Raw genomic sequence first — 281548 nt, 5'->3', positions numbered from 1 at the left:
CTTTATTCAATTCTTATAAGAATTAGTAAAAAAATATTAGAGAGAGACTCTCAAAATCATGCAGAAAGTGACGCCGTGCTTTTTGTTTCGCTCTACATTGCCCAAAAGTATTTGAATTGTCTTGAATTCCTCCGATAACATCCCTAACATCAAGATTCTCTCTCAATCCAATAACTCCCTCAAAAAGATACTAACATAACATAAAAAAAAATATATATATATATCTTATAAGCAATTTGTTACTTTCAAAAAATTAATCATTTAGTCAATTTTTTTTTTGAAACTTGATTATTGCATATTTTTATTTATTTCATTATTTTAGAGAAACTATGACTATTTGTAAATCCATTATTTTAGACACCACAAAAAAAAAAAAAAAACATCGCAAATATTTTTTTTGAGGATTTCAAGTGATAGGTGTGTTGAGATACTTTAAGCCTTCTCTTGGGCTTCTAGAAAACCCTAGTAACAAATAATTAATCAAAGCTACAAAACTGGCCGCACGCTATTTTGAATTCGCCTGCAATTTTCTTCTCCACCACAGGCTGCGAATCGCAATATCTTTCCCTGAGACCTAGGCCTTTTCACGACGTACGAATTGACATTTTTTACCCGACTCAATAGTATATATAATAGCGTGGAAATCAATTTCTAGTTTAAGCTAATTGCTTTTGTTTGCCGGTTTGCTATAATCTTCTTCAATTAGGATCAATTTACACAGTCTTTAAAAGAAAAGAAAAATCAATGGTGGACAGACTCAGCGACTTACCGGGAAACGTGATCGACCAAATCCTGTCGTCCCTTCCCACTAAAGATGCCGTGAAGACGAGCGTCTTGTCCACACAGTGGAGGAACACATGGAAATCGATCTCTGGACTCTCTTTCGACAAGCTACGTCGACCATATTTTTGGGACGGAAAAAAACAGGCATTCGTATCACATGTGGATCATGTCCTAAAGCTCCACTCGGGCCGAATTCGGAAATTCTCTTTCCACGGCGATGGCTGTGCCTCCACCGACGACTTTCCCAAGTGGACCCTACTTCTCTCTGACCACCCGATCGAGGACTTCTCCGTCAGATATGCAGCAACCTGGACGATGCCTTTTTCCGCACTTCTCTCGTGGAAAAATCTGACTCGTCTCGAGCTTGTAAAATGTCACTTAACACTTCCTTCCACGTTCCGCGGGTTTAAGTTTTTGAAGACCCTCAAACTCTGTAGCGCGACCATCGCCCGAGAATCACTGCAGAGCATGATCTCCGGCTCCCCCGCGCTCGAGACTCTGACCCTGGAATTATTTAAAGGCGACATAGACGGAGGAGGCTTTGACGTAGATGCGCCGAGCTTGAGATCGTTCGAGTTTAGCTCCATGGAATACGTTGCTGTCAGACTCATGAACTGCCCGGCTTTGGAGGAATGGTCCTTGAAGTTATGGGAGGACGGACAGGTAAGTAAGCGTGGACTTGGCGTCCAGTTCTATTTAGTTATTTTTAATAGTCTTTTTAAAAAGAAAAATCAACATGCATATATTTTTTTTAAACTTGGTCCTATTTTATTAAGGAGGCATTGGGTTCGACCCGTGGCTACAACCTGGTAAACCTTCTGGCTGGGTCACCCCGACTTCGGACTCTAAGCATCAATGATATTTCTTTAGGGGTGAGAACAGCTCAATTGTATTTTTTTTTTCTTATCATCATATCATATTATCATGATCATAATTACATACTATTTGATTTATTATATAGTATTTAGCCTTCGGGGTCATGCATAGAGAGCTTCCATCTCGGCTCGAGTATCTCCGTTCTTTGACAATCAACGCATCCGGTGGGAGCACCGAACATGTCACAGCCATCTACCTGCTTTTGAATAGTGCTCGTAATCTTCAAGAACTTGACATTCAGGTTAGTTTCTTATTTTTTATATTTTATTTTATTTTATTTTATTAATCCCTAGATATATGGATAGAAATAGACGAAGCCAAAAATCAATCTTAATACAGTCAAATATCCAAAATAAATTATGCTTTAAGATTAGGATATCAATGGTTATTAAATATGTAGTGCTTAAGGCTCAGATTTTTTTCAAGAATTGCAGTCTACGCTAATGATCTGAAAAATTTAGAATAATGAGACTTCAAAGAACAAAATTGTTCAAGAACAGAAGACTAGGTTATCAAATCCATTCATTTCAACAAAAAGTATACAAGGATTTGTAAATATATAAAAAAATGGTCTATTAGATATATAGCCTTATTTGCATTTATAGTTTACCATTTAATCAACCATTAGTAAGTTTTTGGTAAATTTCATTTTCAAAATTTTTTTTATTGCATATGAATAATATTTACACCATATTTACACTATTAAATATGAACAAATATTAAGAATTAGCTATTTACCAAAAAATTTACATAGGCTATTTAGAAATTCCTCTAGTTTGGGTGTCTTAGTTTGCAAATTATTTGTTAAAAAAAAAAAAAAAAATTAAGGGATGGTTTCTAATTTTTTTTTCTCATAGATTTAGAAACAAACTATCTATTTTAGATCAATAAAATAAATAAATGACTACTTACTACATCTCATGTTATGATGATATATATATTTTGTTAATCGATTAGTGGCCTGGAGAAGAGAATAATAGGATCCACAGCAGCAACAACCAACAGCGGGAAGCCAAGCAGTGGGACATGGTGTTCCCTCGTCTCAAAAATATTTTGGTGAGAGGTTTTGACTCGCCAGAGGTTATCAGCTTCGTCGAGCTAATGCTCTCTGCTTCACCGAAACTGTACAATGTGCATCTTTCTGCCGTTAGGGGTATGTACAATAGCAGAAAGTTTGAGCTTATGAGACGGTTTATGCATTTTGAGCGCCCCTCTCCGAATGCTGTAATCTTAGTGACTAGTCCTACTATTGATTAATACCCAATAGCAAATATGTCTTTCTATTTTTTTTTTTTATCAAATAATTAGGTAACTAACCATATTTACACTTTCACATTGTTAGATAACCACTATTTTGTAGATGCTAGGTAAATGATCATAAACATGACGTGACATTCTTTATTTGCCCTTCCATTGAAATAAAAGTGAGGTATTTACGTCAATTTATGAGTTTCATCCCCTAGGCGGTTGATGTGTGTTATTGGCTTATTTGTTTACTGCAAGTTTGTTCAGCGACATGTCTTGCAAAATGTTTCATAATGAGTGAATGGGTAAAGAAATCCTAATTCGACTTCCAGAGCTATTGACTACTATAAAAACCAAAAGTTCTTCTCTTAGTAGTCTTGATACATACATTCTTACTTTTAGGGTTTCTAGACGTGTGCAATCGGCAGACTGGAAAACTAATTGTGTGATGTGTGTGGTATAATTATCTAAAAACAACTCATTACTACAAATATTGGATTCTACAATGCTTAAAATAAGTGTTGTAGAAACTATGGATTCTACAACGCTTAACATAAGTGTTGTAGAAAGTTGGTGTTTCTACAACGCTTAACATAAGTGTTGTAGAAAGTTAGTGTTTCTACAACGCTTATGGCTAAGCATCGTAGAATTTAGTATATTTAAAATTTTCCACAACGCTTAGACTATCCGTTGTACAATCCTCGTCGCGGCAACAAGTGTTTTTTGTCGCGGCGACAAATTTCTACAACGGGTAGTCAAAGCGTTGTAGAATAATGAACCTCGCTGCGCCGAGACCTTCTACAACGCTTAGAACAAGCGTTGTAGAATAATGGACCTCGCCGCGGCGAGAGTACTACATTGCCGCGTCGAGACCTTCTACAACGCTTAGAATAAGCGTTGTATAAGAGGCTTTCCGCGGTGAAGTATGTTTTTCGCCGCGGCGATATTCATCTCGCCGCGGCTAGACATAGCCATCGCTGCGACAAGATTAATACCGTGACGAAACAATTTTGCAAGAAAGACTTTCGCCGCGGCGATGAAGGATTCTCTCCACGGCGAGATGCTCCTACAATGGTCAAAACATCCGTTGTAGAAGCATCTCGCTGCGGCGACGTTAGTTTCTCGCCACGGCGAGATGTCGTTATTTTTTTAGGGTTTCACTATAAAAGGCCGAATTCATTTTTTTTTCTTCAGTTTTTTTCATAACCCACCCATTTTCCACTGATTCTCTGAAGATTTCACCGCCCAAAACCCGTCGCCACGTCCCCACCGTGCCGAAATCTCGCCTTCTTCCTCTCTCGCCTTCTCATTGCTGCCATCCTCTCTCGCCACGTTCTAGCCGCCATCTTCTGTCGCCGCCTCCCTCTCTTTTAAACTTTTCAAGGTATGATTTTCTATGTTTTTTAAGGTGGTTATAGCTTTAATTTCATGTTGTTGATATGAATTTCATGTTGTTTTCCCGAACTTCATGTTGTTTTCCCGAATTTGTTTGATTCTTAATTCACAAATTTAGGGTTTTGTTTGATTTTCCTTAGTTAGAACACGAGATTAAGATTTTGTTTGACATATTATGAATGAATTTGAGTTAGAATGAATTTGAGTTAGAATTTAAGTTAAAATGAAATTAAGATCTTGGTTAGACATATTGTGACATAGGTTAGTTTTTAAAATTGTTATGTTGATTGTAGATGTTGAGATTGAATTGTTTATGAATATGTGATTGTTGAAATTGTTTACAAATTTGTGATTGTTGGAATTGTTTATGAATTTGAGATTGTTATGTTTAAATTGAGTTGAAATTGTTATAGAATTTGTGGTTGTTGTGACATAGCTAGTATTTAAAATGGTTATGTTGATTGTAGATGTTGAGATTGAATTGTTTATGATTATGCTTTGTAAAGGTGAAAAATGGTTCGAACCAAAACTCCGGCGGGCGCCATGCATGGCTCCGAGCTCTTCCAAAGGTCCTAGTAAAGGTAAAAGAAAGTGAGCTCGTCAAGCATCTCCCGAAGCGGATTAATTATAAAACAAGTATCTTCACTAGCAAGGCCGCGGAGGAACGCTACGACAAAATCTCGTTGCGTAGTGTGATCCCTGAGCGGGGATTCAATGTGAGCACTAACATCGAAATAGGAATGCTAATCCGAAACAGTATTCAAAGTCATGACTAAGTGAAGTATTGTGCCGTACCCGAGTTCGATGCGAACTTAACCTTCATGTACGAATTCTACGCAAACTTACCGGATAACGATCGAAATGTTTTGACGGTCTGGGCTAGAAAGGTCGATGTGAGTGTCAGAGTTATCTACGATTTGGTTGTGACCCCAGACGTGCCTTTCGACAATAAGGACTATCGGGAATGGTTAAGTACTTGCAGCCACGAGGAGATGGCGAGGGTGTTGTGCATTCCGGGAGAGGATTGGGTCCTTGAAAAAGGAAAAAAAAGGTACTCAAGCGTGAACAACTCACCAGGATCGCTAAAGCTTGGATTTACTTTGTTTGCGCTCGTCTATTTTCGATTAAGCACTTCAGCACTCCAACGAGGGTCTTATCCAGGTGCTGCTCTACATCGTAAAAGGTCATTCTATCAACGTCGGTGGATTCATCTATCATTGGATGAAGAGTCTCGACTATACTAATGAACGACATGGTTTGCCATATCCGTCAATCATTACAGGCCTTTGTATAAATGCAGAGGTTGAACGCTCGAAAATGGATACGATCAAGAGTCCTATGGGGAGATGCCGTGAAGACGAGCGTCTTGTCCACACAGTGGAGGAACACATGGAAATCGATCTCTAGACTCTCTTTCTACATGCAATGTCGATCATATTTTTGGGACAGAAAAAAAGGCACGCGTATCACATGTGGATCAGGTCCTAAAACTCCACTCCGGCCGGATCCAGAAATTCTCTGTCCACGGCAATGGCTATGCCTCCATCGACGACTTTGTCAAGTGGACCCTACTTCTCTCCAACCACCCGATCGAGGACTTCTCCGTCGGATCGAGGACTTCTCTGTCGGATATGTAGCAACCTGGACGATGCCTTTTTCTGCACTTCTCTCGTGGAAAAATCTGACCCATCTCGATCTCGTAAATTGTCACTTAACACTTCCTTTCACGTTCCGCAGGTTTAAGTGTTTGAAGACCCTCGAACTCCGTAGCATGACCATCGCCCGAGAATCACTGCAGAGCATGATCTCCGGCTCCTCCGCGCTCGAGACTCTGACCCTGGAATTCTATAAAGGCAACATAGCTGGGCTGGGCTTTGACGTAGATTCGCTAAGCTTGAAATCGTTCAATTTTTAGTGCTTGGAATTCGTTGGTGACGGATTCATAAACTGCCCAGCTTTGGAGAACTGCTGCTTCACGTCATGGGCTGATGGATAGGTAAGTAAAATTAATCCTTCCTTAGTCCCTCTTATATATCTACTAAAATTTAAAATTAATCCCCCTGAATACTAAAAGTTATTTATACCTCATTCTATGTTCAAGTTTCTGTCTCCTAATTTTTTTCAAGGAATCCTAAATTATATATTTGATTTGTTTATCTCCCATTTTTCTGCTTCAATGTATGTAATTTTATCATGAAGGCATTGGATTTGATCAGCGGTTACAACCTGGTCAAGTTTCTGGCTGGATCACCCAGACTTCAGAGACTAATCATCAATGGTACTTATTTCAGGGTGAGAACCGCTCCATTTTTTTTTCCTATCATCATATCATAGTCATAATTACAAACTGTTATTTACTTATCTATATGTTTTATAATATTTAGCCTATGGGGTCATGCCCAGAGAGCTTCCATCTCGGCTCAAGGATCTCCGTTCTTTGACAATCGATGCTTACTGTGTGATAAGCACGTTATAAACGTGCTTGTTTGTACTTCCGGAAGTGAAAAGAAGTTAGTTCCAGAGCATTTTCATGTATTTTGGAGTGTTTTTCTTAATTTTCAGAGTTTGGAAGTTCAAAATGATAAATAGAGCATCCGAGGACAACGGGGCAATCACAAGGAGTTCAGAACATCTTTCGGATCTCAATTCCGACACCCGGAGCTCAAGGTAGGGGGTTCAAGGTGAATCGGCCCTTCGAAGCAACGCACAAACTTCCAGAGTCTTGTGCGTTTGTCCTGTGCGGCCCCTGTGCGGTGCACAACCATTTGAAGACCCTGTGCGTTTACCGTGTGCGTTGGGTGTACGGCGCACAAGCTGCCCAGAAAGACTTGTGCGGCGCACAGGAGGATGTGTGCGGCGCACAGGCCCCGATTCTCACTTATTTGTCACGCGTTTTAATTGTAATCCAAGCCGTTGGATGCGATCCGACGACCCATATGAGCTCCGACAAACCTAGGAAACCTACAAAAAGACTTTAGTTTATTTAGAAACATATCTTTTGCTTTGTTTTTAGTTTTGTTTCTCATTCGGCCGCAAAAATCCCGGGAGAGAAGAAGCGTTCAGAGAGGATCATCGTCGCCACAATTTCGTTTTCACCATTCACAGTTTTTATCTCTATTCTCTGAATCTTTGGAACTCCCGTTTTTATTAATACAATTCAGTTTTTAGTCATGATTGCTTTATATTCATCTCCGTTTATTTTCCGTTCAATTATGCACGAAATTCGTTAAGAGCTATGGCGTAAAGAGTTAGGAATATGGTGATAGATTCAATCACGTCAAATTAATATTTGTATGCTCTATCATGTTTGTATATTTTAATTATGTGTGTAATGCTTGAATTCGATTAGCTACCGTGTTCATGATATTAGGATTGCTTGATGCTCGGAAGAGATTAGGTTAGCCGTGCACAAGGATTAATTTACCGGGATACATTCCTAAGTTAGAAATAGCTAGCCTGTTTCGGAGTCGTGTGAACGATCTTGTTTTTAATGCTAGCCGTTGTTTTTAGGGGTTGAGATCGAGAGAAGATATCCCGGCATAGGTTTAAATTCTTAGATGTTCGAGAGAAATCTTAGATTACCATTATCGTGAGCGTGATTAGCAAACATAAGAGTGTGTGTTTTGTGCTTAATTCCCGAATCCAAACCGTACGAATAACTTGTGCAGCCATAGTTCTTGCTTTCTCGTTATCGCAATCTATCGTGTTTTCATTGCTTTTAATTTTCGTTTGTTTCGATAACCATCGCAATCATCGGGTTCAATTCATGCTAGTAATCTTGTCAATTTAATTAAACATTTTCCTCGTGGGATCGACTCGTTCTTAGGAACTTTACTACTTGAGCGACTACGTGCACTTGCGTACGGAAAAATCGCAACACTGTGGGAGCACCAAAGACGTCACAGCCCTTTACCTGCTTTTGAGTATTGCTCCTAATCTTCAAGAACTTGACATTGAGGTTAGTTTTTTATATTTTTATATTTTTATGTCTCAATAGAAATAGACAAATTCAGAAATCACATTTTGTAAAGTCAAATATTAAAAATATAATTATATATGCTTTGTTAATGGTTAAAAATGTAGTGCTTTAGGCTCAGATTTGTTATAAAAAAAATGCATTTCTTGCAATCTACCTCAAGAACCTAACAAATTGAAAAAAAAATGAGACTTCGAAGAACAAGTATTTGGATTTGATGCTCTCGTTTCTACAACTTTCATCTTGAAAGACTAATGAACAAACTTGTACAAGAACTTAAGAATGCGAGATCAATTCCATTCATTACAACAAAAACAGTTTAGGATGATTTATATATATATATATATATATATATATATATATATATATATATATATATATAATATTAAGAGTGGATAGAATCTTTAATTTGTTAATATATATTTTTAGTTCAACAAAATAAATAAGTATTTTCTATGTCTCATGTTATGATGATATCTTTTTGTTAATCAGTTGGATACAGGGAACAATAGGATCGACACGAGCAACAACCAACAGCGGGAAGCCGAGCAGTGGGACATGGTGTTCCCTTGTCTCAAATATATATTTATGAGAGATTTCGAAGAATCGCCAGAGGAGATTAGATTCGTCTCTCGACTTTACCAATTTCGTACGATGTGCACCTATTGTGTACACAGTCTCCGAATTCTTGTGATGTTATCCCCTTGTTTTTAAGTCTCATGCTCATTGTACACGTCACACTAAAGTTTATGATCAGAACTTCGCAATCTCCACCTTGATTTCAGACCAACTTCTTGACTAGTGAAGAACTCTTCCAATCAGCTTCAAGCAGTGCTCGAACTTCTTACTAGGAACTGACTTAGTTAACATGTCCGCCGGATTGTCTTTGGTGCCAATATTCTGCCCTGAACCGGTACCTGCGCTTACCGTGTCTCGCGAAGTGCATTCTCACGTCTATATGCTTAGACCTCGTGAAACACCTAATGTTTGGACAAGTGAATCGCTCCTTAGCTATCACAAAGCTTCCCTTCTGTTCCACGCCATCCTTGCTGTATACGTCATGCTAAAGTCTGAGATCAAAACTTCACAATTAATTTGTAACTATATACTATTTACCGATGAAACAAAAAAGCGCCTTACTAACTACTATTTACTATTTAAACATAAGAAACTATTAACGACCACAATTCCTTATTAACTACTATTTATCGATGAAACATAAAAAAGCTCGAGTCTAGATGAATCAAAATTAAAAAGAACATAGTGAATCTCACGTTCATAAATAGTAACAAAAAGAGATGTTGATGAAGATATATAACCACCTTTTTTTCCTTGTCTACCCGTCAAATTAATGAGAGTAATTATTTTTTTAATCAAGATTATGGTAGCGTGTGAGGTTTGATTACGGTGGCGTATTTTGAGGAATCATTCATCAATTTTTACGATCTATAAAATTGTGTTATTTTTTAATTTGAAAACGTGGAGACATTAGGTGGGAAATGAAATTTGGAGTCATTAGGTAGGACTTGAAATTGGTCAATATTGTTATTTTATTACGGTTAATAAAAATCGATGAGTAATTTTCAATTATTAACTAAAGAATAGCTAGATACAATTTCAACAAGGGCAAAGTGGTGGAGAAGCAACTTAGAAACTTAATTTTGGCAAATTAGTCAATGTTTTATTTATTTTGTGAAATAGCCAATAAATCACAACCGACTTGATCAGACTATCATAACCTCCATTAAATAGATGAGATATTGAATTAAATAAAAGAATAAATTTGAAATCAACCAGATTTTGGTAAAACATGAAAATTATACCCATATATACACGACAAATGCATTCAATGCAAATAAATGGGAAAAAAAGTTATCATAAATCACATATACGAAACTTGAGATTTCATAATGTCGTTTATTCTGCCCGCCCTTCACCCTCACCATGGCGAACGAAATCGATCCAACTATGCTGTCGTCTGAAACAAATTTACTGACACATAAAACACAAATAAACAATGTATACAACAGAGAACACTAAATAAACACAAAATAAATAAAAATATACATAAATTAACACAAATTTACATACATATATTGACATTAACATAAACAAATGCAAAAATACCAACATTAACACAAATTTACATACATTCAGTAACAAATTTACCAATATTAACATAAATAAATGTTTGATATTCCATTCCTCTTTGTCTCCAGCTTTAGTAATCACCAACACAAATTTACTAACATTAACGTAGATAAATGTCGTAATGATGAATCCGTTCCTCTTTTTCTCTTTAGGTGGTTTTATTGATCGAGTCCAAGGTCTAGCGATCAATGTAGAACAATTCAACACCCTTACCTCACCGAAAAACAATTTCCTGTCACAGAGAGAGAGAGAGAGATTGTTGTTCTTAATTGGATCTAAATTTGTGGTTGAAGACGAGCGATGACGAGTCATCCACAAGCATGAACTTGACGATGGCGGCTCAGATCTGACTTTGCAGTCGAGGACGAGCGACGGCGAGTCATCCACGAACATGAGCTCGGCGATGGCAGAGGAGTCGGTGAATAAAAGCCGGGGACGAGGGAAGCGGAGACCCTATGGAGTCTGCGGGATTCTTGGATGGCGCGGAGGCGGATTCATCATCATCGACTCATTCTTCATCTTCTTCTCCTCCGTCGCCGCCGAGACTAGCGATTTGGTTCCAGTCACAGACGGCGAAGGATTATGGATCCTTGTGTCCAACGCTCCAAACTGAATCATTTATTCAACGGAAGTTAAAACATATATTCTTTTACAGATCCCCTCTTTTTTATTCATGTTGACAAATATGACGTATAATAACTCTATCACCTACACCATCAATAACAAATAAAGAAAAGAAATAATAATAAAAAAGCAAGGAAAATAAATCTTTCTTTATATCTCTCACTATTGGTTGTTTATTGATCGACTGTTTTATTTTAGAGATGAGAATATTAAGTAAATTAAGCTGAATCATGATTGTAATGTTATGAAATCAATTTTGAAATCAGTTGCTATAAACATGGAAACTTTAAAATTGGGGGATTTGGTTTATTTTAAAAATCAAATTATAGCTATTTTGCTAACGAATTAGATACGTCGGCTAGTTTGTAATTCCAATGTTTCACGTGGCTTAGTTGGTGTAATTTTTCTTTCAACAATGGTTCGTTAGATATATAGCTTTATAAACATAAACAAATTGCAATATAGCCAATATATTTTTATAAGTAAATAGCCATATATTTTTATAAACATTGTCAAATTTACATAAATACACATAATGCACAAAGAAGTATATATATGGAATCTTGAATTGTCCACATACATCATCCGAAGTATATCCGAGTTAGAAACTTATATTTTTATCTCACTTTTTATTTGAGTTTCTAACTCTGCCACTGGTCGGAGAAAAACCTAAGAACAACATTAAAAATAAACGAAGTGATGGCAAAAACTACCATTCACGTTTAAAATCATTCTGAAAAATCTAAATAGTTAAATATTTGGACAAATTATCTTTGAGATTACACTTAATGCATACTACATGTAAACTTTAACTCGCCGATATAATATTTCCTCCACCATTGCCGGCGAGTCTGAAAAGGACTTGTTTTTCATTTGGACGAAGACAAAGTTTAGATGTGAAGGAGCAATATAAAATCCACACATAAAACGAGGTATTCCTAGAATAAAAATTAAAAGTGAGATATTTTAAAAAATAAATAAAAAAAGTTTTGTAAACGAAGTATCTCATGTAATTTGGCCTTTTCAGAGGGTTTAGGGATACTTTGGGTCGTTTATTGGGCTTCTAAAAAACCCTATATAATAAAAGAAACTGGTTGCTATTTTTGTTTTCTCTTGCGACTTCTTCTCCCAAGGCTTCATGGTGTTTTTCCCTGCGACTTTCTTCTCCAGAGGTCTTATCACGAGGTAAGAATTTACTTATTGCCTCAGTATGGTATACATATACATATAGACATTGTATTCAGCAATAATATATATGGGTTTGCTAAATATCATCTTCGATCAGGTCGGACGACTATGAGTGGTCTCTATATTTACACAAATAAACCCTTTGCACAGATTTCTTTTTCGACAATTGAGACAGTTGGGTGAATTACAGTTGCAAGGTACTGAATGGAGGATGAAAAAGTGGACAGACTCAGCGACTTACCCGACGACGTGATTGACCAAATCCTATCGTCAATGCCAACCAAAGAAGCAGCGAAGACGAGCCTCTTGTCCTCTCAGTGGAGGAACACATGGAAATCGATCTCGGGACTCTCTCTCACTTGGAGTCCAGATGAGCCGGACACTGTGAATCGGTTCATAGAGAGCCGTTCCGTCCCAATTCGGAACTTTCACATATATCTAAGCACGACTCCCTCAACCGACAAGATCGAGAATTGGATCGACCAACTCTCGAGGCACCCGATCGAGGACTTTGTCATCGACACCAGTGATGATGAAGAAGAAGAACCCTGGGCGAAGCCCTCCTCGGCACTTTTCTCGTGGAAAAACCTGACCCGTCTCAAACTCACATGCGCTCATCTAACACTTCCTTCCATGTTCCGCGGGTTTAAGGGCTTGAAGACCCTCGAACTTCGTAACTGTCTGTTGACCAACGCCCGAGAATCACTGCAGAGCCTGATCTCCGGCGTCCCCGCGCTCGAGACTTTATCCCTAGAGTACCTGGAGGACATGGATGGAGGCTTCGACATTGATGCGCCAACCTTGAAATCGTTCAAGTTTTCTTGCTATCAATTTGTTGGTGTCAGACTCACAAACTGCCCAGCTTTGGAGGAATGTTCCTTCGACGTAGAATATGATGAAGAGGTAACTAAGGACCCTTTAATTTTTTTTTTTTTTTTAACAGTCTTTTATATTTTATATAGTTACTACAATTAGAAATTGATCCCTCTGAATGAGCATACAAAATATGTGTGTATATATATATATATATTTATATATAATACCTTTTAATTCATTCTATGTTCAATATTTTGTGACCTAAATTTTATTTTTTTAACTCTGAAATCTTTTTTCACACTTGGCTGCCCTAAATTTATTATCTGTATGCCAGGAGGCATTGGGTTCGGTCCGTGGCTACAACCTGGTCAATCTTCTGGGTGGGTCACCCCGACTTCGGACTCTAAGCATCAAAGGTATTTCTTTGGAGGTGAGAACAAATCGGCTTTTTATAGTTTTTTTTTTATATTTATTTATGGTCATAATTACATAGTTTCATTTATTTATTATATAGTATTTAGCCTCTGGGGTCATGCCTAGAGAGTTTCCATCTCAGTGCAAGGATCTCCGTTCTCTGTCAATCAATCTCCACTTTGGTAGCGCCAAACACGTCACAGCCCTCTACTTGCTTTTGAGAAGTGCTCCTAATCTTCAAGAACTTGAAATTCAGGTTAATTTTTATATCTCTCAATAGAAATTGATGAAGTCAGAAATCAATCTTAATAACATCATATATATATATATATATAAAAAAGGTGAAATTTGCTCTAAAATTATTAATAGTGATAAAAAAAAATGTACTGCCTTAGGGCTCAGATTTGTTTTCAAGAAACGCCAACCGCCTAACAATTGAGAAAAATGAGACTTCCAAGAACAATCATATAAAATTTTCATATTAAAAGATTAATGAACAAATTTGTACAAGAACTTGAGACTATGGGGATCAAATCTACTCATTACAACAAAATGTTTAGTATGATATATAGGTTAAGAGGACATATATAATTTCTAATCTTGTTACATAATTTAGAATTAAAAAATATATATTAAAGATTAAATAAAAATATATAAAGAACTAACTATATATGTCTCGTATTATAATGATATATTTTGTTGATCAGCCTTGGCTGGAATACAATGAGATCGACACGAGCAGCAACCGCCGTCGGCAAGCCGAGCAATGTGACATGGCGTTTCCTCGTCTCAAAAATATTTTTGTGAGAGATTTCATGGGGTCGCCAGAGGAGATTAGGTTCGTCGAACTAATGCTCTCATCTTCACCAATTCTATGCGATGTGCTCCTCTCTTCCCGTGAGTACTCCGTGTGCGTTAACAAGAAATTTGAGCTAATGAGGCATTTCATACGGTTGGAGCGCTCTTCTCCGAATGCCCTAGTATTAGTGACCTAGCCCTATAAGCTGTCATCACGAGCTATATACCCATTATTCGAAAGTGATATCGATGATTACATTGCCAAAAAAAAAAAATTCTAGACACAAACCATGTCGAAATATATTTTAGTTGAGAATTTTAGCATGATTTAACTTCATTCATTGATTTTTCTAGCTTGTAATTGGATTTATATATAAATGCGACGCCTCATTGATTATGGGGTTTGGTATAAGGGTCTATTATGATCATGGTGTGAGATTGTAACCTAGTAATTATATTATCCTAGGTAAGTTTTGTTAGGTATATACTATGAACTTGCCAAAGAAAATATATATATAACTTTGAACTCATATTTTTATAAAGTATAACTATTTTTCATGATTACTGGCGTTAATTAAAGAAGGGCCTGGTAAAATGAAAATTTACAACTTAATAAAAATACTAGAACTTGTTAGACTTTCAATATTTTTCTTCAGCCAAAAAAAAAAAATGAATTCCCAATTGAATTAGAGATCCCTTCAAATGATTGACAAGAACTAGCATTCAACTGGATCCCCATTGCTACGGAGACGAATTATGTATCTAAACTGAAAAATCTAAAAAAGCCTAACAAGCTAACCGCCGAGCGTGGAGACGAGACCGTGGGGAGCACTGTACGTAGAATGAAAAAGCTGAATCTGTTGATAGCACAATGGGATTCAATTTTTTTGGGCATGTTTGTTTGGTAGTGCTGATTTCGAAATGGCAAAAGGATGAATCTTCAAAATAAAGCAAAAATTTTTTGAAATGTTTCTTCAAAATAAAGCTATTTCAAAAAAAATAAAAAATTGTTCACAGAGTTTCGAAATTGATTCTAAAGTAACCCTAAAAACTACGAAATAGACATGGCAAAATTTCAAATTTTATCTTGAAAACGTAGCTAAAAAATTTGAAATAACTCTAAAATCATATCAAACCTTTGAAGGCATTCAAACAATGGAGAGCAGTGGCAAGATATGCTATCCCAACTAGATCCAAATAATCATTAAAAAAAAAACCTATAATACTACGGATTATTTCTTCAATATTTTGGTAAAAATAATATATATATATATATATATATATATATATATATATATAATATTAGTGACCAGTTCCAAAAAAAAAATTGCCAAACTTTAGGATTCGAACCCTTTATTGTAATTTAACATGTAGTTAAAAAAAAAAAACTGAAAAAATATAATACAAAACCTAATGGACATACCTATGCGACCAAGTTACCGAATAAATTGCTGTTTTACGACGCGCCGTACTCGTCCGCTGGTGAGTGTTGTTTTCTTTGATGCGAACGATTACTATGTTTTGCTAAAGCCTGTTTTTCTTTCTTATAGAATTTATATGAAAGCCCTATTATTTTCTTAGGTTCACTTGCTCTGTAATTTTTCTGCCTCAATGCAAGTGTTTTTTTATCTTTTCTTCATCAGGGCTATTTACGTACCAATTACGTAACGAAACATGGTTAAATATAACTTAAGTGTTCATATTGTTCTATATTGATTATGCCAGTGAAAGATATTAGTTGAAATACATTTAGGTCCCGACGCAGGAAAACCTAACGAATTTGTTACCATTCCGTCAAAATCTGAATAGATTGCACATGGGTTTGTCAAGTAAATCAATGGAGTATGAAGAAGTGGACAGACTTAGCGATTTACCCGTCGACGTCATCGACCAAATCCTATCGTCGATGCCAACCGAAGAAGCCGCGAAGACGAGCCTCTTGTCCTCCCAGTGGAGGAACGCGTGGAGATCTATCTCGATCATCTCCGTCACTTGGAGAGCACGCGCGTGGCCGGACTGTTGCTGCCACGTGGACCATGTGGATCAGGTCATAAGTCTCCGCACCGCCCCGATTCGGAACTTTCGCTTATATCTACCCGACACTTCCTCCGCCGATGAGATCGAGAACTTGATCGACCAGCTCTCGAGGCACCCGATCGAGCACTTCGCGATCAACTCGCTGCGTTCCATCGCCACCTGGCCGATGCCCTCTTCCGCGTTCTTCTCGTGGGAAAACCTGACCCATCTCCAAATCACCAAGCTTCACGTACGTCCTCCTTCGACGTTCCGCGGTTTTGTGAACCTGAAAAGCCTCGAACTCCTGAGAGCGACCATCGACCGGGACAGGCTACAGAGCCTGATCTCCGGATCCCCTGCGCTCGAGACGCTGACCCTAATATACAACAAACTAGATGATGACAGGCTCGTCGTCGACGCACCGAGTTTGAAATCGTTCCGGATTTTCTGTATGGATTGCGTCGATCTCAGGCTCATAAATTGCAACGTTTTGGAGACGTTTCACTTCGACGTTTGGAATACGATTGTCGAGAGATTGGGTTCGCTCAGTGGAGACAATTTGATGCCACTTATGGACGATGCACCCCGGCTTCGGTTTCTGAGAATTAGTATCGGTGCTTCTTTAAAGGTGCGAGACAGCTCTTTTATTTTTTCTTCCTTTCTTATCATCTTATCATGGTCATATTTATTTTATCATATTTTAATTTATTTGATATATGCAGTATCTTGCCTCCGGTATCGTACCAAGAGAGCTTCTGACACCGCTCGCTAGTCTCCGTTTATTGTCGATCGCGGTCTGCTTTAGTTGCACCAAACACACCACAGACTTGTACATGCTTTTGAGTGGTCTCCCCAATCTTCAAGAACTTCGCATTGACGTAAGCTTCAGAACCAGAATTCCAACTTAACAATGTCAAATGTCAAAAGAAAAATTCATGATTTTAGAGCCTTTCTATAGTAAATCACTGTTAACTACGTGCATCATACTATAAAAATGTGTTAGTATATAAAATCTGAGAGCGGTGGATTCCTTTTTTTACACTACTACAAATGTTGGATTCTATAACTTATTTTCTACAACGCTTACGGCTAAGTATTGTAGAAACTAGAGATTCTACAACATTTTTCAAAATAAGTGTTGTAGAAACTCGTTATTTCTACAACGTTTATGACTTACCGTTGTAGAAGTTTGTTGTTTATACAACGCTTTTGGCTAAGCGTTGTAAAAGTTTGGTCTTTCTACAACGCTTACTATAAGTAGTGTAAAATTTCACTATATTTCAGATCTTCTACAACGCTTAGATTATCCGTTGTAGAATTCTCGCCGCGGCGCAATGTGTTTTTCGCCTTGGCGAAATCGTTCTACCACGTATAGTCTAACCGTTGTAGGATTATGACATTTAATGAACCTCGCAGCGGCGACGTTGTGTTCTCGCTGCGTCATGTTCAACCCGCCGCGGCGAGAGGTAGCCTTCGCCGCGGCGAAAAAGATACCAAGATCAATCACTTTTGGAGAAGAGGTTATCGCCGTGATAATTAAATAAATAAATAATTGTTAACTGTGTCTCCTATAACAATGGTATCTTTTGTTGATCAGTGTTGGACGTGCGGAAGCCATGACTGGGAAGCCGCGCAATGGGACCTGGCGTTCCCTCGTCTCTGCAAGTTTAATGTGAGATTTTACAGAGAATTTCTAGGGGAGACTGATTTCATTAAGCGCATGCTCTCGGCTTCACCAATTTTGGACGAGATTTCCATTAAGATCTCTTCCTTCATCTCAACCAGAAAGTTTGAGCTTATAAAGAAGCTGTTGTTTGGGTTGGAGAGCGCTTCTCCGACCTATAAGATGTCTGTCAACTAATTAAACGTCCCGGTTGCGAATGAAGCTGAACAGCAAGCCTAGTTGCGAATGAAGCTGAACAGCAAGCCTAGACGTGGCTCTATGCTAATTAAACTTCCTTTGTCATATTTCAGTGACTTATTTATGTTAGCGGAAAACGTGAACAAAAATAGAAACTCGAGATCTTGGCATTCTGATTTCAAAAGAATTTCATCTTTATTTAGTTGGTAGTTCTAGAAAATTAGAACTCATTAACACTTGTCATTAATTGCAAATTTTGAAAATATATTGCCGATTATTTTTTAGTCCATTATAGCAGGTTTCTTTTAGGGTACTTTAGTCAATTTAATGCACCACCTTATACTATATGGCTATTAGTCCAAAGGTGTGCTAACATTGACTATATCAAAATATTATAGTTTTAATTGGGCTAAAAAATTAGAGTGCACTAAAATAAAATTTGAGCTATTTAAAAAAAAAAGATGGATTATTTGACTACTAATCTTTTTGAGAGATTTGCACCAAAGTCACTTCTTATGAACAAAATTGCATCTATGTCACCACAAAAAACCATGTTCCAAGTAAGTCACTCTTATTTATTATTAGACCAAATAACCTTTAAAGTAGAACCAGAGTTAAATAATTACAAAACAAGAAGTAACCAGTTGTCTCAAAAAGCAGCGCAGAGACTGAATTCAGAGCTATGGCTCAAGGAGTATGTGAGCTTTTATGGCTTCAGAAGATCTTGGTGGAGTTAAATGTCGAAAGAGATAAACCGATGAAGTTGTATTGTGATAACAAGTCTGCAATCAGCATTGCTCAGAATCTGGTACAGCACTACATGACTAAACATGTCGAAATAGATCGTCACTTTATCAAATAAAGGCTGGAGAATGGCAATATTTGCATACCATTTGTTCACTCTTTAGAGCAGCTTGCAGATGTTCTCACCAAAGGACTGTTTTCTACAATGTTTGAAGGTTTTCTATCCAAGCTGGGAATCTGGGAATGATCGATATCTATCTCCAGCTTGAGGGAGGGTGTCGAGAATATTATTTTAGTTAATTAATTAGAAATTAATTCTGTAAATATTTGATATTATCTGATTAGTTAGGTTTCCTATTTTATCTCTAGTTAGTTGTTGTTATTTGGCTATTAGTTATTTTCTCTTCCCTGTACTTATATATTCCGTGTGATTAATAAAGCTGAAGTATTACGGTTTCAATTCTCTCAGCTTTTAGATCCTTGTGTCCAACGCTCCACTCTGAATCATTTATTCGATTTATTCTACGGAAGTTAAAACATATATTCTTTTACAAATCCCCCTCTTTTTTATTCATGTTGACAAAAATGACGTATAATAACTCTATCACCTACACCACCAATAACAAATAAAGAAAAGAAATAATGAAAAAGCAAGGAAAATAAATCTTTCTTTATATCGCTCACTATTGGTTGTTTATTGATCGACTGTTTATTTTAGAGATGAGAACATTAAGTAAATTAAACTGAATCGTGATTGTAATGTTATGAAATCAATTTTGAAATCAGTTGCTATAAAGATGGAAACTTTAAAATTGGGGGATTTAGTTTATTTTAAAAATCAAATTATAGCTATTTTGCTAACGAATTAGAAACGTCGGCTAGTTTGCAATTTCAATGTTTAACGTGGCTTAGTTGGTGTAATTTTTCTTTCAACAATGGTTCGTTAGATATATAGCTTTATAAACATAAACATATTGCTATATAGCCAATATATTTTTATAAGTAAATAGCCATATATTTTTATAAACATTGTCAAATTTACATAAATACACATAATACACGAAGAAGTATCTATATGGAATCTTGAATTGTCCACATACATCATCCGAAGTATATCCGAGTTAGAAACTTATATTTTTATCTCACTTTTTATTTGAGTTTCTAGCTCTGCCACTGGTCGGAGCAAAACCTAAGAACAACATTAAACATAAACGAAATGATGGCAAAAACAACCATTCACGTTTAAAATCATTCTGAAAAATCTAAATAGTTAAATATTTGGACAATTTATCTTGAGAGATTTGTACCAAAGTCACTTCTTATTAACAAAATTGCATTTATGTCATCACAAAAAACGTGTTGCAAGCAGTAAGTTACTTTTATTTATTATTATACCAAAATACCCTTAAAGTAGAACAAGAGTTAAATATTTGCAAAACAAAAGTAGACTAGAAGAAGAAAGTAGAACCACAGTTAAATATTTACAAAACAAATGTAGACTAAAAGAAGAAAATAGAACCACAGTTAAATATTTACAAAACAAAAGTAGACTAGAAGAAGAAATCGATAATCTGAAGCGTGTCAACTCCGTTGGACAACTTATCGGCAGCGTTCTCCTCCGCGGCTGCCTTGGAAGACGCCGCCGCCTTGCCTCCTCTCTTCGTCGCCGTAAAACGCACACCAACTTCTTCAATGTGTATTACATGTTCGACGCGTATTACCTGTTCGACGAAATGCTAAAGCCAAAAACATGACTTCAATTCATACCTCTTTGGAGACGATACAGAGTCTTCTGTCAGCTCCGGTCATTTTCAGCCCCGTTCCGGCCACCAAATCCACCGTCCTCTCGTCGCCATCGCTTCTGCCCCCCCCCTCCGACCTCGACCCCGACGGAAACCGCCTCTGCTTCCCCGGCGCCGACTTCGACTCCTTCGTCCTCGTCTTCCCCGTCGGAATGAACTCCCACCACCTCCGCTTCCTCGTCGTCCCCGGCGCCGGCGGTATCCGATCCCTCGCCTGCTCCGGCGAGCACCACCACCGGATCCGGAGAATCTCCGCGATCCCGAACTCCGGCGAAGGCGGCGATGGTGAGTTCGTCGGCTACGTCATGGTCGAAACCATGTACTCCGTGGACTGGTTCTCCGTCGAACCTGGTCCGAATCTCCGTCGGCAAAGACGAACACCGGGAGAGATCGGAGCACGGCGGCTTCGAGGCCGCGGGAAGGCTGGTTCTGTGATTCCGGCGAGAGCTCCACGGCAGTGGCCTCGTCGGAGCGGCGATCGGCGCGGTGGTCGAAGCTGAGCTAGAGAGATTAGGGTTTGGGAGGAAATTTGATGAGAGATTAGGTTTGGGTGTGGATATGGATTCTTTTTGTATATAAAATAGAAATGTAATTAAGACATTGTATAGTTGACAAATATGCAAAAAAAAAAAAAAAAAAAAAAAAAAAAAGACACGAATGCAATTTAGACTTATTTGTGATACAAATGAAATAATGTGTTGTTGTGACTTCGACAACAGTAAATTCCACAATTATATTTGAGATTACACTTAATGCATACTACATGTAAACTTTAACTCGCCGATATAATATTTCCTCCACCTCTGAAAAGAAATTGTTTTTCATTTGGACGAAGACAAAGTTTAGATGTGAAGGAGCAATATAAAATCCACACATAAAACGAGGTATTCCTAGAATAAAAATTAAAAGTGAGATATTTTAAAAAAATAAATAAAAAAGTTTTGTAAACGAAGTATCTCATGTAATTTGAACTGAGTATAAGTTTTTGACCTTTTCAGAGTGTTTAGGGTTACTTTGGGTCGTTTATTGGGCTTCTAAAAAACCCTAAATAATAAAAGAAACTGGTTGCTATATTTGACTTCTTCTCCCAAGTGTTTTTCCCTGCGACTTTCTTCTCCAGAGGTCTTATCACGAGGTAAGAATTTGCTTATTTTACCTCAGTATGGTATACATATACTTATACACATTGTATTCAGCAATAATATAATTGGGTTTGCTAAATATCATCTTTGATCAGGTCGGACGACTAAGAGTGGTCTCTATATTTACACAAAATAAACCCTTTGCACAGATTTCTTATTCGACAATTGAGACAGTTGGGTGAATTACAGTTGCAAGGTACTGAATGGAGGAAGAAAAAGTGGACAGACTCAGCGACTTACCCGGCAACGTGATCGAGCAAATCCTATCGTCAATGCCAACCAAAGAAGCAGCGAAGACGAGCCTCTTGTCCTCTCAGTGGAGGAACACATGGAAATCGATCTCGGGACTCTATCTCACTTGGAATCCAGATGAGCCGGACACTGTGAATCGGTTCATAGAGAGCCGTTCCGTCCCAATTCGGAACTTTCGCATATATCTAAGCACGACTCCCTCAACCGACGAGATCGAGAACTGGATCGACCAACTCTCGAGGCACCCGATCGAGAACTTCGTGATCCGCCCCCGCCCACTATGGAGCTGGCCGATGCCCTCTTCCGCGTTCTTTTCATGGAAAACCCTGACCCATCTCCGACTCACCAACTGTGACATAATTCCTCCTTCGACGTTCCGCGGGTTTGGGAGACTGAAGAGCCTCGATCTCGAGAGTGCGACCATCGGCCAGGAATCGCTCCAGATCCTGATCTCCGGCTCCTCTGTGCTCGAGACTCTGACCCTAAAATACAACAAACTAGACGACAGGCTTGTCATCGACGCACCCAGTTTGAAATCGTTCCAGTTTCGCTGTTTGGGTTTCGTCAATCTCAGACTCATGAACTGCAACGTCTTGGAGACGTTTCACTTCCATGTTTCTCATTTAAATAACGAGACGGGTTTTATCCGTGGAGACAATTTGATGCCACTTATGGACGATGCACCTCGGCTTCGGTTTCTAAGAATCAGTATCGGTGCTTCTTTAGAGGTGAGAGACAGCTCGTTATTTTTTCTTTAAGGTTCAGTAGCTATCTAATCATATGAAACATTAGAAATTTTGAAATAACCAACATTTTGTTAATTTTTTGTAAATTTTTTTATAAATCTATTTACGCTATCAAAATAATAAAAAACGCAGAGTAAATTTCTAGTAAATATGACTATTTACGAAATATTTACAAAAGTTTTTGGCTATTTACGATAAATTTACAAAACTTTAACTAAAACGCAAACGCTTATGTTTATGTGGCTTATATCGGTAAATCTTTGTTTTTTTAAGCATCCTATCATGGTCAACATTACCTATCATGTCTTATTCATTTTATATATACAGTATCTTGCGTCGGGCATCGTACCGAGAGAGCTTCCGGCTCCGCTCGCTGATCTCCGTGCTTTGTGGATCGGGGCTTGCTTCAGGTGCACCAAACACACCACAGGCTTTTACATGCTTTTGAGTAGTCTCCCCAATCTTCAAGAACTTCACGTTGACGTAAGCTTCTGAACCAGAATTCCAACTTAAGAATGTCAAATGTCAAAACAAGAATTCACTCTAATGGTTAAAAGAAAATGTAGCTGATCTCCGTGTTCTCGATGTAATGGTATCTTTTGTTGATCAGTTTGGGTGGCTTTGCAACCAAGAATGGGAGGCCGTGCAGTGGGACCTGGCGTTCCCTCGTCTCGGCAAGTTTGGTGTGAGATTTTACAATGATTCTTTATCGGAGACTGATTTCATTAAGCGCATGCTCTCGGCTTCACCAATTTTGGACGAGATTTCCATTAAGATCTCTTCCTTCATCTCCACCAAAAAGCTTGAGCTTATAAAGAAGCTGTTGTTTGGGTTGGAGCGCGCTTCTCCGACCGCCAAGATATCGGTGATCAGCTAATTAAACGTCTTGGTTGCGAATGAAGCTCAACAGCAAGCCTAGACGTGGCTCTATGTTAGAAGAAAAAAAATACAAGTCTTACTGGCTCTGCTAGCCTATTCTTCCCTGAGAATATTGAGAACGTATAACTGTCTATTCCATAAATGTATTTGAATTTGAAACCAATGGTGGAGAAAAAAAAAAATACTGGAAATAGAGAATTATTTTTTTTTTATTTTTTTTTTATTATTGCACTGATAGTTCATAGAATTTCAAATATGGTACTTAATAGTCCTGTTGCATAACTTCCATTAATTTTTGTTGAAATCTCAGTTGTGTCACATACGTTGCATTTTTTCAGATCGACATAGACAATCTTATTTATTTGGGTACAATTGTCATTTAATGTGAAAACTCATAATCAAAATAACCATATTCAAATAAAAACAGCAAAATTTGCGAGTCGCATACTTGACAATCGGGGTTACACGCTTGCAAAACAAATTAACAGAAGTTAGGGCAAAATTTTAATGATGAAAATAAAATATTGCTCTTTTGCTCTTTTGTAACCCGGAAAATAAGAGAGAGAGTGGAAATAATATATAAAATGAAAATGTAAAAGAAAATAATAGAAAAAGTCAAAATTCTAATGGGAGAGTGAGTATACTAACCCAATCAACCCAACAATATTAGGAGAATAACCCAAGTTTGAATAAATTAAGTGAATAGCCCAATTAATATTTCACTACCTAATAAATTACCCTCATATATAAGAGCAAAACTCAATTTTCCAAAAACTTAAACCTAAACTCGTTCTCATCTTCGTCCATTTCACGCCACCGATCCACTTCACGCCGCTGATCACCGCCGATCCATTTCACACCGTCATGTCATCGCCAATCGTCGTCCATCCTCGTTACTGATCCCTAACGTCGCCGGCGAAATCCGCCATAGACGCCGTCAAGATCCGTCATAGACGGCGTCGATTCCGGCGGAGGCGATGCTCGGAGAATCGACGGCTCAGATTGACTCGACGGGGGGAGAGGAATCGGTGGCGGAGAGGAAATCGGCGGCGATTGAGGGGATTGAGGAGAGGCACTTTGTAAATTCGCGAATCGGTTAATTTAATTAACCTATTGGAGTGAGTTAGGTTAATTAATTAACTGATTCGTGAAGGATTTGAAATTCACAAAAAATTTACAAAAATCATAACTTTAGTCAATTGATATTCAAAGCATTCAATTAATTAACCTAATTCCGAATTCAATCATTTAGTAAATTAACTTTACTCACAAAAAAATCAGAACATAAACTAATATTCAACTAATAAGTTAATTAATTAACCTAACTCACTCCAGTAGGTTAATTAAATTAACTTATTCACGAATTTACCAAGGGCGTTATGGTCTGAGCCAAAAATATGGGTTATTTGCTTAATAAAATGAAACTTTGGCTATTCCCCCAATAAGAATGACAAACTTGGCTAGTTACAACAAATTTCATTATATTCTAATTGTATTTGAAAGTCATGGAAAATATTAGAGAAAATTGATGGGAAAGTAACGATGAGAGCAGGGACCAAACTAACTCAAGTCTAGGGTGGGCTCCAGCCCCCCTCAAATTTTTTTATTTATATTTTTTGCCCATTTTTAAAAAGTTTTACATTTTTTACCTTAAAAAATTTACACTTTGACCTATTTTTTTTAAAAAATTTCATTTTTACCATGAATTTTTTAAAATTAGCCCCCCTAATTTTTTTTATTTACATTTTTTGCCCATTTCTAAAAAAGTTTTACATTTTTTACCCTAAAAAATTTACACTTTTAACATTTTTTTTAATTCATTTTGCCATGAATTTTTTAATTAGTCCCCCCCAAATATTTTTTATTTACATTTTTTGCCCATTTTAAAAAAAAATTACATTTTTTACCCTAAAAATTTACACTTTTGACTCATTTTAAAAAAAAAATCATTTTTACCATGAATTTTTTTAATTAGCCCCTCTAAATATTTTTTTTTTCAAATAAGCCCCCCTATTGAGCTTTTCTGGCTCGGTCCCTGGACGAGACACACAAATGTGATGTCCTCATAGACAAATTTGGAGAGATTCTCATTTTCCATTTGATTTTCGAATGAAAATGAAATCCTCATTTTAGTTATACACTTTCCCTCGCATTTTCCATCATAATTTTTTCCACCATATTTTCCTCAATCCAAACAACTTAAGTAAAATATGAGATATTTTCATTTTCCTTTCCCTCCTATTTTCCGGATTCCAATCGGGGCCTAAATGTATTTGAATTTGAAACCAAAGGTGGAGAAAAAAATTACTGGAAATAGAGAACTATATTGCTGCTTTGTTTTTTCAAGCTTAGAAAGTTGCAGCGATGAGCATGATTGCTTTACGAAAAAATTTCCAATTCAGAGCTCGTAGATCAAGTAAGACATGATACTGTCTTGTTTTCTTGAATTATGAATGCTCATGGAAAATGAATGCATCGGTTTGTTTGTTTGGAATCTAAATTATTGGTTATTAGGACCTTTGTTAGAGAGCATTTTTGTTATGGAAAGATTATTGTTCATCAGCACAAACAAGGATCTTCATTACTGATAAGCAAATGTATTAAAAAAGACTTTAGAGGATCAATTGCCGATAAAATCACTCCTAAAGGTGTAGCGAAGATAATGAGGACACGATTCAAGGTTGACATTAGTTACTTTAATGCGTGGAAGAGGCGTAAACAAGTGTTGCTTGAACTTTAAGGAGACTTTGAAAAGTCTTATTCACATCTCCCCATTGTGGGAGAAATGATATATGAAAAAAATCCAGGTATGGAATCTAATCATATTTTTTAATTGTTGTTAATTACAATTAATCATTATTCTATTTACGATCTATTCCTGTTAATTTTAATTTACACGTTTTTATTCAATGTAGTAACATACACAGTGACCGAAGTAGATGGTGAAGGGAATTTATTCTTTTTCTTGGCTTTGGGAGCATCTGTGCATGGGTTCTAGTACTGTAAACCTGTTATACCCGTCGATGGTACGTTTCTTAAGGGGAAATCGCATGGTACGTTACTTCTTGCTACAGCTCAACATGGTGACAAATATCTATTTTCTTTGGCATTTAGTATAGTAGACTCTGAAGAAGATAAATCTCGGGAATGGTTTATGAGGCATTTGCGAGCCGAAACAAAACGCATGCTCTACAAGTACGGATAGATAGACATGAGTTGAACTATTTCTTTAATATTTGAATAATTAGAATGTAGTTTTAATTAATGATAGTCGTTTGACTATTTCATATTTCTTCTAATTATTTACTAATTTTTGCTTATTGATTATTTTATATATACTAGTCTGAAACACGTGCTTCGCACGTGGTGTTTATAGTTGTAATCAGTAAATAATTAAAATATGTATGATTTAATTTACCAAATTTTTCTTCAAAGCATGAGGTTATAAATGAATATTAAGATATTAAATATTTTAACCATACATAATACTTAGAGAGTTTAATTTTTGAGAGACTCTCATAATAAGTGCAAACATTTCTAGGAAATATAATGACATACTTAAAAAAAAAAATTGACATAAGTAAATAAAAAGCCAAAAGTTTGGTGTCTTGATAGACAAATAGAATAAAAGAAAAATTAACAAATCGAAAAGTTTAAAAGTAACTTAAGAAGACATGTTTTACTCAAATTTTTTTATTTTTGTTAGAGGTTGATATTGTTGGGGAGTGATCTTCATCTTTCTTTTGGACTGTGTCTTCCTGGTCTTGATCATCGCCAGTGTGTGCTTCTTTGTTTTCCAGCTCTTGGTTGAAAGAACGAAGCTCGATCAGCTTGTAAACTTATCTTGGTTGAATATTGTCCCTCTTATCTTGTTTGCCTTAAAAAGAACAAAAAATTAGAAAAATAGCCAACTTAAACGTTTGATATTGCTAAATAGCCAAGGTTTGGTAAATATTAAGTAAATAGCCATAAATGATGACGTGGCTTAATATGGCAGTGGCTATTTACTTGATATTTACGTTTGTAAATATATAAAAATGGCTATTTACCTACTATTTACCAAACCTTGGCTATTTAGCAATTCTCAACGTTTAAGTTGGCTATTTTGCTAAATTACCCTAAAAAGAATGTGTTAGAAGTGTTATTTTTATTAAAAAGTAAATCTTAATGTTAAGAAGCACTAACCTCCGAATCATTTAACACCATGCTTTGGTGTCTCATTCCAGTTTGAGTATTTAATTTGTTTGAGAAATTTAAAAAAAAATAGTAATTTAAGAAATTTGAAGCAGAAAGAGCGATAAAGGGATAGTGAGAGAAAGAATGAGGACTTACCTTTGCGGCAAAGAACTGCGAGTAACAATCGGCGATCTTCCTGTTAAAAACTGCATGAAGAATAGATTAAATTATGAGTAAATTACTATTTTTTTTCACAGAGATTTAATTATATCGTCACAATTATCGAAGAAAGCTAAAGATACCTATGAAAATTGGCTTTGACAAGGTCATTTTGGAGTGGGAAATCTGCAAAGTCCAAATATTCAATGAAGAGTAGACGACGATCACAGCTTGTTTTACAAGTACAGAGTGGATGAGAGCGGTGCCAATGGCCTCCCGAATTTGGAGTGGGAAATCCCGAAAAAGACCAAACCTGGAGTGTTTCGATTAAGGCACTTCGGATCGACAAGGCAAACAAAACGTTCTCCGAACTATTTAATGAAGCAAAAAGAGCTGACTCAGCTTTGATACAAAAGCTGAAAGGTAATGCTCATGAAGTAGTACAAAAATGCTCAAGCTGCAGTTATAGAAACACAGAGGGTAACCAAAAAACTGATTTAGCTTCTTCATATAATTAGAGTTGATTAGCTTTATCCAACCATATCAAGACAAAAAACACATAAGTTAGTCAAATCTAGGCAAACGCTCAGTGGCTGTAATGAAAGGATTTGCTAGAAGTACAAACCTCAGACAGTAATTTCTGTTCCTTGTGATAAAAATTTGATAATTCTCCTACCAACTCTGAGTGTTTTCTCCTGCACAAACGCACACAATTTAATACAGATAGTAATGTGCAATAACGTTGAACTGAAAGAAAGGGTAGAACATGCATTGTCTACCGAACAGGGCTACATGTACAACCAAACCGTGTTATGTTAGCATTAAGATATCCATTCTAGCATCCTCACACTTCATTTTGAACACAACTTATCTGAAAACAGCCTGACATTTTTTTTCATGCATTTTTATCTTTTGGATTGGAAGATGATAGGGGTTGGTACCATCTATCTGATGAAGATATGATGAAAGATTTTATGAAGATGTGTTTTTTTTCCGAGTAAAATATGAAGCTTGTACCTGAGAGTATGAAGATCAAGGTGAATGTGTGCTTCATCTGAAGTTACTTGAGACTTAAGTGCCATTAAAGTAGCTTGTTGTTTAGCATTCTCAACTTGGGCTTCAACCCATTGTCTCTCACTTGTGCCGAAGCTGTTCATTCATGTAAAATTAATTATTTTCTAAACCAATAACACATAATCTTTTTTTCTTTATATTACAAAAGCATGCACCATTCACAAGAAAAGAAAAGAAAAATGCACATGGCACCTTTCTTCAATTCGAGTTTCTATAATAAATATAAATTCTATATTACGAGACACTCAAAGATTAAGTCAGTTAGCTCAAACTAACATCATGAAGTGCCAAAAGTTGGAAAAAAAAAAATCAAACTGAAGGATGATTATGATAGGACCCGGGATAATTGTTGTGATGTTCAAGAACAACACCTATCTTACTGCTAAAACGAATTACTCATATCGCAAACAATAATGACAAATCTATTGACTTATATTTATATTACAGCATGATTAGTTAATTGAAATTATTAACTTACCATTTCCTAATTCTACAAGGAATCTAATACCCATTCTAATCCTACAAGGCGTCTAAAATTACTCCCCTCCCGAAACTACATCTTGTTCACGAGGTGCATAAACAAAACAAAATATATATGAAAAAAAAGTTCAATTGAAGATGCTGATGCGGCGTCGCACACAAATAGCCCTGTTGCTTAGTTGAGGTAGTGTCGGTCTTCATTCCCGACCTCAACCCATGAAATGCAAAATAAAAAATAAAAAAAATAAAAAAATTGCATGCCGCTCCAATGTGCCATATAGTGGTAAATAACTTCACACACGCAAGTAGTAAATTCAACAGGACAGGAAAACATACATTGATCGAAGGCGTTGCAGTTCCGATACACGTTGATGATGGGATGTTTCTAGATCTGCTGAAAAAAAAAAACAGACCAATTGGGGAAGGAAAGTAAGTGGGATAGACCCAACAAATAGAAGGTAAAAATTTGCAGCATGTGATTGTTTTCCCAACAATTTCTGGAATAAAAGCATTCTAAAATAAAAATAAACCGTAAAGATGTTATAGCGACCGAGAGAAAGCACAAAAAAAAAAAAAAAAAAAAAAAAAAGCATTGTTCGTCAAGAGACAGATAGAGGATTAAGCTACAAAAGGAAGTGCAAAGATGTTTATTTATACATGCTTACACAAGTTTGTACAATAGGAATATGTAGGCAATCAAATCCATGGATAAGGAACAAAAAACACAATACCAATAAGCTTGTAGAAAGAGAAAGGGGAGAAGGGGTTGAAAAATAACCTCGTATAATGATATTTAAATTACTATTTTTTTTCATAGATATTTAATTATATAGACACAATTATGGAAGAAAGCTAAAGATACCTATGAAAATTAGCTTTGACGCAAGGTCATTTTGGAGTGGAAAATCTGCAAAGTCCAAATCTTCAATGAAGACGACGATCACAGCCTCCGTCCTTGTTGCCTTCGCTGGTGAGCCACAATTCGATCATTGAAGAAAAAAAAACAAGTCGGGCTGGAATTATAGAGAGAAAATAAAAAAAAAACGTAGATGGGAATCAGTGCATGAATCAATCGCCTGTCTTTTGGGACGGTTAGAGGAAAAAAAAAAAAAAACCTAGATGGGAACCAGTGCATGAATCAATCGCCTATCTTTTGCGGCGGTTTGACTGATCTCAGTCGCCGGCGTTGCTACGCCGTTGGAGTTGAGGTTTGATCGCCGTCGAGAAAGTTCTCGAGCTTCGGTCCTCCGGTGGTGGTGGTGGTGATGGTTGAAGTACTGTCAATCGCCAAGGCTGTTGAACGATTACATGAAATGTTAATAAAACGTATTAATTTATTGGCAATCATTTATTATTATAGTAATGCCTTCAGGTTCAATTGCTAAAAAGGAGACTCGAACTTGGTAATATTAACAATGACGTGTCAAATTACAATTGGCTAAAAAGAATTATGAATAGTCTATGAATAGTAACTACTTCATTGTGACTTATTATATTAATATATATATATATATATATATATATATAGTATTTAGCCTCGGGGGTAATACCTACTGAGCTTCCGGCTCTGCTCGCTAATCTTCGTTGCATGTCCGTTGATATCTACTTTAAGAGCACCAAACATACCGTAGCCTTGTTCCTGCTCTTGAGTTGTGTCCCAAATCTTCGAGAACTTCACATTGGACGCCGGTCGGATTAAATAAGTGGCTGATTCTACATTACTAACTTTTTTCAAATTAGATAAATCTAAAACTTTTTAGTTACAAACATGTAACTAATAGTGACAAAATTGACACTATTAGTTAAATGTTTGTAACTATATACTCCTAGATTAGTCTAATTTGAAAAAAAAAAATAGTAATGTGGAATAAACAACTTATTTACTCTTATCTGTGTATAATTCTGTAAAAAGAGAGAATTTAAATGATATTAAATTTTTAGTTTGGTTTGTTAGTGTATAATTCTTTTCTCGGGACAATCTCATTATTTTTTGGTTACATAACTGCTCACTATGACTCTTATGTTATGATGATATTTTTTTGGTTGATCAGAGTTGGTCATGCAAAACGGTTGCCAATCGAGAGTGGGAAATTTTTCAAAGGGTCGGTATAGGAGACTAGCTTTGTGGAGCTCATGCTTTTGAATTCACCGATGGTAGACGAGATAGCCATCAACTTCATGATGATGTTCTCGTCCTCCACCAGAAAGTGGGGCGATTGGAGCGCGCTTCTCCGACGGCTAAAATCACTATCTCTTAGCCAACAAAACACGTCTGTAATTACTTTATGGGTTCAATAGAGATATATAATCGTATGAAACATTTAATTTTGTCATTTAGTCAACGTTTTGTAAGTTTTTATTAAATGGTCACGAGATGTTATTTACAAGACTAAATCGACGTATATAAAACTTCCACATGAAGTTTTATTAACACATTACTTACTGTAAGATTGTTAGTAGCCACGTCGCCATTATGGCCTAAAAATTTGTAAGTAGCCACGCCACCATTAGGACTGAAATAAATGATTTACGAACTCAACGCAATCCTCTTTGCACAGAAGACAGCCCGCCGAGCAGAGTTAGTGAACCACTACCAATTATTAGTTCCAAAACCAGTCAATCACAACTATCATTTGCATGGGGTTATTATCTTCAAAACATTGTCCGCAACTTCGAACAAGTCCCTGATAGAAACAAGTTTCGAACTTTGCTCCATTTAGCGCAACATTGAATCCCGGGATCCACTTTAAAGACCCAAATATCCGCCTCTGCCAATAATCACACGAGCCCATTTGTGAATAAAGCTTCGTTGATGCTACAATTCTTTTCGACACCATCGAGCTGTTAGACTTTCCCTTGGGATAAGAGGGCCAAACTAACATCCTTCGCTCTCTGAACCCCGAACATCTTTCACCACTTCGGCTTGCAGATCCGTTCTCAGCGCATTATCCGAAAACAGAGTTTATTTTTATTTTTATTTTTTCGTGTTCTCCGGCTTGGAAATTCAATTGATTTTACAATTCCCATGTGACAAACACTTGCGAAAACTAAAAGCTTTGCTTGCAATACTAATTTATAATAGCACTGTAAATATTGACTTTGAACTCTTGTATAGTACATTACTTGCACAGGAAGTAACAAGTTAGTTAGGCACAGTTTTGTTGTTATGCACAGTTTTGTTGTAAACGACATCAGACTGTATTATAAAGTCTCTCTGTCGTATAGCTAAGTGTTAGGCAAGTCTTATGCATATATAAGCTAGTGAAGGGGTTGGGAAAAGGTTACTGAAACACAACACAAAGAATTGGGGAAACACGAGTGAAAAAGAATTGAGAGGAAGTTAGTTGAATCTAGGCTTAGATCAACTGCTTGTGAGAGAATCTTGTCTGAGTGTGTCTGAGAGAATTCTTGAGTGTGTAACTGTAAACTCTTTCTGAGTCATCGCCGATAGTGAAGCCACTGGACGTAGATCGTTTTTCTTGATCGAACCAGGATAAACAAAGTGTCTTTTTCTTCATTTTCTGCAATTTCTTGGTTGCGTGCAAAACAGGGAATCTCGCTTAGTCTTTGATCTGGATCGTTGTGTGCTAAGATAATCCGCAATTGAAGTGTATAGATTCTACAATTGGTATCAGAGCCCTCCGGATTAGCATCAATGGGCGTCTCCAAGATCGAGATCGAGCGCTTCGACGGCAAGGGTGATTTCTCTCTGTGGAGGCAAAGAATGAAGGCCATCCTGGTTCAGATGAAGGTGGCTAGAGTTCTTGATGAGAAGAAGACATTCCCAGAGTCGATGAAATCTGAAGAAATCGAGGAAATTCAAGAATTGGCGTACAACACGATTATCTTGTATCTCAGCGACAAAGTGCTGAGAGAAGTATCGAAAGAAACCTCTGCTCTGGGTGTGTGGAAGAAATTAGAAAACCTATATCTCACGAAGACTCTCTCGAACAGGATTTACCTGAAGGGAAAGCTGTTTGGTTTTCAGATGAACGACGAGAAGACCATTCCGGAGCATCTCGATGATTTCGCAAAGATCGTCATCGATCTTGAGAACATCGATGTGAAAGTTGATGACGAAGACAAAGCAGTCCTGATTCTCAACGCCTTGCCAAAGGCTTATGAAAACTTCGTAGATACTATCAAATACGCCAGAGAAAAGCTCACTCTCGATGAAGTCTTGGTGGCTCTCAAGTCAAAGCAATTGGAGAGCAAAGCGAATTCAGAAATTGCCGAAGGACTCGTAGCGAGAGGCCGGTCCGAGAAACGCGATCAAAACAAAGACTCTCATCGAAGCAAGTCCAAGAATCGATCGAATCGATCGAAATCTCCAGGCTCCAATGGTAAGGAACAGAAGGTTTACAAGTGTTTCCATTGCCATAAAGAGGGTCACTTTCGTCGAAATTGCCCTGAGAGGAAGCGTGGAAAAGAAGACAAACAGAACCAAGGCGAAGCGGCGATTGTCGAGGAAGGTTATGATTTTCTATGATTTTCAAGGTTATGATTTTCTATGTTTTTCAAGGTATGATTTTCTATGATCGCCGCCTCCCTCTCTTTTAAACTTTTCAAGGTATGATTTTCTATGTTTTTTAAGGTGGTTATAGCTTTAATTTCATGTTGTTGATATGAATTTCATGTTGTTTTCCCGAACTTCATGTTGTTTTCCCGAATTTGTTTGATTCTTAATTCACAAATTTAGGGTTTTGTTTGATTTTCCTTAGTTAGAACACGAGATTAAGATTTTGTTTGACATATTATGAATGAATTTGAGTTAGAATGAATTTGAGTTAGAATTTAAGTTAAAATGAAATTAAGATCTTGGTTAGACATATTGTGACATAGGTTAGTTTTTAAAATTGTTATGTTGATTGTAGATGTTGAGATTGAATTGTTTATGAATATGTGATTGTTGAAATTGTTTACAAATTTGTGATTGTTGGAATTGTTTATGAATTTGAGATTGTTATGTTTAAATTGAGTTGAAATTGTTATAGAATTTGTGGTTGTTGTGACATAGCTAGTATTTAAAATGGTTATGTTGATTGTAGATGTTGAGATTGAATTGTTTATGATTATGCTTTGTAAAGGTGAAAAATGGTTCGAACCAAAACTCCGGCGGGCGCCATGCATGGCTCCGAGCTCTTCCAAAGGTCCTAGTAAAGGTAAAAGAAAGTGAGCTCGTCAAGCATCTCCCGAAGCGGATTAATTATAAAACAAGTATCTTCACTAGCAAGGCCGCGGAGGAACGCTACGACAAAATCTCGTTGCGTAGTGTGATCCCTGAGCGGGGATTCAATGTGAGCACTAACATCGAAATAGGAATGCTAATCCGAAACAGTATTCAAAGTCATGACTAAGTGAAGTATTGTGCCGTACCCGAGTTCGATGCGAACTTAACCTTCATGTACGAATTCTACGCAAACTTACCGGATAACGATCGAAATGTTTTGACGGTCTGGGCTAGAAAGGTCGATGTGAGTGTCAGAGTTATCTACGATTTGGTTGTGACCCCAGACGTGCCTTTCGACAATAAGGACTATCGGGAATGGTTAAGTACTTGCAGCCACGAGGAGATGGCGAGGGTGTTGTGCATTCCGGGAGAGGATTGGGTCCTTGAAAAAGGAAAAAAAAGGTACTCAAGCGTGAACAACTCACCAGGATCGCTAAAGCTTGGATTTACTTTGTTTGCGCTCGTCTATTTTCGATTAAGCACTTCAGCACTCCAACGAGGGTCTTATCCAGGTGCTGCTCTACATCGTAAAAGGTCATTCTATCAACGTCGGTGGATTCATCTATCATTGGATGAAGAGTCTCGACTATACTAATGAACGACATGGTTTGCCATATCCGTCAATCATTACAGGCCTTTGTATAAATGCAGAGGTTGAACGCTCGAAAATGGATACGATCAAGAGTCCTATGGGGAGATGCCGTGAAGACGAGCGTCTTGTCCACACAGTGGAGGAACACATGGAAATCGATCTCTAGACTCTCTTTCTACATGCAATGTCGATCATATTTTTGGGACAGAAAAAAAGGCACGCGTATCACATGTGGATCAGGTCCTAAAACTCCACTCCGGCCGGATCCAGAAATTCTCTGTCCACGGCAATGGCTATGCCTCCATCGACGACTTTGTCAAGTGGACCCTACTTCTCTCCAACCACCCGATCGAGGACTTCTCCGTCGGATCGAGGACTTCTCTGTCGGATATGTAGCAACCTGGACGATGCCTTTTTCTGCACTTCTCTCGTGGAAAAATCTGACCCATCTCGATCTCGTAAATTGTCACTTAACACTTCCTTTCACGTTCCGCAGGTTTAAGTGTTTGAAGACCCTCGAACTCCGTAGCATGACCATCGCCCGAGAATCACTGCAGAGCATGATCTCCGGCTCCTCCGCGCTCGAGACTCTGACCCTGGAATTCTATAAAGGCAACATAGCTGGGCTGGGCTTTGACGTAGATTCGCTAAGCTTGAAATCGTTCAATTTTTAGTGCTTGGAATTCGTTGGTGACGGATTCATAAACTGCCCAGCTTTGGAGAACTGCTGCTTCACGTCATGGGCTGATGGATAGGTAAGTAAAATTAATCCTTCCTTAGTCCCTCTTATATATCTACTAAAATTTAAAATTAATCCCCCTGAATACTAAAAGTTATTTATACCTCATTCTATGTTCAAGTTTCTGTCTCCTAATTTTTTTCAAGGAATCCTAAATTATATATTTGATTTGTTTATCTCCCATTTTTCTGCTTCAATGTATGTAATTTTATCATGAAGGCATTGGATTTGATCAGCGGTTACAACCTGGTCAAGTTTCTGGCTGGATCACCCAGACTTCAGAGACTAATCATCAATGGTACTTATTTCAGGGTGAGAACCGCTCCATTTTTTTTTCCTATCATCATATCATAGTCATAATTACAAACTGTTATTTACTTATCTATATGTTTTATAATATTTAGCCTATGGGGTCATGCCCAGAGAGCTTCCATCTCGGCTCAAGGATCTCCGTTCTTTGACAATCGATGCTTACTGTGTGATAAGCACGTTATAAACGTGCTTGTTTGTACTTCCGGAAGTGAAAAGAAGTTAGTTCCAGAGCATTTTCATGTATTTTGGAGTGTTTTTCTTAATTTTCAGAGTTTGGAAGTTCAAAATGATAAATAGAGCATCCGAGGACAACGGGGCAATCACAAGGAGTTCAGAACATCTTTCGGATCTCAATTCCGACACCCGGAGCTCAAGGTAGGGGGTTCAAGGTGAATCGGCCCTTCGAAGCAACGCACAAACTTCCAGAGTCTTGTGCGTTTGTCCTGTGCGGCCCCTGTGCGGTGCACAACCATTTGAAGACCCTGTGCGTTTACCGTGTGCGTTGGGTGTACGGCGCACAAGCTGCCCAGAAAGACTTGTGCGGCGCACAGGAGGATGTGTGCGGCGCACAGGCCCCGATTCTCACTTATTTGTCACGCGTTTTAATTGTAATCCAAGCCGTTGGATGCGATCCGACGACCCATATGAGCTCCGACAAACCTAGGAAACCTACAAAAAGACTTTAGTTTATTTAGAAACATATCTTTTGCTTTGTTTTTAGTTTTGTTTCTCATTCGGCCGCAAAAATCCCGGGAGAGAAGAAGCGTTCAGAGAGGATCATCGTCGCCACAATTTCGTTTTCACCATTCACAGTTTTTATCTCTATTCTCTGAATCTTTGGAACTCCCGTTTTTATTAATACAATTCAGTTTTTAGTCATGATTGCTTTATATTCATCTCCGTTTATTTTCCGTTCAATTATGCACGAAATTCGTTAAGAGCTATGGCGTAAAGAGTTAGGAATATGGTGATAGATTCAATCACGTCAAATTAATATTTGTATGCTCTATCATGTTTGTATATTTTAATTATGTGTGTAATGCTTGAATTCGATTAGCTACCGTGTTCATGATATTAGGATTGCTTGATGCTCGGAAGAGATTAGGTTAGCCGTGCACAAGGATTAATTTACCGGGATACATTCCTAAGTTAGAAATAGCTAGCCTGTTTCGGAGTCGTGTGAACGATCTTGTTTTTAATGCTAGCCGTTGTTTTTAGGGGTTGAGATCGAGAGAAGATATCCCGGCATAGGTTTAAATTCTTAGATGTTCGAGAGAAATCTTAGATTACCATTATCGTGAGCGTGATTAGCAAACATAAGAGTGTGTGTTTTGTGCTTAATTCCCGAATCCAAACCGTACGAATAACTTGTGCAGCCATAGTTCTTGCTTTCTCGTTATCGCAATCTATCGTGTTTTCATTGCTTTTAATTTTCGTTTGTTTCGATAACCATCGCAATCATCGGGTTCAATTCATGCTAGTAATCTTGTCAATTTAATTAAACATTTTCCTCGTGGGATCGACTCGTTCTTAGGAACTTTACTACTTGAGCGACTACGTGCACTTGCGTACGGAAAAATCGCAACACTGTGGGAGCACCAAAGACGTCACAGCCCTTTACCTGCTTTTGAGTATTGCTCCTAATCTTCAAGAACTTGACATTGAGGTTAGTTTTTTATATTTTTATATTTTTATGTCTCAATAGAAATAGACAAATTCAGAAATCACATTTTGTAAAGTCAAATATTAAAAATATAATTATATATGCTTTGTTAATGGTTAAAAATGTAGTGCTTTAGGCTCAGATTTGTTATAAAAAAAATGCATTTCTTGCAATCTACCTCAAGAACCTAACAAATTGAAAAAAAAATGAGACTTCGAAGAACAAGTATTTGGATTTGATGCTCTCGTTTCTACAACTTTCATCTTGAAAGACTAATGAACAAACTTGTACAAGAACTTAAGAATGCGAGATCAATTCCATTCATTACAACAAAAACAGTTTAGGATGATTTATATATATATATATATATATATATATATATATATATATATATATATATATATATAATATTAAGAGTGGATAGAATCTTTAATTTGTTAATATATATTTTTAGTTCAACAAAATAAATAAGTATTTTCTATGTCTCATGTTATGATGATATCTTTTTGTTAATCAGTTGGATACAGGGAACAATAGGATCGACACGAGCAACAACCAACAGCGGGAAGCCGAGCAGTGGGACATGGTGTTCCCTTGTCTCAAATATATATTTATGAGAGATTTCGAAGAATCGCCAGAGGAGATTAGATTCGTCTCTCGACTTTACCAATTTCGTACGATGTGCACCTATTGTGTACACAGTCTCCGAATTCTTGTGATGTTATCCCCTTGTTTTTAAGTCTCATGCTCATTGTACACGTCACACTAAAGTTTATGATCAGAACTTCGCAATCTCCACCTTGATTTCAGACCAACTTCTTGACTAGTGAAGAACTCTTCCAATCAGCTTCAAGCAGTGCTCGAACTTCTTACTAGGAACTGACTTAGTTAACATGTCCGCCGGATTGTCTTTGGTGCCAATATTCTGCCCTGAACCGGTACCTGCGCTTACCGTGTCTCGCGAAGTGCATTCTCACGTCTATATGCTTAGACCTCGTGAAACACCTAATGTTTGGACAAGTGAATCGCTCCTTAGCTATCACAAAGCTTCCCTTCTGTTCCACGCCATCCTTGCTGTATACGTCATGCTAAAGTCTGAGATCAAAACTTCACAATTAATTTGTAACTATATACTATTTACCGATGAAACAAAAAAGCGCCTTACTAACTACTATTTACTATTTAAACATAAGAAACTATTAACGACCACAATTCCTTATTAACTACTATTTATCGATGAAACATAAAAAAGCTCGAGTCTAGATGAATCAAAATTAAAAAGAACATAGTGAATCTCACGTTCATAAATAGTAACAAAAAGAGATGTTGATGAAGATATATAACCACCTTTTTTTCCTTGTCTACCCGTCAAATTAATGAGAGTAATTATTTTTTTAATCAAGATTATGGTAGCGTGTGAGGTTTGATTACGGTGGCGTATTTTGAGGAATCATTCATCAATTTTTACGATCTATAAAATTGTGTTATTTTTTAATTTGAAAACGTGGAGACATTAGGTGGGAAATGAAATTTGGAGTCATTAGGTAGGACTTGAAATTGGTCAATATTGTTATTTTATTACGGTTAATAAAAATCGATGAGTAATTTTCAATTATTAACTAAAGAATAGCTAGATACAATTTCAACAAGGGCAAAGTGGTGGAGAAGCAACTTAGAAACTTAATTTTGGCAAATTAGTCAATGTTTTATTTATTTTGTGAAATAGCCAATAAATCACAACCGACTTGATCAGACTATCATAACCTCCATTAAATAGATGAGATATTGAATTAAATAAAAGAATAAATTTGAAATCAACCAGATTTTGGTAAAACATGAAAATTATACCCATATATACACGACAAATGCATTCAATGCAAATAAATGGGAAAAAAAGTTATCATAAATCACATATACGAAACTTGAGATTTCATAATGTCGTTTATTCTGCCCGCCCTTCACCCTCACCATGGCGAACGAAATCGATCCAACTATGCTGTCGTCTGAAACAAATTTACTGACACATAAAACACAAATAAACAATGTATACAACAGAGAACACTAAATAAACACAAAATAAATAAAAATATACATAAATTAACACAAATTTACATACATATATTGACATTAACATAAACAAATGCAAAAATACCAACATTAACACAAATTTACATACATTCAGTAACAAATTTACCAATATTAACATAAATAAATGTTTGATATTCCATTCCTCTTTGTCTCCAGCTTTAGTAATCACCAACACAAATTTACTAACATTAACGTAGATAAATGTCGTAATGATGAATCCGTTCCTCTTTTTCTCTTTAGGTGGTTTTATTGATCGAGTCCAAGGTCTAGCGATCAATGTAGAACAATTCAACACCCTTACCTCACCGAAAAACAATTTCCTGTCACAGAGAGAGAGAGAGAGATTGTTGTTCTTAATTGGATCTAAATTTGTGGTTGAAGACGAGCGATGACGAGTCATCCACAAGCATGAACTTGACGATGGCGGCTCAGATCTGACTTTGCAGTCGAGGACGAGCGACGGCGAGTCATCCACGAACATGAGCTCGGCGATGGCAGAGGAGTCGGTGAATAAAAGCCGGGGACGAGGGAAGCGGAGACCCTATGGAGTCTGCGGGATTCTTGGATGGCGCGGAGGCGGATTCATCATCATCGACTCATTCTTCATCTTCTTCTCCTCCGTCGCCGCCGAGACTAGCGATTTGGTTCCAGTCACAGACGGCGAAGGATTATGGATCCTTGTGTCCAACGCTCCAAACTGAATCATTTATTCAACGGAAGTTAAAACATATATTCTTTTACAGATCCCCTCTTTTTTATTCATGTTGACAAATATGACGTATAATAACTCTATCACCTACACCATCAATAACAAATAAAGAAAAGAAATAATAATAAAAAAGCAAGGAAAATAAATCTTTCTTTATATCTCTCACTATTGGTTGTTTATTGATCGACTGTTTTATTTTAGAGATGAGAATATTAAGTAAATTAAGCTGAATCATGATTGTAATGTTATGAAATCAATTTTGAAATCAGTTGCTATAAACATGGAAACTTTAAAATTGGGGGATTTGGTTTATTTTAAAAATCAAATTATAGCTATTTTGCTAACGAATTAGATACGTCGGCTAGTTTGTAATTCCAATGTTTCACGTGGCTTAGTTGGTGTAATTTTTCTTTCAACAATGGTTCGTTAGATATATAGCTTTATAAACATAAACAAATTGCAATATAGCCAATATATTTTTATAAGTAAATAGCCATATATTTTTATAAACATTGTCAAATTTACATAAATACACATAATGCACAAAGAAGTATATATATGGAATCTTGAATTGTCCACATACATCATCCGAAGTATATCCGAGTTAGAAACTTATATTTTTATCTCACTTTTTATTTGAGTTTCTAACTCTGCCACTGGTCGGAGAAAAACCTAAGAACAACATTAAAAATAAACGAAGTGATGGCAAAAACTACCATTCACGTTTAAAATCATTCTGAAAAATCTAAATAGTTAAATATTTGGACAAATTATCTTTGAGATTACACTTAATGCATACTACATGTAAACTTTAACTCGCCGATATAATATTTCCTCCACCATTGCCGGCGAGTCTGAAAAGGACTTGTTTTTCATTTGGACGAAGACAAAGTTTAGATGTGAAGGAGCAATATAAAATCCACACATAAAACGAGGTATTCCTAGAATAAAAATTAAAAGTGAGATATTTTAAAAAATAAATAAAAAAAGTTTTGTAAACGAAGTATCTCATGTAATTTGGCCTTTTCAGAGGGTTTAGGGATACTTTGGGTCGTTTATTGGGCTTCTAAAAAACCCTATATAATAAAAGAAACTGGTTGCTATTTTTGTTTTCTCTTGCGACTTCTTCTCCCAAGGCTTCATGGTGTTTTTCCCTGCGACTTTCTTCTCCAGAGGTCTTATCACGAGGTAAGAATTTACTTATTGCCTCAGTATGGTATACATATACATATAGACATTGTATTCAGCAATAATATATATGGGTTTGCTAAATATCATCTTCGATCAGGTCGGACGACTATGAGTGGTCTCTATATTTACACAAATAAACCCTTTGCACAGATTTCTTTTTCGACAATTGAGACAGTTGGGTGAATTACAGTTGCAAGGTACTGAATGGAGGATGAAAAAGTGGACAGACTCAGCGACTTACCCGACGACGTGATTGACCAAATCCTATCGTCAATGCCAACCAAAGAAGCAGCGAAGACGAGCCTCTTGTCCTCTCAGTGGAGGAACACATGGAAATCGATCTCGGGACTCTCTCTCACTTGGAGTCCAGATGAGCCGGACACTGTGAATCGGTTCATAGAGAGCCGTTCCGTCCCAATTCGGAACTTTCACATATATCTAAGCACGACTCCCTCAACCGACAAGATCGAGAATTGGATCGACCAACTCTCGAGGCACCCGATCGAGGACTTTGTCATCGACACCAGTGATGATGAAGAAGAAGAACCCTGGGCGAAGCCCTCCTCGGCACTTTTCTCGTGGAAAAACCTGACCCGTCTCAAACTCACATGCGCTCATCTAACACTTCCTTCCATGTTCCGCGGGTTTAAGGGCTTGAAGACCCTCGAACTTCGTAACTGTCTGTTGACCAACGCCCGAGAATCACTGCAGAGCCTGATCTCCGGCGTCCCCGCGCTCGAGACTTTATCCCTAGAGTACCTGGAGGACATGGATGGAGGCTTCGACATTGATGCGCCAACCTTGAAATCGTTCAAGTTTTCTTGCTATCAATTTGTTGGTGTCAGACTCACAAACTGCCCAGCTTTGGAGGAATGTTCCTTCGACGTAGAATATGATGAAGAGGTAACTAAGGACCCTTTAATTTTTTTTTTTTTTTTAACAGTCTTTTATATTTTATATAGTTACTACAATTAGAAATTGATCCCTCTGAATGAGCATACAAAATATGTGTGTATATATATATATATATTTATATATAATACCTTTTAATTCATTCTATGTTCAATATTTTGTGACCTAAATTTTATTTTTTTAACTCTGAAATCTTTTTTCACACTTGGCTGCCCTAAATTTATTATCTGTATGCCAGGAGGCATTGGGTTCGGTCCGTGGCTACAACCTGGTCAATCTTCTGGGTGGGTCACCCCGACTTCGGACTCTAAGCATCAAAGGTATTTCTTTGGAGGTGAGAACAAATCGGCTTTTTATAGTTTTTTTTTTATATTTATTTATGGTCATAATTACATAGTTTCATTTATTTATTATATAGTATTTAGCCTCTGGGGTCATGCCTAGAGAGTTTCCATCTCAGTGCAAGGATCTCCGTTCTCTGTCAATCAATCTCCACTTTGGTAGCGCCAAACACGTCACAGCCCTCTACTTGCTTTTGAGAAGTGCTCCTAATCTTCAAGAACTTGAAATTCAGGTTAATTTTTATATCTCTCAATAGAAATTGATGAAGTCAGAAATCAATCTTAATAACATCATATATATATATATATATAAAAAAGGTGAAATTTGCTCTAAAATTATTAATAGTGATAAAAAAAAATGTACTGCCTTAGGGCTCAGATTTGTTTTCAAGAAACGCCAACCGCCTAACAATTGAGAAAAATGAGACTTCCAAGAACAATCATATAAAATTTTCATATTAAAAGATTAATGAACAAATTTGTACAAGAACTTGAGACTATGGGGATCAAATCTACTCATTACAACAAAATGTTTAGTATGATATATAGGTTAAGAGGACATATATAATTTCTAATCTTGTTACATAATTTAGAATTAAAAAATATATATTAAAGATTAAATAAAAATATATAAAGAACTAACTATATATGTCTCGTATTATAATGATATATTTTGTTGATCAGCCTTGGCTGGAATACAATGAGATCGACACGAGCAGCAACCGCCGTCGGCAAGCCGAGCAATGTGACATGGCGTTTCCTCGTCTCAAAAATATTTTTGTGAGAGATTTCATGGGGTCGCCAGAGGAGATTAGGTTCGTCGAACTAATGCTCTCATCTTCACCAATTCTATGCGATGTGCTCCTCTCTTCCCGTGAGTACTCCGTGTGCGTTAACAAGAAATTTGAGCTAATGAGGCATTTCATACGGTTGGAGCGCTCTTCTCCGAATGCCCTAGTATTAGTGACCTAGCCCTATAAGCTGTCATCACGAGCTATATACCCATTATTCGAAAGTGATATCGATGATTACATTGCCAAAAAAAAAAAATTCTAGACACAAACCATGTCGAAATATATTTTAGTTGAGAATTTTAGCATGATTTAACTTCATTCATTGATTTTTCTAGCTTGTAATTGGATTTATATATAAATGCGACGCCTCATTGATTATGGGGTTTGGTATAAGGGTCTATTATGATCATGGTGTGAGATTGTAACCTAGTAATTATATTATCCTAGGTAAGTTTTGTTAGGTATATACTATGAACTTGCCAAAGAAAATATATATATAACTTTGAACTCATATTTTTATAAAGTATAACTATTTTTCATGATTACTGGCGTTAATTAAAGAAGGGCCTGGTAAAATGAAAATTTACAACTTAATAAAAATACTAGAACTTGTTAGACTTTCAATATTTTTCTTCAGCCAAAAAAAAAAAATGAATTCCCAATTGAATTAGAGATCCCTTCAAATGATTGACAAGAACTAGCATTCAACTGGATCCCCATTGCTACGGAGACGAATTATGTATCTAAACTGAAAAATCTAAAAAAGCCTAACAAGCTAACCGCCGAGCGTGGAGACGAGACCGTGGGGAGCACTGTACGTAGAATGAAAAAGCTGAATCTGTTGATAGCACAATGGGATTCAATTTTTTTGGGCATGTTTGTTTGGTAGTGCTGATTTCGAAATGGCAAAAGGATGAATCTTCAAAATAAAGCAAAAATTTTTTGAAATGTTTCTTCAAAATAAAGCTATTTCAAAAAAAATAAAAAATTGTTCACAGAGTTTCGAAATTGATTCTAAAGTAACCCTAAAAACTACGAAATAGACATGGCAAAATTTCAAATTTTATCTTGAAAACGTAGCTAAAAAATTTGAAATAACTCTAAAATCATATCAAACCTTTGAAGGCATTCAAACAATGGAGAGCAGTGGCAAGATATGCTATCCCAACTAGATCCAAATAATCATTAAAAAAAAAACCTATAATACTACGGATTATTTCTTCAATATTTTGGTAAAAATAATATATATATATATATATATATATATATATATATATATATATATATAATATTAGTGACCAGTTCCAAAAAAAAAATTGCCAAACTTTAGGATTCGAACCCTTTATTGTAATTTAACATGTAGTTAAAAAAAAAAAACTGAAAAAATATAATACAAAACCTAATGGACATACCTATGCGACCAAGTTACCGAATAAATTGCTGTTTTACGACGCGCCGTACTCGTCCGCTGGTGAGTGTTGTTTTCTTTGATGCGAACGATTACTATGTTTTGCTAAAGCCTGTTTTTCTTTCTTATAGAATTTATATGAAAGCCCTATTATTTTCTTAGGTTCACTTGCTCTGTAATTTTTCTGCCTCAATGCAAGTGTTTTTTTATCTTTTCTTCATCAGGGCTATTTACGTACCAATTACGTAACGAAACATGGTTAAATATAACTTAAGTGTTCATATTGTTCTATATTGATTATGCCAGTGAAAGATATTAGTTGAAATACATTTAGGTCCCGACGCAGGAAAACCTAACGAATTTGTTACCATTCCGTCAAAATCTGAATAGATTGCACATGGGTTTGTCAAGTAAATCAATGGAGTATGAAGAAGTGGACAGACTTAGCGATTTACCCGTCGACGTCATCGACCAAATCCTATCGTCGATGCCAACCGAAGAAGCCGCGAAGACGAGCCTCTTGTCCTCCCAGTGGAGGAACGCGTGGAGATCTATCTCGATCATCTCCGTCACTTGGAGAGCACGCGCGTGGCCGGACTGTTGCTGCCACGTGGACCATGTGGATCAGGTCATAAGTCTCCGCACCGCCCCGATTCGGAACTTTCGCTTATATCTACCCGACACTTCCTCCGCCGATGAGATCGAGAACTTGATCGACCAGCTCTCGAGGCACCCGATCGAGCACTTCGCGATCAACTCGCTGCGTTCCATCGCCACCTGGCCGATGCCCTCTTCCGCGTTCTTCTCGTGGGAAAACCTGACCCATCTCCAAATCACCAAGCTTCACGTACGTCCTCCTTCGACGTTCCGCGGTTTTGTGAACCTGAAAAGCCTCGAACTCCTGAGAGCGACCATCGACCGGGACAGGCTACAGAGCCTGATCTCCGGATCCCCTGCGCTCGAGACGCTGACCCTAATATACAACAAACTAGATGATGACAGGCTCGTCGTCGACGCACCGAGTTTGAAATCGTTCCGGATTTTCTGTATGGATTGCGTCGATCTCAGGCTCATAAATTGCAACGTTTTGGAGACGTTTCACTTCGACGTTTGGAATACGATTGTCGAGAGATTGGGTTCGCTCAGTGGAGACAATTTGATGCCACTTATGGACGATGCACCCCGGCTTCGGTTTCTGAGAATTAGTATCGGTGCTTCTTTAAAGGTGCGAGACAGCTCTTTTATTTTTTCTTCCTTTCTTATCATCTTATCATGGTCATATTTATTTTATCATATTTTAATTTATTTGATATATGCAGTATCTTGCCTCCGGTATCGTACCAAGAGAGCTTCTGACACCGCTCGCTAGTCTCCGTTTATTGTCGATCGCGGTCTGCTTTAGTTGCACCAAACACACCACAGACTTGTACATGCTTTTGAGTGGTCTCCCCAATCTTCAAGAACTTCGCATTGACGTAAGCTTCAGAACCAGAATTCCAACTTAACAATGTCAAATGTCAAAAGAAAAATTCATGATTTTAGAGCCTTTCTATAGTAAATCACTGTTAACTACGTGCATCATACTATAAAAATGTGTTAGTATATAAAATCTGAGAGCGGTGGATTCCTTTTTTTACACTACTACAAATGTTGGATTCTATAACTTATTTTCTACAACGCTTACGGCTAAGTATTGTAGAAACTAGAGATTCTACAACATTTTTCAAAATAAGTGTTGTAGAAACTCGTTATTTCTACAACGTTTATGACTTACCGTTGTAGAAGTTTGTTGTTTATACAACGCTTTTGGTTAAGCGTTGTAAAAGTTTGGTCTTTCTACAACGCTTACTATAAGTAGTGTAAAATTTCACTATATTTCAGATCTTCTACAACGCTTAGATTATCCGTTGTAGAATTCTCGCCGCGGCGCAATGTGTTTTTCGCCTTGGCGAAATCGTTCTACCACGTATAGTCTAACCGTTGTAGGATTATGACATTTAATGAACCTCGCAGCGGCGACGTTGTGTTCTCGCTGCGTCATGTTCAACCCGCCGCGGCGAGAGGTAGCCTTCGCCGCGGCGAAAAAGATACCAAGATCAATCACTTTTGGAGAAGAGGTTATCGCCGTGATAATTAAATAAATAAATAATTGTTAACTGTGTCTCCTATAACAATGGTATCTTTTGTTGATCAGTGTTGGACGTGCGGAAGCCATGACTGGGAAGCCGCGCAATGGGACCTGGCGTTCCCTCGTCTCTGCAAGTTTAATGTGAGATTTTACAGAGAATTTCTAGGGGAGACTGATTTCATTAAGCGCATGCTCTCGGCTTCACCAATTTTGGACGAGATTTCCATTAAGATCTCTTCCTTCATCTCAACCAGAAAGTTTGAGCTTATAAAGAAGCTGTTGTTTGGGTTGGAGAGCGCTTCTCCGACCTCCAAGATGTCTGTCAGCTAATTAAACGTCCCGGTTGCGAATGAAGCTGAACAGCAAGCCTAGACGTGGCTCTATGCTAATTAAACTTCCTTTGTCATATTTCAGTGACTTATTTATTTTAGCGGAAAACGTGAACAAAAATAGAAACTCGAGATCTTGGCATTCTGATTTCAAAAGAATTTAATCTTTATTTAGTTGGTAGTTCTAAAAAATTAGAACTCATTAACACTTGTCATTAATTGCAAATTTTGAAAATATATTGCCGATTATTTTTAGTCCATTATAGCAGGTTTCTTTTAGGGTACTTTAGGCAATTTAATGCACCACCTTAGACTATATGGCTATTAGTCCAAAGGTGTGCAAACATTGACTATATCAAAATATTATAGTTTTAATTGGGCTAAAAAATTAGAGTGCACTAAAATAAAATTTGAGCTATTTTAAAAAAAAAAGATGGATTATTTGACTACTAATCTTTTTGAGAGATTTGCACGAAAGTCACTTCTTATGAACAAAATTGCATCTATGTCACCACAAAAAATGTGTTCCAATTAAGTCACTCTTATTTATTATTAGACCAAAATACCCTTAAAGTAGAACCAGAGTTAAATAATTACAAAACAAGAAGTAACCAGTTGTCTCAAGAAGCAGCGCAGAGACTTAATTCAGAGCTATGGCTCAAGGAGTATGTGAGCTTTTATGGCTTCAGAAGATCTTGGTGGAGTTAAATGTCGAAAGAGATAAACCGATGAAGTTGTATTGTGACAACAAGTCTGCAATCAGCATTGCTCAGAATCTGGTACAGCACTACATGACTAAACATGTCGAAATAGATCGTCACTTTATCGAAGAAAGGCTGGAGAATGGCAATATTTGCATACCATTTGTTCACTCTTTAGAGCAGCTTGCAGATGTTCTCACCAAATGACTGTTTTCTACAATGTTTGAAGGTTTTCTATCCAAGCTGGGAATCTGGGAATGATTGATATCTATTCTCCAGCTTGAGGGAGGGTGTCGAGAATATTATTTTAGTTAATTAATTAGATATTAATTCTGTAAATATTTGATATTATCTGATTAGTTAGGTTTCCTATTTTATCTCTAGTTAGTTGTTGTTATTTGGCTATTAGTTATTTTCTCTTCCCTGTACTTATATATTCCGTGTGATTAATAAAGCTGAAGTATTACGGTTTCAATTCTCTCAGCTTTTAGATCCTTGTGTCCAACGCTCCACTCTGAATCATTTATTCGATTTATTCTACGGAAGTTAAAACATATATTCTTTTACAAATCCCCCTCTTTTTTATTCATGTTGACAAAAATGACGTATAATAACTCTATCACCTACACCACCAATAACAAATAAAGAAAAGAAATAATGAAAAAGCAAGGAAAATAAATCTTTCTTTATATCGCTCACTATTGGTTGTTTATTGATCGACTGTTTATTTTAGAGATGAGAACATTAAGTAAATTAAACTGAATCGTGATTGTAATGTTATGAAATCAATTTTGAAATCAGTTGCTATAAAGATGGAAACTTTAAAATTGGGGGATTTAGTTTATTTTAAAAATCAAATTATAGCTATTTTGCTAACGAATTAGAAACGTCGGCTAGTTTGCAATTTCAATGTTTAACGTGGCTTAGTTGGTGTAATTTTTCTTTCAACAATGGTTCGTTAGATATATAGCTTTATAAACATAAACAAATTGCTATATAGCCAATATATTTTTATAAGTAAATAGCCATATATTTTTATAAACATTGTCAAATTTACATAAATACACATAATACACGAAGAAGTATCTATATGGAATCTTGAATTGTCCACATACATCATCCGAAGTATATCCGAGTTAGAAACTTATATTTTTATCTCACTTTTTATTTGAGTTTCTAACTCTGCCACTGGTCGGAGCAAAACCTAAGAACAACATTAAACATAAACGAAATGATGGCAAAAACAACCATTCACGTTTAAAATCATTCTGAAAAATCTAAATAGTTAAATATTTGGACAATTTATCTTGAGAGATTTGTACCAAAGTCACTTCTTATTAACAAAATTGCATTTATGTCACCACAAAAAACGTGTTGCAAGCAGTAAGTTACTTTTATTTATTATTATACCAAAATACCTTTAAAGTAGAACAAGAGTTAAATATTTACAAAACAAAAGTAGACTAGAAGAAGAAAGTAGAACCACAGTTAAATATTTACAAAACAAATGTAGACTAAAAGAAGAAAATAGAACCACAGTTAAATATTTACAAAATAAAAGTAGACTAGAAGAAGAAATCGATAATCTGAAGCGTGTCAACTCCGTTGGACAACTTATCGGCAGCGTTCTCCTCCGCGGCTGCCTTGGAAGACGCCGCCGCCTTGCCTCCTCTCTTCGTCACCGTAAAACACACACCAACTTCTTCAATGCGTATTACATGTTCGACGCGTATTACCTGTTCGACGAAATGCTAAAGCCAAAAACATGACTTCAATTCATACCTCTTTGGAGACGATACAGAGTCTTCTGTCAGCTCCGGCCATTTTCAGCCCCGTTCCGGCCACCAAATCCACCGTCCTCTCGTCGCCATCGCTTCTGCCCCCCTCCGACCTCGACCCCGACGGAAACCGCCTCTGCTTCCCCAGCGCCGACTTCGACTCCTTCGTCCTCTTCTTCTCCGTCGGAACGAACTCTCACCACATCGGCTTCCTCGTCGTCCCCGGCGCCGGCGGTGTCCGATCCCTCGCCTGCTCCGGCGAGCACCACCACCGGATCCGGAGAATCTCCGCGATCCCGAACTCCGGCGAAGGCGGCGATGGTGAGTTCGTCGGCTACGTCATTGTCGAAACCATGTACTCCGTGGGCTGGTTCTCCGTCGAACCTGGTCCGAATCTCCGTCGGCAAAGACGAACACCGGGAGAGATCGGAGCACGGAGGCTTCGAGGCCGCGGGAAGGCTGGTTCTGTGATTCCGGCGAGAGCTCCGACAAGGGTTACGGCGGCAGTGGCCTCGTCGGAGCGGCGATCGGCGATCGGCGCGGTGGTCGAAGCTGAGCTAGAGAGATTAGGGTTTGGGAGGAAATTTGATGAGAGATTAGATTTGGGTGTGGATATGGATTCTTGTTGTATATAAAATAGAAATGTAATTAAGACATTGTATAGTCGACAAATATGCAAAAAAAAAAAAAAAAAAAAAAAAAAAAGGACACGAATGCAATTTAGACTCATTTGTGATACAAATGAAATAATGTGTTGTTGTGACTTCAACAACTGTAAATTCCACAATTATATTTGAGATTACAGTTAATGCATACTACATGTAAACTTTAACTCGCCGATATAATATTTCCTCCACCTCTGAAAAGAAATTGTTTTTCATTTGGACGAAGACAAAGTTTAGATGTGAAGGAGCAATATAAAATCCACACATAAAACGAGGTATTCCTAGAATAAAAATTAAAAGTGAGATATTTTAAAAATAAAAAATAAAAAAGTTTTGTAAACGAAGTATCTCATGTAATTTGAACTGAGTATAAGTTTTTGACCTTTTCAGAGTGTTTAGGGTTACTTTGGGTCGTTTATTGGGCTTCTAAAAAACCCTAAATAATAAAAGAAACTGGTTGCTATATTTGACTTCTTCTCCCAAGTGTTTTTCCCTGCGACTTTCTTCTCCAGAGGTCTTATCACGAGGTAAGAATTTACTTATTTTACCTCAGTATGGTATACATATACATATACACATTGTATTCAGCAATAATATAATTGGATTTGCTAAATATCATCTTCGATCAGGTCGGACGACTAAGAGTGGTCTCTATATTTACACAAAATAAACCCTTTGCACAGATTTCTTATTCGACAATTGAGACAGTTGGGTGAATTACAGTTGCAAGGTACTGAATGGAGGAAGAAAAAGTGGACAGACTCAGCGACTTACCCGGCAACGTGATCGACCAAATCCTATCGTCAATGCCAACCAAAGAAGCAGCGAAGACGAGCCTCTTGTCCTCTCAGTGGAGGAACACATGGAAATCGATCTCGGGACTCTATCTCACTTGGAATCCAGATGAGCCGGACACTGTGAATCGGTTCATAGAGAGCCGTTCCGTCCCAATTCGGAACTTTCGCATATATCTAAGCACGACTCCCTCAACCAACGAGATCGAGAACTGGATCGACCAACTCTCGAGGCACCCGATCGAGAACTTCGTGATCCGCCCCCGCCCACTATGGAGCTGGCCGATGCCCTCTTCCGCGTTCTTTTCATGGAAAACCCTGACCCATCTCCGACTCACCAACTGTGACATAATTCCTCCTTCGACGTTCCGCGGGTTTGGGAGACTGAAGAGCCTCGATCTCGAGAGTGCGACCATCGGCCAGGAATCGCTCCAGACCCTGATCTCCGGCTCCTCTGTGCTCGAGACTCTGACCTTAAAATACAACAAACTAGACGACAGGCTTGTCATCGACGCACCCAGTTTGAAATCGTTCCAGTTTCGCTGTTTGGGTTTCGTCAATCTCAGACTCATGAACTGCAACGTCTTGGAGACGTTTCACTTCCATGTTTCTCATTTAAATAACGAGAAGGGTTTTATCCGTGGAGACAATTTGATGCCACTTATGGACGATGCACCTCGGCTTCGGTTTCTAAGAATCAGTATCGGTGCTTCTTTAGAGGTGAGAGACAGCTCGTTATTTTTTCTTTGAGGTCCAGTAGCTATCTAATCATATGAAACATTAGAAATTTTGAAATAGCCAACATTTTGTTAATTTTTTGTAAATTTTTTTATAAATCTATTTACGCTATCAAAATAATAAAAAAACGCAGAGTAAATTTCTAGTAAATATGACTATTTACGAAATATTTACAAAAGCTTTTGGCTATTTACGAAAAATTTACAAAACTTTGACTAAAACGCAAACGCTTATGTTTATGTGGCTTATATCGGTAAATCTTTGTTTTTTTAAGCATACTATCATGGTCAACATTACCTATCATGTCTTATTCATTTTATATATACAGTATCTTGCGTCGGGCATCGTACCGAGAGAGCTTCCGGCTCCGCTCGCTGATCTCCGTGTTTTGTGGATCGGGGCTTGCTTTAGGTGCACCAAACACACCACAGGCTTTTACATGCTTTTGAGTAGTCTCCCCAATCTTCAAGAACTTCACGTTGACGTAAGCTTCTGAACCAGAATTCCAACTTAAGAATGTCAAATGTCAAAACAAGAATTCACTCTAATGGTTACAAGAAAATGTAGCTGATCTCCGTGTTCTCGATGTAATGGTATCTTTTGTTGATCAGTTTGGGTGGCTTTGCAACCAAGAATGGGAGGCCGTGCAGTGGGACCTGGCGTTCCCTCGTCTCGGCAAGTTTGGTGTGAGATTTTACAATGATTCTTTATCGGAGACTGATTTCATTAAGCGCATGCTCTCGGCTTCACCAATTTTGGACGAGATTTCCATTAAGATCTCTTCCTTCATCTCCACCAAAAAGCTTGAGCTTATAAAGAAGCTGTTGTTTGGGTTGGAGCGCGCTTCTCCGACTGCCAAGATATCGGTCAGCTAATTAAACGTCTCGGTTGCGAATGAAGCTCAACAGCAAGCCTAGACGTGGCTCTATGTTAGAAGAAAAAAAAATACAAGTCTTACTGGCTCTGCTAGCCTATTCTTCCCTGAGAATATTGAGAACGTATAACTGTCTATTCCATAAATGTATTTGAATTTGAAACCAAAGGTGGAACTGGAAATAGAGAATTTTTTTTTTTTATTATTATTGCACTGATAGTTCATAGAATTTCAAATAGGAAAAATGGCATGAACTAGCCAATTCAAACTATGGCTTTTGCAAAATAGCCATAGTTTCATTAGGTTAACCAAAATAGCCATTACTCTCATCCCTGGACTAAATTAATCCTGCCTGGATTAAATTTAATCCCGATATTTTGTGTGGATTAAATTTAATCCTGCCTGGATTAATAATCGCAGCTTGGCTATTTTGCTTATACTTGATAAACTTTGGCTATTTTGCAAATCCTTAAGTTCTATTTGGCCATTTAGCCGCTTGACCCTTTCAAATATGGTACTTAATAGTCCTGTTACATAACTTCCGTTAATTTTTGTTGAAATCTCAGTTGTGTCACATACGTTGCATTTTTTCAGATCGACATAGACAATCTTATTTATTTGGGTACAATTGTCATTTAATGTGAAAACTCATAATCAAAATAACCATATTCAAATAAAAACTGCAAAATTTGCGAGTCGCATATTGTCCTGTTTGGTAGTTAACTCAAAAAGTTTTTGTTTTCTATTTTCTAATTTTTGTAGTTATACTGAAAAATTATTTTGTAGTTGTTTTCAAAAATCTGTTTGGTACAGTTTTCATTTTTGTTTTTGAGAAATTGAAAAAACCGTTTGATACAGTTTTCATTTTTATTTTAGAAGGAGAATGAGGAGAGAAGAAAATTTTTTGTTTTACAAAACACATTTTATTTGTTTTCAGTTTTCTTTACTTTTTTACAAAACAAATTCAAAATTTTTTGAAAAATTTTTCCGAAAAATTAAATCAAACGCAATTTTCAGTTGTGTTTGGTAGTTAACTCAAAAAGTTTTTGTTTTCTATTTTCTAATTTTTTTAGTTGCACTAAAAAATTATTTTGCAGTTGTTTTCAAAAAGCTATTTGGTACAGTTTTCATTTTTGTTTTTGAGAAATTGAAAAAACTGAAAAAAGTGTTTGGTGCTCTTTATCTTTTTTTAAAAAAAATTAATATGCTGATTATATATTACAATATATAATCAGCATATTAAAACTAATCAAAACTAATTTCATTATATTCCTAATTGATAAATTACAATATATCTTAATTTTAATTTCATTAACTAATTACAATTCCTAATTGATAAATTACAATATATCAAAACTAATTAAAACAAAAAACAAATTTAAACTAATCACATTATTACAATTACTAATCAATTAACTAATTACAATTCCTAACTGATAAACTAATCACAAATTCTAAACTAAACACTAACCTGCAGAGACTCGGGACGAGGCGAGCGCACGGCAAATGAAACTTGAAAACTTGAAATCGAGCTACAAAACTTGAAAACTAATCACAATGACCCACTAGCGCTTAAGCCATCATAACTCGAGCTACAAAACTTGAAATCGATTGGTTCTAGCGGCAAATGAAAGTAGACTCATGTAGCTTTCTAACGAAATATTACAAGCATATATACGACAAGAATAGCTATCTCAAAAACAGCGCGTAATTCACTGTTACAATTCTGGAAATCCCGTTTTACTGCTGCGAAACACAAACTTTGGAAATTCATAACTCATTCAATACTCCATGGATTTACATGTTCTTGGTCATTTTAGAAAGCTCATACAGTCTACTATCCATGAAAAATATCCACAAAAATTATCTCAGAGCATATCGGACTGTCTACTCCGTTTACAGAGGCTCTTCAAACAGTTTATCAAATCAAACGAAAATTCGAGAAATCATCACAACTCATCATTAATCCAAGTACAACCACCAAGAATTCGAGTCCAATCACATAAAAAAACACATCAAAACAGCTCGGAGAAGGAAAGCCCCAATTCAAAAATAAGAACCCTAATTTTCGGATTCAAAATTTGGGAAAAAAATCAATTCCTCACCTTGAATTGAAGATGGTAATACGAGCTTAAATCCTTCTCCTTCGACCTTGTACCACTCCGAGAAGCTTCAAGGACAGCAAAACCGAGAGAGAGAAAAAGAAAGAGATTCAAACCCTTGATCTTCATGTATGGGTTTTGAAGATGAAGAGCAAAGAAGTAGACAAGATGGAGAAGATGACGAACGTACACTTACCTCGAAACCAAGATCCGGTCTTCGTTTCTTCTTCCCCGAGCTCTCTCTCTCTCTCTTTCACTTCTGATCTCCCTCTACCTCTCTCTTCTGCGTTTTTTTTCCCTTGTTCTCTTATCAACTGGTGGTCCTTGTTTTTAAAATCGAATGAAAAAATGAGGGGGAGAATTGGCCCGGTTAAAATTTTAAATAATCAGGTGCGACTTTGTCGCACATGATAGTAATTTTAAACTATCAGATGCGACTAGTCGCACCCGAAAGTCATTTAGATGCGACTTTTAGGTGCGACTTGTCGCACCTGATAGTCATGCGCATCAGAAAACCAAATTTGTAGTAGTGAGAGAAGATGAGGAGAATGAGGAGAGAAGAGAATAAATTTTTTTCCAAAAACACCTTTTATTTGTTTTCAGTTTTCTTTACTCTTTTACAAAACAATTTCAAAATTTTTTGAAATTTTTTTCCAAAAACTTAAACCAAACATAACTTTCACTTTTTGTTTTCAATTTTTTCCACTCAAAAACTGTTTTTGAAATGAATACCAAACATGGCCGAATCACTTTTTGTTTTCAATTTTTTTATCTCAAAAAGTCAAAAACAGTTTTTGAAATGAAAACCAAACCCTCCCTGAGATTTTACCAACAAATACATTCGGGGTTACACGCTTGCAAAACAAATTAACAGAAGTTAGGGCAAAATTTTAATGAGGAAAATAAAATATTGCTCTTTTGCTCTTTTGTAACCCGGAAAATAAGAGAAAAAGTGGAAATAATATATAAAATGAAAATGTAAGATAAAATAATAGAAAAAGTCAAAATTCTAATGGGAGAGTGAGCATACTAACCCAATCAACCCACCAATATTAGGAGAATAACCCAAGTTTGAATAAATTAAGTGAATAGCCCAATTAATATTTCACTACCTAAATTACTCTCATATATAAGAGCAAAACTCAATTTTCCAAAAACCTAAACCTAAACACGTTCTCATCTTCATCCATTACACGCCACCGATCACCGCCGATCCATTTCACGCCGCCATGTCATCGCCAATCTTCGTCCATCCTCGTTGCTGATCCCTAACATCGCCGGCGAGATCCGCCATCGACGCCGTCAAGATCCGCCATAGACGGCATCGATTCCGGTGAGCTCCGGCGGCGGCGATGCTCGGAGAATCGACGGCTCAGATTGACTCAACGGGGGGAGAGGAATCGGCGACGGAGAGGAAATCGGCGGCGATGGAGGAGATTGAGGAGAGGTACTTTGTAAATTCGCGAATCGGTTAATTTAATTAACCTACTGGAGTGAGTTAGGTTAATTAATTAACTGATTCGTGAAGGATTTGAAATTCATAAAAAATTTACAAAAATCATAACATTAGTCAATTGATATTCAAAGCATTCAATTAATTAACCTAATTCCGAATTCAATCATTTAGTAAATTAACTTTACTCACAAAAAAATCAGAACCTAAACTAATATTCAACCAATAAGTTAATTAATGAACATAACTCACTCCAGTAGGTTAATTAAATTAACATATTCACGAATTTACCAAGGGCGTTATGGTCTGAGCCAAAAATATGGGTTATTTGCTTAATAAAATGAAACTTGGGCTATTCCCCCAATAAGAATGACAAACTTGGCTAGTTACAACAAATTTCACTATATTATAATTGTATTTGAAAGCCATGGAAAATATTAGAGAAAAATGATGGGAAAGTAACGATGAGACCAGGGACCAAACTAACTCAAGTCCAGGGTGGGCTCCAGCCCCCCCTCAAATTTTTTTATTTATATTTTTTGCCCATTTTTAAAAAGTTTTATATTTTTTACCCTAAAAAATTTACACTTTGACCTATTTTAAAAAAAAATCATTTTTACCATGAATTTTTTTAAATTAGCCCCCCTAATTTTTTTTATTTACATTTTTTACCCTAAAAATTTACACTTTTAACCTTTTTTTTAAATTCATTTTTACCATGAATTTTTTAATTAGTCCCCCCTCAAATATTTTTTATTTACATTTTTTTGCCCATTTTTAAAAAAATTTACATTTTTTACCCTAAAAATTTACACTTTTGACTCATTTAAAAAAAAAATCATTTTTACCATGAATTTTTTTTAATTTGCACCTCTAAATATTTTTTTTCAAATAAGCCCCCTATTGAGCTTTTCTGGCTCGATCCCTGGACGAGACACACAAATGTGATCTCCTCATAGACAAATTTGGAGAGATTCTCATTTTCCATTTGATTTTCGAATGAAAATGAAATCCTCATTTTAGTTGTACACTTTCCCTCGCATTTTCCATCATAATTTTTTTCCACCATATTTTCCTCAATCCAAACAACTTAAGTAAAATAGGAGAGATTTTCATTTTCATTTCCTTCTTATTTTCCGGATTCCAATCGGGGCCTAAATGTATTTGAATTTGAAACCAAAGGTGGAGAAAAAAATTACTGGAAATAGAGAATTATATTGCTGCTTTGTTTTTTCAAGCTTAGAAAGTTGCAGCGATGAGCATGATTGCTTTACGAAAAAATTTCCAATTCAGAGTTCGTAGATCAAGTAAGACATGATACTGTCTTGTTTTCTTGAATTATGAATGCTCATGGAAAATGAATGCATCGGTTTGTTTGTTTGGAATCTAAATTATTGGTTATTAGGACCTTTGTTAAAGAGCATTCTTGTTATGGAAAGATTATTGTTCATCAGCACAAACAAGGATCTTCATTACTGAAAAGCAAATGTATTAAAAAAGACTTTAGAGGATCAATTGCCGATAAAATCACTCCTAAAGGTGTAGCGAAGATAATGAGGACACGATTCAAGGTTGACATTAGTTACTTAAATGCGTGGAAGAGGCGTAAACAAGGGAAGTTTTTAAGTTCCAGTCTGCGATATTTCGCCGCGGCCAAATATATACGTGGCCGCGGCCAAATATTTCCACAACGGGTTATTGTACCGTTGTGGAAACATTTCACCGCGGCCAAGGCTTAAGCTCGCCGCGGCGAAATGTTTTGTTTTACAGTTCTCCCACAATGGTACACTGTACCGTTGTGGAAGAGTTTGGCCGCGGCGAGTTTATGCCTTGGCCGCGGCGAGATTCAACAACGGGTCACCATCCCGTTGTTTAAACCTTAATTTTTTTTTTTAATTCCACAACGGGACAACTGTCCCGTTGTGGAATCATCAAGATTCCATAACGGGACAGTTGTCCCGTTGTGAAAACATCAAGATTCTACAACGGGACTCTTGTCCCGTTGTGGAAACGTCATGATTCCACAACGGGACAGCGTTTCGTTGTGGAATATCCGTTGTGGAATCTAACATTTGTAGTAGTGTTTATGAAGTTACCGCATACGATAGATTGCTCATCTTTGGTCGGGACTTTCAGAGAAGTACACGCACCGTGATTTTGTGGATCTTTGACTTTCCAAACTTTTTTCATGGCAAGAGGGTTTGACCTTGAACGTCTTTTCTTTTTCAGATCTTTCAGGAGCTTGTAACACCAGGGTTTAATATGACCCTTCTTCGCACAGTAATGACAAACCCAAGATTTTTGGCTCGCCTTCGCAGGTGTTGCAGAAAGTGTTGTAACAGTTGTTGAGCCAGCAGCTTCATTCTGGGAATTTATGCTTGGGACGAATAAAGTCTTGTTGGATGCTCCTCCTCTCTGATAGCCTAGACCATGATGATCGCCATTGGTTTTGCCTATACACAAAATTTCATCAAGTTTTGACGTTCCAGAATTGAGCATTCTAATATTTTTCTTCAAGAGAGTTATTTCAGAATGAAACTTATCTTGTTGAGATCTTTCATATTTCAATTCTTCATTTAAGGAGACAACAGAGGCAAGGAGTTCATCCTTTTCTTTTGAAGCTATGGCAATCTTCTCATAAAGCCTTTGATTAAGACTAACAACATCATTCCACTTGCTGTAGAGAAGTCCATAAGCCTTGGTAACAGACTCAAGTGTTAATTCTTCTTCATCTTCTTCGTTGCTGCTGACTTCAGAGTCGCTGTTGTAGAAAACGTCACTAACACTTCCTGCGACAGTGTTGCATGGCTTCAATTGTCTTGAGAATCACGGGCAGTAAAAGCAAGGAAGTTGTCGATAATGTCTTCCTCTTCCGAATCATCATCACTCCATGTACGGGTGTTGTAGCTTTTGTTATGCTTCTTGAGGGTGTTGGCACATTCTGCTTGGATATGACCGAATCCATGACATTCTCGACATTGAATCCCCTTAGCTTTGACATTCAGATCTGTGGAAATTTCGTTGGCGTTGGATCTGTTTTGGGAACTGTCAGAGACAGTTTCTGAAACACTTTTGCGAGTGTTGTTGTTCATCCTCTTCATGAATTTGCCAAAGTTCTTAGCCAGAAGAGAGATAGTCCTAGCCAAGTCTTCATCTTCAGTAAGGCCGTGGTTGTTGTCGAGGTCAGCTTTCAATGCAATTCCATGAGTCTTTGGCTCGGGATTGGGGTGCTCATCGTTCATCTCAAAGGTTCTGAGGGAACCCATTAAGTCTTCCAGCTTCATTGTGGATATGTCTTTAGCCTCTTCAATGGCAGTGACTTTGTAGATGAACCGCTTCGGAAGCGACGGTAGAACTTTTCTGACAAGTTTTTCCTCAAACATTTTTTCACCAAGGGCAAACGATTCATTAGACAAGTCACAAAGTCTAGAATTGAATTCACTAATCGTTTCATCTTCCGTCATTCTTAAGTTCTCAAATTTAATAGTCAAAAGCTGGAGACGAGACATTCGTACCGTATCAGTTCCTTCATGAGTGACTTGAAGGATATTCCATGCGTCTTTGGCCACTTCACATGTAGAAATCAGCTTGAATGTGTTGGGGTCAACGGCAGCCATGATCGCATTAAGAGCTTTAGAGTTACCGCTTGCCAGTTTATCTTCATTCACAGACCAATCAACTTCAGGTTTCAAAACAGTCTCTCCGGCACCATCGATGGTGGTGGGGTGCTTCCAGCCAGTGATGACGGCTCTCCAAGCTTTCTCGTCTAGTGCTTTTAAGAAGGCCTTCATCCGAGCTTTCCAATACGAGTAGTTTCCACCGTCGAGGAGGGGCGGACGGCCAATAGATGCACCTTCTCTCATGAACTCCATCTCTAAATAAACAGATCAGTAACACTACGGATCACACTCAACATGACTGAGTAAACCGCTCTGATACCAATAGAAATTACTGAATCTGCGCAACTATTTCAGAAAGTGTTTGTAACAGAAAGTGCGACAGTTGCTGAAATTTAGAGAAACAAAAGATTAACGATATGAGTGCGGAAATAATAAATAGACACCAGAGCTGGTAACCCAGTTCGGCAATTCGTGCCTACGTCTGGAGGGCCTTTGCCCGGTGGAAAGCAATTTACTATGATAACGTGGTACAATAAGGATTTACACTCAACGACTCCCTCGCTAGCTACCCAACCTACGTCTATCCTCTTCAACAGCAACTTAGGCTCCCCCTAAGTACGAGATCCCCTCGATTCCCACAGAATATCTCTCCCGAGACTTCTAAACGTGTTTCCCAATAAAAACAATTAAAAAACCTAACCTCTAGCTTCTAATACAATCACCCGTATATAGGCAACAAAGCAGAGGTAAAAGACACCTTAAAAGCTTGAACACAGGTCGTTCTAAGCTCAGCTAAAACACTCAAATAAATATCTCCAAAGGCGTGAGTGAAGATGGTGTGGTTATGACATATTTATAGAGAAAATTAGGTCAAAACGAATCTTGAAGTCGGATTAGGATCACCAGCCCATTATATCATCAATCAACACTGGAATCCTACTTCAATTCGGAATAGAAAAGCCCAAAAGTGAATGGGCCGTAATTATTTCGCAAACTGTTACAACAGAAACTGTAACGCTTCCAGAATAATCGTAACAAGGCACAATTCTATCCGAAATAATATATCACGATTCTTTAAATATTTTGCCAACATTAAATCGCCAATTAATGTAACAACAGGTTCTAAACCTGTTATACCCGTCGATGGTACGTTTCTTAAGGGGAAATCGCATGGTACGTTACTTCTTGCTACAGCTCAACATGGTGACAAATATCTATTTTCTTTGGCATTTAGTATAGTAGACTCTGAAGAAGATAAATCTCGGGAATGGTTTATGAGGCATTTGCGAGCTGTGTATGATATTAGAAAGGATTTGGTTATTGTTTATGATAGATCCCTAAGGCTGTCCATAAAGTATTTTCTGAAGCCAAATTTGATATCAACTATCTCTAGATAAAAAAAAACAACTATCTCTATTTTATATTAATGTCTCTCTCTCTCTCTCTCTCTCTCTCTCTCTCTCTCTCTCTCTCTCTCTATATATATATATATATATATATATACATATATATATATATACGAGCAAAATATTATATCTCTCGTTATTGACCGTCACTATTTTTTTCTCTCGGTTTTTTTTTCTCTTCATATCAAGGTCATAATTATTTGGGAGAATTAATTAGGAATCTTAATTCTAGCCAAAATATTCAAAATCGAGAAAATAGCTCAAACCGAAACAAAACGCATGCTCTACAAGTACGGATAGATAGACATGAGTTGAACTATTTCTTTAATATTTGAATATTTAGAATGTAGTTTTAATTAATGACAGTCGTTTGACTATTTCATATTTCTTCTAATTATTTACTAATTTTTGCTTATTGATTATTTTATATATATATAGTATTTAACCTCGGGGGTAATACCTACTGAGCTTCTGGCTCTGCTCGCTAATCCTCGTTGCATGTCCGTTGATATCTGCTTTAAGAGCACCAAACATACCGTAGCCTTGTTCCTGCTCTTGAGTTGTGTCCCAAATCTTCGAGAACTTCACATTGGACACCGGTCGGATTAAATAAGTGGTTGATTCTACATTACTAACTTTTTTCAAATTAGATAAATCTAAAACTTTTTAGTTACAAACATGTAACTAATAGTGACAAAATTGACACTATTAGTTAAATGTTTGTAACTATATACTCCTAGATTAGTCTAATTTGAAAAAAAATAGTAATGTGGAATAAACAACTTATTTACTTTTATCTGTGTATAATTATGTAAAAAGAGAGAATTTAAATGATATTAAATTTTTAGTTTGGTTTGTTAGTGTATAATTCTTTTCTCGGGACAATCTCATTTTTTTTTTGTTACATAACTGCTCACTATGACTCTTATGTTATGATGATATTTTTTTGGTTGATCAGAGTTGGTCATGCAAAACGGTTGCCAATCGAGAGTGGGAAATTTTTCAAAGGGTCGGTATAGGAGACTAGCTTTGTGGAGCTCATGCTTTTGAATTCACCGATGGTAGACGAGATAGCCATCAACTTTGTTGAGGATCGTCCTCTCTCGAACACTCCTATCGCAGTACCTTCCTGCAGAAGCAACTACGCACAGCCGCGATAAACCAGACAAAAACGTTAAGTGCAAGAAATCGTAAGAGAAAGACACACAGGATTTGTTAACGAGGTTCAGCACGAATGCCTAATCCCCGGAACTCCTCCGAATAGGTAGTTCGAGTCACTCCGATTATCTTCTCCGATGAAAGTCTTTACAATCCCTTCGTCCACAATCACTCAATTGTATCTTCTTCAAGACCTAATGTACAACCTACCCTGTCAAGAACAACCCTGAGAAATTGCCTCTCAATTCTTGACTAAGCCTCACAACAATAGATCACTCTGAAGAAATTCAATACAACAGTAAACAGAAATTGGTACTGACTAAACTAATCTAATGAGACTTTATAGACACAGTCTGATTCCTATTAGTACATGAGATGAAACTCCACCGTAGATCTAAGCCTTATGCGATGTGATGAAGCCACGCCATTAGCCTTCCAACTGCCAACGCACTGCTGTCCTTAGCTCGCAGATCGCTCATCTCCTCAGTTCGCTCAGCTCGCCCAACTCAGCTCGCTCAGCTCGCTAGACTCCGCAGATCACTCGGATTAGAAGGTCTTGGTGCCGACTTCAATATACTCCACCTCAGCGACAAAGACGTTGCTCAGAATGACTCAAACACTCCACCTTATTCAAATTCATCGTTCATCTTCTGGCATGGCTCGGTGAGAGCCAACCCCCAGGAGTTCAAGACAATGCTTGAACTTACCTAGGGTGACCACCTTGGTTCCACAGTCAGCAGGATTGTCATCTGTTCCCACCTTGGCAACATTGATAGTACCATCTGAGATCTTTTCTCTGATGAAATGGTACTTAATGTCGACGTGCTTGGTCCTGTCATGGAACACTGGATTTCTGCAGAGATGAAGAGCACTTTGACTGTCTGAAAACACAGTCACAGTCTCTTTGTAGATCTCTAACTCCTTCAGTAAACCTTGCAGCCATATGCCCTCCTTTACAGCCTCAATAGCTGCAATATATTCTGCTTCTGCTGTGGACAAAGTTACCACTGGTTGGAGTTGAGATTTCCAACTTACACAGTTACCACACACTAGAAAGAAGTATGTTGTAGTAGACTTTCTAGTGTCATGATCCCCTGCATAATCAGAATCTACATACCATTCAACTTCAATCTTCTCTCCTTGTTGTCTGTAGACCAATCCCAAATGAGTTGTACAGCTTAAGTATCTCAACAGCCATTTCATTGCAAGCCAGTGTTCTCTCCCAGGCTTGGACATGAATCTGCTTAGCACACTGATGGCATGGGCTATATCTGGTCTAGTACACACCATAGTGTACATCACTGAGCCAACTGCACTAGGATAAGGAACACCACTCATGTATTCCTGATCTGAGGCAGTCTTTGGGCTTTGAGAGCTTGACAATCTGAAATGACTTGCAAGGGGTTGTCTGACTGCCTTGGATCCTCTCATGGCAAACTTGTCAACTACTTTTTCCAGGTAGTCTTGTTGAGTAAGCAGTAGTCTTCCATTTGTCCTGTCTCTGAGAATGTTTATGCCCAAGATTTTTCTTGCAGCTCCCAGATCCTTCATGTCAAACTCTTGACTTAGCACCTGTTTCAAAGCTGCAATTTTCTTTGCTGACTTGCTGATAAGGAGCATATCATCTACATAGAGTAGTAGATAGATTGCATCTAGGACATTTGACCCTTTAAAGTACATACAGGGGTCAAAAGAGCTTCTCCGGTATCCTTGTTTCAGCATGTAAGAATCAAACCTTTTGTACCATTGGCGAGGTGATTGCTTGAGTTCATAGAGGGACTTTTTTTAGCAAGCAAACCATGTCATTCCCCTTATGCACCTCAAAACCAAGAGGTTGTTCCATGTAGATGGTCTCTTCTAGCTCACCATGAAGAAAAGCTGTCTTGACATCCATTTGTTGCAGCTCGAGGTCAAACTGAGTAACTATGGACAACATAACTCTGATGGTCTTGTATTTGACTACTGGAGAAAATATCTCGTTATAGTCAATACCCTCCACCTGAGTAAATCCCTTTGCCACAAGCCTTGCCTTGTATCTAGGGCCATCTCCTGGTGTAGCTGGTTCCTTGAGCTTGTATAACCATCTACAAGCCACTGACTTTTGATCCTGGGGCCTCTTCACCATAAGCCAGGTTTGATTTCTGTACAGGGCTTCCATTTCTTCCTTCATGGCTTGATGCCATTTCTTGGAGTCCTGACTGGACATAGCTTCATGATATAACATGGGTTCCTGATGAGTGACAGCAACATCAGATGTGAAGGCATATGCTAGAAGCTCTGAATAAGAGCTGTAGCCATATCTCTGAGTAGGCCTGGGCACTCTCTTGGCTCTGTCTCTTGTGAGCTGGTAATCCTCATTCCCTTGATCAGCTTCTGCAGGTAGTTCCTCTTGTGAGTTTTCCTGATCTTCATGGTTGCAATCACCCTCATCTGGGTTAGAGGATTCTCCAGCATCCTCTTGATCAGTTGATCTCACTTGGCTCTCACTTCTTTCTTCAGGGACTTCACTTGAAGCAGGTGCTTGGAGTGGTGAAGTTGTGTTGACTGGCTCTGTTGAAATCGAGCTCGTCAGATCGCCTTTCCGCGTCGAGCTCGTCAGCTCGCCCTTCCGCGTCGAGCTCGTCAGCTCGCCCTTCCGCGTCGAGCTTGCTCAGAAGTCCTCTCCTTGGAACTCATTCCTCATGGGAAATTGTCGCATTTATTTCTCATGTTATTTCCGATGTCTTGCTCTCTGTGTATATTTATTATTCTCTTTATCCTAGAAGTAGTTTTTACACATGTATTTATTACACTCTCTCTTGTACCCACCTGATGTATAAATAGGTGATACAAATTAATATTAAATATAAGAAATATTCAAAGTCTCGGAACACTCTCTCTCTTCTCCGATTCTCTCTTTCTTTATCTTCTCTCTCTAAACTTCAACATGGTATCAGAGCACCACTCAGACCACCACTCAGACCACGCCCACTCAGTCACAATCTGAATCCTTCTCCCAACATATCACGAGCCACAAACTCAATGGCCACAACTTCCTACAGTGGTCCCAATCTGTGCTCATGTTCATATCGGGACGAGGTAAAGATGACTACCTCACAGGCGTGGCCACATCTCCTGTGATCGAAGATCCAACGTTCAAAAGTTGGAAGGCCGAAAACAGCATGGTGATGTCCTGGATCATAAACTCTATGCTCCCCGAAATCGGAGAAATCTTCCTCCTTTACCGAACGGCAGCAGAAATCTGGCAAGCAGCTAGAGAAATCTTCTCCAACTCAGAAGATATGTCCGAGCTGTTTGAAACTGAGAACACTCTCCACGACCTACGGCAAGGAGAGATGTCTGTTACTCAGTTCTTCAGCTCGCTCACACATCTATGGCAGAAGATCGACCTCTACAAACAGCACCAGTGGACCAGCTCCGTAGACTAAAAAATCTACCGCAGGATAGTGGAGACCAAACGTGTGTTTAAACTACTATCCGGCCTCAACCAAGACCTTGATGATGTCAGAGGTCGGATACTTAGTACAAAACCACTACCATCTCTCCGTGAAGCCTTCTCCGCGGTCAGACACGAGGAAAGCAAGAGGAAACTCATGCTGGGAGTTATCAAATCGAGCTCACTTCCGGGCTCATCCTCAGACTCGTCCGCCCTCACCACGCATGGAGACGAAGTACTTGCAGCCCGCGTCTCAACAGAGAGACCTCGCAAACCTCGCCCCTACTGCGATCATTGCAGATGACCTGGACACCTCCGAGAAACCTGCTGGAAGCTGCATGGAAAACCACCGAGCTCGAAGTCTACCCAAGATACTAAGGATCCGAACTCAGTCGGAAACTTAGTATCCACCTCGTCCGCTGCCTCGACCTCGACCTCAGACTCATCTCCCTTCAGCAACGACCAGCTCGCTATTCTCCAGAAGCTTCTTCAACAAGTCCAACTCAGTGGAGAATACTCGGGCATTGGACCTCTAGGTAACTCTCCTAGAGCCCTCAATGTAAGCTCAGAGAATCCCACGGCATGGATTGTCGACTCCGGTGCCACTGATCACATGACTGGTAATCGAAATCTATTCACAACTTACTCCGCTTGCAATAAAAGCATATCAGTCACCATCGCCAACGGAGCCAAAACTCAAGTCACTGGTATTGGCACCGTTGTCTTGACGAAATCCATGAGGCTAGACTCGGTGTTCTTTGTGCCTCAACTACAATGCAATCTCTTATATGTGCATAAGATCAACCAAGACTCTAAGTGCCGAACTATTTTTGATGGAAGTTCATGTGTGTTTCAGGAACAGGTCACGGGGAGACAGATTGGTAATGCCGAGCTGAGTACCGGACTCTATGTCATCAAGCCAGATCAGTCCGCCATGTGTCAGCTCGCCCAACATTCACCCCAGTACAAAGAGATCATGCTCAATCACCTTAGACTAGGGCATCCAAATTTCATGTATCTCAAAAGAATGTTTCCTTCTTTGTTTATCAATAAAAATATCAATTCCATTCAGTGTGACATGTGTGAGTTCGCCAAACATTCTCGAAGCTCGTATCACCCCACCTCGTACAAACCATCTCGTCCTTTTGTCACAATTCACAGTGATATATGGGGGCCCTCAAAAGTTCCCAATATCACTGGAGTTCGATGGTTCCTTCTCTTTGTTGACGACCACACTAGACTCAGTTGGATATACATGATGAAACAAAAATCTGAAACATCCAATCTATTCAAAACATTTCACAAAATGATCCAAACACAGTTCGACACATCCATTCAAATTATCCACACTGACAACACTCGAGATTACTTTAATTCTGAGCTCGGCGATTTCTTCAAAACACATGGCATAATTCACTCCAGCTCGTGCGTTCATACCCCGCAACAAAATAGGGTAGCCGAGCGGAAAAATCGACACATTCTCGAGGTCGCCCGAGCCATCATGTTCTCCTCAAACGTCCCATCTCATTTTTAGGGAGAAGCTGTCCTCACAGCCACCTACCTCATAAACAGAATGCCATCTCGTGTCCTTGGATATAAAATCCCATCTCAAGTCCTTCTAGAGACATACCCTCACTGTCGACTCATCTCAACCCTACCTGTGAAAGTGTTCGGTTGTTCAGTCTTCACCCATTCTTATGGCCAAGGTAAACTTGAACCAAAATCGCTCAAATGCATCTTCCTTGGCTATTCAGCAACCCAGAAAGGCTACAAATGCTATGAACCCCGATCACAAAAATTCATAGTCTCAATGGATGTATCTTTTCATGAGTTCAGTCCTTACTTCGCCAATTCAGCTCGTCAGGGGGAGAATGACGAAAATGACTTCCCAAATTGGCTCATCATAAACCCAGAATTCAGCTCGCCTCAAAATCCGACCTCGCCTGTTCCAGAAATTCCCAGCTCGCCCAGCTCGCCTCAAAATCCGACCTCACATGTTCCAAAAATTCCTAGCTCGCCGACCTCACCTGTTCAAGAAATTCCCAGCTCGCAATCCTCTAAACCCACTCCATGCGAACTGAATATCACCCAGAGTCCGGTACAAGCTCGCGACCAAGATGTCTCTCCGAACCTGAACCACGACACTATTGAACAAGGTAACATCGAATCTTCAGACTTACCCATTGCATTGAGAAAACCTCCTCGGTCGTGTGCTCAATACAGGATGGCAGATTACGTGTACTATGGGAATTTATCTACGAGCTACCAAGCCTATGTGGTGAAGTTAGATGAAGGAAAAGTGCCGAACTCCATCGAGGAAGCCCTTCAAAGTTCCGAGTGGCGAGACGCAAGTCATGCTGAGATCCAAGCCCTCGAAAAGAATGATACGTGGGATATCGTCGAGCTACCACCAGGCAAGCGAACTGTTGGATGTAGATGGCTCTTCACCATCAAACACAATCCAGATGGGACAGTGGAGAGATACAAAGCCCGACTTGTCGCGAAAGGGTACACGCAGGCGTATGGCATTGACTATCAAGAAACTTTCGCTCCAGTTGCAAAGTTCAATACCATCAGAATTCTCTTTGCACTAGCAGCCAACTTAGATTGGCCTCTCATCCAGCTCGATGTGAATAATGCTTTTCTAAACGGCGAACTGGAAGAGGAAGTCTACATGCAACTCCCACCAGGATTTGACAAAGATCAAGGAGCCAACAAAGTCTGCAAACTCAAGAAGTCACTATATGGACTAAAACAGTCTCCTCGAGCATGGTTCGGAAAATTCACCAACGTGCTCAAACGTTGTGACTACGAGCAGAGTCAAGCAGATCCAACACTCTTCTCAAAAATCTCCACACAAGGCAAGCACACCATTCTTAGTGTGTATGTGGACGATATAGTCATCACCGGAGACGACCTGGAAGAGATCAGGAGGCTGAAACAAACTTTGTCATCTGAGTTCGAAGTCAAGGACCTCGGTAGCCTACGATACTTCCTCGGCATGGAGGTAGCTCGATCAGAAAAGGGCATCTATGTTTCCCAGCGCAAGTACACGTTGGATCTCCTCAAAGAAACTGGCATGCTTGGCTGCAAACCAGTTGACACTCCGATGGATGTCAATGTGAAACTTCTAGCTCGCACCAACGAGGCCGCCACCGACAAAGAAAGATTTCAGCAGCTCGTAGGAAAACTCATCTACCTAACTCACACGAGACCAAATATTGGATTCGCAGTGAGTATGGTAAGTCGATTCATGAGTAATCCTTCGACAACTCACATGGATGCAGTTATGAGGATTCTCCAATACCTCAAAGCTGCCCCGGGGACTGGTCTCTCCTTTAAGAAAAGACGAAGTCGAGGTGTGGAAGTGTTCACAGATGCAGACTGGGCCGGACATGTTCCAGACAGACGATCAACTTCAGGCATGTGCACATACGTCTGGGGAAATCTTGTTACATGGCGAAGCAAGAAGCAGTCTGTTGTCTCAAGGAGTAGTGCTGAAGCCGAGCTCAAGTCTTTAGCAAGCGGAGTATGTGAAGGCATCTGGCTGAAGAGAGTTCTCGACGATCTCAAGATCATCACCGAAGGTCCAATCAAGCTTTTTTGCGATAATCAAGCTGCTCTCAGCATAGCCAAAAATCCAGTCCATCATGACAAAACAAAACATATCGAGATCCACCGATACTTCATCAGTGAAAAGATTGAAGAAAAAATAATCGATATGGAGTACATTCCGTCAGGTCATCAGCTCGCCGACATTCTCACCAAAGCCCTTCCGCGAGCAACCTTTTCCGAGCTATGTAGCAAGCTTGACCTCCTCAACATATACAGTCAAGCTTGAGGGGGAGTGTTGAAATCGAGCTCGTCAGATCGCCCTTCCACGTCGAGCTCGTCAGCTCGCCCTTCCGCGTCGAGCTCGTCAGCTCGCCCTTCCGCGTCGAGCTCGTCAGCTCGCCCTTCCGCGTCGAGCTTGCCTCCGAAGTCCTCTCCTTGGAACTCATTCCTCATGGGAAATTGTTGCATTTATTTCTCATGTTATTTCCGATGTCTTGCTCTCTGTGTATATTTATTATTCTCTTTTTCCTAGAAGTAGTTTTTACACATGTATTTATTTCCCTCTCTCTTATACCCACCTGATATATAAATAGGTGATACAAATTAATATTAAATATAAGAAATATTCAAAGTCTCGGAACACTCTCTCTCTTCTCCGATTCTCTCTTTCTTTATCTTCTCTCTCTAAACTTCAACAGGCTCCACCTGAATGAGACTCTCTATGTCTCCTGTTGTAGATGTTGGCCTTTCTTGATCTGCAAGCGGGTTAGTCTCTACAATACATGGAAAATCAAATTCATTGAACACAACATCACGGCTGTTTATGGTTTTGAAACCAGAACCTTCTTTAACCCACAGTCTATATCCCTTAGTGCCCTGAGGGTAACCCAGAAAAACACATTTGATAGACCTAGGTTCTAGTTTACCCTGGTTTTGGTGTGCAAAGGCTGTGCAACCAAAAACTCTGAGATGCTGAAGATCTGGAGGCTTGTTGGTCCACTTCTCTTCAGGTGTTTTGAACTCTATAGCACTTGAAGGGCAACGGTTGATCAAGTAGGCAGCTGTGACTATAGCCTCTCCCCAGAAAGCCTTTGATAGACCTGCATTAAACAGCATACTTCTTGCCTTGTTGAGCAAGGTTCTATTCATTCTCTCAGCAACATCATTCTGCTGAGGGGTTAGTCTAACAGTTTTATGCCTTTGAATCCCTTCATGAGTGCAAAACATGTCAACCTCAGAATTACAAAACTCTAAACCGTTATCAGTTCTTAGAGTCTTAACTTTCTTATCAGTGAGATTTTCCATCAACAGTTTCCATTCTTTGAATTTCTGAAAAGCTTGATTTTTATTTTTCAAAAGGTAAACCCAAACTTTTCTTGAAAAATCATCAATGATGGAGAGAAAGTACAGATTACCTCCATGTGTAGCTGTTCTTGATGGTCCCCAGAGGTCAGAATGGATATATTCCAGGACTTGTGTAGATTGGTGCTTCCCAACTTGAAACTTGAGTCGGTGTTGCTAGGCCAGCACGCAATGCTCACAGAAGTCAACCTTGCTGATTTTATCTTTGCCTAGAAGTTTCTGATTGCTCATCACTTGCAATCCATTCTCACTGATGTGGCCCAAGCGCCTGTGCCACAGGGTTGCCTTCTTGTCTTCAGGTGTCATGGCCACAGCAGTGTGGCCTAAGATGGTTTCACCCACCACGTAGTACAGACCAGCTTGCTTGATCCCCTTGATGACTGTCATAGAACCTTTGTTGATTCTCATTGAGCCTCCTTCTATTTTGTTTGAATATCCCAAGTCATCCAAGACTCCCAGGGAGATAAGGTTTCTTGACAGATCAGGCACATATCTGACCTCCCTGAGAGTTCTTATGACTCCATCAAACATCTTCACACTTATAGAACCAACCCCAAGGACTTGGCAGGTGTGATCATTGCCCATGACCACCTTGCCTCCTTCACTTCCTTGGAAGTCTGAGAGCCACTCTTTGTTGTAGGTCATATGATATGTGTAGCCAGAGTCCAAGATCCACTCAGAGGCATTGGGGTCATGTGAGACCATGAGAACTTCCCCACTGTCATAACCATCACCAAGATTAGCTGAGTCTTGAGGTGATTGACTTGAAGTGCCTGACTTTGAGTCCTTTGAGTCCTTGTTCTTCTTGAGCCATGAGTAACATTCTTTCCTGATGTGACCCATTTTCTTGCAGTGATAGCACTTCTTTTCTTTGTTTGGATTGGACTCTTGACTGGAGGCTTTTAACTTGCCTTTGCTTGAGCTTCTGGATCTCTGATTGCTTGAATCAGAGGATCTTGATTGGGGCCTCCCTCGAGCCATATGGTTTTCTCCATCATCTTTGTTCAACTTATCCAATCTAATCTCAAGATCCCTGGATTTCAAAGCTGAGATTACCTCTTCAAGAGTGATGGCAGTCCTGCCATACTTGATGGCTGACTTGACTTCACTGTATGCTTCTGGGAATGAGTTCAAGATGATAATGGCCTGGTTTTCATCACTGAGTGCTTCTTTCTCACCGGAGTTGGCCAATTCAATTGTCATCTTCAGAAATTCGTCAAGATTCTGTTCTAGAGATTTTGACTGCATCATCTTAAAACCAAACAATCTCTCTTTCAAGTAGATTTTGTTAGACAAAGACTTAGATTGGAATAACTCATCGAGTTTGTTCCAAATCTTGGCAGGAGTATCTTCTTTGTCAATCAACCGGATAATCGAATCAGAGAGGTGAAAGATTATCGTCCATGTGGCCGTCTCAGTCATCTCCAATTTCTGATCATCGGAGATGTCTGTCGGCCATACAAATGGGTCGGAGATTAGCCTCAGCAAGCGCTGCTGAGCCAACAATGCAGTGATCTTTCTTCGCCAAATCCTGAAGTCACCGGTGCCATCAAATTTCTCGATGTCGATCTTCATATCCGGATTTGGATTCCACTGGAGAACGCTTGAGGATTGAATCTGAGAGGATTCTATCGCAGAATCCCTAGACTGGCTGGAATCGTGTCTCGTTCCTTCGGCGCCCACAAAACCTGGTAGACTACTTGAGTCTTGTTCTTCCTCCAAGGTTGCGACGATCGGAAATCAGCGCGAAGGCGATCTGAGGAATTGAGGAGTGCTTTCGAACCCTAAGGCTCTGATACCACTTGTTGAGGATTGTCATCTCTCGAACACTCCTATTGCAGTACCTTCCTGCAGAAGCAACTACGCACAGCCGCGATAAACCAGACAAAAACGTTAAGTGCAAGAAATCGTAAGAGAAAGACACACAGGATTTGTTAACGAGGTTCAGCACGAATGCCTAATCCCCGGAACTCCTCTGAATAGGTAGTTCGAGTCACTCTGATTATCTTCTCCGATGAAAGTCTTTACAATCCCTTCGTCCCCAATCACTCAATTGTATCTTCTTCAAGACCTAATGTACAACCTACCCTGTCAAGAACAACCCTGAGAAATTGCCTCTCAATTCTTGACTAAGCCTCACAACAATAGATCACTCTGAAGAAATTCAATACAACAGTAAACAGAAATTGGTACTGACTAAACTAATCTAATGAGACTTTATAGACACAGTCTGATTCCTATTAGTACATGAGATGAAACTCCACCGTAGATCTAAGCCTTATGCGATGTGATGAAGCCACGTCATTAGCCTTCCAACTGCCAACGCACTGCTGTCCTTAGCTCGCAGATCGCTCATCTCCTCAGTTCGCTCAGCTCGCCCAACTCAGCTCGCTAGACTCCGCAGATCGCTCGGATTAGAAGGTCTTGGTGCTGACTTCAACAAACTTCATGATGATGTTCTCGTCCTCCACCAAAAAAGTCTGGCGATTGGAGCGCGCTTCTCCGACGGCTAAAATCACTCTCTTAGCCAATAAAACACGTCTGTAATTACTTTATGGGTTCAATAGAGACATATAATCGTATGAAACATTTAATTTTGTCATTTAGTCAACGTTTTGTAAGTTTTTATTAAATGGTCACGAGATGTTATTTACAAGACTAAATCGACGTATATAAAACTTCCATATGAAGTTTTATTAACACATTACTTACGGTAAGATTGTTAGTAGCCACGTCGCCATTATGGCCTAAAAATTTGTAAGTAGCCATTAGGACTGAAATAAATGATTTACGAACTCAACGCAATCCTCTTTACACAGAAGACAGCCCAGCCGAGCAGAGTTAGTGAACCACTACCAATTATTAGTTCCAAAACCAGTCAATCACAACTATCATTTGCATGGGGTTATTATCTTCAAAATATTGTCCGCAACTTCGAACAAGTCCCGGGTAGAAACAAGTTTCGAACTTTGCTCCATTTAGCGCAACATTGAATCCCGGGATCCACTTTAAAAACCCAAATATCCGCCTCTGCCAATAATCACACGAGCCCATTTGTGAATAAAGCTTCGTTGATGCTACAATTCGTTTCGACACCATCGAGCTGTTAGACTTTCCCTTGGGATAAGAGGGCCAAACTAACATCCTTCGCTCTCTGTTCCCAGCGCATTATCCGAAAACAGAGTTTTTTTTTTTTCGTACGGGTAATTTGATTGATTTTACAATTCCATGTGACAAACAATGGCGAAAACTAAAAGCTTTGCTTGCTACACTAATTTATAATAGCACAAAATCAATTTATATTATATATTATGCGCTCGGGTTGTTAAACCGAGCCAAAAACCATAAACATATATTTACCATAAAAGCGAGGAAAGCCCGCCACACCAAAAACATATAAATAGAGAGTGAGAGTAACCCAGAAAGTTACTACACATATTCTCATCACCCAATCACGTGATCAAGAAGAAGAAGAAGAAGAAGAGCTGCTAGATTTAGCTCCACAAACAAACAAATCCATTTTCTTAACCCTCCCCCAAAAACCAACCAAACCACTCTTCTTCTCCTTAATCTCCTTCTCCTTGTGATCAACCACACTCACCACCATAGGACTACCAAACTCGAGCTTCCTAATCATGGGACTAAACTCAATGTTCCTGATCACCTTAAAACACCCCTCGAAAGCCGCCGCCACGTCATCGCTCTCGCCCTCTCTCTCTCTCTCCGCCAGCTCATTCTTCAAACTAACGCCGCCGCCGCCGCAGCTGCTACTGCTAAAGCTGCTGCTACTGCATCCACTGCAGCTCTGAAACCCGATCTGTTGCTGCTCTCTGTTGCGCTTCTCGAGGCCGTGGATCTGCCCCTGGAGGTCCTCGATCCGCACGCTGAGCTGGCGCACCCTGCGGTCCTCCCTGGCGCGGGCTGCGGCCCGCCTCGCCAGCTCAGCGGCCCGGCAGCGCACGAAGTGGGCCTCGGCCGCGAGCCCGCCGTTCTCCTGCGCCAGCGAGGCGGCGTGGTACTCCAGCCTGGCGTTCTCGTTGAGGAGGACCACGCGCTCCGACTCGAGGACCTCGAGGAGGCTCCGCTGGAGCTCTGCCTTGCGGGCCGACTCGTTGAATCGCCGCTCCCACGTGGCGGCCTCCTCGGACGCCACCTCGACTTCCACGCTCTTCGCCACCAGCTCCGCCACAACTAGATCGTAATCCTGGCCGGAGAAACAAAATAACCAATCATGTCAACCATTCATTGATATATATTTATTCAACGTACTAATAAATATATATATATATATTTTCCGAGCATTTTTAGAAGTATTTATTTTAAACAGGAGTATTGGTCGATATTTTTATTTTTTTTCAGTATATATTGAGGGTTTTAATGGAAGTAGTTTTACAGAGTCAAAGAATTGGATACTCAAGGTAGTTTAGTTGAAGCTTGAAGGTTTAGGTATTTAATTATACTAAAAAAAACTAAGAAATAAATTATAACAGGCATAATTTTCTGTTAAGTATAGATTAATATCCATAATAAATTATTTAATTTGAACGTTTAAATGTGTGATTAATTTATTGAATGTGCTAACTTTAACTGTAAAATTTTGGGTTTTAATTAAGTGTAAAGGATCTAAAAAATATTTAGTTTACGATAATTTTTAGAAATATTTATTTAAACAAGAGCAGTGAAATTTTTTTTTATAAATATAATTAGATTTTTTAATGAATGTCCACAGCATTTTTTTTTTAAATTGAATGACTACCTTTTTTTTTTATGGGAATGACTACCCTTTTTTCAAGGAAAAAATTGAATGACTACTTTGGAGATGCAAAGTAATGACTGTTTTAAGCTGACTAAATAATTGAGTAACTTTACATAGTAAGAAAAAATGGATGCTCTACTGTAATTGTAATTATACTAAAAAGGAAACTAAGAAATACGGAAAATTTGTTTTTAACATAGGCATATTTGAAAAATTAATGTCAGAAGGGCATATTTGAACATTTCTCAAAACAGAAGTCAAAATATTAAATATTCGCAACAATAATTGGGCTTTGAATTTACCTGAGAAGGCCATTGGCTTTCCTGGGCCTGTTCTTCTTGCGGTTGCTGGTAGGAAAGCGAGCTCTCCACGTCGGATTCGGATTCGGCGTCGTTTGTGGACACGGAGGCTTGAAAGACATGTCGTTTTGAGGCAGGGGTGTTTTTGGAATTTGAATGCATGTAGCGGTCAGAGAGAGTGACGTAGGAGTTGTACAAGTCTTGGAGAAGGGTTAAGAGCTGAGGGCGTTTTCGGTAATACGACTCGGCTCGCTCCGCAAATGTGTCTCCTTCGTTTTCTTGAAGCTGTTGATGATCTTCGGCGTTCGGGTTCATTGCCAACATCTTCATCCTCTCTTCTAATTCTGCCACGTGTCACGCAAGGATTTTAATAATATAAAACATAAATAAATAATGTCATGTAAACGAATTAACTCTCTAGCTTGCAGAATTCACCAACGAACATATGGAAGAAATAATAAACACAACCAAGTGGTCCTGTATAATTATTTGGTCTGTTTTTATTGGTACAGGCCTGAAATCTTTCTTATTACCATTTAATGCTTGGGACAGAGACAACATAAAGTTTCCACATTTAAAAATATATACCAATTTCATCGAACTCAATATAGCAAAACACAAATAATAAATTTAAGAAAAATAACCAACTCGGACGGAAATTAAATACATTTACCAACATGTTCAACATATACATATAAACATACATGTAGTAAGGCTAGTGAAAGTCTTAATTTAAGATACTACTGTAGAAATGTTTATTGAAAGTTTGAAACTATGGAAGATTATAGTTATGGTAGCATTGTAGGTTTCACTTAAAAAAAAATAAAAATAAAAAATAATTGTAGAATTGTTTTAGAATGTATTTGATAGACAAGCTTAATATTTTCATATATTTGTCATTAATCCCGCCCCCTCAAAAAATAGTCATAAAAATTATCCCTTTAAAACGACACGACAAAAAATTTGAAATGTGAAAATTCAAAAAGTTGGGTATGAATTGGTTTGGCTTATTCCTAAATGTCAATTTTTGTAACGTCTCCATCAAGCAGCCTAAGTTTTGAAATCTATCAATGTCATGTCTACCAATTTATATCAAATAAAAACCATAACATTTACACTAAATTAATTACTAAGCTAGCACAATAGTTTAGTTAAAAAATAAACGTGTTACTATTAATATATATTTCTATTTCTCTATCACGCGTATGTAACAGACGGAGTGACCAAAATAAGCTAAAAGGACCAATTAAGCCCTCCTTTCAGAGGTAACGTCTCAGTCTAAGCTAGAGATTCTTCAAATGAAAACGACAATGAATTATAGCTGTTTTTTTTCTTTTACTCGGAAAAGGCTACACGGTGTCTATGGGTCATTTTTGGCAAACCTAGCTTCTTTATTATTACCACGCATGTCGTTTTACTGTTGGTGAATAATAACTGCTAGTGAAATTGGTACAACAGGCTGAGAAACACTTTTGCTTTTTGCAAGTCTCAAAATTTAATAAATAAATGATTAAATAATAACAGAGTCTTTTTAGTTAATTTTTTTAACAGAGATTTAAAACTATTCAATTATCTCAGCTCAATAATATCAACTTCCGCTGTCTTAAAAATGAAAGCAAAAAGTAATGGGCAAGTTTTTTTTTATCTTAAGAAATAAGAACACAAATAAATGGGTACATGAGAGTCTCGAGGAATAAGTAGGAAATAAGAATAATAAACGAGAGCTAAAACAGAAAGGTCATTGTCACATATACCAACAAGATCTCATCTATCTATATTATACACTCTGCAAAAAGACATTACGTAACGTTCATACTTTCAATCCGTTCTGAGTTAAAAGATTCCGAACGAAAAAGATAATAGGAAACTCTAAATTTCAAATTTGAAACACTTCATTTTAACGATTATAAACTGATGGGTAAAAAGCGACATGAAGAAGATCACTTTAAACTACTTTCTCAACTTCAACTCGTCCTTTAGAAATAAATGAAAATGCTTTTATTTTATCCTTTGAATCTTTGTACAAATTTTTTTCAAAAAAAAAATAAAAAATCTTTGTACAAATCAAAATTTTATAATAGAGAAAAAAAAATTATAATATATAATTAAAATAAAGTAAAATAATCAAACAATATTGATTAACAGTTACATACTTTATACCCAAATTCCCTCACCACGAATTCAAATAAAAATTCAAGGCAATTTTTTTCTGTAGCAATATATATATATATATATATATATATATATATATGTACATATATATATTTAAATATTTAAAATTCAATATACTATACCAGAAAGAGTTGAAAGAAGCCAGGTTGGCCTGGTAGAGCTATTTGCGCTTAAGCTTCTTCTTGATGTTGAAGGACTTAAAAGTGTCTCCATTTTTCTAATCTCTCCTGCGATTCAAACACACTCAAATTCAAGCACAAGAAAATCTCCCAACAGACAAGCTTTTAATTTTTTTTTTTTCTTGGGAGTTACTTAAGAACCTCTCAGTAGAAAATTTTATTGATGATGATGGATAATGAAGATGAAACGAGATATGTATGAGTATCATTATGGGTCACAACTGAATTGCATTTAAAACAAATGTCGTACAAGTACTATATATATACGTATGTATGTATGTAAAATTGTAAATGTAATTTAATTCAACCTCTGAGAATATAGAAGTAACAACAACAATGAAGACCACAACTTTGAGTTATTATATGATATATGATACACACAAAAGACTAATCTAAAGAAAACACGTATATCGCGGATCTCGAGGTAACAAAACATTAAATGCCCAACAAATTAAATCAATACCAAAAAAATAAAATAATTGCCAATCTGAACTGAAGCATTCAATGCGCCTGTTTTAGCAAGCAGATTTTGACTTTAATTTCATGTAAATAATATTAATAATAAAAATAATACTCTCTTGTTTAATTTTCTTCTCCATTAAAAAAAACACCGTTCTTCTTCAGAAACTCACTATCTTCCCTAATAAATACATCGATGTCCGTTTGGTCGACTCGAAGGTTAGCAAAGCAATAAATAAAACAAAATAAAAAAAAACGTGCACGAAAATATCAGTTTGTCTCTTGAAATCAATTTTAAGAATATTTAAGCAACGACGAGAGAGAGAGAACTTACGTAAGCAAAACTTTCTCTTCTTCCTTTGCAACACAGCGAAATCCTGAGACTACTTTTGCCGGAGAAAGCTTCAGAACTCGCGTTTGGTTTAAAATAAAATAAAGAGATAAAAAAAAACTAGGAAGATAAGTAACTGTGGAGTAGCTTAGCTAACGTATTAGAGGAGATATACTGAATATATATAGGCTCTGAAATCTCGCTTAAAACCCGCTGGGGCTGGATTTGACGCTGACTACTCAATAGTCAAGCCCAGGGTTATATTCTTTTTTTATTATGATTAGGAAATATATAAAATTGATTATTTTAATTTAAATTTACTGTAGTTATATAAATTATTACTTTTAGTTAAAATTGTATTCCAAAACTAAAGAGCAACTAGTAGTTGGTAGTTGCTATATATTTTACAAGCACTATATCTTGTATATTAGTGCGGAATACTCAATATATTTTAGTTTGAATAACTAAATATATAAAGACGTATTTAGAAATATTTAGGTTTAAAAAAAACGAATTTGAAGATCTTTTGAAGAATTTTTTTATCTTTAAATCGCTTCGAATGAATACTTCTTGTCTCTAGGGTCCAATCTCTTATCTTTTCTATATTAAAAAAAATTGTTCATTGAACAGTATTTGAATCTGAAGATGAATTCTATACTTTATATATATATATGTATATATATATATATGTATATACATATATATATACATATATATTATAATTTTAAATTTTTATTTTCTAGTTTCTTTATGAAAATTAAAAATATTTATCGATCGTAAAATATTTTTAGAAGAATTTGTTACAACTATCCAATTCTTTAGATATATTTAAGTTTCTAGCAAAAGTTTCATTTTATTAAGAAGATAGTTCACCCGAACGAAGTAAATTAACTAACTGCTTAGGTTAATTTAATTTACGTCGGCTTGGTGGACCATTTTCCTAAGTAAATTACATTAATCTCACCAATTAATTAATTTAGTTCGGCCTGGTGGGTGTTGGAATAGATCTAGGATTAACAAAAGTTTAACGCTTCTTCAAGCGGCGGAATTTAAAAATTTCTTTAAACAAGTAAAAACGATTTTTTACTAACCTAGACAAAGAGCAAGCACATGTTATTTTAAATTAAAACTATTGAAGAGAAATTACTCGTTTACTTACATTTACGTAGCTTGATCGTTGAGAAACTTGTTGAGGTTGAATCGCTCGTCTCCCCACATAGCTCGTCTTTCTTCGTTCTTCGGGAATTCGAGTAACCACGAAAGTTTCTATCACATGAATCACTCAATAGAAGAATGTTTTAGTGTGTGGGCACTTTGAAACACGACGACTCAAGAACAAGTCTTAGAGTCGAAGAGCTAAAACAAAACGCTAGGTCAAATGTGGACCTAGGTGTCAAAACAAAAACAAAAAGGGAATTCTAGAGAGAGAGAGGGGGACAAAGCTTGAGCTAATCCTACTCGAAATGACTTGTGGCAGTGACTTCGTGGATCCAAATGAACAAAGCTTGAGGTAACATACTTGGACTCAAAAGTTCACAAACTTTTTTCAAGTTTAGCTTAATGTCAACTGACTCCACTAAAGAGTTGACACTGAGAATCTCTCGGTTTAAATGAATTTATTTTCTATTCAAGAATTCAACTTAATTGTGATGAGTGGATCCATTGAATATTATCTATGTTTACCCTTCATGAATATCATCAACTAGGTAGGATTTACAAAATTACCATTAATTTTACCCTTCTAGCTGTTATTTCCTCAACTCATTTGTCGCTTGGGAATAAGTTAGAAACAATGTATTGACGAGGAGCTAACAAGTCACATTGTTTCATCCAAAAAGTCATGACTCAATTTGGACACTGGTCAGTTCATTTATTCACATCTCAATGAACAAAGCATGAGGTGATATACATTGCATTTCAGCAATCTTGTACATGAATTCCATATCTATGAGATCTTCACAAAGTTACTCATGACATCTTCATAACTTAGGACTTCACCAATAGGTCATGTCTATATCACACAGTGAATCTAGAACTCTGACTTTCTCAAATGAGAATACGTAAGCTATGAAATGACATGTCTCATTTCAGGATTGAGGTAAGCACGATGCAATTCATACGTAGTGACTTCGAGACATAAGAGGTTAAATGGTTTTTTCTTATTATGTCTCTAGAAGTGCACTAGTCAATTCAGTACCTTCAGAAGATACATAGAAGAACTATAGAGTCTCCAACTCTCAATGTCTCATAACCTTGCGTGGATATGGCGATAGATATGTTTGAATTAGAAGACTTTAAGGTAATATTTGAATTAGAAGACTTTAAGGTAATATTTTTTTAAATAATTTATTAACTTCTATAAGCTCGGATTAACTTGATTTACGTTTTCAGATGATATATCCGTAAAATCAGAACCTCGGTATGAGTATCGGTATCGATATTTTAAACCTTGCGTCAAACTCAAAGGAACCTATTTGCGTCAATGCATCTTAAATCTTATCTTCAGAATTTCATGGACGCAGAATTTCACAAAAGAGCAACAAATCTAACCACAAAAAGTTAAACTTCCATATTTCACAATAAGAAGCCACCATATCATAAACACCTTTATATCATAACCTCATGCAGCCAAAAATGTTAAACTCTTTTCATTCTTTGTGTCTTATGTGCCTTACCATAACTAGGTTTTTCCTGAGAAATTTCATTTTCTGGGCTTAATAAACCATTAAATATCAAGATTAGACCCTAATGTTTAAAAATATCTAAATATGGACTTTTGGCCCAAAATCGGACACAAATACCCTTGATTCAAAAAACCCATGTGTTTTCTCTCATTTTCAAATGATTTTCATCACAAATCTTTTTCATTTTCGAATTGGTTGCGCTAGGATTAGAATTTTCGGTGGTCGAGCTCACCGCTGAGCTCGTGGGGTTCGAGGCAACGCCCCGATTTTTATTTTTTTTTTAGGAATTTGGGTATGTGTTCAGTTTCGATTTTGAGGGTTTCACCTTGAATTTCATCGTACAGCATCGTACGACATCGTACAGCATCGTACGATGTCGTACGATGAGATACAATGAATCTCACATTGAATCTCACATTGAATCTCATCGTACGACATCGTACAGCATCGTACGACATCGTACGATGAGATACAATGTGAAACCCTCAAAATCGATAAAATTCATACACATTATAATGTACTATGTCGTACGATGCTGTACGATGTCGTACGATGCTGTACGATGCGATACGATGAGATTCAATGTGAAACCCTCAAAATCGAACCTGAACACATTCAATGCTGTACGATGTCGTACGATGATGTACGATGTCGTACGATGTTGTACGATGTCGTACGATGCTGTACGATGCGATACGATGAGATTCAATGTGAAACCCTCAAAATCGAATCTGAACACATACAATGCTGTACGATGTCGTATCTCATCGATTTTGATTACGACATCGTACAGCATTGTATGTGTTCAGATTCGATTTTGAGGGTTTCACATTGAATCTCATCGTATCGCATCGTACAGCATCGTACGACATCGTACAACATCGTACGACATCGTACATCATCGTACGACATCGTACAGCATTGAATGTGTTCAGGTTCGATTTTGAGGGTTTCACATTGAATCTCATCGTATCGCATCGTACAGCATCGTACGACATCGTACAGCATCGTACGACATAGTACATTATAATGTGTATGAATTTTATCGATTTTGAGGGTTTCACATTGTATCTCATCGTACGATGTCGTACGATGCTGTACGATGTCGTACGATGAGATTCAATGTGAGATTCAATGTGAGATTCATTGTATCTCATCGTACGACATCGTACGATGCTGTACGATGTCGTACGATGCTGTACGATGAAATTCAAGGTGAAACCCTCAAAATCGAAACTGAACACATACCCAAATTCCTAAAAAAAAAAAAAAAATCGGGGCGTTGCCTCGAACCCCACGAGCTCAGCGGTGAGCTCGACCACCGAAAATTCTAATCCTAGCGCAACCAATTCGAAAATGAAAAAGATTTGTGATGAAAATCATTTGAAAATGAGAGAAAACACATGGGTTTTTTGAATCAAGGGTATTTATGTCCGATTTTGGGCCAAAAGTCCATATTCAGATATTTTTAAACATTAGGGTCTAATCTTGATATTTAATGGCTTATTAAGCCCAATTAATGAAATTTCTCTTTTTCCTTCCCTCCGTTCTCACAAGTAGGTAGATTGTAATAAAAAAAGAAAAAAAAAAAAAAAAAAAAAAAAAAAAAACTTTTTCTCGCCCATTAAAATATAGTATTGATAGGCTCTAATTTTTGAAGCTCTGATATTAATGGTGTAGCTAGCTAGATATGGGTTCAACTTCTCCGGTTTGAGTAACTCTTTTGGTCACAGTCATCAGCAACCCTTCTGTAGTATGTATTGTTCCACCTGTAGTCATGTTTACCTGCCCATCAATTTGAACACCAATATTTAATTATCAAATCCAATAACATTTTTTTCTGCAAAATTGAACGCCTAACAATAAAATTAGAGTATATTTCACAAAAAAAAAATTAAAAAAATAAAATTTTTCTGGTAAAATGTGACCAATAACCCCTATACAAAAAAAAAAAAAAAAAAATGCAGCCAACAGCGCTTTTTTTTTTTTCCTGGTAAAATGTGACCAATAACCCCTATACAAAAAAAAAAAATGCAGCCAACAGCGTACCATATGATCATACCTTTCTCAATTACTTTGGTTTTCAAGAGCATTTTGTTCTTTCGAAATAAATTTTTTTCCTTCTTCGATATTTGACATTATTTTACCAAATTTTTCAAACAATTTACAGTGTCGGAGCTTACTAGAGGAGCGTCGATCGCCATTTTAAACTCAAATCTCCGGACAAGCATCGAAAGCGCTACTACAGCCTATGAAGCAGAGGAGGTGAAAGTAAACAAAATGGGAATTTAATTGGAGAGATTATATATATATTATATAGTTATGATGAAAAGTTGCATTTATAATATTCGGGGTGTGAAGTAACACCTCGTATGTGGCGAACTGGTCACCAACGCATTTCCGCGGTCCACCACCGAAGGCCATGTACCTACATACTCATAAAAGGCTCAAGGATGAGGCTTGATAGCAATACAACACTATCTATAGCTATTTTATAATATGTGTGTTGAAAATTCAGTACATTTTTATTAAAGTACAAAATTCGTGGCTAATTCTCATGTTTCACTATATCTTGGCGTTCGCTCGGAACATGAATTTTGTTTTGACCTAACCAGAATTTCGTGAGTGATTGGAACAAAACTGTTTAGGTCACATAATTTTTCCGAAACTATTCATCCAAAATAAATTAAAGTCTAAAATCTAGATGCACTGGGAAGCGTTGGACTGAGAAAACTAATGAGCTATTTGAGCCTTGTGGGGCAACTTTGTTTCATTCGCGCCGACCCTAAAGATGTCTATAAATAAGAGTACGGGAAATAAGTATGCATGTGAAATTTTGATAAAATAATAGGGAGTGTATGGAGAAGTTCTTTTTTGGAAAGAACAAAACTTCTTGAAATTCCGTAAGAACTATCACTCGTATTTTCTTTGGTCTATAGTTTATAAAAGAGACGAACCTGGTCCGTAGCAATGCGCGTTGTCGAAATAGTTATATAAATATCGAACTTGTAGTTGGGATCAAGGAGAGGGATGTAAAATTAGAGTTACCGGAAATTTTGATTCGTCTCATTCGGATTTGGTCCATCTAAAGCCCACCTCTCGGGTATGAACTCCTCCACATTTTCCCAAAGAGTCGGGCTGTGATGCAAATTCCAAACTGAAATAAATATATCCGTGCCCCTGTAAACAATTTATTTTAATACTTAAGCATGTAAGGGCAACGAAGCGACGAACAAATTACAGATAAATTTAAATTAATTAGAGAAAGGAATAGTGATGAAACTTCCTTAGCAACCTTTTGATAGGGTATTGACCAAGCATGTCGTCCTCAAGTGCTCGTCGGACTAGCAATGGAGGATGTGGGTAAAGCCTCAAAGACTACAAGAAAAGAATAAAAACAAAAAATTAATGAAATGTGCCAAAAAGAAATTATTCAAATACATCATCAATTTCAAAAAAAAATTTATATGTACATGAAGAAGAAGGAAAAAAACCCAACTTACTTCGTTGATCACACGAGTCGTGTACTTGAGTTTCTTCATGTCCTCGATAGTTGGAAATCGATCTCCTAGAATTGAATCCACCTAACAAAGCAATAAGAAATAACAAAAAAAAAAAAACTAAACGAAATTTCTCTTGGAAATATTGATATCAACAAAATGTTTGTGACATAATTTAGAATCACCTCCTCTTGTAGTTTTGTCATTGCAGAAGGATTCTGCAACAGATTAAAATGAAATTACTTAAATTAGATTGTTATACTTCATAAATACGTCATTAATTCGAAAAATATGTCATAAATATATATAATTCAATTAAAAAGTTTAGTGTATATATATTCTAAATTCTAAAAATTGGTTACCTGTGACAAAAGATGGAAAGTCCATGTTAAAGCCGAGGCTGTTGTTTCGTGCCCCGCTATAAGCAACGTCATCAAGTCGTCGCGAAGTTGCTTACTTGACACCTAAGAAATCCGGTGGTATTATCATATTATAATTACTCATAATGTGTAAATAATAATAATAAAAATTATATTATATTATATCCGAAAAAAGGAGAAAATTTCACACATTGTCTCCAGAAGCTAAAAGGAAGCGTAAAATGCTTGGATCCTTATCGTTCACGTAGTCGTCATTGAATTGATCCCTATCTTCCTCTACCATTCTCTGCGAAAAAATAAAATTACAAAAAATTATTAGCTTCTCTAGCTTAACATATTGTCTTGAAATAATTAAAGACACAAGAGCTCCAATCAACTATAGCAAACAAAATTACCTTGCATATTGAGATGAGACTATCAAGTGTGTCATTGATCAATTTGAGGGCTTTAGAGACCTTCCTGTGCCTCGGAGATATATCTTTCCATATCGGGATAGCCCATGACGGGATTGTCTCAATGCTGCGCGTCTCGGCTTCTTTTAAAACAGTATAAACTGCCTGAACACATGAAAGAAAAAAAATTAAAGTTTTAAGATTTTGGACAAACGGTATTAGTGGAATATAGAATTAAGTTGTATTATTACCTCGACTATACCGGTGTCGTTTCTTAGGGAATCAAAATCGTAGTTGAAAACCGCTTTTCCGATAATATCCAAAGTCATGTGAGAAAACATAGACTCCATCTCGACATTTTCTCTGTCCCGTATTGAAGCCTCAAGCTTCTGGCAAAGCCGGTCCGTGGCTTGTCCGAAAAGATTCATCATTGCTGCTAAATACTACGCGTAAGAAAGAATATATTTAGACTTTGAAAATACGAGGGAAAATCAAAATGGTCTATTGTCTCTCGTAGGCCGAAGAGAGTGAGAATAGAGACTCGTGATTTATTATCATTTCGACTTGCATGGAAGAATTTGCTTACAAAGTAATGTAGTATTTAAGGATTCTTTAAATACTAATTTAGGGATATGTTTTGTATTTTATTTTATGAAATGAAGTCGTTTTATGTTTTGATACATTTTGGGGTATTTTAATTTTTCTTGATAAATTTAAATTAGATGTATTTATAAGATATTTTATAAATTTTATTTATTTTCGGCCACCTTCGATTTCAATTCCCGATTCCGCCCATGTCGGTACATGTACACATTCATTGGATTTTCATTATCCACTCCACTTTATAACGAAAATAGGATATCAATGTCAGTTATACATTTTCCCTCGAATTTTCCTCAATCTCGAATGTAATTTCTAGGTTCCAAACATACCCTTTTTCATTTTAACTCTTAAATCACTTCTGAATCACGAAGAACGGTGGAAAACTTTGTAGGCATAAATAAATGTGTTTATATTTTATTACACTTACTTTGTTACTTTCTCTATTGTCTCTTAAAATCCAAAACAAAAATAATTAGACTATGTAAAGCGCAGAAATTCCTTTTGACTTGTGAGTTTCACTGTTGACAAATACCTTCAAATGCAGTGCTGGAACTATAGCGCGTCTTCGTACGCGCCATATTTCACCATCAGCTGGGATAAGCCCGTTTCCCATCACAAATTCTAGAACTTCAGCCAAAATACCCTTCAAAAATGAAAATAAATTACCACATTAATTATATATCTATGAGCAAAACATAACACAAAAAAAGGTCTAAAAAAATTACAAAAAATTAGAAAAATAGCCAATTTAAACGTTTGATATTGCTAAATAGCCAATGTTTGGTAAATATTAGGTAAATAGTCATAAATGATGACGTGGCTTAATATGGCAGTGGTTATTTACTTGATATTTACGTTTGTAAATATAGAAAATTGGCTATTTACCTAATATTTACAAAACATTGGCTATTTAGCAATTTTCAACGTTTAAGTTGGCTATTTTGCTAAATTACCCAAAAAATTAACTAATTTTCCATAGGATTATTTACCTTGGAATACGCCTTCGCATTATCCTTTAATATATGTTTAACCATGGATGGATCAGAAACTACAACAATCGACTACAATCAATGAAGAAAAACATTAATTATCAGCAAAAAAATCAATACGGAAAAAAGGAGGAGAAAAAAAACAGAAACGAAGCACGTACCTTTGGTCCAACTGTAAATCTGATAATGGGTCCATGGGTGAAATAAAGCTCATGTAAGAATAGGAATAAAAGCCTGCTTCGAATCTGTTTAAGGAAACCTTTTGCCTCTGGAATTTGGGGGTTATTTTTATCCTCGATCCAGCCAAAAACAAATTCAAGAACTCCATTTGGAACTCCCAGCTTCGACAAAGTATCTCTCAATTGTGCTAAAAATCTTGTAACAATAAATAAACCACAAAAAAGAGACCAAAATTATAATCGACTAACAAATCTCTCTATCTCCTTTTGGCCTTAGACTTGGAACATAAATTCACTTCCACAAATGAATGAAAACTATTTGACCGAACTGTATATGGTGGCATTCTTACTAATAAATTTGATGATTACGTCATTTGATATGTAATAATATTGCAATATATCCATGCACAAATATATATAAGAACGTGGTAAGCTAGCACAAAAATGTTAATAAGAGCATGGTGACCCTTTTTTTTTTTTTTATCAAAATATATAATAGTATATAATTTCAATATTTTCTTAAATTTATTTCATATATATATATATATATACACATATATATAATTAATCAAAGTCTATTAAGTGATCCAAGACCCTGTATTTTGAAAGCATGAATCATTCCAAACCTATTTTTTTCGGTTACTCATTCAAACTTATTTAAAACTCATTTTTATCTCTTTTTTAAAATAAAATAAAATAAAAAAAACTATTATCTATTATTGATTAAAAGATAATGGCTTCATTATTGTACATCGCCAAGGTTTCTAGCTTCCTATATATAAGTTTTCTGTAGTTGTTTGTAAGCAAAACTATATTTAAGATATAACACTAAACATAAATGATTCATTATATATATACATACCCAGATTTCTTGACAGGGAAGTTATTTGAAGTGACACGAGCAGAGAGCTGAAATCGTTTCTTGTGTTCAAAAATCGCCCCAAACTTTTTCACTTCACTCTTCAACGACTCTGATTCTCTTCCATTCAATGACGAGCGTGTATTTACGCCTATACCACAATAAACCAAAGAAACTTAACGCATAAAAATCACAGTAACAAAATATAGAGAGTCAAAGGAAGAGAATATGATCATGCTTTGACTGACCTCGTAGTCTTCTAGGCTGAGACCGAATGGTCTTGGCTCGAAATGAAGGTGATGGTGAGTGAAGCAGAGAAACATTCATGCTTGCCATGGAAAAGGGAGAGAAAATAAAAACCCAGATTTTGGACTCTGAAGCCAAAATGCCTTGGTCACTAAATACAAAAAGATAACTTTTTTTTTTCCTGGACAGATGTTGAAAAATTGAACAGTTGTTGTATGGTTTTCCTTTTTTTTTGCTTCCATTCTTGTTTTTACGAGTCCACGGCCAGTCATGAGAGTTACTTTCGTTGAGTTGGAATGATTTTTTAATAGTCAATTTTCAACGTGCGTAATGGGGAAGGAATTAGTATAGAGCCCATACTTTTCCTTTTTTTGGTTTACAATTCCATTAATTGGTGGATGACATAGGATTTGAAATGCTGATCCGGTAAAATTGTGTGTTTAAAAAAAAAAACATTTATTTTAGAGCCAAAATTAATAATAATAATATGAGACAACTTTAATTTTTTTTTTTTTTTTTTTGTAAATTAATAATCAGATATTAGTAATGTTGATACAAGGCCAATGGAATATTAGTTCTAGAATTTCTCATGTTGTCCACTACATAAGCGAGTACATTGTGATTATTGAGGGTTGCAAAAAAAAACTTTGTAGAAGAGAAAATTTCTAGAAGAGTTTGACTTGAAACAAGAGAAGTATATTATTCATAAGAGGAAATGGCGGCAAAAATACTCAATGTTTACGGCTTGTAACACTTAAGTACCCAAACTTGAAAAGTTGTGGAAAAACTACCCAATGTCAATAATTTGTCCCCCCGTTATAACTTTTGGCGTTAAATCAGATGACATGCCACGTGTCATAATCTGGTAAGTTCGACTGAATTTAAAAAAATTAAAAAATCTCTCTCTCTCTCTCTCTCTCTCTCTCTCTCTCTCTATATATATATATATATATATATATATATATGGTCCGACGAAGCCCATAAAACCCTTCTCGAACAAAACAGCCCTCGTTCAAGTTCAAGCTCTTCGACGATGTGCACAAGATTCTCAACAGCCCTTTCGTCCCTTGCTCGTCCGAACTATCGCCCATAAACCCCAAGCCTCACCACTTCCAAAATGATAGAAAAAGCACTTCTTGCTCTACCATAACACCACCATCAATAACGCCAACAAGAAAAATAGTAACGAGTTAGGTCGTCGAAGAAGCTCCGCCGATGTTTATGATCTCAAGACCCACCGCGACGACTCTTCTCGCTATCTTCTCGGCAAAACTCCATCCACCTTCGTCGTAAATTGGTTCCCGGAGAAGGATGACCGTGCTAATAATAATAAAAACGGCCTCGCTTCGGAACCCGTGGCCAAGGCTAAGTTTAGAAGGCAAAGCTTCGTGAAATGGATTACGAGAGAGAGAGAGAGAGAGAGAGAGAGAGAGAGAGAGAGAGAGATTTTAATTTTTTTAATTCAGTCAAACTTACCAGATTATGAGACGTGGCATGTCATCTGATTTAATGTCAAGGGTTGTAACGGAGGGACAAATTATTGACATTGGGTATTTTTCCCACAACTTTTCAAGTTTGGGTACTTAAGTGTTACAAGCAGTAAACATTGAGTCTTTTTGCCATCATTCCCTCTTATCATAATGATAGTCACAGTGCTATACACCTTCCGAAGAATTCAACATTCCATTTGAGATCCAACGAGAAATTTCAGATTTGTGGGTAAAGCGAGCTCACAAAAGCGGGCCCACAACATGAATCGAAGAAATGGGCTTTATTTATAGCCCAAGTGATATTTAAAATAAAATAAAAAATAAAAAAAAAAGATGGAGCACATGAGTAGCCAAGAGGTTCAAGACAAGCTTGTGCTTGTTATAAATTGCATGTATTTGAAATAAAGCAAGAATAGAACCAAACATAAAAAAGAAAAGCAGTGGGATTCTAGCAATTAGCAAAAAGTTTGAGTAGTTAAACGGTGTTAATTTTGGTTTAGATTTGAGGTGGAGATTCCTTGCATCATGTTGTGTGTAGTTTATTAAAATTATTAAATCATATTGTTTGAAGAACAATTTAGACAATTTCCGATTCACTCTCTGCAACGTTCGTACCTCGTTGCAACTAAAGTAGCACCTTAAACCATTTTAGCCGAGACTTTTTGGGCATCATCCAAGACAAACCATTTCAGACCTTCTAATTTTTTTTTAGCACTATGCGCTATATATTAATCTTTCTTCATAATAATTCCACAAGTACAAAAAAATCAAGCATGAATAAAATGACACTGCAATTGGAAGACAGAAGTTTGATGCTCTAATTTGATTAGAATCGGGGTAGGATCATATACGAGCAACTTCACCGGTTTTGTGTAAGCCTTTTAGTGACAGTCATCATCAACCCTTCCGTGGTATGTATTGTTGCCCCCGTGGTAATGTTTACCTGCACATTATTTGAACATATTTACCATACGTGCACACTCATTAGTATTCTTATTTTTACCTATTTAGAGTTTTTAAGGGCTTACTTCAGGTGCGTTGATCGCCATCTTAAAGTCAAATCTCCGGACGAGCATCGAAAGCGCTACTACAGCCTGAAGAATAGAGAAGACATAAAGTAAAATTAGAATTTAGTTTGAGGGAACTATATTAAGCATATATTCATATAGTAGTCTTATTGAAAATGTGTTTTTTTTTTCAATCTCCGAGCGCAAGGTTACCTCGAAGGTAGCGAATTGGTCACCAACACACTTCCGTGGACCTCCGCCAAAGGGCATGTAGCTACATAGCCAAACAAGCAAGGGACATGGATCAATAATCAATAACATGGATCAAATTTTGAGTTATACACATGTGCCAAAACTGCTTTTTGACACATCTATTACCAGACTTGTCACAAAATACTGATTTTTAATGACAAATTTGTCATAAAAAGTAGGATTTTGTGACAAGTTTGGTAATAGACATGGAATAAAACAACTTTGGTAAAAAAAAAAAAAACAGCATAAAAAGATCCAAGATAGTAATATTCCCATTGAGAAATTAGCACTACCTGAAATTTTGATTGGACTCATTAGGATTTGGCCCATCTATATCCCATCTCTCGGGTATGAACTCCTCCGGGTTATCCCAAAGAGTCGGGCTACGGTGGATATTCCAGAGTGAAATAAATATATCATCGCCCCTTATTAAAAAAAAATTCAGTTCAGCATAACATGTCATAACAATAGAAAGCTCTACACAATTTCTCAATTAAAAACTGAAGTTGTATATAACATGGACTAATAAATGTAAATTAATTCAGAGAAAGAGTCAACTTTTTAATAGGGTATTGACCGAGCACGTCGTTCTCAATAGCACGCCGGATTAACGTTGGGGGTTGTGGGTAAAGCCTCAAGGACTGCAACAATATAAGGGAAAACAAATTAATGCACATTGCAAAATAACTAAATGCATTGATTTAATACATCACAAAAAATGAAAATTATCGACTAACCTCGTTGATCACACGAGTCGTGTACTTGAGTTTCTTCATATCCTCAATGGTTGGAACACGATCTCCCAGAATTGTATCAATCTAAAAGAAGGATAAAAAAAAGGGTAAAAAAAACACTACATATACAAATTTCCATGAACCAAATTTCTCTCAGGATATGTGAATCTCAATACTAAAGCGTGTGATATCATTTAGAATTACCTCCTCTTGGAGTTTTGACATAGCCAAAGGATTCTGAAAAGGAAAAAAAATGAAAATTAGAGTTTTGAAATTCTAAAAATCTATAATCTACTAAAAACACATTACTTAACATAATTTTTTTTTTTTTTTAATTTCTGGGAATCTGTCACCTGGGAAAGAAGATAAAATGTCCATGTTAAAGCCGCGGACGTAGTTTCATGACCCGCTATAAGCAACGTCATCAAGTCATCGCGAAGTTGATTGCTTGACACCTACAAAAATATAATTTCACTCAGAATTTGTAAATACAAAATTTATATTTTTAAATTGTTAAAATGTAAAATTCAAAAGTTTCTCACGTTGTCTCCGGATGCCAAAAGGAATCGTAGAATGCTCGGATCCTTATTGTTCACGTAGTCCTCATTGAAATTATCATCCTCTTCCTCGACCATTCTCTGTCGAAAACAAAAATTAATGATTCACATTATGCCTTGAAATTAAACACAAGAACTTTAATTGATTAATAAATTACCTTGCATATTGAGATGAGATTATCAAGTGTTTCATTGACCAATGTGAGGGCTTTAGAGACCTTCCTTTGCCTCGGCGATATGTCTTTCCATATCGGGATAGCCCACACTGGGATCGGCTCTATTCCGCGCATCTCTGCTTCTCTTAAAATAGTATAAACTGCCTGCTCTACCCAACAAATCATAGATACACACCATTTAAGAAATTGAAAAAAAATACTAAAATTGAAGTTGAAAATTGTATGATAAATTTTTTTTTTTTAAAAGTATGAAGAGAAGTTAGCTGAAATTGCACCTCGACTATGCCGGTATCGCTTCTCAGTGAATCAAAATCATAGTTGAAGACGGCTTTTCCAATGACATCCAAAGTCATGTGAGAGAACATAGATTCCATCTCGACATTTTCACCATCCCGTGCAGCATTTTCCAGCTTCTGCAAGAGGCGCTCCGTGGCTTGTCCAAAAAGATTAATCATTGCCGCTACATACTGCAAAAACAAAAAAACAAAACGAGGGAATGTACGAAAAATATAAACTATAAGTTAAACCAGTGCAGTGTTTGAAATGAATTTCATAAAATTAAACCAAATATTATAACAGATAATGAAATTTAACAGAAAGTAAAAGGAAATCAAAATAAATTGATTAAGAGGGACCCCTTAACAATTTAATACATTATTTAAAAGAATTTTTAAAGGAGAGTTTAAATACAATTTAGAAAGTTATGGCAAAAATAATTATTGTAAAATATATTAAGAGGAGAGTTTCAACAAAATTAATATTGAAGGAAAACCTAAATAAATTTATTGATAGGGTCAAATTACTTATTTAATATATAAATAAAAGACAAATAAGTAAATGGATTAGTAGTGGTATTAATCTAATGTACGTTTAAAATAAATTTCAATAAAAATATCTAATACATAAATAAAAGAAAAAAAAAACATTAAAGGGATAAAAAAAACGCCGTTTACACAAAGAAAAACTCGTGTTTGACAGGAAGAAAATGAGTAATAACTTTTTGCTTTAAAATCTTTTGGTTAAATTTTGTAAATATGATCTCTATTAAAAGGTCAGAGCAACGAAATTCCTCGGACTTATAAATTCATTAACCTTCAAATGCAGCGCTGGAACTATAGCGCGTCTGCGAACGCGCCATATTTCACCGTCGGCTGAGATAAGCCCTTTTCCCATCACAAATTGCAATATTTCAGCCAAAATTCCCTTCAAATAAACCACACACTGTGAGAAAATCATACCGCTAACGAGGTTGCATTTAATAATTAATTTAATGTTCCACATCATATTTACCTTTGAATACTTCTTCGCATTATCCTTCAAAATATGTTTAGCTATGGAAGGATCGGAAACTATGACAAAAGACTGCAATACATGAAATTTAAATCCTTAATTAAACGAGGCCATATAGACATGCGAAATTTTAAACTTAACAACATAATCATTTGTGTTCTCAATTAGTTTAATGGATTTCTATATAGTATCCGTTTATGCTCATTTTAAAGGAGTAAAAATACCTTAAATAACATTAAATTATAGTAAAGCATGATAAAAATACCGAACTTTGTAATGTTTTTTTTTTTTTTTTTTTTTTCTGATAACTTTCTTATCTACGTTGACATTTTTTTTTTAAATTGACCCATACTAACTAAATCCAAAGAAATTCATTTTTTGTTATAAAAAAAATGTTTATTTATTTATTATTATTTAGTTTAGTTTTTCCGAAGATTTCCGATGGGCTTAAATGGTTACTAATTAAATTCATCAAAATTTATAGAACAATTAATGACGTTTGCCAATATTTTTCGATGTGTTCTCATGGTTTTCAATGTCTTCAAATTATCAACTTGCTAAAAATATTACCAAAAAAATTATATAAAAATATTAAAATACGATTTTGAAACTATCTAAACTTCATTATTTAGTTCAAAATATGGATTTTAAATGTGATTAGTATGGTTTCGAAAGTAAAATTGAGACAAGATGAAAAGGATAGAAATGATTGATCAGAGTAAAAAAAAAAAAAGTGTTTGCACTCACGAGTGTGGAACTCACATGTCAAGTGGGACTCACTTGGCACGTTTATCAATCTTTTTTTTTTTTCTAATATACATAAACATAAGGTAAAAAGAGACAAATGTACTAAAGATCTATGATGTTTTTGTCAAGAGTTTAAAGATGTGTATAATATTTCGATCTTGACATTATATTAAGATATATTAGTGTATATTTGATCAAATCTCTTTACAAATGCCATTCTGTAACTGAATGGTATAAATATAATAGCTAAAAAAAATAATACCAAGAGGAAAGGCAAAAAAAAAAAAATTAAGAATAAAAATAACGACACGTACCTTTGGTCCGACTACCAATCTAAAAATGGGTCCATGCTTGAAATAAAGCTTACGCAAGAAGTTAACGAAACACCCTGTTCGAATAAATTTGAGAGACCCTTTTGCCTCTGGAATTTTGTTATAGTCTTCTTCATCCTCATTGCAACCAAATACCGAATCAAAAACTCCACTTGGAACTCCCAGTTTTGACAAATTATCCCTCACTTGAGTGTTAAATCTTGTCACGATAAATAAATAATAAAAAATTTAATCCACTACTCAGTAATACATACACATTGTATGAAAACAAGAAGAAAAAAATTGCACTTCCAAAACATGCACACCATTATAATATAGAGAAAATATCAAGAGTATACTCGTGTTTAATCGAAATACGAGATTTATCCCCTTTATTTATAGAAATATCATACATATCCCTTCAGTTTAATATAAATGACATATACCTCGCCTAAAAAATGTTATATTACAAATATCACCATTTTCGTTTATTTATTTTCCCTATAATATATGTTGCATAATAGACTAAAATATCCGTGTAATAAAAAAAAAAGTCGTTAAATATAGTAAAATATTATAGTTACCCAGATTTCTTGACAGGGAAGTCATTAGAAACGAACCGAGCAGAGAGCTGAGGCCGTTTATTGTCTTCCAAAATAGTCCCAAATTTCTTCGCGTCACTCTTCAAAGAGTCTGCTTCTCTTCTATTCAGCGACGAACTTGTAATTACGCCTAAGCCGTACGATAAACCAAGATTACTAAATAAGCACAATAAAAAAAAGTACATAATTAGGAAAATTAAAGGAATAGAAGATGTTTTTGACCTCGTAGTCTTGAAGGATGAAACCGGATGATCTTGGCTCCAAATGAAGGCGGTGAGTGAAGCAGAGAGACATTTATGGTCGCCATGAAAGAGGAGGGGAAAAAATAGAACCTCGGTTTTCCTTGTTATGTGACGAGTCCAAAGGCCAGTTAATGGGATTTTCCAATACATATAAGAAAGGATTGTGTTTTTATTTGTTTTTGTTTCCAATGCATGCATTAATCGGTGTCTCAGAAGGAAAATGGTGGATTATGATACGACTTTGGAACCCACAAAACAATTTTTTTTTCTTTCTTTACTAGTCCCACTACACTCCACTTATTTGGAATGGTGATCGGGTTTAGAGTCATTTGTGTAATTAATTAACTAAAGCAGCTAATTAAACACAGACACAAACAAGCAGTATATTTGGAATTTAGATTTCAGGAAGGAAGAGGAAAATTTTGAGGAAAATATAAGAGAAAATCGATTGTGGTTTATTAAAGGGCTCTATACCTAATTAGCCAATGACAAATTTAAATTTTGCTAAATAGTCAACGTTTTTTAATTTTGCAAAATAGCCATTAACAAAAATTAACGAAGATCAAATATCTAAAATACCCTTCAATAAATATTTCAGAATTAAAAAAACAATTCATCATTAAATGAGATGACCCTATACTCCTTAATTATCTCTCTCTCTCTCTCCCTCTCCACGGTGAGTTTGTCTCTCTGCACGATTTTTACTTTCACGGTGGTGCTCAAAGTCTGCGTCGTAGTCTCCCGAGTTTATTCAAGTGGCGTTTCGTAACAAATTTACCAACATCAACAAATAAACATAAACTTACCAAAATTAACACAATTAAACATAAATATACCGACAATAACATAAATTTACATAGACAATAACATAAATAAAAACGATCTTCTTGTTAAAAATTTTGTACACATTCCCAATTTAAAACACGAAGAAGATTAGTACACGAAAAAAAAAAACAATATACAAACATTATAGATCAAACTATATTCTATAATAACATCTTATCATAAACAATATTTTATATACTAAGTGTCTAAACTCCACCTAATCAGAAACCCAAAGCACTCCATACCTAAATAATATTCACGCTAAACATGAAAGTCCATTTTTTTTTTGTCAAACAGTAACTCCAAAAAATAACATATTAACGATCAACAAATCAAATTTCTCATTAGTAACTACCTATTCATTATTCTTTGTTTATAATTAGGAAGAGAAAATAAAAACTCTAAATCATGAAGAGGTAAAGCCAAAATCGATTGAAAAATGCAATTATTGTTACCAAAAAAAAAAAAGCAGCTCATCTTGGCTCAGCCCACTTTTGATGTTTTTGGTGAGCTAAGCTTCTTTTAGCTCAGCCCACCTCGAATTTGATTGGTGAGTTGAGCTCGTTTTCGCTCAGCCCACCTTAAACACGTTTTGTGAGCTGAGCTCATTTCGCTTAGCCCACCTCGAATAAGTTTGGTGCGCTGAGTCTGTTCTTGCTCAACCACCTTGAATAAGTTTGGTGCGCTGAGTCCGTTCTTGCTCAACAACCTTGGATAAGTTTGGTGCGCTGAGTTCGTTCTTTCTCAGCCACCTTGGATAAGTTTGGTGAGTTGAGCTCGTTTTTGCTCAGCCCACCTTGAACACATTTTGTGAGGTGAGCTCGTTTCGCTCAGCCCACCTCGAATGTGATTGGTGAATTGAGCTCGTTTTCGCTCAGCCTACCTTGAATATGTTTTGTGAGCTGAGCTCATTTCGCTTAGCCCACTTCGAATAAGTTTGGTGCACTGAAGTCATAATCACCGCCGGTGTCAAAATCCGCGTCGTCTTCGAAGAGAAAAGATCTTGCTCAGATAACTCTCATAGAGAAATGTGGGAACATGCAAGTCGAGCCGTCTGAGTCTGGTTCCACTGGGTCGTTTGGCGATTTTGTTGTCAGACTCATTGTCAAAGACGTCAAATCCGCTAATGATGTGCCATCGCCCATTTCCATGGAGGTATGTCTGAGACTGTTTGATTTGTTCATATTAGGTGTTAATTTGTTTTACTTTTTATGCTTGTGTGTTTTATGTTTAGTTAGGTTATGGTAGTTTGAGAATTTTCTAAATTTTGGTGTTTAGAAAAATTGGATGAACAACAAGTTAATTAGATTGATGTTTCGTTAGGTTTTTGTTTATGAATATATGTAGATCAAGATTGATGTTTAATTAGGTTGTTTGGTTAAGTATCATGAAACACATGGTTTTGTGACAATTATGTCACAAAGTGATGTGTTTTGTGACACTAATGTCACAAAATTTATTTATATTGTGACACAACTGTCATGAAATGTTTTGTGACACAAGTGTAACGCATTTATGTGGTTTGTGACAAAACTGTTGCGAAACATATGATTTCGTGACATAACTGTCGCGAAACATATGTTTTTTTTTTTTGTGACATAACTATCTCGGGAAATACAGTGTTTTGTGAGAGGTATGTCACAGAATACTTTAGTTATTGTATTCAAGTGATTTATATGTACGTGATTTGTAGAACTTCACACGGCACTTCTCTAGATCAAATGTGGGCATTTCAATTTCCAAGGAGGTTTGGACAAATTTGGCGACTTGCTAGAGGGATTTCCTCTGGAGATCATTCGTAATAAATTTTCTCTCATACTTTCCTTCATATTTTAATTTTACTTCATTTGCAAACTGTTTTATGAAGTGATTTCATTTTTCCTTTCCCTTCTATCTTTCGAGTTTTAAATGGAATCTTAGTGTATGGCAATTGTTCGTAATATGGCCCGCTAGAGCTTGGGGCAAGTTAAGACGTCACTTTGTGCCTCAAAATTTAGATGCCTCAAATTTAATTATGCCTGGTCCTTTTATAAATTATGTTTAGGTCTTTTTCATTTTTTTTTTAGAAGTGATACTATTGGCCAAGATTACATGATATATTAGCAGTGTAAAGTGCAGGTGGCACTATTGGTCAAGATTACATAATTTATAATAAATCATAAGGGGCATGCATTTTTCTGCAGTCCATAGGGATTTGAACTCATGACTTCTCCGTCGAGGTATATGTGGGATTACCACTAGACAAAGTTAGCTACCACCGTTTAGGTCTTTTTCATTGATATAATTTTTTTTCATGATGATGTATTTAGCGGGAGCTATCAAAGGTACCTCATTTAAATAAAATAAAAAAAATTGAGTTTTTTTTTCCATTTTTTTTCGAATTTCTCATTTTTATGTTTTTTTTCCTTGTTTTTTTTTTCTCTTGTTTATACGGCTTTGTTTGACTTTTTTTTTATATTTATTATTTGCAGTGTCATTCAAATTTTCTTAGTTGTTCTAAAATAAATATAAAGCAACGGCAAATTTTCCTGAAAATATATATATATATATATATATATATATATATATTTGAGATATTTATTTTTGTTTAGGCCCAGTGCTACCTCAAGAGTAGGGATGACAATTTGACCCGTTACCCGCGTTTCGGCCTGTTACCCTATTTATTCGGGTCGGGTAATACCCGTTCTTTTTGGGTAAACGGGTAATACCCATTAAGGTTTTAACGGGTCCGGGTACGGGTTACGGAATAGTCATCCCGTACCCAATTACCCGGGACCTGACCCGTTAACTTTTAAATATTTAAAAAGATAATAAATTTTTATATGTTGCAATGAAGATGATCAAATTTACAATGAAGATGATCAATTTGCAATGAAGACTTCTTTTGTATTTTTTATTTATTTATTTTGAATTTTAATGTTCTTTATATTGTAATAGCACTTTGATATTTTTCACCTAAATTTTATTATTTTTAAACTTTATATTGTTGATAGATTTTTATTTTATAAACGGGTAAGCGAGTCTACCCGACCCGCTACCTTTTTTTTAAACCGGGTAAACGGGTAACGGGTCCAATATTTTTAACCCGCTTACCCGGCGGGTATCCCCGTTACCCGGCGCGTCTCAAAATCCGGGTAAACGGGTCCGGGTAACGGGTAAAAAATTATAGCGGGTACGGGTAACGGAATAGGTGTACCCGACTTTACCCGTACCCGTTGCCATCCCTACTCAAGAGCGCTGTTGCATCACGCCCTTAATTTCGACACTTTCTTATGCACACTAAATCATACTTTTTTTTTAAAATATAAAACATAATAAATTCTCCTGTCTTAATTTTTTTTTTTTTTTTTGGTTATGGGTGAAACTTTTTTCAACTCATTTGTAATAAGTGACGCTATAAAAAATAACACAAGTTACAAGCCGTACCTTTTTCGAAATTTAATTATTCAAATATCTCTTAATTATTTTTATGTTATAAATACACATTTTTAAAGTGTTTTTCTTATTATTTTTTTAAGTAACCAAGGTCTCTGAAAAAACCTCCCACCCCTGATACCAGTGCGGCGGAGAGAAAAAAATAATATCAATCGCAATGATCTCCCGCACAAGGGGCGAGAGTTCCCTCACATTACAAAATCCTGAGAATCCAAATCTATTAGCTCATCGGCACAACTCACTAGCCACGCCGTTAACCTGCTTAGAACCCCATCTAAAAATACACTCAGAAAAACAACACGAAATAAGTTTTATTTTTTCATGTTTACCGTTTCATTTAGAATAAGCGCAAAATCATTTGAAAAATGGTATATATTTATGAAAGATTTGGAAATAAAATATTCTTAAAATTATCCATCTTAAATTGAGATATTTGTGCAATTCTCCCAGAAATTAATTAATTTTTAAAATTGTTATATAATTCTCTTGTTAAATCAAAATGAGTAAGTGTAATACACGCGCTAATAAATCGCATAGCTGTGGGGACTTGTTGGATGTCTAACCGCTTAACGAATTCTTCAATTCAAACACAAACCAACATACGAATAAATATAAATAAACCAAAAAAGCGCGAAAGAGAGATTGTGGTATCTTCCATAACGCGGTTATTTGCTCCGAGAGTTCTTCTTCTTTGAATTCGCTCTGGTACGTAAATCTCTGCCTTCTTCGATCGATCCTCTTCAGCTTGTGTAGAGCTGAATTTCTCTGTGCTTTAGCTACGTAATTAATCTCTGTGAATTTGATCATCTTTATTCTTGAGCAAGTCTCTCTTGTTAGCACCGCTTAGTTTTATCGAGAAACTGACAGAAAATAAGCGTCGTTTGATAAATTCCTGTTCAGATTTGGCGATTCGGTGCCAAACAAGTTCGTTTTAATAACATTTTTTTTCACCGACTATGTAAATGATAATCGCAGTTGAGTTTCTTGGAATTCGTACGGATCGGCAATGGAGCGACTGAGATTGGAATTGACGGTGAGTAAGGCATTGCCGATCGTGGTTACTGTGGCGATCTTGTTCTGCAGCGTGAGCTCTGCGACGAACCACACCGTCGGAGGGAATTCCGGATGGGATTTGACTTCGAATCTCCAAGCTTGGACCTCTGAGACCACATTCCATGTCGGTGACTCTCTAGGTACGTTATCGAACCTTTATCCACTGATTTTCACCTTTTTCAATCTCTTTCTTCGGCTTTTTGGCTTTGCCTGATTAGTGTATTCACCTAAATCAATTTTGATTCTCTTTTGGTAGTTTGTTCTTGTTATTTATTTATTTTTCGGCTACGGAGGAAAATTCCTGGAAAATAATTTGATCATTGCTTCTTTGTGTATGAATCAGTCAGAATTAATTGATAATCTGAAACTGGTCACATATCTCCTTGATAAGAATACTCTTTAGAATCACTGTCAAGGATTTTGCCTTTTTTTCTCTGAGCCCAAACTAGTTATCAGTGCTTGTTGAAAAATTATCGAGAACCAATCAGAACGAATAATGTTGCGAGCAGTGTTCTCCTACACGCCGGTCCACGACGTGGTCGAAGTGGGCCGAGACGACTACCAATCGTGCGTCACATCAAACCCGATCGCCACACACAACGACGGAGAGAGCGTGGTCCCACTGATTCGGCCGGGCCCGAGGTACTTCATCTGCGGTCGCCGCGGCCACTGCGAAATGGGCCTCAAGCTCACCGTTCATGTCCAATCATGGCCCGATATGAGCCCGTCCCCGGTGGGCCCAGGAAACGCTCCACCGCCTCCGCCGGACGGTCCAGCTTCGAGCTTTCAGCCCCGCAGATGTCGCCCCGAACTTCGCTTGATCATCGCATCGGTCACGCTGGCTCTCATGATGCTCTTTGGAGCTGATTTCGCCGTCCGTTTTAGTTACAGTTCCGTCAAGGTAATTACTGTTTCTCTGATTAGTCTTTCTTTTCAGGATATTGGTTGACATTCTGTGGTGTATCAGTCTTGGGACATTACTGTTTCAGGTGTGGAAGCAGTATCGTACAAGCCGATGAATTGGTTTCGACAGAGCTCACCTTGTCATACAATCCACTGATTTCATGATGAAATGAAGAGTTTACATGTTGCTAATCTGGTTTTTGATCAACATTTCAAGAGCGCACGTGACACCGGACATGCCATTTTCATTACCTTGGACTGAACTATCGGGCACACAATGAGTTTTTTGGTGTAAACACTTCGATACTAGGTCATTAACTGCTGTAACAAACCTAACATGTTGGCCATCTGGGGAACAAATGGGGTTAAATTGCCAATTTTCCATTTCAAAATCTTATGAACTTCTCGAGTCTCTGGGCCATTTCTGCATTCGACCAACTATGCATCTCAAGCATCAGATGGATGACTAAAGTGACGGGTATTTTTCGTTTGAAATGCGAAATATGTGTATAGTCTCCTAATTTTATATCAAGGTTAAAAAAAAGATCACTCTTATACACTTGTTGGCTTATGAAGTTAAATATCACGAAATTGTTCCTATAGACACGAGTCGTGAAGGAGATGAATTTCGAAGCTGGGTCATTGTTTGTCATGTATGTACCAACCAGAAATGGACATACTACCTCATTTTGATGCCCCCTCTAAATAAATGCCAACCAACATTGATTTAACATAAAGTCTTATATGATATATACAAGAGCCCACCTTTGCATATAATATAGGTACCAAAATAACAGTTTATATAAACTGTCTAGTCCTCAAAAACACTTAAACTATGCATATCTATTGTAATGACCTAATTTAGTAAGGGAAACATTATTTGATTGAGATTTGAGTCAACTGTGATTGAATTCTAGTTGCTTATACTTTACCGCTCTCTTTCTCATTATTTGGCTCCAAACACCAGCATCTTTTAAAAAGCATACTTGCTGGCAAGAAAAAAGAAAATAAACAAGTTTGGGTGCTTTTCTTAGCTAGCTAGGATATGGAATTTCAAATAGATGATACAAAGGATAATCACAAGTGAATATTATATTACAACTGAGAGGGAGAGAAAGAGAATAAAATGTGGAATGTAATGATTGCATAAAATAAACAAACAACACAATTAGTACATCTCTCAACCCTTGACCCAAAGGAGACATGTACTAAAATGAGGGGATGAATTAAGCATAATTCATTCACATAACCTCCTATACAATAAGACGTCAAAATATTCCTCAAACATATAAATCCATTGCCTCACACTATTTAGATACAGACCATGAGAATCATTTTTTTACAAAAGTTCCAACCACACATAAACAAAACCTCATTATCGGTAGTTTAGTACACACCAACACAAAAAAGACCCTTAAATCACATCACACATTGTTCACTACTACTACTATAGTTCTTCTAAACTTTGCACAAAATAAGTCAAATCTAAAAAAAAAATTGAACGCTAAACAAAATCAATCACCCAGGGCATCCAACTTTTTTTTCGAAATCAGATTCTCCGACTCTTTCGGATGTCTCATTCCACGTCTCTCCAATTAAATTATAAAACGTTATTAATTTTAACAAGAAAAAATATAGTTAAAAAAAACACGATTTTTAACCGGAGAAACACGAAATCAGACACACAAAAAGTGATAGAAGATCGAAATTTCAAATAAAAATTAAAAAAAAAAAAACTAAAACCTCACTAATAATTAATTATAAAGAAAAACATAAAATTAAAATTAAAATAGACATTAGAGACCTCGGTTGACCATGTCCCGGAACCGCTGCTCGGACTCGAGCCTTTGGAGCCTCATGTCGGCGTTGACTTTTCTTATGAACGCGTCGGCTCTCCGTCCCAACTCCTCGTGGCTTATCGACGCGTCCCTCCGAAACGACACCCTGTCCGCGAAAGTCTCCGATTTCCTCATCTCCTTCGCTGACGTGGCTCCCGCCACCTTTCCCTCGCCGTCCACGTCACCCTCCTCCTCCGCCTCCGTCGACCTCCTCACCGCGAAAGTCTCGCTCCTCTTCAGCCCCGACGACTCCTTCGCCGTTATTATCTTCTGCCACGTGTCATCCAGCGAGCTCTCCCCAACAAGCTCCGAACCCTCCTCCCCCGGGACCTCCTTTTCTTCCTCCTCTCGGTCTCCGCTGACGTCATTCTCGTCGTCGATGACGTGGACGCTCTCCGGGGACGAATCGTGGATGTTGTCCAATATGTGGAAGCTCTCCCAGCTGTTTTTCTTGTCCAGCGAAGAAACCGAGTTGTTGTTGTTGTTGTTGTTGTTGTCGTTGCTGTTATTATGATGAGGTGTCTCTGGGGTTGGAGTTTTGTTGATGTCGTTTTTGTGGGTGAAGGCTGAGGAAACGACAATGGCGGCGATGACGAAGTTGACGGCGATGTAGATGTAGAGCGACGAAGAGAAGTTTGACTTGAGAGACGACAAAGCTCCGGGGACTGTGGAGAGAGCGAGGTCAAGGATGTGAGGTATCACTGCGACTTTAAACAGCGTCGCACTGGATATAGCTCCCATCACAAGGAGAGCAAGTTTCGACGCCCATATTGCAGCTTCGATTCTGGTTTTGTTGAATAAAAATGTCTGACTCTCCATTTTTTTTTTTTTAAATCAGCGCAAGGAAAAAAATATATATAATTGCTGATTTTTTTTTTTTTTTTGAAGGGGGGTTGATCGGAGAGAAAGAAGGAGTAGATCGAAGAGAGAAAAGAGAAATTGTTCGTCGAGATTTGTAAAAGAGGAAACGACGATGCTGGGTTTGATTACTATGTGTGTATATTATGTTTATATATATATATGTGTATCTACTACGAGTGTATGTATATATGTTTCTACTGGAACAAAACAGAGGAAGAGGTTTCTTCAGACATGCAAAAAACGGAAGAAAGAAACGTATTTTACAGATTGCTTTTGAAACTGCAAACTGTTTTGTGAATTTTTCTCATCTGCTCATCGGAAAATTGGAGGGAGAGAGAGAGAGAGAGAGAGAGAGAGAGAGAGAGAGAGAGAGCTTTTTAGTGGAAACCCAAGAAGGAAGGACCCAAGGACGACCCAGAGGATGGCTTTTCAATGGCTTAAATAAGAAATGTTTTCTTTTCTTAGTTAAAGTCACAGAGTCACTAACTAGTGAGAAACGCAAACAAGTGACTTTACATTATTTAAATTTTTTAAAAAAATTTAGTTACCTTATGTGATGATTTTGATCAATAATTACAAACAGGCGTGTATTTTAGATCCGGTTTTCTCAGGCTCCCCTTAAACCCTATTTTAACTTTTACAAAAATTATTGAATCTCTTGTGTGTCGGGTCAAGTACATTAATAATTGATTATAAATATCAATACTACAAAATAATCACTATCTTACTGAAATCTTGGCCGTCCATAGCCTAAAATTTAGTACCAATATGTTACACGTTTAAGTAGATTTTCTTGGTACCGTAGAATCTAGGGATATAGAGTAGACTAGTGTGATGGATAGGATATTAGTTACACTTACACTAGAGATTGTATATTTTTAGAACTTTGACACTACTCACTACTTTGAACTATCCACTCAACTGTTGATACGTGGACAAATCTGTCCTCGTGTCAACACTTGAGTGGGTAGTTCAAAGTAGTGAGTAGTGATGTAAATCATTTCCCTATTTTTTATTATCAGATTAAGTATGAAAATAAGGATTAAACTAAGCCAAAAATATCATCACCATTATCGGCGGTGATGTTTTACAGCTTATCTACTCTACTCTAGCTATAACTAAAAAGTGAGAGCCTTTTTGTCTATATTATAGTTATGTAATTAATCTTGTAGTCCCTTTAATTTACCACTATATATCCAACCTTGCCTATATTAGTGCCCTCAAGTTATGCCACTAAACATCAAATCATCTCCTAATGGCATTTTGTCTTTCCTAGCAACAACTTTTGGTTTTAATATAGCAACTTATTTAAATTTCAAATATCCAATAGTCACAGTCACTTTTATAATATATGGTCACGATCATTTATCAAATTTTGTAGTCGTCAATGATAATTTTATTTACGATTATAGTTATTTGTTTAGTTAATACATAAAAAATAACCGATGAAGTAGAAATTGTATACATGAGGATTCAGCTAAAATTTTGAATTTGAATATAGTTGATTTAAATAACTTTAAATTTAATTTACCAACCATGTTTGAAATTTTTTTATTTGTTTAATGAGTTTAATTTAATCTACCTATTAACTGTGAAATAATTAAAATATTACTCAAGCACATTTTTTAATTCATTTATTTTAATTTAAATGGCTAGTTAATGTCATGACAAACATGCTATTCCAGTGCTATTAATATATTTACTACAAAAAACAAAATTCCCATGTATTATTCTAGTTTAAAATCAATTAATCGCCGTTTCAAGCACCCTAAAATTCCGTCCATGGCGGAGTTTGGTAGAACAAAGTACAACGCTTCCCATCTTTTTATGAAATTATTATTTGTATATTTTAGAACGTACAGTCTGTTTTTTTTTTTTTTAAACTATGAATTTTATCTATGTGACATATCTAATTAATCTAATGTAATCAGTCTTACGTTGACCACAATAATATTCATCATAATAAAATAAATAAAGTAACATTCTCTTGTGGTAGATCGGTCGTGGAATAATTCAATGGAGTGGGAAGGTTGGAGAAGTGGGAGCCAATTGCAGCTGTATCCCATTCCCTTATTTACAAATTAAGTTTTTTTTATTAATCTCAAACTTATAAAATTACCAAAATATCTTTCTGTTAAATTGTTATTGCGTGGGCATGGTGAAGGTTGTTGATCTAGAGTACGTATAACTACTATTCATTAAATTCATCTGAAGTTATAGGTCATTTTAATTTTCCACATAATCTGTTGTAAATAAATATAAATAAAAACAGAAAAACAAAGTTATATGTCCCATGTTAAGCTGTAACATGTAGGGAAAAATAAAGGGGAAAAAAAAATACAACTCTTCACTTTTTTTATTCATCAAAATATCTAACAACTCAGAATTGGCTATAAAAGTGACCAATGTGTCCGACCCCATGAAACAGCTAACTGACCCTCTTGTTTGTTAGGTCTAATTATTTATAACCGTTCAAATTATATATATATATATATATATATATATATATATATATATATGCATAAATTAGGTTGTGTAATTGTTTTCCAACCCTGCTGAGAGACAACTAAGATTAAAAGAGGACAAAAGAAACAAGTGTTCCACATCTCGTATTTGGACTAGCTACTACCCTCGCGAGCTCTCTAAAAGTGAATTTATATCGATACATATTATATATAGTAAGATTTGAAAAAAAATCTCAAAAGATGTGATAAGCTCGTATGGAAGTATTTCATTGATCTATGAAAAAGTGATCAACAAAATAGAAAAAAATAACATATCTAAGAAAAATAACTATTAGGCCTTTTTTTATTAAAAATTTATAGACTATAACGGAGTTCACAAATTCTTTTTAGTGTGTGATTATTGGTGGCATATATTTTTATGAATCTCTAATTTATTATTATTAAATAATCATAGAATTCCATGTTACATGTTGAGAAGAACCATTAGGTATAAGAAACAAGAGCCATATCAACTATCTATAATTATAAAAATAAAAAATAAAATAAAAAAAGGTTGATCAATATAAAATTTAATGTAAAATAGGGACAAGATCTACTCATCAACTTAGGCGTCTATTTTGTTATTAACAGTATTAGAAGTACTGCCCAAATATATTGACCAAATGAAAATTCTTGACAACATAAGAAGGAAAATATATATATATATATATATATATATATATATATGCTAGTGGAAAATTATTCAATATGAATTCATCGAAAAAAAAAAAAGAGAAGCCAAAGTCGACTGTAAAGTCATTTTCATGACAATGATAGAAATGAAAACTAAATAATATTTTCAAGTACATATTGCGTCATAGACACCGAGTTGATTGCATCTAACAGTAAACCGTCCTGGACTTTTGTGGGTGTAAAGATAACTCATAAATATAATACTGTTATTTTTTCCTTTTATTTCTATGTTACATATTCATTCTACATTTAAGAATTCCCTTTTTGATAAATCATTTTTTTTGACGGACCCAAATCCTAAAGGTCTGGAGATGTACAGCTCAGATCTAAATATCCAAAACCAAGGATTACGGATTATGGAAATTATTTGGTCGTATTTTGTAATGGTTCCCCAGTCCGAAAAAAGATCCAAAATACAATTAAAAAAAAAGGCACAAGAAAATTTGTTATCATTTATTTTAGATCGTTTTGGCGGCACGATCGAGCGCTAAGGCGGGAGACTGCAAATCATTTTTCCCCAGTTCAAATCCGGGTGTCGCCTGATAACCAAAAGAATCAAAATCTCTTATTCTGTTTTGATAATATGTTGTTTTTTGACCAATAGCTACATAAATACATATTACATTCTGCCCTTGTTGATTAAGAATCGTATCTGTAGCTACTGATGTTTTACCTGTTTGCATGTCCCCAATAATGAATTCTCGCTGAAAAAAGTTTTGGATCCGCCAAATCATTCCCGCAGGAGATTTGGACCCATTTTTTCGATAAAAATATGCATTTTCTAAAAAATAGGAGTTAGAACCAATAAAGATTTCTTTTTCAATTCATCCCTGGAGTCGAATACATCATTCAAGAATTGTTTTTGATCCAATCTATAGGAATCAATAGAAATGACAAATCCTATACACACAATGATCGAAATAATCTACATATTAATTACAGAAAAAATGATAATTAAAAATATGTGACAAAAATATCAATTTCTAGTTAAAAATAATTGATAGATGATGTGCGCGGTCTGGTTCGATCTCCAAATCGGACATGACCGTTTTAAACAATTTGAAATTTTTTAGACCAAATCGAACCGTTTAAGAGAATAAATCAAATTGGACTAAATTGTTTTAGATCAGACTGATCTAATTATAACTGTTTTAAACTATTTTGAGTATTTCAATTTAATTATTGTACACAAAGAATAGCACAAAAGAACATAAATAAAAAATTAGATATTAACATAAAATTAATATATTTGAAGTGACATACTGTTTGAAGTGATAAAATGTATTTTATGACGTAAAAAAATCGAACCGTTTAAGAGAATAAATCAAATTGGACTAAATTGTTTTAGATCAGACTGATCTAATTATAACTGTTTTAAACTATTTCAATTTAATTATTGTACACAAAGAATAGCACAAAAGAACATAAATAAAAAATTAGATATTAACATAAAATTAATATATTTGAAGTGACATACTGTTTGAAGTGATAAAATGTATTTTATGACGTAAAAAACTACATTTACAGAGTTTTAGTTGAAAATGCTCTAATATAACATTTGAGAAATTATAGTGCCAACGAGTCCAAACCAATTGATCTAAAATTCGTTGCACTACGTTTAAGGGGACATAAATATGTTGACTCAAACCTGCCACTAATAATTAGACAGCAAACCTATGACTAACTCATATACGCATATAATATGCGGATAAGACAGTTAATAAAATTAATACGTATAATAACATATATATTATAAGTTGTGACACGGTAAAGGCTTTAGCCTGACACACTGATCATATTGAAAAAAGTCTCATCCAACCGTGGAGCTTAGTGTTAAACATTCGATCTTTTTAAACAATTGATAAATCGTAATAATCTGATTCATGCACACGTACTAAAAATATCTCAATACTACACAAATATATTTTATTAGCAACGTCGCTCTAGTCTTGACACCGCTCTCTGGCTCTGGTTTCATCTCATCCGCTTTCTGCATAAGCGACGTATTTAAAGTCACATAACACAACGTTGCTCATAAACCGACGTTAAATAATGGGATTTTAGTCATATGGTAAAAACAATTCTTTGTTTGAATAAACAAAAATAACATCCTAAATTCCCAGTGTCATAATATTTGATACGTATTCCAACGGTACACCAATATATTTCCTCAAAAACGATATATATATATATATATATATATATATATATATATATATATGTACACATATATTCACTCGGATTGAGAGAAGTAGCTAAAAACAAACAATGTTTTTGGTGAGTGAGTTTGCGTTACAGTCCACAGCCAAAATAAAAACAGACATTGTGGTCCTACTATAAAGATATTTGGAAGCTTCTTTTATTTACAATTGATCTCTCTCTCTCTCTCTCTCTCTCTCTCTCTCTCTCTCTCACACACACACTTAATTGAACAGAGTAATGCAGTTTAGTGGTGGGTCTCCACTAAATTGGCTTTAGTCCTATTCTCTCTAGTTTCTCGGGGATCCTTTTCATTTTAATATAAAGTCTATTTTAAATTTGAAAACTAAGAAACCATCATAATTCATCGTTATGAGTTGGAGAAGTTTCAATCTTGTGGTAGCCATCAACGATACATGCGTGTTGTTATCAATCTTCTTCTTTTTTTCTTTTTCTTTTTTTAAATTTTTTCTTCAATTCTTCTTTCATTACTTATTTGTTTTTGTTATTTGAAGTCTAACGCTGCATAATGCATATCATCTCTGTCAACACAAACGTCTAGAATATATTTGTTTAAATTTAACAATAATATTATACGTTTTAATATATATATATATATATATATATATATATATATATATATATAACTCTTTTTTTAATACGTACTTTAATAAAAATTACTAAATATTTAATCAAATAAATTTAAGATAAATATAATGTCTAGATAAAATATATTAACATATTATATATATATATATATATATATATATATATATATATACATATTTTATATTAAGATCAACATTTATATTGATTGCAAACTCGAAACATATATTGTAAAATATTTTAAGTGTACGCATACTAATTATTAAGACTGAAAAAAACTCTAAAATCAAATTATAACTAAACTATTTGCTATTTTTATTAAATTACGCTCATCTCCTATTTTTATTGAATATTTAGTACATGAGCTAACTGCTAAGTATACTATATATAGAGTTAATATATTTTAATTTTAATTTTAATTTTAATTTTAATTTTAATTTTAATTTTAATTTTAATTTTAATTTTAATTTTAATTTTAATTTTAATTTTAATTTTAATTTTAATTTTTGTATGTCAGCTGGTGGGACCCAAACTTAGTTAAAGAGTTAGTGGGTTTGTATGTTATTGCTTGGGATAAAAGAGTAGGCCATCTATTTGCTGGACGGTTCTTCATATCCCTTTGTTGCTAAGCTAGCACTCATAAGTTGAATGGAAGTAAAAATCATATATAATAAATATGATAATTTTAAAAAATTACTAGCTATAAATTATGACCTTCTTTTGATCACGCCGAGACTTGTCTTGGATATTATACATGCTTTTATTTGCCTTAGCTAAAAATTAACTAGTTAATTATGAACTTCTTTCTTCTTCTTTTTTGAGCTAAAAATAACTGAAACTCGTTTTAGGGCAGAGGAAAATCTTGGAGCTGGAAGATCTACAATAACTAATTGAGAGTTTGTTTTCAGATCATTATTTAAGTACTATATTCCATGTTGATTCGTTTTAAAAATAGTAATTGATGTTGATACTTATGACATGAGACAAATTATTGTTAAATTAGATTACTGATGAGTAATGATCATCTGTTCGGTAATATAGCATTAAACTTCGTAATTATTTAACTAAAAATCACTCTAGCTAGGAAGATGGATATTTTTAGATGCAATTATGATTATGTATTCATTAAATATAAAGAAACATGGCAAATGGAATGTTACGTTGACACCATTTTATCCGCAATTGTTTGTGTTGAAGTAGTTAAATTCAGTGATACTTTTAAGTTTTAAGACATCTTCAATTCTATGTAGCTAAATAGCTAATTTAAAGTTATGAATTTCCAAAATAGTTAAGGTTTGTCTAAATTTAGTGAAATAGCAAAAATGTGCAGTAATCTAGTTTCAAAAAAAAAAATTTGATCCCAAGATTATTTTTTTTAAAGTGATAAATTGTTTATAATAATTGTAAAAAAAAAATAATCTTGCCTGTCAAAAAAAATTTGAAAACGTAAATTTGATTACTTTGCTGAAAAATTGAAACTTTGACTATTTTACTAATCAATAAGTTTCAAATGACTATTTTGTACTATTTTTCCTTCTATAAAATAAATTTAAACTCCAAGTTTTTAAATTTCATGGATCGGATACGGCTCAATATATTGTTTTATCTTATAAATAAGAATAAGTAAATAAATTTAATTTTAATGATTCTTTCAATTAATTTTATTCTTTAACATCTATAAAAGAGGTTTTTTTTTCCAGACGATTTTTCTCGTATACTAAATGAAATTATAAACATGAAAAAAAAGGGCCGGCTAAAGAAGTAGTCAAAATGACACCCCTACTTTAAAATTATAGCCAAACTATTAACATATTTAGGTAAATAGCCAATTTATCATGACAACATTCCAATATTCCAATTATACCCTTAAGTTAATATTATTAACTATCATAGTAAATAATATCATCAATAACAAAAAAAAATTAGTAAATCTAATTAACAATAAAAAAAAAACTACATTAAATCTTATTTGTCGTAACAAGAATAATAGTGAATCTTATTTACCGTAACAAGAACAATAGTAAATCTTATTTACCGTAACAAGAAAACAATAAATTTTATTTACCGTAATAAGAACAATAGTAAATCTTATTTACCGTAACAAGAATAAAAGTAAATTTTATTTACCGTAACATTTTGTAGTTAATCTAACAGGAAAATTATCAGAGATGAGGACTAGTTAATCTAACAGTAAATACGATTTACTAATTATTTCCGTGAACAATCGAGGACTAATAATCCGACAGTAAATCATATTAACCATTGAGTAAATCATTCGTTTCTATGGTAAATATGACTAGTTAATCTAACAGTAAATACGATTTACTAATTATTTCCGTGAACAATCGAGGACTAAAAATCCGACAGTAAATCATATTAACCATTGAGTAAATCATTCGTTTCTATGGTAAATATAACAGTAAATCTTATTTATCGTAACAAGAACAATAGTAAATCTTATTTATCGTAACAAGAACAACAGTAAATCTTATTTACCGTAACAAGAACAATAGTAAATACGATTAACCATAACATTTTCTAGTTAATCTAACAGGAAAATATCAAATATGAGGACTAGTTAATCTAACAGTAAATACAATTTACTAATTATTTCCATGAACAATCGAAGATAGTAAATCCGACAGTAAACCACAGAACCCCGACGCTTTGGAATTCTTGATCTTTTATCTTTACCCTCACAACGGCGGAAGAAAGCCGACGCTTCGCAGGACGATGGCGGGGCCGAGGAACGACGGGATTCCGAGGATCAGAACCTCGGCCCAATGAGCGTACGGCGCGGCGAAACCGACCGGAGCGGTGTACTCGTGGTGGACCTTGTGGATATTCTCGTAGCCCCACTTGTTGTGAAGGAATCTGTGGATCCAATAGTTCGTGTAGTCCTCGATCACGAAGTAGACGAACAATTGGGACAGAATTTCCCATCCCGACGGCAATGGCAGCCCCGACCGAATCCCTATCATCTGCTCGGAAGAATTCCCCGAATCAAACACAAAAAAAAAAATCAAAATTCAAAATGCAATCTGCTATTTGTTGTAACATTTTCTCTCGGAATCTATATTCCTCAAAAAAAAAATTCCGAAATCTGAACAGTACAAGAAAAACAGAGGATTATTCCAAACTGTATTGAAGGAATCGAAATATGTACTGATTGGATCGAGATTTATCGAGTGCATTGAACAAAATTGATAACCTGATCGAATTGAAAGTAATGTGAGAGAGACAGAGAGAGAGAGACCTAATTTAATCCCTATCATCTGCTCAATCCCAAGCCAAACACAAAATTACAGACATTTAAACAGAATTTTACAGAATCAAGGAACCGAAGCTTTATCGCATGCATTGAAGAAGACTAGAAAACTAAATCGAATCGAAAGCAATGAGAGAGAGAGAGAGAGATTGACCTTACCTTGATGGAAGGGAAAGAGACGAGCTGAAGAGGACCGATGACGAGGAAGAACATTCGTTGGAGTTCGTCGATCTCTTCCTAGATCTTGACGCCCAGAGAGCCCTCCAGAGGGACCTCGGAGATCTGACTCTGAACGGCGGCGACGGCGGCGACGACGAGGTTCTCGACTGGTGGAACTTCCCGTTGGAGGGACTCCGGGAGAGGAGGGACGCGATCTCCGAGGCTCGCGCCAAGATCGCCGCCGTTCTCCGAGAGAGGCACGGCGAGGCCTCCGGTAGCGGCTCTGGTCGTTTTCCTCCTCCTCCTTCGCCGCCTCCGCCTCCGTCCGGTGCTGTGATCTGAGGAGGCTGATATTGAGGATCAGAGGCTGGTTAGGGTTTGGGTTGAGAAAATGGTATTTTTGGTACTACGTGTAATATTGGCTATTTAGCTAAATAAACTAATAGATTGGCTACTATTTTAATATGCCCTCTAACTATAGGCTAGTTATTAACAAATCTAAAAAAAAATACTAGATAAATCTGAAGAAGAAAAAAAACAAGTAAAACTGTAAGCAATAAGGAAAACGGTAGAAGAGAAATAAAAACGGTTAACGAGATATTTGAGGAATAAATTTCGAAAGAAAATGTAAGGTAGAAGACATATTACATTTGAATCCTGTTCAATAAGTCAGCTATTATTTTGATAGAACTTGATTCCTTTCTTAATTTATGTTGTTTCTAGCAATAGCTAGAGTGATAAGTTTAAAGAGTTTACATATATTCAACCTTGAAATTCATTGTCTAACATTCAAAGTTGTATCTATTTCCAGAACGCGACTTGAGATGTGACACTAGTCGCGTCTAAGAGCATCTCCAATACAAGCAATCAAAGTTGTTTTGTTGCTTATGTGTAATTGTCATATTATTTTTTATGATTATGTGTATAGTAATGATTATGGCATTGTAGCCATTTTGGGCACCGATATTTTTTATTTTTCTCATAAAAAATTAATAAAATATTAAATCAACTACTACTTTAATTTAAGTGAGACTCAGCTCAATTATAAAATATTATTTTTTAGAACATGTAAACTTAAAATGTTTGCATTGAAGATGCTCTAATGGACTGTAAAACAAATGACCCGAGCCACATGTACTTTCTTTGTTTTTAAAAAGGTATATATTGCAGTTAGCTAACAAAATGTATTGTCTAATTAGTGAGAACCTCCCCTATATACTACATTTCCTATGAGGAAGCATACAGAGCATTCTAAACAACAACGTTTTTAAATAGTTTATGGAAGACTCTTTGAAGACTTGTGGAGATGATAAACCAATGACTTGATTCTAATGTCACTTTCTAGTTAATAATTATGTATGACCATTATGGTGGAGATTTCTTTGGTGGGAAATCCCATTTATATATTAGCGAGAAAGGATTTGAATTACATGCCATTACGGACAAAGAAAATAATGTATGTAAAACAGTCACTAAAAATTAATTGCTTTCAATTTTCTTTTAGCAAAATAATTTTTTTTTTTTGAATAGTACGGATTTTCCATTAAAATAGGGTAAAAAACTCATCAATACAGGAGAATAACACCTTAGTACATGGATTACCAAGACCTAAGTCAAGGTGAATCTAACACTAAATTCTGGTAAAAGAACGATATGTGCAAACTTCCGAGAACGGGAAGAATTACAAGCACTAATAGAGCACACAAGAGGCTCGTTAAAAAACCCGAAGAATGGCGATGGAAAAATCCAACCAAATTCGGTCCGATAACCACGAATAGGGTGGCTCTTCAACCTGCATAGTAAAAACCTAACAGGAAATCCACTAAGGAAGATGCGACTACGGCTAATCCGAGTCCAAAACAAACCACAACAAAACAAGCATGATAAAAATTAAAAGGATCCATACTCCAACCAAGAACCTTGCAGCTAAATTGAAAACAAAAAACCAGCCACCAAAACAGTAAACCAAACACAAAAACCGATTCAAACAACCCAGATCTGCGAACCTTCGTCACTCCTCGAAGCGCCCCGCGAAACCCCCCTGGACCCCGCCGCAGAAGTCGGCTTCCTCTTCCTCTACCATATCCTTCAAGGTTCACTCCCCCCAGATTAGTTCTCACACCCACCCACATCCATAAACCATGAAAACCTCTTGTCCGCGAACCCATGGATAGAGGCTGGGGAGCAGCTCCAACCCACCCCTGTGAAGAAGACCGCATCGGAGAGAAGCGCAACCACCGAGAGAAGCCCGAAGTTGACGCTAGCTGAAGCCAACACAGATCTGAAAATAAACACGTTGAGGGGCTCCAAACTGGACGAGAAGGGTAGCTGTGGCGCAGGTGGACCGGAGAACATACGAGAAAGGGAAAGAGAGACCAAAAGGCAAGAGGGCTCCTCAGCTCCCCCCCAGATCGGAGCCACGACGGGCGTCCGGAACCCGGGAGGGAGGGAGCGGCGACGGCTGGAAAGCAAAGAAACCCTAGGTTCTCTGTTTTTAGGAGAGAGAACAGAGTAAATGTTTTTTTCTATATTCTTTTAGCAAAATAATTAAACACTGTCTAAATTTTAATTTTTTTTTTACATCGCAATATAAATTTGATAATGTACATGATATCTATCTTTATGTATAAATTTATTGATAGGTTCAAAAATATTATTGAAATCAGATATTTATACGATATTTTGTTGTAAATTTTGACTATTTTATTCATTTTAGAGAAACCTTGTCCATTTTGCAAATTAAATAGTTTCAATTGATTATTTAGTTATAAAATCTCACCTTTTTTTATACGACGCGAATACTGAACAAAAAATTAGTTCTTCAGGTGTGTACCATTTTTTACAATTCTTACGAAAATTCTTTTCCCATTGATTCTTAAAACATTATTTTGAAACCTCAAGACTTTGCACGGCTAGATTTAGAGACAATAGTTGCATGGTTGAAACGTTTTGAAAATAAAACAACTCTTAAAAATTTATCGAGCATTAAGTCGTGTTGATGGCTATAGGTCAGGTGCAACGTTTTGGAACAAGCCTAGAAAAGCCATACAAAATAATCCCCATCACACCGAAGTAAAGCTTCAAACAATCTCTCTCCCTCTCGAGTCTTTTTTTTTAAGGTTCCCTCTCGAGCCTTTCATTCCTTTGTTTTTGAACGGTGGTCTCCGACACCAATTATTCTAAGTTCACCAAAGTCGAACATTGTAGTTTGTCTAACTGCCGCTATATGTCAAAGGGTTCTCGTCCATATGTTAATACCCAATGAGAGGGCAATATCAGGTGTATAACGGGCCTTGACATTTCCTCAAATGTTTCCAATCGACTCAGTTTAGTAAGATTTATTCATATTATATATAGACTTATTCCGAGTTTTATCCCTCTCATCAATTGTATTCTTAATATGTTTTGTTGTTCATATCGTTGTAATACATCATAACATTAATATATTTTATTCTCCACCAATTTCAAAAGACGTATATATATATATATATATATATATATATATATATATATATATATATATATATATATATATATATCTGTGTAGAAAAAGGGAAAAGAGAAAAGCGCGGAACTAATAAGAGAAAAGAGAGTTTCACAGGACATAATGCTTCGTACGTAAAAAATGAAATAAATAAATTGGTAGGTACACTTTTGTAGTTGTTTAATTTGAATGGATCAAGCTAAAGCGTCTACATTATCACATTAATATATACGAGAGTACAAATTTTATATGGATTAGTTTCGTCAATATATATAGCTCGCGCACATGATTCTGTTGGCTTGAGGACCCCTTAACTCTTAAAGATATGAAAAAGATATCATTCTCTACGGAAAGCGAATTTTAAACATAATCATCCACTCACCTGCACATGTATCTTTAAAAGTTTAAATTAATATGGTGATAATCCGGTTCTCTAGAAACAAAATATGGCCTATAAACACCGATAAAATTTTATAATAAACAAATCACCTCTCTCTCTCTCTCTCTCTCTCTCTCTCTCTCTCTCTCTCTCTCTATATATATATATATATATATATATATATAGATATATAGTATATACATGTGTGCATGCATGCATGCATAAATACAGATACCCATCTTTGGTAGTTAAGATTTGTGGATCTAGCTCACTGAAATATTTTGCCCTAAAGTCAAAGAGTCATTGTATAATGTGTTCATCATTTCATTGCTAACTGATTAATAGAATGCGTTAGCCATATTGCTAATAATAAACGAAAACAAATAATAGATAAATTGTATAATAATTAATTTAAATAAATATACAAAAAAAACTAATATATAAATATGTAGATAAGAGAACAAAAATAAATAAACTAAAATAACTAAATCGGATATCACCAAGAAATCGGTATAAAAAAAGAAATGGAGAACACGTCGAATCTTGTTCGACAATTTTCTTAAAACGTTATTGCTCTCCCACCGGCTGCTGGAAAAATATGAGTAACCGTCTCCCAAGATACTACGACGTACGGGATGAACAAAGCACCGACGTGTTCAACTCCGGCGAACTTGGACACGTGCCAGAAAACTATCACCACCGCGAGAGAATTGAGAGGAAAGTTAGATGTCTTTTGTGTGTGTTTGGCTTCTGCCTCTCAGCCCTTGTCTTGACTTTTTTCTCTCCACCAAATGAGAATAACAACCAAACCTTATATAGGCTCATGTTTGGCCAAAATTGTTGCACAATAAATTCGGTTTTAAGGCACATCAAGGCCATCAAAGTGTGTTAAAAATATTGTTACAAATGTTAAAAGCGTTCAACATTAGTGCATGGAATAATCAGCCCATAAGTGCACTTTAACATAGTAAAAAGTCAAAATTAATGAGTTTTTCAATACACTTTAAACAATAATTTATCATTCATCTTAGCTTTGATTTTGACAAATAAATAATCGATCTTATACTTCTGAAAACGAAAAATAAGAATTAGTCAAAATATTTCAATTTCGATGAGTGGACTCTACTCGAAAATTTTCCATAAATTAGCCAATAATTTGATATTAAATTTTCTTTAATATCAATCAACAAACAATTTTTCAACAGAATGAGACATGGATTAGATAGATGACTCCATGTTATACTAAATGGACAATATTGACCACCTTAAGAGTTCAACAAATACATTAATATAATTTATTTATTGTTTGTGGCGTTAAGGATCATTGTCATAATATATAGAATTATTGGCGGCAAAAATACTCAATATTTTTTATTTGTTGCAATTGAATACTCAATCTTTAAAATTACGGAAAATTACTTAATGTTATAAATTTGTATCACCGTTATTACCTAAGACGTTAAAAGTGTACGGGATGACACGTGTGAGCATATGATCATTTTGATAATATTAAAAATAAATAATTTGTTTTTATTATATTTAAATATATAAAAATATTAATTATAAAAAAAAACCTCTCTCTTCTATCCCTCTCATCCTTTGAACATGCTTTTCGATCTGCAAAACTAAAAATAAAAAAATAAAAAAAAGTGTCATCGAGCGATAGTGTTTGGGGATGGAACGCCAGAACCAGTGACGGAGCCAGTATAGGCCCAGCAGGGACTTAAGCCCCCCCTCAAAAAAAAAATTTGCACTTTTTGCCCATTTTTTAAAAAAAAAATTACATTTTTTTCCCTTGAAATTTTATATACTTTTGACCCAATTTTTATAAAATTTTTACAATCAAGCCCCCCCTGAATTTTTTTTTTCAAATTAGCCCCCCCTGATGGGCTTTTCTGGCTCCGTCACTGGCCAGAACTATCGCCGGAGAAGAACTCTGGGGTGATGCGAAAGAGGAAGCGATCATTCTGTCGGATTCTTGCCGATGTCTCCGTCAACTCCGGTCCAGAGCGTCACGGAGGTATCGACCCACGCGAGCGCTTAGATCGTTGTTGTTCTTCGGTGAAAAGAAAAAAAAAACACACTTCGAATACAATGGTCGGTCTCTTCACGTGGCTTCATGCAGCGGCAATGCGGCGACAGCAAAGGGAAGGACGGCGAGGGTTCTGCGCTCGACGGGATAGCGGTGAAAGGGATTCCATATGGAGACGCGAGCTCCGATAATTCCTCACCAAAGAGAAATTTGAATTTCCTAAATTAGAAAATATCAAGAATAAAAATATCTTACTTGTAAAATATCTAAAAATGGACTTTTAATTTAAAAATGGACAAAATATCCTCCAAAGCTGCCCCGTTGCTGTTGTTGAGCATAACCATTTAATATTCAAAAGAGAATATAAAATCGAATTGCCACACTGCCACATAAGGAAATAAATCCCCATTGAAGTTGGTATGGGTTCTCAAACAAGAGCACGATCATAATGCCCTATCACTTGTCAATATTAGAAATGGTGGCAATAATACTTAATGTTTGGTCGAAATACTACTTATATACTCAAAGTTTTTTTCTTTGACAAAAATACCACATGTTACGTTATAGTGGGTCCGTTACTACTCGGACCGTTAAATTCAAACAGAAATTTTAACGGCAAAGTATTTACATGTAACTAAATTTGAAACTTTAAGTATTTTTGTCCAAGAAAAAAAAAGAATAAGTATATAAGTAGTGTTTTGTCTAAACATTTAGTATTTTTGCCACCATTTGACACAGTGAACGGGACTCTTGAACAAGAGTTTTTGTTTTACTTTTATTATTATTTTTAATTTAAACATTATAAAAATAAATTATTTATTTTTAATGTTGTCAAAATGATCAAAATAAATTATTATTTGTACACGAGTCATCTCATCCACTTAGAAAGTCTCAAGTAATAACGGTGATAAAATTTTGTAATATTAAGTATTGTTCCCGCAATTTTTAAAAATTGAGTATTAAACTACAACAAATCGGAAATATTGACTATTTGTATTGCCAATAACTTATTATCGATACAGTTGAGATGTCACGATCTCATCGAAGTTTTTACTTTAAGTTTGGAATCAAAATTATTTGATACCTTTATAAAATCGGGATCATGTAAATGGAGATTAAAGTTGTCAATTGGGCCGGGCCACCCGCGGGCCACCTGGCCCAGCCCTTATTTTAATTGGTTTTGAGCTGGCCCAGCCCGGAATAAAGAAGGGCCAGGCTGACCCGGTTTATAAATTGATCCCGGTTTTGGCCTTTTTCTAGGTCCAAAATCCGAACCGCGCCCAAAGCCCTTAAAAAGCACAGAACCAACACGACTCAGGCACAAAACTGGCACGACCCAGGCACAAGCCCGTTTGAGGCCCAATTTTTTTTATTCTAAACAAATATATGTATTATATATAATATTATCTATAAAAATTACACTTTCTTAAAATAAAGTCAAAATACGCACACACTTTTGGTGATTTGATCCGCACGTATAAGATTAAAATTAAATGTCAATATAGAGCTCTGAACATGATTCACGTATATAATTTATTGAAAGTGATTCTTTGTCAGCATTTCAATATAGTGTGAGATTCAAATTAACAATGAAGTCTGAACGTAAGACTTGAGAATCACAACAAACAATTGTGACCCTATCGTTTATTTGTGTGGTTATTAATATACGATTGAATGCAAAATAATATGGCAGTAATTATTATAGACGTTGTAAAATATTATAGACGTTAATATGAACATGGGTTGTAATTTTTTTCCCTATAAATAATGGTTTAGTTTCATTGAAAAACTCACACTTTTTAGTATCATTTTTACCTATGGCCAACTCAAATGTGATTCCCGAATTCGGTGATGAATCTCTTCATGAGGATGAAGTTTTCTTAAACCCCACAAATGATATCCCATCCCAAGAATCTATCCCAAATGTGACCCAGTCCGATCGAGCGTCAAAGCGTCCAAAAAACTCCAACGCTTGGAAATACTTTAAAGAAGTGATGATGCCGAGCAAAAAGTTTTTAATGAGTCCGATCCCCCGGGTTTTACTTAGAAATGTTTTTAATGAAGGCGGTTAAGTATTGTAATTCTTTTTATGTTTATCAAATAAACTTTTTTTTGGGAATTTTTTTTTTGTTACAAGCTATCAATATTTTATATGCAAAAGAATTACAAATCAATCACAATCTCAAAATAGTCTCTTAAGCAGCCAAAACAATTAAAAAAACAAAGAGTCCAAAACAGGACCCTTAAAAAAAAGCCCAAAAACAAGCCCAAAATAAGCTTCAAACAAAGTCCAAGACCAAGCTCGAATTAAGCCCAAGACCAAGCCCAGGCCCGTGACCCAGAGGGCCTTGTGCCTGGGCCGCTGGTCCTGATGGTTCTCTACTTTGGGTTGGGCCGACCCGAGTCCTTCATCTTTGGGCTGGGTTGGGCCTAGGCCCGGGCCTGCTAAGGGCCTAATTTTTTTAGACCTTTGACAGCTTTAATGGAGATCAATTGATTTATGAAAATACTTACGGGCTCGCTATTTGTGCTAGAATATATTATTTTAAAAATTCCAAGATCAATGTGATTTGTCAAATAGTAATAAATTTAAAATATTTATAAGTTATGGGTCTTATATATTGAGTTGTGGAGCCTAATTCATTGGCGAAAACCTTATGACAATTATTCACAAATCGGTTTGTAAGGATATCTAGTCAGAGTACTTTAAAAATTTTAGGTTTGTATCATGTAGTCCTAATTTTTTTATTTGTTTTTACTCTAACCACCGATATGTTCTTTGTAAAACGTAACAAATATGTTAAACACAACATCCAACTTTGGGTTGTAGTGAAATTTACAGTTGTAAAGTGGACGTATCTCTCACATTAATTGAGTGTAAACCACTATAAATTTGTGTGTTATTTATTTTTTTTTTTTTTTTTTTTGTAGTTTTAATTATTTTTTATTAGATCGGATTTTGAGCTCAAATTTCAACACTGGAAAAAAAAAATTACTGATGAAGATTCAATTTTTTTTTTATATATATAAATTAATGATTTGTTAAGGCGCTTATGTGCGTTGGTGGCAAGAAAAAGAAAAGATATAGGTTTTTGACATATTGGTGCCAAGAAAAAGAAAAGATATAGGTCAATCTGCTAAAAATGCATAAGTTTCAAGAAGCGGGTATGAATAAATTACTTATTTATAATATTTATATTGTAAGTTATAATTTTAACTGAGTGTAATTATTTAACCTATTTTTAATTGTTTCTTCTTTTTGTTAATACATTTGAAATATAAAAAGAAGACAATAAAAATTATTTTATTGATTTTTTAAATATCATGAACATATATGAATGATTGTAGAATTTTGATAAATTTCAAGTGATGATTATCCTTATTGTCATCGACTTTAAAATAGATAAACGATAATACAAAATTGCAAATATTTGCATCTAAATTTATACGCTTGATACTTTTGTTTTAATATGCTTGATGCTTTTTCATTAAGTCATAAATCTGTCGGTCAACTTTAACGTCATTAGTATAGTGGCTAAAGTTGCTAACAACGATGATCTGCTATTAATTACTTTTAAACAAAACAGCATCAACCGAACCTATATACTGTGCTATTTATATTTTTAGGCTCCATTATCATAAGAGTTTAAGAAACAAAAGCTCTTCCTTTTTTTATATAAAAAAAAAAAAAAAAGCTCTTTTAAGGTACAATAATTAAACACAATTAAAGTTTTCCCATTGTTAGTTTATTCATGTAACACAAACTTCTGCCACACTCGTTGACAATGTACCAATATGTATATACCCATTAAGCCCTAAATAAATCTGTCCCTAAAAAAAAAGAGGTTTGCCTTAAAAAAAAAAGATTTAAAGGGTTTTTGCGTTGATATATCAGCATTTATTTATAGATTTTTTTTACGATGTAGACAATTCAAATTAAGTGTTAAACAAAAAATAGTCAAAATTTTATAAGTTAGTGCATTCTAATCATTTATATTGTAAAACAATTAATCTAGGTGATGATGACAATGGAAATCGGCAAAGATGGCGATGGTGACGATGATCGGCGGTGATATTGACTGACATAGATCGAAAACGACGATGACAATAATGACAATTGATGACTATGCCGACGGAGATCATCTGCGACATCGAGTTCGACGACAACATTTGTCTACGGTGCTGCACGTAGATTGACGACGACGGCGAGCTCGACTGCGACGGAGGTCGACGATAACGGCGACGTAGATCGACGACGATGGAGAAGTTCGACTACGACGGAGGCGACAACATTCGGGCTAGGATTTATGACTGAGGCGACAACGTTCGGGCTAAGGTTTGAGTATAGTGTTTTGCGTTTTGGAAAGTAATGAAGTCTGTGTCGCAACATAAGCAAAATGCTAATTTAGTGATTTTAAATTTTTTTGGCTACTTTACCTTAATTTTGAAAAGTTGGAATATTTTGATGAGCCCAAATTTAAATTGGCTAAGTAGCCACGTCACTCATTATTTATCCCAATAAAAGTAAACATGGACGTTTCTAACTTCGCCTATGGTACCAAAAATATTCATTATCACAAAAATTAAATATGGCGTTATATGCGGCAACTTTATATCTATTCGTCTTAGTTGTAAGAGAAATAAAGACGAGATATCAATAATAATGAAAGAAGAAAAAAAAACATGGGGTAGGCTATAAATATTGGCCTGTCATGTATGCATGGAGTGCGTAATATTTACCAAAAGCAGTCATTATAAAGCCAAATGATTAGCTTCATTTAAGAAAGAATGATAGTGATCTAACGAAAAAGAGAAAAATAAAAATAATATGATTTTTTTTTTAATAAATATTTGACCAAGAGTTTAGGTTGGAAAAAAAAAAAAAATCGTGGGTATCAGAATTCATCGAAAAACTAGAAAAATGGGAAGGAGAGAAGTGATCTATTGAAGTCTTCCATATATAACAGGCAATCCATTTATCTGGGAAAAAAAAAAAAAAAGCAGAAAGGTCAATACATAAATTACTATGAAACAAATACTGGAAAATGACTTAATTATGTATGGAAGTGTCAAGAAGTTAACAACTTGAACAAGATGGTTTGATATGATAAGCCAAATATTTGTTCTCTAAGGTCTTAAAATTCCAATTTTTTTTTTTTTTTGGAAGACAAATTACAAACCTTTATGACCAAGAATATATTACACAATTTTTTTCTTCTTCTTCTTCTGTAATTACGACTTCAATCCATTATGTTACAGCCTCAATCCAAGTTTTATCCTGCAAAAAGGGAAGCACAAAATATTTACCTTAGAGTGATTTTTTCATATTGAAAAAGTGGACAAAAATGAAAAGCACTACTTGGGAAATTGACAGCAATAATATCATTTGCTCGTCATTTACCAAAAATCAACCAAAACTCAAATCTTGACACATTTAATATCAAATCGATCACGAACTGCAATCAGTTCGTGACCAATGTGTCACGAAATCAACTCAATTCGTGACCGATTTGAAACTAGATGTGTCGATATTTGGGTTTTGGTTGATTTTTGGTAAGTGACAAGCAATTGATATTATTGTTGTCAATTTCGCTTTGGTCCCAAAGAATAAAAAAAAAGACACATGAAGAAATTTACAATCAGGTATTAACAGCAAAAAATTAAGTTAGTCTTACAATCGAAAGTTGCCCAATTTGTCGGAGCATCGTTGGTGTTATCGTGGGTGTATAGTAAGCTGTATAGTTCGGCGTTGCATTTAATATTACTCTGTGAATCTTGACACTCAACCATCGCATTCACATTGAGACCATTAGTCATGTCCAGCGAGCTCTGCTTCAGAACCAAAATCGAATCTCAGTTGATTTGACCGGATAATCGAAGAGCAAAATTGGCAAAATGTGGTACAAAATTTGTTGAAGATAAAGAAGAAGAAGAAACGTACTCCGCGAGATTTGTTAAACTGAGAAGCTTTTGGCGTCACGTGGTTTGTGAGAATTTGTTCTTCGAGGGAAAGGCTTCTGACTTTCCTAGGACTGTCACATCTCACTTTGACAAACAGTCCGTTTTCGATCGCTTTGTTAACCTTCTTCTCGGTCCATCTTTTTTCCTCGTACCTGCAAATATTTAGAGACGCTTAACGGATAGCTTGGTGAGCAAGTTATTTCAAGGAAATTTAAGGCAATAACGATTGGTTTACTTGTCGCGAATAAACTTCTCTGTCGAAGTTCTGTCGGAATCCAAAGGCAGTTTTGCTTCCCAGTATTTGTTTGCTTTGAAATTACCCATAGCTAGAGGACATATAAAAAAAAAAAAAAATTGTAGCGATTAAAAACAAATGTTAGTCACTCCAGTGAAATAAAAGGAAGTTTGTGTTACAAATCGGATTAAACAATACACATTCTTACATTCCATGAACGCGACTTGTTCCGGCAGCCACGTATCCAAAGTAGTCGATCGAACCTATTCGAGAATAGAAAGAATCTTGATGAAATTGTCTTGTGTTTATACATGAAGTAAGACATTTATAATTAAAAAGATAAATTCAAAGTGACAAAAATAACCTTTGAGATATGAACTCCGAGACCGCGATGAATTCCAGAACATTGCAAGCATATAAATATTCCGAGATTCACACTCGCCCATCGCGGCGCCCTAAAAGGTAATGTCATAAACAAAGATCAACTAATAAAACTCAACCGTGTGTATAATTTTATTGTCTTGGAACGTAATTTATTGAGATTAGCTTTGTAATTATGTTCCTAAATACATATGTATGTAACAATATAGGAAGATTGGGATGTGAAAGTTACTTTGTTTTACAATCAGCACATTCCCTGTTCTGTGGCAATTTCAAAAGGCCTTCTAAAATCTGCAATGCACACACAACACCTCAAAACAAATTAAACACTTAACATGCAATACACCAAAGAAAGAAGAATAATTTTATTAAAAAAATATAAAATTAAGATTGAAAAAAAAATATATAATTAAGGACCTTTCACCTTTGAGTGTTTAGCGTTTAGCTCCTTGGAGATTGAGGCTTTCTCGTTCATTCTTGTGTTTTTTAGCCCAATGTCAATTCCACTTGCGTGATGTTTAAAAATGGTCGGAGTTTTTTTTTTTTTTTTTTTTTCTACATTACAGTTTTAAATTTCTTTTTTTTTCCTAATTTTTTTTTTAGGGTGGGTCACCAAGCAGGGAAATGCAGATCCCGGAAGAAGAAATAATTGAAAGTCTAAAGACATAAAAACCACTTTTCACCCAAAAACATTCTTGTCCATTGAATAGAATGAAAGAGTTAGCGATTTGATGGCTAAACTGATTCCAAGGCATACCTTTTTTTTTTGTTTTTTTTCTTGTTACATAAATTAGACATTTCTTGACAAAATAATTACCGGACAATAATAAGTTTTCTTGTTTCACTTTCATGTGAATATATAACTTGCATTCTTGAAATATTATATTATTTAGATGATACACCGTGTGTACAACAGTTAGGATTTCTTTTTAACCAAAATTTATCTATTTATCTTGTTGTAAAACTTGAGATGATGTAATTAAAACGCTAATAATCATATAAGTCTACAAACCACCAATTAAAATCAGAATGAATATGGTTTATGCAAAATTATATTTTAATTTAGATCACCATTCACCAATATCAAGCATCAAGATAATTTCAAATTAAGCAGAATTCAAGATCTATCAAACTGCTTGCTGATAAGTAATTTAACTTCATTTTTGAATCATAACAAATCAAAATGTGGAAAGCTAAAATTCACTCATGAAACGGTAAAATTGCGATTATATTGAATACATCCAATGTTCTTCTGGCATCAATGAAAACAACAAATGCTACGAAGAAAATTTAACAATCATGGGAAGCTATGTTAGACCACCCCACTAAAAAAAATTAAAAAAAAAAAAAAAAAAAAATTTATAACCGAAAAAAGTATCTAGTGATTTATTGCTAGCCATTGTTGGTGAAACCAAGCAGAGACCAAATCCACTTCTTCTGAGCTTTATAAACCGATGAACTATACCTATAGAAACATTAAATTCAGTCCAGAGATACATCACTTTAAAATAAAATAAAAAATAAAGTATAACTTGACAAGAAAGAGGAAAAAAAAATTAAAGAACATAGGACAAAACTTTAAGTGGGAGACAGTACTATAAGGAAGTCTAGACAATTTGAAAACAAGTTGGCAAACAGTTTTTTTAATTACCGTGGCTCGGAGTGAAAATCAAGTTTAAGTGCGGAAGAAAACAGTTCGGAGGCATAAAAAAAACTAAATGCGTTCATACGAAGATAAATTTAGTCGAAAGCAAAAAGAGAATACTGAACTGCGTTTGGATTTGGAGAATCTACAACTCAAGAATCTAATGACGAAAAGGAGAAGCCAAATGAGCTCTCTTGGGAATTGGGGTCTGTGTTAGCCGTGATAGTCTAATTCTTCCCGATTATCCAGCTAGCTCGATGATTCCAAATGGCAGAGAGATTCTCAGTCTATTATTTCATCTCAGCTAAGAAGATATGATCAGACTGAATCTGAAAACATGGTTTGATTTAGAGCTTCGAAACTCAATGTATCAAAGAGCAGTTTTAAAATCTAAATCCATGGCAGAAGCAAGCTCATGAAGAAGAAATTATCACCACAATCATAAGAATAGAACATGAAATTAAACTATAATCCTATCCTACGCCTAGTCTAAACTCTTTCCAATCCATTAGATACTACTATATTAAGTTTAAATTCAAACAAACCAGGTAATCCTTCAAAAAGGAAAAAGAAAAAGGAAAAAAAAAAGGAAGTTAATTCAAGAGAATTTCTGAGTTTTGATCAAGCAGATTGAAAATCGCTGAGATATATGTAGCTGAAAAACTGGCTGAAACATGCTAAAGATTCGCTGCTTAGAAAAATCTTGGTGTATAAGAACTTTATAAATTAAAGATTGGAAGGATGATGAAATTAAAAAAAATAAAAATAAAAATAAAGATCTCAAACTGCACGATCATTCTCATCCATTTATAAATCATCCTATGTATTGAACGTTTGGACAATTGATCACAAAATTTCAAAACCTGAGACACCAATAAACTAAATCACTTCGATTATAGTTCGTAAAACTCCACAATAAAAAAAATAAAAAAATCAAACCCTCATTAAAATCAAATATACGATAAACAAACAAAAAAAACGAGTTACCTTAAACATAATCTCAAGTCAGCCCTTTTCTAGGCAATTGTTGTTCGGAAGGGGTTTTGGCGACGATGGAGAGAGCGTGGAGACCGGAATCGAGCTCGTCGGAGAGAGCTTCGTAGACCATTCGGTGGCGCTTCACGAGGCTCAAGCCCTCGAACTTGGGCGAGACCACCTTCAGGTTGAAGTGAGTCTCTCCGGCGGCGGCGGCGGAGGGGTTGGCTCTCATGGCGGCGTGACCAGCGTGCTGGTGAGACACGTCATCGATTTCGAGAACGATGGCTTCAAGCGCCGATTGTAGCTTCGTTCTCATCCGACTCGCCCGAGTCATCACGCTCGACGCCATTTTTTCTGTTTTTTTTCTTCGATCTCTTCTTTTACTGCCTGAAATTGGACTTGAAGCACTTCGTTGTATTTGTTGTTGGGGTATACCGTATATCACATCTGTGTCCCTTAACGTTTGCTTAATTCTCAATTGACACCTTAAAGTTTCAAATATATTATTAGTACCCTTTTAACCAAAATGTGTCAGCAAATCCAAAATCTGAAAATCTCCTCTCTTTTATACTGGTACTTGTTTTCCATTCTCTCTCTGGAAAAAAAAAATTATAATAATTGTTTTGAGTTCATGAGTTGTTGGAATTTCGACTTGGGGATTTCTTTGTCCCTTTTGGATTTGGTCTTTGGAGTGTTCAGATTTGAGTTTTGCTTTTCGTTATGGCGACGTAAGGATGATTCTCTTCGATCGATTTATGTTTAATTGGATAATAAAAAGGGTTATTAAATTATATAGTCACACGGATATAGTGGATTGAGATATAGTCCACCTTTGGTTAATTTCTTGTAAATAACCAAATAAACTTATTAACAGATTAATAAAAGTCTTATTTAACACAACCAAACATATATTTTAGGTAGTTAATAGGTTGCCATGTATGCAAGTTGGCTATTTACAGATTATTTACCAAAGGTTGGCTAATTTACAATTCATATAGTTTGGGTGGCTTACGTAGCCAATTTTTTGTAATAAAAATTACTCGTATTGAAACTATGTTATGAGGAGTATTTTGCGTGAATAGTCTATAGGGTTATGTTTCATGTATGCGAGAGTCAGACTTGTCGATGAGAAGGCTACTGATTACGTCAACTCAACTCGATTGATGTTTGGGAAGCTGAAAATGCGAAAATATTATCGTATGGATCAAAAAATTTGTTACACATTCCATTGGGATCATCTGGAGAGAATATACACGCAGTCCAATTTTGTCAAACAATATCAATTGGAGACCGATATTCGTGCGCTTCGATATAACAATATGAGCATTCAAGAGTTTCATTCCTCCATGTATTCATTGTGGGGATCGATAGGCATTTACTGAATCGTCTTAATTGAGAGCATTCCCAGCTAACATCGCTAGGAGAGAAGAACAACGATTGGTTTCAGTTTCTCATGACCCATCATTATGATTTTGAGGGATTGCATGGGGGCGATTCTTTATAGTAGTACCTTCACTCTGTTGATTTTGTATTCTATGACATCGGTGTGATCACGCTGCGTTGATGAGAAATACTTCCCAACTACTTTTTTTTTTGTTGAAGAAACGGATTTTTCATTAAAATTGGGTAAAAAAACCCATTCATACAGGGGAATATCACCTTAGTACAAGGAACACCTAGACCTAAGTCGAAGTGAATCTAACACTAAAATCCGGTAAAAGTACATAATGTGCATACTTCCGACAACGAGAAGGATTACAAGCACCAATAGAGCACACAAGAGGCTCGTTCAAAAACCCAAAGATTGGCGGTGGAAAAATCCAACCAACCTTGGTCCGATGACCACAAAGAAGATGATTCTTCCACCTGCATAGATCAAAACCTAACAGGAAATCCATTACGGATAAGGAGACTACGGCTAATCCGGCTCCAAAACAAGTCAAAAAAACCAAAGCACAACAATAAAAATAAAGATTCACTACAGTACCAGCATGAACTAATACTAAGAAATCAAAACACAAAACTAAACTAATATTATCTTCAAAGAAAAAGAAAAAGCTCTCAAAGACCTCCCACCCCACAAGGACCGCGACGGAGGCACCCTCGCCGAGGAGGAACCGAACCACCGGGACGACGAGGCCGGCGCCGAACTAAGCCATGGACCCCCGATGGACTGCTTTTGCCTTCTCCGGTGGAGCACGATGAACACGACTGCTGCAAGAACCTCCGGCGGAAGCGCTGCACCAGCCCCGGTCGGAGAAGAAGACAAAGCCAACCTCCACTACGGACCCAAAATCAGATCTGAAAATGCCCACGGTCACCGCCTTGGAAGTCGTGCGAGGTCAAGAGAAGAACGATTCCGGAGAAGCCACCACTCGCGAAGACACGCGACCTTCGCCTTCCCCCCGGGTCGGAGTCGTACCACCGACGTCCGGTTCCCAGGGGGGGCGGCGGCAAGAAAGCAGAGGGTTTGAACTTTGAACGAGGGTTTTGCAGAGAGAGAGTTTTGCAGAGAGAGAAAGGTCGATGTGTTTCTACTTCCTAACTACTTAGTGTCAGAATTCAAAAGGATAAATTATTTTCATTCATATTTTTAAGAGGATTTAAAAATAAATAAAAATAAAAAGATAACTAGAGACGGAAGAGGATATTGTTGTGGAAGATGAAGATTTGTGTATTTGCTTTATATTACTTAATATGATATGTGGAAATTTCATGTGATAGTGCATTTTTAAAAGAGTCTATTAGAAAAATAGTCAATTTAAACGTTTGACTTTGTTAAATAGCCAACGTTTGATAAATCTTAGATAAATAGTCATTTTCATGTATTTACATACGTAAATCTTAAATAAATAACCACCTCTATATATTAGGTCACATCATTATCTACGGCTATTTATCTAAGATTTACCAAACGTTGACTAATTAACAATGTCAAATGTTCAAATTGGCTACTTTCCTAATTTTTGTTTTTTAAACTAATCACAGGAATAGCGTTTCTAAAGTCATTATCACAAAAAATTTGCTTTTCAAAATGTCGTCATATTTCTATACTTCTTGATGTTTAATTTTGTTTGCTGTTTTGAGCTATAATTAACTTTATTTAGTGTTTACAGTTTTATTCGTAAGAAAAATAATCCCCAAGTGATTATTTACTGATTGAAAAAAATACTATTTTGGAGGAGTTTCAAAAGATCACTCCTTTTAAAAATGTTGAACTTCAAAAATGTTGTCCTCATCTTTTTTCCAAATAATAAATGACTCTTGATAATTCTAGATACAACAACTCTAGATCACACAAACTCAACAATTATAGATCATACTAACTCAAACCATAATTTAAAAAAATAAAATACGTTAAACACAAATCAAAATTTTACTTCAACAATAATAAGTAGATCTTTCTTATTTCCTAATAGTTTTACTTTTATTATTATTATGGAGAAAGGCTAATCTTCTGCTCTCGGTCAAAAGACAAGCATGATCCTCAACCAATTTTCATTAACTTTTTATTATATAGTATTTATTTAAATCTCAACTCCATAAAGGCCATAAGTCGTCCCTAGTTCACAACGTTACATGGTCTTTTTTTGGTAATGAAAGCATGAACATAAGCTCCGGAGACTGCGACAACAATCACAACAACGACAACTTTCCCGGCCAAACTCAACAACCCTCTCATCTCCGCATCTTTGCCGCGATCCTCCGTGGCCCGCTTTATCGTGCAGTTTCCGAACTTCCGTCCCAAATTATTGTGGACCATCGATTGGCTTGACCTCGCTTCTTCGCTGCTAAGCACTTCCGTGGTCCTAACTATCGAAGACGCGTCTTTCTTTCGCATTGTTATGGTGAGAACTCCGGACACAAGCTTTGCGGTGATCGTGTTTTCGTCGCAGTCATCGGGAAGTTTCACGTGTTTGCTGAAGCGGGCCCACGAGTCGGATTCTTCGATGATCGGACGCTGACCGTGAATTACGAGGAGTCTTTGGTTATTTGCTTGAACCCTGATTTGCTCCTTTGTGAAACCTGTAAGCAATTTTTTATTATTATTATTCTTCATTGATGTTTTAGAGAGTTTATGTATGTTGTGATTGTAAGTTTTTGATACATTGGTTAACATAATTTATTGTAATAAAATCTTTTATATTCTTGCTTGGTAAATAAATTGATTCTTAAATATTGTTAGCAAATCATATTCTTCCGCTATACAATTATATTTTGGCTGGTAGGATTTTTTAATTTTCACATTTACCTTAAAATATAGATGCATATAAAATATATGAATTATCTTAAACAAATTATCACAAAAAATTGAAAAACATAGTCATGTTAACACCATGAGCTTTTAAAAAAAAAAACAAACAAACAAACTTAGGCTTGGTTATGATAATTTCTTATTCAAAAATGATAATCGTCAACGCGTTGGTAGTACTCTCACGTAGGGTGGGCCCCACCTGTCATGTGGGTCCCACAAGTGTGAGAAACGTACGCCATAAACGAAATCAAATTCTACGTAATAAAAAGAAAAATAAACTTTTAAGATAATGAAAAAAAAAAAAAAAAAAACCTGGGAGATGAATTGCGAGCGTATCACTTTCTTCGTCTCTTAACCAAGCACAATAAGGTTCAAAGTCCTGATAAGTGACTTTGCCCTCATTTTCAATCCTGGATGTGCTTTCTTCCATGAGGTATTATTGTCAACTTCCAATGTGTGTTTGCAAAAAATTGTTTATTTTTTACTTCTGTTTATAAAGATAATTTTTTGAAATGCTATAGCTTCTAGAGAATAGTAAAAATGTGATATAATAGCTTAAGGTACTCTTCTAGTTTATTCTTTTCTTGGACTAGGTAGCTAAATAAGAATGATTCCTATTTGGTTCGGAAAGGATTGAGGACTTTTGTGCTTTCTCTCTATAAGGAGTCTTTGTAGACATGTGTTACACAAATATAATATTTGTGAAGCATTATTTACAAACATTGATCATCTGTTTAATACGTAATTATGTCTAAGCTAGAGTTTTTTAGTTGGTAATTATGATTTTGTATAATGTTTTTAACTTTTGATCATGCTTTATGTATCTATCTGAGATGCGTGCATAATCTTATTTTTTTAATAAACTCCGATTGCTATGCTCAGAATCGTATTGCGTGGTATATAAAAGTGTAGTATATTGGTTAGAACAATCTAGACGTAGAAAGACCAACTTTACACCAGTCAGAGGTCGTGGTCTCATTATTTATAAATAAATAAATAAAAAAACAAGAAATTATGATTCGTTTAAACTTCAATATTTGTCTATATCTCAAATATATAGATTTTTATTTTTTTATCAACTTTCTTTGGGATATAATTATGAACCTCTCATGATGTAACTAAGCTAGAACTTTTACGAAGGATCAAATGCAGACTATAGGAAAATGGTTTATTTTGCTTCCTTATAATTTCATTCCTCTCCCGGAAAAACGATTTATTTCGCTTCATTATAATTCAATTCTTCTCAGAATTCTGGTTAACTTCGACAAAAAAAAAATAATAATAATAATGGAGAATATCTAAAATTTTTGTGATTTTCATTTTTTTTTAGTTACCAAAACGCCAACTAAAACCTGTAGAATTATAAATCAATAAAAATCCAGTAGAATTTCAAATCAACGCTCAAGTTTTTCTAAAACTAGAACCATCTTCCATCGGCTCGACAATTTATATTTTAAACCACTGGCCCGGCAATTTATATATTGAACAATCTTCCATCGTCGCTGTATTTGTCTCAAAATTGCCTTTGGTATTTTTCATTTTTGGACTTATTCTGGTATTCACTTTAATTGCGTCGATCAAATCATACGGCAAGTAACAAAGAACAAAGTTAATCACCACGAGTAGTAACTAATACCCAAAAAAAAGTCCATTCCTTCCATTTTTTTACTAGAAACTCAGATCCTCAGTCGAAGCTGCAAAAACCAATCAGTTACATTTGGCATCTAAACTGTCTCACTCAAGCAAACTAAAAAACATGTTTCATTTCATATAGCCGAACGAGAAATAACCAGGAGCCTCGGAAGCAGGATGACGAACTAAGGAAAATTATGGTTTGCTATCGCTACAGCTATAATGTTTTCAAGGCGATTTTTAAGCTCTATAATAAGTTCTTATCTCTCTAGTAGTAGTAATAACTCAAAACTCACCGCCTGTTGTTGGGCGGTTTCACTTTATAAATACGGACGATCCAGTTTGATGTTGTGTAAGCCTCTTCCAAGTGTTCGAGCTTTATGTCCTTATTTCCAATTTCGACCCCTCTTGCCCGATCATACCTATTGCCCACCAAAACAAGGAAATGTGGAAGGAAACATAAAATTAGAGAGAGATTTAATGAAAATAGTTTGAAACCTAATATGACAGAAGACATGCAAACAATTTCCAAAAAGGTAAAAGCTCTATCTCAGTTTAGTCTCAAGTTATTGTCCATGCTGACTAGTAAGAGATAACCTCTTCACATGTACCGCAAATGATAGCTATGGTGTAACTTACCCAGGAGGCTTTCCATATTCTGTTGTAAGCTCGCCAAACCGATAATAACATAGCTTGTACCTATGAAAAGGATAATAGAGGGAAAAAAAGTTGAGTATGAGAAGTGCTAACAACAGTCCCAGGGACTAAGTAATCACTCAGCTAAAAAACGAAAGTTCCCTGAAGTGGTTACCTAGATATGAACATATTAAAAGGAAAATCAATGACGCACTAAAACAAGTATAAGAAAAATAAAAGCAGGGGATCGTCCAATTTTGAAGAGATTGAAACTCGCAGAACGATGTAAACATTTAGACAGCAAAGGATGCCTATCAAATAGAGTTGGCAGATTGGTAAGCGCTTAGAAACTTACATGAGACAATTTAACATCTTTGGAGCTGCACCTTTGTCAACACGATATTCCCCATTAACAAGGTAGTCGGGTTCTTTTATTACTGGGAATACTCCACCACCAATTCGCACCATCCACAAAAACCTAGCATCAGGAAAATTTCATTATTCCATTAAATAACTGAGTTTACAATAGCCCAACATTTTTTTGCTTATGTGTTGGAATACGTTAAGAATTTTATGAATATCATGACATTGACCAAACATGAAAAAATTATTAGTTTAAATCTATTTTTAAAACATCAAGGGTCATCATCGCCCAAAAAAAAAATAATAATAACTGTCATACATGAGATATACAATTTGTGAACAGAAGAAAAACGGCACGGAATTCTCTCTGTGAATAAAGAGCATACTACAGCACATTGTGCTATTTAAGCCGCGGCAAGTTATGAAGTCAAAGGCCGGGTGGGCTAAATATGGGGCCACTGACTCAAAGCTTTCACATTTTCATGTCCACTTGGAAGAAAGCCAAAAAAGCTATCTAGGAATTATACAAGCCGGACAGGGTAGTCACTGACAACGAAGAGGATATAATTGCAAGAGCTCTTTCAAAGAGTTTGGGGAAATGGAAAGGAATTGACTCTTATTCAAGCGGTCTCGGCGGCTCTACAAAACCTACAGGTGTGGCCGACGATCTTGAGAATAACTTGAAGGATTTTTTTCTGAGAAGGGTTTGAAAGAGCCCAAGGAAGACACAAAGTGGCTTGGCCAACTTGATATAAACCGAAGGAAAATGGAGGGTTAGGAATCATAAGTCTTGTGCACAAAAACACGGCCATTTTGGAAAAATAGTTGTGGTGATTTCCTAATGGCTCCCTGTCTCCTGTAATTATTTTCAAAGTCTCCCTAGGGATGTCTAGTGCCCTCTAGCTCTGTCAATTTCAATTATAATATCTTCCAAAAGTCTTAATTATCAACGATATTTCCAAAAGTCTTAATTATCAACAATATTTTAATTTTCTCTATGAAATAAGTAAATAAAACTGCAACAAGTTACGAAAGAAAGAAAACATGAGCTAGATATTTTTTTTTAAACAGAACAAGAAAAAAAAATGCATTACATATGATGCACATATCAGACTCCTATTCTAAACTTAAATGGTAAAAATGATATGGTGAAAATAATTTGTAATTGCTTCTCCAAAGATGCAAAACTTTATGAATATTAAAAGATGTGATTCAGATGGCCTTACTTGTTAATGTCATCCGAGGAATAACCAGTTACACCACCAAAGACCACCAAGACATAATTGACATCGAGTGATTGCATAATTTCATATGCTTCATCTTCATAAGACGACATTGCACGTCCGACGGTAGCAATGTGTGTGTTGTTCCACGTGTTATTGTCCACTATGACAGTTCGGTTCCCCATTGCAGTAATCTGATATCCATAGTCCCACCATGACATGACTTTAGCATCGGGAGGAGTGTTCTGGCGCAGCCAAAAGTAGGCCTCACGGTAATCGTCAAAAATGACTCTGTTTCCATGAGCACCCCTTGCAGACAAGACAATGGAAGGAGACGAGTACGCTTCTGATGTGACCCACGTGCAATGAGTGGCATATCGACTGAGTAAGTAAAATGCCCCGAATAGTAATGCAAAAGCACCATTCTTCTGAAAAGGCTGGGATTGATCAATGGCAACCTGTTTGTGCAAGAAAATGAGTAAGACCGTAATCAATCAAAACCCGTATAATGATTAGAAGAAACAAAGCTTTATTAAATATCTTTGTTGTGGAAAAGCCCTTTAACAGAAAATTACAATCCTAAATAGCACTAGGCCAATCTAAAATGAGATTCAAAATAATAAAATAAAAAATCAGAACAAGACACTAAGAGTCACAGAGTGATACAATGCCAGTAAAAATAAACACACCAAATATACAATCTGGATCCTATCTCTAGTCATGTACACTTGACGTCCAAATATACACGACCAAAATAGAATCCTAGTTGTGACCTCGTAGTTCATAGTTAATATAAGATTGGAACTAAGGCACTAAGACAAAAACCCTAAGCTTACATGATCTCAAAAGATTCTATTGCTTATAGTTACTACTCTCAATCACCAGTGTGCAAAAGTACAATTAGTATTAGATTATGAACAAGTCCCTGGAATAAATAAATAAATTAACTAGGGTTTAGTCCATAGGTCCCCCGCTAACATTTGGAGAACTAGAAACACTAGCAATTGCTAGGGCTTGAACCCAAGACCTCTTGGAAATAGTCCAAGGACCTGACCACTAGACCAACACCTCTAAGGTACATGGAATAAATAATTTTCGAATTATCACACAAAAAACATGAACTGCGTGACAATAGAAGATTGCAGGTCTCACCTTCGAAGAGCTCTTTGCGCTCCCTCTGCTAGAGCCAGACTGGGAGCCCTTGTCATCTGCCCTTGCAACCTGTGTCAAATTCTTTATTGTTGCAGACACGGCAATCGCACTGATAAGACAAACTGCCGGTGTGGCCACAAGAATTAACCGAACCATGACACCCGCAAAATACATGCTTGTCAGACCGTACATTACAATGAAGATCGTGGCGTCTGATAACCTCTTGAAGCAAAAATATAGTCCAGCTGGAAAGAGGATGAGTAGGATGTGGAAATCGAACATGAAAGAAGACCAAGCTGTTGGTTGATGCTCGGAAACAGAAGCAATGATTGGAATATGGTCTTTCGCATATGTTGGATCGAGCAAAGAATAAAATCTCCCAGTCCATGGGGAGATATACCCAGATGCCATGCCTACTCCCAAAGCAACAGCACCAACGGACACCGCCGACGTAACAGTGATCCTCAAGAAAGCTTGAAATAATTTTGTGTCGCTCAGCAGGTGCTTAACCCAGTCTAAGAAGAAAAATACCTGAAAAATAATGCGTAAGCTTAAGTAAATAATATCAGCAATATGAACAAGAAATATCAGTTCGCCCAGTTATATTTGGTTCAAAGTTTTTTTCCCCTCTATATAAAGTAAGTAATGGGAAATGTAACGTATGAATGACTTGAAGTGTCTTAAAACTTCCTGCTATGAGAAATCGAATAAAGAATAACAAATGAAAAATGGGAGTTTTTTTTGGGTCCAATAAGCACATGATAAGAAAATTGTTTTTTCGTCGTGTCTAAGCTCGTATATAGATTCCTCGTGAAATGGATTGACAAAGAATATAATGCCAGATACTAGAAACGTAGATAATGTACTATTGAAAAGAAAAAATGAGATAATCCGAAGGAGAATGAACCTGAATCAAGAAGAAGACTCCCATGGCAGCCATGTGTTCACCAGACTGCACATGCTGAAACCCAACAAACCGAATCTGCATACCCAGAAGCATCCCCAAAATATACATGCAATTATAAGCAATGTACAACCTCATTGAATACCTTCCCGTGACCAAAAGGACCAACACGTATAGAGGAATCAGATTGATTATGAAAATATAGCCTCCCCAAGCCGAAACCATATAAAAGTACCCAAAAGCCGACCCCAGAGCCCAAGCGAGTGACCCAGTGTTCACCGCCTTGACGAACAAGTAAAAGGTGAGCAACAGGGCAAAGATGGCCACGGCCTCGTTGTCATAGGAACCGGCCACGGACCTCGAGATGTATCCGGGGCAGATTGCGATTAATGCGGCAGCGACGAGCCCCGCTCCAGTGTCCCAAATCTCTTTGCCGAAAAAGTACGCCACCAAGGTCGTATTGGATGCAAAAAAGGGTGCTGTTAAGACACAGACTTCTCGGATATGGACGGCAAATCTCAGGAATCGGAGACCCCAGTAAATAAAGGCCGCGGTTACCATGAGGCCTGGGTAGAGTGTTCCACCGACGATCCGACCAAGTGGGTACCTGCCATGACCAGAAGCAAGAGCATGGCGATTTGGTACATGTTGAGAGGTAAACATTGAATGTAAAAACTTCAAATAATGATCTGACAAGCTATTCACAATTGATGAGGGATATAATGCATCTCTAAATCAAAGGCATTCAGAGACTGATACGAAAAGGCCCTGCGCACTTGAACAGGTAAAAACCACAACTCGAGTTCATTTCACGGGCACAACATAACAATAAGAAATCATTTCATATAGCTCTATTTGTTCAAGTCCGTTCATGGTTTGAAGGCTTTTTTATTTTTTATTTAGATTAAACAATTATTATTACTACGAGGGTTACCAAGGGAAATAAAATAAAAAATAAAATAAAAAATAAAAAAGAATTACATATAATCAAGAGGTGATCTACTCTTCTTAGCTTTAGCTTGTTTCGACACAAAATTGTAGGCAGAAACAATGTGAAACCAAATTCTTTAGAATAAGGACGAGTATATTGAAACGTAAGAGGCGACAAAACATACAGAACCAGGAAAATTTTCCTACAAAGCAAAAACTGCCATAACTACAACCCAAATACCATCTGAGAAACTATACGGAAATTCCAACAGTATTAAATTCAAGGACAAAGCAGCGATCGTACCAGCTCTCAGAGTCGAACCAATTCCAGAACTCATAGAAACCCTTCTCGGTCAGGAATAGGGTGGTCCGATAATTGAAGTACGGATCGAACTCGTGAATCATCGACTCGTATCTGAGGACACTGAAGAGACGAGTGACAAAGGCGAGGATGTAGACGAGGCCGAGGATCGAGACCCGGAGCAGAAGCTCTTGTTGCTTCGTCTTGAGCTTAAAGGACTTCATCGAGAATTTTCCGAGCAGATCCGTGCTCGACGAGCTCTGACTCGCCGATTTTCCCGCGCCGTTGACCGACTCGGATTTGGTCACCGCCATCGAAGATGCAGAGTAGACAGAGGATGTAAAAAAACTGGTTTTCGTGATCTGAAAATGTGAATGTTGTGGTAATTATGTGATACGAATCTCCATGGAAATCAGAGATTTGGGGAAGCTAAACCCTAATTGTTGAAATTGAGAGAGAGATCAGTGGGATTTGGCAGTACAAGTGGTTCGGTACGATTCGAACAAAGCGACCAGTTTGGGTGAAATGGCTTCCGATCTGGGGACTTGGATATACCGTATTTACTCTTTTTCACTTTTTAGTAGAAACAAATAAAACTATTGAAATTGCACTTGTAAGACCTTCAACAAGTTTAGAAATTATGGAAAAGATCTCGAAGCAAATTATATTTACAGTGACACCGTGGTTAATTTTTTTTTTCGAGCAGTGGGGATTGAACCCACAACCTCCACACATGAGGTGGCGTGGAATTAACACTAGACTATCCTAAGTATCACAAACACCCTGGTTAATTGGAGATGCTTTTTCACTTGTTTAATTGGACCTGTATACTTTTATAGAAAGAATTGGTCAAAAATAACACCAATCTTGTACATTTTTATCATCACTTTATATAATAAAATAAACTTGCGACCATATCATCATAAAATATTTGAAAAATAACATATATATACTTTGTGTTTAAGTGAAATGTGAAAGTTTAATTTTTATTTTCAAAAATGTCGAATTTGTATCTTCTGCTTAATTAAAATAACGAAATTATACTTTAAAATAGATAAGTGTGCTACAAATCATTCTTTTATTGAATTTTATTAATGTTGTCTTTGATATTTAAATGTAAACTTTATTTTACCAAAATTCATTCGCGTTTTATAGTTACATATGATATTTATTTAAAAATAAAAATAAAAACCCTCAATCCTCAATTTTGAAATCGAATTAAATCAAAATTTAAACTAATAAAATTCATATCTCTCAAACTGCGACTTTGATTCCTGGATTTCACGCTCGAATCAGTGAATACGATGATTTTTATATTTATGTATGTCTGTGTTCTCTACGATATTTCAGATTTCAAAGATCGTTGTTTTTATTATTATTTTTTTTACAACAAATTACATATAGGACTATAAGGAGCGAATGAATAAAGATAAAATGAGATTCACATATAAATATCGTAGTCAACATTAATGAAAAGTCAATATAAAGAATATTTGTGACACAATTATCTATTTTATGATATAATTTCGTTAATATAATTAAACAGAAAGTAAAAACTCAATATTTTTTTAAAATAAAAATTAAACTCGATATTTCACTTAAATAAAAAGTATATATGCATTAATCTATAAATATATATATATATATATATATATATATATATATATATTATTCATGCCATATATACCAATTTTATTATATAATCTACAATAAAAGTATTTCAGAAATTTTTTATAATTAATGATCGTTAAATTCAACTAATATCATGTTATGCTGAATGGCTCATTGTTCATCAACCACTCGGTTACGAGTTTTTCTTGACACTCAACTAGTTTCATGTTATGCTGAATGGTTCATTGTTCATCAACCACTCGGTTACGAGTTTTTCTTTACACTAAAGAATATATTAACACTTAAATGTTGCATTGTTGTAAATAAAAAAATCAACACGGTCCATAACCATAATGCAAAAAAACTAGGGGAAAATATAACGACTATTTCAATAAGATTCAATTTTCATTATTTATTCAATTAAAACCACCATATTTGCAATTAAACAAAAGCAATACCAACATTGGCCGGGGAAAGAAAAAAGAAAAGCAAAACAAAAGAAGAGAATGAGAAAATTTCCCAAAAACGCTCTACGGCAGATAAAATCACCAGTTTGATAAATTTTAAGACTCTGGAAACTGTAGAGGTTTTTTTCTCTATCGAATATTTTATGATACGAATGTGTGGCTAAAAAGCCTCTCTCTCTAATTCACGAGACCTCTCTGGGTGAACACCTCGAGCATCGCGGCCCCGATCTTCGCCGGAGATTCCACCACAGTGACTCCGGCTTCCCTGAGGGTCTTGATCTTGTCTTGTGCTGTGCCTTTTCCGCCGGAGACGATGGCTGTGAAAATTTGTTAAAAAAACTCCAGAGTTATGCTTCTAATCAAAACCTTTTTTCCCTGAGCAAGTGTCTTATTTTATTATTAGTTAATTTAATAAGAAAATAATCACCAACAGTGAAAGAAAAAAATAACATTTGTTGCATTACCTCCAGCGTGACCCATGCGTCGACCAGGAGGGGCAGTTAGTCCGGCGATAAATCCGACAACGGGTTTCTCAGTTCCGCTTTCCTGTTTCAAGTGTACCGATACGTGTTAATGAGTATTAAAAGCCTTTTCGCGCAAATAGTACAGGAACATATGTGTTGCATTATGGGACATAAACGGATTTTATGAGTAAAAATGGTCCCTAAATGGTTAGCTCATAATTTACTTCTTTTTCATAAAGTGACAAGTTATTTTTAGTTTGAAAATATTTATAGGTTTTATAGGTGATAGATTTCATTTGAAGAATCATTTTTTTGTAAAGGACTAAAACTACACAAGCTGATGGTTGAAGAACTATCATATTTAGGAAAATTTGTTTGTGTACCAAAATATCACGTGTAATATGTCCAGCGACTATTCACGCCAAAAATCCGTATTAAAACACAAAAAGAAAACAACACACTTCAACTTTAAACACCGTTCAAAATGAAGGAAATTTTTATCTAAATGAAAGGTCGCTATAACTTGGGGTAGACATGCACAATGATATATAAAATATATATATATATATATATATATATATATATATATATGTGTGTGTGTGACAAGTTATGTAGAATTACCTTTATTAATGCAGCAGCATCTTCTTCAGCTGTGCCACCGATCTCACCGATAAGAACAATACCTGTAATCAGCAGATTATTTTTAAGTTATATTGATCTTCCCTGATCCGTAAAGGTTTAATCAAGTCATTAATTATTCACGCCCTGCCTGTTACTAATTATAACAGGTGGGTGAATGGAAAATATATTAGCATTTCTATTGCAGACATACAAGCCCAACAATTACCAATAATCTGTTGGATAATACAGACGCTGAAGATTAGTATTTGAATAGACACACCATGCAAGTGAATTTATTTTTCATGAGTCCACAACATTAAACATGTTCCCATAATCCTCTATACATGTAGATTTAGAGAAGATATAGAACAAAGGAACGGAAATCGAAATCAGGGTTGCGATAGTTTTGAAACAGCGAGGTTACCTTCTGTTTGAGGGTCTACTAGGAATTTCTCGATGCAATCAATAAAGTTAGTTCCGTTAAACGGATCTCCTCCGATCCCTACGCACGTGGATTGCCCAAGCCCAACGGCAGTTGTTTGGAAAACCTACAAAATACAAACAAAATCCGGAAATAAATTTATTTATGCTGCTCGTGAGACCGTGATGGGAAACGGGAAAAAAAAAAGGAAAAAAAAAGGGGAGAACCCAAGAAAAGCTTAAGCAAGTAGAATGATTATGTGTCATAATTCACCGAAGCAACCACCTCCGCCAAAAAGTAATCCCAAGGGTGAAATCGAAACTCGTGAAGTGGACGGAAAAAAAAATTAGAACTTACCGCTTCATAAGTTAAAGTTCCGGATCGAGAAACAATTCCGATACGGCCAGGCTTGTGGATGTACCCAGGCATAATTCCGATTTTGCATTCTCCGGGCTTGATGATACCAGGGCAGTTTGGGCCAATTAGTCGCGTTTTGGATTGACTGTTCAGAGCAGCCTTCACTTTTACCTGAAATTAGCGTTCATCCATGAGTAAATTTTTTGTTAATGTCCTTCGTATGTATTTTAAACAACAACAAAAAAACACCCAACAGAACCAATTAACTTAGCATGCTTAGAGTAACTCGGTGACAATTCATATAACTATACATATAAATCGGAGATAGAGAGGTTAACCATTTTGATTTCGAAGGCTCGCAAAGACATTTCATTGCATTCTTTTTTAATGATCGGGGGTATCTGTCAGTTCAACCTCGACCTCCCAGTGGGCCCAAGTTTTTTAGTTTATGGGGAATATAGTTATTCACTAAGCATTCGAATTTTTTTGACACTCCTAAAGAACAATTAATTGAGTAACTAAGCTACCAAAATTTGGACATTTGCTATATAGTCAACCTTTTGTAAATTTTAAGTAAATAGCCATTATGGTGATGTGTCATTGTTTGGATTTTTCACCATTCCATTTATGCCCTTGGAGTCTGATGGTTATTTACAATTATTAACGAATATTTACAACTACTAATGTCTTTTTAGTTTTGTTGATAAAATATCCTAGCTATTTACTTGAAATTTATCAAAGGTCGGCTATATGGCAAAACCTGAGTTTTCATAAGGCTATATCTCTAGAGTCCAAAGAAATATCTGAGACCGTACGTCTATTCACACATCTCACCATTCATCCTTACCGCCAGACCAAATCTTTGGGGAATAACGGAATATAGTTATTCGTTTAAGCATTCAAAAAATTTGAAAAAGGGGATTACCATATCGTGTTGAGGGACACCTTCGGTGATGCAGACGATGAGATCAAGCTCTGCTTCGATGGCCTCCATGATCGCCGCCGCGGCAAACGGTGGAGGAACGTAAATCACTGAGGCGTTGGCTCTCGTTTCAGCTTTTGCTTCAGCGACGGAGTTGAAAACCGGAAGCCCCAAATGCTCGGTTCCACCTTTCTTTGGCGTAACGCCACCGACCTGTTTTTAAGGCCACGAATCAACACACTATAATATTAACCTATTCATTAAACAATTTATTGGAAAAAATTGAACTCTAAAAACCCTTAAACCGAAGTTCAAAGATCCGAATATCTTAAATATATGGCTTTTCAATTTCATAGTAACGACGGTGAATTTGATAGATTGTGAAAAACCCGTGAATACTTGCAAGCTTGAAAACCTGCTACGATCCTAGTAAATAATTACCAAGACCTAGATCACTATTTGACTTCATTTTACAATTTTTTTAAAGCCAAACATTGAAAATATTCAAAACAAAGCGCCAAACTTTACTTGTTTAGGGTTCCAAATCTAAACCTTTTGAGAAATCAAAGTTAAATCATAATTTGATCTTTACAAACTTCGAGTAATTTTTACTTTCCCAATAAATTTACGAAAACACCAACGTCACGAACGATACATCGATCAAAATGAGAGCAGATCTTAAACCCTAAACCCCTTATAAAAAAAATATAAAAAAATTCAATTTTCTCGACTTGCGTGTTTGTATAAATATAATGCAATGGGATTCGATGTAAATGTTGTCGTACCATTTTCGTTCCGTACTCGATGGCTTGCTCGGTGTGGAAAGTTCCGTTCTTTCCGGTGATTCCCTGGCAGATTACGCGCGTGTTCTTGTCGACGAACACCGCCGGCGGCGGCGGAGGAGCCGCTGCATATCCCCGGCGATTTTGAGAGAACACGGCCGGAGAAGGAGATGTTGAAGAAGCTCTTCGAGCTGAGATCGAACCCAAAAGCCTGGCGAGAGATTGACGAGCCATGGCTTTGAATCGGAAAGGGTTCGAATTTGTTTTGTGGGAGACTTAGAAGAATCTTAAAAAAATAATAATAATAAAGTGACTACCTCTCTCTCTCTCTCTCAATGTTCTTCTCAAGTGTCAGAAGTCAGGCGCAAAAAGTGAGACCTCTTTGGGCCGTATTTGACCTGTGACGCGGAATTGTTTGGGCCATAAAACTGATAAACCAAATACCAAAATTTACACAAATAGCGGGTTTTTGGATCAAGATATCTAAAATAGCGTGAATTTTAATTTATTTCCTTCCTGTTGTTTTCATAAAATAAGGACCACTATAGCCCTGCAATCTAAAAAATAATCTCAATTTTCTCCAATGATTTTGATGTCCCTATCACCGGACAATTTTTTATCCGAAAATCGTGTTCGATGTTCGACTGTAGCGAGGTCAATCTCTGGCATTTGTCGCTCGTGGCGGGTCGTTGACGGTGAAGATACACATCGAGTTTTTCGTGGATTTAAAATGATTGTCGTATACGATTATTGGCTACTAAAGAAATTTATTGTATATTGATTAACGTAAAGAGATTACAAATTACTTTTTAAATTTGCATAATGATTTCAAAATTACCGATTAATAAAAAAAATTTATATATATATATATATATATATATCAACGCGCTAATAGTGCTAATATACTCACATCAGGTGGGACTCACACATGTGAGTGCGCTGACGCGTTAGTGCGCTGGTAAATAGCAATGCTCCAAATTAATATGGAGTAATCGTTGGATGTAGTTGTATATTGATATTGTATTCTCATAATTGTAAATGTGTAGTTAACCAGTCCTTTCACGTAGCCGCGTCTCGCTCTTGAAGACATCTCTCACACAAGCCCTCGCATCTCGGATCCACCGCATGATCTTCGTTTCCATTTGCTCCCACTTCATTCTTTGCACATCTCTGATCCTCAGCTTCTCAACGCACAATCTCTGGAAGCTTGAATCGACCATTGTTTCCCATACCCCGCCGTACCTTTATGCACTCTTGGAGATATCCGACGTAACATAGATCATCCTATTGGCATGCGTACATAAGATTGCACGATGGATTTGATCAACGGTGAAGATGTAGAGATCAACCTCGTGGCAGTCGATATTGAAGGTCTTCTTCACTCTGGCCTACTCTGAGGCCGTTGAGTCCCATCGGAGGATTATCTCTACCACCTCTTCTAACTAGCCTCGCTCGAATACAGCGAATAAGATAATGAAAAGAAAACAATTAAGCAAGGGTAAAATTAGCACTTATTTTAGATGTACAACGATTGCGTACACTCTTTAGAATCACTATCACGGGTAATTTCCACATTTAAATTTGGAAAACTTGTATAATTAACAGTTTTAAATTTTCAAATATACCGGATAACTCTCAAAATTATAAAATAAATAAAAATTTTGTCTGAAATACATTTAACCATTTTCCGATCTACAATTTATTGACGAACTCGACAAGAAAAATAGGAGAGATACTAAAGAGAAGTCAACGAAACTTCTGTATAGATAAAATATAAAGTCCAAATCATCACATAGGTAAATGAGTAAGTATGCAAAATAAAATAAAAAATTAAAAAATTGCCTACTTTTTTTTTTGGAATAGTACGGATTTTCCATTAAGATTGGGTAAAAAAACCCATCAATACAGGAGAATAACATCTTAGTACATGGATTACCAAGACCTAAGTCGAGGTGAATCTAACACTAAATTCCGGTAAAAGAACGATATGTGCAAACTTTCGACAACGGGAAGAATTACAAGCACCAATAGAGCACACAAGAGGCTCGTTAAAAAACCCAAAGAATGGCGATGGAAAAATCCAACCAAACTCGGTCCGATAACCACGAATAGGGTAGCTATTCAACCTGCATAGATAAAAACCTAACAGGAAATCCACTACGGGAGACGCAACTACGGCTAATCCGAGTCCAAAACAAACCAAAATAAAACAAGCATAATAAAAATTAAAATGATCCATACTCCAACCAAGAATCCTAAAGCTAAACTGAAAAAAAAAAAAAAAAAGCCACCAAACCAGTAGACCAACCACAAAAACCGATCCAACCAGCCCAGATCTGCGCACCTTCGTCAGTCGCACAACGATCGGAGAGCAAGAGTCCGGCGGTGCACATCGACGGCGGTCGCACTACGGTCGGGGAGCGGTAGCTCGGACGCGGACGCGCACAACGACGACACGCTGAGAGCCACACTCCGGGGGTCATACGCGGACGGCGGTCGCACCGTAGGAGTCCGGCGGTGCACAGCGTCAACGAACCCACGAGTCCAGCGAAAGACAACAGCATTGCTGCACGGGGCGGGGATGGCGATCCTGAGCCTGCTGTTGGGTCGGACCGCCTTGCTGGCGGCGGCGCTGGGGACGGCGGCGACGAGGCCGGGGCTGGTGGTGGACGCAGTGGAGTTGACCGAAGCTCTGGTGATGGAAGGGGTGCTCGAGGGCCGGGGCGGGGGGCTCTAGGCGGTGGCCAGCCTCTGGAGAGTGGTCGGAGTGGCTGAGACCGCCTTCGAGCTCGACGGTCGACGGATTTGAGCCGCGACAACGACGGCGTGAAGAATCGCCCTCCCCTCCGGACCGGAGCCGCGACAACGACGGCGTCTGAACCCAGAGGGGCGGCGGCGGCGGTTCAGAAGTAGGGTTTCTTCTGTTCCGAAGTTTTCTTAAGGAGAGAGAGAGAGAGAAAAGCTTCAACTTTTTAATTAAAAAAAAAAAAATTGTGTGATCGTTTATATTTCATTATGATTATGATAATATTTACAATAGAAGAGAAGTGCTTGCATTTTGTAATTATACAGTTTTCTAATTTTTATTTCTCTCTCACTTGAAGAATGTTTTAGAATTGAATTTTTGGATAATATATCACGTGCATTGCATTTGATAAGTAACATAATAACTTTATTTTATACGCACAATATTTACCATATAAGTGATACTGTACAAATGCAATGTGCGCATTTATTGAATTGTTTTACCTGAATTCCATGTGCGGTTAATAGCGTAAAACAAACGGACACATGGTAAATATAAATAGATATGGTCATTCTAAATTTAACTAATCTTTAATTCAATTTTTTCAAAATGATTACAGGGTTTTACCGATACCGTGTAGTCATATAGCTATACACACCACATTTATGTTTCCATTTTTCTTTTTAAGAGCAAGCTGTTTATCTTCTGCCTTTCGTACTAAGAAGTCCATGAACACCCCCAGAAACTCCACGGCTTCTTCTTCCCTGAAAATACCGTCACATTATGTGACTCGCATTTCATTTTTTATTAAGGTAAAAAGCCTTTATTTCTTTCTCTTTTTTTACAGAAAAAAAAAAATAATAATAATACCAACCTTGTCATTGTTAAACAAGTCTTCTGAGATCGCTTCCATTTGCTTTCTTCTTTTCTCTTCTTTCAAAGACTCGGTTACTACCTCATTCTCGTTGCCAGATTCTCTGTCATCAGTGCCACAAATTAACTAAGCACCTCACGGAAATGAGTAGTTATGTCCATCGGAGAGAGAGAGAGAGAGAGAGAGAGAGAGTGAGAGAGAGAGAGTAAACCTTACCTGTATGGCTGTTGTGAGAACGGAATTAAATTTTCGAAGCTATTCCCAGATTGAATATTTATCTGCAGAACAATCAAGAAACAAAGTCGATAAAAAAATAATAAAAAAAAACCCAAAGACGAAGAATGGTAAAATAAACCGAGCATTTTTATACTAACACAGAAAATTGTTGATTCGAGTTCCTCAGTTATAAAAAAAAAAAAAAAAAAAAAAAAAAAAAAAAAATTCGTCATACAATTCAGTCATACCTTTTTTTTTTTTGGCTTTTATGAACAGTAATGGTATCGAATAACTAAAAAATCGACCTTTGAGACTAGAGGCCAAAGCAAAATAGCCAACTTAAACATTGTGGATTGTAAATATTAGGTAAATACCCAATTTTATATATTTACAAACGTATTAAGTCACGTCATCATTTATGGCTATTTACCTAATATTTATCAAATCTTGGCTATTTAACAATATCAAACGTTTTAAGTTGACTATTCTTCTAATTTTTTGAAAAAAAAAAATTATATGAAACTGAGCATACTTTTACCTTCCTGAAGCGCTTGAAATTCGGAACGTTAATATTTGCAGTACACGCGACAATCGACGGGTTCAGATCTCGCACTATCAAACACTGGCTATAAATTACATCAACGTTTCCACTTTCGCCCTCGGCCACTCTCTCCCTTTTGGCGGGAAATCCGCCGCCGCCGCCGCCGTCGCCACTGGGCCGGAAGCTTTTGATACCGTCAATCGCAGCACGATCGATGCTCGTTCGCTCAATCTTATCATCTTCGGCCTCCATCGTGACTTCCACAGAAGACGACAGAACGATGAATTTCTCATCGCGATCGCGATCGTCGGCCAAATCTTTTCGATCCTCCGCTCCCGCGTGCGCCGAAACACAGACCAACGACGTCGCGTTTTCCTCTCCTTCTTCTTCAGAGTCTGCCACGATTGTCTCGTCCGTCGAGCATGAAGATGACACAACCACTGCGACAACAAAAAAATACGGAAAAACGGGAACGAGTTATTTACAAGTGTGCCATCGGGTTTTTTTCGTTTTATTTTTTTAGGTAAATGGTAACAGTACTTGCCACAAGGTGATATCAGAAGGGAGCGATCGAAGTTGGCGGTTAAAACGGCGCAGAGTAAGTCTGTTTCGTTGATTCTAGAGAGCGAGCTGAGCTTGTTGAAGCAGCCGAGCTTTGAGGTGGGCCCACCAGGGATGACACATATGACGTGCTCGTTTGTTTCAGTGTCCGATCGCTGAAAAGGTTTTCAGCTCAAACACATTTCAGTATTGGATTAGCGCAAATAGTATTTGAACTATAATATATGTGTGAGATTTTGGTCCCTTAACTAATTATTCGAGGAAAATGGTCCTCAAACTAGTGGCTTTGACTCATTTCTGTCTTTTTATAAAAATATTAAACTTTTTTTTTTATGAAATCCAACATTTAAACAGCTTGAACCATGTTGATAATCTTAGACATTATATTTTTTATTTAAAAAAGTATCAATGATGAGGTTCTTATCACTATTCTATTATAAAAAAAATAAATTATAATGAAGGAATGAACTACTAAGAATAGAAAGTATCTCAGAGAGAGAGAGAGAGTTCATACTTGACTGCTTGAAGTGAACTCTTCAACAGAAAGAACTTTAGAGCCGGTTAATTCCAATAGGGACTTCAACTGATTCCTGAATCTATACTGCAATTTCAAGTCAAAAGAAATTTGTCAGATTAATGTATTTATTTAATACATGCTTGAATTCAACGGCTTGTAACATTGTTGCAATTGAGTTTCTTCTCATTTCTGTTTTTTTTTTTCTTTCTTTCTCATAATTCCTAACTCTAGTTTGACCAAATTCATAAAACAGAATATAATCACGAGGCAGATAACTTAGTACTGGTGATTTAGTTTCTCAGAAAAATTCAGTTTCATTACGTTGTTTATCGAGTCTAAAACAAAAGTGTATCCTTCCAAACATCCATCCCGAGTTCTTGGCTCCGCAAGTTTAACTGGCACCCCATCCACCGTAACAGTTGGTATATGCCTGATTAATATAATATTAAATTACAAAAAATTTAAAAAATAGTAATAAAAACAGAAGATGATTCCATTAGAATATTCGAAAGTTAAGATATATCATCGTGCCACTTACAGATTGTAGCTAGGGATTTCTGTGCGAATTTTCTCTTCTGCAACTGACTGCACAAAAAAAATGCTAGGCTGAGTAATAATTATATTATTTAAAAAAAAAAAAAAGCAGAATATATCTTCTGAGTAGAGAAGATAATAAAAAACTGAAGAAATACAGTTTGTTGATAGTCAAAACTAGAATAACATCTAAGGCCTGAATAAGATTTAAGTAATTGTATGTACCGTGAACCAACTACTGCGAGTGCAAGGTATTTTTGCTGCAATGGCTTTCAGTAAATCTTCTCCGACTGGCGTGAATTCGTCAACGAATACATGTGTGCACTCTTGACTGAAGCTATATGTAACTTCAGCCCCTAGATGAAAAAAAAAAAGTACATAAAACAAAGAAAGGTCAATAAACTAATATAATATGTTAAACTTTTTTCTTCTCTTTTTCTTTCAAATTCTTAGAGTGGAGAAAAACTTATAATTTCGCTTTACTAACTTCTTTATGAGAGAAAGACTCGGTGATTTAGTGTTTCTGGATTTTTATCTTTTTTTTTTATAATTATTATTATTACTCTGTTTGAAAAAAACTAACCAATTGACGACAATTTGTCTTGAAGGGGATGATTTTCTTGGTATGTCTCCGAGCAGACCCAAAACACAAATGGAATAACAGAAAACCTGCCATTTACGTATTCACATGTACAATCTTACTATCACAAGAGACTCCAACTCCTATGTATATATATATATATATATATAGAGAGAGAGAGAGAGAGATTACTTGTACTTGTTGTTTCCGGTTCCAAATTGGATAGTACTTCCGTCTGCTAAGCTCGTTTCTTTATTCGGAAATTGGTGGACTTTCTCGACCGATCCGCGGTCTTTGGTGACAATCGTTCCGTACTTTGAACAGTCTCTGATACGAACTTGACACGGCAAGCTCGGAGAGTTGGTCATAGCGTCGACCAATATCTCTGCGTGTACACGTGAAACTCCTTTGTCTGTGGCGATGATAACATCGCAGCCTAAGACAGAAACGAGAACGTACTTGAATTATAAAATTCACCGAGAAATAAGCAGGAAAAAAATATATTTAGTGTTGTTTAGTGACGTTAAATGGACACACAAATATTCGTTGGTTCTCAAGTGGTCCCAGAAAATGTCTAGTTAAGTTTTGGTATTCATTTCTGAAAAAACCGATCTTCCCATTTTCTCGATGACCACATTTCACCGTATAGCATTTGCGATACAAATGGGAAAAAAACACATAAACATAATAATAATAATAAATATAAAATATTCGTACCTTTCCGACCAACTTTGTACGACCCCTTTGCAAAGATGTAATATTTGTTTTCCCCTGTTTGATCATACATACATTTAATTATGATATGACATGATAAAGCTTTCAAAAAATACTTGAAATTGTATAACTCACACAATGTCAGCGTTGGAGATTCATAAATTATTTATATATTGAGAACTTTTATAATAATAAATAATAATAAAAAATTAAAATTTCCCAAAATAAATTTGCTCAAGAAATAAGATGATACCTTTACAAAAGTTAGAAAACAAAGCTATCAAAGCAATTTCCCGGTGAAAAAATAGCTCGAGATTGATTGGAAACTCTTTGAACGTAATTGAAATTGTAGACCATAGTTAAAACATTTAAGACAAATATTTAACTGTTCAGCCAGATTATACAAAGACAGCGATATCATCGATTCAGGAGCTAACCTGAAAGAGGGTCGAATGGGAAGATACCCAAAACCATCCTTAGCTCGGTATTCCTCGATACTAGCTTTAACAATATTTATCAATTCAATCACCAGAAAAAAAAAAAAACAAAAAAACAAAAAAAAAACAAAACAATCGGTAACACCGAAGCAAAGACAATACAGTTAAGGATTACAAACGAACAGTAAAAGGAGAATATAAAAAAAAAACGAAACGTACGAAGTCGTCGTCTGAGGAAGAGATGAGAGAATGTGAATCCGATTCCGGTGGTGGGTTTGCCCCCAAAAACCCTTCAAAACCTTCTTGGCGTGGGAACTTCTCTCTCTCACCCCAAAACTCTCTTTTGATTTGAGCTGAAACGTCAGTGACCACGTGATCATCACGTGCCTAACTTAATTACCACTTCGTGATTATTTTACGAAAATAGTCCACAAGAACGTTAATTTCAATCCCGCTAATTATACAAATTCTTTGAAATATAAGAGAAATACAACCCCAATTTCATTTTTAGCCAATATTTAGAACAAATAATTGGTTGCTTAAGCCACAGAATGTGTAGCAATTTATTTTTAGCCACCCTTTCGTTAATTTCCCGTAAATAGTCATCTTGCTTACGTGACAGCTTATTAATTGAATTAGTTTTACATTTTTGCCCTTACGCTATTTTAATTAGGCAGTTTTTTTAAAATTTCGAATTAAATATTGAAACCGAATAGGGAAGTTTTCAAATTTGAATTTTGAGCAGATTTTGAAAGTTCTCAGTCATTAATTGTTATGTATTTGGAAATTTTCGGCGTTGACTTTAGGTAATTAGTTTCTATTTTCGTGCAATTAATTATGGATAAAATCTATAAATATATTCTTCATTCATTGCTATTATTTGTCTTCCATATATTCATAAATTCCAGAATTTTCGTGCTCAAAATATTTCCAGAATTTTTTGTTCAGTGCAAATACACGATTATGCTGTAAATATACTGTAAATAAGCTTTGTATTTACAGTGAATATACTGTAAATATGCTTTGTTTTTACAATGAATATACTGTAAATAAGCTTCGTATTTACACGAATATACTGTAAATATGAGTTCTATTTACACGAACATACTGAAAAAAAAAAAAAAAAAAAAAAAAAAAAAAAAAAAACTTCTTCGCGGAGTCCATAATATCGATCGGGACCTTTGGACGCAGATTCTTCTCTTCTCGGAAAATTCAAACAGGGAGCACGAGAAAAAGAAATCAATCTCTTGAATTCTGACGGTTCTCTTTGATGAATACCTTCTCAATTTGATGAATTTTCACGGGAAATATCTTCTCAATTTGATGAATTCCGACGGTCCTCTTTGATTCCAGCCGAACTCCTCGTCAATCTCTTTTCGGCAACTCCCGGCGACTCCCCGATCCGAGTGCGCGCGGGTTTTGGGTCCGCTCATGACGGGGTGTTTGGTGGTGGTCCGGGCGAGCGTTCTCTTCTTCCTCGAGCTCTCACTCCCTCGATCTCTCTCTCGGCTCTCTCTCTCTCTCGGTTCTCTTTTTTTTTTTTTTGAAAAACTATAAATGGGAGCGGTTGTGGTTAAGTGTGAACGCAGCTACACGGTTATAATTACCTCCTTGATATTCGCGAGCATTAATAACCAAATATTTGACTTGATTACATGTAAATATTGAAAGAAACTGGGCGGAAAAACAAAAGGGTAGTCTAGTCATATTTTGGCTGTAAATAAATCCTCCTGACTATTTACCATTTATTAACAAAATGTGGGCTAAAATTAAATTGCCTATTTTCAGGAGGCTATATAGCTTAATTACCCTATTTAAAATATATATATATAGACTTTTAGATTGATACGACAAGTCAGTTCAACTATTTTGTACCAAGTATACCCTTTTATTAATTAAGTAATCATATTTGAATTTGAATTAAAAAAAACTAATTAACATTCAAAATTTCTAAATTTGAGATCTTTTTATTCATTAAATAGCAATTTTTTTTTCTCTCTCTCTCTCTGAACTTTGGCGAAGTGGATAGAGGACTTGCATGGTATGAAAGATTGAGTGATGGATGATGATGCAGTGGTGACCCTAAAGCGGATGCTAAACAACTATCACAACGAAGAGATCGGCGCTATCATATGCATGTTAGAGAGATCAGCGCTAAACACAACATATAAAATGTTAGGAGTGACAACTTTTACTTGAAAACAATTTGTATTTTTTATTATTATTATCAAGCTCGATTACTTTCATAAATGACCGATCATTAACGAAATTTATGATACATTAGCCACTCCTACGGGAGACTTTGATGGTGTAGCTAAAAGTTGCATTTTTCTTTACCATTATATCTAATATTCATTCTACCATGTCATGTGATATAATGTAGTTCATGGTATTACTATGAACCTTAAAAATCACAAAACAAAATGATCTCATGGTGATTGATACAATAACTGTGTATACATTCGAATATGAGTATGCCGTCTAACACAAAACTTGTGATTGATCGTAGAGCGATTTTTTGGTTATGACAGAATTCGATTTTCATAGATTTTTTGAGACACAATTTAATCATAGCATCTATAACATCTATGATGGTCTAGGGGAGCATTGTCATGCTCTCAAGGATGATCGGGGCTCTAGCATGAATTATGAATTCTAGGTGCGCGAGATCGGGATGCTTGAGAAGTGGAGAAGACCAAGTAGTGGGTTTGTCAAAATCAATATGGATGTTGCGCTTAAACTTTAAAGACATGGAGTCAGCCATCAGAACCATTGCGAGAGACCAAAGAGGTAAGACACTCTGAATGTGGAGGAGTGGGATTCTGACTTGCTCGCCTTCGAAGGCTAAAATGCAAGTGGTATACATGGTGGCTTTACCGCAAAACTGTGGAACATATAAAAGGTGAAATTCGAAGAGGACAACCAGAGCATTATATGAAGAGTTTAGTTACGTCTAAAAGTTGTCATATTTGCAACTTTTGCCCCGTTTTGACAGCATCATTGATTTAAGTAAGGTGTTCTTGGCAGCTACTTGTGGCTGGATTCCGAGACATTTTAATGGCTCTGTTCATGGTTTATGTAAATGGAAAATGATGGACCATAATCATGGGTTTTGTTATGAAAGGGATGTTCCGCCCCTTATGCGGAACACGTTTTAGTGGAACCCGTTGAATAGAAGCATAGATACTCTTCTCTCTATTGGTCTTTCCAAAAAAGAATGTTCGATGAGGTTTTAGTGAGGCGCTCAAAACTTTTTTTATTTGAGGAATTTGGGCTCAAAATTTTAAATTAAATATCAGGGTAGACGGTATCGAAAAATAAACGTCCACTGTCATAAAGAAATGACCTTAATGTAAACGGTAATGATTTATGGCACGGGCCACGATTTTTGACGATCCACTCAGAGGTTGCCACGTGCCCACCAAAAAGTGATAAACATCCACGTGTTAAATGCTGAGTGGATCGTCAAAAATCGTGGTCCGTGCCAAATAGCATTGCTTTAATGTAAAAGATCAAATGATGTAGTTGTTATTATTTTATTTTTTTATGCAACCTCGATTATTTTAAAAGATAAAAAATGTAGTTAAAGAGTGACTTGATCGAATAAAGGAAATATTTGACGGAAAAAAAAAATTGACGGAGACGGAGAAAAAGCCCTGAAGAAAGAAAATGACTTAAGCAATGGTTCTTGACACTATCCATTTATTAATCCCCATAATTTCGTTTTCATTTCATTTAATTCTCACATTAAAATAAAAGAATTCCCGGTTAAGCAATTTCAGAGACAGAGAAAGCGATTGAAAAAGAGAGTGAGAGATATTATTCCTGTCTATTCTCAATTTAACAGTCGTATTTCTGCTTTTTTAAAAGCCACGGAATTCTTCAATAACACAGCTCTTTCTTGTTTTATTTCTATTCTCCAATGCGAATCACAGTAATGTACGTTCAAAGCGAAGCTCCTTAGGGTTCTCTAACAATGGCGATGGCTCGGGCCGTGCCGGGAATTCCGTCGACCTGTTGGAAATGCCGAATTGACGACAACAATGGTGGCTATTACTACAGTTTCAAGGAAGAACATCGACTTCGGAGGGAAATTGGGGGTTCTAGGGTTTGCGTTTGGTCCGGTTCGAGGAAGCTCGATCGTGGTGATGTCAACGGACGGTGGAGATTGAGTGCCGTCGATACTCGCATTGCTCAGAGCGCTTCTTCGATTCGCGCCATTTTTGAGATCCCGGTTACTTGCTACCAGGTGAGAGACTTCACTGATACTAAAGCATATATTTCTATAGATTTAAAATTTGGTAACGATTTGTAAATGTCAGTTTTGTTGATTGAATTGGAGAGCAAAGGCGCAGAGTATGATTAGGATACATATATATATATATATATATATATATATATATATATATATATATCACTAGAAGAAGCACAATATACGAATTCTTTGTTTCCATTTCCCTGTTGATGTGATGGATTTTATCTCTGCCTTTGTAGCAAGATAGGAGTACGAAGAAATAGCTTCCTATACGGTTTTTATATCACATTTAAATCTTTATTTCATTATTATTTTTCTTGGCACAGTTTCCTTTGAAAACTTTCTCAGTCAAAGTTATATCCGGATGGTATTTAAGATTCATCTCTAATTTCTATTATCGATTGGGGATCTTGTTTTTCTTTCTTGGAATTGATTATTTTTAGCTCTAGGGTTTTCATCTTGTGTTTCTGATCACAAACCCTTTTGTTTCAATTAGTAACTTACTTACAAGGAATAATCATAATCTTGTAGCTTATTGGTGTTACTGATGAAGCCGAGAAGGATGAGATTGTGAAGTCTGTAATGAATTTAAAGAACTCTGAAATCGAAGAGGGATACAGCATGGATGTTGTGGTATCGCGCCAGGTAGAACATCAATTTTAATCAAACTCCTTTTTTTCCTCCGAAATGTTCGTTTATTTTCCTTTTAAAAATTCTAAATCTTCTGTTGTTTATCAAGTTATGAAAATGGTAAATAGGAGTTCGGTTCACAATTTGTTCTCTTTTTCTTGCTTGACTTGCAGAATCTTCTGATGGATGTGAGAGATAAGCTTCTCTTTGAACCAGAATATGCTGGTAATGTGAAGGAAAAGATCCCTCCAAAATCTTCAATTCAACTACCTTGGAGTTGGTTGCCTGGGGCACTATGTCTCCTTCAAGAGGTAATACTTCTCTATATTTTTTTTGAGGTAAAAGCATGAAGCTCATTGACACTGGTAAAAAGGATATTAAAAATTGTTTGTGAGACCTTGATTTGACACTTCCGTTTTCACTTGTTCTTTCCAGATCTGATTCTGTCTTATATAAATATTAGCTTAGTTGCAGTATGAATTTTGTTTTCATAAATGTTATCACAAAGAATCAGCAATGAATTTCTTTTCTCTCACCCCAACCAATATCTTTTGGTTTTAAAGGTTGGTGTGATGGTATTATGTTTTCGCGATCCAGGTTGGTGAAATAAAGCTTGTTCTAGAAATCGGCCGTCTTGCTCTCAAGCATGGAGATGCTAAGCCATATGTTCATGATTTACTTCTTTCAATGGCACTAGCTGAGGTAAGTAATTAGCAGCACGGTTAAAAGTCATTACCCTCCTTTTCCATCAGCTTTGTTATTCTTCTGTTTCTTAGAATGAGTGCTTTCTTGAAGTGTACGACCGCGAAGATTGGTTTCGAGAAGAACAAGATATCTCTAGGATTTGAAGCTCTTGCTCGTGCTCAGTCCCTTCTAAGAAGTAAAAAGTCGTTTGAGGAACTGACACTGTTATCTCAGGTAAGACTGATTCTTGATGTATGTGGTATTACGAGTTTGCATTTGTCTTACCTGCTATTTGTATTGCTAATGTAAACATTTTTTGTGGTAAAAGATGGATTTGTTCTACATCAATTTCAAGTTGCAGTAGAGAATACCTGATTAAACCGATTTGCATCACTTTTGACTGATGATATAGATAGAGGAATCTCTTGAAGAGCTCGCCCCTGCTTGCACTTTGGAATTGTTAGGAATGGCTAATTCCTTTGAGAATGCTGAACGGAGGCAAGGAGCTATATCAGCCTTGCGTGAATTGCTTAGACAGGGACTTGATGTAGAGGCATCCTGCCAAGTCGAAGATTGGCAAGACTTCTTGACCCAAGCGCTTAAGAAGTTAATGGCTGCAGAGATAGTTGATCTTCTTCCGTGGGTTGACTTGGCAGTTACTCGGAAGAATAAGAAATCGCTCGAGTCACAGAATCAAAGAGGTGTAATTGACTTAAATTGTTTCTATATGGTCTTAGTAGCACACATAGCAGTTGGGTTTTCAAGCAAGCAAAAAGAGCTGGTAATTCTTTTAGCACTAGTTCTCGCTCTTACTCTCTCTGATACACACACGCGCACACACACAACTCACATTTGCCACTATGCTGTTGGAATTTCTAAGAATGATAATCTTTTAAATAATTGTTTGTGCATTTTGGTATTCACAACATTCCCATACTTTTACACATTCCTTTTACGTTTGCAGATTTCTAAAGCAAAAACCATTTGTGAGTGTCTGGTGTCATCAGAGGGAAGCGATCTGAAACTGGAAGATACTTTTTGCTTGTTCCTTCTTGGCCAGGTATATATGTTACTTTCAGGTTCCTCACACTTTTACTCAGATTCTGCAATATCAAATTGGATGTGTGAAGTCCTTAAGATCTTTATTTATTTGCGGCTATATTGTCCAACCCTTGCCATTGTCTGTTCATAATGACATGATATGGCAATTTATCGCTTTCAGGTTAACAAGGGTGAGGTGGTTGAAAAGCTACAGCAGGTTGAATTAAATTCAAATACTGCAGTACGGAATTCAATCGCGGGAAACAGAAACAGTACTACTGACTCAAACCAGTTGTTGGTAAGGTTATTTATTTATTTATTTTTTCTCTTAAATCTTGGCTCTTTCTGCGATTTCTTTTCTTTTTCAAGTTTCATGAATCAAAATTTGATTTTTTAAGTAGTTTTCGGTACGTGACGCTGCTTACTTCAGTAAGCTGTCATCACCTTAAGGCTGTCACCTGTATATTACAAGTCTTGAATTTTTCTCATGGCGAGAAGGAAAATTTACTTTTATGACAAACTCTTATGTTCAATGTGCCAGGAAAAATGGCTAAAAGATAATGTCCTCGATCAATTCCCAGATACAAAAGATCATCCTCCAGTTTTGGTGAGATTCGTATTGATTAGCTAGTAGTTGGAACTATTTCACTCTCCATTTAGGAGGTTTAAAATTGGTAAAATTTTCAGGCAAACTTCTTTAGCTCGGAAAAGAGAACTGTTGGCATAAAAAGAAATACAGGACCCGCGCAAACCATGTCTTTTGCTGGCCACAGATCAATGAATAGTTCTCTTTTCTCCGAACGTAAAGATTCTGAGGAATCTGTTTCACGTTTGAACTCTCCGCATCTTGGCATGGCTGTCAACCAGTTGACCCCAACGGACTCACGAAGTTCGTTGATATCAGAGAAGAGCAACAACCCAAGCAATGCTGGTCCGCCATCAGTTCAGTTAAAAAGGAAACTAAGCTCGCATGACAACGAAGTTTGGGATAGTTGGTTAGCCCGAGCACATGTGGCCAGAAAAGTATCATCGGTTGCAGTTCTTGGTTGCATTTTATTTGCTACTTTTAGGCTAACAAGCATGAATGTAAATGATACGAGAAGCGCTTTGAAACGGGTCCCCAATAAAGCAAATGCACATTCAAGTTCTGTTGCTTGGCAATCAGATTATGCTATCGATAGCAATCTGGTACCTGCACATATAAAGGGAAACGGAATTTCTGAGGGAGTCAAGAAAATTATGTCTATGGTCACGATGCGGTCCAAGAACAATGAAGATGGAGGAAATACCCGAAGTATGTGGACCGGTGGTGGTGGTGTCTCATCTTCCGTGCGAGCTGTGTCTCGGAGACTCATGCCTGTAGAAGAAGCTGAGGAACTTGTGATGCAATGGCAAGAAATTAAGGCCGAAGCTCTGGGACCCGACCATCAAGTTCAGAATCTCCCCGAGATTCTCGATGATTCAATGCTTGATCAGGTAAATTCATCGAGAATTATCTGAACTATTTAAGAATTGAAGTGCCGTAGGTAATGTGGTAAAATTGTTGATTGTTGGGCAATCCAATTAGTTGTATTATATCGGCTGCTATAACTGGTAAAGAACTGATGTTGTGGTGCTTAAATTAGTTAGCTTGAGTAGATATCAGTAGAAACAATTTTAAGTTTTCTATAACGGCTATAAACGTTCTGATTAAAAAAAATGATTGAAGAATTTATCACTGAGAATACAAACCACTAAAGAGACTGAAGATCACATTTAAAGGTTCAAGGCTAATTCACGGTTGTGAAAATTCGATTTTTTTTCTTTTTCTCAGTGGCGGGCATTGGCTGACACTGCGACATCTCGGGCTTGTCATTGGAAATTCGTATTGCTACAATTGTCAGTCCTACGATCTGAAATTTTATCTGATGGGATCGGAGAAGAGATGGCAGAAATTGAAGCTCTCTTGGAGGAAGCAGCGGAGCTTGTTGACGAATCCGAGCGAAAGAACCCAAATTATTACAGGCAATTTTATATACTTCAAACCCTTTTTTCCATCTTACAATTAGCATGTTTTTTATAGGTAGTTTCGGACCCGGAATTTGCACGATGTCATTGTTCTCTCGTTTTTTTTAAATATTTATTATTTTTATTGCAGCACTTACAAGATTAGATATGTACTGAGAAGGCAAAATGATGGTTCTTGGCGATTCTGCAAAGGAGATCTGCAAAAATCATAAGACATATTCAGCCTAGTAGGACTACTAATAATAATTAGTGATTTTACTAACTTTGTCATCTTCAATTCTTCCCACTAGAATTTTTTTTTCCTGGGGCGTTTCGAGTTGTATTTCCTGCACTAATTTTAACGTTGGTAGATATATTGAAAATAGAGAAGAAAAGAAAAAGGAAAGAAAAAAGAGAAAAGGAAGAATGTATGGGATGCCTTTAGTTTGTTTCATTGTTCCCATCCGTACATACATAGGCCTGTTTTTTTATTTTTTTATTTTTTTTAGTTTTATTTTTTATTATTATTTTTTTCTGCCTTATAAGAAATCTCGCAAATGGTTTTGCTTTTGCGAATGTTGTCTTTCGCTAGAGGGGTTATAGCATGATTTTATATCAAATGAGATGTAATTATGAAGGGTTTCCTATTTTTCATAATCACCATAATTTTTTTTTATTAGGAGATAAATTTGATATAAATATTTCTTACAGTATAATAAAATAATAGACAATAAACTGGATAAACTTGATACAAGTGAAAACCAAAAAAAAAAAAAAAAAATTAGATGTAACATTTTATTGAAACTCCGAATATATATTAGGGAAAATTAAATAGTGTTTTCATAGTGTAAAATGGTAACGGTTAAATGTCAAAAGCCAAGTCGTCTAACTAAGGAATTTTATGGAATTTTTTATAAAATTTTTAAATAAATAAAACGATTAACGAATTGGCTTCGCGACTCACTTTTCTTACTCAATTACACGACAAATACGGATTTATGAACTATTTAAATGTAAAGGCTTTTGAAACTTCATATTAGGTTTTACTAAACTCTTCCAGACTAGATAATCACTTACATATCTAAATCATAAAAGGGTTATTAAGTTATATAGCCACATGACTATAGTAAATTAGGATATAGCCCACATTTGATTAATTTCTTGTAAATAGCCAAGTGGACTTATTAGCAGATTAGTAAAAAACTTATTTAACACAGCCAAACATGTAAAAAATAGGTAGTTAATAGGCTGCCACGTATGCAAGTTTGCTATTTACAAAATATTTACCAAAGGTTGGCTAATTTATAATTCTTATAGTTTAGGTGGCTTACGTAGCCAATTTTTTTTTTATTATTATAAAAATGTTCAACACTTCCTACTACACTTTTAAAAACTAAAACTGAAAGTAAGCTTAAAGTTTCAAAAGAGTACACTTCAAATATAGGCCCGACAGGTCAAAAGGTGCAACATACAAAATCTCGTTAGTGCGGATATGTATTTCAATCAACCGTCTAGCGTATCTACTAACTTTGCACACATCTCTCATCTGTATCACTAAAACAACCAGTGAGCTTAGGCCCAATACACATACAATTGGTTTCCGTACACTTGAATTTATCTTCTTTTTTTTCCTAAAAAAAACTCATGTTGTGCAACACGGTAGTGATTTGCTCTGGTCTATTACACATACAATTGGTTCCCGTATCCCAAATTTCAGGAACCAGTCAAACTTTCCGCATCATAAATTCCATGAACTAATGTGATATCTTAAGACTGGTTTTTGTATCCCAGATTCCAAGAACTAATTGTGCCATCCATAGCCTAGTTCCCGTATCCTAGATTCCAGAAATCAGACAAACTAGTTCTCGTATCTCAGATTCCGAGAACTAGCTGTGTTATCCATAGCGTAGTTCCCATATCCCATATTTCAGGAACCAGACAGATTAGTTCTCGTATCCCAGATTCCGAGAACTAGTTGTGCGATCATAGACTAGTTTCTGTATCCCAGATTTCATGAATCATTTAAGCATCTATGGAAGACCCATAAAACACATTGTTTAAATAAAAATCTCGTCTACCTTTAGAAACGTACGAATGATAAGGGATTTCATCTTTATTAATATCTATAATAGACGTCGATTGTTGACATCTATGTCAACAAACATAGAACTCAAAACTTACAGATGTCAACAATAAATGTCAATGGTTGACATCATGTTGAAAGTAAAATCATATTTGTACAAGTAGTTTACTAGTATTTTTGGCCAAATTAAGTTTTTGATGGAAAATTGAAAAAAAAACTTATCAAATAGTAATAATTGAGTAAATTTCTCTAATATATATATATATAAATTATATATATATATATATACATATACATATATATATATATATATATATACATATATATATATCGGGTGTCTCCGAAAAGACTACTAAAAGTCAGTATTTTTACTGATCGAATAATTAATATATTTTAATCCGGAAGAAATAGACATATTTGAAAAAGGGTGCGTTTATAAGGTTATTCTTGTACACCCTCACTTTGTTCTATTCGTATCCAAGCCGAGGTGTGATTCTCCGATTGAGAAGATCTCGTCGCCGTTTGGTTCTACGCCGAGTTTCTCCGTCGCCGTTGTCGAAGCGGAACAACAAAGAAGTCTTCCTCAATCACGTCGGTTCGGTCATTTCTTGTTTAGTAGTGATTCTGTGTGAGTCTTGGTTCGTCGATTGTGTTTGGTTGAGAAAGATATATGTATTTCTGAGAGAGAACGATTTGTATTCGTCCCGTTATGGACGTGTCCTTCTTTATCTTCTGCCATTTCATTCTCGTTGATGCGTTTTTTAGGGCCTGGTTCTCAGTTCTGTACAAATGGCGTTGACGAATTTCATTCTAACGGTCGCCGGAGTCAGCGCCGTCGTGCTTCTGATGCGGTCCGACGTCAAACAATCAGCGTCGATACTCCGGCGAAATATCAAGCACATCAGGAATTGGCTCGAAGAAGAATCTGCGTCTGCTTCCAGGTAATTGTGATTCTGTAATGTCAATTGATATCATTTTAAGCCATAGATTAAAAAAAAAAAAAAAAACCTAGCTCTAAAATTGAAGTTATAATCTGGAATGTTTGTTTTTAAAAAGCTTAGCTTCATACTGTATGTGCAACAAGACTGAGATGAAGAACTGAATTATTTTCGTGAATTGATAACACAAACGGGTATTTATCTTGGTTCCGGACTCTGAAATCGAATCAAAGATGCTAAGTTAGATGTGTTGTACATTGAAGTTGTTAATACGGAATGACTCTGTTTAAGACGAATTGGTATTATACTACACTATGGTATGAATTTGGATGCTATTGATCGAATCCCCCGGTAATTCTAGAGTCCCAGGACTCTCCACAATTTTTTTCTTAAGAATTCTTTTCAAAATGATTTGATACCTAATTTCTCATGTAATTCACTCCTTATTAAAGAGTAATAACATTCTATTATCTAATATATTAACATACTACAAGCTATAGTAGAATGGACGACCCGGACTCGATTGTTTTTGGTGAAAAACAAGCGGATTTATTTATACGATCGAACTAGAGAGTTTTACACTAAAGAACACACCATTCTTGAGTTGTGTTATGTTATATTGAGTTGTGTGTGTTATATTGTTGTTCCCGGGTCACATTTCAGGGCAGCGGAGAAGAAAATACCGAAAGAAGTGGAGTCAAAGGCCGGGAAAGATGTTCCCAAGGAAGACAAGAACTAGTGTCCTTGTTATTGTTTACTCATAATAATAATGTTTTTGTTTCCTAACCTCATCTTTGGTGGGGTTTAGTTATAGAGAGTTGTTTTCCTATCAAGAAAACCAGATTTAGGTTTTGTAAACACAGCTTATATAACTAGAGGTTGATGTGAGCAAATTCGTATCCCCTTCTTTTTGACGAATATAGATTTATCCCTAGTCTATCTCCTGTTGTATTAAAAAGCTGTAAGCATTGAATTCATTATCTATTTTATTACATACATAATAATTATGTTGGATTATTACTGCTAAGTTAAGTCAATTTGAGTGATATAACACCCTGTATAATTTTCTCGTATGAGTCTTATCCACCCCATTCTTATTTTGAAAATTGATCTAAATGGCTCGTCGCTATGTGTCTGAAACCAAAAACAAGTAGAGCATCTTTATGGTAAAAGGATAAATTTATTTGACATTAGATATCGAGATACTATTCAACGTGATGCTTCTAAAACTTTTGAATGCCTTTGGCGTGGTGAACAACAGGTATAATATATATATATATATATATATATATATATATATATATATATATATATATATTTGTGGTGTTTGACTTATATTTAATAAACTGTTGCCAACCAAGGAACGTTACAAGTTAGCTGGCCTCTGAATCATATTGTAATACTGGTCACATATCGTATGAGCACGTTAAGTAATAAATAGTCAACGAATTATTTCATTGTTGTGATGGTTATATGATCGTCCTTTCAGCTCACACCACAACTTTTTATCTGCTATCACAACTCTCTCTCTCTCTCAACATCGTACACAGCAATGGCAGAAATATTCCTCTCTCCGGTGGCCGATCTGATCATCCAAACACTGGGTTCCGCAGCGGTGGAGAAGATCGGATCGGTGCACAGCGTCAAAGACAACCTCGAAGAACTGGAAGGAACGATATCGACAATCAGAGCCGTCCTTCTTGACACAGAGAAACACCAGGGTCACAACAACCAGGTTCGACTCTGGCTCCATAGACTCGCCGACGTGGTCAACGACGCCGATGACTTGGTCGACGATGTCGCCGCCGAAGGACTTCTCCGAGGATTGACTTCTCAGCCCGGTCGGAGCAAAGTGTGGAACAATGTACGCGTTTTCTGTTCGAGCTCAAACCCGATTATTTTCCGGAGCAAGCTCGGGGGAGAGATTATAAGAGTTCGGAAGAGGCTGGATAAGATCTGTTCGGACATGAGAGACTTCAAGTTGGAGGAGACTGCGAGGCCGGAGAGGAGATTTTGGCGGGAGAGCCACTCGTTCGTGGTCGATGAAAGTGTTTTCGGGAGGGTTGAGGATAAGAGGAGAGTCTTGGAATTGTTGTTGGAGAAAGAGGACGATATCGAAGATAGAGTTCGTGTCGTTTCCATTTTTGGCATGGGAGGCCTTGGAAAGACCACTCTTGCTCAGCTCGTCTTCAACGACGAGAGCCTCGAGAACCGTTTCGACCTGAAAATATGGGTGTGCGTGTCCGAGGATTTCAACGTCAAAGTGATATTGGGATTGGTTGTCCGATCATTGTGCGGCCCAAGTACGAGGGTGGGCGATTATACAATGCAGGAAATACACAATACTCTACGGGAGAGATTGCGTGGAAAACGATATCTTCTCGTACTGGACGACGTATGGAATGAGAACCATCAGAAATGGAGGGACTTGATGGGAATATTATTGAGCTGTGGAGATCGAGAAAGCGGAGTGATTGTCACCACACGCAGTGAATGTGTAGCGAAGCTCACAGGCAAGCTGTATCGTTTAGGGATTCTGAGCGACGACGAGTCTTGGTCTCTGTTTGAGAAGATAGCCTTTGAGCATGAACGAGAACCAGAGTCCGAAGATGTTGTGGAAATTGGAAAAGTGATTGTGAAGAAGTGCACGGGGATTTCTCTGGCGATCAGAATGATAGCGAGCATGTTGTCCATCAGAGATCCCAAAACAGAATGGCGTTCCTTCCTCGACAAGGAACTCTCAAGCCTGCCTCAACAAGAGAACGACATTTTGCCGACATTGAAGTTGAGTTACGATTCCCTTCCATCGCATTTGAAATATTGCTTTGCGTATTGTAGATTGTTTCCAAAAGACCATGAAATTGTTGTCCAAACACTTGTTGATCTTTGGATAGCACAAGGATTTATCAGTGTATCATCAGATATTAATAGCCAAAGCCTGGAAAATATAGGTTATGATCATTTCTTGGAATTACTTGGAAGATGTTTCTTTCAAGAAGCCAACATTGATCAAATCATGAACAAGGTAGTCACATGCAAAATGCATGATCTTGTACATGATATGGCAATTCAAGTAGCTGGAATAGAATACCTTCTTTTATTAGATCCTAGTCATGAGAAAGAGATCAATGAAAAAGTCCGCCATGTTTCATTGTGTTCCAAACCAATACCGAATTCGTTGTTGAGGGCAAGAAGACTTCGCTCTTTTTTACGTCTCGACGACGCTTCAAATAACGTGTCCAAACTAAGTCCTGAAGAAGTTGTTTCAAATTTCAAATTCTTGCGCATGTTAGATATGCAAAAGTTGGGTATCGAAACGGTGTCGAGTACTATCGGCAGACTGAGGCACTTGAGATATCTTGATTTTTCAAACAATGAAATCAAAAGCTTGCTGACCACTGTTACTAAGCTAGTCAATTTGCAGACATTGAAGCTGAATAATTGTCCTAATCTTCATGAACTTCCGAGGGGTATTACGAAGCTGGTTAGCCTCAGCAACATCGAATTCAACATCACTAGGCCATACAATCATCTATTATGTCTTCCAAGAGGAATGAGCCAATTGACAAACCTTCAAGCGCTTTCATATTTTTTGTTGAGCCAAGACCCGGCTATTGCGTTGCGTAACAGCAAGTTGGATGAGCTGATGGGCTTAAACAACTTGAAAGGAAAGTTCGAAATCCTTGGGATAAGAGCTATGATTGAAACAGCAGATGCGAATCTAAAAGCAAAAGAGCATCTCCGAGTTGTACGGCTTAAGTGGTCAGATCTCAACAGTCATGAGAAGTCGGCGTGTAGTGACAAAGAGCGAGAGAAGACACTAGAAGGGCTTAAGCCACACCCGAATCTCAGAAAGTTGACCGTAGACAGATACGATGGTACTAGATTCTCCAGTTGGCTCGACTCACTTACAAATTTGGTTGAGCTTTGATTGGAGAAGTTCTAACGATTGTCATCTTTAAAACCACTTTGCTCTCTTAAGAAGATGTTTCTATCCAATTGCTACGAGTTAGAGTATATCATCACGAATGTCGCTGGAGATGGCTATTTCCCAGTGTTACCATCTTTGCAACAATTGCAATTGGATAGTCTACCCGAATTCAGAGGATAGGAGAGCTCAAGCACAACCGAGAATACCCGTCAAGGATTTTCGGCTTCATATTTTCCCTGTGTTACAAATTTAAGGATTTGGGATTGCCCAAAGCTAACCTCATTTGCGCTTTATCTGAACGTTAAGGAGTTAAATCTGGGATTTAGTGATCGAAAGTCGTTCGAGCAAACATTGACGATGAGTATTGCACGACTTCAAAGCTCAACATCGGCGGCAAGTACCACAGAAGCCTCGTTGCCGGAGTCTCTTTCATCGACGTTTTACCCTCTCTCTCGAGTGAAGGTTTTATGCCTCTACCGTCCCAACGAAATCGATGTCCAATGTTTCCCAGATTGGATGCAAAGTCTTTCTTCTCTCGAGACACTTAACATGATAGGGTCTCCTACGCCACAATGCGTGTCGCAATTTTACAACGGAACTATGCGATGGGAGATCATGGGTGGTGGTGAACGTGAAACGTCGATCAAAGGAAACCAATCTACACGAGAAATCTTTTCAAGAATACGAAAGTTGTCACTAATACAAGTACCGGCGTTAAATTACCTCTCTAGGCACATCCAGTATATCACCTCACTTGAGGAATTGCGCATCGAGTCCTGTCAAGAGCTTGAACTCGCTACCGATGGAAACGACTCAATTAAATTCAAAGCCCTTACGAATCTGCGCAGCGTGGTCTTTGAAAAGCTTCCAAATCTCGGGGCTTTCCCCGAGTGGCTTCAACACATTACCACTCTTCGAAACCTCAAAGTCTCTGAATGTGAAAATAGTATTCCAGATTGGATTTGCGGAATATCGTCTCTTCAAGAGCTTGTGATCTGCGATTGCCCCGAGATTGAATCGTTGCCCGGATCAATAAGCAGTCTCGCTTCTTTACAATATCTGAAAATTGCTGGCTGTCCGATCTTACTACAAAGATATGGGAAATAAACAGGAAAGGATTGGCCAAAGATCAAGCTTTCCCATCTGTCTTTATGTGGTAGTGCTGCTCCTAAAACTTCAGGAATTTACACACACTTTTGTTTTTTTCCTGTCAATTACTATAGAGCCAATTATACAAGAAATAAACTAATGTTTATTGTGATTAATAGTCTGTTTCTCACAATCTCACATAATCAGGTTACTGCATATCAAGAAAGGGGTACTGTAATATTCATACTGTAATAAACAAGCTTCTTTATGTTTCAGAAGTGTGGAATAATAATATTCATAAGCTGTTTGTACAAATATTGCTGTGATTGATCTGATATTCATTCACTTTAAGTACGGATGATATCTTTCTACAAAGTACTGTTGGCTTTACACTTATATCAGACTGGCCGTTGGTTTACTAGCGGTTGCGTAGATCACAAGTCATTATAGATTGCATATTTGCAAGGGAACCTAGGGAAACAATGGGAAACACTAGTGAGGTTTTGTAGAGAGAAATCCTAGGTAAGTGTTTGTATACAATTGTGAGTGAACCTCGAAGGCCAGGTATAAGTCGTTTTAACCGAACCATGATGATTCATATCTCTTTTGTTTCCATTTTCGCATTATCCGCTCTTTGATAGCTTAGGAAACAAGAAACATGCTCTTGAGTTTTCTACTACCGGCTTCCATTTTGGCCTTTGGTAATAAATCAATAAAAGAGTGATCTCCATACACTAATCATTTGGAGAAACTAAAACCTTAAAAAAGAAAACACAGATTTACTCGCATACTGAAAAGGTAAAGCAGCACTTGAAGATTACTCTGACTTGTCTTAATTGAGTCATACATACGAGGAATGTGAGTTTAGTAACCCCGATTATGCCAGTGCTTAAAAAAGCAAGCCTCGTTTTCAAGACACAAGAAAAAAAAAAAAAAAAAAAAGAAGATGAAAGAAAGCATGAATGCTAAGTTACGAGATACAAAACAGTGCATGTTCGTGTAATATGAACATACTTGATTCAATCATAAAATTGTGCATTGATAATTCGGTATATAGAAACATAGCAAGGAAGCTCAAGACAAATTGAATCACATTGACGCAATGCCAAAACATAAATCGTCTACATAGAAATTGGATTCCGAATCGAGCGTATTAATTATGGTACAAAATCCGATTGTGAAAAATTCCGGTGATAAAGTATCAAAGGAGGGTAAAATTAGTAACAATACACATAGCCTCTATGATTAACCTGACCTCCAAAACCACATTTGAACAAATAAAATGAAGAAACTCTATATCTACGAATCATTTCAATCGTCTAATATTATTCGGCTTTAGCATTGCAATTAGTACTCCATCTTCACTTGTACTGCAAATTCACATAACATAAAACAAAGCGAGAAAACTATCATCAAACAAGTGCTCCGTTTATGAACAAAAGAAGATAATAAAAAATCAATTACGAACGAGAAAGACTTTTGTCTAATCGATGCATCAAATACATATTGTGTATACTTAGACACACATAATATTTTTGTATACCGGGTATCAAAATATACCTGAATGGAGCCGATGAACTAGCCACATTGAGATATAAACACTTGTTAAAATTGGAAAGCTTCGAATCTCTGGATTCTGGAGTGAGGTGAGATTGGTGTACCAAAGATCCAATCTTCGGGCAATTAACAATCTCAAGGTTGTTGAACAGAACACAATTTGCAAACAGAATCTGGAATAATAGTCTTCCAGCTACGACAGTTTCAAACTTCCGAGCCTTCGCTTGTTTCTTTCTCCAACCATTGATTTCAATCTTGACCTGTCATATTGCATCAATATTTACGCTAATTTATAGTACTGTTTAAAGTTTACGACAAGTCATTTCACAAGGGCCTCTAATCACATAGAAAAAAGTACCAGCACGAACTTGCCAGCGAATCAAAAAGCCTCGTAGCTTTTGACAATTGTTGGCCTCCCTACATGTGACTTCCAAGGAACTAAAAAGCACACGTTTGTCATCGATGAGATTACGAATGGATAAAATAACCAATATTTTTTTTTCCGACACGATTATTCGTTACTTACCAAGCAATTAACTTTCCAGCCCTAATTCCCCAAAAGAGCGATCTTGTTCCGAAGCCTATCAGCCTTTCTCGTGTCTCCCTTCTCGACGAAGCCGGCGATTAACGTCTCGTACAAACGCTTCAGATGATCCATCGCTGCCGCCGATTTCTCTTCCACGGCTCCGAGATACCTCTCCGCGGCCTCGAGTTCCCGGGCTCGGCAGAGGCTCTCCACGAAAGTCGAGACCGCAGACGGGCCCGGAGAGAACGACTTCGCCTCCATCTCGTAAAAAAGCTTGATCACCTCGTTCGCTCTGCCTCTCTTCCCGTATCCATCGATCAACGCCTCGTACGTGGCCTCGTCCGGCGAAAAACCTCTCTCCAACGCGACAGTCAGTGCTGAATCCGCCTTTTCCGCGTCCCCGTCCCGGCAAAGCCCTCTGGCCATCTCGTTGAAAGCCGAGAGGCTCGGAACGAGACCCATCTCGAACATCCTTTCGCAGCTCCTCAGACTGTCCGAGGATCTCCCGGCTCCGGCGTAGCCTTCGACGAGGAAGCTGAGAGTCTCGTCGTAGGGCTTCAAGCCAAGCCTCTCCATCTCGTCCACCAGCGAACCGGCCTCGTCGAGTCTCCCCTCGAGGCAGCTCGCTCCGACGAATGCGGTGTAAACGAAGCTGTTCGGCCGAAACCCTCTCTTGAGCATTTCGTCGAACACGTCCCGAGCGGCATCCAAATCCCCGAGCTTGACCTTCGCATAGACCACCAGAGAGTAAGCCACAGTGTCGAACACCATGTTCTTCGTCAACATCCTCTTCAGCAATTCCATTCCTTCCTCGACCTTCCCTCTCTCCAAAACCCCGAGAATCAGACTCGTGTTCACGATCAAATTAGGGCTCGAACGCCTTTTGCCGCAAATCCTGTCCAAAACGTCCACGTTCCTCCTCAACTTCCCTTCCTTGCACAAACATCCGATCAGAATCTTCACCGTCGCCTGGTTCGGGTAGACCCTAGACCTAACCATGAGCTCGTAAATCTCCCAAGCCAAATCACGGCTCCGATCCCCGGATTTCTCAACGACGTTTAGAAGCCCGTTGAAACTGGACAAGCTCGGACAAAACCCGTTCTCCTTCAAGTACCGACAGACCTCGAAGCCGCTGCTAACCATCCTCAGCTTCGAGTAAGACTGCACAAGAAGATCGAACACGAACGGGTCCGAGCCCGAGACCCAGAAACTAGCCAGTAGAGAATCCACCACCGAGAGCTCGGACTCTTTGGTTCTCACGAGGACGGACTCGATCAGAGCCTTGGCATCCGTGTTCATACGAGCTCCGACGAGGACGTGGATAGCAATGGAGTACGATCCGACGCCATGGACAAGCCCTTTCGTCTTGGCTGACCAGTGGAAGAACCCTAGGGCTCGTCTCGCGTCCCCGGGCCGCTTCAGCTCGAGCAAGACTTGGTCCACGAGAGCTTCGTCGACCTCAAGGCTTCCGAACTTGGCCGAGAGAGCATCCCAGTTCAAGCCCAGCCTGAGAGAATCGCATAACGCTTTCACCGCCGCCGCGTTGGTCGGACTCGGAGACTGGAAATCTCGTTCCGCTGTGTGTATCGTCGGTCTCGATAGGAGCGAGTGAGGGTTGAATCGGCGGTGTTTTAGGGTTTGGGAGATCAGAGATGAGAGTTTATAGGGCAACGAGTTCATTTCCTTTTTTTTTTCTCTCTTTTTTTTTTGAACGATCACAAGATCGGCGTTAGTAATCTGCAATCGTAAATCATTCTCCCACATTGAGAACTTTTTATAAGAATCTATACTAAGCGATTCCCAGTGAACACTACTAGTACGAAATTGATAATATGCAAAGTCTTTGAATGTGATTGAATTTCATACCAAAGAGTTTCCTTTTCCATTTCAATTCGACACTAACCTTTAAAGAAGATCGACTGGAAAGATACCGAAAGCCATCCTTGGCTCAGTGTTGTAGTTCTTCAGTACTAGCTTCTTCAACGATGATTATCAGCTCAACGCAGGTTCTTCGAGACAATACAAACATCCTATTCTTCCATGTGAAGTGCTTATTCTTATACACTACATATATGATGAGCGAATCAAGTAATGTGTAATTTTTTCCTATTAGTCTGTAACTCTGTATACCTCTATAATCGGCCTTTGAGATTTAATTTCAAATGGGCAATGTCATCATAAGGACGGCTATATATACTTCCATATCTTAATCATACGGCTTGTTATAGAATAAGAAGATCAGGTTTTTCTCGAATAGAATAGAAAGAGGTATCAAAGCAAAGCGAAGAAACTCGTAGTTTAAGTTGTTCACCGTACGAGAGAGGTACCGAAGGTAAAATCCTAGGCCCAAGAATCCAAAAAATACTCTCAAATTACTTTTTATCTTCATAAGTAGTTATTTTGTGAATCCGGATAAATAGTTACTTGATTGTCGTAAAATCATTTAAATAGTTACAGGAATGACACTAATCAAGTCAATTTAATTACTTGTTTAGTTATCTACATGTAACTAATCTACGTGAATTAGTTACTCGTTTGTAACTAATCTACGTGAATTTGTTACAAGCTTGTAACTAATAGTTATATGCACGTCACTAATGAAGTGAAATTTGTTATTTATTTGTAACTAATCATAGTGACGTAGTTCTGAACTTATAAATAATCAAACTAAACTTGGTAGCATGGCTCAGGAGTTTGAGGCTCAATAGATCTCATAGGTCCAATAGGTCTCGTAGGCTCAAGAATCTAAATAATCTCTTTAAATGTTGGAGGAGACGATCGTTCACATTCACGAAACGGTCTCACTCTCCAATAGAAGCTACAAATCCGATGACAAATGCAAGACATTCGTTGAACGAGGTGGCGGCAGTGAAGGTAACGGCGGAGGTGCCAAACTCGGCGAAATGGACATACTATATGTAACCTTCATCTCTTAATCCCATGAAATTTAACAAGCCCCATGACCTCAACGACGCTGAATTCAACAAGTACGTAGAGATGCATTCAGGTGGGTATGGACATCGTCCGATATTGCTCGCTCACTCCATGCTACCAGAGCTGTTCTACGAGAACTGAGAGGCTGAATTGAAAACAATGGGAGCTATTGTGGAAGTCCTGAAGATTGGAGAGAGAGTTTTTGTCTCAAACTCTCAATTGGCATGCGGCAAGGGGGGGTTGACCGGAAGCCATGAAGTGTCTGTATTTTCGTGATGATAATGAACTTTTGTCGTTGTATTTTCGCTTTTTCTGACGTTATTTATTCGACTTACAAGTTCGTCACTATTTAGTTATTTTTTTGTCACTAAACCTTATAAATAATTACATACACGTCACTAAACCTTATAAATAATTACATACACGTCACTAATCTAGTACTATACACAGTTTGTTAGCTACATAATAATAACTAATTACAGTAAATTAGTTACAAACTTGTAACTAATAAATTACATATTGTAATGTTTGAAATGTTTTGCACGGTTAGTTGTTGTGGGTTTTGTAAGAAAGGTTGTTGGTGGCATTTAATAGCAATAAATGCAGCTTTAAACCTGATACATATAAATTGTTGAGGGCATTTAATAGCAATTGCTATTAAATGCCCTCAACAATTTATATGTATCAGGTTTAAAGCTGCATTTATTGCTATTAAATGTCACCAACAACTGTTTTTTTATGAAAACACACAATCGTGCAACTGCAAAACATTTCAAACATTACAATATGTAATTTATTATTTACAATTTAGTAACTAATTTACTGAAAATAGTTATTTGTTTATCACTAAACCTTATAAATAGTTACATACACGTCACTAATCTAGAAGTATACACAGTTCATTAGTTACGTAAAGATAACTCCTATGAGGACTGCATACGTCCCACCGGGATGATAATAATCATCTATGAGTCATTGAACGATATACTTGACTCAAGTAAATATACCTCACTTCATCACCACTGCACAACAAAAACAAGTGAAATTTGTTACACATTTGTCACTAATTATTACCTGACAGTGTGGCGAATTAGTTACATTAACGTAAATAAAAACGAAAAACTAGGGGAATCAGTTATAGAAAAGTAACTAAAACTTCAAACAAAATCAAGGTTAGTGACATATATGTAACTAACGTCAACCAGGTTCAATTTGGGTATAAAAAATGCAGTGATGTAAATCTGGGTTTCAAAACTTTTTGTTTTCCCAGATTTTATACGTTGTAGATGAAGAATCCGAGACTTGCCTTTATAGCTTGGGGTGGTAGATGCAGATATGGGACGAAAAAATTTACAAAAAAAAGCCGGCGGTAATTTCTAGATTTGAATCCAGCCCAATCATCGGAAGAAGCGAACGACCACTACTGTTATCTTCATCGGAAAAAGATGACGAGAGCTACTGTTCTCTTGATCGGAAAAAGCTGGCAAGAACTACTATGATGATGGTTGGAAAAAGCTGACGAAATTGAAAAAGCTGGCGAAATGTTTTGGGACATAAAGAAAGAGAACAATGGCGTATGAGTAGAGCACAGATGAAGGTGGAATGAAAAAGAAGATGAAATGTTGTGTAAACGTGAGAATGGGTGGGAGAGAGAGGAAAAAGTGGTACCGTTGCAAAGAGAGAAAATTAGGGATTTATTGCTTTTTATTAGAATTTCTTTTTGGTCTTGAAACCCTGAGTTCGTAGTTTGACTAGGGTGAATCCGCTTTTTAGGTGGTAGAAGTTGTAAATAGGAATTTATAAACAAGGTTAAAATTGGTAAACTTTATTTCTCTTTCATTTGAACACTCCTAGATGTGTCATTTTTCAAAAAAGAAAGTAAAGTGGAGACACCCCCTATTTTTCCTCCTAGAATTGGAAAGGGAGATTGACACTAATAATACTAAATGAATGTCACTTACCAAATATAGCCCAAAACCCAAAATTTAACACATGTAGTACCTAGTCCAATGAGTAAAGACTATTATACCCTCACAATTCATTTAAATAAAAAATCCAAACCAATTCCCTCTTCATTTTCTTCACTCGGTCATAGATTTCTTTCTCTCACTTTCTCTCCCTCTCTTCCTATTCATCGGAGATGGTCTTGACCCGGGATTGGGTCAGATTAAAACCCACCCAAACATGCATCTTCTTCTTCTTCAGCGTCTATGTTTGGGGGTTTCCGATCTCTCGATGAGTCTCTACACTTCGAAACCCTCTTAACGCGACTCTTCTCTCTCATCTCCCTCCGATTCCAAGCCATCTAACCCTATCCTGGACGATAATGAACTGTGATCCGAAAAGAAATCACCATTTCTTCCTTTCTACAGCCATAGCCCAGCTCACTACCTTTTCCAGCGAAAATCCTCCTCTCCAACGAGAACTCCAGCGACGGAAACCCCGGCCACTCCGACCGCTCCGACGAGGAGGCTTTTCAAGCGGCCATTTCCGCCGCATCTCCGGCGAAGCATATGAAGGTGGTGTTGGCTTGGCGGCATGGCGCGGTGAAGCCAGGCGCGGGCGCAACGGCGGAGGGGAGCGACGGCGGTGCTCCGGTGGCGTCTAAGGTAATCAACTCTCTCACTTCACTTTCTTACACTAATTGGAATTTTCGATGTGACGATTTGTATTGCTCGTTACTGAATTCATCTTGATTAAAATGGATAAGTTTGAAATTGTTGTTTAGCATATTTCTATAAAAAGGAATTATTTATTCTTTCAAAGTTGGATAGTCAATTGCAAAGCTCTTGTTCATTGCGAGAAATTTGGTGATAAGGTCTCCCATGGCAATAGATGAGTTAGGAGTTGGAATCGCTGCTAAATCCGACTATAGAAAAGTTGTATTTATGATTTAATCGATTGCGAAACTCTTGTTCGTTAGTTCATTCATTCATTGTGAGAAAATTTTGGCGGCAGACGATGTCTTCCATTGCGATCGAAGACATAAGAAGAGGAGTGAAGATATTGAGAGCTTTGAGTGCGCAAAATAGGAATCTCGTTATATTTTACGACGCCTTCGAAGACAGTGAGAATGTTTACATAGTCATGGAGTAAACTCTTAAACAGTGGTTTGGAATTACGTTCTCGTCATGGCATATTAAGAAATAAAGAATTAACTGATATCAAATTTGAACGCTTTCAGGTTATGTGAAGGAGGAGAGCTTTTAGATAGGATACTATCAAGGTACTTTTGGGTTATATTTATTTTTTTATTTTCTTTTTCTAGTTTATTGAAGTCCTAGATCTACATGGGTGATAGATATACAGAGGATGATGCCAAAAAAATGATGATACAAATATTAAATGTAGTCGCCTTTTGCCATCTCCAGGGCGTCGATCATTGAGATCATGTTTTGAAAATGATTGTATTTTTGGTAATCTGATGATCGTGATATGCAATTGTAGGATTAGTGTTGTAAAGCTTGTTTGGAAATACAAATCTGTCACGGAGTGAATTTACTCCGTGACACATCTGTCATGAAGTGAATTCACTTCATGACATAGCTGTTACGAAGTGTGCTTATTTAACTTGAATCGCAAAAAAATTGGGTCAGAATATGATCCGGTATTTCGTGACAAATGTGTCACGAATTGGATGCTCCTCTTAGTTTGGAAGTCTAAATGAATGCAGACGCTATGGAAGAATATGAGTTGTTAGGGACACAGAGGGTTCGGGATGTACGTCCATTTTTTACTTTTTATTAATTTGATGACACATTTTAATTTAAGCATGCATTTTTTGTTCCTTCAGAAATGATTGTGGCATGTTTATGATCAAGACTGCCGAGTTTTTGGCGCACGAATTTCCCTTGTCTGATTTGAAACAGGAGGACATGACATGTACCGACAGAAGATCACCACCGATAAATACCGACACAGAGAGCTAAAACTACACACATGTGGAAATGTCAACGTTGAGGCTACTTAAAATTATGTGATCATGATTGTACGTATGTGTTTATAACTGTATATATGTGTGTCTGATTATACGTATGTGTTTAGACCTTTATGTATGTGTTTAGAACTTAATGTATTGTCTTGAAATCATTTAATTAGTTTAGAATTTTATGTATTGTTTCGAAATCAATTTATTTGTCACAAAGTGACCTCATTTCATGACAGATGTGTCACGGACTGAGATTACTTCGTGACATATGAGGTTTTTTTTTTATAAACCATTCTTAACAATAAACCCAATACCAATAAAGTTCAAAACATTCAAAATGTAATACATACCAAAACACTAAGGAAATTATAAACATTCAAGGATAAACAAGAAAACATGAACAACAAACGTGTCGAATTACAAACCAAACGAATGACTCATCCCTGGAGCCCTCATTTCTGGTATAAATAACATCGCAAACTTTCGTTGTCGTCTATGGTTGGAGGTATGAGCCCGCCAGCTTCATGTTTGACGCTGATTGAATGCGTTGCTGGGGTCATGTTCAACCGAGCGTACAATGTTTGCATCAAACTTGGGTAATTCAAATTGGTAGGAAGTAAAAGCGTAAGAGTACCACCCTCTTGATATACGCCCGACTTTACCCACTTCCCGCTATGCTTAGCATATAAACATATTTCTGCCATAGCTGTATACGTTCGGTCACATTAGATATGAGTATTATAAAACGGTTATTAACATCGAAAAACATCCAGTTCGTGACACATGTGTCACGAAGTGAATCCAGTTCGTGACACTTCTGTCACGAAGTGTATCCAGTTCGTGACACCCTGAAAAAAATCAAGAAATCAACAAAAAACGCCATTTTTAACAAACAAATCACACCCAAACACAATGGAACTTATTTCAACATGAATCAAAACAATTAAACATGTTCTTCTATGTTAAAAATAGGAAGAACTTACCAAAAATATGTTTGAAGAAGTTTTGGAGTGGATTCACTTCGTGACACATGTGTCACGAACTGGATTCACTTCGTGACACATGTGTCACGAAGTGAATCCAATTCGTGACACTTCTGTCATGAAGTGAATCTAGTTCGTGACACCCCTGGAAAAATTGGGAAATCAACAAAAAAAACGCCATTTTTGACAAACAAATCACATTCAAACACAACAGAACTTATTTCAACATGAATAAAAACAATTAAAGATGTTCTTATATGTTAAAAATAGGAAGAACTTACCAAAATATGTTTGAAGAAGTTTTGGATCTAGGATTTGCAGGAAACCTCCTCAGCACAAGAAGAAGAAGAACCTTAGATTTGCAGGAAACAAACCGTCATTTGGATTTGAAGGAAAAAATGGGTTTAAGATTATTGCAAAATGAGTTTAAAATGGGTGTAGAATTCAAACATTGGATTTGCAGGAAAAAAAAAATCATCGGCGCCGTCGGCCACATCGGCGCCGTCGATAGCGATGCCAAAGTTCGGAAGGGAATAGAGGTCGGAGAGAGAGATTCTTCGGGCTAGGGCTTGGCGGTCTCTAGATAGCCATCGGAGATCAAAGATCGAAGATCGAAGGTCGAGGTCGATCGTCATAATTACCGGTATCACTTTCTTCTTCTTCTTCTTCTTCTTCTTCAATTACTCTTAATTATTGCCGAAAGTGATGAATTTGTTAATAATTACCGAAAGTGACGAATTTGTTAATAAATAATGGCAAATCAGATCTTAATCCCTCTTAATTATTGCCACATAAGTCATTTGACTATATCCCTAAAAATTGTCAAACGTAGATTAGATCCAAAATCACATGTTTAAAATGAGTTAGTCAGTTACAAATCTCTTATTCAATTACTCTTTTACTGATAAGAGTTTGATTGTAGTATGTTCTTGAAACTTGTATGGTGACAATGCAAGTTATTTCTTTGAAATAACTTAAATTGAAAACCGCCATGATAAAAATAAAAAACTATAACTTTAAATTTGGAGAATCTGTTACAAAAAAAAAAAAAACAAAATGTGTTATTATTAATTATTTTTCTAACTCATTTTAAGATTTTAACCAAAATTTTTATCAAGAAATACATTAATTTTTAATTAATTAAATTTAATTTTTTATTAATTAATTTATTGCGAGTCCGATAGATTATTTTTTTAATAAAATGAAACTTGATCCACTTTTTAAAAAGATGGTGAACTATTAAGTTAAGTTATTGGCTTGATTTAGGGATGTCAATTTGACCCGTTACCCGCGTTCCGGCCCGTTACCCGATTTATTCGGGTCGGGTAATACCCGTTCTTTTTGGGTAAACGGGTAATACCCGTTAGGGTTTTAACGGATCCGGATACGGGTAACGGAATAGTCATCCCGTACCCGGTTACCCGGGACCCGACCCGTTAACTTTTAAATATTTAAAAAGATAACAAATTTTAATATGTTGCAATGAAGATGACCAAATTTACAATGAAAATGATCAATTTGCAATGAAGACTTCTTTTGTATTTTATTTATTTATTTTGAATTTTAATGTTCTTTATATTGTAGTAGCATTTTGATATTTTTCACCTAAATTTTATTATTTTTAAACTTTATATTGTTGATGGATTTTTATTTTATAAACGGGTAAACGGGTAAGCGGGTCTACCCGACCCGCTACCCTTTTTTTAAACCGGGTAAACGGATAACGGGTCCAATATTTTTAACCCGCTTACCCGGCGGGTATCCCCGTTATCCGGCCCGTCTCAAAATCCGTGTAAACGGGCCCGGGTAACGGGTAAAAAATTATAGCGGGTACGGGTAACGGAATAGGTGTACCCGGCTTTACCCGTACCCGTTGCCATCCCTAGCTTGATTGCCCCCAAAAAATAAAGAACTAAAATATGATAATTTTTATCTTAGATTTATCATTTACTCACGTTATCTAAAATAAAAATAAAAAATATGTGATTTTGATAGAAATATTAATAAATTCATGTTATTTGATTAAAATTAACTAAAATTTAAAATTTAATAATTTTATTACTAAAATAAGAACAGAGAACTAATTTCTTAGAAAAATATATTTTGTGGCTATTTCTTTAGGGGGCGGCTAGGTATCTAGCCCAAATTGACCCCCTCTATTAAAATTATAGCCCAACTATCACAAAATTTAAGTAAGTAGCCCAATCCACTACCAAACAATTTAATATTCCTATATTACCCTTAGTTCAAATAATAGAGCGCAAAACACAATTCCCTCATTCGAAACAAACCTCTCCGCCAAACGAATTTCTTTTACCCTCATTCGCGAACACGAAACCGACGATCTCTCCACTTCCGAAGCCGACGAAGAAAAAATGGTGAGTATCTCAACCTTCAATCTCTGGTAATTTCAAATCCTTCAATCTCTCCACTTCCGGCGCCGACGAAGTAAATTGGTTAGTTAATATTATTAACAATTCTTTGCGATCTCATAAAACACCCAAACTGAAACCCTAGACCTCATCCCCGCTCAATTTTGTGTTAGATTAACCATTAAATTGTAAGTAAATATTATTAACTGAACCCTAGACGTCATCTCCGAACGATTTTGGGTTAGATTATTCATAAAAATGATAAGTAAATATTATTTACAAATCGCCGTTCGATAGTAAATAATATTTACAAATCGCCGTTCGATAGTAAATAATATTTACCATTTGAAAAAACCAACATCTTGAAGCGAGAAAGTCAATGTCGTTTATAGTGTGATCTCTTCTCTTCATCTTTCATAGTAAAATGTGCAAAATGAAAAATAACTGCAGTAATGTTACACATACTCGTCGGCTCGTTCCAATTTGTCCAAATCATAACCTTGATAGTAAATAATATTTACAAATCGCCGTTCGATAGTAAATAATATTTACCATTTGAAAAACAACATACCTGTCTCAGATTTGGCCAAGATCGAGGTCGCCTCGCCGATCTTGACGCAATCGCCGTCGCGGAGCTCGACTCCGGCACCGGGAACGACGGCAAACGCCTGGAGGATCCATTTCCCCTTCTCCGAAGCGGCGGCGCGTGGGCGATCCCGTCGACTCGCCGTCGGATCTTTGATCGCCGGAGGCTCGGCGGCGGGGAGAGAGTCCAAAAGGAAATCGCTAGTCGGAGTGTGATTCTTCATGGCAGAGATTATATTTTCGAGCTTCACGGTCCGGGAATGGTGTGCTAGGCTTGTAGAACTCGCTCCACAGAAGACGAAGAAGAAGAAGAACCACAGAGACGAAGAAGAAGAAGAAGAGGTGGGTCTGGAGGAATAAAACGTACGAAATTGGGGGTAAAGGACAATTTTGGAAACTCAAAATAATTTGGGCTATTTCCCTAATAAACTAATAGTTGGGATATTATTTTAAAACTTCTCTCCTCAAGTGGCTAGTTGTTTACAAATCTCTTTCTTTATTTCGTGATCGAGTTGTTATAAAATTATGAAATGAATTATGTTGTTTTTGCACAATACATTTAATAATAAAACTGTCAAATATAAATTTTTGTTAATTTTGAAAAAATGATTTGAATTTAGTAATGTTGGGTCAAAATCTTTAATTATAACATTACTTGGCCCAAATTTTAAGAATTTGAGTGAAAATGACATCAATTTTAAAATTATACATTAAAACGCAATGTCGTATAAACGAACTATAGGAAAGTGAAACCCAAAAAGGGCGTTCGAATTGGTTTCTACATTTTACGACCAGAGACAGAGACGAAGAGAAGAAGAAGAAGAACCATAGAAACGAAGAAGCTAAAACCATCAATCGGATCCAATGGGTTAGAGACTGACTCTTCTTCTTCTTCGTTGGGTTTATCCTTTCTGTTCTTTAATTTTCGCTTCCTTTATGGTATTTTTAGGCTCATTGCCAGTAGGTTTATGGAACGAAATAATGGTGACTTTGATTTCTGTAATCGTTGTTCGGTTTCGTAATTTATAGATTAAGTAACGGAAAGAGTGATAGATTATTTTTTTTTCCGAATATTGCAGACGCGGATATGGAAGATTACGGGTTCGAGTACTCTGATGAAGAACCCGAGGAACAAGACGTGGATATTGAGAATCAGTACTACAACTCCAAAGGTTATTTTCATTTCGGTTTTCGCTTCTAGTTGGTTATTCACTGGATGATTCTTATATAGTTTTTTAATGTACTCATACTCCTTGATTTTGAGTTTGTGACTGACTTTGGGTTCGACAAAAAAAGATTATGTGATAGTTTGTGCCTTTGTGGCGAATGTTGAGCTTACGAAATTCGAGAAAGAGGACATATTGTATTTGGTGAATCTTTATAATTTTATTAATATCTTCCTTAAAAGTCGATCAAAATATTCGAATAAAGCTGTGTATTTGATGCTCTGATATCCTAGAAAACCCTGTCACTGGAGGTCAAGTTTGTTAAATGAAGTTACATGATCTTTTAGTTTCCTTATTAGACACAGACATTTATATGTATATATAGGATAGAGGATGTACTTTCTAGGTTTTATCGTTTATGGAGTTCGGTTATTATGTGGGTCAAGTTCAATTGACAACCTAGATGACCTTCTAACTCTACGGAAAAAAACAGGATTGGTGGAATCAGATCCAGAAGGAGCTCTTACGGGGTTTGCTGAAGTAGTCCGTATGGAACCCGAGAAGGCTGAGTGGTGAGTTTCACGAATTCAGTTTTTTTAAATGAAAAATATGGTTACTGGTGTATGATGGCCTAAACTTTTTGTTATACCATTGCTTTTGACTTGAGAATCTCTGCAACTATTTCCAGAAGTAAATGGGTGTAACTATATGAAAAGGTTCTCGATATTTACACATAAGATATGGATAAAAATGAGTAAATTTGACGTAAATGGGTTATTATGATATAATCTTCCAAAGTGTCTATTCTTGATATTAGTTGACGATTGTTGTACCTGTGTCTAGGGGGTTCAAAGCACTGAAGCAAACTGTGAAGCTGTATTATAAGTTGGGAAGATATAAAGAAATGATGGAAGCTTACAGGGTGATGTTGACATACATAAAATCAGCGGTGACTAGGAATTATAGCGAGAAATGCATAAACAACATTATGGACTTTGTATCTGGGTCAGCCAGTCAGAACTTCGGTCTCCTCAAGGAATTTTACCAGACAACCCTAAAGGCACTTGAAGATGCAAAGAACGAGGTAACCATAAAGTCTAATGTTTGTGATCGCATGGCTTTTATCGTGGTCTTATTATTTTCCTTCTTCTGCAGAGACTTTGGTTTAAAACGAATCTCAAGCTTTGCAAGATCTGGTTTGACATGGGTGAATATGGGCGGATGAGTAAGGTATATGTCCTGACAAAACCGGCTTCTACTGTTGATGATTTTTTTTCTTCTTCTGATTTTGTGATGAAATTTTTAAGGAATAATAATTCACGCTCGTGATATGTGATTAGATTTTGAAGGAACTTCATAAATCATGTCAAAAGGAAGATGGCTCAGATGACCAAAAGAAAGGAAGTCAGCTTCTAGAGGTTTATGCTATTGAGATTCAAATGTATACCGAAACAAAGAATAACAAAAAGCTGAAGGTAATTATGCAAAAAAAAAAAAAAAAAATAATACAAGCCTAATTAACTTCAAGTGGCTTTAGGGGTTTCAAGAAATCCCTTGATTTGGTTGTAAACGTCTTTGATGGGGCATCGATTGTATTGTGGGTAATAATGCAGCAACTATACCAGAAAGCTCTTGCGATTAAGTCAGCGATTCCTCATCCTAGAATTATGGGAATCATTCGTGAGTGTGGCGGTAAAATGCACATGGCAGAGCGCAAGTGGGCTGAGGCGGCCACAGATTTCTTTGAAGCGTTTAAGAATTACGATGAAGCTGGGAATCAAAGGCGTATCCAATGCTTGAAGTACGTTTGCAATTCAATCCCGGCCTATCTTTTAGCTTTTTCTTCAGCTGAGATAATTCATATGCTATGTTATACTTCGGTTTGGTTGAGTGGTGTGTCTCCGAGTTGAGTTGTATAAACATGTTTTAATTCTGTCGTAGTAGTGTGGATCAAATGAGGAGCCATTTTTATATTAATATCCACGCTGTCCTATCTTTCTTGGCAGATATCTCGTTCTTGCCAATATGCTGATGGAGTCTGAGGTTAATCCATTTGATGGTCAAGAGGCAAAGCCGTAAGTGTTGGAATTTTCTTCCTTTTTTTATTTTTTATTCTTTTGCGTTTGAGACACTTTTCTTTGCAACTAAATCGATAAGCCACAGGTACAAAAACGATCCCGAGATTTTGGCAATGACAAATCTGATAGCAGCGTATCAAAAGAACGAGATTATGGAATTCGAGAAAATTCTCAAGGTATGCTACTTTTATGTCTGTATACCTTGGTCTTACATCTTAAAATGTTCTTTTATTCATACTTGTTCAAACTAACCCTCAAATCTATCTTCAGAGCAATAGGAGGACGATAATGGATGATCTTTTCATCCGAAACTACATCGAAGATCTTTTGAAGAATGTGAGAACCCAGGTTCTTCTTAAGCTTATCAAGCCATACACTAGAATCCGCATCCCTTTCATTTCAAAGGTGATCTATCCTTGTCATTTTCAATTGCTTTGTGCGGGGACTCCTCAAATTTCCAACTGATCTTAATTTGGATTATAATTTTATTCCCTCAAACCTCCTAGATTTTTTGCTGTGCTAATTACTTGGCAGCGGCACGAGGAAAACAGACAGTCTAGTACGTAATGGTCTATATTGTGTTTTGGTTTTTCTCAGGAACTCAATGTGCCGGAGACAGATGTTGAGCAGCTATTGGTTTCTCTGATTTTGGATAATCGAATCGACGGTCACATCGATCAAGTCAACAAGCTACTGGAACGCGGTGACAGGTACGTAATAGTGTCTCGGTGTTCGCAATCTAATCAATCACACCCATTTTCTTATATAGAGATCGGTCAATGATGTTCATCGATTCTTCAGGTCAAAGGGAATGAAGAAGTATACAGCGATAGACAAGTGGAACACACAGCTGAAATCTCTTTATCAAACCATTGGCAACAGAGTTAACTGAGAGTGCGATCGCATAATATTGTTTTGTTCCGACAAGGTCGTTTTTTTTTTTTACTATTCTGAACTTTACCTGCTTGAGGTCAGTGGTGAATGAGTTGTGTAGTAAATTTAAAATGAAACTCTGATTATGGCCTTTTTTTTTTATATATTCTGAATCTGCATAGAGGAAACACAATGTAATTTTGTTTTGGTGAATCATTGCATCAAATGCCCCACACTTTTCTGTACATTATTTTTGTGGGTTCCTTTTAAATGGTGGATTTAGTTGAACAATGTACACTACAACACTCATAATAACCATTTTTTCTCTCTATTCAAACATGTTCCCAATATTTAACGATTGACACCCGCTTCTACATCTTCTTAATTAGCAATTCGGCACGAGATCAATCGTGCCAAACAAACTTTTCCCAGATGTCCATCTCATATTTTTATCTTTTATCCAACTTCTGAGCTTGGCTGCACTTTCCCATTGCCCGTCCACGGCGTATATATTCGATAACAACTTGTAATACCCGGCGTGATTAGAATCTAATCTGAAAAGCTTTTCCGCGGCAATCTCTCCCAACTCGACGTTGTGATGAATCCCACACGCCCCGAGTAAGGCTCCCCAAACGCGAGGCTCGTCCGGAAACGACATTTTGTTTATAAACTCAACGGCTTTGTCCAAATCTCCGCTCCGACCAAGAAGATCAACCATTATCGCGTGATGATCGAAGTCTGGCGTGAGGTGATATTCGGATGTCATCACGTTGAAGATCTCTATCCCTTTCTCGACCAGACCCGAATGTCGACAAGCCGATAGAACGGAGAGAAACGTCACGTTGTTTGGCCTACAAAACGAGTTTTTTACCATTCGATCGAATAGATCAATGGCTTTTTCTCCGAGTCCGTGAACCGAGTAAGCTTCGATCATCGCGCACCATACGTAAACGTCTTTTTCCTCGATCGCTTCGAAGATCTCGACGGCGTTGTACAAGCTCCCACATTTCGAGTATAACTCCACGAGAGAAGCTCCGACAAAGATGTTATCATCGAACCCTAGTTTCTTTGCGTAGCAGTGAAAACACCGCGCTAGATCGAGAACCCCCAAATTCGAACAAGCCGAGAGAATCTTCACCGTGGAAACCGCGTCGGGTTTGATTTCACTCGACAACATGGATCGAAAGACTTCTACGGAGCGGCTAGCGATTCCGTTGTGAGTGAAACCGCTCATCATCGCCGAGAAAGCGACCACGTCTTTCTCGGGCACTCTTTCGAAGAGTTCCTCCGCCTTTTCGGGAGCAAAACACTTCATGTACATGTCTATCAAAGCTGTGGATACCGAAACGTCTGTCTCGAAGCCTTTCCGAACCGAGAACTCGTGGATCTTTCGACCCTCTTCGGCGTTACAAAGGATCGCACAAGCTTGTAATGCGCTGACCACAGTCACGGAATTGGGCTCGATATTCTCGCCGAGCATCTCGTGGAAGAGCGCAAGAGCTTCCGAAGCAGCCCCGTTGAGTGCGCAGCAAGCAATGACCGAGCTCCACGATACAACATCCCGTTCGGGCAATTCTCTAAACAATCTGACCGCATATTTTGCTCGATCCGTCTTTGAATACAGATTCAAAAGCGAATTAGCGACCCACAAATCGCTGTCAAGCCCTCTTCTGATCCCGAACGCGTGCACCGAACGTCCGAGCGTGAAGCTCGACAGCCTGGCACATGCCGAAACGACGCTGACGAGAGTAACTCTCGTGGGCTTCGATCGATTCTCCATAACCATTCGGGAGAATAATCTCAGAGCTTCTTCCGGTTCGCCGTTCTGCTCGTACCCGGTGATCATCGAAGTCCACAGAACAATGTCGGGCACAAAAAATTCTTCGAAAATCCGCGAAGCCTCTTCCATGACTCCGCATTTCGAGTAGAGCTCGATCAGAGCAGACCCCATAAACATGTCTCTGCTGATCTCGTCGCGTTTCTGTATAAATCCATGGACCGTTCTCCCGTGATCGAGCGCCCTCAGGCCCGCGGTAGCCTTGAGGACGATCGACGCTGTGAAATTATCGGGCCGTGTATCGCCACTCGATACCATGTCTCTGAAGAGACGGAGAGTCTCTTCATGCTTGTTTTCTCGGCAGTAGCTTCTGAGCGTGGCGTTCCAGAGATAGACGGTTCTGTGAGGCGTTTCGTCGAACACCTTGCGTGCATGGGCGAGGGAGGCGTGTTTGGCGTAAAGGGCGTTGAGTTTGGTGGCGAAAAGACTGTCGTTGTGGAGACCGGCTTTCAAGGATTGAGAGTGGATTTGGGTCAGTGGTTCCAAGGCCCTACATGCTTCAAATAGAGTGGCGAGTTGTTCTCTCCTATTCATAGTATATGGGATTGTCTCTCTCACAGGTTTTTCTTATGACTCAGGTTTGTGTTGGAAACATTGGTTTGTGTCATTGCGAAACAGCACTTACCCGCTTAAAAAAATATTAAATCTCTGCAAAATTATTATTATTATTTTTTATACGCTTATAAAACATCTTAATAGTTAATACCATATCTATATATCAACAACACGATTTAAGGTCTTCTATGGCAGTAGGGAAAACAAGACGGATCAATTAAGATAAATAGATTAGGCTAAATAAATTAATGTAAAACGAGATAAAGATGGATTGGTTATTCAAATCCACCTATCTCTTCCAATTTAGATGCAATAGTAAACATAAAAAAAAAGTGGCTAAACTACAATTATATTTATAATCGAGGTTGCCCAAATGAGTCGATGTTGCGCTTAATTCTGATTACATCCGATTAATTTCATAGAAATTCAATTTTTTTTAGAAGAAATTGTATCTTTGCCCCCTGATTTATGGCCTTACTGCAAAATGCCCCCTATCTTTTTAAAACTATTTGTTAACCCCCTGTTATATAAAAAAGTAGTAGTTGGGTCCTTCCGTCAAAAAAGATGCCCAATCGGCAGTTAAATAATCACGTGGAACGCACGTGTTCTGGTAAATAAGGGTAAAATCGTTATTTTGTTAGTCGGATGAGGGAGTGTAATTAAAAAATTAATTTAAAAAACAAATTTTTTTTCTCTCTTCTGAAGCTTCTCTCTTTCTTCTTCTTCATCAGTTTTTCTCTCCATGACCGACCGTTAAAGTGAACCCCCACCACCTTCCGAATTGCTTTTAAACACGGTCTATGAGCCTTTCATCTTCAGCCTCCGAACATCCGTCCCCGCGAAGTTTCCCAGCCAGTTTAACCCCGACCCGCGGAACTAGCGTTCGCTCCTAACTCTCCGGCACATCCACGAAGCCTCCAGAAGCTCGATCTTGCCGAAAACCCATCGCCGGACCCATTCCCCTCCAGATCTGCAGCTCAGCTCGTAGATCCTGTCCCTCCTCACATTATCCCCTCCCAGCCCGTGCTGGTTCCACCTGTGCTCGATGGGCGCCACGTGTCCCGCGAACACCAGCAGGAACGGCGGCAATGAGCCCAGCTCGTAGATCCTGTCCCTCCTCTGCACCTCCATCCACTTCTCGATTCGCTCCGTGAACCCCACGCGCCTCCACCGCTCCAGATCCATCACCGTCACGCCCGTGTTGAAGTAACAGGGCCTCCGGCCCAAGAACGCCGCCGAGTGGGCCAGGTCTCCCCAAAACCGGGGAGTGAAGTACTTGGTGAAGTTCGCGTGGCAATACTCCGGTGCTCCGATTGTTCTTGACCCCAGGCTGGTCCGCCATAGCTTCGATATGTCGTCCACCACGATCAGATCGGAGTCCAGGTAAATCACTCTCTTCACGCACGATTCCAGAATATGGGGCAAGTAATTCCTGGCGTAGTTGAGAGGCTGTTCCAGGGCTTGTCTCACGGAGGTTGAGATTAAGTTTTTTACCGTCCCCACCATGTGGGCCCCGTGCCAGCGCCCCCCCGACACCGTCGCCGCGATGGTGGGCGCGTGCAGCAGGATCACCGCCGCCCCGCACGCCGACGACACCAGCCTCAGCGACAACGTCAGGAATATGCAGCTCGACGGACATTTTCGTTTGTTCGACGAGGAGCTTTTTTTTAATCGGAATTAGACGAGCTTTGACCAAGTGAGAACAACATATGACAATAAGAATTTTTTTCAATAAAATGAAAATCAAAGCAATTTACTTGAGTCCAAGGACAGTCTCGTAAATTCATTTACCTCTGGTACCATGTGACTACCACGTGGCCATTTAACTGACGGAGTGAGCTTATAATACACGGAAGGTCCATCAATTTTGTCGGTCGTGATATTGAGGTCCAATAACCTCGATTTTATATCATAAGTCATCTTCTGTCAGTGAGGCCATAAATCAGGGGGCAAATATACAATTTTTTTTTTTTTAATTAATAATAAAGTATAAAATGAAAAAAATTAAAAATTAATTCCGTGTCTTTTCATCGGAGATTGTCAGAGGCTGTCGAAAGAGTAACCACGAGAATTAGAGATAGATAAATGAACAAAAATGCTTGGAAGGTCAATTTATTTGAAAACACGATAAAAGTTCAATTTTAACATATCTTATTATACAAATTCATTCATGATTTTTGCTACTTAGTAAGTCTAGAAAATAAAATTTATCTTTTACAATTTATCAAAATCAAGCTATAATTTTGGCTTATGTTTCCATCATAATATTTATATAAACCGCTACTAAAAAAAAATATTTATATAAACCGAAAATCGAGCTTAAACCAACGAATATACATCGGTTACAACTTACAATGACATTTCATACAGTTCAAATTTCTAAAAAAATTATGCTAACATTCATACTATTTGTTATTAAAAATACAATTTTAAACCTAGTTAGCAATTTCCTCGTGCATTAAAGATATATATGGATAGTGTTAGTTGTATTGTGGATACTTTCACTGTATTAAAAAAAAAAAAAAAACTTTTTCTAGTCTCTCTTACATTTTTTTTCCTTTTGATAAATATGAAATTTCAAAAATAATTATTAACTGTACTAAACAAAATTAAAATAGTAAAACACTTTACTCTTCGGAAACCCTAAACCCCCCCTAATAAAAGAAAAAAAAGGAAAAAATATAGAAAAACCATAAACCCCTCAAATCAAAACCAAACAGAAAGTGAAACTCACTCCACCAATTTCTCTTTTTCTCTATCTCTCTCACTCATCACTTTCTCTCTCTAAAAAACATCTCCATTTCGCCGCCAAAATATGCAGGCCTGTTACGGCGGTGGTGTCACCGGAACTCTCAAGCCACAGCCCAGATGGACTCACAAACACGCTCTTTCTCCGAGCCAACTCAAACCAATCTCTCTCAGACCAATTTTATTCTCTACGACACGCGTTTCGGCTTCCTCTATCGCTGTCTATGCTCCTGAATCCACCGGTAAGAAACCCTAGAAAAAAAATACGACGATGCAATAATTTCATTGCCTCGATAAAAGATTCACATGTTGTGGATTCAGGTAACGCGTTGAGCTTCGTGGACCATGGCCTCGGCGAAGCCGATCCCGAGGTGCGAGCGATCGTGGACAAGGAAAAGCAGAGACAGTTCAAGAGTCTCGAGCTTATTGCCTCCGAGAATTTCACTTACCGTGCGGTTATGGAGACCGTTGGGTCGTGTCTCACCAACAAATATTCCGAGGGTTTGCCTGGTAAAAGGTATACATAATAACGGCTTCGTTTCATTTCTGCCGAAAGAATAATAATAAAGAAGCTAAATTTTGTATTTTTTTTTTTTATTAACTTATCAGTTCCGTGAGTGTGCTCAGTATTTTGAAAATGGATATTTATTAAAGTCTATTGGTAAAGCTAGTATCAAGAGAAAATAAAGAAAAAGATCAAGTTTTTGTTGTGAATTATTATTTATGATTTTAAACTGGAAATTTTTAGAAACTCTTTTAGGGACGGATTTTGTTCCTACTCAGCGGAGTAAAACTAAAAGTTTGCTTATCTTCATTGTTATTGTGTGGATAACTTGTTAGATTAAAGAAATGAAGAATTTAATTGGCCGACTCTGTTTTTTTGTTATCCAAATTGATGTTATGGCCGGTCTCTAATCAATTGTTGGAAGTGTTGCTTTTTTTTAACCACCTTACATGTGAAGAGGCCCGTGCTTGATCGATGAAAACAAAGCAAAAAACTCACTTTCTCATTTATAATGAAAAACGACGTGTGTGTAAATCAGTCTATTATCAATGGTGTGTCTATTTGTGTTTTGCTAATAGCTTTGTTTTCTTGGTATATCAGGTATTATGGAGGTAACGAGTTCATCGACGAGCTCGAGATTCTGTGTCAAAATAGGGCCTTAGCGGCTTTTCGGTTAGATTCGAAGAAATGGGGAGTTAATGTTCAACCCTTGTCTGGTTCTCCCGCTAATTTCGAGGTCTACACTGCTCTCTTGAACCCACATGACCGGATAATGGTAACTTCTCTTTCCTTGTCCTTTTTTTCCGACTTTCTTTCTTGTTGGCAGTTGTAGAGACATTGTTTTCTGAATATATATGTAATGATGTATAATGTAGGGTCTGGACTTGCCTCACGGAGGACACTTATCGCATGGATTCATGACGGCTAAAAGACGAGTCTCGGGGACATCGATTTATTTCGAGTCCATGCCTTATCGACTCAACGAATCTACAGGTACTCAGTTTGTTCTGATCAAATGTTATATAGTCACTGAAATTCGCTGATATATTGTGGATACCGGCGACGGATGGCAGTTTACTTCGTTTCGTTGTGGAAAATCGTCGATTTTTTTTCCTAAATCAGATTTAAATGGAAAACTGCCGAATATCGGCTATGGAGAAGTATTTCTCTCTTTTTTTTTTGTCCTCAATTGTTTTGTATCTCAAAACACAGGCATTGTAGACTACGACATGCTTGAGAAGACAGCTACTCTATTCCGTCCCAAACTCATTATTGCTGGCGCTAGTGCCTATCCTCGAGATTTCGACTACCCTCGAATGAGGAAGGTTAGAATATTTAAAATATATGTTTTTTTTTTGTTTCTTCCTTTCCCTTTCCCTTCTTTTAAACAAACTATTCACGCAATGTTTCTTGGTTTTGTTTGGAAGATTGCGGACGATGTGGGTGCTTTCCTCATGATGGACATGGCTCACATAAGCGGACTTGTTGCAGCCTCTGTGGTCGCTGATCCTTTTGAGTACTGCGACGTTGTGACCACAACAACACACAAGGTTGGAATTTGAAAAATCTGTCAGTAATTACTATATGTATATACACACAACAGACGTGCTTACATAGTTGGATTATGTCCTCAGTCCTTGAGAGGTCCACGAGGTGGCATGATTTTCTTCAGGAAAGATCCGATTCTTGGGGTTGATCTTGAATCTGCTATCAACAATGCTGTGTTTCCGGGTCTACAGGTGACATGCTCTTATTCTATTTTGTCGTAATAAATCTGATATTCTCAACATCAAAATGACTGGGGATATAAAACGATTGGCTTTTATTTATTCATTGCAGGGTGGTCCTCACAACCACACTATCGGGGGACTTGCAGTTTGCTTAAAGTACGCACAATCTGAAGAATTTAAGGCTTACCAGAATAAGGTAAAATTTGGTTAGTAATTTTATTTATTTATTTAGAATGTGAACTGTAATTTGTATTTATTTTGAGATTGACATGGTTTCTTTCTCTATCCCGTGTAGGTTGTCTCTAACTGCAGAGCTCTTGCTGCACGATTGACGGAACTGGGATACAAATTGGTTTCCGGTGGAAGTGACAACCACTTGGTTCTCGTGGATCTGAGGCCAATGGTAAGTTCGTGATTCAGTACTTATTGCTAGTATTAATATAATTTTTCTTTTAACAAATCAACGCGAAATTCATTTCGGAATATCAAGCCTAGTTCTTTTACTGGGCAGCGTTATGAACGTATCGTATTTCTCATTTGTGCACTCGAAACTACATGAACCAAATATATTCTGGCCCGAATACTTGAAATCCAATCCATCCATTACATTTCAACACTTTAGTACATGCCTTTTTTTTCTTTTTCTTCTTCCTATTTAGATCCAAGACAGTACTCTGGTTAATTATAAAATTAATTGTCTATATAAACAAACTAGGGTCTCGACGGAGCACGGGTCGAGAAAATTCTGGACATGGCCTCTATCACCCTCAACAAGAACTCGGTACCTGGTAAAAGTCCTATTCGACTATTCACATCCCTTCTTATCTATTGAATTCTTTTTTCACCAATCTTCAATGCACGATCTCGTTCTCAATGATCAGGAGACAAGAGCGCCTTGGTCCCTGGTGGGATTCGAATCGGGTCTCCGGCGATGACAACCAGGGGATTCACAGAGAAAGACTTTGTGGCCGTCGCGGATTTCATCCACGAGGGCGTTCAGATAAGCCGAGATGCCAAAAAGTCGGCGCCGGGTTCGAAGCTCCAAGACTTCATGAAGTTTGTGGTTTCGCCGGAATTCTCGCTGGCCGACAGAGTGTCGGATCTTCAGAGGAGAGTCGAAGCCCTCACGACCCAGTTCCCTATGCCTGGCGTCTGAGGGAGAGAGAGAGAGAGAGAGAGAGAGAGAGAGAGAGAGAGATGCGCATAAGCAGAGCATATTATTTACAACTTTTCGAGTTATGGAGTACCATACTTTTTTGTTGTTGCTGTGGGTGTATCGTTATTTTATTTCAAGTTTTCAGTGGTTAGTTTCTGAAGCTCGTATATGTATCAGTAACGCTTTGAAAGTATTGTGCTTGAAATAAAATACTCTGGTACTGATGTTGAGGGTCCGATTATATTTTTGTTCGATTTTCTCCTTGTCTTTTGTTGGAGACACTAAGAATATTTTATTTTTGTTTTAGAGTGATCTTTCACTATTATTGCAAGCAGTATAACAAATATGCAGTCTTACATATTAAATTATGCAGATGTAAATCTTTGAAGTTTGAAAGTATTGGTATAAATAAACCGCATTCTGCTGGCCGATATTTCACCAAGACCATAACTATTGCCGCGTGGTAAAACCGAAAACCACAAAAAGGCAAATCGCGACGTATTTAGTACATGCTAGTCAATTTATAACTGAAGCCTAGTTGTATTTGAGGTTTACCCCTAAGCCTCAGGCCATGCTAGTAAATTTCGATAAATCGACCGAAGAATTTGATTGCTTTCAAGCTTCGCTAAGCATTCCTCTCCACGGACATCGATATGCACGGTCTCCCTGGGCAAAAAGAATCCACTTTGGCTTCCTCTCTTCCCGTGTTTTGAAAAGACTCCACGGTTGGGGGTCTAGATGTTTCTCGGCGGATGGCAATGAAATGTCTCTCAAGTTCGTCGTCCAATCGATCCCCACTTAACACTATCGAGACTTTCGAAATTCCAGTTGGTGTTATTGATTCTATTTGAGAGTCTATGCGCCGATTTTTGGTATGCCGGGCCAAAGGGGAGGGAGGTCTTCGACTTTGGAGTATTCGTGAGTTCAACCAAGCTCTCCTTGCAAAACAAGTCTGGCGCCTCGCTTGAGACCCACACTCGTTAGAAGCCCGTGTTATGGCTTGAAAATGCCACCGGGAGAGGGTCTATTCTCGGGGATGAACTTAAGCCGGAAGATTCGTACGTTTGGAAAAGTCTCATGTTGGGGAGAGAGATTCCAATTATGCACAGGTCAGGTGAATGTGATCTTACTACAAATAACAGGTAATAGACAGACCCCACTAGTTTATGAAGATTTCCGTTCTTTTTTTTTTTTTTTTTTAACCTAAGAAAAAATTATTAATAGATTGTCTAGAAAAAGACTATTCAAAGCAGAAATCAATATTCTTTTATTTTATTTTATTTTATTTTTATTTTTATCTTTGATAATTATTTAAACCGAATTCACATCCCGACCCTTGGGACACAAAAATTACACACATAGATTAAACAAAGTTTTTTTTTTTTTTTTTTCATATCAAAGCAATTTTTTTTTTACTCTCATTTGATAAATACTATAAAAATGTGCCACACCAATCTTTTTTTCAAACGGAATTCTCATTAACATTACAAAATTGGTTTCAGCCATACAAATAATCCAGATGGAGGTCAGTTCCTCGTTGAAAGTTCAAACACAAAGATGTCCCGTAATGAAATGAGAAACAGAAAATTGACAAAATAAAATAAATGAGACAAGGGTCTATAATGACGAGAATTGTCAATCCCGTCTAAAACTCCCTCGAGTCACTTCATCAGATGTCTTCTATACACTCCAATCCTAACCTGACCCAATAGCTTCTATACACATATACCACATATGACATTTTGTAAGAAAAAATACGTTCATTTCATACTTCATAGTTCATACCACAAATCAGAATTTGTTTGGAAAACCTAACGGTTGTTTAGTTTAAAAACACGAACAAATTAATCAAACACAAAAGAGTTTGCAAACATGATTGACTTGGCCAAAATCAATATCAAATCTTATCTGAAGGAGGAAAAAAAGAGAGGCAGAAAACAAAGACGAGCGAAGGAGGGACTGATTTGTAATAATAAAACTATATAAAATACAGGAAAAAGATGTGTAGAAGTTTTGGACTATATTGTAAATCTTTAGACTTGTTTGGACAAAAACCTAATTAGAGAAAGTTCACTCACTTCTATGTGCCTGTAAAAAGTAGTTGATTCGTTCCCGCCCAATCTAGAGAGAGAGAGAGAGAGAGAGAGAGAGAGAGAGCTTCTTGATCTGCGACAATGGTGGGTGGTCCTGCGACGAAGAAGAAGAAGACGACCAAAGGTTCTTCAGTAGCAGACGAGTCAAAATTGAACCCCGAAACTCTAGAGAGAAAGAGGCTCAAAACCCTAGCCTTCTCCAACAAAATCCTCTCCCAAACCCCAGCCAAACCATGCACTTCTCTCGCACCCTCCAAACTTGTGGCAAAACACCACGGTCGTGACATCGTCAAGAAGTCTCAGAGAAAGAACAGGTAATTTATTTATTTATTATTTTATTGTTTTTCTAAAGCATAGTTTAACTCCTCGAGAAACATCGAATCAATTCAAATAGGTTTCTCTTCTCTTTCCCTGGCCTTCTCGCACCGATCTCGGGAGGGAAGATCGGAGAGCTCAAGGATTTGGGTACAAAGAATCCCATTCTCTATCTCGATTTTCCTCAGGTTTGATCTACTTTGTTGTATTTCTTTATTGGTTTGCTTTTTGGCAACCAATTTTGTCTTAATTTATTTCTTTATTTTAATTTTGTCTTACTTTATCTTAATTTATTTTTCTAGGGTCGGATGAAGCTTTTCGGAACGATAGTGTATCCGAAGAATAGATATTTGACTCTGCAGTTTCCAAGAGGAGGGAAAAATGTCATGTGTGAGGATTACTTTGACAACATGGTTTGTTTGTTTCCTTCATCTTTATCATACAATTACTGCAAATAAAAAGAGCTTGCTTATGACTAGTCTCTACTATTGGGGTGCCCATAAATAATGTTGTTATTTTGTTTGTTATTTATTTATATTTTTAATTTTCGACTAGCATTGAAAGTAGTAAGTTGCAATCTGCATGACTGTGTAACTACTAGCAAGATCTAAATCTCAATGCTATCATATGAGTGTTCCTTTTTTGTTCTGAATTATGTGCCATATTAGCAGTTGGAAATGGATTGTTGTGTTGTCAGAAGCAAGGATATTGTCATCTTTACTTTCAAGGGCCGGAATATCAGAAATGGTTAACTTCGGGAACTCTAGGAAGGAACTGCAATAGCATATCATATTGTTGCCTTAAATTTTTTTATTTGTTTGATACCAAGAAACCTAGACTTCACTCACTTACTGTTTATAATAATATATTATATTAATTTAAAGATAGTTGGGGAAACAAAGTTATAATCCCTTCGAATTTAACACTTGCTCATAAGTCTTCATGGTAGCAGATTGTATTTTCTGATGCTTGGTGGATAGGGACACAAGATGATAACCCAGAAGAATCACGACTCGACTTTCCCGAGGAACTTAGTGATGTAAGTTTCTCCATACATAATTCTAGAATTTTTCTAGTTTCATTTGCTCATAAAGCTCCCTCCTTTTGTTTTTGTTTTTGTTTGTTTTTAATTTTTAATTTTTTTATTTTATTTTTTACGGTGTCTAAACCAGTCTAAAGTATTTCACGATTTCAGGGGAAGCAAGCTGAATATGATTTTAAAGGTGGTGCTGGTGGTGCATCGTGTGGTAACAAACAAGTTGGCCTTAAAAATGAACGAGACCGATCCCCTTCTCCCATGCTTGAAGATGATTCTTCCGATGATGAAATCAAAGATTCTGTCAAAATATTAACTCCGGTTCGGCAATCAGCAAGAACTGCTGGGAAAAAATTCAAGTACCCATTTTTTTGATTCATTCAACTTGCTTTTATTTCAAATATCGAATTATATGTTTGTGATACAAAATCGTGATTCTATAGTCAAAGTGTCTCCCTGATTTTTTTTTTTCCTTACTAGTTTTTATAGAAAGTGCTGCCAATGATAATTTCATGCTTACTTTTCATTTGATAACGAGTCTAATGAGAATTCTTTTGATTAACTTGTGAAGCTGCAGAAAATCGATCATGTGAATCCTTAGTGATAATTCTAATTTTTCTTTGCAGTCAATGTTTAATATTAGCCAACTCTCGTCTCTTAGCATTTTAATCTTGATTTCATATCCAGATAGTCCTTCCCTGTTCTCCGCATAGCTAAAAGTTAAAAATTTATTGTGTTTACCTTTCCTACTGGAATCAGGTTTGCAGAAGCTTCACCGGAAGACGATTCTATCACAAGTGATGGTGATGAATCTGAAGAAGAGAATAAAACTACTGAAAATATCCTAGTAAAATGTTACCAATCCTAGTTCTGCCTTGAGATATGTTTTTCCGTATCTTTTCTCGTATAATTTTGTTTGCTCAGTTGTAGTTTATCTTCAGTTATAGTGCTCTTTTTTCTTGTTGGATATATGTCTATGTATTCTCTTAACTGTTCAAACAGAAAGAAAATTCTTCTATAGTATTTAACATTGACGATGAAGATCCAACACCACCATCCGTGGCCGAGCCTGAGGAGCAATCTTTGTCTTCCAGTAAGGTGAAAAAATCAGGGGAGGATTCAAGCAGTAATCGAGGTTCTCTTATCCAGACCACCATCTCGACGATGTTTAAGAAAGTCGAAGAAAAGGTGACACTTAAAACGTTCATCTATGATATAACTGAATAGCATGTAGATGATGGAAGAATCTTACTGGGATGGTAAAAAAAAAATCATGATTCTTTTTAGCTTGTTCGCTGATTGTTGAGCTCTCTCTAAACCTACTTCCACATCACATTCTACCAGAAGTTATGAAATCATGGTGTAACTTTTGAGTTAGGTTGTGAATTAGTTTCTAGTTAGAAATACGACTTTATGAGGCTGATTACAGGGAGCTTGACCAATCCCTATTCAAGTCTGAGGGGGATAATCTTTGAAATCCAAGCACGAAGTGAAAATCCAGAGAATGTTTTTGTATTTCCTCGTCTTGGGTATTGCCAAGACTATTCTTCTGTAAATATTAAATATATAGTTTTTCTCTTAAAGAAAAAGAAGTTAAGACATATGACTTGAGATTTTGATGAAACTTGAATGACATCTATTATTGACTCCATGTTTATATTTTCTTGGCGATATCTTGAAGTTTCAATGGGACAAAATACTACAATATGCTAAGTGAAATTTGGAATATGATTTTCATATCCTCTGATGAAAGTTTTTTTTATTTTTATTTTCTATTTTTATTTTTTATTTTACAGAAGACACCCACAAATCCAAAGAAAGCCTCGGCATCGAAAGGTTGTTAATTTTCTTCTTCTCATTCCATTTCTTGACAATATTCAAATTGCAATGCTCAGCAAAGTTCGACGTGCTGATATTTCCAGTTTCTGCCAAGAAGACACAAAAAACTGATTCAAAAAGGAAGAGCGTCGAGGTTGGGATTTTTGTTGCCTCATCACTTCTCCATATAAGTGTTACGTATTACACCTTGTTCAATGATTTTGACGACAATGATACCGCTTTTTTATTTGCAGCAGGATGGAGCATCGGAGAAAAAGGCGAAAAAAATTGACAAAAAACATACAGGTCTGTTTCTTATTGTACCACATGCTAGAGAAATTATTCTCAATTTTTTACATTTCCTTAGGTATGACCGTGTTTACTTGTTCCTACAATTAGAGAGAGAAGTTACATAGGAGAGTTCCAATTTATGGCCTTCAACGAAGATGAAATTTAGCTAGAAAAACATAGAAGGTGATATCTCAATAAGAGGTAGAACTTGGGAACAATAAGCTGAATTAGTTATAGCAGGCAGTAACTGAAGGAGTTAAATTTTCCGTGAAAGTTATGTCCATGCTCAAGGTTCCAGAGCGTCAGGACGTCACTGTCTTACTTTAGGATCAAACAGCCAAACCATAAAAATTCGAAATATATGGTGATGTAGGATATAACCAAAGCTATGTTTGTCGGTTTAGAATTTGGGATTCAAATTACATTGTCATCTCAATTTCAGCATGTTAGGATTTGTGGAAATTTCATACTGTGGAAACTTGAACCTCTTTGGTTTATCAGACATGTTATGGTTCATTTTTCCGATAGCTAAACATATATAAAGCAAAATAACCATTGATAAAATCATTAAATTGTCAGCCCTTATGCAATATGTCGACATGGCACTTGGGTATTTTGAAATCCAATTTAAAGTTGATTTTTTTTTTTTTAGAATTTTTTTTTATGTAAGTTCTTCGGTTTAACTTTCAATCAATTTCCATGTGACCGACCTATCCCTGGCATCTGTGATTTATAGGCGGGAAAGGCAAGGGAAAGAAAAAAGCAAATGAGGTATTACTTTTATCCGAGTCATATATGCTTTATTGGTTGTATTTTTCCTTTCAAAGTGAATCACTTTTTAAAATTTGAAGATTTTCATTTAGAATGCCAGTAGAAAAGATAATTTATATAGAAGTTTAACTATGCAGAGCGACGATGATGATATTGAAGAGTTCTCAAGCGAATCACAGGTAATTAATCTCCTCTCGTGTTTGATATCTTATTGTTTTACACTTGGCTAATAATCCAAAATAGTCTAATGGTTACGTTTTAGCCAAACACAAAGAATACAGACATTTTCTGTGACTGCACAATGCTCGATTCAATTTGATTTTCTTTCTTTCTTTCCTCTGACAATTTATGAGCTGTTCACTTGTTTAGGATATTGGCGATGAAAGCGATGAAGATTGGGAAGCCTGAAATGAGTAATATTGATTACAGTCACCAATGTACATATGAAGACAGGTGATTCCCATAAAAAAAAACATAGCATATGTATGTAGCAATGTTCGTTATCTTTTCTTATTTTATTTTTTTTATTATTAGCTATGTTCATAATAATAGCCGCATTGTCTCGCAGAACTTGATCGGCCACAATGAAAAATTCTGGGTAGACTCAGTTTACTGTCTCGGAATTGCTCTGAGATGAAAGAATAGGAGCTTCTTGTTTGTTCAGGTATTTTAGGCCTATTATTATTGCTTTCTGACTTGCTTTTCTCATTGAAAATTTGTGGTGTATGTACTTTGTAGTAATATAGTTTGTTTTTCTTTACGAAAAGAAAATATAGTGTTGTATTTTTATGGGCATTGCTGAAGAACAGTTTATACAACTTAATTTCTTTTCCCTGTTTTTATTTGGATTAAGTAGTAATGCGATGATAAAAGAAATATTTAAGTAGTAATGCGATCAACGGTTTTGTTGTGTTGACCACGGTGTGGCTGTTTTCCCCGCCTTTGCTCGGGTCGGCTACGAGGCTCGGCTCTTCGGAGAGTATCGAGCTTTGGGTGTGTGTCTGAAAGTCGTTGCTGAAAAGGCTACATTTAATTACTTTTGAATAATGTGCTGTTGTATTTATTTAAATTTTGAAGTGATTAAGATCTTCATTTGGACGAGCTATGCTTAAGGAATAATTTGGCACCAGGTTTATACCAACCAAATTACATACTTGGCTCATTCATTTAACTTGTGAAGTAAAAAAAAAATATTCATTTCGAAGAGCTGGTGAATAGTTTTGTGAAGTTGTTAGTTGTAACTTGACCGAAGGACTTAATAGTTTTGGAAGTTACAAAAGTCATGGCACTTAATTGTTTTTGCATTAATAAATTTATAGCATTCATTTTCTTGGACCCAATATTTAAAATTTCGGGGAATTTCAAAGATAGTACGCCGAAATTCCGCTAAATATGGAAGTTCAACACATTTGTGACATATTGGCTGTTTTGCCACAAATTACCGTCGTTTTGTCGTCTTCGTGTCGCCGAAATTGCAATGTCAATGGAGACCACGTTATTTCGTCACCTCTTTTGTAAAATCAACAATATTTCTGTCATTTCGCCGTAAAGTCGCCGACATTTCCTTCGGTGTCAGACCAAACTTCGGATGTTGATTTCAAGCCCAACATATGCATTCTGCATCTTAAATGATATAGTTCGAAGAGAAACATGGATAAAACATCTGACGATTTGTTTATCCATATTGAAATTTTTGTCTAATTTATTTTTTGATAATAGAGATGCAGATGAGAGGATAGAGAGGTAACCGGTGAAGGGGGAGGGAGAGACGCTGGGATAGCTTTGTTGAGGTGGGGTTTCGATGATACGGTGAATATGATTTGACGTTTTAATAAGAAATTCAATGCATAAGTTTGTTGTTTACACTCTAGGCTTTCAAATAATACATAGTACAATTACACTAAACTAAACAGTAAAGAAAAAAGATTAAAAAAAATGTTATACGTATACATATATATATATATACATATATATATACATACATATATATATATATATATATATATATATATATATATATATTATTTTGCAACATTCCTTCCGTCGCAATTTCCGTTGGCAACCGCAATTTCCGTCTATACAATTTTTTCAAATTTTCACATTATTTCCGTCGCAATAACAGTGGACTCAATAACAGTGGACAGGACAAGGTATCACGTTACAAAAAAAAGTTGATACACATCGAAATAAAAAGCCGTAAAAAAGGATTAAGTTGTGCCTCAAAAAGCCCAAATTATAATCATAAAAAAATAATATATAAATATTTAAAAAAAATTAAAAAATACAATTTTAATCAAAACAACAAAAATGTGAGTAAAAAAAAAATTTAGATCATTAATATAAAATTAAATTTATGTGTCAAACTCAAAACTACTTTTTGTATATAAAAACATACTTTTGAAAAAAAATATATTTATCTTATTTAAAAAGGATTGGGCCCGAACCGGCCTACTTCGGATCCGGGCCGGGTCCGGGTTAAGCTTTATGAGGGCGAGGGCCGGACCGGGCTTTGATGGCCTATACCCTAAGCTCAGCCCAGACCCTCCATGAAGTCCGGTTCGGCCCGATCCTTTTCTGAAAAGGGACGGGACGATCCACAATCTCTAAAAAGGAGGGCCGAGCTGGTTAGCCCACGGACGGCCCGGCCGAATTGACAACCTTACAACGAAATATGGATATTGTGAATATATATATATATATATATATATATATATATATATATATATATATATATATACACTAGGGAATGGACTGGATTACTCCATTTTTTTTAGCGGTAGGCATATCTCTATGCCCCCATTTCACTTTTGTTTCCGAATCACTGTCGTTTTTTAGTACAAAATTTTATGTAAATGTGGGGCAATTTTAAGAGGAAGAGATGAAAGGTGCATAAAAGCCTACCAATCTCAAAGTAGGGGCAATAAATGTCATTATATATATATATATATATATATATATATATATGTGTGTGTGTGTGTGTGTGTGTGTTTGTGTGTGTGTTATGGAAAAAAGCATAGCAATCCCAACTCTTGCAGAAGTCCCACATCGCTTATAGTTAAAAAAAATGTACATGTTAAACACCTATAAAACTAGGAAAACATAGTTTAGAAGATCAAAGAATGAAGCCCTACAAAATGATGGGCTTTGCTGCAGTATGGGCTGGCTTCAAATATGCCATCTCAGGTCCCCATCACCGCCGGGTGGGCGTTCGAAGCAATCTGGGAACGGCGGAGTGGGGGCCAGCAGAGCAATCTTGAACTCGATGAAAGTTGGGATATAATGTTTGGATGTTCCGAAGTAAGTCGTATACATTCGATTCTCACCTGAACACGTCAAAACATTCGAATCTCTCCACTTCTAAATGCAGTGGTGGAAGCTGGATACCTTCGATTCTCTCCAATTCGGAACGCATTGATGGAAGTTGGATATGGATGGACATGTTTGGTACTGATCCTTAAAGACATAAGCAATATTGGCCATCTCCACGATCAACCCAGCGTCACTGCAAAAACGTAGTAGAATTTATGTTGTGTCCATTTAAACTACATAGCCTTCAATTAGAGATGCCAAAGTGCAATAGAGACTCAATATAATTATTATAATTATTTTTCAAAATGGGAAAACACGCGGAGTATAAACGTGTTATTTATTGATTCTATTTACTGACATAGCATTTGTTTATTTATCTAACGTATCTAAGTTGTTAGTTTGTTCGAGTTTGTTTCTTTATTCCGAGGAATTAGTTATTATCTTTTGTTTACTCGATACATGTTTATTATCTAATAGTCGTCTTTGAGCTTTGATTTAGTTTGCATATATTCATCACCACCTCAATTCTGCTTAAATTTTGTTGTAAAAATTTAGAGAAAAAAAGATGGAGAAATATTTTTTACTTGCTATATTATATGAGAGGAGAACCTCTATTTATACAAGGAGGAAAAGAATAAACAATTACAATTGTGTATTGGAAAAGACAATCTAGGAAATATACAAACAAGAGAAAGAGGAAATGCAACTTCCAATGAGAGAGTGCAACTTCCAAGAGCTTGTGTTTTTCAACACTCCCATCAAGCTTGATGGTAGATTTTAGAAGATTAAGCTTGCTACAATGCTTGGTTTGCAATCGACCGTGCCAGTTTCCTTGAGGAGATCCAATGTGTATTTATGCTGAGACATAGAGATACCTTTTTCAGATCATGCAACCTCCATGCCTAGGAAGTATCGCAAGCTTCAAAGGTCCTTGACTTCGAACTCAGATGACAAAGTCTGCTTCAATCTCTTGATTTCTTCATGTTCATCTCCGGTAATGACTATGTCGTCCACATACACACCGAGGATGGTGTGATTTCCTTGAGTTGAGATCTTTGAGAAGAGCGTAGGATCTGCTTAACTTTGTGAGTAGTCGCACTGTTTGAGCACATGAGTGAACTTTCCGAACCAGGCTCGAGGTGACTGCTTGAGTCCGTGTAGGGACTTTTAGAGTTTGCAGACTTTGTTCGTATCTTGATGGTTCTCGAAGCCTGGTGGGATTTGCATGTAGACTTCTTCTTCCAGTTCTCCATTTAGGAAGGCATTCTTCACAACCGAACAAATTTTAATTATATGATTAAATCGAGAATTTTCTCGTTCATTCTCGATTAATTTAAATATATTTAAGGTTTCTCGGAAATAATTCTCGTTCTTGAGAATTTATTTATGAAATTAATTTCCGGAATATTTCTTTGAAAAAATTTTATTATTCGAGACGAACTCGATAAATCCTTTATTTATTTTGAGATCACCTCAAAATATTTTAAATTAATTTGATAAACTAATAGACTATAATTCACTCAAGAATTTAATTGTAACAACGGAAGCTCGTTATTAAACTTGAAGGATAAGTCGCCAATCTAGGTTGGCTGCTAGAGAGAGAAAAATTCTGATGTTGTTGAACTTAGCGACCGGTGCGATGGTTTCTTGATAATCAATGTCATACGCCTGAGTGTATCCCTTAGCAACGAGACAAGCTTTGAATCTCTCCACAGAGTCATCTGGGTTGTGTTTGATGGTGAATAACCATTTGCTTCTAACAGTTCGTTTGTTAGGTGGCAGCTCGGTGATTTCCCATGTGTCATTCTGCTCGAGGGCTTGGATTTCTGCATGACTAGCATCTCGCCAAGCTGGGATCTGGATGGTTTCTTCGATTGATTGTGGCACCTTTTTTCTGATCCAATTTTGTCACATAGGCTTGATAGCTCACTGAGAGATTCCCGTAGTACACATAATCTTTCATCCTGCATGGATCACATGAACGAGTAGGTTTTTTCAAGGCGATAGGTAAGTTTGGAGATGAGATGTTACCTTGTTCATTGATTTCGGTGTTCAGGACTGGAGAGTCATCATGGGTGCGAGCTTGTGCCGGACTCTGGGTAAGGTTTAGGTCGCAAGGAACTTCTGAACTGGATTCTGCGGGTTCAGGATTTAGCGAACTGGGCACGGGATTGTTTGGAATGTTCGGAAGAGTTTGAATAAGTTCGATAGGTTAGGTGGAAAAGGATTCGGAGCTGAACTGATGTCTAGATTGATGATGAGCCAATTTGGGGAATCATTGTCGTTGTTCTCCCCCTGACGAGCAAAATTGGTGAAGTATGGATTCAGTTCGTGAAGCGTAACGTCCATAGACACTATGAACTTTCTGAAAGTGGGTTCAAAGCATTTGTAGCCCTTCTGAGTTGCTGAGTAGCCGAGGAAGACACATTTCGTTGATTTGGGCTCGAGTTTCCCTTGATTGTATGTGTGGGTAAACATGAAATAGCCAAATAGTTTAGCTGGGAGAGTGGATATAAGTCATGCGATTTATGAGGTAGATAGCTGTGAAGATTGCTTCTCCCAAGATGTGTGATGACACATTTGATGAAAACATGATGGCTTGCGCGACCTCGAGGAAATGTCGATTTTTCCGTTCAGCTACTCTATTTTGTTGAGGAGTATGAACACACGAGCTGAAGTGGATTATGTCTTGGTTTTTGAAGAAAGAACCGAGCTCTGAAGTGAAATAATCTCGAGCATTATCGTTATGGACGATCTAAATGAGAGTATCGAACTGAGTTTGGATCATTTTGTGAGTATGTTTGACAAACTCACACATATCACACTGAATAGAGTTGACATATTTATTGAGAAATAGAGAAGGAAACATTCTTTTAAGATACATGAAACTCGGATGTGTCCTAATCTAATATGGTTGAGCATGATTTCTTTGTGTGACGGTGGGGATTGGGCCATTTGACATAGATGGGTGATATGAGATGGTTTGAGGATATAGAGTCCAACACTGAGTCCGGCATTATCAATCTGTCTCTCTGAATCCTGTTCCTAAAACACACATGAACATCATAAAAAAATAGTTCGACACTGAGAATCCTTGTTGATCTTGTGTATAGATAAAAGATTGCAGTGTAATTGAGGAACAAAAAACACTGACTCCAGATTCAAGCACTCTGATATGACCACAGTTCCGATACTAACAACTTTGGTTTTGGATCCGTTGGCAATAGTGACCGATGTGTTTCTATCACATACATAGTATTTGGTGAATAGATTTCGGTTACCAGTCATATGTTCTGAGGCCCTTGAGTCGACAATCCAGGCTGAAGGATTTTCCGAGCTTACATGAAGAGCTCGAGGAGAGTTACCTAGAGGGCCAATGCTAGTGCTTTCTCCTCCGAGCTTGTTGGATGAGTCTCTGGATGATAGCGAGCTAGTCGTTGTTGAATGAGGAGGCACCTGAGGTGGAATTCGATGCAGCGGATGGGATAAACACCGAATTTCCATTTGAGGTGGGATCTTTGGTGTCTCGAGTTGACTTCGGATTTGGTGGCTCCCATGGAGCTTACAACACAATTCTCGAATATGACCAGGTCGTGTGCAATGATCGTAGAAGGGCCTAGCTTTACGGGGTTTGTTGTTCGAGGAAACGCGAGCTGCTAGGCTTTTGTCACATGTGGTGAAAGCAGACGAGTCTGAGCTCGGAATTGAGATCGCATTAGGTTGGCTTCCCCCAAGCATGATTTTCCTTCTACTTTCTTCGTGTCAGATCGCGGAGAAGGCTTTCCGGAGAGATGGTAGTGGTTTCGTACTGAGAATCCATCATCTAACCTCGTCGAGGTCCTTGTTGAGTCCGGATAACAGCTTGAATACACGTTTGGTCTCCATGATCCTGCGGTAGAGCTTTGCGTCCTCAGGGAAGGTCCACTGGTGATGTTCGTAAAGATCGATCTTCTGCCATAGATGTATGAGTGAACTGAAGAACTAAGTAACATACATCTCTCATTGACGTATGTCGTGTATAGAGTATTCTCAGTTTCAAACAGCTCGGACACGTCTTCTGAATTAGAGAAGATTTCTCTAGCAGCTTGCCAGATTTCTGCCGCTATGGAGTAAAGAATGAAGGTTTCTCCGATTTCGGGGTTCATTGAGTTTATGAGCCAAAACATCACCATGTTATTTTTAGCCTTCTAACTTTTGAAACCCGGATCTTCGCGCTTCGGAGCTATAGCCACGCTGGTGAAATAGTCGTCCTTACTTCGCCCAAGGATGAACATGAGCACAGATTGTGACCACTAAAAAAAATTGCGGCCATTGAGTTTGTGACTCGTGATATGGTAGGAGAATTGATCGGAACTTGACTGAGTGGGCATGGTTTGAGTAGTGGTCGAAGTGGTGTTAAAGGCAAATGAGTTTTCGAAGTAGTTCATGGTGTTTGAATTTATGGGCTCTGATATCATGTTGAAATTTAGAGAGAAAAAGATGGAGAAATATTTTCTACTTGTTATATTATATGAGATGAGAACCTCTATTTATACAAGGAGGAAAAGACTGAACAATTACATTTGTGTATTGGAAAAGACAATGTAGAAAATATACAAACATAGGAAAGATGAAATGCAACTTTAAATGAGAGAGTGCAACTTTCAAGAGATTGTGCAACTTTCAAGAGCGTGTGTTTTTCAACTTTTTTTAATTTTTTTTTCTTAATAATATATAAAGCTGTTGTTTTACCATATTTTACAATATAATATTATTAATAAGAACTTTTGTATTAGGAAATAAGACCTTCATCGCTTCTCATCTCTTCTTGCCGCACCTCCGTCAACGATGTGCTTCTCATCTCTTCCGACGGCACACCTTCGTCAACTAAGTCCGAGGTAATATTTCTCACCCCCTCCCACTTAAAATTCTTAAGTTTTGTTTTTTCATAATTCGGTTGTATGTTTTATGGTTCCGTTGTACGTGTCACTCCCACTCAAACATTGCTTTGATTAGTTAATAGTTTTTTTTTTTTTTTTTTTTTTTTAAACTACAGGTCTTTTAGATAACATATTAATAGTAAGTACGAAATAGTATATTTGAATTAAGTCCAGCTTTTACGGAGAAATAAACCTGCCATTCAATATTTTATAACTGATATTAATACTATTGTATACATCTACCTCTGCTTTTTTACCACTCTCCACTTCAATTTCATGAAGCCGGTCACAAATCTTGCAAGCACTAGTAAGGCAAGGCACTCCAATTTTCATTAAATCCTGCATAAATTTCAATGGCAAAAGGATAGGAAAAGAAATTCTATTTATTTATTCAAGAATAATAAAAGAAAAGCCACCAGACTGAGACCCAAGCACAAATCTGCAAGGATAGGATCGCTTGTCTCGCTGCAAATTAAAAAAGGTAAAATCTCATCATACATAATGATCTATTAACCACCATTGCATTACATTGATTGTTTCTCAAACAAAACCTGTCGTGACTCGACAATATGACACTCAGTTCTCTCCTTTTGGCAATCACCGCAAATTTAATGCACTTTGAGACTGAACCTATTTGACCCACCTGTTGACGAAACGAAGTCTATTCGACAAATGATCATCAAACACGGCTGAATGTAAGAAACTCTAGAGGTACCTTTAAATGAAAGCAATTGAAAACTCCTTCTCTATTTGGTGGTAGCGAAATAAATTCCTCTACACTCTTACAATCGAATTCTGTTATCACATACTCTTCTGCTATATTCTCTGTTAACGTAGCGCAATAGCTGTAGTGATCAATGTCGTACATATCTTCGTAGGACTTCACTTCAAGGTCTCTCCAAACTATAGATATGGCTTCATCAAGAGTTTCAACACTGATCTCAGCTGAGCTATCACAGTTCTGCAGTTTCTCTTTAGAGCATTATAGCATTAATGTACAAGTTCATTCTACACTTTGTACGTTAAGAATATACCCACCTCTTCTTCGTTGAAGTTGAAGCGGTAAGTTTTCTTGTCGTGATTGTAAAACTTGGATGCACAGAAGTTTACTCCAATTGCCACCTGAACATAATTAAAATTTTAAAATCTTATAATACCTATAGCCATTTCGCACGTGCTTACAAAATATTGATGAGGTCAAAGATTACACAAAAGGAAAGGGAACTAGAACTAACACTCTCTCTATCATTCCCTCCAGAGAATTGATTTGCAACGATCTTCTTCTGTGATGACAAACAATTCTTGATATCCTATTACAAAATAAAAACAATAGATTCTTATAACAAAAAGACTAATCACATTTGTTCATTGAATTAAATAGACTTAATAAGACTAATCATAGCTGCTCAGTGAATTAAAAAGACTTACCTTTATCTTGGGGATGTAAGACCCGTCATCACCATCAGCAATTGCGCTCTGATCGGATTGAACCTATTTACATAAAACATATGGAAAAAAAAAAAAAAAAAAAGTAAGAGGGTAACCAATATACATAAGAATAAGCAAGATAAAGATATGCATGAGTAGTATCCGAGAATATTATAATATGATGACTTTTTTTTTAATAAATGTATAAATTAAAAAGAGTAACTCAGAACCCGTACCACCTTGGAATATTCATCATACAGTTTTTTGGATTATGCTCATGGCGATCTTAAAATATTCGGGCCACAAGTAAATGAGCACAAGATGCTGCAAAAGTGTGAGCAAACCATACACTTAAAAACTTAAATGTGAAATACGAGGAAACTAGCAAGATAAGAGCATACCTGGTCTAGCGAAATTGAGATAAGGTTTCGGTGTTACAAAATAATTTACGAATTCCGGATCATAACGACATCTTAATTCCTTGTTGTAATAGAGAACCGCGAGCTGCGCAATATACTGCCAAAAAAAAAAGTGACAATAATCTGAAGTCTTCTATAGAGATATTATATATGAATTTGCAAAATAGTCAATGTTTTTTTTAATTTAGTGAAATAGTAAAAATGTGCAGTAATCTGGTTTCAATTTTTTTTTTTATCCCAAGATTAATTTTTTTGAAAGTGATGAACGGTTTATAATAATCATAAAAAAATTTAATCCTGACTGTCAAAATTTTTTTGAAAACGTAAATTTCGCTATTTTACGAAAAAGTTTAAACTTTGACTATTTTGCTAATCAATAAGTTTTAAATGACTATTTTATATAATTTTTTCTATATAAATTCGAAGTATACGAGAAACATGAAATTTAATCCTACATTATAATTGTCATCCTACAATCTTCATAACATCATTGTTATATATGATTTTCATACAATTCAAGAATGAGTAGAGTGTAGCTAAAAAAGTGTACCTTGTACGGAGAGATTTAATTGCGAAGAGCACTGGCTCTACAGACGGCTGCGGATACTGCCCAGTTTACATTACTGGCAAGCTACAAAGTCCAAAACGATAAATAATTCGAACAAGAAAATAGTAACAATAAAAATGTAATGCTCTTTAATATGATTAATTATTGGCTCAAGTATTTGCCTTCTCTAGTTCGCTCAATGACACCTTTGCTAGGAGTTCATTCAGAGCCGTGTCTATGACTTCTTGGTTCGATGGATCCTTAGAAGAACAAAATGAAAAATATCAATATCATATTATTACCAAAAGGATAATAAAAGGAAACCTATACCATGCCAGTCAATACGGAGGCCAAAACCTTGTCGACGTAAGAGCATCTTTAATGGTTTAGCTAAATGTATTGCTTAGCTAAATAGTATTTTTGCCACATAGATTTTTCTAGAGCTAAATAGTTAAGCAACTAGCTTAAATTAGCTAATTTGCTTAGATTTGCTTAGCTAAATCAATAGCCAATATGCAAAACAATGGTTAAGCAACTAGCTAAACATTTTTGATATTTACAAGCAAATCTCTACAATTCTTAAGCAAGAAACCATTAAAGATGCTTTAATAAATATGAAGTCTTCCCATAACGTAACCACAATCCTTAAAAAAACACATGATATATAGACCTTCATGGCTTCAATATGATCTACTAGTTGAAACACTTTCGATTGTCTTTCCCTGTAAGAATACACACATAATTTTAAGAATAAATTGCTACGGAATTAAAAAAAAGTACTTTGAAGACACGTACAAACATCCGGCTTGTTAAACATTTCCGCAAACTTTTCAATATTCGGTTGCGCCATTGCTGAGTCTCTAAGCTTTTATTGTATCGGTTACGTGAATTCCCGAATCTAGCTCTCGAAACTGAGATACCTCAATCACCGGAAAAACTAGGAAATGAACTCGTCAACGTCGTCAGAAAAACTTAGAGAAGAAGACACGAAGTAGTTTTTACCCTGGTTCGGTCACTAACGACCTAGTCCAGCTTCTGATCACTACTATCAATGGAAATACATATTACAACTGAGAATGGAAAAAACCAGAAAAGAAAACCTAGAATTATCCCCAAATCGTGTTTCTGAGATCAACACGAATTTATCTCTAATTCTCACTTTCTCTCTCTAATTCTGACTCAGTAGAAAACGTTCTAACTGACTCCCAGCCCATCCACGCACTATTTAAAGCCGTTTGAAGAAAGCTTAGGACTCAAGTCACTGTTGGATATGATCCAACTGTCACCTGCGTCAAAAAATGTTAAAACAGTTTTAAGCCGCTATGCTTCCTTGGCTTACACGTGGCTAATGCTGCGTTCAATTACAACAATATCAATGTCTAGAAACCTTTCTACCACCCAGAGAAGAAGTGATGAATTGTAAGAGAATGGTCGTTTTAAAAAACATAGAGAGAGAGAAAATAGTCTTATAAATAAAATCTCAAACAAAGATTGTACAAATTTAGAACCCACCCACAAGAACGATAATCTCGGCGGTGTGAATCGAGACCGAAGCGGTGGTAGTCAATAGTTTTTTTTTCGTTCGAGTCTCTGAGTGAGGTAATTGAGGGAATTCAAATGTAAACATAATTCACGTGTATGAGCAGCTCTCAACTAAAAAAAAAAACCGCTTTAGCACGTTTAAAATGCCACAATCGGGCCTATTGAATAGAGTGTATAGGAAGAGGACACCCACAAAACACTGTTTAATTACCGTATTTTGTTTTGTTTTTTTTTTTTTTTTTAAAAGAGAGTTTGGACCCTAAACACAAGTAGTGTTCATTCGTACCGATTTTTTTTTTTTTTTTTTTTTTATCAAAACGAAAAAATATCTTCAAAAAAATTTTAATACATTTTTATCATTTCCTCTTTTTGTGTTATCAACTATTCATATTTCAGATATCATTATTTTTTTAAATAAATTAAATATATAGCTATAAGGCGCGAATGAATAAGGGTAAATATAAATAGGGTGTACATATAAATAAGTTAAAATATAGTCAACATCAATAAAAAAAAAAGTCAATAAAAAAAATTTGTGGAACAGTTATATATTTTAAGGTATAATTTCATCATTTCAATTAAACAGATGGTACAAACTCAATATTTTTTTAAACAAAAGATTAGACTTGATATTTCACTTAAACATAGGGTGTATATATTTCATTTTTCCTACTGTATTACAAATTTATATATAAATAATTATATAATAACAATATGTAATATATATTAACAATGGTAATTAGTGACGCTTGATATATATGATATATATATATATATATATATATATATATAAATAATAAAAATTTATCAAAAGTGCATAAAAATGAAAGATGAAAGTAGTTTTAATATAGTATAAGATATTTGTTTGCATTTGTTTATATAGAAAACATATCTTGCAATATTTTTGCCTTTTTTAAAACATTTTATAACTGTTTTCTGCTTGCAATATACTTTATAATTAAATATCTCATATTCATATTTTCTATTGTAGATAGAACGAAATCATTTAAAATTAACAAGTATTTATTGCAACTAACAATTCTCTATCTCTTTTTAAGTATCTAACTCAAGTTTCATTTTATTAGATAAATAGCTCATATATTTTCGTAAGTACAATTATACCTCTGTGAAGAATAGTTAATTAATTTACTCTCAGTTAATTTAATACTCTTTCAGTTAATTTAATTTACTCTTATAGTTAATTTTATTACTTCGAAGTTAATTTGATTTAATATGTAGTTAATTTAATAAAACTCTTTCAATAAATTTTATTTACTTCAAAGTTAATTTAATTTACTGTCGGTCTGAGTCTTCACCATCTTTCAGTCCAAGCAGTCTTCGCGAATTTCGGATCGGAACCCCGCCTTTTTTTGTGAGATAAACATCATTTTCAAATGAGTTGATTCAGAAATAATCTAAAGATTTGAAGAATTAACATACCTCGTTTGACAAGATACAAACATGATTTAAATATGGGCAGTGTAGCAAAATAGCCAAAATGAAACTATGAAATTTGTTTTTAGCCTATGTTTCACAACTTTTAGGGAAATAGCCAAGAGGTTTATGTGGCAATAATTAAGGTCTGATTTTCCCTTATTTATTAACAAATTCGTCATTTTCTCTCTCTTAATTTTTTTCCTACATTTTTTTTACGTAAAAACTTTACAAAACCATATCTATCTCATATGAACTCGAAATTGAGTGATTCTAAATCCTACGGATTCGTGATGCCGAGATCTTCAAAAATAGATCCATTGTGTTTGATGAAAAATCATGTTTAATATTAAAGATGTAGAAAAATCACGTTACTACTTTAAATATGGAAATAACTGAATTTTTTTGAAATTATCAAACAAATAAATGGAAACGTAAATATGATGCATTAAACATAATTTTTCATCAAACACAATGGATTTATTTTTGAAGATCTCGACGCCACGAATTTGTAGGATCTGAAATCACTCAATTTCGAGTTCGTATGAGAAATATACGAATTTTTGAAGTTTTGATGCAAAAAAAAATTATTTGAAAAAATAGGAGAGAGAAAGTGACGAATTTGTTAATAAAGAAGAGCAAATCAGACCTTAATTATTGCCACATAAGTCATTTGGCTATATACCTAAAAATTGTCAAACATGGACTAGATCTAAAATCATATGTTTAAAGTGGCCCAGTTACTTACAAATCTCTTTAAATATTATCTCACTGTTTAATACACCAAATTAACTTATAAAAGGACAAATAAATTAATTGACTAAAAACCAAAAAATACCATTAGACCTAATTTTGCAGCAGAGACGGTGACAAACGGTGACGAGCGGCAATGAACTGCGACGATCGACGACGACCGGCGACGAACGGAGACGAGCATGCAACCTCAACGCCATCGATTCTCACTCAATTTCCTCTCAGCTCAGACCACTCAGCAGCTTGTGCTTTTTTTTCGTCTCTTTTCTCCAGATCTCTCCAATAATCACCTCTTTGATCCGATTCTTTGGATCGGCGCGGCGCCGTGATGGAGCGTAGATCGGCACGACGGAGCGACGAGATTTTAGGGTTTCAAATGTTTTGGGTCTGAGAAGTGAGAGAATTGGAGCATTATATATTAGGGTAATTTTGGAATTGTTGATGAAAACTTAGAATCGGATGGCTATTAACAAAAAAAAAAAAAAAAAAAAAAAAAAAAAACACCCAAATTAAGGCTATATTTCAAAAAGAGGTAGACTCTTAGGCTAGTTAGCTAACTTTCCTTAAAATTAAAGTGATCAAAGATATTTAAGACATAGTTTAACTTTTATTAAAGTGATCAAAGATATTTAAGACATAGTTTAATTTTATTTTTATTCACCGAAGTTTTATTAATTACCAAATTATTTTTGTATTTTAAATAAATCTTGATACTTTAGTGCGTGTCTGTTGTAGATTGTTATTAAAGCCAATACCACACACGTTCGTTTTTTGAAACAAATCTGAAGCAATTCTCTGCCAGCATAAAATCAAAAGTTAATAATATTGAGTAGTGACTCTCTCTTTTGGCCAAAAATGGAAAGCCAAAGTGAAGTCAACAACTTCATAAAGGTGTGTACGACAATCTTCATCTCTCTATCTCTTTCCCACACAATCATAAAGAAAGTCTCTCCAGGAACCAAAAGACTAATCATGACTCTTCCAATAATAACCCTCTTTATATTCCTTCCTCTAAAACTCACATCCATCAATCTCGGAGTCACAATCTCCTTCTTCATCACATGGCTCTGCAACTTCAAGCTCGTCCTCTTCTCCTTCAACAAAGGCCCTTTGTCTCACCCGCAAATCACGTCCCTTTCCCGTTTCATTGTCGTTTCTTGCCTTCCCATCGAGATACGACAACAAACCCCACCAAACAGCAAAAAAACGACGATAAAAACCACCGTAATTAAGCTGTCGTTTTTGGCCAGTTTGTTCTTCGTTTTCAACTTCAACCACAAGCAAATGCAATCTCTCACGCCCTATCTTCACTTCCCTCTGGTTTATCTTCTCGTGGAGACGATCATGGCCGGCTTATCCGGCTTGGCTCGAGCCGTGATACGAGCCGATCTCGAGCCGCAATTCGACGAGCCGTACATGTCCACGTCACTCGAAGACTTCTGGTTCCGACGTTACAACATTCCCGTCTCGCACATCATGAAAACGGCCGTACTGGATCCGATATTCTCGTTATGGGCCGATTTGGTGGGCCCAAGATGGGCTTTAATCCCAGCCGTGATGGGCTCTTTTCTGGTCAACGGGCTGGTCCACGAGCTCATTTACTATTACGTGGGTCGCACATGGCCCACGTGGGAGGTCACGTGCTTCTTCATCCTCCACGGAATCGTTTTGACGGCCGAGATTTGTTTGAAGAAGAACACGTGGCGGCGCTTCCCGAGGGCGGTATCGGTGTGTTTGGTCAACGGGTTCGTTGTGTTGACCACCACGTGGCTGTTTTTCCCGCCGCTGCTTCGGGTCGGCTTCGAGGCTCGGCTCTTCGGAGAGTATCGAGCCTTGGGTGTGTTTTTGAAAGGCGTCGCTGAAAAGGCTACATTTAATTATTTTTGAATAATGTGTTGTGGCATTTATTTAAATTTTGAAGGGATGAGATCTTCATTTGAAAGAGCTATATTTTACTGATAATTTAGCGCAAGTGGTTGACTGTAACACTGAATGCATTTATCAATTTTAGCAGTGATATCATTTATTACGTTGGAACCAATGACAATGGAGATGACAATATACCTACACAATCATATATAATATTATAATCTACGTACTTGACACGTCACAATAATGCATAATCTTCTAGAGCATTTTTATGGTTCAATAGGACTTCCTAGCAATTTTGTCTAGACAAAGTTGAAATAATTTGTTTCACTATTGTTTCACTTTTTACCTACTTGTTTCACAGAGCAAATTAACTCTATAAAATATAAAACAAATTAGTTTTAACAAAACCAATAGGTCTTAATCTTTTTTCATCCGATGGAAATTGAATAAAGAGTAAAAAAAAATATGATTGTCATGTGAAATAAACTCAAGATATAATAGAGATTTAACTTGTCATTAAAGCAGAATGTTGCTTAAATGAATTGTAACTTAAAAAAATAAGGTGACAGATGAAGCTAATGTGTTATTGACTTATCATTAAATATGCTCTTCAGCTAAATGTATAATCGCCACACAGTGACATCTAAATTTACATGTTCACAATTTCAGCAAAAACATAAAGGCATGGCTTTCAGTTATAGTGTGGACCGGTGGAGAAATAGTGACATTTATCTCATTTTAAGATTTGATAACATGTTCATTTCATTCAGCTAAAAAATATATATATTCATTTGTTGTTGTTTGTTGGATCCGGTAATAATGGTATGGACAACACATAATCCAATAAAATAGCAACATATGATCCAATAAAATAACAAACCAAAAAGTAGTCAACTAATCAAACTATGACACGCGGCAGACTCAGAGCACACCATTTCACAATAAAATCAAGTTTTTTATTCCAACTACGTCATCCACACATGTGCATTGCAAAGTTGAGATCTTGAAAATAATGTATATCATATGTATGTATATACATATGAATATGTATAGAAGCTGTGTTCATCCTAACATCATAAGTTCAGGGGAAACAAAAACATGGAAAGTGAATTAGTCAACTTCACAAAGGTATGGCTTTTAATTGTAGTGTCTCAATGTTATTGTTATGTAATTGGCAAACTAGTCCCCAAAGGGTTCAAGAGACTTGTTCTATATCTCCCAATTGTTTGTCTCTTCATTGTGATTCCTCTCAAGCTCTCATCAATAAATCTTGGCGGTGGTACTGCTTTTTTCATCACATTACTTGGAACCCTCAAGCTTTTACTCCTTGCCTTTGACAAAGGCCCTTTAGCTTTGCAACCACAAATCTCATTTTCCCAATTTCTTCTTATTTCTTGCTTTCCCATTGAGGTCCGCCAAAACCCGAATGCCCAAAAATGGCCTAATTACTTTGCCATTAAGATATTGGTTTGTGCCGTTTTATACCCGCTCTTTGATTACAAAGATCATTTTCATCCCAAGGTCAATTTGGTCCTTTTGTGTCTTTTGATATACCTAATCCTAGAAATTGTTCTAGCCGCGACTTCAGCCGTGGCTCGAGCCGTGCTTGGGCTAGAGCTCGAGAGACACTTCAACGAGCCGTACCTCGCCACGTCATTGCAAGACTTCTGGGGCAAGAGATGGAATCTCATCGTAAGTCGTATTTTGCGTCCGACTGTATATGAGTCGAGCCTCTACTTATGGGCCATGGTAGTGGGCCGAAAGTGGGCTCCGATCCCATCTATCATCGCGACATTCGTCGTTTCGGGTCTCTTTCACGAGCTCTTTTTCTTTTACTTTGGGCTTGTGCCTCCTACGTGGGAAGTCACGCGATTTTTCATACTACATGGATTGTGCGTGTCGCTCGAGATCGTGGTGAAGAAAATGTGGGACGGAACTCGACAAATTCCAACAGCAATTAGTAGGCCATTGACGCTCAGTTTCATGATTTGGACTAGCTCTTGGTTGTTCTTTCCTCAATTTCTTCGATGCGAGGCTGATGAGAGGTTGCTCGAAGAATACGCCGCTTTAGGTAGAAGCTTGAAACAAATGGTAACAAATGTAATTTGAAATAGAATTAGGATTGACCTCAAAACAAGGCAGACCTTTCAAGGAGCATTCTGTAATTGTTTATAATTATCAAGGATTGGAATACCATTTACCAACAAGTAGCAATCTTACATTTTTTTTTTTTTCATTTCGTCTCTAGATACAAATTGAATGCTGCAAAAAAATTGATAAACGACGATGAATCATTGCAAAATCACGGGAGAAAAATGTGTATATATATATATATATGCATCGGGTAAATATTTATATATTTACAAAAAAGATAAACCAACTAATTCAAATATCTTTGGGCTTATAAAGTAATTTTAAACAAAAAATTGGCCATATAAGCCTCTTAAACGCTGCTTATTGTGTTTTAGCAAACATTTAGTTAATTTTTGGTTAATGGCCAATCAGCCGACGTGGCATAAATTATACCGAATATTTGTACTGAAATGCCCTCATTAATTGCGCTGTCAATTGTAAAATGAGACAGTTTAATTCGAAATTTGAATTGTACGCAAATGGAAAGAACTGTTAGGTTAAACACTTTTGGAAAGCAGTTATTGCTTCCAGATTTCAATCGTTTTGTAGAGCGGTTTTTGTAAAATGAGCGAGGAGTGCCTCTTTTCCACGTGGAACCCCCTGGCCGGGCTGCGCTGCACCAAACACTCTGCCTGCGACTCGGCGAAGTTGCTGAAGCTTGCCGGAGCGAAGCCGGCTGCGGAGACGAGGCTGCGCCAGGGCGCGAGGGGGCGGCGGGAGGCGGCGCCGAGGACGAGGCGCTCGATGGCCGGCTGGACGAGGCAGCGCTCGATCTTCTGGGCGGCGTCGGGGCCGGCGTTGACGGCGTCCAGCGACTCCAGCAGCGCGGAGTAGGAGGCCAGCCCGTGCGCCACCTGGAGCGGGAACGGCGCGTCGGGGCGGTCCCCGCCGCGCTCGGCGGCCACCATGATCTTCCCCGCCGCGCTCGATCCCACGCTCGTCCAGGTTCCGGATCTGAGCCAGCTTCAGAGCTTCCCTGCTCTGCTCGACGCTCGCCTGGCAACGCAGCTTCGCCGCCAAAATGGACCGCCCAGACCCGAAGGCCATGACCGACCCGCTCGATCATGGCGGTGGCTTCGTCCCCGACCAAGAAGACGACATCGTAAGTGGTTTATGATGTTCATTCGCAGAGACAGAAACATTCGCAGAGAAAGATTGTGCGAATGTCATATTAATGACCGAGTTTATTATGTTCCTCGATTACAGGGGACAGTTATTATCAATATCCCGAATTAATTGTTTTTTTTTTCATTTACGTTTTGGGCGGGAACAGATAAGGGGTTATATGGTATTTTTAAGCGTGTAAATAAATTAGATTGGCCATTTACACAAAATTAACCAAATGGTGGCCAAATCCAAATTGGTTATAATTAATGTGGCCATTTAGCTATATAACCCAATTTTAAATTTAATCTCTGATCTGATAACAACAACTTAATCCAAGTTGTCAACATGCATTTTCTAATGTCTAAAAGAGTATAGAAAGAGTATCTTTATTTATTATTTTTTACTCATTTCCTGTTTTTTTATAGATCTGTTAACTACAATTTTCTATCATCTTGTGGAAAACTTGCTCATCCATGCCAAGCTTAGTTAACCAAACCTATCCAGAGTACAAGCATGTTAATCTCTGAGTCTGAGAACATATATATTTCTCATTGAAAACCACCAATCATTGTCCTCGCATCACATGCCATGAATAATATATGATTACTTTAACACACACACACAATATATATATATATATATATATATATATATATATATATATATATATATATATATGTATTCAAGTAATGACCTTAATCTCTGAGGGCATGTGACATGATTAGCTGCACCTGATTAGCTTGAGAAATATAAAACAAAAACAAAGCAACCTTTGTCACGCTCATTTGATCCTCCAAAACAAGAGCAAAGAAAGAAAATGGAGAGAGAGATCAGCAACTTCATAAAGGTATGGCTTTTAGCCTTGACCTCTCTTTGCTATTCCTACTTAATAGGCAAAGCCACACGCAAAAGATCACTCATAAGGCTAGCTTTGCTATCTCCGGTCATCGCTCTCTTCCTCTTCCTTCCTCTCTCTCTCCGCTCCGCCCATCTCGGCGGACTCACCGCCTTTTTCCTCGCCTGGCTCGCAAACTTCAAGCTCTTTCTCTTCTCCTTCGACAAAGGCCCTTTGAAGAACTCCCATTCAATCTCTCTCCCACTATTCCTAGCAATCTCTTGCCTTCCCATCGACATCGCAACCGAAACCCGTCCCCGAAATAAAAAGAGACACCCGCGAAAAAAATACGCGGCAAAAGCCCTCTTCTTGGGCCTTCTGCTAAAAGTTTACGACTTTAGCGAACTTTTCAACCCGAAAGCCCTTCTTTGCCTCTACCTCTTCCACATATACCTCTTCCTCGAGCTCACCCTCGTCGGGCTCGCCTCCGCGGCCCGAGCCATCTCGGGCCTCGAGCTCAAAGCCCAATTCGACGAGCCGTACCTCTCGTCCTCTCTCCAAGATTTCTGGGGCCGGAGATGGAACCTCGCGGTCCCGAGAGTCCTCAGACCGACCGTCTACAAACCGACCCTCGAGCTCTTCACCGTCCCCCTCGGGAGGAGGTGGGCCCCGCTGCCAGCTGTCCTTGCCACGTTCGCGGTCTCGGGTCTGATGCACGAGCTCATGCTGTTCTACATGGGCCCGCGGAACGGGTGGCCCGATTGGGAGGTCGGGTGGTTTTTCGCTCTCCATGGCCTATTCTTGAGCGCCGAGATCGGGGCAAAGAGGCTGAGAATAGTCCCGAGAACAGTCCCGAGGTTTGTCTCGGGAATCTTGACGTTCGGGTTCGTGATGTGGACCGCTCTGTGGCTGTTCGTTCCTCCGTTTCTGAGGGTCGGAGCCGACGTTAGGATGCTCCGAGAACTTTCGGCTTTGGGAAGCTTCTTCGGAGATTTAGTCGCTCGCGCAACTTTCTCTAGTACTGAATCACCAAGGGCTGAAATGCCATTCGATTTGTAAGCGAGAGCAATCGAGGGAAGCTTGGACCTGATTCAGAGCCGCTTTGCGGTGTCGCAGCAGTTGAAGAGACTGAGACAGATCTTTTCCACCATTGGTGGTTTTTTTGCGGATCAACTTCCTTGAGAAGCTCTTCCATTTCGCTTCAAACCCTGAAGCTACAATGAGAGTGGAAAATGGCAGTATACTTGATTAATCACAAAATGGCAGTATATTTGCTTTTTTTTTTTCTTTTTTTTTTTTTTTTTGTTAATAATACCTTCACTTTGGCCATTGAAACCTTGAATCAGGCAAGCGCAAATCCATGGCCGCCCTGAGCGGGTCGCTTTAGCGCCGCCTTTAAGCTCGCCGTTGTGTTGTTTCAGGCTGTTATTACACACCAAAGTTATTGAATTGAAAATTACCAGAATCTCTCTGAATAAGAAGAGCCAATCTGTGTGTAAATTTCTGATACGGAACTTTCCCGCTTTGCATTTTTCTCAGTTCAATTGGAGACAGAATTACAGAAAGCTGAGATCTTTGCAAAAAAAAATTAGAAAGAAAAAAAATATTGTTATTTTAGTTTATGTTAAATTCTCTTTGTTAATCCAATTGAAAGTAGCGAAATTACCGGCGTGGGAAGGAAGTGGTGGCTCCGACGTAGGTCTTGATAGGGGTATTTGTGGAAATTAGCAAATACACGGACCATAGAGAGGCTGGTTTCGATGAAGACGATGATTTTGATGCGATCGGAGTACTGATCTTCACGGAAGGAAAAATCGTTGAGAGTTTTGACATTATTACGCTGTTCGGGATTGGAACTTTAAAATTTCTAAGGTTGAAAAAAAAAAAAAAAATTATCTTCTAAATGGCAATGAAACTTTTAGAAGATCTAAAAGAAGATATTTAGACACTTTTGTTATTTTCTAATTTGTATTTAGTTATTCACGGTTGAATTGTCTTTGATACATTTCGAATTATCGTAAAGAATTTCTGCCTAAATTAATTAATTTTTTTTTTACTTTCAAATTCAATATTCACAAAATTTCTACACACCTTGATAAACCAAAATCAACCATGATTACTTTTAACCGCATTTTTTTATTAACCAAATCTTTGTTTCTTGCTTAACAATTGTAGGGATTTGTTTGTAAATACCAAAAATGTTTAACTAGTTGCTTAACCATTGTTTTGCATATTGACTATTGATTTAGCTAAACAAATCTAAGCAAATTAGCTTATTTAAGCTAGTTGCTTAACTATTTAGCTCTAGAAAAATCTATGTGACAAATAGAGCTAATACATTTAGCTAAACCATTAAAGATGCTCAACTTTAAACTGATTATTTTCAATTAAAGGAGATTACTTTTTTCTTTCCTTTTCAAGTGAAATCAGACCTGTACCAAACATTTTCGTATTATCTTAATATTTTTTAGATTTTTCGAAAGAAGAATTGATTGGTCGGGTCATCTTAATCAGACCTGATATGCGTGGTTACGGACGGTTACTTTCAAATATAAACAGATTTTTTTGGTTAATATTAATTAATTTTTCACTATCTAGGTGACTGGAAAAAAAGAGCCAAAAACTCTCTTCCTCAAAATGACACTTCTTACAACTTACAAGACATAAACAACTCTTTCAAAAAAACAATTTGCTTGTAAATTTTAATCTTGATTAATTGAACACAGAAATCTAAAGACAGAAAAAATTTAAATTAATTAAACTGGTTACCGGAAAAAATAAGGTTATATTTTAATATAGACCAGGTAGTGACTAAGTCAACAAACAATTAAAAGTGCATTTAAAATAGACAACCGCAAATTAAAAAAAATTATCTACTCACCAAAATAAACAATCAACCGATGGGAAAGAACCCTATGGCCATTTCTACTATATTTTTATGAAGACTTGATGTTGTTTCTGTATGTTGATGAATGTTATGGTTTATATTAAAATAAACAGACCAGACCTAGTTTAGAATTGGTTTATATGCAAACAGAAGAAAGGTTGTTACTTACTTCTCTACATACCTAAACGAAGTCATTTCTTGTTGATATTCTTACCACCTTAAACATTGTTCGGATCTCGCAATTAATGAAAGAATCTATACGCGCTGAAACGGACAGATTAATTCTATCTGTTTTCTGAAATTCAGGTGATTGTTTGTTCGATTATCTGTCCCTACAAGTAAAGAAGCAGATTAGACCAAAGATTCAAACTCTATTGTAACAAAAAAAAAAAAATATATATATATATATATATATATTAAAAGATGAAAGCTTTTTATTTATGGGTACTTTGATAATGTGTTTGCAATCCTTGTAACTCATCCCTCCAATGGTTGAAAGAAGGAGATTTTTTGGCTGCACTCAAGACTGAGCTCTATTGTCGTTGACTTTGATGTTCCGTCACCATATGAATCGGTCTGAAATTGACGACGATGTTAGAGATTTAATTGACCTGACCTTGAGAATAATTCTGTCAAAATAATTAGTATGTAAATTTATCAATGGTATTGGTATGGAATATGGATGTGGGTTTATGAACAATTTTTTTTATTTAATTGTTTTTACCTTATTTTTTTCTTTTGTTTAGTTCTCTTCTGCTGCTCTGCTAACTTTAAAGGAGTGCAATATTCTCACTGTAGATATGACATAAAATTGCACATGGAAATCCAAGCCAGCAATGACAAAGTTTATTTCATAGGAAATACATTTCTTGAACGCAAGGACAACTTGCAGTTTTTAAAGCAAATACAAATATTGGAAATGATTTCTTTCATCCGATGAATAGTTATCATGAATTGCTTATTATTGAACTATTGTCATCATGTGAATTTTGGACATCATAATTAGCTTTGTAGTTTTATGCTATACAAGACTCTTACCGAACACAAGTCACCTTCTTGACAACTTTTTCGAAATAAACAAAGAACTTAACCCGCCTAAGCTAGTTTAGACGAAAACTCAATGACGATTCTAAAAAAAACCAGTTTCCTTTGAATCCGATCCAACGATATTTGTTTCGATCCAGCTTTTGCCGGGCTTCTTTGAAACCCCTCTATCCCTCATAAGTGTTCTTATACGCATCGCGTCATTCCATCGACCCGACGCTCTGTACACATTCCCGAGAAGAACATAGCTCAAATGACACTGCGGTTTCAAATCCATTAGTCTCTTCGCTACTCTCTCTGTGACATTTGAGTCACTACAGCTCGTACAAGCGCCCAATAGAGCCGTCCAAAGAGACGATTTCTCTTCACACTCCGCGGTCAATATCAGATCCTCGGCCTCTTCTACAAGCCCCGCTCGACCCAGGAGATCGACCATGCAGTTATAGTGTTCGAGACCCGGTTTCACTCCGAACTCTCTCTTCATCGATTCGAAGTACCTTTTTCCTTGTTCGACCATACCCGAGTGGCTACATGCAAAGAGAACACCGACGAAGGTTATGTAATCAGGCTTGATATTATCCTCTTTCTTGATCATCTGATCAAGAAGCTCGAGCACTTCGAAACCCCTTCCGTTATGAGCGAAGCCGCATATCATCGAGTTCCAAGTTATCAGGTTTCGAATCGGCATTCGGGTAAAAACTCTGTACGCAGAATCTACGTAACCGGATTTCGCGTAAAGATCGACCAATGCCGATTCCACGATTACATCACTACGATCGAAGCTTCTCACGTACCGGCAGTGGATTTCTTTTCCGAGTCTCGTAGCGGATAAACCGGAACAACATCGGAGAATGGTCCCAAAATCGTGGAGGTCATGTTTCTCGGCTTCCCTAAAGACTCCGATCGCCGACTCAAATAGCCCGTTTTGAGTGTAGGCTCCTAGGAGCGCCGACCAAGAGACTGAGTTCTTCGTAGCCATGGAATTGAAGATCCATCGAGCTTCGTGGGTCGATCCGCATTTCCCGTACATGTCGACTAAACTACTTTCAACCACCACGTTCCCGATAAGGCCGAGAGATACGGCTCTCGCATGAACTTGCTTTCCTTGCCTCAGTCTCCGAAGATTCCCACACGCAGTCAAAACCGATCCAAACGTGAATTCGTCCCCGGAAAATCCCACATCTTGATTCATTGATCTGAACAAAATTAAAGCGGTCTCGAAGGAATCGTTCTTCGTCATTGCCGACACGACTGAGGTCCAACACACTGTATCTGGTTCAGCTAATTCGTCGAACATCTGGTGGGCGTCTTTAGTGTTGTGATTTTTCCCATACATGTCAATCAGAGAGCTCGCGATAACGTTCTCCGTATCGAACCCTCGTTTCAGAACCACCGCGTGAAGTCCTCGGCCGAGAGTCGGGTATTGAAGATCAGAGCAGGCTTTGATCACGGAAGACAGAGTGAACCCATTTGGATCAATCCCAGAGCCAGTCATTTCGCGAAAAAGCTCGATTCCGTTTAATGGCTTTCCCACCTTGACGTAGCCACTGACCATGGAGGTCCAAGAGATAACATCTTTGACGTGAAGATCGTCAAAGACTCTCCGAGTTTCGGAGATAAGAGACCCGAGTTTGAAGTACAGAGCGAGAAGGGTATTTCCGACGAAACGGTCGGCGGAGAGACCGGACTTGATGACGTGTGCGTGGATTTGGCGCCCTGATTCGAAAGCGACGACCTTTACGCAGGTTTGGAGGAGAGAGGCGTAGAGGGTCGATTTGACGGCGATTTCGAGTGGACTCAGTGAGTTCAGGACTCGGAAGGCGTGGGAGAGAGAACCGGACTTGCAGAGGTGGCGGATCTGAGATTCTTTGGAAAGAGAGCTTTGATGGCGTTTGATGAAGATATTCATGAAAGAAAGGAAGTCTGTGATCAAAATCTGATCGGTCTCAGGCTCTAAAGAGGAAGAAGAAGAACGGAATTTTTAAAGCTGCGTTGGTTTTTTTTTTTGGCCGCTATAATGGATTAAGTTCGCGCCAATATCTCAAAAAGAGTACTCAAACGTACATTCCCTCTTTTAGAATTTAGATAACATAGACAAAGTCTAGAATTACGCTAAAAATAATTAATTCCATTGGGTATTAAGTGACCTCTTTCAGAACAACTCACTACTTTTTGCGCACACGCTTCATTTGTTCATATTCAGATACTACAAAGAAAACTTCAATTTTATATCTAGCTTTGTGCCATAGACAAACAAACAATACAAAGAAAAGAAAAAAAAATAACAATTTTGACCCTTTTGAGAGTTTCATCTACCACACACACATATTAACAGAAACACTAACCCAAATAACAGGACATTCCTTTTTTTTTTTCCTTTCTTTCTTTGACAACAACGTTCAAATAAATAACTACTAACTTGGGACCAAAGCCAACCAAAATAAAAACCCTTTTCTCTCTCTCTCTCTCTCCCTCTCTCTCTCTCTCTCTCTCTCTCTTCAACCGCTCAAGAAAGCGTCGACCTTCAGATTATCCTTCTTCGACAGAAACTTCATACAGATCGGCGGCTGAACGCCGAACAGAGCAAGCAACGACGACGGAAGAGTCCACATCCCGTCGCCGCAGATCAGCCCCGACGCCACCGCCGGAGCAAAATTCTCGGCCCTGGCTTTATCTAACTTGGTCCACACAAACAGAATCACGCTCCCAATAAACATGTCGATCGCAAAGTAAGACCCGATGTAGAACGGGATCGCCATAGCCATCGGGAGCGGGATGAACCTTCCCCACCGCTTTCCCACCAAATCCTTCACCAGATTGATCACCACCGCGGCCGCGAAGAAGGCGTAGCAGAGAGTCAGGCAGTTTTTCGGCAGAGAACGGAAGCCCTCGACACCGAGGATCGCCATGTTTCGGTAGATCACCGCGTACGGGGCCGGATATTGGCTTCCGGGGACTCCGAGGTCGGCAAAGGCCTTGTAGAAGAGCCAGAAGACACACGGAGAGACCACGCATCCCATGGCCGTCCCAACGACTTGGCTCACGAACATGGATCGAGGCGAGGCTAGGGTTAAGTAACCAGTCTTGAAGTCCTGTATTCAGTAGCTGAGTCAGAAAAAGGAAATAATTTCAATTTTTTTTGGTGAAACCGTTTAAAGATTTTTTTTTTTTAATTATCAAAGGGCATATTTTAACTAATCATATCATTCGAGGCTAAATGTAACACGTTATAAATCATATGGGTAAAGAACAGTTTTTGAAAGTTTGTGACACTCAAATGTTTCTCATATTAGAGAAAATGGTGGCAAAAATAACTAATGGTTACGGGTTGTATCATTTATATACACTTTGTTTAAAAGTTGCGGAATTAATACTCAATGTTGAGTTTTGGTCTCTCCGTCGCTACAAGGTAGTTAATTTTGGATGTCGATGTGTCACATGTCAAGATCTGGTAATTCTCATCATTTATAAAATAAATATTTTTTTATTAGTTTAATATGTTGAAAATTTTATAAAACTCTCCATATTTTATTGTGTATGTGTATTAAAAAAATGAAGAAATAAAAAGAAAATTTTATATTATGTTTTGTGTTTATCTATATGTATATATAAATATATGTTTGTGCCTGTGTATTGTGTATATATATATTGTGTACTTTTGTGTTTGTGCGTGTATATATATATAATAGAGAGAGATCGAGAGAGAGAGGGAGAGAGAGAGTTTAATTTTTTTATATAAAAATAATAAAAAAAATTATATATTTATTTTTTAATTTATAAGAATTAACGGATCTTGACTTGACATGTGGCATTTTACATCCAAAGTTAACGGCCTGGTAGTGTCGAAAAGACAAAAAATCGACATTGAGTATTTATCTCGCAACTTTTAAATGATAAAAATAGGAAATGCCCTCTATCTCTTATACTAATCTTTTGATACATAAGTTACCTAGTTTGAAAAATAAAATTAAGAATAATTTGATATTGAATTCATAGTGTCATGCTATTATTACTTTATAGTCTTATTTCATATATCACGAAGATGTAGTCTTGTCTTTTTTATGTCATCTCAAATTAGAAAAACTCGAGAGGCGCCATGAGGGAACTATGGGTAGAACATATATTTTTTTAAAAATTTTAAGAGGAGCATCAGAGTTTAAGATGGGCATATTTGAAAATCATATCATTCAAGGCTAAAACTTTACATAAAAAAGTATAAAATTATGAGTAAAATAATGAAATTTAGGAGGGGGGATTGTGTGGTCATACCTGCGTGAGATCGGAGGCCGTGGAGACGATGTTCATCATGACTCCACAGGCGACGAGTCCGGCGATGACTCCACCGTTGGCAGCGCCGGCCCAAGCTCCGATGATAAAGATGGCGAGCTTTCCGTACGTGGATGCCAGAGACCAGTCGGTGAGTCCACACCCGTAGGCGTTGCAGAAGGCGAGCGTGGGGGCAAAGATGTAAATGACCACAATGTAGTACCACCGCAGCTCCGGGAAGATTCTCGGAAGGAGGCCCACCGAGACCGCGGCCACGATAACGTATCCCGAGACGGCGAACCAGATGGGAATTTGGTCTTTTAGGAAGAGCTCGGTTCGGCGCTTGTCGTCGAACGACAGCTCGGGATTAATCTCCGACGAGTTTTGGCTGGCGTGTACCGGGAGCCGGTTCTTCTGTTTCAGCTGGGTGTAGAGCCCCGAGAGAGTCCGGATCAGGACTTTCACGAAGTTGTAGAGCCCGTCGCCGAGGATCATCGCGATCCCGATGAACACCTGGCTCGCAGATATATATATATATATATATATATATATATATATATATATATTATATTTATCAAATTATTGCATGGGATGAAAAGATCATGAAATATAGGCAAAAGAAATACAATTATCTTAAGATTTTAAGATATGTAAACAATTCAACTAGTTTTTGAGATAAATTTGTTAATAATTGACATGAAATTTCATAGAGTAAAAAAAAAAAATATTTGAGAACAGAACTGTTTAAAGACAGGTATGATTTTAGACCATTCAGATATATAGTGTAAACAATTCACTTATCCTTAGGTTTTAAGATTGTCATGATATGTACAGCTCCAAATTATAAAGTTTAAATTTCGTAAAATAATAATAAAATAAAACAACTAAAATTTTCGAATCGACTCAGTCTGGTCTAAAACAGTTTAACAGACAAAGCCGTTTGAGAGTAGCTAAATAAACTAGAAGATGAACATTGAGTTTTTTTGCCACTAATTTATTAAAGAATAATATTAACCAGAATGGCGTGACAATTGTGTAAATATATATATATATATATATATTTATATATGTATAGATATAGTATCTTACCCTGTAGCCCTGGATGCCGTGCATATTGGTGGAGCTGAGATCAGCAGCGTACCAAACGCCCTTCTGTTTTTCGATGAGAGGCCACATGACTCCCCACGACAGAATTCCGCCCAACAACACCGAAATGTTGACTATGTACGGACATATCATCCCAACTCCGACGTACGTTGCAGAAAAGTCAAAGTAAAACCTTTGCGCGAAAGCTTCGAGTCCAAAAGTCGGGAAGCTTGAGAACCCACAGCCGTCCCCGCCCGTGAAGAACCACTGGAAAAATCCCCACAAGAAGCTGAACGAGAAAAACTTACCCAACGCCCGAACTTGCTTTCTGTTAAAAAAAAAAAAAAAAATTAAATGGTTAGTAGAAAAGAAAAAGAGTATTTTAGTTTAATAGCAAAAGTTCGGCTAAAATTAGTGAAATAAGCTTCAATTTACAAAAGTGTGCAAGTATGAGGTATCTTTAGTGTAAAAAAAACGGTAATGCTTTTTTGTCATCAGTAAGTGTAGAATCAGCGGTGATGTGATTGATGATTATTAGTTTATGAGGTACATGGAGACCCGCTTTTGAGTGTGGCACACTAAATAGCAGTGGTCCAAAAAAAATTTAGACAAATCTTGACTAGTTTGCTAAAAAAAAATTTACTATATAAAATTTCAAATGGTTGAAGAAAGAAAGCGTGTGGTTGAAGTAACTTGCTTTGCAAGTTTGGCGCCTGCGGGGGTGTGAAAACTGTTGATGAGATGAGCCGTTGCGGTTCCGCTTGGGTAGGTCAACTTGAAGTCAATGATCATAATCTACATTTTTTTAAAATTAAAAAATTCAGTAGCCTTCTTTAAAGTGGGGGGACTTTAAATAAATAAATAAATGAATATAAATAACGACGTTATGGTGGTAGTAATCAGTAATTACTAAGTACCTTTCTGAGAGGCACAACTGAGAAGAGGCCAAGAAAGCTGACAATGAAGAGGAACCCTATAATCCACGTCAGCGATGGGTTCTTGAAATCGGTAGTGTTTGAGGATGTCTTGGCGATTTTCTCACTCATTCCAAAAAGGTAACTCCCAAAACCTCCTGTTAAGATTTTTTAATCATAAATCAAATTCAAATTATTATTAATTAATTATTTGACAATTCGGGCAAGTTTGATTCCAGAGAAATAAATGCGATTCAAAGATTTCACGTGCCGACTCACATGCTATCTAAATTTGACTTTTTTTTATGTAAGTATAAGACGACAGAAAAAGACTATTACATGTGTTTGTGTGCATATGATATGAATGCGTTTTTGAAGTTATCAATTTGATCAAAATTATCTGAAAAGACTTGTTATCATACCCATAGAGTCGTAGAGATATATGTGACGATATCAATATCTTTAATATTAATCTTTTCTCTCTCTGAGAAGTACGTTGCTTTCTGAAAAAATTCTGAACAAAACTCTTTAAATAGAATTAAAAGCTAATGATGATTATCATTAAATGGAATTCATTTCCTAATTTTTATACACAGAAAAACAAAATCTTAATAAAAACCGAAACTAAGATTTAAAAAAAAAAAAAATAGTTATGATGGTAGAAGGAACGACATGGAAGTGAACAGAAAAATATTGTACGTCCATGTGACAAAATAATATCAACTAGCTTTATTATAAGTTTAAAAAGCCAAACGTAATCTAAACTTTATGAGAATTTTTTTTTTTTAGCTAACTTTATGAGGAGTCCTTTCAAAATCATATAAAGAAGGAAACAAAATCTATCAATTTTTGATGGTTATGTTTAGATATTAAATCCCACAAAATCCTCCACATCGTCATTAATTTTCCGAATAACATCATAAACCATAACTCGGATTTCAAAGAGAGCAAAAACTTGCAAATTGCTATTAAAGAAAATTAACTTTTTATAAATATTTCAAACATACCTGTCAAAAGAAAAAAAAAATACCCACTTGACTCAAGTATTAACAAAATGAAAAACAAAGAACTAAATATATCGGCAACTATTTAATAATTGAAAATGATATGAAATTGAAACAATTAAAATAAATTAATAATTTAAAGCACAAACAGAAGAAGAATGAAAAAAAAAAAAAAAAAATCATCCTATTTCATTTTCATCAACACAACACAAAAAAAAAAAAAAAAAAAAAAAAAAAAAAAAAAAAAACCGTTTAAAAATCCACTAAAAAGAATAATAATGATAGAATTAATTACGCTATAAGTATGATAAAAAATAATAAAAAATAAAAAAAAATTACCGCTGAAAGCAATCCCAGAAGAAGCGACAACACAGGTCTGAATGACGGTGTTTTCTTGGCGAGTAAATGGCTGTTTGAGAAGCCCAGACTTGCTGAGAACCTTCGTCCATACCTTGACGAAGAAGAAACCCAAAAGCCCCGCCGAGACATTCAGCGACGGAATAATTCCCGTTGTGAGATTCAGCTTCATGACGATGAACGTGAAAAGGACGCTCAGAACCAAGCTCACCACGAAAGCCCTAACCGTGAGTTGCTTCTGCCACGACGGAACTTCCTGGCTCTCGAAGATTCTCTCAACGGACAGATATTCCTCTTCTTTGCTCTTCTGGTTCGGGTCTCGATCCTCGAACCCATTTTCGTTCTTTCTCGTCTCTTCGTCGCGACTCATTATTTCTCTTTCTTCTTTCTGGTCAGAGAGAGAGAGAGAGAGAGAAGAGGAGAAGAAAAACTGAGTTTTTGGGATTCTTGATTCTTCTCTGATTCTTCTTCTTATTCGGTTTTGGATTTGATTTTATACTTGGAATATTTACGGCTATTATTAATTTTTTTTTACGAAAATGGGTTTTTCGTTGGTTTGTTTTTATTGTTGTTGTTTTCCTTAAAAAAAAAAATTCATATAAAAAAAGTCTTTTTGTTAGTTTATTTACAAAAGGTCCTTGAGTTTTTAAAAGATTACTGTTTTGGACCCATGTGGCTCTAAATATTTATCACCGATATATTTATTATTTAAAAAATTCAATAATTATATTTTAAGGACTAGTTTACTTTTGTAGCTATTTCGTCGGTTACGGTTTTTGGGTATTATGAGCTGTCATTTTTTTGCTAGCGCAGATTAGAAGGGTTATCCTAAAAATAATGAATGTGAAAAAAGAAAATTTTATTTTAGGCGACAGGCTCGGAGATATTATACTAAAAAAAAAAATAGTTACACTGTTTTTTAAGGTCAATGTTAAACTAATGACTATTATACCGCATTGATCACACATCGTTATCGGATTAACTGTTACGCACTGTTTTATTGTCAATTCATGCCAGTGAGATTCATTTTTCTCCTTTTTTATGCCAATGAGACTTTATTGTCAATCCATGCTTTTGGAATGTTACGAAAAATCTAGAAGATAGATACACCGGGAATCTCAGCCAAAAATGAAAAAAATTAAATATATATATATGTATTTACAAATGTATGAATATATATATATATATATATAATATATATATATATGTCGTCACTTGTGGATCAGGATTCTTGACCGAAATGGCAAACAATAATTGAATTGAATTATACAAGAAACAATATTTATGTAATACATAAATAAATAAATTTGAAGTCCAAGTTGTGCGAGTCTCTCGAGTTGAGTGCATGTATAGTCTCTCTTTTCACATCCTCTTTTCACCTCTTTAAAATTGGTGTCTTTTAATTTGGTCCCACTTTAGGATCCATTCATATTTTATAGTCAGCTCCGACTTCGAGCAGTAATACACGCTGATAATGACATACTCTATATTGACTAATTTTTATATATTTTTCTAAAGAGTATTGTTATCTTTTTTGTTGAACGTAAATTGTTTAAGGATAAAGTAATTACACACACGAATGTGGATAACGATACTCATAGGGTATTTTCGGTTAGAAATAATGAATTGTAATCATATTCTCAAGATCTCATTACCAACAGCTCTTCCTAAACAGTAGAGAAAAGAGATCCCTGATAGCATGAACTTATCCGCCGGCCTATTCTTCCTAATTCACACCTGAAAAAATTTCTTTTGTAATTCCTTGCCCTCAGAATTAGACTGTTTGGTTTAAAAATTAATATTTTAAATAAATTTTTGAAAATGTTACATTATTGTATTTAGTTTGACAAAGTAATGCAATGTCTAATAAATAAAGCTCTTATAAAATAGACAAACATAAAAATAAAATAACATTAAATTTAATAAAAATATAAATAATTAGTTCTGAAACAATAAAAACAATAACAATTAACTAAATAAACAAAATTCATAAAATAAAAAAAATTAACCATACAATATCTTTTAATTTTATCATGATAATTCATGATATTTGTTAACTTTATATACATACATACATATATATATATATATATATATATTTTGTTAAAGAATATCTACGGTAGTTGAAGATTTTTTTTCCTCAAACACAGTTAGTGCAAGATGAAATAATAAAAAAATTGAATTTATATTTTCAATTTATTTATTGATATACTTTAATTTATAATATAATTTAATGTATACTGTATATATGTAAATAAATATCTAAATATATAATATCATATTTAATATAATATGTATCTCTACTTAAACTAACAATATAATTTAATATATAATGTATATATGTATGTATGTATATAATATTATATTTTATATAATATATATCTCTAATCTCTATATTCATAATATAATATAATATTTAATATCATATAATATTTAATATCATATAATATAATATGATGTAATATGCATGTACGTGTGTGTAGATATGTATATACAATATTATAAATACAGATTTAAAAAAGGCAGTGTAACTGTAAGTAACTAGCCATTGTAAAACTTAAAATTGCAAAATAACCATTGTTTAGATCATTTTTATTAATTAGCTAACAAACATTATTACCCATTACCCAACAAAGAAAGACAAAATTAACCTTACAAAAATTCCCTCCCATTTACACAAAATTATTATTTGAAATAAAAATAAATAAATAAATAATAATAATAACTACACATTAAAAAAAACGTAGAAAAAAAATACCTGCAGAAGATGAACATGTAACATATTTCCAATGATTTACGAAGATTAACTAATATTAACAATTATAACATATATATATATCTATCCCATCAATTCAAGCATGGCGTTGAGAATTTTTCAATCGTAGATCTTCTTTTGCTCGAACATTCATAGTTATGTCCAAAAAACTCAGAGAAACAAAAATAAAATAAAAACTCAAACACACAATCGAGAGAGAGTTATTGAAACACATAATAGTGTGTGATTAGTAAAAAAACAAAAAGAGAATTGAAAACAATCCTTCCGTATATGCGTGCACTAAGCACCGAGATAATTATTAGAATAAATAAGAATAAGGGTAATTTAGCAAAATAGCCAACTCAAACCTTTAAAATTGCTAAATAGCCAAGGTTTTGTAAATACTAAGTAAATAGCCAGTTGTCATTTAATACACATCCAAATTTACAAAAACACCCAAATGATTTCCCGCCCAATCGTCACACCTGTTGACTTTAAAAAAAAAACGTGATTCTGAGAATCGAGGACAGTAATTACTTCAAATTTAAACCAATCAACTTCACAACCGCTATTCGCTCGGCAATTAAGAAAAAAAAAAAGATTTCTCCCAAAAATAGTTTCCAAATCGCTTCACTCTCTCCGACGAACTGCATTCATCTTCTCTGACTACCGATTTCGGCCAGGGGATCTCAAACTGGTATGCATGTGTAGAGTTATTCCCATTGTAACTCGTATTTACAAATGTTCATCATCGATTTACACAATAAAACAAGGAAAAAGTGATTTTTTTTTATCATATGAAATAAGATGGTTTTGATTATTCTTCTTCCTCTGGATAATGTGTCTGTGGCTAATGTTCATTTATCCTAAATTTTTCCCAAAACCCTAATCATCACAATGAAATTTTGGTGATCCGGCTATTGTGATTTAAATACTCATTTGCATGTGTCATTGTGTATAGTTATTGTGATTGTAAATATGTTAGAAGTTTAGGGGAACTCGGTTGAAGAATATATTTTCTTTTGATTTCCATTTTTTAAGGTTTATTGTAAATCCTTGTTTACTGCTAAGAAAACCCTAATCGTTGCAATGGGTGTTGGTGGTTTGGGTATAACTATAATGTCTAAAACTTGATGTGTAATGTCTAAATCTTGTTGTGTAGTGTATTGAAGTCATGTTTGAATGTGTGGTAGTGTATGACTAATACCATTGTAAATGTGTTTGAAGAATTGGTGTCTTTGGATTTTACAAGGATATAAGATTGACATATTATGCAGTAAATATGTGTAAATATCAGATACTCCCATTTTTTATTATTTGTAAGATGTTATTTACACATATTTACTGCAGAATATGTCAATCCCTCGAGTTTGTTACATATGTAATGGCTTAAATACATTTTTGTGGGACAGGTTCATTACAAAAATATATCAATATGAAATGGTAAAAAGATTATTAACAAATATGCACAAAGAACAGGGCATAACAAAGTCACTCACAATGGCAAGAACAAAAACTCTGGCTATCAATCACAATGACTTCGTGACCACAATTCTGGATTGGCTCGTAGCAAATACATTTTTATTTTCTTATTAGAGCATGAGATAATGTTCAAAAAGAAATCAAACTCTTTTGGCGTGTAAGCCTTAGCACACCGATAAAACAGAGGCTGAATGAAAGACTTTCCAAATTTTATTTTCACGTTCACCCATAAGTGTTGCATGCATATAGCAAATTTGGCCTCGGAAAATACATCTTGAACAACCTTAGGGATTGACAAATTTCTATAAAAAAGAAATACCAAGTCTTCTTTAACCCCATAAACATGCCTCAATTGTACCATGAACCAATTTCAAGATTTGTCATTTTCATAATCAACAATACTATAAGCTAATGAGAACAAATGATTGTCTCCATCCTGAGCAGTCGCCAAAAGTAACGTACCATGTGATTTCCCTTTCAAAATGTGCCATCCACCGAAATAACAGACCTACAATACTGGAATCCATGGACCGATGCCCCAAGAGCCAAGAAAAAATATTTGAATGACTTATCCGGATTTACTTCTGTAATAAAGTATGAACCTGTGTTAATATAAAAAACAGTAAATCAATTAAGTAATACTAACTGCGATAATTATAAAATCAGTGTAAATAATGATACAGTGTTACAATATGAACTAAACATTTCCAGAAAAAAAATCTCCAAAACAGGGCGTGATTACTTAAAAATTGAAATTACCTGGATTTTTCTCAGCAATCAAATCACCAATAATAGATAAATGACTGTATGATTTTTCGTAATCACCACGCAACTCTTTTAGCGCCTCTGCACATCTCTTCCATGCCTTGAAATAACTAGTATCAACTTTATACCGAGTCTTCATAATTTCAACAACACCAACAGCTGAAATTTTATCAACCATTGAGCCCCTAAAATCATCTTTTATACACTTGCTTATCAACGACGATGACGCCTACTTATGTTTATGAACAATGGATGATCCGTAACAATTATGTTCTTTTACAAACGTTCTAATTACCCACATATTTGATGTAGAACATACAGACTCTCTCATCATCCAACAACATCCAACATTTAAACAAACAATACTATATCGAGTTTTACTAGATCTTTCAACCCTGAATTCAAAGTTACCCCGAAGTGCAATCATGCTCATAGCCGACACAAGAACATCATTTCGCGTATATAGGTTGTTGACATTAACATCAAAATTCATGGGGAAGTTTTTCAAATCAAGATCATCGTAAATAACAGTTTGTAAATCATTTAATTACATTCTGTATCTACACCACCTGACAAAGGATTGTGATTCTCCAGCCATTGGCGTTCAAAAAGTTTAACAGCATTATAACAGCAAAGTAAATATACGTAAATACATTAGTAAACTGGGATGAACCTCTACAATGAATTCAATAATTAAAAAATTACACCACCTGATTCAATAAGAGAAAATCCAGACATGGCATGGAAGAGAGATATCACAACGTTTATAAATACATGTGCGTTGGAAAAAAAAAAGAAATTTAAATATTAAAACGAGACAAGATAAATCAAGCAATAAATATAAGAAAATAATATATAATAGGAAACAAATAAATTGCAAATGCCACGTCCAAATTAGTTCCTAAATAAAGGGAATCATTAAGTAGACTTGTTCCTGTTCACACATGAAATCAGAAATTTAAATTCAAAATTCCGGTAGTTATATAATTCGAATTTAAAAAATATTCGAAATTCAAAACTCAAACAGGGGCAATTTTCGGAGATGAAAAAATATATAATTGGGCCACGTCATCCGAGTGGCTATTTACTTAGTATTTACAAAATCTTGACTATATAGCAAATCATAACGTTTGATTTGGCTATTTTTCTATTTTTTTGTAAGAATAATGGATGGGAAGGAATAACCTTTTGCTATCATTAAATTTAATGAGGTCTGGAATGCAAAGGTGAATAAAAGCCTATTTTTTGGAAAAGATCTGTTACAATCAGAAATTATATTTTCTTTTCTGTTTCTCTTTCTATCCTCTCCGTTCATTTTTTTTTTTTGTTTCAATTGATTTTGAGTTCATAATAAATCTAGATCCTATAATTTAGGAATTTAAAGATTAATGATAATTGTTTATTCCGAAAATCAATTTAATTAACTAACTAATAAGGGTATATTCGGTACAAAATAAGTGGTTTGACTTGCCACATCATCAATTTGGCTAATTTTCAATTATTAACTAAACGTTGGCTAAAATAAAATTGGTATGTTTTAAGTGGATATATATATATATATATATATATATATATATATATATATATATATATATTTTATTAAAGAATATATATATGGCAGTTGAAGATTTTTTTCCTCACACACAGTTAGTGCAAGATGAAATAATAAAAAATAGAATTTATATTTTCAATTTATTTATTGATATATTTAAATTTATAATATAGTTTAATGTATACTATGATGCATGCCTAGGCTAGAGATAGTTAGGTTGCCATAGAATCGTGTGAATGCTCTTGATATTAATGCATGCCATTGTTAGGGATTGAGATCGAGAGAAGATTTTCCTAATTTTGACATAGGTTGTTAGATGCTCGAGAGAGATTTAGCAATATTATTCTGTGAGTATGGTTAGCAAAGAGTAGTGAGTTGATTATTGATTGTGCGTCAAATTCGTGTATCCAACCGTTGAATAAACCCGTGAAGCCTTGGTCCTTAGCCTCTCTTTCTGCTTACAACTTTTATTTGAGTATTTTGTTATTTATTTGCGTTAGAACTTGTCAATAATTTGTGACATCTTTCCATCTCATGTTTAGTTCAATTCGTGCTAGTTGATTCGTTTGTTAATTAAGTTTGTTCCTCGTGGGATCGACACTCGTACTTAATTCACTATATTACTTGAGCGACACGTGCACTTTCGCGTGTAAAAATTGCAACATTTAGAGACGAGTTAACTGGTTATTGGTTTTTTTTAACCAATATAAAAATACCCAATTGTACATTCAGTGAAGGTTGTTTAGAATCAAATAGAGACGAGGTATTTCTCTCTCCAACCAACACTTTTCTCATTCACATTTTTTAGTTCGTACCGTGATTAAGATTAGCATCGTCTTGCTCCAAACCTAACACGAAATCATTAGTGCTCATCTTATTATTTTATTCACTGTTATTTCTTGCTTGTGTTAAAAACTCTCCGAGTTTAGTTATGTTCGGCTATTTGTTCGTATTTCAAAGTGGGTTTCATGCTAATTCTCTAGAAACTTGTGCATATTCTTGTAAATTAGTAATACAATTACAAACTATTACTCATTTAAGAAAAGGTGTTGGCCGAGAAATTGACGAGCCTTGTCTAAATTAAGGAATCTCGGCCATGGCTCACGAAAATAAAAAGGGTAAACTAGCAACGTAGCCATTTTGAAACATGGTTTTTGGAATCTAGCCAACGTTTGGTAAATTTTGCAATCTAGCCATTTACTGAAATTTACGGATATAAAATACCTAATTTACCCTTTTTCGTATACTTACTTGATCAAAACACTAGCCCACGTTTGAATTGTATACAGCCAATTAATTTCAAATTTTTTCGCAATTTAATTGGATATTTAGCTAATTTAATAGGAGATTCGGTGATGTAATTAAAAGAGAAAATTTAATGCAATAAATGCACAAAAAATTTACCATAATTAATGGAAATTAACAAATCAGCGGAGATTAACAAAAATTTACAAACATTTACACTGTATTTGCTTACACGGCTATAATTTCAGCAATTTAATTTCAGCTTTTTGAATTCATAATAGGAGATTCGGTGGTATAATTAAAAGGGAAAGGAAATATTTATTTGATTGAATAAAGTCAAACAAGATAATGAATACACGTAATTATGATAAAATCTCGTTCAAAATTAGAAAATAAATTTTGGAAAACAAAAATACTGTATTAAAGGAAAAGAAAGAAATCGGCTCTACCTGCACATATGTAAATTTACCATAATTAACATAAATTAACAAAACTACGGAGATTAACAAAAATTTACGAACATTTACACTGTATTTGCTTACATGGCTATAATGTTCATTAAAGAAAAAAACGCTCAATAACCAACTTTGCCAACTATAATTTTTTTTTTTAAAATTCGAAATATAAACCGAATATAAAAAATTCGGCTACAAAACCAAGTTTCAAAACGTGGGCTAGTATTTTTGAAACCAAACCAAGGTTAATATAGTAAATACCATCTTACATAAATATGACACGTCATCAAATTTGGCTAGATTCGAAAATTAAACGAAACGTTGGCTAGATTACAATTGCAACGTTTGATGTGGCTTAGATCGACTAATTTTTCAAATAAAAATGGGTTTGAGGATAGTATATTAGAATGATTGAAATTCACAATGTTTTATGTGGCTAAATTTTAATTTTAAAACAATTGGCTACCGTGCTAATAGGTGAATGAAAGTAATTATAGAAGTATATAAATCTATTTAGTTGAGAATGAAATCAGTAATATAGGAAGGTGATTTGGTTAAATAGCCGATTTAAATTTAAAGATTTGTAAAATAATCAAAGTTTGCCTAAGATTAGAAGAATAGTTCAAATGTGCGTAATCAGGTTTCAAAAACAAAATTAATTTTAAGATTAATATTTTTTTAAGTGATAAATTGCTTATAATAATTGTCAAAAAAATTAATTTTGGTGTAAAAAAAATATTTGACAACGTAACTTTGGCTACTTCGCTGAAAATTTGAAATGTTGACTATTTTGCTAATCAATTAATTTCAAAATGATTATTTTGTACAATTTTTTCCATCAACGAATAATAGCATTAATGGTAGATCAGAATTAGATTATACGTTTAGTTTCAATGGTACAATTTTTCCATCTACAAATAATAGTATTTGATCATGATTGGTGTAATTAATCGCATTTTTGGATTAGCACTAAGAACCGTCCGTGGTTCGATCTAGGGCCGGACCCTATGACCGCACGTAGGTTGAGTTTGATGAAATTCTTCTCTTCTCGCCGTGTTCGTGTTATTCGGATCTTCGGGTTTCCTAGTCCTTGGGTTTCTGGGTCTTGGGATCTTTCGCGTTCATCGTGTTCTTCGCGGTCTTCGTTGAGTTTTTGAGTCTTTGCTTATTTGAGTCTTCAATCCTTTGAATCTTCCTCGTTCTCCGTGTTTTTCACTTGTTCGTAACCTTTGCGTTCATCGTTTTCAGATCATCGAGTGTCCGAATCTTCAAGTCTTCGAGTCTTTGCATCTTCCACGTTCTTCGTGTTCTTCGAATCCTTGCACTTTCACCTAACCACAAGAAAATGCGTAATCTAGAGGGACGCGGAGGATTTCCCTTGGCGTGCGCTCCGACCCTCAACATTAATCATGTTGTATTGTGTTCTTGGTGAACGATTTGTACTCATCTCTATGTTTTCTAGAGAGAGAGAGTTGTAGTGTGATTTTTGTAGAGTTTTGACAAGTTGGGAAAAACTTACTTGTGTTGTGAATGAGTGGGGTATTTATAGGAGCCAAGAGTTTGGTGAAAAGTACTTGATTGGGTGATGGAGATGGCCGGGTGGTCTTGGCCGAATGAAGATGACCGGGTGGTCTTAGCCGAGTTAAGACGGCCGGGTAGTGTTCTTCTTTTTTGGCCGACCAGGTGGTCATTTTTGTTGCTTTGTCTTGAAGATTTCTCAAGAAGTCTAGCTTGAAAACATTAGTTGAGAGTCTTTTGAAAGATATTTTATGAGTGGTGACTTGGAGCTTGACGCTTGAGTTTCTTTGTGGGCTTGGACCTTGTGTATGGATTTGATGTGTTATTTTTTGCTCTCAGAGTGTTATTTATAAAATGTAGAAATAACGGCATAAGAATTGGTAAATTAAATGCATGAATATAAGGAAATTTTCATAAATTACTTGATAACAATAATAATAATGGTCTAGAGAAACACTACTGAAAAATTAGCCAGGTGTTTTCTTACTATTTTAGAAGGAAATTGTTGGCTTTTCATCCCCGTGTCTTAGCTGTTATAATCTATAGTCAGACTCGGAAATGTGAAAAGAAAAACAAATTCGGGATAATTAAGTCCGCAAAATAAATAGGACATGAAAATTTATGATTTCTGTAATTATCAACTACTTTATTTTCGTGAATCCATAGCCCTCCATCCATACAAGGAATATATGCGAGCGAGTTTAAGGAGTGACTGTCTAAATACATAGCAAATAAAAAAAGAAAAAAAGAAAGTCCCAACTAAGGTGTGAATTTATTGAGGTTATGACTATAACATAAGAAAGAAATCTCGCCCTTCAACGAAAAACAAGCAGTGAATTGGCTGGCCCTACTCTGTCTCTATTCCGTTTTCAGATTACAGGTTGCCCAAATACACAGTTGGCCAATGAACCTAACCTCTAATGTATGTATTTACAAATGTGTGCTTGGATATGTAATCATCTCTGTGCGTGTGTATATACATATATAGTTGGTTAGTTACGTGGTGCTTTCACACAATTCAATAGCCCAATTTCCAAATCGTATGATTCGTATCATAAGAAAGTGAAAACCCAAAAAAATCAAAAATAGAATCTGGTTCTCTGGAATCAAATTTAAGAAAAAATGGCATGAACTAGCCAATTCAAACTATGGCTTTTGCAAAATAGCCATAGTTTCATTAGATTAGGCAAAATAGCCACCTCTAATAGGAAGAAAAAAAAAAGATTATCCACAGAACGAAGAAGAACGCCGGTACCGCCGCCAGATTTTTCCAAGAGCTCTTCTCTGCAACTTCGGACTCATCACTCCGAAGAAGAACGCCGGCACCGCCGCCGGAGGCAAAGTCCAACGAACCTTTCCAGCGAGGAAGCCCTCCTCGTCGCCGTAGCGTGATGGAGAGTCCCGAATCTCCGTCGATCTCCTCGCCTTCACCGCCGTGACGGAGAGTCCGACGGGAGGTAAGATCGACGGAGCGATCGGGAACATCGCGAGCGTCGAGGACGCAAGAATCGCGTCGCCGAAGAAGGAGATGTTTCGGTTCTGCTTCAGATCCTCGATTCCAGATTGTCATTAAATTTAATCCTTCCTCGATTAATTTTAATCCAACCCTCATAAACCTTACATTATATCTTTATAGTTCGTTGGGATTAAATTTAATCCAACCTAGATTAATCTTACTTTGGCTAGTTTGCTTATAATTGACAAACTATGGCTATTTTGTAAAAGCTTAAGTTCTATTTGGCTATATAGCCGCTTGACCCTATATGTAGACCTCTCAATTAGAAATAATATATATAAATAACTGGAAATTGGAAATCATTAAACAAAAAATCTAAATCATCCATCATACAACTTTGAGTCGTTGGAGTTGTACATGAGGTTTTGATTAAATAGCACATTAGCGTAGCTAAACGACCGACAAGGGTACGCATAGTAATTAGTAGTCAGTTAAACAGTGATTTTAGAATATTTTCGGGTCTTTCGAAGACTCGAGTTTATCTTAAAATTGTTGTAGTTTTATTAAATGTGTGTGTATATATATATATATATATATATATATATATATATATATATATATATATATATATATATATTAAAGGTTCTTATCAATAAGTCATTATGCTCTAATAATGGTTCCTATCAGTAGCAGACATTTGTTTATACATGCAACACGGTCAATAAATTATATAATATTTGAAGCATTAAAAGAGACTACACAAGAACTTCGAACATTAGGATACATATTACATGAAATAGACTCGGACTCGATTTTAACACTGGTTTAAAAAAAAGGATTTTATCTAGAAAAAACTTTCCTGAATATATGATACAGTTTTCTTAAAATCTCAGCACAAACATGAGAAAGAAAGAAGAAAAAAATATGACTTCACATATGATGTCATATCAAATATATTCACCAAACTTCAAAACTTCTACATTAAATCCCAAGTACTGTAAGCGTAACCCCAGGGAGCATATTTACATAACACCAAAGGGTTAAGCCCAAAACTAAACACCAAGAAACTAAATCATGTCCAAAAATAACGAAAAAAAGTTATTTGCTTTCTTTTATTGTATTTTTTATTTTTCCTAGGGCAAAGTCTATCTATGCAAATGTACAAATTCTATTGCGTTACCAGGAACGCTTTCTGGAGCAGAAGAACTCGAAATCAGGATGCCGATTCACTGAAGTCTGGTTTCCCTTCTTCACAGTCGCTCTTGCCATTAGCGAAGCTGTCTCTTCTAGTGACCTTACTCTCTCCTTCAAAATTTCATACCGGTTTATATCCCGCGCCGTTTCTTCAATTGAGCTCCGTAGGCTAAACCAGCACTCGGACTGTTCAATGCGTAAACAAAAACAAAAACAAAAATTGTCAGATGTTATGGTTACAAGACAATTAGGTCGAGTAGAAGGAAACCCAGGTACCGAGTCTCAACAGAAATTTCGGGGAATGAATTAAAATTGAACTTCAATAGACTCGGAGATTATTCAAGAAAAAAAAAATTGAGGTCTAAACATTTACTCAGTAAGACAAGCAGGATCCAGTGTTAGAAAGAAAATGGCATTTGGAATATGACAACAGAAGTTATATGTCCTATACAGACTTTCTTAATGACGCGACGGTTAGAAATTTAGTGGGCATTATCAATATATTTGTTATCAAAAGTAGGATTTTATCAAAAAAAAAAATTGTTATATTTGTGTTAAATTCAAGATCTATGCAATTCCATATCCATTTTCTAATAGGTTAAATTCCGTAGATACCAGTTTTCTAAATGCTAATTCCTAGAGTCCCGGCTTCCACAAATACCGGTTTTTGAATTGAAACTGTAAACCACCCTTATTCTAAAATGAAACTAAAAAAAAAAAATGTAACGATTGTCTACAGTTTGAAAAGTCATTATCTATGGGATTTTAAAATTGTGGCCGAATTTGTGGACTAAGTTTTGGAACGACCAATTTTTTCGGTGAATACAAAAATATAAGAGAGTTGGCGATGAAAACCTGAGCATTGTAACTCTGAAGACCCACAGCAGGACATACAATACAGTCTTGTGCACCTTTCGAATCGAATCCCGAGCTTCGACGCGTCAAGTGACCGAGCGAGTGGAATGTCAAAAAAGACGCACGGAAATTACCTTCTGGAATCCTGTATATCGGGTACCAAGCCACAGAGTACCTGAACCAAGATGCTTTCAAAGAATTAAGATCCCGAAAAAAAAATCGAATTACTTGAAACACAAGTAATATAAAAAAAACTTCAATGTTATTAAATCGATCACTGTTCCGATTTGAAATTGAAAGAATATCGACGATACAAACCAGGATTTGGGGTGAAGTTCGTTTAGTTTAGCACGGTCCAGGTTCGTCGGGTCTCCTTGGCCTTGGTACTGTGGAGGTCCATTGCCATCAACTAGCTGCTGTATCCTGATATTTGCAAAGATTTTTTATAATCATTTTATTGAATTTCAATGTTACAAAGCCTTCTCAGAACCTGGATTTTGGTAAATAATTTTTTTTTAAAGAAATACGAATGGTGAGGAAAAGTTGTGTTGAAAACTAAATTATTTTCGTTGTTTGGAGTACATACAAAATTTTAGGGAAGAGAGTTGATTCCTTGATATTTTGTCATTCACAAAATTTAATGGGAAAGACTACCGAAATTAGAAAATTAAATAGAAAAGAAGAAGCAAACATGTGCGAGACAGTGAAAATGAAATCCGACACACATGTGATTTTTTAAGATTTTACACTTTAGCTATACATTTCCTTCCTTAATCCAAACAAGACAGAGAAAATAAAGGTTAAATATAACCCAAAAAAAAAAAAAAGGAACTTACTTCTCATACAAAGTCCGTCTCTGCTGAGGTGGTTCCGATTCAAAATACTCAAAAAGCAACTCTGGCTCATTTGACGCTGAAGATCGTTCCGAGCCACAGCATCGAAAGCTTTCCAAATCCACCTCAGCACTAGAGACAGTCTTCCCGAAGAGCTGAACAGCAGACAAATAAGGGACAAAATAAGCACTGAAGGGAACAAAATCAATGCCGAATCTCTCTGCTCTCTCGTAATCGTCTGCATTAACTTCCAACCCGCAGACCCCGAGCTCCTCATACCACTCCCATATGAAGGACAGAGGAGAGCCGGGTCTCTCATGTCCGCACAATGATGTGCCTCTCGAGCAAATGTTACAGATCGAATGGATTCGTGGTTGATGAATGACTGGAGACGATTTCTGAAGAAGTCTTTCGAATTCGGCAAGTGGGCGACCCGAAGACTTCTCAATGGCTTCCGATTCCATTTGCAACTCATAAGCCCGATTCACAGCCTCTGCTACTTTGTCCAGAGCCGATTCTGAAGCAACCGAAACTCCATTTTCTTCATCTGAACGCCAGGCTTTGTCATTCTGAGTACCGCCCTTTTCTTGCTCATCTACCGTTTCTAGAGTTCTGAAGATCTTGTCTTTACGGGGTCGAGGGATATCTCCGGCGGTCTGACTTTTCACAGCACATTCCGCCGAAGAACTGACAGCACAGCTTTCCAGTCCAAGGTCCTTTAACCCTATCGGCATCCATTTCTGTGCACCGAATCCGAAGTTGTGCTCTTGCGCACCGGAATCTGCAAGATAGATTCTCTCCAGTGCTTGTCTTACCGAGTTCCCAAAAAGATTGGGAATAAACTCCGGAGATGACGCTTGTAACAATGACTGATTTGAGCCGGAACGTTTGCTACATACCCTTTCTCTCGGAGGAGACACCGAGTCTCGAGTCGTAACATTCTGGTCAACGGCCTTCGACGCGACGCATGAAATCTCACTCGGCGGTACAGTCTCTCTATCACACCCGCTTTCAGCCCAGAAACTGCATTCTTCTTTTGAATCAAGGCCACTCCTTTCAAGTTGCTTGGCTTGTTCGAGATCGTCACTGTTTGATTGCGAAGGAGCTGAAACTCTGTTCGAGTCACCGGGATTATCACTGGCACTATTTTTATGAACCTTCTGCCACACGGAACGTGCACTTTCCCTCCTGGTCTGACCACAATGATTCCCCACGCTTTTTGGTAACTGAGAAGCTGTCTGGTTCTGTACAATCCTATTAGACGAAGCTAAATGGTCTTCTTTACCATTACTACTATGATGGGCTTGGCTTGTTTTGTCGGGACTATTATTACTACAGGAATCTACCACATTACTAGGTGATCTTCTACAGCCAGAAGAGCCCTTTGTTCCTGAAAGATGCTCAGCTTTGGCATTTTCCTTTTCTCGCCGCTTCGGACCGTGACAAGGTTTGGTACCGTGACTACTACTCGGACGGAGGACCAGCACCGGCTCCGACACCTGAGATCGAGACGTTTCCACATCCTTACTGGGAGAAGAGCACGTCTTTGGTGTTTCCTTTTGATCACCATCATCACTGTCGCGAGTTCCAGAGGCTGAATCAGGACTCTTCTTTCCTCGTTTCGGCTTCTTTTTGTTCTTCTTTCCATGGCTTCTCTTTGCTGTGGTTTCATTTTTCGAAACACATGTTGGTTTAGTCGAAGCTGAGCTACAGGCGGCCGTAACGGGCTTGCAAAGAAGATTCTTCGGAAGCTCCTTCCACACAGTTCTATTGGAAGCCTTATTCTGACGATTCGTGGCTGAACCATTAATGGGAAGACTGTTTGTAGTACCAGCGGTTTCTTGCGCAACACTCTTTCTGTCGGGCTGGGCAGAATCAATTGGCAGAGGAACCAAATGCAAACAGTCCGTACTATCCTGTGAGCTGCCAGATTCTGACGGCTTCGATTCCGGGTAAGGTAATGGTACTGCTACAATTCTCCAATGACCATTGGGTTCAACTGTCAAGAATGTAAGAACAGGAAACCTGGGAAATTATATGCATTAAAATAAATGTCAGTCACTCAAAACCAGGATTCTTTGATAAGTGTTTCTAAGAAGAAACTCAATAATATGAAGAATAGAAAAAGGGTGGAAAGCTTTATGGGAAGACAAAGAAAAATACAAATTAATCGCACATGACCGGTCTCGATTGATATCAGTCGAAGAAAAGGAACTGAAGTCCAAAACTAAAACTGACAGCCTAAGGGCAACAATTAATCCTCTCCCATAGATCCTTGAGAAAAAGGTTCTCTGATTTTGGATAATAAACTTGTATTCTTGAAGTTTATCACACCTGTATGAGAATTTCTAGAGTAAACTTGAAATATAGAAAACTTGTCCAAAATTATATTACACCACACACCAGTTAGATAAACGTCACCACCAATTTACCCCGAGAATCTACCACAGTTCACAAATACAAATCCAACCTAAGAACCAGAATCTAGTAAATCTGATTTTACGGTATCTGCATATGAATAGATACATACCTGTCATCAGAGTTCGTCCAAGCGAGGGGCGAAACTTGATGAACCTGAAGATAAGATTAGATATGAGTAATCTAGTACGGAGTTCAATTTAAAATTATTTGTTAAGAATAGAAGGGTATAATAAATGACCTCGGAAATTTTTTTGCAATGTTTTTTCTTTTGGTACTTCCTCGGTATGGAATCAGTGCCTCCGAATTGCATTCCAAGCACATCATTGTTGAACCTTGGAACAGCAAGTTGCATTTTTTCATGTGTCTGTACAGAATAATAAACCGTACGAAATTCAGAAATTGACGAGCGCCAAAAAAATCTAACAACCAAACATGTCAACCCACTGATACAACAGGAATTTATAAAAAAATAAATAAATAACATAGAGAAAGCCAGAGAATAAAATATTTGTATTTATTTTGGTTTAGTAGTAGCCAAAGCAAACACTTTCTTACATACGAAGGAAATGGGACATTATCAATCGCGAATCGTTTAAACCAATTGCTCAATCTTGAAACCATAAGAATAGTTAAATAAACTACAAGATTACTAGATTTGTTTACGTATCTCCTGCTTAGAAATCTATCACGAAAAACGTTGATTGCTACATCATTATTCAGCAAGCACATTGTATAAAACTGCAATAGAATTAAATAAGAACAACCAAATCATTCGTCGTCACCAACAAATTGCAGAAAAATGATAGATTATTCGAAAAATTCAAGAATAACGAGTGACCTCGAATAACTGGATAACATCACTATAAGCATAGTACACTCAAAACAAATCCAAGAATTCATTTCTGTCCAAGAATTCATTTCTGGATAACATTATGATAAACATAGTACAATAATAAAAAAAAAATTAAAAAAAAAAATTCAAGAATTCATTTCTCTAGCATAGTGAATGTCCAAAACATAATATAAAAAATTAATACCTCTTTACAACGGCTTTGAAAAATAAACTTCAGATACAAAATCTAAATGTTCATCAACTGTGGAAAAAAAGCCAGGTTTGCTTATCAGATAGAACGACTAATTCACTGGATATTGAGAATCTGAGAACGAAATCAATTACAAAATGCACCGAAAAAACCACAGCGATCAATTATCGATGCTCGCATGAAATCAAAGTTGGAAATCAAGAAAATCAGAGGAAATGAAAAGAGAGGAAAAAGAAAAAGAGAATCAATATGAAAAAATCACAGAGTTATATAAGTTGTCTCTGAACCATTGAGGAGGAATCTAATGGGAGCACGAATTTAGCCCGCAAAAAATCACTGCCTAAATTAATGTAAGATATTTAATTTCAAGGGTGATTAAAAAACAGAGAGAGAGAGAGAGAGAAAAAAAAGCGTCCCCAAATTTAGCCGCGCGATCGAATTTCCCATATTTTATAGAATCAATCAACAAACGCTAAATATACGATTTCCATCTCTGTTCGTGATTTATCAGCTGATGATATTCTCTACTTCTTGTACACCACAAATATATATATATATATATATATATATATATATATATAATTAAAATTAAACTGAAATACATAAATAAACAAAGAGAGTTCTTTTATGTAAAAGCTTATGATCTTTAATTCATCAAAAATATCGAAACAAAATGTAAAAAAATTCTAAGAGAAAGAAAGAAGAGATTATGAAAGCTGACCATTTTTGGACAAGACGAAACTTCTGCGTTGTCGATATTTCTTCCTTCTATCGATCTTCCTATTGATTTTGTGAATATTTCTCTCTTCTGTGTATAGAAACCGAAAGTAACTCATCCAAAACTATTCCTTGAATCCTTTGTCCTACCGAATTCTGAGCTTCGTTGTTATGTTCGGAATTTCTTTCTTGTTCTGTGTTATTCTTTCTCCTTCTTTTTCTCTGTACATGCGAGAAAGTGGTACGAAGCGAGTTGAAGATGACAGTGAACGTAGATTTTACGACCTTTAGGGGTATAATCGTCTTACTAAAGTCCACGTGTACTGCTCCGTAAAAACTGGATAATTTTGTTTATTTGTTTTTAATTTTATTATTATTATTCCTGTAATTTGTTACGGAGTTGTTTGTGGAGGGGAATGAAAAGAAACGAATAGAACAGGATAAACTGGAAAACAAGTATTGCGTGTGTTTTTTATTAAAAAGTGTCGTATTTTTTAGGAAAAGAAATTGTCGTTTTCTTTAGAAAATTATAGCGTTTATGAGTCATTGACTAAGGGGCTGTTTGGTAACGTTTTTAATTTTTGTTTTTTGTTTTTAAAAATAAAAAAATGATCTTAAGAAGAAAAAAAACGTGTTTGATAAAGTCATTTTTGTTTTTTGTTTTTAAAAATAGGGGAGAGAATAAAACAAAAACTGGAGAATAAAAAAAACTTGTTTTCAAAATTTTTAAAAACAAAAACTCTCGAGATTCTTCTTCTCTTCGAACGCCGATCTCCTCCGCCGATCTCCTCGACGCCGACGCCACATCTTCTCCGCCGATCTCCTCGACGCCGACGCCGTCTCCGCCACCGTCCGAGGCTGCTGAGGCGTCTTCCACGTGGCGTCCCCCTGCACGCTCGAAGCCCCGCGGGACCCGCAGGCCGAGCTACTCTCGCCGGCGGTCGACGGCACCGTCAACGTCCTGCGCGCCGCCAGAGACGCGGGCGTGAAGCGCGTGGTGATCACGTCGTCGATCTCGGCTATGGTTCCGAATCCTTCGTGGCCTCAAGGGAAGGTCTTTGACGAGGATTCCTGGACTGAACTTGACTACTGCAAATCTCGTCAGGTCTATAGTCTTTTTCTTTTCTTTTCTTTTTCTTTATGTTTAGAAATCTTATCCGCAAAAAAAAAAAAAAACAAACAATTATCATTATTTTACGAGAAAATTTGTTATTAAATAATTTCACATTAATTTGTTGCTTAACAGATAAATGAATTATTTAGCCTTATTTAGTAATCTTATTTCTAAATTACTGTTTATGTTTATAACTCATTCCCAGAATTATTAGCTCATGTTATAGCTCTCTAAAAAAAAAACAAAAAAAACAAAAAAAAAAGACCTTAATTTTTAATTTTTTTTTTCATATTTTATACTTTAAATAATAACAAATTTATCCCATGATTTTTGTTATACTTTAAAAGCAGACAAACCAAACATGTTTTTTATTTTTTATTTAAAAAAATAAAAATGTGATTACCAAACATGTTTTTGTTTTTTCGTTTTAAAAACAAAAAACAACAACGCATTTACCAAACATGTTTTTATTTTTTAAAAATTAGAAAACAAAACAAAATAGAATTTGTATTTTGAAAAACAAAAAACAAAAATGTTACCGAACAGCCCCTAAATTTCTCTGCTTTTATTTCGTTTTCGCTATGATTAGAAAACAGAGTTTGAAAATTAACAAGCACAAAGTTTGAGTGTCATTTGACGCTCAGATAATATTAAATCTTGAACAGAATTTTGATTTTTTAAATGAAAGATTTTAGCACGATATTTTTAATTTTTTTTAATGGGATTTTGATTTTTAAACAAAATTAACTCTCTTTATTATTTGCATGATGTTGACCATATATAAGTAAGAAGTAGTAATTCTGTAATGCGTCCCATTACGGACAAAGAGAGATGATCTCTCAACCCATATGTTTCATGTCCCAATAATAAAGCAAGATAAAAAAAAAGCATGGTTACGACGAAAATTACAAAACAAACGATGGACTTTTTCTCTCCGTCCACCAGAGCTCTTAAACACCGACGTTTAGTCCTTCATCGGTAACCAGCTTTCCGACTGAACTTTTTGTGGGATAATCGCAGATTAGTCCTTGGAGGGGTCCCCCGTCCCTTCCGTGTCGTCTGGAGCTTCTCTATGGCGGACCCGCCGATTCCGGCTATATCCATCTCCGCCTCGGAACTTAATGGACACGATGGCCCCTCTGATTCTCGGGCCCATTCATCCGGTGAACACATCCTAGCGGCGAAATTCCTTTCTACGAAACCTCTGAGCAAAGCCACACTGTCAGCCGTCCTGACGAACGCTTGGCGTGGGGTGGGGAAGTGGACGCTTAAGGAACCCAAACTAGGTTTGTTCACGCTCTGGTTTGCACTCGCAGAGGATAGGAGAGCATTCCTTAATCGGAGACCCTGGACGGTAAAAGGAGCCCAACTCTTGGTGGAAGAATGGCCGGACCATCTGAGCCTCGACGAGATAGATTTCTCCTCAAGCCCGTTCTGGATCCGACTGGATAATCTTCCTCCGGCGATGGCCAACGATAAGGGCGTCAGGAGGATCTCAAGTCACTTCGGCGAGTTCCTAAAATGCAACATGAACTCAAGGAGTCGCTACGACAACCACATCAGATTCCAAGCCAAAATTGCAATTACCTCGCCTCTTTTTCCAGGCTTCTTCCTCGACAGAGAGGGCCTTCCCCCGACTTGGATGTAGGCGAAGTACGAGAACATCGGCCTCCTCTGCTTTAGATGTGGATGCCTGGGACATGAAGTTGCTGATTGCCACCGGAGCGCCGATACGATGGTCACGGAGGTAGGCGGCGGAGAGGTACCTGTATATGGGCCTTGGTTGGATGCAAAGTCAAAAGCCAAGAACTGTTTCACGGCGAGGAAAGATGGTTCTTACTCAGCGGGGAGGGCCGTACCTCAGGCGGGGTTAAGCGGGAACCCTTCTTCTGGTAGCGTGGCGCCCACGCACCGGGAAGCGCGTCAGGTTGAGGGAGCGGATCCCGAGAGGTTTTCTTGGGCCAAGACCGGAAAGGTGACAACCTGCACGTCTTTCCCGGATCCTGGGGAAACAACCTTACCTCATTTGTGTTTAGATCTCGTTGAAAGGCCCCTGAAGAAGAGGAAAGATGAAAATCAGAACCTTGTTTTAAGGAAGACCTCTGACGGTTCTCTGCCCACTGTGACCACTCCTTTGAATTTTATGCACAACTCTCAAGTTGATGTACAGCTAGGTTTGGATAAATTTAAAGCAGTGAACCCTCCTCATGGGTTGGGCCGAAATGTAAGTTTGCGCCCAGTTAAAGAGGTTTGCAGATCTACAGCCCATTTTTCAAAAGGGAAGGATATGGGTTCTCATACCAGCCTGGGCTCCATCGGCTCCGGGCCAATTAATACCGGCCCACCCTCCAATCTTCAGCCAGATCCTTTGGAAGTCGCTCGCCTAGGGGACTCCGTTCGCTCGGCGTTTACAAAAAAACCACTCGGCCCAAAGCTGCTCAAGTCTATTTCGTCACGTGGAAGTGCTCATTCCCGGGAACGTCGAGACCCGGCGATCACGACCACCAGGAAACGCAAGCTGCCAGCTGGCCGACCGGCGACCCTCCCTTCCCCAAGCAACACAGGGGTCGCTCCGGATGTGGGGGACTCTGTCACGCTACCACCCAAAGTGCTTTCTCCCACAGGAGATATGGCTTTCGGTTCTCCTGACTCTTCATCGGCGACCCTTGCGGAGCAAGGCCGCCGGGAGCCATGATAGGCCTTCTCTGGAACGTCCAGGGTATTGGCAACCCCTGGACGAGGGAGGCCCTCCGGTTCCACGTGTCAAAGCACAATCCCGAGTTTGTCTTTATCTCCGAGTCACGCCTATCGAAGTCGGTGGCCGAGCGTTTGAGAATGTTTTTGGGGTTTGGAGGGTGCTTTGCGGTGGAATCAGTAGGGCGGAGCGGAGGCCTGATCTTGTTATGGAACCTAGAAGCGAGTGTGAGTGTAGGCTCGTATTCTCGGTTCCATATCGAGGCCAGAATGTGTACTAATAAAGGCGTTTTCTGGAGATTTGTTGGATTTTACGGAAACCCGGACGTGATGTTAAGGAAATTCTCTTGGGAACTCCTACGGCGGGTTTGCGAGCTCTCACCGGGTCCGCTCCTTTGTGGCGACGACTTCAACGAGCTGTTGTCTGCACACGAGAAGCGTGGAGGGAATACGAGGGCTCCGGGGCAGATGCGTTCAGGAAAGCTGTTGATGACAATGACCTCGTGGACCTTGGGTACACGGGTGATCCTTTTACGTGGAGAATGAAGTTTGGTGATGTCTTTATCTGGGAGCGATTGGATCGGTGCGTGGCCAACTCTGACTGGGTCTCGGTCTTCCCCTTGGGTAGCGTCGAGCATCTTGAATTATGGGCGTCGGACCACAGACCCCTCCTTCTCCGGCTCGAGGGGAATGTTTCGGGGGCTGCGGGTAAAAAGCAAAGACACTCTCGACGGTTCTTTTTCGAGGCTGCGTGGTGCGAGGAAAAGGAATGCGGTGATATCATCGAAAGGACATGGTCGAGCAATGTCCATCGGTCCTTGGCGGAGTGCTCTAAGGCCCTTTCCTTTTGGGGCCGCGGGAAATATCGGCAAATGCGGGCGCTCATCGAGAAGCAACGGGCTACGCTTGAGGAACTAAACTCTTCGAGTAGGCCCATCCAGGAGGCTGCGGTGCGCTTAGAAGAGAGACGGCTTAATGTGCTCTTGGATAAGGAAGCTACTTATTGGAAACAGATGAGTCGCATTGCCTGGCTGAAAGATGGAGACCGCAATACCAAGTTCTTTCACCGGAGAGCCACGACACGCAAGAAGAAAAATCATATTACGGGTCTTTTTGACGAGCACGGTGTATGGACCGAGTCCGCAGAGGAGGTACAAGCCATCATTTATCGTTATTTCACTAATATGTTCTCTTCCTCGCAGCCGAGTGGTGTTGAGTTGGCAGAGATCTCGAGGGGAATTGCCTCGGTCATCACAGCCGACATGAACGATCTTCTTCTGGCCCGGTTCACGGAGGAAGAGGTCAAGAGTGCTTTCTTCGAGATTGATCCGACCAAAGCCCCTGGGAAAGACGGTTTTCCGGGGCTGTTTTATCGCAAATTTTGGGATGTCGTGGGCGACGATGTTACTAGCTTGTGTCTCCGCATTTTGAACGAGGATCATGAGCTCGGGGAGTTGAACGAGACCGCCATCGTCTTAATCCCGAAATGCGAGAAGCCTTCCCGGATGCAGGATTTTCGACCGATTTGCTTGTGTAATGTCATCTACAAAGCGGTGGCGAAATGCATCGTGGCCCGCCTCAAGCCCACGATGAAAGCGGCTATCTCCGACAACCAAGGTGCTTTTGTGGGAGAAAGGCAGATTATTGACAACGTGATGGTCGGGTTTGAAGGGCTACATACGATGCGGAGAGGTAGATTCAGAAATGGGTTCTACGGAGCCCTTAAATTGGGCATGTCTAAGGCCTATGACCGGGTTGAGTGGGACTTCATCGAGTCTATTATGCTAGCTCTCGGGTATGATAGACGGTGGGTTCAGCTTGTGATGAGGTGTGTGCGAACTGTCCGCTTCTCCTTCGTGGTGAACGGGGAATATAAAGATGACATCGTTCCGCAAAGAGGGCTTCGCCAAGGGGATCCGCTCTCCCCTTTCCTCTTCTTATATTGCTCCGAAGGTCTCTCGGCCCTCCTTCGTCGAGCGGAGGACCTGAGTTTGATCAACGGTATCCGTTTTGGCATTCCGGGGTTTAGAGTCTCCCACCTTTTCTTCGCCGACGATAGTATTATTTTTTTTCAAGGCCACGGGGAGTCAAGGGAGGGAGGTTAAGAGATGCCTCGAGACGTATGCGCGAGCTTCGGGCCAAGTTATTAATTTCGAGAAGTCGGAGGTGAGCTTCGGGAAAAAGGTGAGGCCGGGGCCGAGAATGGATGTTGTTTGGGCTCTTGGAGTTGCTGAAACGGAAGCCCATGAACGTTACCTCGGCCTCCCCATGACGACGGGGCGAAGCAAAGCGGCTATCTTCCGCTTCCTCAAGGAGCGGGTATGGAAAAAGGTGAAGGGTTGGAAGGGCTCGTTTTTCTCGTTGGCCGGTAAAGAGATTATCATCAAGGCTATCATTCAAGCAATCCCTAACTACGTGATGCATTGTTTCAAACTCCCAAAGACTCTTATTACGGATCTTCACCGCATGGCGGCGGCTTTTTGGTGGGGGAGTGATGAGGAAAAACGCAAAATGCATTGGGGGACGTGGGAGAAGTTGTGCGAACGCAAGGAGAGAGGCGGACTCGGCTTTAGAAACCTCGAACGGTTTAACCAAGCCCTCTTAGCCAAGACGGTTTGGAGGGTGCTGCGATTACCCGACTCGTTGGGAGCTAGAGTCCTCAAAGCTTCCTACTTTCCGAACTCGAGCATCCTAGAGGCCTCGAGCTCCCCTCACGCCTCTAGTTTATGGAAGGGGCTGCTTTGGGGACGCAAAGTTATTGATTTGGGAACACGGTGGCAGATCGGGAGAGGCGACTCGGTCGAGGCGCGATCCGGCAAGTGGATCCCTCGCCCCGGAAATTTCAGCCTACGCGTTGGTAATAGGATACCACCCGGGATCTCGGTGGCGAGCCTTAGGTTCCCTTGGGGGGAATGTGGAGCTTCTTCGGGGCTGGTGCGAGGAAGATGATGTGCGTGAAATCCTTAGGCTCCCCGATGGAGTGGGCGCTAACGAGGATACACTATGTTGGCACTTCTCGGAAGACGGTGAGTACTCGGTGAAGAGCGGCTACCGAGCCCTGAGCGATCTCATTCCCGTTGGCGAGACGTCCAACTCCAGCGCTTCGAGGAAATGGTGGGAAAGCCTTTGGAAGCTAAAGATTCCTCCCAAAATTCGTTTCTTCCTGTGGCGGGCGGCTCGGGGTTGGATCCCCTCCGGCGGGAACCTGGTGCGACAGGGCATGCCCATAGACCCGGGCTGCCGGAGATGTGGGGTGCCGTATGAAGATACTTTCCATGCACTGTGGGGCTGCCGGAAAATCTCTCCTCTGTGGAAATCCACGGGCTGGTGGGCGGACATAAAAACCAACTTCTCCGGCGACATCATCGATTTCCTTTCCCGCATGAAAACGAGTCTCTCAGTGGCTAACTTTGAAGCTTTTGTGTTTATTTCTTGGAGCGCATGGAACTACCAGAATGACGGTTTGCACAACGGGCGGGTGAGGAATCTAGTGGACCTCGCCAATTGGTCTACCGGTTATCTCGAGGAGTTCCGGAACGCATCACGCAACAACAAGCTGAGCCCCCCGCAGACCCCTGCCCGGCCCCGTTGGCCCCCCTCTCCCGACGGTTTTATAGCGATCTCGGTTGATGCCGCTGTTTCGGTGGCATCCCAAAGATGCGGTATGGGTGGAGTGTTTCACGCCGCGTCGGGGGCGGTGCTGTCTGCCTTCGCTTATCCTGTTGAGCGCGGCTTCTCGCCACTCGTCGCTGAGCTATGGGCAATTCTTCGGGGCGTGGAACTAGCTCGGGATCGAGGTTTTATTCGCGTCATGGTCCAGTCCGACTGCTCGAAGGCCATCTCCCTCATCAACCAAGACAACAGGCAGAGTACGGAGGCGGGTACAGTGGCTTCCGCTATAAAGTCCGCTGCCTCGGCTATTTCAGATTGTCAGTTTATTTTCATTCCAAGACTTTGTAATTCTGTTGCCCACGGGCTTGCGAAAAGAGCTATCCATCTTTTGTCCAATGAGGATTGGGAGGAGGCTGTTCCTCCTGAACTCTCCAAAACTGTTTTGGCTGATATGCCTTAATGCCATCTTCCCTGGTGTACCAGGTTTAAAAAAAAAAAAAAGTAAGAAGTAGTAAATCTTTAACATGATTTTTGTGCATGTGATGTGCCCGGCATGATTTTTGCTTTGAACTTTTATATTAGAAAAATAGAGTCCTTCGTAATTATTTGTAGGTTGTCACCGCAGGCATGACAATGAATGAAGTACTTCACCTTTCGCTAAAATAATTAAATAAAAAGGTAGATTTTGGATGCTTTATCAGTAGAATCAAATATAGTTTTTCTAATGATTATTCATTCATGAAACTAAACTAGAAGGGTATCAAGTCTGTATGTATCTCCAAGATTAAAAAATTAGTAACGATTCTTTTAATTTTTAAAATTGCACCGGACCGTTTGAAAATAATGGCTTAAAAAATTCATGGTCTGATTCACTTTACTACAAATATAGGCATCGGGTGCATGATGTTGCACCTAAAAATGTCGCATATTAGGTGCGACATGTCTCACCCGAAGTCGCACTTATTTGGCTTCAGAAAATCACAAAAAACGAGTATTAGGTGCGACATGTCGCATCTAATACGTTATTTTAATTAAAAAAAATTATAAATTTACAGCGAGGGCTAAGGCTGGCAAGGGCGAGGCTGGCGAGGGTGAGATCGGCGAAGGTCGAGGCCGGCGAGGGCGAGACCGGCGAAGGCTGAGGCCGGCAAGGGCGAGGAAGGAGGGACGGCGAGGGCGAGACCGGCGCTGTGATGGTGCAGACACGACCGTCGCGGTCTTGGATGGCGGAGGTGCTCTGTTGGAGGGCGGAGAGCAAAAGAGGTCGCGGTCTTGGGCGGCGGAGGTGCTCGGCGGAAGTGCTCGGCCAAGGTGCTCGGTGCGCGGAGGTGTCGAAGGAGGAGCTCGGTGGAGGTGATCGAAGGATGAGATCGTGTTTGACGACGTGTGAACGGCGAGCTCCAGCGTTGGAGGAGGGGCGACGAGCCGAGAGAGAGAGAGAGAGAGAGAGAGAGAGAGAGAGAGAGAGAGAGAGAGAGAGAGAGAGAGGCTATGTGAAGAATGAGAAGAAGAAGAAGAAATATCGCACCGGATACTAAAAAAAAAAATTAATTCGGTACAGTGAAAATAAGAGGAGGGATTTTAAGTCCGCCTAAAACTTTTAAAACTTTTAGGTACGACATGTCGCACCTAATACCACTTAAAATGAGCAAAACTTTTTGTTTTCTGGAAAGGTAATCGGTGCGACATGTCGCACCCACTGCCCATTTAGGTGCGACATGTCACACCGGATACCCTTGTATCAGAAAAGAAATTTGTAGTAATGTCAAGTTATAATTTGTACATACACTTTTGCGTGAACATCCATAAGCATAAAACAACACCAAAGTTAAAAACATGACCTTAACAATTGAATTTTAGGAAAATTTGTTTAATTTTTTAAGTGATGGACTTTTTTGACCAATTTAAATTTGTTATCAAATCAATAACTAGATTATATGCTTAATTGTATATAAATATGAAACATAAAAAGAACAAAACATAAAATAGATATGAAACGCCTTTTACTATAAAACAATGGGCGATTTGATGCAAAATAAATAATTCAATTTCATGAAAAAGTTGTAAGGAAAAAAGAAAATGACAACTATTTAAGACTAAACAAAGAAGAAGTGATAAATGAAGGGTTATCGCTTTTAGGTCGGTTGTGGCAAAAATTATGCAACTACGTGCACTTTTTAGATGAGATTTGAAAAAAATAATAATAATAATAATAATAATTAAGCATATGCTTATAAAATATTAAGGGTCTTTTAGTTATATAATCATTTGACTTATAACGTTTTGTATAATAATTAACCTTTTGTAAATTTTTTGTAAATAGCCACATCAATTTATTTACGGCAATCAAAAAGACAAAAAAAAAAAAAACCAAAAAATAAACGGGAATGTTTTTGGGTATTTTAATCTTTTTACGTGCCGTAAATAAGTTAAGGTGACTATTTACAAAAAATTTACAAAAGGTTGGCTATCTAACAATTTTTAAATTTTCGGTGGCTTATTTAGCTAATTTTTTTGAAAAATTAATGAAATCTCCGCTCAAATTTTTGTTTATGTCCACCCAAATATTTATCAATGGGAGTTAGAAATGCTTGCAATGGAACAAGCCGAGAAGGGGCTATGAATCATAGTTTAGTGTTATAATGTCCATGTGTTATTCTCCAGAAAGCATATATATAGTTGACATTCACTGTGTGATTCAAAAGACCCATGTTTTTTTTAAAGGAATGATCTTATTAACTATCAGAGTTAGTTATAGCCTACAAAAATTTTAGACATAGCTCGATAGCTCATTCGAACAATTAAATGTCTTGAATTGAAAATGAGAAGCAGAAGACAAGCCGATAAAAATAAAGGAGGCAAAGGTCTATTCAGTTCAACCAAGTAATGCCATAACCTGCTAAGAACTTCATTGGCCTCTTCAACAAAGATCTTCTGCAATTTTTGAAGCGAGCAAGAAACACAATCATGAGCTCGATTCCTTCGTCAATCTCGAACACTCAAGGAACTCTACACCTGACAAGAGACTAAACATAACTTGTCTTTCCGACTGCAACAAATTTTTTCCTCTTTTGCTTAAAACTTCTTAACCCACGATGACTAGCTCATCATGGTATGCAAAAACCACCCAAAAATAGTGAATTAAACGTCGTGCAACCGACATCCGAAAACCCAATGTCCAGAGAGAAAGCTCAATAAGAGAGAGACGGTTATTTTTACCCGAACACATTAATTTTTCTTCGATTTATAGCTCCCCTACAAGGCTTACTAGAGTAGTGCACTAATTTTTCGGCGGTCTGAGACCGCTAGTGAAAAATAAAAAGTAAAATTAAGGAAATTTACAATTATATGTTAGGGTTTAAAAGTCATGATAAAAAAAAAATTGAGAAATGCCAAGTCTACATTCAAAATTTTGAATTAATTTTATTCCCTACCTATTTTTTCATAAAAAAAAAAATACAATATCCTCGTTAGTTATACATTTTCTGCCATTCCCCCTCCTATTGTTCCTGGGCTCCAAAAGAATTAATAATTATATTATTCATGAGACTTGGGCTCATTTCCATTATTTCAAGTATCATCACACGTAAAATATGAAATTTATCTTTATTATCATTTCATTGGTGACCGTTAATAGCTCATCTCTCTGTGCCCTCGCTCTGAGCTCGCCTAATCGCATACTCATGGCTCGTCTCTAACCGGAGACGATCCGTGACTCGGTGATCGGACGATACCCCCAAAGTGCAAAGCTAACCTGGTTGGTTGATTTACTTTCCAGTTTCTCATCAATCGATTTTTCTTTTATATCTCTCTTTGACTCTCGCTATATTCCTCGCTCTCAACCTCAAGTCTCCGAAGCCAGTTCTCTCTCTTTCTCTCTCTCTCTCTCTCTCTCTCGGATTTGCCAATTCCGAAAATCTCTGACTTTGATTTCTTTAGTAAGTTATTGGCCAATGAAATCGCTCAATTGCTGACTGATAAGCCTCTTTTTTTTTTTTTTTTTTTTTTTTTTTTTTTTTGCTTACTGTTTATTCAGAGAAAAGAACGTCGAAGTCTTGATTTCATCAATGTTGAAGCCTTCACATTCTCTTCCCTTACAAAACATCTCTCGAACTCCCGCCAAATTTGCTTCGTTTAAAGAGATATGCGAGCAAAGAACCCTCGACGAAGCTTTTCGGTCGCTTGGATTTCTGTTATCGGACCGAGCTTCGCTTCGATTGTGCCTCGACGATGTTTATTCGCCCATTCTCGAGCTCTGCGCGCGCAGAAAAGCCTTGTTTCCGGGCAAACAAATCCATTCCCATGTGATTAAGTCTTGTTCTCTATCTGAGTCTGCATTTTTTGGTACGAAGCTTCTGTTCATGTACGGAAAGTGCGGTGCTCTAGAAGACGCAGAGAAGGTGTTCGTTGGAATGCCCGAAAGAACAATTTTCACTTGGAACGCTATGATTGGTGCTTGTGTTTCGAACCACGAGCCTTTAAGAGCGCTCGAGCTGTACAGAGAGATGCGATTCTCAGGGACTCCCTTGGATTCGTATACGTTTCCTTGCGTATTGAAAGCTTCCGCGGCCCGTAACGATCTCCGCTCAGGCGCCGAAATTCACGGCCTGGCTATCAAAGGCGGGTTTGATTCCGTATCATTCGTCGTAAATTCTCTGGTTTCAATGTACGCAAAGTGCAGGGACCTCGACGGGGCGAGAGTTTTGTTTGAAGAATTACCCCTGAAAGAGGATATCGTGTTATGGAATTCGATGATGTCAGCGTACTCTGCGAACGGGCGATCCGTAGATGCATTGGGACTCTTCAGAGAAGCTCAAAGAACGAATCTTTCGCCGAACTCGTACACTTTCGTCTCCGCTCTCCAGGCCTGCGAGGATCCCGCTTTCGAGATTCTGGGGAAGGAGATCCACGCCGGGACTTTGAAATCGAGTCATTGTTCCGATCTTTACGTGGCGAACGCTTTGCTCGCGATGTACGTCCGATGCGGTAAAATCGCCGTTGCAGTCAGAGTCTTTTCCGATATGGCGAGCAGAGATAACGTATCGTACAACACTATGCTCTCTGGCTATACCCAAAACGGCCGATACGAGGAAGCGATAGAGCTGTTTCGCGAGATGAAGCGCAGAGGTCGAATCCCCGATGAGGTGGCGGTATTGAACGTTGTCGCCGCGTCTGGTCGGCTGGGAAATTTGCTGAACGGAACGGAGATTCACGCTCACGCCTTGAAAATGGGTTTAGACTCGAATCTGCAAATCGGAAACACGCTGATCGACATGTATGCCAGGTGTCGCCGCGTTGAGTACATGGGCTCGGCTTTCGCTAGACTGGCCGTCAAAGATTTGATCTCGTGGACTACGATCATTTCGGGCTATGCGCACAACAATTTGCTTCGTAAAGCCGTCGAGCTCTTTCGAGCGGCTCAGTCTGAAAGGGTGGAATTGGATTCGCAGATGGTCGAGAGCCTTTTGGCCGCCGGAAAATGCTTGAACTCCGTTCGCTTGGTGTCGGAAATACACGGCTACACTGTGAGGAGGCTTTTGTGCAATCAAGTCCTTAAAAACTCGTTCGTGAACTTATACGGAGAGTACGGCCAAGTGAAATATGCAAACAGGATGTTCGAACGTATCGAGTCTAAAGACGTCGTGTCTTGGACCAGCATCCTGTCTTGTTACGTTCGTAACGGGCTCGCCAACGAGGCGTTTGAGCTTTTGGAAAAGATGAAAAGAGCTGAAGTAGAGCTTGATTCGGTAGCGCTCGGCGGTGTACTCTCGGCCGCTGCCTGTTTGTCCGCCTTGAACAAAGGAAAGGAAATCCACGGATTTCTTATCAGGAACGGGTTTTCCTTGGAGCGTTCGATTGATATCTCTCTAGTGGAGATGTACTCAAAGTGCGGGGATTTGAAGAACGCGTGTAAAGTGTTCAACAGCGCTAAAGACACCGCCGATCTTTTCTTGTGTACTGCCATGATCAATGCATATGGACTGTTCGGAAAGGGGGAGAAAGCTATCGAGTTGTTTGATAAAATGGACGGTCTGGGATTAGTTCCAGACCATATTGCCTTTTTGGCGATTTTATCTGCGTGCAGTCACTCAGGCTTGGTCGTCGAAGGTAAAAGATATTTTACTTCGATGACAAGAAATTACCGATTAGAACCATGGCCAGAGCATTACGCTTGCTATATTGATCTTCTCGGTCGCGCTAACTGCTTGGAAGAGGCGTACGAGTTTTTGACCGCCATGAAAACCGAACCAAGTTCTGAGGTATGGTGTGCTCTACTCGGTGCTTGTAGGGTTCACTCAAACAAAGAGTTGGGAGAAATCGCGGCTCGGAAGCTTCTCGAATTGGAGCCGCGAAACCCCGGAAACTATGTGCTGATATCTAACGTCCTCGCCGCCGACGAAAGATGGGCCGACGTGAAAAAGGTCAGATCGAGAATGAAAGGGAGCGGGTTGAAGAAAAATCCCGGGTGTAGTTGGATCGAAGTCGGAAACAAAGTACACACGTTCATCGCCAGAGATAAATGCCATCCCGAGTCTCGAGAGATATACGAAAAGCTAGCTCGAATCACCGAGGAGTTGGAAAGGGAAGCGGGTTATGTGCCGCGAACCGAATCGGTTTTGCACGACGTCGAGGAAGAAGAGAAAGTAGAGATGCTTTACGCGCACAGTGAGAGGTTGGCCATCGCGTACGGCTTGATCAGAACCCGACGCGGAACGGTTATTCGAATAGCGAAGAACCTTCGCGTCTGCGTCGATTGCCACACTTTTAGCAAACTCGTGTCGAAGTGTTTCGGATGCGAGCTCGTCGTCAGGGACGCAAATAGGTTCCATCACTTCAAGGATGGAGTTTGCTCATGCGGTGATTTTTGGTGATCGAAAAAGGCATTCTTTCGCTCGATCACGTCACGTTGAAGCTACAATTATCAAGTCCTCTTATATCCTATTATTATCAAGTTGAAAGAAATCAGGTTGGTTGATTAGTTTCTTTTTTGTCCTTGGTTGATTTATTTTATTTATCCTCGTTTTGTTGAACCCTCGTTATATTATCAGGCGTTCTTTCGCTCGATCACGTCACGTTGAAGCTACTATTATCAAGTCCTCTTGTACCGTATTATTATCAAGTTGAAAGAAATCAGGTTGGTTGATTAGTTTCTTTTTGTCCTTGGTTGATTTATCTTATTTATCCTCGTTTTGTTGAACCCTCGTTATATTATCAGGCGTTCTTTCGCTCGGTCACGTCGTGTTGAACCCTCGTTATATTTCTTGCTCTTAATCTCAAGTCGCCGATGCTGATTCGCAAATTCTGAGCCGAGCCCAGAAAATCCAGGTATTTCTCTCAACATATCTCACGGTATTTGGTTTCTCTTTCTGATCGGAGTTATGTATATACAGCCTGATTCTACTTTTGATGAGCTGTTGGGCTGCTCGGAGATGAGCTTGAACAGGTTTTCGAGATGCTGTCTATTCAGGTGAATTTATGTTTGTTATTGTAACCCATTATTAAACATGAGGTAAATGCTAATGTGGGCAAATACAAGTAGACTAAGTTCATCACATCAATGTCACGTGCGTCGTCCGTGGTGATATACGGCGTTTCTCCTAAAACATGGCCGTGCTTGTGAAGTGAAGCCTAATGTGATATTCTAGGGAATTTCATGTATTTGTATTATGACCATTGGCGAACGAAGTCGAGCAACTTTCGAGGTTTCGCAGGTTTTGTGGCTTGGTTTGCTGTTTGTAGAAAGAATGCGTGTTCGTGATTTAACTTTTAAGTATTAAACTCGATTTCCAGAACTGTAGCTTTGGTTTATTTATATTAGAACTGAAAATGAGGAGCTATCTTAATTCTACTAAAACAAAATTACTTTCATTAATCGCATCATAAAAAGTAGACGTAATGGGAAATTATTTATTTGGTAGCTGATGGTAGAAACTAGGGGTGTGTGAACAAAAATTGTAAACTTTACGGGAGCACAAATTTTTAAACTGGTATTGTGAATTAAAATGATGTGATTTTTTTTTCCTTAATCCACTCAACTTTATAAATATTCTTAAATGGTCGGTTACAAATTTTGAGATCCCGGTTTAACTTAACTCAGACCGGACTGGTTTCAAATATATATATATATATATATATATATATATATATATATATATATATATATATATATATATATATATATATATATATATATTAACCGCTTAAAACATCTCAATTGGGTTTTGAAACCAAAGCTGACCATGCACATGCACAATAAAAATAACTTTGAACTGATGTTACTTTGTAAGTGTTTATTTACTTGAATCATGTTCCATACCAAATAAAAACTAATCATGCTCTAAAATGAATTAAATGTTCTAAATGTTCATCATCGGTTATATATTATATTGAGAGAACATAAAATGTGTATGAAAGACCAACTTTCCAATTTTGAAGCGTGCCATTGATCAATACTAATTATAGAATGGTATTATGATTTTAATGTAGTGGTCGTTTTGTTTTACATGGTTTAATGCATATACTATATCCTAAAGATACCTCACTAAAATATTATGATAATTCTTTATTTGAATTCTCAATTTAGAGTTCATGAATTGGTGGCCTTTATTTTATTTTTTCTTTTACGGATAATCGAGCAGAGAAGATCATGGACTTTTTCTTTTTGGGAAAATTCCTTCAACTATTTCAAAATAGACACATAATATTCTAAATACCTATAATTTGAAATCATTCTTGAACTATCTCAAACCCCAATATCCGAAAATTACCCTTAACATTATTATACTTAATTCCTACTAAAAAAACTTAAATCGTGCTTTTATTTTTCGTAAATATTTTTTTTCTCGATTGTCACCGGCGAGTCTGAAAAGCAACTCGTTTCTAAAGGCGAAGACAAAGACTATGAGCAAGTACATAACAAAAAAAATGCATACACAGAATATGATATTCTCATAATAATAAGAGTAAAAACTTTGTGAAAAGGTAATCCATATAATTTTCACACCCTTTGACCCAAAAACCTGCTGTAACATGTTTCAAACTGTTGGAGCAATAATAAAATAGATGAACAAAAAAAATAAACCCCCACTTATTAAATGTTACAAAATCAGTGCAACTTATGATAGTACGTAAACCCTTCACTTGCGAGACCAACCCCAAACGCAAAACCTGTTGACCATGTTTAATATGTAACTAAAAAAAAAAAAATCACAAACCATAACAAGAAAGAATCAGAAAACTACTAAACTTTTCTACTAAAATAAAAAAAAAAATCCTAGACCATGTCTAACACTCCGTGAACCGCACACTTATAGTCAACGATGGTGGAAACGAGGAGTACGTCAACGACACGTCGACACATAGGGCACGAAGTGTTTCTCTCGGTCCACTTGGCAACGCACGCCACGTGGAACACGTGCTCGCACTCGCTCAGCACCGCCACGTCCGACTCGCCGTGAAAATCCTCCAAACATATCGAGCAGTTATTCTCGCCCACCGAGTCTTTCCCAATATATCGCCTGCATTCGTTCGTGCGTATCGGCAATTTATCGCCGCTCGGGGCGCGGCGTTTTCTCGCGGACGTCAAACAGCGAAGTACGAACAGATATGCGAGCGCCAAAGGGAAGACGATGAGAGGTCCCAAAAAGAAAGTGGACATTGAGAGAACGTAGTCAACGATTGCGGTTACGAGACGATCAGCCTGGCCTGTACTTGGGTCGTTGAAGCTGAAGAAATCCAAGGAAGCCATTATATTATTATATGTTATTCGTTTTTTTTTTTTTTTTAATGAAGAATAAAATTATGAGTTAAGGGTTCGGGGGTTTAGGTTTAGTGGTATATATAGAGTGGATATAATTATGTATACGTCAAAGTCGAATTCTACTTTGATCTTAATTTATAAAAAAAAAAAAAAAAAAAAGATTTACGGGATTATATATTGACGAAAAACACGTAAGAAAGCCCTAATTAATATATATATAGCTAAAATAAGGAAAAAAAAAAAAGCCATTTTAAACTAATTGATTAGCAAAATAACTAAAATTTCAAATTTTCAAAGTAGCTAAAATTTAAAATAAAAAATAAAAAATTTGACAACAAAATTAAATTTTTTGACAATTATTTTAAACAATTTATCACTTTCAACAAAATTAATCCGAAGGTAATTTTTTTTTAACTTAGTTATTGCACATTTTAACAATTTCACTAATTTTATACAAACTTTTGACTTTATTGTAAATCTAATATTTTTAAATTGACTATTTAGCTAAATCACTCATAAGTTCTCGTTTAACATTGACTACTTTATATCAGTTATTCGTTTTTGAAGAAATTCAAATTATACCGATAAACTTTTAAATTAAAAAAGTATCGCTTACTGTTGTCGACGAAAATCGGACAACAAGGAGGACTTCGGGCGGTTCGACCTATGGTCAGACCACGTGGCTGCGGCCGAGCCGGGTTGTAGAAACTCGAAAGTCACGAGTACCCTCTTCTAGCTCAAGAACGTTCTAAGTTCGTCGCGGAGACCTGAGAGTAAGAAGAAGAAGAAAATAAGCTTAGAGGGGCGCAGAGGCGGTGCCTCTGACGCGCGCTCCGATGCTCAACATTAGTCTGATTATTATGTGTGTAAGGTTGGGGTGTCGTTAATCTTTGAGAATTTTTTAGAGGATCAGGCTCGATCAGAGTGAAATTATGTGCGGATAGTCTTCAGAAGCGTTTCACCACTCTGGAATCGAGTGACTGTGTTGAGAGAGATTATGTACCTTTATACCTTTGTGGAGAGGAGCATTCATAGTGCCTGGGAGACTGAAAAGAGCCTCAAAACTCGGATTAGGCGAAGGCAAGGCGGGCGCGGAAGGCTGGACGCGCGTGCATGAAAATACAAGCGCGCGCGCCTTGCGTTCACGCTAGAGCGGCGCACCTGCCCGTGGCGCGATCGCCGAATGCAAGGCGCGGCGCGCCATGGTCGTTTTTTATATTTTTTTTTTCGTTTTTCGTTGCCTTTCTTTGTGGGCTCATCTCGAGTGGATTTTTTAGTCTTTGTGGGCTTGGGTCGGGCCTCTTAGTGGGCTTTGACGTGAAATTCTTTGTTATAAAAAATTTAATAATTTTCGAAAACAACTGACAACATGTACATACAATTTTGAGAACTTTTATATAGAAAATATTACATAAAGTACTCACATACTCGATATAATTTTGGAATACCGTAGCAATGATAAATATATGGGAAGGCATAGAGACAAAACAAAGGAAACTAAAAAAGAAGACGGATTTTATGTTTAGTTGATATTACAGGTTGAGCTCAAGATTATTTTGTGCCTATAACAATTTTATTTTTTTTGGACTTTTGTTTTATATATTTAGACTATATTTGAGTGTATTAAATTAGCCTAGTGTTGTTAATTGGGTCGGACCGCCCGTGCGCTGACTGGGCCTGACCCTCTTTTTAGAGGTTTTGGGTCGGTTCGGCCCTTTTCGAAAAATGATTATTTTATGATTATAGTCTGAGCTTTTTAAGGTTTAGTTTAGACCATTTTCAAGCCAAGGCCTGGGCCCAGCCCTCGGCACCAAGGGTAAAGGGTTTGAACCTAGGTTGGGCCTAAGGTTCTATTCTTTAGGACCGACCCAACCCTTCAATAAAAATGTTTGGGTCGACCTCAGATTTTTTTGGGCTTGAAAGAAAAAGGCCGGCCTGACCCGACCCAACCCTTTTGACGCTCATTCGGCCCAATTGTGCTGATGGCCTTCTCTTTCATCACCTTCTTCACTTCCACTCTCCTCGCTGACTCTTACAGGGCTCCCAACCCCGTCACCGGCAAAAGGAACTACACCTACATGGACGCCGTCAAGGCCTACTTAGGTCATTTCATTTTCAGTTTTCTTATTATGTGTCTTTTCTTTTGTCGAGGAGGAAAGAAATTCAGCAAAACTATATTCATTTATTTATATAGTACATGAATTAATGTCTTTAATAAATATTAGTATCAGGTCTTACATAGGTTAAAAATCACACAATACCCATCTTCTTTCTTTGATACTCTTACTAAACACGTGTCATTCACAAGGAAACAAATCTCCCAAGAATTAAATTTTTTATGCAGAACAGGATTTAATGTCTCTTGATTTGGGTTGACCGACCAAAGACTCTAATTAATTACATCTTGGGTTGGGTGTCCCAAGAGAAGGATGTCTCTTCATATATATGCAACATGGCATACCTTAATTACCTGCATGCAAACAAATGAGCTTTTTAAGGTCTAGTTTAGACCATTTTCAAGCCAAGGCCTGGGCCCAGTCCTCGGCACCAAGGGTAAAGGGTTTGAACCTAGGTTGGGCCTAAAGTTCTATTCTTTAGGACCGACCCAACCCTCCAATAAAAATGTTTGAGTCGACCTCAAACTTTTTTGGGCTTGAAAAAAAAAGGCCGGCCTGGCCCGACCCAACCCTTTTGACACTTTTATACATAATATATTAAAAAAAAGTTTTTTTTTCCATGGTTGGTAAAAGAGTCTTGACCTTTTTTCTTTTCCGTCAACCTTTTGAAAACAGACAAAATTGATTGTTTGGCTAACTATCAGAAGTCACCCACAACATATAACTCGAAGTCACATCTTTTATTTCCTTTATTACAAGCATGAATTTGATGAATTGATTTTATGCTTCGTGGAGTTCGTACGACTCAAATAGTACAACATTTTTTATCAGACATCGTCGTCTGCAACCAATTTTTATGATTTTGGACTTTTTAAGACCCAATTTAGGCCCTTTTCAAGCCCGCGTCTGGGTCCGGCCAGTCGAAGACTTAGTTCTATGTTGGGTTTAAGGTCCTGTTCTTTAGGCCCAGCCCTCCAATAAAAGAGTTTAGGTCGGGCCTAGACTTCTTTTGGGCTTGAAAAAAAATGTGCCATTTTGACACCTTTAATTTAGACATAAAACAAATGTGGTTACTAGAAAAAATAGGTTTTGATGAGAGTTTTTTAGTACTACTAATACTAATACAAAATGTGGCTTTGACGATGATTCATAAATAACTGTTCTCCGAGCCTCTTCAATGCGGCAGGATTTATGTGCGCCCCAACGAGAAACAAGTTGTACGGCCGTTGTATCAATCTGTCGTACACCTTTGAATAGTTTAACATTATTGGGCGACATTCAAAGTACTTCTCACCGCAACGTGAGACCTTATTATCGCGAGAAACGTGTTGTACGACAGAGTTCAATGTCCGTCATTTAACATGATTATTGCATTTTCGGAAAATACAAAATACAATGGAGATAGAATGAAATTGAAATTAAAAACGGAGTTGACGAAGAAGAAAGGGGAATAAAGTATTTCAATTTAATATCTAAAACTAGTCTATATTTGCAACTCAAAGAGGACTGCTAAAAATTAGTCTATTATTAGCTCTACTAATAAAATTTGGTACATTGTTGCATAAATGAAATCTATCAATGGGAAACAAATAAGATGGAGTAACTCAAAAAGTCGTGGGTCGAATGAGAAAGTTTCCCCCTAAGAAATTGAAGAATTTCTTTTAAATACAAATGATTACCCGCAAGTTAAATTGTACTTTTAACTATATAAATATTATTAATATAACTCAAATCTTCCATCTCTAGCTAATGGTTTTCAAAGTAAATCAAAGTAATTGATAATTTTCTTTTAATCATTATCTTAAATTTAATTTATTTTAGGGTCAAGTGGCTATAGCCAAATAGAACTTAAGGTAAATCAAAGTCATTGATAATTTACTTTTAACTACTTCATACCATTTTTCCTTTATTTTATTATTTGATCGTCAATTTAATTAGAAATGGTAGTCAATACATTTGATTATTTGATGGTCAACTTAATTTAATATAATGATTAAAATAAAATTATCAATTTAATATGTTACACCTTAAATTGTAATTAGAAATTTATTTGGTCAAGGTAAGACCTTTTTTTCTTCTTCTTGGGCCGGTGGTTCGGGAACAGACGGTTGTGGTGGTGGTGGTTCGGGGTCGTCGAGACTCAATTGCTCAAGGTAAAGTCTCGAAATTATTCTTCCCCTTTTCGAGTTTCAGAAAAGCTAGGATTTGTATTTTTTTTTAATATCTGAAGTTAAGAAGTTTTGGGTGGAATTCAATGATGATTCGATATTTGTTCACGGGTGTTTGAATTTCACGTGATTCACTTATAAGTTTCGTCATTTGAATTTAGGGCTTTTCGGATTTAGGGTTGCCTGAATCCATATTCGAGTCTATGTGTTGTTTGTGCTGGGTTTGCTGATTTTTGATGATTTAAGTGGCATATTCGAATCTCTTTCTCATTTCATTAGGTTGAGCTCGAACTTGAATATGATTGTTGGGGGTTTCAAAATTCTCGAGCTTCTGATTTGATTGGGCCTTTGAGAAATTAATCAAATCTGAGAATGAATTATTAAATTGAATCTGAGATTGAGGGTTTTGGAACCCAAGGGCTCCTAGATTTTTTTTTTTCCCTGAATTTTCGATTGTTGAAATGACCCTGAGAAGTGCTGATTAGCAAGAGTTGGATCACTAAAATTCGTGTGGAAAATAATATGAAATCTGCCGAATCTCCGAATTGTTGAATCTGAAAAATTTAGTTTTTAAATATTATTTGTTGATTAGAATCTACGGAAAGTGGAATCCGATTACTGTTATTTTCAGATGTGTTTGTACTGCTGATGTTGAATGAGCTTCAATTGAGTGATATCGTTGGCAAATTATGAGTCCAGAAATTGAAAAAAAAAAAAAAAAAAAATAGTTTGGTTCTTTGATTGCCATTGCAGATCAAATCAGTAAGTTTCTACAGCTAAGATTAGTCTGTTTCCTCTATGCATATTTTAAGTTATCAAATAGGCTTTCAAAATTTCCACCTTGAAGATGGTCTTACACAAGAAAAAATAAATAAGAAAGAAATCATTGCATCGTTCACATCGTTCCATCTCTCATTTGATTTCGTCGCCCAATACAGATCTCGTAGTAAAAATGCAAAGCGACGACAACTTCCGAGTCCGAAAGCTCGAGATCTCGGACAAGAGCAAGGGCTTCATCGAGCTTCTCAAACAGCTCACCGTCTGCGAGTCCGTGTCCGCCGAGGCCTTCGACGAGCGGTTCAGAGAGCTCGAAGCCCTTGGCGACGACCACGTGGTCTGCGTGGTCGAGGACAAGCGGTCCGGGAAGATCGTGGCGACCGGGACGGTGTTCGTTGAGCGAAAGTTCATCAGGGGTTGCGGAAAAGTGGGCCACATCGAGGACATCGTGGTCGATTCTGGGGCCCGCGGCTTGGGCTTGGGAAAGACGGTCGTCGAGTTTCTGACCGAGCGCTCTCGTTCGGCCGGGTGTTACAAGGCGATTCTCGATTGCAGCGATCGGAACGTCGCGTTCTACGAGAAGTGCGGGTTCGAGAGGAGGTCGATCGAGATGGCCAAGTACTTTCGCTGACCCTCGTCTAATTTAATATTTACGTAATGCTGAATATACCTTGTTCATTGAGATCTTTGCGACCGTCAGTGGTTCAAAATTTAGTCTATTTGTTTTCATTGGTCGAAATGAGATGAGGAATGCTTTATAAAATTTTGATAGAACTGTGAAAGTTCAAGTTTAAGGAGAACGATGACAGGGTAACTTGTTTTTTTTTTTTTGAGCTCCAAGCAATCAGATTAGCCTCGATGGATTATCGTGTTACATAATTAGATGAGGAATGCTTTATTAGCTTTTGATAGAACTGTGAAAGTTAAAGTTTAAGGAGAACGATGACAGGGTAACACGGTTGAAGAACAAGTTGCCTCTTATTACATTGTTTTTTTGGAGCTCCGAGCAATCAGATTAGCCTCAATGGAGACAAGATAAGACTTGGTGGCTGTTTGATTATCTGGATCTTCGCCGCGATTGTGGGCACAAACAATGAAACCATGATTCAATTTCAAGTATAATTCAAGAACCCCACAAAGCATTTTACAATTTGTGTACTAGTCATGAAGAGATGCCACGGCTTCGACCAACATGGTAGGTAACGATTTCGATTAAAAGCATGTTGTGTTTACTTAGAAAGTCAGTCTCCGAGATAAATTTATCCTGTGGATGTTGGTATAATCTTATCTACGAGAAGTGCGGGTTTGAGAGGAAGTCGATCCATATGGCCAAGTACTTCCTTTGACTCTCATCTAATTTAATATGTAATGCCGAATATACTCTGTTCCTTGAGATCTCTGCATCGGTAACGGGTTCTAAATTATTTGTGTTCTGTAGTGGAAATGAGAGGCTATATCTCTCTCTGATGACATAATTAGGTGAGAGATGAGGTATTAACCTTTTGTTAAAAACTGCGATAGTTTTAAGTTTAATGTGAGCGGTGAAAGATGAACGGTTGGTTAGACAATGAAAAGGTTTACGTAACGTACTAAAGCGATACTCAGTCTCGGTAGAAGAACAAGTTGCACTGCATTACATTGTTTTGTGGACTTGTCGGATTTGTTTCAAAGAAGCCCAGACAAGATTCGGTGGATGTTTGATCATCTGAATCATTGTCCCAATTGCGGGCACAATGAATGAAAAGATTCGAGTACCATTCAAGATTCAGAGCAATGTGTAGGTAAATCGGGACAACTTGGGCGATCTCAGGCCGTGCCATGAATAGGGTAGGCAACGATTACGACGAAAGCATGTAAAAGTCTGATTGCAATTGATGTCTGGTTGAGGCCATAAATGGCTTTGCGAAGCCAATACAAAATAATCAAGAGGCTGTTCAAAACTTGGGGATCTATTTGTGGTTTTTGTTTGCTTGAAAATATTTATGTTCTACAAATTGGACAGTATGTCAAGTATAAGCACTCATAAAAAATTTGGATAGGGTATATATTGTTAAGACTCAGTGGATATATTTTATTTATTTATTTTATTTTATTTTAAAAGATTCTTTGTTTTAGTGAGTTGTTTAAGTTAGTTATATTATAGATATGTACGCACATACATTTTAATTAATAAAACGAGAAATTTCTGAAGGTTAGAACTAAACTGAAACATAACCATACTCTTTATTGACGACCACAACTTTCATGTATATAAAAAATAAAATAAAAAATTGAGGGGAAAAAGTTGCATATTTGCAGCTTGCAGAAAAAGAAATTATATTATATATATATAAAATAGAGAAATCCACTCTACTCACAAAAATACAATGAACTATTCTCATTAGCAATTTCTTTGATGGACAAAACATGAGATAAAATTGACATTCTCCGTAGGACTCGATGCTATATATGAAGTGTGATTTTTTCTCTTATTCTATTAAAAAATTGAAACGAGGATATATATAAAACGAACTGAGTAAAGCTCTTAAGAGTTCTTGCATTTCAAACAAAAGAAAAACTACGCACTAAAATGATGAATCTTAACTAAAATTTTCAAAATTGAGAAGAAAGAACAAGAGGAGACAATTGTAAGGATTAGAAACCCTTATCCGATTTAACAAGAAAAATAATTGATCAATCAAATAATAAATAACACAATAATCTATGTATGTCCACTGTATCGATGCAGATTTCATTATAATTTAAACGGAATTCAAATTTCTCTATACATCTACAAAAGACAAACAGCTCCCGTGGAATATAGAAGAAAAGTTACGGTGTATATAATACAATCGTAATTCTCAAAATGCCGATCAGTAAATAATCCTACATAATAATTCGCTCTAAGCTCGTTTGACATGAATTTTTTAAGTAAGGAGGTAACGAAATTATCTTTTTGGCGTTGGGTTCCATTACTCTAGAAAGGTTCACCTAGTAGTTTTTAAAAATTCTATATTTCCTATAATATTTAGTTGTCTAGTCTACAAATTTACTTGAGTTTTCTTACATGCACCTCTTAAAAAAAAAGGGGGAAAATATCAAGAGTACCACTCGTGTCTAATCGAAATACGAGATTTATCCATTCGATTTCTAGAAATATCATACATATTCCTTCAGTTTAATATAAATGATATATATACATCCATTAAAAAAATGTTATATTACAAATATCACCATTTTCGTTTATTTTTTACAAAAAAATAATTTGAACTCCCCAAAATACCCTTAATGAAATAATTTTTTTTATTTTCTATTCTATATACAAAAAAATTAAATTAATAAATTTCTTTATAAAAAGTTAAGGATTTTTTTTATAAAGAGAGATTTTGATTTTTTTAAAATAAAATAGTAAATAAATATTTATTCTATAAAGGGTATTTGAGGAGTTCAAATTATTTTTTTGTAAAAAATAAATGAAAATGGTGATATTTGTAATATAACATTTTTTAGGGGAAGTATATGTCATTTATATTAAACTGAATGAATATGTCTGATATTTTTAGAAATCGAATGGATAAATTTCACATTTCGATTAAACACGATGTATACTGTTGATATTTTCCCTAAAAAAATTTATAAATTTTATATTCTTATCATATGTGAACCTCTTGAATCGAAATTTGCCGTCTGATCTGCGAACGCTTTCGAACTCAATTATATGTAACCTAATGCGCGTTTCACCGTATTTGGAGATCTTATCTACTATTTTCTCTAGTGTGTAGCGCGATACAACAAACTCTTGCTCGGAGCGTTCACATCCTCATTAATTCCAGGTCAAAAAACACTGCTTGATAAGGACAATGATGAACAAAAAAGACGTGGTTGCAGAGAAAACACATATTCAACTCACAATGGAAGATTTTATATAGTCAACCATTCCCTTGGTAGAGTGGGTGAGAATATCCTCTAGCATAATGTAGCGAATTTTCTCGCACACGCAAGTGCACGTGGTCGCAATAGTAATAAATCGTAAGAACGAGTCGATCCCACGAGGACTAGTTAAATTGAAGATTCAAGATTCACAAGCTAATATAGAACTAAATATATTTGATAAGATTGTTGTCACAAAATTTAACTAACACGTCACAAAATTAAATAACTTGATGCACAAAATTTCTATTGGATAAAGGGAAGGACTATGGTTCATGGGTTCACAAAACAACTTGGATTCACAAAATTAAGAAAAGAAATAAGCTATTGAAATTCACACTTTTCACTACTCATACTCACTTTAATCGAATTTATAGATCTCTCTCAAGCATCTAATAACCTAAACCGATACCGGAATATCATCTCTCGATCTCAATTCCTAACGAGCACGGCTAGCATTAAAGAACAAGAATATTATCACGAGTCTAGAACAACCTAGCTATATCTAGCCTAGGAATGACTTCTAGTAACCCACACAAAAACACGACAACCTAATCTTTCTCAAGCATTAGAGTTGAATATAAAACAAGTATGAGTTCATGACCTTCATACAAGCATTAAGCATAGTTGTGGATTAAGGCAAAAGTGATGAGAAAAACAACAACCTAACAATTCTAATATCTTGAATCCTACATCATAATGAACCCACTACACCATAGCCCTACATGAAATTAGTTCATAATGATGACTATGACAATGAACATACATAAAGATGAACACAAAAACAATGAAACAAAAGACATCATACTTGAATAAAAAAAATAAGAGATAGGGATTAGAGGATAGAACACTATTTTAAAGTCGTAGCAATGGTAGAACTCAGCAACTTAATTCCTTGTCTTCAAATTTGAGCTACAAAGTTTGAACAACTGCTGGAAATTTTCTGGAAAAACTAATAAAAACTAAGAGAAATGAAAAGTTGTTCTTCATAGCACACTCCAAAACCCTTAGCTCCCACTTCCTCCTTAAGTATTGGTTTTTTTTAGGGTTTAGTGGACTTGTTTTCAAAGCAATCTAAGCCTTCCAATCTCATCCAATGGCTGAGATTCGCTACAAAAATCGAAATGAACGAGGCCTGTCAGAATGACCGCGCGCCGCGCGCTTCACCCTGCGCGCCGCGCGGTCCTTCATTTCGCTTCCGCGCGGTTCGCGCGGAAGACTCTGTGGTTTTGGCTTCAGACTTCCCACTCCGCGCGGCGCGCGAAATGGACCTCGCGGCGCGCGGAGTTGTCAAAAAATGTTTTTGACACTTCTTTTCTTCGTTTTTGCTCCGTTTTGACTCCGATTAGCATATTTTTCCATGTTGAGACCCCAAACACTAGTAAAACCCATATAGACCTGAAAATCCATCAAAAACACTCTAGAGATAATCAAAATCCTTGAGA

The 281548-nt window shown here is 36.9% G+C and overlaps 33 protein-coding genes and 3 pseudogenes across 50 annotated transcripts; 18 read left to right on the top strand and 18 right to left on the bottom strand.

Annotated features, from left to right (window-relative positions):
- The first annotated feature begins 12442 nt into the window (after positions 1-12442).
- Positions 12443-14463, top strand: LOC149383935 (F-box/FBD/LRR-repeat protein At1g13570-like). Its single transcript, XM_089627953.1, has 4 exons — positions 12443-13141; positions 13389-13484; positions 13569-13724; positions 14176-14463. Exons 1-4 carry the CDS (start codon positions 12443-12445, stop codon positions 14461-14463), a joined length of 1239 nt encoding a protein of 412 aa, XP_089484079.1.
- A 1640-nt stretch (positions 14464-16103) lies between these two features.
- LOC149383934 (F-box/FBD/LRR-repeat protein At1g13570-like) lies at positions 16104-18143 on the top strand. The gene is made up of 3 exons (XM_089627952.1): positions 16104-16910; positions 17005-17160; positions 17880-18143. Exons 1-3 carry the CDS (start codon positions 16104-16106, stop codon positions 18141-18143), a joined length of 1227 nt encoding a protein of 408 aa, XP_089484078.1.
- Positions 18144-22034: 3891 nt separating this feature from the next.
- LOC149383933 (F-box/FBD/LRR-repeat protein At1g13570-like) lies at positions 22035-23706 on the top strand. The gene is made up of 3 exons (XM_089627951.1): positions 22035-22811; positions 23157-23312; positions 23440-23706. The coding sequence occupies exons 1-3, from the start codon at positions 22035-22037 to the stop codon at positions 23704-23706; spliced, it is 1200 nt and encodes a 399-aa protein (XP_089484077.1).
- Positions 23707-27156: 3450 nt separating this feature from the next.
- LOC149383932 (uncharacterized) lies at positions 27157-30922 on the bottom strand. Of its 10 annotated transcripts, none has more exons than XM_089629610.1 (9): positions 30713-30922; positions 30460-30564; positions 29934-29988; positions 29061-29192; positions 28670-28738; positions 28558-28578; positions 28187-28300; positions 28041-28080; positions 27157-27510 (listed from the first exon to the last, which is right to left on the bottom strand). In XM_089629610.1, exons 4-9 carry the CDS (start codon positions 29123-29125, stop codon positions 27388-27390), a joined length of 432 nt encoding a protein of 143 aa, XP_089485736.1. In that variant the 5' UTR covers positions 29126-29192; positions 29934-29988; positions 30460-30564; positions 30713-30922; the 3' UTR covers positions 27157-27387. The 10 variants fall into 10 exon arrangements, with proteins under 10 accessions (XP_089485736.1, XP_089485735.1, XP_089485737.1 ...); XM_089629609.1 differs by having other exon boundaries at positions 30460-30559; XM_089629611.1 differs by lacking the exon at positions 30713-30922 and having other exon boundaries at positions 28558-28571; positions 28669-28738; positions 30460-30698.
- Positions 30923-42325: 11403 nt separating this feature from the next.
- LOC149383931 (F-box/FBD/LRR-repeat protein At1g13570-like) lies at positions 42326-44346 on the top strand. Its single transcript, XM_089627950.1, has 4 exons — positions 42326-43024; positions 43272-43367; positions 43452-43607; positions 44059-44346. The coding sequence occupies exons 1-4, from the start codon at positions 42326-42328 to the stop codon at positions 44344-44346; spliced, it is 1239 nt and encodes a 412-aa protein (XP_089484076.1).
- A 1648-nt stretch (positions 44347-45994) lies between these two features.
- LOC149383930 (F-box/FBD/LRR-repeat protein At1g13570-like) lies at positions 45995-48034 on the top strand. Its single transcript, XM_089627949.1, has 3 exons — positions 45995-46801; positions 46896-47051; positions 47771-48034. Exons 1-3 carry the CDS (start codon positions 45995-45997, stop codon positions 48032-48034), a joined length of 1227 nt encoding a protein of 408 aa, XP_089484075.1.
- Positions 48035-51653: 3619 nt separating this feature from the next.
- Positions 51654-53751, top strand: LOC149383929 (F-box/FBD/LRR-repeat protein At1g13570-like). The gene is made up of 4 exons (XM_089627948.1): positions 51654-51704; positions 51901-52691; positions 53038-53193; positions 53321-53751. The coding sequence occupies exons 2-4, from the start codon at positions 51915-51917 to the stop codon at positions 53582-53584; spliced, it is 1197 nt and encodes a 398-aa protein (XP_089484074.1). The 5' UTR covers positions 51654-51704; positions 51901-51914; the 3' UTR covers positions 53585-53751.
- A 21286-nt stretch (positions 53752-75037) lies between these two features.
- LOC149383928 (uncharacterized) lies at positions 75038-80049 on the bottom strand. 2 transcript variants are annotated; one of them, XM_089628250.1, is made up of 4 exons: positions 79875-80049; positions 79025-79129; positions 76734-77074; positions 75038-75879 (listed from the first exon to the last, which is right to left on the bottom strand). In XM_089628250.1, the coding sequence occupies exons 2-4, from the start codon at positions 79113-79115 to the stop codon at positions 75136-75138; spliced, it is 1176 nt and encodes a 391-aa protein (XP_089484376.1). In that variant the 5' UTR covers positions 79116-79129; positions 79875-80049; the 3' UTR covers positions 75038-75135. The 2 variants fall into 2 exon arrangements, with proteins under 2 accessions (XP_089484376.1, XP_089484377.1); XM_089628251.1 differs by lacking the exon at positions 79875-80049 and adding an exon at positions 79223-79289.
- Positions 80050-84135: 4086 nt separating this feature from the next.
- Positions 84136-89793, bottom strand: LOC149383927 (protein LUTEIN DEFICIENT 5, chloroplastic-like). Its single transcript, XM_089628581.1, has 17 exons — positions 89685-89793; positions 89553-89617; positions 89461-89519; positions 88581-88794; positions 88420-88491; positions 87963-88073; positions 87079-87270; positions 86831-86992; positions 86626-86721; positions 86418-86519; positions 86241-86273; positions 86059-86139; positions 85851-85933; positions 85604-85735; positions 84923-84983; positions 84739-84804; positions 84136-84340 (listed from the first exon to the last, which is right to left on the bottom strand). Exons 1-17 carry the CDS (start codon positions 89791-89793, stop codon positions 84236-84238), a joined length of 1743 nt encoding a protein of 580 aa, XP_089484707.1. The 3' UTR covers positions 84136-84235.
- A 214-nt stretch (positions 89794-90007) lies between these two features.
- On the bottom strand, positions 90008-97176 carry LOC149383926 (protein LUTEIN DEFICIENT 5, chloroplastic-like). Its single transcript, XM_089627946.1, has 17 exons — positions 97115-97176; positions 96852-97025; positions 96271-96487; positions 95210-95281; positions 95012-95122; positions 94195-94386; positions 93902-94063; positions 93729-93824; positions 93540-93641; positions 93391-93423; positions 93190-93270; positions 93011-93093; positions 92746-92877; positions 92414-92474; positions 92222-92287; positions 92064-92136; positions 90008-90054 (listed from the first exon to the last, which is right to left on the bottom strand). Exons 1-17 carry the CDS (start codon positions 97174-97176, stop codon positions 90008-90010), a joined length of 1764 nt encoding a protein of 587 aa, XP_089484072.1.
- Positions 97177-102032: 4856 nt separating this feature from the next.
- Positions 102033-103779, top strand: LOC149383925 (early nodulin-like protein 14). The gene is made up of 4 exons (XM_089629452.1): positions 102033-102076; positions 102347-102564; positions 102934-103325; positions 103392-103779. The coding sequence occupies exons 2-4, from the start codon at positions 102378-102380 to the stop codon at positions 103482-103484; spliced, it is 672 nt and encodes a 223-aa protein (XP_089485578.1). The 5' UTR covers positions 102033-102076; positions 102347-102377; the 3' UTR covers positions 103485-103779.
- A 676-nt stretch (positions 103780-104455) lies between these two features.
- Positions 104456-106436, bottom strand: LOC149383924 (uncharacterized). Its single transcript, XM_089629451.1, has one exon. It carries the CDS (start codon positions 105982-105984, stop codon positions 105124-105126), a length of 861 nt encoding a protein of 286 aa, XP_089485577.1. The 5' UTR covers positions 105985-106436; the 3' UTR covers positions 104456-105123.
- A 19990-nt stretch (positions 106437-126426) lies between these two features.
- LOC149383923 (putative ADP-ribosylation factor GTPase-activating protein AGD15) lies at positions 126427-128941 on the bottom strand. 2 transcript variants are annotated; one of them, XM_089629679.1, is made up of 8 exons: positions 128352-128941; positions 128160-128218; positions 127911-128001; positions 127755-127809; positions 127547-127637; positions 127292-127463; positions 127026-127182; positions 126427-126628 (listed from the first exon to the last, which is right to left on the bottom strand). In XM_089629679.1, coding segments are annotated over exons 1-8 (678 nt in total). In that variant the 5' UTR covers positions 128403-128941; the 3' UTR covers positions 126427-126626. The 2 variants fall into 2 exon arrangements, with proteins under 2 accessions (XP_089485805.1, XP_089485806.1); XM_089629680.1 differs by having other exon boundaries at positions 127026-127179.
- Positions 128942-129113: 172 nt separating this feature from the next.
- LOC149383922 (BolA-like family protein) lies at positions 129114-131038 on the bottom strand. Of its 2 annotated transcripts, XR_016301932.1 has the most exons (3): positions 130560-131038; positions 129698-129901; positions 129114-129392 (listed from the first exon to the last, which is right to left on the bottom strand). XR_016301932.1 is itself a non-coding variant. In XM_089629681.1 (2 exons), the coding sequence occupies exon 1, from the start codon at positions 130897-130899 to the stop codon at positions 130573-130575; it is 327 nt and encodes a 108-aa protein (XP_089485807.1). In that variant the 5' UTR covers positions 130900-131029; the 3' UTR covers positions 129114-129392; positions 130560-130572. The 2 variants fall into 2 exon arrangements, 1 of the variants encoding a protein (XP_089485807.1); XM_089629681.1 differs by lacking the exon at positions 129698-129901 and having other exon boundaries at positions 130560-131029.
- Positions 131039-133935: 2897 nt separating this feature from the next.
- LOC149383921 (inactive protein RESTRICTED TEV MOVEMENT 2-like) lies at positions 133936-135329 on the bottom strand. Its single transcript, XM_089629269.1, has 2 exons — positions 135118-135329; positions 133936-134576 (listed from the first exon to the last, which is right to left on the bottom strand). The coding sequence occupies exons 1-2, from the start codon at positions 135233-135235 to the stop codon at positions 134113-134115; spliced, it is 582 nt and encodes a 193-aa protein (XP_089485395.1). The 5' UTR covers positions 135236-135329; the 3' UTR covers positions 133936-134112.
- Positions 135330-136435: 1106 nt separating this feature from the next.
- Positions 136436-142527, bottom strand: STT3B (staurosporin and temperature sensitive 3-like b). The gene is made up of 7 exons (XM_089628702.1): positions 141950-142527; positions 140719-141322; positions 139812-140342; positions 138663-139117; positions 137429-137551; positions 137077-137136; positions 136436-136859 (listed from the first exon to the last, which is right to left on the bottom strand). Exons 1-7 carry the CDS (start codon positions 142258-142260, stop codon positions 136730-136732), a joined length of 2214 nt encoding a protein of 737 aa, XP_089484828.1. The 5' UTR covers positions 142261-142527; the 3' UTR covers positions 136436-136729.
- A 1395-nt stretch (positions 142528-143922) lies between these two features.
- Positions 143923-147890, bottom strand: LOC149383919 (succinate--CoA ligase [ADP-forming] subunit alpha, mitochondrial). The gene is made up of 7 exons (XM_089629337.1): positions 147595-147890; positions 146813-147022; positions 145888-146058; positions 145534-145657; positions 145110-145171; positions 144489-144570; positions 143923-144341 (listed from the first exon to the last, which is right to left on the bottom strand). The coding sequence occupies exons 1-7, from the start codon at positions 147823-147825 to the stop codon at positions 144202-144204; spliced, it is 1020 nt and encodes a 339-aa protein (XP_089485463.1). The 5' UTR covers positions 147826-147890; the 3' UTR covers positions 143923-144201.
- Positions 147891-150798: 2908 nt separating this feature from the next.
- Positions 150799-155670, bottom strand: NBS1 (nijmegen breakage syndrome 1). 2 transcript variants are annotated; one of them, XM_089629601.1, is made up of 14 exons: positions 155531-155670; positions 155312-155375; positions 154878-154931; positions 154353-154596; positions 154164-154249; positions 153806-153936; positions 153585-153631; positions 153368-153476; positions 153044-153130; positions 152513-152684; positions 151966-152408; positions 151428-151489; positions 151212-151314; positions 150799-151101 (listed from the first exon to the last, which is right to left on the bottom strand). In XM_089629601.1, the coding sequence occupies exons 2-14, from the start codon at positions 155346-155348 to the stop codon at positions 151036-151038; spliced, it is 1641 nt and encodes a 546-aa protein (XP_089485727.1). In that variant the 5' UTR covers positions 155349-155375; positions 155531-155670; the 3' UTR covers positions 150799-151035. The 2 variants fall into 2 exon arrangements, with proteins under 2 accessions (XP_089485727.1, XP_089485728.1); XM_089629602.1 differs by having other exon boundaries at positions 155312-155371.
- Positions 155671-159052: 3382 nt separating this feature from the next.
- On the top strand, positions 159053-164391 carry PARC6 (plastid division protein). Its single transcript, XM_089629270.1, has 13 exons — positions 159053-159120; positions 159247-159560; positions 160098-160211; positions 160370-160507; positions 160794-160898; positions 160992-161114; positions 161293-161661; positions 161845-161940; positions 162103-162219; positions 162463-162528; positions 162609-163397; positions 163735-163925; positions 164059-164391. The coding sequence occupies exons 2-13, from the start codon at positions 159288-159290 to the stop codon at positions 164138-164140; spliced, it is 2463 nt and encodes an 820-aa protein (XP_089485396.1). The 5' UTR covers positions 159053-159120; positions 159247-159287; the 3' UTR covers positions 164141-164391.
- Positions 164392-166413: 2022 nt separating this feature from the next.
- On the top strand, positions 166414-167942 carry LOC149383916 (uncharacterized). 2 transcript variants are annotated; one of them, XM_089629208.1, is made up of 3 exons: positions 166414-166585; positions 166756-166931; positions 167592-167942. In XM_089629208.1, exons 2-3 carry the CDS (start codon positions 166780-166782, stop codon positions 167665-167667), a joined length of 228 nt encoding a protein of 75 aa, XP_089485334.1. In that variant the 5' UTR covers positions 166414-166585; positions 166756-166779; the 3' UTR covers positions 167668-167942. The 2 variants fall into 2 exon arrangements, with proteins under 2 accessions (XP_089485334.1, XP_089485333.1); XM_089629207.1 differs by having other exon boundaries at positions 166416-166618.
- A 529-nt stretch (positions 167943-168471) lies between these two features.
- LOC149383915 (putative disease resistance protein RGA3) lies at positions 168472-171966 on the top strand. Its single transcript, XM_089627945.1, has 2 exons — positions 168472-170852; positions 171051-171966. The coding sequence occupies exons 1-2, from the start codon at positions 168481-168483 to the stop codon at positions 171964-171966; spliced, it is 3288 nt and encodes a 1095-aa protein (XP_089484071.1). The 5' UTR covers positions 168472-168480.
- A 1014-nt stretch (positions 171967-172980) lies between these two features.
- Positions 172981-176295, bottom strand: LOC149383914 (Pentatricopeptide repeat (PPR) superfamily protein). 3 transcript variants are annotated; one of them, XM_089629621.1, is made up of 5 exons: positions 175935-176295; positions 174032-175768; positions 173864-173943; positions 173509-173765; positions 172982-173318 (listed from the first exon to the last, which is right to left on the bottom strand). In XM_089629621.1, exon 2 carries the CDS (start codon positions 175709-175711, stop codon positions 174053-174055), a length of 1659 nt encoding a protein of 552 aa, XP_089485747.1. In that variant the 5' UTR covers positions 175712-175768; positions 175935-176295; the 3' UTR covers positions 172982-173318; positions 173509-173765; positions 173864-173943; positions 174032-174052. The 3 variants fall into 3 exon arrangements, with proteins under 3 accessions (XP_089485745.1, XP_089485746.1, XP_089485747.1); XM_089629619.1 differs by lacking the exon at positions 175935-176295 and having other exon boundaries at positions 172981-173318; positions 174032-175922; XM_089629620.1 differs by lacking the exon at positions 175935-176295 and having other exon boundaries at positions 172981-173318; positions 173509-173760; positions 174032-175922.
- Positions 176296-185568: 9273 nt separating this feature from the next.
- FUS12 (proteasome family protein) lies at positions 185569-189200 on the top strand. The gene is made up of 12 exons (XM_089628797.1): positions 185569-185701; positions 185913-186005; positions 186493-186571; positions 186843-187083; positions 187155-187229; positions 187340-187474; positions 187613-187800; positions 188006-188074; positions 188163-188253; positions 188348-188482; positions 188675-188787; positions 188879-189200. The coding sequence occupies exons 1-12, from the start codon at positions 185698-185700 to the stop codon at positions 188967-188969; spliced, it is 1314 nt and encodes a 437-aa protein (XP_089484923.1). The 5' UTR covers positions 185569-185697; the 3' UTR covers positions 188970-189200.
- Positions 188973-191368, bottom strand: LOC149383912 (putative pentatricopeptide repeat-containing protein At3g01580). Its single transcript, XM_089628796.1, has one exon. The coding sequence runs from the start codon at positions 191319-191321 to the stop codon at positions 189336-189338; it is 1986 nt and encodes a 661-aa protein (XP_089484922.1). The 5' UTR covers positions 191322-191368; the 3' UTR covers positions 188973-189335.
- An 850-nt stretch (positions 191369-192218) lies between these two features.
- Positions 192219-193204, bottom strand: LOC149383911 (putative galacturonosyltransferase-like 7 pseudogene; annotated as a pseudogene).
- Positions 193205-194062: 858 nt separating this feature from the next.
- SHM3 (serine hydroxymethyltransferase 3) lies at positions 194063-197717 on the top strand. The gene is made up of 11 exons (XM_089628396.1): positions 194063-194332; positions 194412-194607; positions 195196-195370; positions 195471-195588; positions 195808-195920; positions 196023-196145; positions 196230-196334; positions 196435-196521; positions 196621-196728; positions 197041-197113; positions 197207-197717. Exons 1-11 carry the CDS (start codon positions 194158-194160, stop codon positions 197479-197481), a joined length of 1548 nt encoding a protein of 515 aa, XP_089484522.1. The 5' UTR covers positions 194063-194157; the 3' UTR covers positions 197482-197717.
- Positions 197718-199556: 1839 nt separating this feature from the next.
- Positions 199557-204637, top strand: RHL1 (root hair initiation protein root hairless 1 (RHL1)). Its single transcript, XM_089627944.1, has 14 exons — positions 199557-199888; positions 199969-200077; positions 200192-200302; positions 200842-200928; positions 201085-201284; positions 201685-201792; positions 201921-202113; positions 202722-202761; positions 202848-202897; positions 202998-203049; positions 203771-203805; positions 203943-203984; positions 204175-204258; positions 204374-204637. Exons 1-13 carry the CDS (start codon positions 199656-199658, stop codon positions 204211-204213), a joined length of 1299 nt encoding a protein of 432 aa, XP_089484070.1. The 5' UTR covers positions 199557-199655; the 3' UTR covers positions 204214-204258; positions 204374-204637.
- A 14374-nt stretch (positions 204638-219011) lies between these two features.
- On the top strand, positions 219012-220129 carry LOC149383908 (putative long-chain-alcohol O-fatty-acyltransferase 5 pseudogene; annotated as a pseudogene).
- Positions 220130-221108: 979 nt separating this feature from the next.
- LOC149383907 (acyl-CoA--sterol O-acyltransferase 1 pseudogene) lies at positions 221109-222219 on the top strand (annotated as a pseudogene).
- A 1737-nt stretch (positions 222220-223956) lies between these two features.
- LOC149383906 (Excinuclease ABC, C subunit, N-terminal) lies at positions 223957-225984 on the bottom strand. Its single transcript, XM_089627943.1, has 5 exons — positions 225770-225984; positions 225419-225525; positions 225134-225317; positions 224952-225012; positions 223957-224898 (listed from the first exon to the last, which is right to left on the bottom strand). Exons 1-5 carry the CDS (start codon positions 225934-225936, stop codon positions 224485-224487), a joined length of 933 nt encoding a protein of 310 aa, XP_089484069.1. The 5' UTR covers positions 225937-225984; the 3' UTR covers positions 223957-224484.
- Positions 225985-227845: 1861 nt separating this feature from the next.
- On the bottom strand, positions 227846-230276 carry LOC149383905 (Pentatricopeptide repeat (PPR-like) superfamily protein). The gene has a single exon (XM_089628630.1). It carries the CDS (start codon positions 229941-229943, stop codon positions 228120-228122), a length of 1824 nt encoding a protein of 607 aa, XP_089484756.1. The 5' UTR covers positions 229944-230276; the 3' UTR covers positions 227846-228119.
- Positions 230277-230415: 139 nt separating this feature from the next.
- Positions 230416-236185, bottom strand: LOC149383904 (putative metal-nicotianamine transporter YSL7). The gene is made up of 6 exons (XM_089628629.1): positions 235644-236185; positions 234304-234458; positions 234080-234181; positions 233390-233710; positions 232304-232813; positions 230416-231126 (listed from the first exon to the last, which is right to left on the bottom strand). The coding sequence occupies exons 1-6, from the start codon at positions 236029-236031 to the stop codon at positions 230533-230535; spliced, it is 2070 nt and encodes a 689-aa protein (XP_089484755.1). The 5' UTR covers positions 236032-236185; the 3' UTR covers positions 230416-230532.
- An 11633-nt stretch (positions 236186-247818) lies between these two features.
- On the bottom strand, positions 247819-254203 carry LOC149383903 (uncharacterized). Of its 2 annotated transcripts, none has more exons than XM_089629134.1 (7): positions 253957-254203; positions 252431-252556; positions 252302-252345; positions 249775-251796; positions 249257-249361; positions 248939-249113; positions 247819-248269 (listed from the first exon to the last, which is right to left on the bottom strand). In XM_089629134.1, the coding sequence occupies exons 1-7, from the start codon at positions 253957-253959 to the stop codon at positions 248066-248068; spliced, it is 2679 nt and encodes an 892-aa protein (XP_089485260.1). In that variant the 5' UTR covers positions 253960-254203; the 3' UTR covers positions 247819-248065. The 2 variants fall into 2 exon arrangements, with proteins under 2 accessions (XP_089485260.1, XP_089485261.1); XM_089629135.1 differs by having other exon boundaries at positions 252431-252524.
- Positions 254204-257757: 3554 nt separating this feature from the next.
- On the top strand, positions 257758-261832 carry LOC149383902 (uncharacterized). The gene is made up of 4 exons (XM_089627942.1): positions 257758-257988; positions 258099-259713; positions 259790-260345; positions 260542-261832. Exons 1-4 carry the CDS (start codon positions 257758-257760, stop codon positions 261830-261832), a joined length of 3693 nt encoding a protein of 1230 aa, XP_089484068.1.
- A 3126-nt stretch (positions 261833-264958) lies between these two features.
- Positions 264959-269185, top strand: OTP86 (Tetratricopeptide repeat (TPR)-like superfamily protein). Its single transcript, XM_089629474.1, has 5 exons — positions 264959-265129; positions 265409-268339; positions 268422-268507; positions 268589-268698; positions 268764-269185. The coding sequence occupies exon 2, from the start codon at positions 265440-265442 to the stop codon at positions 268242-268244; it is 2805 nt and encodes a 934-aa protein (XP_089485600.1). The 5' UTR covers positions 264959-265129; positions 265409-265439; the 3' UTR covers positions 268245-268339; positions 268422-268507; positions 268589-268698; positions 268764-269185.
- Positions 269186-275298: 6113 nt separating this feature from the next.
- Positions 275299-277587, top strand: GNA1 (glucose-6-phosphate acetyltransferase 1). Its single transcript, XM_089628161.1, has 3 exons — positions 275299-275402; positions 276356-276812; positions 277144-277587. The coding sequence occupies exons 2-3, from the start codon at positions 276370-276372 to the stop codon at positions 277211-277213; spliced, it is 513 nt and encodes a 170-aa protein (XP_089484287.1). The 5' UTR covers positions 275299-275402; positions 276356-276369; the 3' UTR covers positions 277214-277587.
- Positions 277588-281548: the final 3961 nt, after the last annotated feature.

Source organism: Urtica dioica, chromosome 10 (assembly GCF_054948205.1).
Source record: "Urtica dioica subsp. dioica isolate 48M chromosome 10, U.dioica_male_clone48M_v1_H2, whole genome shotgun sequence".
Lineage (NCBI taxonomy): Eukaryota > Viridiplantae > Streptophyta > Magnoliopsida > Rosales > Urticaceae > Urtica > Urtica dioica.
The sequence above is the reverse complement of the archived record's forward strand: the minus strand, read 5'-3'. Positions and strand labels throughout refer to the sequence as shown.

Coding starts and splice junctions, on each gene's coding strand:
- LOC149383935 (XM_089627953.1), top strand. CDS start 12,443: ATGGAGGATGAAAAAGTGGACAGACTCAGCGACTTACCCGACGACGTG. Junction 13,142..13,388: donor ACGTAGAATATGATGAAGAG/GTAACTAAGGAC, acceptor TCTGTATGCCAG/GAGGCATTGGGTTCGGTCCG. Junction 13,725..14,175: donor TTCAAGAACTTGAAATTCAG/GTTAATTTTTAT, acceptor TTTGTTGATCAG/CCTTGGCTGGAATACAATGA.
- LOC149383934 (XM_089627952.1), top strand. CDS start 16,104: ATGGAGTATGAAGAAGTGGACAGACTTAGCGATTTACCCGTCGACGTC. Junction 16,911..17,004: donor GTATCGGTGCTTCTTTAAAG/GTGCGAGACAGC, acceptor TGATATATGCAG/TATCTTGCCTCCGGTATCGT. Junction 17,161..17,879: donor TTCAAGAACTTCGCATTGAC/GTAAGCTTCAGA, acceptor TTTGTTGATCAG/TGTTGGACGTGCGGAAGCCA.
- LOC149383933 (XM_089627951.1), top strand. CDS start 22,035: ATGGAGGAAGAAAAAGTGGACAGACTCAGCGACTTACCCGGCAACGTG. Junction 22,812..23,156: donor GTATCGGTGCTTCTTTAGAG/GTGAGAGACAGC, acceptor TTATATATACAG/TATCTTGCGTCGGGCATCGT. Junction 23,313..23,439: donor TTCAAGAACTTCACGTTGAC/GTAAGCTTCTGA, acceptor TTTGTTGATCAG/TTTGGGTGGCTTTGCAACCA.
- LOC149383932 (XM_089629610.1), bottom strand. CDS start 29,125: ATGGCACTTAAGTCTCAAGTAACTTCAGATGAAGCACACATTCACCTT. Junction 28,579..28,669: donor GAACAGAAATTACTGTCTGA/GGTTTGTACTTC, acceptor TTGATATGGTTG/GATAAAGCTAATCAACTCTA. Junction 28,301..28,557: donor ATAAAGCTAATCAACTCTAA/TTATATGAAGAA, acceptor TTGGCACCGCTC/TCATCCACTCTGTACTTGTA.
- LOC149383931 (XM_089627950.1), top strand. CDS start 42,326: ATGGAGGATGAAAAAGTGGACAGACTCAGCGACTTACCCGACGACGTG. Junction 43,025..43,271: donor ACGTAGAATATGATGAAGAG/GTAACTAAGGAC, acceptor TCTGTATGCCAG/GAGGCATTGGGTTCGGTCCG. Junction 43,368..43,451: donor TCAAAGGTATTTCTTTGGAG/GTGAGAACAAAT, acceptor TTTATTATATAG/TATTTAGCCTCTGGGGTCAT.
- LOC149383930 (XM_089627949.1), top strand. CDS start 45,995: ATGGAGTATGAAGAAGTGGACAGACTTAGCGATTTACCCGTCGACGTC. Junction 46,802..46,895: donor GTATCGGTGCTTCTTTAAAG/GTGCGAGACAGC, acceptor TGATATATGCAG/TATCTTGCCTCCGGTATCGT. Junction 47,052..47,770: donor TTCAAGAACTTCGCATTGAC/GTAAGCTTCAGA, acceptor TTTGTTGATCAG/TGTTGGACGTGCGGAAGCCA.
- LOC149383929 (XM_089627948.1), top strand. CDS start 51,915: ATGGAGGAAGAAAAAGTGGACAGACTCAGCGACTTACCCGGCAACGTG. Junction 52,692..53,037: donor GTATCGGTGCTTCTTTAGAG/GTGAGAGACAGC, acceptor TTATATATACAG/TATCTTGCGTCGGGCATCGT. Junction 53,194..53,320: donor TTCAAGAACTTCACGTTGAC/GTAAGCTTCTGA, acceptor TTTGTTGATCAG/TTTGGGTGGCTTTGCAACCA.
- LOC149383928 (XM_089628250.1), bottom strand. CDS start 79,115: ATGGAGACACTTTTAAGTCCTTCAACATCAAGAAGAAGCTTAAGCGCA. Junction 77,075..79,024: donor GCTTCTTTCAACTCTTTCTG/GTATAGTATATT, acceptor GACACGTGGCAG/AATTAGAAGAGAGGATGAAG. Junction 75,880..76,733: donor AAAGCCAATGGCCTTCTCAG/GTAAATTCAAAG, acceptor TTCTCCGGCCAG/GATTACGATCTAGTTGTGGC.
- LOC149383927 (XM_089628581.1), bottom strand. CDS start 89,793: ATGGCAAGCATGAATGTTTCTCTGCTTCACTCACCATCACCTTCATTT. Junction 89,618..89,684: donor TCAGTCAAAGCATGATCATA/TTCTCTTCCTTT, acceptor CTTTGGTTTATT/GTGGTATAGGCGTAAATACA. Junction 86,722..86,830: donor GTCTCATCTCAATATGCAAG/GTAATTTTGTTT, acceptor ATTTTTTCGCAG/AGAATGGTAGAGGAAGATAG.
- LOC149383926 (XM_089627946.1), bottom strand. CDS start 97,176: ATGGCGACCATAAATGTCTCTCTGCTTCACTCACCGCCTTCATTTGGA. Junction 93,094..93,189: donor CGACTCGTGTGATCAACGAG/GTTAGTCGATAA, acceptor ATATTGTTGCAG/TCCTTGAGGCTTTACCCACA. Junction 92,137..92,221: donor TGGCGATCAACGCACCTGAA/GTAAGCCCTTAA, acceptor AATAATGTGCAG/GTAAACATTACCACGGGGGC.
- LOC149383925 (XM_089629452.1), top strand. CDS start 102,378: ATGGAGCGACTGAGATTGGAATTGACGGTGAGTAAGGCATTGCCGATC. Junction 102,565..102,933: donor CCATGTCGGTGACTCTCTAG/GTACGTTATCGA, acceptor TGTTGCGAGCAG/TGTTCTCCTACACGCCGGTC. Junction 103,326..103,391: donor TTAGTTACAGTTCCGTCAAG/GTAATTACTGTT, acceptor GTGGTGTATCAG/TCTTGGGACATTACTGTTTC.
- LOC149383924 (XM_089629451.1), bottom strand. CDS start 105,984: ATGGAGAGTCAGACATTTTTATTCAACAAAACCAGAATCGAAGCTGCA.
- LOC149383923 (XM_089629679.1), bottom strand. CDS start 128,402: ATGAACGAGAAAGCCTCAATCTCCAAGGAGCTAAACGCTAAACACTCA. Junction 128,219..128,351: donor TAAACGCTAAACACTCAAAG/GTGAAAGGTCCT, acceptor TGTGCATTGCAG/ATTTTAGAAGGCCTTTTGAA. Junction 127,464..127,546: donor GAGAAGTTTATTCGCGACAA/GTAAACCAATCG, acceptor AAATATTTGCAG/GTACGAGGAAAAAAGATGGA.
- LOC149383922 (XM_089629681.1), bottom strand. CDS start 130,899: ATGGCGTCGAGCGTGATGACTCGGGCGAGTCGGATGAGAACGAAGCTA.
- LOC149383921 (XM_089629269.1), bottom strand. CDS start 135,235: ATGGAAGAAAGCACATCCAGGATTGAAAATGAGGGCAAAGTCACTTAT. Junction 134,577..135,117: donor GCTCGCAATTCATCTCCCAG/GTTTTTTTTTTT, acceptor AATTGCTTACAG/GTTTCACAAAGGAGCAAATC.
- STT3B (XM_089628702.1), bottom strand. CDS start 142,260: ATGGCGGTGACCAAATCCGAGTCGGTCAACGGCGCGGGAAAATCGGCG. Junction 139,118..139,811: donor GCGCAAAGAGCTCTTCGAAG/GTGAGACCTGCA, acceptor TTGCACAAACAG/GTTGCCATTGATCAATCCCA. Junction 137,552..138,662: donor TCCTCGGATGACATTAACAA/GTAAGGCCATCT, acceptor TCCTGATGCTAG/GTTTTTGTGGATGGTGCGAA.
- LOC149383919 (XM_089629337.1), bottom strand. CDS start 147,825: ATGGCTCGTCAATCTCTCGCCAGGCTTTTGGGTTCGATCTCAGCTCGA. Junction 145,172..145,533: donor AGTAGACCCTCAAACAGAAG/GTAACCTCGCTG, acceptor TGCTGATTACAG/GTATTGTTCTTATCGGTGAG. Junction 144,342..144,488: donor ACGCATGGGTCACGCTGGAG/GTAATGCAACAA, acceptor AAATTTTCACAG/CCATCGTCTCCGGCGGAAAA.
- NBS1 (XM_089629601.1), bottom strand. CDS start 155,348: ATGGTTTTGGGTATCTTCCCATTCGACCCTCTTTCAG. Junction 151,490..151,965: donor ATTTCAAGCGCTTCAGGAAG/GTAAAAGTATGC, acceptor ATTGTTCTGCAG/ATAAATATTCAATCTGGGAA. Junction 151,102..151,211: donor ACTTGTTTAACAATGACAAG/GTTGGTATTATT, acceptor CGGTATTTTCAG/GGAAGAAGAAGCCGTGGAGT.
- PARC6 (XM_089629270.1), top strand. CDS start 159,288: ATGGCGATGGCTCGGGCCGTGCCGGGAATTCCGTCGACCTGTTGGAAA. Junction 160,899..160,991: donor TTTCAATGGCACTAGCTGAG/GTAAGTAATTAG, acceptor GCTTTCTTGAAG/TGTACGACCGCGAAGATTGG. Junction 161,941..162,102: donor GCTTGTTCCTTCTTGGCCAG/GTATATATGTTA, acceptor TATCGCTTTCAG/GTTAACAAGGGTGAGGTGGT.
- LOC149383916 (XM_089629208.1), top strand. CDS start 166,780: ATGGCGTTGACGAATTTCATTCTAACGGTCGCCGGAGTCAGCGCCGTC. Junction 166,932..167,591: donor GAATCTGCGTCTGCTTCCAG/GTAATTGTGATT, acceptor GTCACATTTCAG/GGCAGCGGAGAAGAAAATAC.
- LOC149383915 (XM_089627945.1), top strand. CDS start 168,481: ATGGCAGAAATATTCCTCTCTCCGGTGGCCGATCTGATCATCCAAACA. Junction 170,853..171,050: donor TCACTTACAAATTTGGTTGA/GCTTTGATTGGA, acceptor GGAGAGCTCAAG/CACAACCGAGAATACCCGTC.
- LOC149383914 (XM_089629619.1), bottom strand. CDS start 175,795: ATGTGGGAGAATGATTTACGATTGCAGATTACTAACGCCGATCTTGTG.
- FUS12 (XM_089628797.1), top strand. Junction 186,006..186,492: donor TCAGTACTACAACTCCAAAG/GTTATTTTCATT, acceptor GGAAAAAAACAG/GATTGGTGGAATCAGATCCA. Junction 188,075..188,162: donor GATGGTCAAGAGGCAAAGCC/GTAAGTGTTGGA, acceptor GATAAGCCACAG/GTACAAAAACGATCCCGAGA.
- LOC149383912 (XM_089628796.1), bottom strand. CDS start 191,321: ATGAATAGGAGAGAACAACTCGCCACTCTATTTGAAGCATGTAGGGCC.
- SHM3 (XM_089628396.1), top strand. CDS start 194,158: ATGCAGGCCTGTTACGGCGGTGGTGTCACCGGAACTCTCAAGCCACAG. Junction 195,371..195,470: donor ACCCACATGACCGGATAATG/GTAACTTCTCTT, acceptor TGTATAATGTAG/GGTCTGGACTTGCCTCACGG. Junction 196,335..196,434: donor CTGTGTTTCCGGGTCTACAG/GTGACATGCTCT, acceptor TATTCATTGCAG/GGTGGTCCTCACAACCACAC.
- RHL1 (XM_089627944.1), top strand. CDS start 199,656: ATGGTGGGTGGTCCTGCGACGAAGAAGAAGAAGACGACCAAAGGTTCT. Junction 200,078..200,191: donor TCTATCTCGATTTTCCTCAG/GTTTGATCTACT, acceptor TTATTTTTCTAG/GGTCGGATGAAGCTTTTCGG. Junction 200,929..201,084: donor TTCCCGAGGAACTTAGTGAT/GTAAGTTTCTCC, acceptor TCACGATTTCAG/GGGAAGCAAGCTGAATATGA.
- LOC149383906 (XM_089627943.1), bottom strand. CDS start 225,936: ATGTCAAAACTCTCAACGATTTTTCCTTCCGTGAAGATCAGTACTCCG. Junction 225,526..225,769: donor ACCACTTCCTTCCCACGCCG/GTAATTTCGCTA, acceptor GTGTAATAACAG/CCTGAAACAACACAACGGCG. Junction 225,013..225,133: donor GAATGGCATTTCAGCCCTTG/GTGATTCAGTAC, acceptor AGGAACGAACAG/CCACAGAGCGGTCCACATCA.
- LOC149383905 (XM_089628630.1), bottom strand. CDS start 229,943: ATGAATATCTTCATCAAACGCCATCAAAGCTCTCTTTCCAAAGAATCT.
- LOC149383904 (XM_089628629.1), bottom strand. CDS start 236,031: ATGAGTCGCGACGAAGAGACGAGAAAGAACGAAAATGGGTTCGAGGAT. Junction 233,711..234,079: donor GCGCCAAACTTGCAAAGCAA/GTTACTTCAACC, acceptor TTTAACAGAAAG/CAAGTTCGGGCGTTGGGTAA. Junction 231,127..232,303: donor CGGCCTCCGATCTCACGCAG/GTATGACCACAC, acceptor TACTGAATACAG/GACTTCAAGACTGGTTACTT.
- LOC149383903 (XM_089629134.1), bottom strand. Junction 252,346..252,430: donor ATTGCAAAAAAATTTCCGAG/GTCATTTATTAT, acceptor TCTTATCTTCAG/GTTCATCAAGTTTCGCCCCT. Junction 251,797..252,301: donor TGGACGAACTCTGATGACAG/GTATGTATCTAT, acceptor ATAATTTCCCAG/GTTTCCTGTTCTTACATTCT.
- LOC149383902 (XM_089627942.1), top strand. CDS start 257,758: ATGATAGGCCTTCTCTGGAACGTCCAGGGTATTGGCAACCCCTGGACG. Junction 257,989..258,098: donor TATGGAACCTAGAAGCGAGT/GTGAGTGTAGGC, acceptor CGTGATGTTAAG/GAAATTCTCTTGGGAACTCC. Junction 259,714..259,789: donor CTTCTTATATTGCTCCGAAG/GTCTCTCGGCCC, acceptor TCCGGGGTTTAG/AGTCTCCCACCTTTTCTTCG.
- OTP86 (XM_089629474.1), top strand. CDS start 265,440: ATGTTGAAGCCTTCACATTCTCTTCCCTTACAAAACATCTCTCGAACT.
- GNA1 (XM_089628161.1), top strand. CDS start 276,370: ATGCAAAGCGACGACAACTTCCGAGTCCGAAAGCTCGAGATCTCGGAC. Junction 276,813..277,143: donor AGGTCGATCGAGATGGCCAA/GTACTTTCGCTG, acceptor GAACGATGACAG/GGTAACACGGTTGAAGAACA.